The sequence below is a fragment of the Canis lupus genome, chromosome 21, assembly GCF_048164855.1.
Source record: "Canis lupus baileyi chromosome 21, mCanLup2.hap1, whole genome shotgun sequence".
NCBI lineage: Eukaryota > Metazoa > Chordata > Mammalia > Carnivora > Canidae > Canis > Canis lupus.
Genome location: NC_132858.1, coordinates 48,078,072 through 48,321,864, shown reverse-complemented (window position 1 = coordinate 48,321,864; position 243,793 = coordinate 48,078,072). Strand labels below are relative to the sequence as shown.

The window sequence follows — 243,793 nt, the reverse complement described above, 5'->3', positions numbered from 1 at the left end:
CTCAGCTGTCTCTGCCCTGACAGGTCTGGTACTCAGCCAGTATGTATCACTAGCAGCTGGAGTCCATTCTGATTGGGTATTACCCATGCTGTGATAGTGGTTACTTACTTTTGAGCTTTCTCTTCTGTTTTAAACTTTGCAATCCCATCTTATATACAAGCTTATAAAAGCATATTTGGGGTTCCAGAACAGTGACAGCAGAGAGTTCTTCTGATTTGTTCTAGTATGAAACATGTGTCCTCCACCAGAGCAATGTTACAGAGAGGACATGGCAGTCGTCACACTAAGAGAAGTGATGAGAGGAAAAAAAATATTAGAAAAGGGAGATCCAGTTTTAGCATGTTTAGGAGACCATCTGCAGGCCATTCTTGGACTTATACCCTCTCTGATTTCGTAGTATTGACATTCGGATCTGCTGTGGAACAAGCCATGAACCTTCTCTCTAGGAAATGAAGGTGGGTGAGTGTGGCCAATAGGATGAGGAGAGCAGCTGTTTGGATAGATGCAGAAACAGCAGTCAGCCCATCCCCGTCCTCGTCACCTGCACCTTCTTCTTTCTTACCATGTGTAGAAATTCTATGACCCCTCCACATCCAGCTCAAGGTTCAGTGGAGCCTTCCTTGGCCCCTTGAGTCCATGTGGCACCCCTGCTCATCTCTCTGCCTGGACACTCACAGTGTATAAAGTAATCTCCTTTTTATAGATATTTGTCTGGTTTCCCCAAGCTACTTGGTTATATTCTCCAGGACAAGGGTTTCTCCACCACATTGGTTTCTTCACAACCCACCTAGCATAGGACCTTCACTGACTGACAACACAGAAGGCTGTGAGTCTCCCTCAGCCTCCTGAACCCTAACATGTCCCCTTGTGGCCATCCTGAATAGTTTTGGGGTAAATGTTTTAGCTGAATAAGAAAATGGACCCTTGGACTCTGGAAGAAGGAGGGGAAAGGGGTTGAGGGTCACAGCAGAAATGAGAACGTGAGAGGCAAACCTCATGGAGGGGATGGTTGTGTGCAGTGGTGGGTGCAGGGGATATTTACCTGTGTGTTGATTGCATTACAAGAAATCAAAGTTTTTGGCAGAACAAACATAAACTGATCTTTTGTCTTTTGGAGCATCTGGTAAGGTGACATGAGATAGCCTGGAACTGCCATCGTCCCTCCTGGGAGCATTGTTTCCCTCCCATCTGCTGTATTTCACCCGAATGAAGATCTGTGGTAGATGTTGGACCATAATCTATCTGCCCGTTTCTCTCATGCAGATAAGAACACAGACCACTCCTGTGAGGGATGCTATATAATTTAGCATCACTATCTTTTAAATCAAATCCTACTTAAAGTTTACTTTTTTTTTGTGAAATAAGGTTTGTCCATCTGAAGTCTGGGGTCATTTTCGATCACTACTTGAGCCCCACTCTCTACATCTAATGCCATGTTCTTTTAAATTTACCATTCCCTATCATTTTTGCTGTACATGTAACTCCACATACTTTGTACATCAGGGATTATCAATGCCCAGCAACTGTGCCCCAGTGGAACAGGCAGCGAAACAGAGAGAAAAGCAGAGAAGACAAGCAAGAAAGAATTGCAAGAAAGTGTGGGTAGCCAAGCATTGCTAACTGTCTTGAATGCCATAGAGAAGTTAGATATACGGCAGAAAAATTACCATTGGGTTTGGAGATCTGGTTATAGTTACTCTGGACAAAGGCAGGTCAGAGATGTATTTGGGGAGGAAGTGAGATTAAAATACTTTGAAGATGGAAGTGGAGATGAGCAAGTAGACGCTTGTGAGGATAACCTTCAAGACTGCTTAGCTGTGAAAGAGAAAAGGGAAGTAGGCTAGAGACTTGGCCTCTTTCCTTGACCTGACTCCCCACTGCATTGTGGGAACCCCTCCATCCCTTTTCCTCTTGCCCGGATTCTGGTCAATTACTCCAAAATATCTGTTCTTCCTTCATGCTAAGGACTTTTCTCCTCTGACCAAATCAGACTCGGAGCCTCCTTTTGCACTGCTTCTCCTCAAGAGGTCACCACATGTTTTCCTGGTATCACACTCAGAAGAGTAATCTGCTAAACCGAAAAGGGCTTCATCCTTAAAAATAGAAAATCCACCAAATGAAACTTCACGATTAGCTTCCCTCTCCTACTTTACAGTATTTCCATTCAAATACAAATATATATTTTTAGATATTTTATTTATTTATTCATGAGACACATGGAGAGAGAGACAGAGACAAAGGCAGAGGGAGAAGCAGGCTCCCTAAGGGGAATCCGATGCGGGACTCGATCCAGGGACTCCAGGATCACAACCTGAGCCAAAGGCAGATGCTCAACCACTGAGCTACTCAGGTGTCCCTCAAATATGAATAATATACAGGTCTCCACCTTTACTCTTCTCCATAAGGAAAATAAAACTATAGAAAATGTTATTCTCCTATCTAGCAGATGTTCAAGGCTCTGAGAGACAGAGAGAGAATAGACTAGAATAGACTAAGAGGCACAGCATGGAAAGAGAGATGAGATTCAGTCAAAGGCACCTCTTTATTAAATTATTCTGCTCTCCAACTGCATTTTTGGCAGGCATGTATAGAAGCATCATACATCTTCAAATTCCAATCCAGGTCTAAAAGTTGCTGGGCAAGACATAACAGCTATTTGTGCTTCTCCCTCCCCCTTATACATTGTTTTCTAATAAATTCTCCATTAATCTTAGAGTTTTCTGGTATGAACAAACTTAAGTACAAGGAATTTTTTTCTTCTTCCTTCCCAAGAGTCACATCACATTTTCATTTCTTGTTCATTTGCATAGCCAGGATGTCAGGGCAATATAAAATTAAATAAGAAAGGATGGGTTTTCTTGTCTTGTTCCTGAATTCTCACATTTCAGCATGAATATGGTATTGGCTGTTCGTTTAAGTATCCGTATTCTTTCTTATGTTGTGGAAATATCCACTTAATACAGGTTTTGCTTGAACAAGAGGAAATGAGGTATGGGTGTTGAATGCTATAGAATGCTTGTTCAGGATTTACTACAATGCTAAAAAGATTTCCTTCTTGGACTTACTGTGATAAAATTTGGAGTTTCTAACCCTAAACCATTCTTGCATTCTTATAATAAATTCAACTTGCTCAAACACTTATTTGTTGGTCATTTTTTAATTAATTGAGTTTTAATTAAAATGTTGAAATTATGTAAGACAATTGTGTATTGTCTATGTTTATAAAGTAAAGTTTATGTTTCCTTCTCTCAATCAGATTATTAAATTTTGATACAACAGCTACACTAAAGTGAAGTAGATTTGCTTCTTATATTTTTCTAAGTATTGGACTATTTACATAACACTAACTAGGATAACACTAACACTAACTATAACACTAACTAGTTGCTACAACAAACAACCCCCAATATTGGGGTCTTAACTCAGCATGTTCATTTCTCAGTATTGGTTGATCTCCTTTGGGACATTCAGTTCTATCACACGGATTTGTTTATTCTGGAACCAGGACTAAATATTCTCATTACTATGGCCTCATATTTTAGATCAAGCTCCCCAATATTTTATTTGCTATCTCTGCTCATTTATGTTTTATTTTTTTGTTTATTAGTTTTTGTATTTTTTAGAGGGGGGTGTGGTGGAGGGAGAGAGAGAGAGAGAGAGAGAGAGAGAGAGAGAGAGAATCCTAAGCAGGCTGCATTCCCAGCTCAGAATTGGATGCATTTGTATTTTGTTTGAATTGCATTGAGATTTTGGGGAGTAAAAGTGACAACTTGTTAAAGATATCACATTAATAGGTTTACTAATATTAAATAACTTTTTAATTCCCGGAATTAAATGCTCTAGATCACTCTGTGTTGTTTATTTAATATACTCTTGAAAAATATATATATACACTGTTGAAATTTAATGGATACTATTTGATTTAGAATTTTTACATATAATTGACAAATGGGATGAGCTTCTAGTTTTAGTCTCTATTTCTCCTTTCTCTCCCTTTTTATACCATTGTCAGATTTTACTATGGACTTGAGAAAACAAATTGAGAACACTCTCACTCTTTTCTATGCATTACAATAGTTCAAACAGCCTGGAAATTATATGTTTCTTGAAATCACCTGACATTGTTTGCCAACTTTTAATATGTGTTCCATAGTTTTTGATTTATTTAGTTTTTCTACTTATTTATTTTTTAAAAGATTTTATTTATTCTTTAGAGAGAGAGAGAGAACACAGAGAGTGAGAAACAGACTCCTGCTGAGCAGGGAGCCCAAGCGGGGCTCAATCCCAGAACCCTGGGATCATGACCTGAGCTGAAGGCAAATGGTTAACCGAATGAGCCACCTAGGTGCCCCACTTATTTCTGACTTAATTATTTTAGTAATTACCAACTTAGAAAATTATTTCTCCAGTTGAGATTTTCAAAATTATTAGCATAAAACTCAATAAAATTATGCCAAGGGTGGGAGAATGCAGAATCGATTGAGAAAGGGTACTTTCTGAGCTCATGGAAATGTTCTATATCTTGCTTGTGGTAATGCTTGTGTGGTGTATAAATCTGTCAAAACTCACTGAGATTTGCACTTAAAATCAGTGAATTTTACTGTATACAAAATACACATCAATAAAGTTGGGTTTCTTCAAGAAACCTCTTTTATTATTTAGTTATTTTCAATGTGTCTGTCACATATGAAATATAGTTGTTTTTTCAGCCTTCATTATGGTCACAGATGAATGCTTTCATCCTACTACATTCATTTGTTTTTATCTTTTCCTTTCTTTTTTAAGCTTTCTGTGTTGCTTCTTTTGTTTACATTGTTTTCTTTCTTTATTTGAGTGTAGTTGACACACAATGTTACATTAGTTTCAGGTGTAAGACATAATGATTCCACATCTGTATACTTCATGCTGGGCTTACCACAAATACAGTTACCATCTGATCCATACAACACTGTTACAGTGCCATTGACTGTTTTTGTTATGCTGTACCTTTCATCCCCAGGACTTATTCATTCCACAACTAGAAGCCTACACCTCTTACTCCCCTTCACCCATTGTTTTCTTCTATAATTTTTCATTAGATGATTAGAAGTTATGAAGTCAGTTTTCAATTCTACTAGGAGATTCATTCAAGTTAAAGGGACAATAAAGATCTAAAGATATCTGCACCCCATGTTCATTGTAACATCATCTATAATACTCAAGACATGGAAACAATCTAAGTATTCATCAATAGATGAATGGATTAAAAAATGTGTTATATGTATACAGTGGAAGATTATTCAGCCATGAAAGGGAATCTTGCCATCTGGGACTGTAGGAATGGATCTTGAGGGCTTTATGCTAAGTGAAATAAATCAAAGACAAACACTATATAATCTCACTCATGTGAAGAGTCTAAGGGGGGGAAAACACCAAGCTCATAGATACAGAGAACAGATTGGTGGTTGTCATAGATAGGAAGTGGGAGGTGAGAGAGATGGGTGAAGGGAGCCACGAGATACAAAATTCCAGTTATAAGAGAAATAAGTCATGGACATGTAATGTATAGCATGGCCTCTATCATTATTAATACTGTATTGCATATTTGAACTTTGCTAAGTGTAGACCTTAAAAGTTCTCATCACAAGAGAAAACTTCCGTGACTACATATAGTGACAGGTGTGAACTAGACCTACTGTAGTAATCATTTCACAATATATACAAATATAAAATAAAAAAAGAAGAAAACCCCAACTGATTCTTTTGATTGTCAATGTCAAGAATTAAGCAGTACCACTGACCTCCCTAAGGAAGAAAGTGACTAGTAATTTCTCTGATCCTCCCATCTTGCCCAGACTAGTACTCAATAAATATTTGAATAAGTGAATAACTGGAAAAAAGACAGTTGTGAGTAATTAGCCCTGCTCAAACAGCAGCTATGTAATGTATATACTCACAAGGTACCATCTTTGGATTGACAGTGAGTCTCTCCTCATTCAAATGGCAAGTTCACGGATGCAATGCCTACTAGAGCACTATAGTACTCCATGTGGGCTAATCAAATGGAGGAAGATTATTCATGAGAACAGAACGCTCCTGTTGTATTGGCCAAATATCAGAGGTAAGATATATATGATTACCTTGGTCTCACTTTGTTGCTTGTTGTCTAGTACTGGCAGCGAATGGAAACTTTCATAAGGCCTCACGTGAACTGGATAGGATGTCAGTCTCACAAAGTGTGCAAATAGGGGAGAATTAAAAAACACAAAATAACTGTTATATCTAATGTCAAAGAAGAATTGTACTTAGTCTCTGGAGATGGAGCTTTAGTACACTTAGGATACCATCACCCTCTCCCTACAAATTATAATTTGCACTGTCATGTATAATAGAGTGATTGACTATCTTGATTTACAAGGGACTGAGGAATTTCTCAGGATGAAGGGCTGTGGGTGCTAAACTCAAAAAAGTCTTAGGTAACCAGGAAAGTCCACATGAATCGGGATGAGTTAATTACCCTAAATATAAACATAGCATACATACATGAACATATTACATGTTTTATGTCATATTCAGTAAACAGCACACTGCCTAGCAATGAGAAATATTAAGAGGCAGAATTCAGTTGAGATTTTAGACACCAGGTTATGAACTTACTATAGCATAGACTCCACAGCAGATAGAATTTACACAGTAAATTATTTTTTACATGGTGTTAAGAGTGTTTGGATAAATGATCTCATTTTGCATCACTGGTAATACTTACGGACTGTGAGGACAAGTGATTACCCATCGTCACTCAGGTTTATGAGACCATGTTGGAGCCTACAGACTCTGGCCTATTGGCACGAGAAATACCAAACATTTACCAAAAGTGCCAAGTCACTGGACCCATGGGGTTAGTTTATTTTGAAAAGAGAACTGGACTTTCTATCAAGGACCAGAAAAATGTTGAAAACAACGAAAATCTGTGCTGTGTTTGTAAAAAGCGAAGACTCTCACCCTGATCTAAACCAGACTGGTTTCCTCCTGGCTCCCTCCCTTTTCCCCTTAATTAAGCTAACTGGAAAGGAAAGGCTTTCATCAGACCAAAACAGCAATCTTCCTATCCTAATCTCTAGGACAAAACAGAGGATCTGGTCTGGAATTGAATTTGAAATATTAAAGAAAAATGACTACCAGCTTAGTGCTGTCACTGTCCCGTGTTTATTTTTCTTTCTTTTATGTCTGATATCAAGGAGAAAGTAATGTCCTCTGCTGGAAGTTTGAGCATGTTTGCATTTTGAGATAATGAGAATTAATGTTGGAGGGCCAAACTAACACCAAACCAGCTCTGTTCTTCCCATGTGTGTAAAACATTTTGTAATGACTTTCACTTAATCTGGGAGCCTGGCAGGCTGCCGCAAACCACCTAGATCCAAGTGGCTGAGTTTCTTTTTCAAAAAGAAAAATTTATATGCTGGAAGTCAGAAATGAGGGCATCGGGAAAATGGAGCTCTGCAAATTGCTTTATCCATTTGGATTTTTCCTCCATCTCTGTCTTCTTCTCTTCCAGCTTCTGGCACACACAGCAGTGATCTCTTACCTCACAGCTATTGTAAAGGCAAGCCTTGCAGAGAAAAGGGCAGAGATGAATTTTCCTGAAGGAGCTGTAAACTCAGGGAACTCAGCGCTGAGCCATCATCTGTGGGATTCATTCAGCGAGGGGGCCCAGACACAATGGTCATTTGTTGTGGGGTAGACAGTAGTTGACAGGATGTTTGGCTTTTCAATAGCTATTTTGCCAACTGTCCACACAGTCAGTGTGATTCGAGCATAAGAATCTCTTGCTTAAAATCTTTCTATAGACTCTCAACACCCACAGGGTAAATTCCAAATCCCCAATTCCCTTGGCTTGAGGCCCAAGGCTTTTCCTGCACTGGTCATCTTTAGCTCTCAGGATTCATTTTCCTGCTGCCCATCTCACATGCCACAGGTCACAAATATCAAATACCTTTCCGTTCCCTGAACACATCGTGCTGTTCACGTACATACACTTCCCCCCATCAAGGAAACGCCTATTTACCTTCATGCATAAGCAAGCACTTAGTGTCCAGTTGGTGCTCAGTATATGTGTTAAAGGAATAGATTCCCAAACTCAACTCCAACATCATTTCTCTGACTTCCCGAGGTGGGAGGACTCTATTCTCTGTGCTTCCACAACTTTTTTGTGCTTCTGACACAGTGGTTCACATCAAGGCATGATTTCGCCTCCTGGGAGCATTTGACAATGTCTGGAGACAGTTTTGGTTGGCACACTGGAGGTATCTCCTGGCATCTGCTGGGTGAAGGTCAGGGACATTGGTGAACATCCCACACTATGCAGGGTGGTCCCTCACAACAAAGAAATATCTGACACAAATATCAGTAGTGCCAAGGTTGACAAACACTGCTTAGTAAAACTCAGAGTTTGGAATAGTCATCTGGGGGACATCTGTTTACTCCATTAGACAATAAGCTCCTTGATGTCAGGGACTATATCTTAATTATCTTTGCAATCCTACTGTCTAGCACAATGTCTGGCATGTGCACGATGCTCACAGAAGAAAGACATGACACACCGCAGATGTGCTAAATAGTGATCATTCTCTAAGGGATTATGAAAAATAAAGATATGACTTGCTCCAACATGACATATAAGCTCAAACTGAAATATAAGCTCAACAAAGTTGCCCAATTTCAAAGAAATGGCATCTCTCCACTTTTTTCCACTCCAAAGGGATTTCTTTCTAAGGGTGAGTAACCTTACCAGCAGTGCCGTGTTAGGAAGTACCTTTCACCTTGGGAAGAGTATCTTCTACTTCACTGTACTCTTCTCTGCCCCCAAAATTCACATTAAGGTTGATGTACTATTTTCATGCCAACTCTCAAAAGCACAGTGTCTTTGTAATTTGTGTCAGCTACAGCATTTCAGAATGCCCCATAAATAGGCCCCATTTGGGAGCTTTTTGGAAGTGCTATTTTGATACCTCCTCCATGCGTATTCACTTGGACTCCAGCCATTTGTCAGGGAAACAATTTGAAAAGGCAATTTGGAAGCCCACCCACATGATCTCGGTACCTCTTTCTTCTTGCTGATGGTATTAGACTAAAATTGGTCTCGTTTTGACTTTACCCACCCCTCTGACTAAATAACTAGATTATGTTTAGAATAAGAACTTGAAGCAAGAAGGTCCAACTGTGAAGTCTGTGTTCCTCAGAAGCCTTAGCAGGGACCTCCTCTCTGCATTGCAATTCCCTCCATAGATTTGTGGTTTGCTTGGAAACACTGCAAGTAAATTATGGTCATAGTTGGTGTTTGCCATAATGAAAATGTGAGGGGTATGATTTTCATTTAAGTTTTGTCTTCCTGGGAGTGTCTCCCCAGGAGAATCACTCTGTATTGCCGATTATTTGAATTGGGATTATCTTTACCAGCCAAATAAAAGCATGCCCAATTCTGTTTAGATCCCCACAGAACTAAGTTTACCTCACATGGGCAAAATCCATCTTTCTTTGAGAGAATGCTACCCAATGGTCCTCTTGAAATGTGAATTTATTACATTGTAGACTATGCATTTAACTTAATAAAAACAATTTGTGAACCTCAATGAATATGTTTCACAATAGCCCTTTGCTTTATTTTAAAAAATAACAAACAATTATTACAGATTATGATGTGCAAACAACAGACAGGGTTTCAAAGAAGGAGAATACTTGATATTCACATCACAGCCAAGAGGCTTCAACTGGGACCAGGATGTGTACAGGTCAAAGGCCTCGACATGGAACCTGACAATGAATGGTTGACACATGTTACTTCAGTGGCAAGGAAATGAGGAATTCAGAAAATGAGAAAAATATCAACGTGGATTGAAGTTCTTTAAGAAGGTTCATCGCAAAATAGATACTTTTTTTTTCTTCATACCAGCCCCTCATGGTGCTTCATTTCTCTATCTTGATACCCTCAGCTGTCTTATGTTGGATTTATTTATTGAGTCTTCTCCATTCTCTGACATCATCACCTCCTGGAGGGCAGAAGGCATGGCTGCTCATCGCTGGATCTCCACAGCAGATATTTGGTGTCTGCTACAGAGATTTCAGTGCATGTCAGTTGAAGAGAAAGTGAGAACGAGCCTGCTGTTACTTTCCTATATGCACTGGGCCAAAGTGCTCAGTGTAACGGCATAGAGAGGAAAACAAGGTCCCAAGGAACGTGTTGTGATCCATAGTGTCAAAGAGGAGGCACAGTGGATGGCGGGCATGCATGTGTGACTCAGCACCATCTGATTCTGCTTTGTACTGAACCGAAGTCCGATTGTTCTTGCCCCCTTCTGGGGTAATAGAGGATGAGAATTTAACCTGTGTTCCCACTTAAAATAGTTTATTCTGTTTTATTCTCCCATTGGCGTTCCTAAAATGACTAAATTCAAACTAATTTAAAAGCCACATTAAAAATAAAATCAAAATCTACCAGTCAGTGCCTTCATCTTTTTCTTCATGGCCTAATTCATAACTTCTTTAGAGTCTGGAATTTACTCCAGGGCAACTCTGCAAATATTCTGTATTTAATTGCAGTTTGTAGTTTGAGATCATTATTCATTCTCATGAATTGCATTGAATTTACACATAAATTTTACTTGTCTAATTTACTAATTACTGGGAGGGAGAAATGTGGTGGCGTCTTAATCGAGGAAAAACATCTCAAACGCTTTTGCACACGTTTTACATTTGGCATAACCTAAAACACATTTCCCCACAAAACTCGTTCCCTTAACTCTTAAGCCCCTGAGTATTTCAATGGAAACACAATACTTTTTATCTGGATTCATTTACACTCTCATTTACTCATCAGCATGATGTTTTGTAAGATATTTAATATTCTCTAAGAGCCCTTTTTTCTTCTGCACATTTCAAAGTTTTTCCTGTAGGAAATACTGTGTTCCAAGCCATAAATTGAGTCTGAATCCAGAAAACAGGAGTTGGGGGAAGCCATAAATTCCAAATGAGTTCCAAGTGGTACTGATCTTAACTGCCCATTACCCGTACAATGCGGTTCCCAAGATGAGAACTGTGTACTGGGGTGAAGAAGACTTTATGGGTCCGGTGGCATCAGTGCTCGTGCTTAGGGAACAGTGACTTGTATCCTCACTCTCACTCTGTTGATTCTAGGACAGCTTCTTTCTCAAGAGACAGGTGTCACAACTGACGAATCCTCTCTGGGAGTACTCAGCCTTCCGGAGTGACTTTCTCCTACTGGAAGTGAAGTGCCAACACTGTGAGTAAGCTGCCTGTCACAAGTGGCAGAAGGACGCTCCCACCCATGTCCACTGATTGACAACACAGCAGACTTCCCCGGGCCTGCAATTGATTCAGGCTTATAGCTAACTTTCCTGTCAAATTTCGTTTTATCGAAAGTATTGGAAACCAATTCTGGTGAGCTATTTTAAAAATACTTTTATTGGCAGGATATCAAGGCCTTTCTTGGAATTCAAGGAAAAGTTGTAAATCTAGCTCCCTAAGACATATGGCCAAAAGACACCCAGTGCTGTGGATGGATTGGGCAAATCACAGAGCACGGAATACGGCCGAGCAGGTGCCCAGATGGTATCTAGCAGGGCTACCTATCGCAAGCTAGTAATTCCCCAAATGGCCACTCTACCAACTTCACTAATCCACGGTTTGTCCTTTTTATTCTCCTTCTCTTCAATATGGGGATTGTGGCCTCCATATTTTCATTGGTTTTAAAAACTAGTTTATTCCCAAACGATTTCTCTGTAGAATCAAGTATATTGTCGTGACATTCAGATTTCATGTTAAAAACTTACTATTATTTCCTGCACATAATCTATTTGTGGCTTCTCCCAAGAAGATGCTGGAGTCCTTAAATGATGACACAACTTCTGTGACTGACTCACCCTGTTCGTGAGAAACAAGTGTCCGTGTATTACATTGTGAGTCCGAAACTTCTCTTCCAGTCTGATTGCTTATCATCATTGGACTTTTTCTTTGTGACAACCACATCCTAACCCCTAAGAAACCTGTGTCGAGACAGATGAGATAGCTTCTCACTTTCAAACCTTTAGTTTTCAAACCAAAACAGTTTTTGAAGTGATTGGGCAATGTACTTGCCCAAAGGCATGCAAGTGAAGCTCACACGTAATTAGTAGATAATTAGATAGTCAAAACTTATATTTTTATAGAAATTAATGGGATCTCTTAAGAATTGCTGATAGAAAATTGATAATCTATTTTGAATGACTTAAATCCATGCATTGTAAATATGGTAAAATTTCTGTTGGAATTTCCAGGTAGCCAGTGATGCTGGAGGCTCAGATTTGAGGTTTGTGATAAGTGAACAGAAAGGCTCTAAAATGCTACCTGACATCTTAAGGCAAGACAAGGGAATCCACACATCTGCTTATCAGTGAACCATGGCTTCTCAGCCTCTCTAGGTAAGGCTTATTCCTTGCAACCTCATCTCTTATAAAAATCTTATCCTACATCTAAAAAGCAGGTCTATTCAAAGACTGCAAATAAAAGACAGCCTTATTAAAAGCGTATTCCCCAGTTCTGCTGTTTATTGGTGTGCTTGCCAACATGAATCCAAAGTACTCATTTTCGGGAGACACCATGTCCATGTTCTTAAGGTTGAAAAATCCCTGCAGAGAGGCAAGTCACTAATGCGCTCTTTCTCTTTTTCTGATTTTACTGGGTCAAGAGAAAAACCTGTAAACAGAGCTTGCTTTCATCATCTGCCAAACACATGGACCCAAGGTTTTCCTCCAAAGGGAGGAGATCTTATTGGCAGTTGAAGAGAAGCAAAAAATACCCTTTGGCAAGCACCTTTTCCTCAGGTAAACACAAGATCAAAAATTTAAATGTCCAGAAAGACAATATTCAGAAGAAAATAAATATCAAGAGTAAAGATATATGTATTGATAGACGGCATTAGATAATATACTATTTCATCTTTTCTCAATATGGTGCCACACATTCCCACCAATTAACATGGATCTGAAAGAAATCCGACTGTGGTCAAATAAGAATTTGAATTTAAAATACTGTAAGATGTGCTTCCCACTCATTATGGCATTTTGCGTGGAAAGCTTAAGAAAGATATGATGATTTGAAAATCTTACTATCATAAAACAATAAGGCCTTGATGGAGAGGTACAACACTTGTTTTACAAACAAGAATTGAAAACAAGAGAATGACTCCTAAAATGGCATAATTGTTACATGGCAGATTTCAGAGCAGAATTGGAGTTTTATGACTTCCAATAGTCTTTTCCAGTTTATTTGGGATTAAAGCATGAATTCTGACTTGAGCATTTATGAAAATAATTAAAAATTCCACCATCAGAGGCTATCTGTGTACTGTGTACTGAGATATCATGAAGGTTACAAAGAAGAGTAAGAGAATTTATGCCCTAAAGTATGTGTGACCTAAACACAATATGAATATCTGGATCCATCACCCAGAGAAAGTGTGATCTTAGATAATATTTTGTAGAAAATATTGTAAATGAATTTTTAAATAGAATTTTATACTTACTTCCATTTGAGTGCCAAAAAGTAATTAAATACGTGCATGACTAATCTTAAGAAGAGGAGACCAGTTGTTTAGTTCGGTTTATTTACCTGTGTTATGGGGTAAGTAACTCATACTTGTCGTGACTGATATGGTAATTCAGTAAGATAACATGAGCAAGACATCCAGAATTGTGCCAGGCGCACCCTATCTGCTCAGTGAATGCTGGTTTCCTTGAGGAATAGTATTTCTTGAGGAAAATGAAAATCCTTCTAATCTCTATAACTATTTCAAATCCTTTTTGCATGAAACAAGTTATGAATTCATGGATACACGAAGAGCTCAGGGATAAATTCTAGGACAGTGTTTGAAAATGTGCATTTAATTATTATTACTTTTTCTTGGCCTTGTCAAAATGGCCACATGATTTCAGGTCTCCATCCGTTTGTGTGCCAGCCTTAATGATGCTGGCTTTCAGTTTTATTGGATAGCAAATAGCCCCAAAGCCACCTCTCTGTACTTTAGTTCTTCCTTCAAAGACTTACTATATGGGGTTGAATGGCATCCCCCCAAATTCATATCTACCTACAACTTATGAATATGACCTTACTTGGAAATGGGGTCTCTGCAGATGTAATCAAGTTAAGAGCAAGTTATCGTGCATCAGGGTGGGCACTGAATCCAATGACTATTGTTCTCATAAGAGAAAACAGAGACACAGTTAGGAAAGGAAGCCATCCCTTGAGCCATGGGAAGATGGAGACAGAGGTTGAAAATAGACATCTGGATCTGCCATAAGCCAAGGGATGAATGGCAAGGACTACAGGCAGCCATCAGAAGAGGCAAGGAAGGACCCTCCCCCAGAGTTCTCAAAGAGACCATGGCCCTGCTGACTTCTTCACTTAATCTTAGTCAAAAGGCCTACAAGCGATTGCCCTGCTGACTTCTTAATCTTAGACTTCTAGTCTGCAGAATTGAGAAGGAATTCCTTTCTGTTGTTTGTGGCCACCAGCTTTTGGTCATTTGTTTTGGCAGCCCCAGGAAATGAACACTTGCTCATGCAAAGGTCATGGGTGTTTGCTGATGATTATGTAAGCCATCCTCTGTGCTGTACTAGTTAGGCAGCAATTCCCTTGTAATCCTCATTTGGGCCTAAAGGTAGTACTTGCACTTCTGTAATCTGTACCAGAGAGAGGCTGTTGGAGAATGAAGTCACTGCTAGTATCCTTTCTAGGAGGGCAGACTTATTTTCTTCCATTGAATCTCACCACTCAGGCTCTCTCTGAGATCAGATAGGTTTCCATTTCTAATGAGGCAGAGAAATGCAAAATCCAGAAGGCCTTGGAGAAATACCATTTGTGAACAATGTATGACAACTGGGAAATTCAGGCAAGAAAATATTCATGGCTAATTGATCTTGTGGGTTTTAAAGTGGGTTTTAGGATTTGGAACTTCCCTACTTGAGCTTCCACCTTGACCCCCTTCTATAGTGGTTGCACATAAGACAGGATAGGAGAAGTGGATTTCTGTTCACTGGATCATTTGCTCCCACAGGATTTTTCAGTTAATCTTGGATTAAGCACATGATGTCCAGATTTTGTAGGGGTCTAACCTTACTTGTACACTGTTACATTGGAATACAAAGGGCACATATGGAAATATAAATAAATCTCCTCAGATTGGCAGTAAAAAGCAGCTACACAAATATATTAATGCTGATCCATATATTTCATTTGACTCTTCAATTCTAGTTTTCATTCCATTAATAAACTATTATAATAATCTTCATACTAGGCCTTTGTATCTTTCCTCATTCATTTTGTCCTTTCAGGAAATAAGAGATATGTAGCCCTGATCTGGAATTAAAGACACAAAAATGAAGAAGACGAAACTTCTGTCTTCAAGAACTCATGTTTTTGTAAGGGAAACACACATACACAAATGCACAATTTAAGGATAAAAGGTAAATGTAAAAGGATCATTGTTATGAAAAAAATCAATTAATTTTTCTTGAGAGGGTCAGATCAGTCTTCAGAGACAAATGAGGGAATATTTGAGCTGGTCTTAGAAAGTGACCAAGTGTGAGAAAGAGAAAGAGAGGAGGGGAAAGAATGAGAAAGAGAGAGAGAGGGAGGGAGGGAGAGACAGAGAAAGAATGAGAGAGAGAGAGAGAGCAAGAAGGGAGATATACACACACACAGAGTGTGTGAGAGGGAGAGACAGAGAGAGAAAGGGGTGGAGGAGGAGGAGAGAGAAAGAGAGGACAAGACTAGGGCTCTGAAGTCCATGACCTATCCTGAGCACTGCATTCAGACCAGATTAATCTACCTGTAGCATAGCTCTAAACATATCCTCTGCTTATAAAACATCACTGTCTGCCCCAATTTGCCACATGTTGCTTCCACAGTGAGGTCCCGTTGGCTGGAATTTAAGACCCCCCCCACAATTGTACCTCAGTTTTATACCTGTTACTGCCCTCTCTGCTCCATCTGTGTAGTGTCTCCCAAGTCTTTGCTTCCATGGCTCCAGGAAGCCAACCATACTCCCTTCACCCTTCTCCTCATGGCGCATGTTTCAAAACCACCTCTTCAATTCTTCCTCTCTTTCTCCCAGTTAGAGGTGTGCTTCCCATTTTCAGACTCCCAAGGCATGTCATCTTTTCCTCTCTCATGATATGTGCAATAGATTGTGTTATATTTTCCATGTATTTGCCGCCTTCACAGCCATGCCCAACCCTGTAGCTCCTCCCTGGAGTCCCGTCGGCATCAGACATGGCCAGTGACTTCCTCAGGCCCACAGAACGTGAGAGGGAGTGACTTGCTATTTCTGTGCAGAAGCTCTAAAGAACTCCATGTGGTGTGGTCATGGAGTCAACATGTCCCAGGAGAGGCTGCTTCTTCTGTCGGATTCCAGGAATGTCAACAGCATGGAACAGAAATGCAGCTGACCTATGAATGGCTCTTCCAGACAAGAATTGTTGGCAGCCACTGAGAGGTTGTGGTTGTATTATCAAAATGTAGTCCATCAAAAGACGATTGACACAAGCGATTTCATATTCTGCCTTAAATAGATCAATATTTGCATATATGTCTTTTCTTCTTAGAGTATAAGCTCCTTACAGAATCTGTGTATGATCCATCTTTTAATTTATTACTCTTGTAACATTGCCTGATGTTCAATAGTTCCTTACTAAACATTTATTGACTCATTTAATAAATGAGTGTAGGAAATGGATGTGTGATGTACTGGCATGAACACACAGAGGGTGGGGCAGGTAGGCTATGATGATGACAACGGAAGAACCAGCTCATTTTCTAGTTTCAGTTAAGCTTGACTCTTTATCCTTAGGACTCCCTACCCTACTGGGGTACATCCATTAACCAGTTGGTTTATTTTTAATCTAGAGATTCAGTTTATTGTCTTCAAGATAAAGAATAGAATTTGAGAGGATAGACCATGAAAACTGAAAAAATAGATTAACAAAGTGACATTTCAGAACAAAGACAAATTAGTATCATGATCTGATATGATAATAGGATGTGGCAAGGATTATGGGGAGTAGCCTAGTCTCTAGGTCTCTTAAAGGACACCTGGGAATTCTCATAGGACGTAGATTGTAGATGTGCCAAATGGTTCACTAAGTCTCCTCGGAGTCATAGTGGGGACCAGTGCTTCTTCCATCTTGATGTGCTTGCTAAAATGCAGACTCTCATAGGGATATTAATGGGGAGACACTGAGAAAATATTTTTAACAAGTTCTTAGACACTGTAGCTGGTCCTTGGATCACCCTCTGAATAGCAAAGTATGGAAGACTCTGGGGTTGAGTTGGTCCTGGGACACTATGATTGATACTTTGTAGAAAAGTTGCTTCCAGTGCCTCATGGGAGTGTGGATCACAGCTATCATTTATACCGTTGGGGAAAGTCTGTGTTTCTATCCTTTCTCAAAGCCAAAAAAGAAGCATTTTGCTTATGATGCATAGTGGACATCATGGCCAAGAGGTTAAAAGCACCAGGACAAGAGACAGAGTCTTGGGTTCAACTTTCAGCTCTTCAGTCTAATGGTTGAGTGATGTTGAGCAGTTCTTTAACCTCTCAGAGCCTCCATTTCCTAGTTTGTAAAAAGAGAGAATATCAGAAAGTAGCCTAGATACTGGAAGAGAGTGAACCTTCCTACAACTTGGCATCAGGATCAAGATGTTAAAAGAAGTCCCTTCCTACTGCAGTTTTGACCTGGGTATAAATCTAAGAGATGTCATACACCAAAGTGAATATCGGGGAGATCCCTACTTGTAACATTTACAGAAGCTGTTTCTAAGGTAGTTACCTGATTTTTGGTTTCCCTCACTGACTTCAAATAGAACAAGAAGTGAGAACAGAGAAGAAGGGAGAGATGGAAGGAGATATTTTTGTAAAGAGGTGTTGTGGTGCCATGTTGCAGTATGCCCCACTCCTCCAGTAGAGACAGAGTGCTGCTTTTTTCATCATAAGCCCAGTGGGAGGCTTCTGTAGACCAACTGGAAAGCATGCAATGCATCCCCTGCATTTGGAAGACATGGAGGACTTGAGTCTGACACCTAGAACACTAAATCAGCCTGTCACGACAAGATGTAGGTTGATGCCACTTACCTATGCTCCCAATATTTGTTGAGTTATATGTTAACTCTATTGGAATCAAAATTTAAAAATTAATTTAAAAAAACCTGTTATGGTGTTGGTGTAGTGAGGAACTGATCCAATATGTATAAAAAGCCTAATTCAGTACCTAATATAAAGATAATGTTCAATAATAAGTAATATTTATTCTTTGCTTAATATATGAGGAGAAATAATTTTATGTACTTAATGTAAATTATTGCATTTAAGCTACAGAAGTTTACAGTGCCATTAATTATTCACTTCTAAAAATTGAGGAAACTTAGACACAGAGAGTTAAGTAGTTGTGTTTAAGTGGTTATTGTGGCAATCCACTGCATTTTGCAAGAGCAATTTTCTAAGATTCTCCTAATTTTTTTCATCCATCCATCTGTCCATCCATCCATCCTTTACTCACAAGCATTTACTAAGTGCCAACTATGCACCAAACATTTATTGGCACCTGAAATTTTGCCACTGTTGAAATTCTCCCTTATAGAAGAATATAGTACAAGCCTAGTTCCTCTATATAATAACCTTTTGAATTAAAAAAATATTTACTTATTTTATACAGAGAAAGAGAGAGAGAGAGAGACTGAATATAGGGAGAGGGGCAGAGGGAGAGGGAGAGAAAGTCTCAAGCAGACTCTGCACTGAGTGAGGCCCAATGTAGGGTTTGATCTCATGACTCTGAGTATGACCTGAGCTGAAAACAAAGAGTCTAGAACTCAACTTATTGCATCATCCAGGTGCCCCAATAACCTTTTGAATTTTTAAATATAGCTATTAATGTGTCTAGTTGAGAAAGTGTGGTTCAAAGAAAAAAAAGTGAAAAATGAGTGGCACATAGCTATTTCTCTACAGTATTCAATAATTTCATCTTTGGAATCTCATTTGGTCTTCTTGATATGAAAAAATAGGTAGTATTGATTTCATTTCAAAGACTGATAATGCTTAGGTCAAGGTTCCCCAGGAAAGAGACTCTAAGACAGAGATTGAAGTCCAGGTTATGTACTTGGGAATGCTCCTAAGAACTAAGCTTATAAAGGAATGAAGGGACAAGATTGGCAGAGGGAGAATTTGAACCACAATGTAGTTGTGACAAAGGCTTCATGAAGCTCTCTGGAGATGAGATGATTTATTAGAAATATTCTGCATGAAGTAAGAAGGTCCAGCCTTTGGACCTCCAGTGTCCATTCACAGTATGTGGGCTATCTCCTTGTAGGAGGAAATATCTGGACAATCCTCTATGGTTGGGGGGAATTCCACAGAAGTGATGGGTCTGAGCTACCAGCAGACAATACTACTGTAGCTGGCAGTGCCTTGGTCATCAAGTCGGGGTCTTGGATCTTGGTGGCATGTAATAGTATCCTCTACACTCACGATGAGAGAAACAGAGAGATTTTTCCATGTATAGCAGTTTGTGTCAGCTCTTCTTTTGCACTCAAATGCCTGTGTTCTCTCTACTAATGTGTGAACAAAACTGAAATTTTGAGTTCAATAGGAGTAAATAAGAATATGAAACTGCAGAAAAAACTAAAAATGGACTTAGACTGAATTATTAGAATTATAATAGTCAACAATAGTCTGAAGAACAAGACCAAGAGAGAATATCAACTATGAGGACTGCTTGAGGGAACCTGTAGTGTTTAGACCAAAGAATGAGGACAGCGTGTAAGCTGAATTCGGATAGTCCAGCACCTCCTTGTGAAGACATATTAGAATCATAGAATCATATACTTTCAGAGCCAGAAGGAAGTCCAGAGACAATCTAATTAATTTGTATCCCAAGTCTTCTCTTCTTGGTCAGTGAGTGTTCAGCTTCTTTATGAAAACTTTTGGTGACAGGAAACTCATCAGCTCTTGAGGTATTTTCAACAACAAGGAATCCATCTTCCCTTGAAATAATCAGCTTCCCTTGAAATAATCAGTCTCTTGTTGGAATAGCTCTAATTCTCAGAAGGGTTTCCTTTACATTGAACCAAGGCTGTTTCATTACAAATATCACTCATTGCACTTGTTTTCTTTTATAAAATTAGTGCTCCTAGTACCCATGTTATGTGACAGTCCTTAAAATATGTGAAATTGGTTCTTCTACTCTGTTAAACTAATGATTATCTCTAGGTTAGCTCCAAGATTTGTTTTCTCTGACTTTTCTCCAATACCTACAGTACTTATATGATTTTAATAGTTTGAATGGATGACAGAAAATATGTGTGAAGTTAGTATGTAACAAAAGCCTATCGTGTTAAATAGGAAGTCTCCCAGAACAGTAGAGAATGAGCCAAATATAATACTTCAAAATTCAGTCTGGATACATCACCTTGCAAATCATTTAAATTAGATTAAGAAAATCTAAGGACTTTTTGATGTCCCATTTCTTTTATTTCCATTGTTTTCTCATAAATAATATATAAAGAGCCTTTCCTCCTTTTTTTAAAAGTTGGTATTTACATGACTGCCTGATTTTTTTTTTTAGTTTTTATATAAATGCTAGTTTGAATAATAGTTCTCAATTCTCAGTGAAGGATTTACATTCTTATGTAAAAGAAAATCTTAAGTCTACTCTCTCGTATAAAGGGGTTTTTTAAATGAGTTTAATGTACCTGTTACAGGGGTCTCACCAATGGTATTGGCTACAGGACTGCCAGGCATATGTATTTGTTTGTTTATGTATTCACTCCTACTTGTTGCTTACTTGTTATAAAATTAGGCTCTGTTCTAGTTGCTGTGGATGACAAGTAAGTGGAATACTGCCCTGAGAGCTGTGTTATGGTGTGATAAAATTCATGTGAGAATGGAAGGGGAGTTGGAGAGACTCTCACAGAAGGCATGATCTCTGAGTTAGCCCAACAAGTTGAACTGATTTCATTACATGGAAGATTAAAGGAAGTGAATAGAATCACAGCATTTCAAAGAGCAAAAATTTTTAGAAACCGTCTATCTAACCTGTATTGTTTAAATGTGGAAACTGAGGCTCAGAGAGATTCATGGATTTCTTCAAGGTCACTCAAATTGTGGTAAACTAGGATGAAAGACCAAAAATACTCCAGTTGTTTACATACACTAACAATAAAACATTCAAAAGAAGAAGTTTAGAAACCAATTCTATTTATAACAGCATCAAAAAGAATAAAATACTCAAGAATAGACCTAACCAATGAGGTGAAAACTTATACACTGAAAACTACAATGTGTTGTTGATAGAAATTAAAGATAAAAATAAATAAGAAAGCATCTCATGTTCACAAATCGGAAAAATAAGACTACCCAAAGCTATCTAGTGATTCAGTGCAATTCTTACCAAAATCCCAATTTGCAGAAAGAGAAAAATTCATCCTAAAATTCATATGGAATCTCAAGGGACTCCAACTAGTCTAAACAATCTTGAAAACGAAGAACAAAGCTGGAAATCTCACATTTCTTCACTTTAAAACTTACTACAAAATTACAGCAACCAAAATAGTACGGTACTGGCACAAAGACAAATACCAGACCAATAAAATAATAGAACAAAAAGCCCCCAAATAAGTCTTTGCATATATGGTTAAATGACTTTTGACAAGCGTGTGAAGATTATTTAATGGCAAAAGGGCAAACAGCCTTTTCAGTAAATGGTACTGGGAAAACTGGTTAGCCACATGTAAGAAAATGAAGCTGGCTCTTTACCTTACACTATATACAAAATTAATTTAAAGCGAATAAAAAACCTACACATAGAGCTAAAACTGTAAAATGCTTAGAAGAAAACAAAAGCGGAAAATTCATGAAATCTGATTTGGCAATGCTTTGTTGGATATGACACTGAAAGCTACAGGCAACAAAAGAAAAACATAGATAAATAAATTGAATTTCATCAAGATTTAAAACTTTATGCATCAAAAGATTATCAAGAAAGTGAAAAGGCAGTCCACAGAATGAGAGAAAAAGAAAATATTTGCATACCATACATCTGGGAATAATATCCAGATGATATCCAGGATAATAAAGAACTCTATAACTGAACAACAATAACAGAAATAACAACAACCGAATTATAAAAAATGAGTAAAGAGGACTTACAGCTTTCAGTCTGGCGTGCAAGAGTTTGGAAGTCAGTAGTCTGTATTAACAATAAGTAAAAAGCTGAAGAAACTGAAAAACCAGTTCTTCTTAGATCCATCAGAGCAATTTGGTCACAGGGCAGTCGGGTGCCCCCAAAACTGGACAGATTTGACAGGTGGATACAGAGAATCACAACTCACCAGAGCAGAAACACATAAGCAGAAACCTCTGTTGGAAAAAGTACCAGGGTAGGAAAACCTAAACTTCAGCTGGTCAATTGTTGGAGGTTCAGTGTAGAAAAAAGTCTGTGAGTTAAAACTCTAGAAGGAGGGTAGTTTTTTGAATTTTAACTCCTGGAACTCCACCAAGTTCTCATGGTGAGTATCAGAGGAAACACGCATTTTAAAACATATCAGAATGTTCTTTTCTTCGGAAAGAGGGTTGCCCTCAAAAGAATATATTTTACCAGAGCCTAAACTATTGGGGTTTATCAGAACCTAGCCAACCTGGGGAAATGTAAAAACCCAACTCCAGCTCACTTTAGCCTTCCACATGAGGAAGGGACAGAAATACTGCATATCAGCCCTCACCAGCTTCCCAAATTAGGGAGGGGGTACTTAACTTCAGCCTCTTCCAGACATCTTATCCCACCCAAGGCAGGGAAAATTGAAAGGTACTTGTGGAGTTCACAGCCCAGGGGTGGCCACACACTCATTAAAAGGCTGAGTAACTAGAGTTATTCATTTCACTAAATCATAGGACTATAAAATGCTTCCCTTTCTCTCTCACCTTATCATCACATTTCTAAAGGCTTATTCTCCTGAGTCTTTTCATATGGTACATCATGTACTGCTTTCAATAACAGCAATAACAACAGCACTACAAGTCATAGTATAAGGCAACAAACAAACAAAAACAAAAAGCAAAAAACAGTTTGAAGATATTGAAAAAGCATCAGAACCAGACTCAGGTATGGCAGGGATGTTGGAATTGTCAGACTATAAATTTAAAACAATTGTAATTAATATACTAAGATCTCTATTGAAAAAAATAGACAAAATGCAAGAATAGATGGGTAATGTAAACAGAGAGGTGAAACTTCTTAAAAAGAATAAAGAAATACTAAGAATCAAAAATGCTGTGACAGGGCAGCCCCAGTGGCTCAGCAGTTTAGTGCTGCCTTCAGTCCAGGGCATGATCCTGGAGACCCGGGTCGAATCCCAGGTCGGGCTCCCTGTATGGAGCCTGCTTCTCTTTCTGCCTGTGTCTCTGCCTCTGTGTGTGTTTGTGTCTCTCATGAATAAATAAATAAAATCTTAAAAAAAGCATCATCCTTTAAAAAAAAAATGCTGTGACAGAAATGGAGAATGCCTGTGATGGGCTTATTATTAGACTGAAAACATCTAAGGAAAGAATCTCTGAGTTTGAGGATATGTTATTGTAAACTTCCAAAATTGAAATGCAAAGGGGAAAAAGCCTGAAAAAAAATAATGAAACAGAATATCCAAGAACTATAGGACCACTACCAAGAGTGGAACATATGCATAACACAAATACTAGGAGTAGAAGACAGAAAGAAATGAAGACAATATTTGAAGCAATAGCGACCAAGAATTTACCATATTAATATCAGGCACAACTGTTATGGACCAAATTGCGTCTTTCTCCAAGTTGATACATTGAAGCACTAACCTAATGTAATAGAGGCTATAATGAAGTAATAGTGGTTATGAGAGGTCATGAGGGTGGGGACATAACCTAACAGGATGGGTATCCTTGTAAGAGAGGAAGGGACACTAGAGATCCTATCTTTCTTCATGCAAGCACAGAGAAAGCATTCATCTACAGGGTGGGCATAGACGTCTCACCAGAAAGCAACCCTGATGGGACCTTGACCTTGGAATTCTAGCACCAAAACTGTGAGAAAACATATCTTTGTTGTTTGAGCTGCCCAGTCTATGTATTTTGTTGCAGCAGCCTGAGCAGACAAATACAAACACCAAAACACAGATCCAAGAAACTCAGAGAATAACAGGGAGAATAAATGTCAAAAAAATCATGCCGAGGCATATCATATACAAACTGCAGAAAATCAAAGATGAAGGAAAAATCTTGAAAAAAGCCCAAGGTGGGTGGGTGGGGGCACCTTTACTTATAGAGAAGCAAAGATAAGAATTACATTCAACTTCTTTTCAGAAACCATGTAAGCAAGAAGAGGATGGAGTAAAATATTTGAAGTGTAGAGAGTAAAAGCCTACCAACCTAGAATTCTGTATTCTGAGAAAATAATCCTTCAGTGGTGAAGGAGGAAGACTTTCTCAAACAAACATTAGGAGCATTTGTTGCCAGTAGGCTTGCCTTACAATAAATGTTAAGAAAAGTTCTTTAGAAAGAAGAAAAATGGTATCATTCAGGAACTTGGATCTACATAAAGGAAGAAAGAACATTAGAAGAAGAATATATGAAGATAATTAAACATTTTTCACATTCTTATTTGATTCAACGGACAGTAGTTTGTTCAAAATAATAAGAGCAATGATGTATTTGATTATATATATTTACATATGTTTACATATAAGGGAAATGAATGACAACAATAATACAAGAAATAAGTGAAAAGAATTAGGAATATTTCATTATTATAAAGTACACAGACTACCCATGAAGTAGTATAGTGTTATTTAAAATGGACTGGATTAGTTGTAAATATATATTAGAAACTCTAGGGCAATCACTAAAAAAAGAAGTATAATTTATGTGCTAAGAAAGGAGAGAAAATAGAATCATACGAAATGCTCAATTAAAACCACAAATGGCAAAAAAGTAGTGGAAGACAAAAAATAGAAACAAAAAAGCAAGGACAATGAATAGAAACAATAACAAATATGGTAGATATTAATCCAAATATATCCTGGATCACCTTAAAAATCAATGTTTAAGTGCACAAATTAGAAGACAAAGGTTGTAAGAATGGATCAAAAAACAAAATATTTGGAGATTAAGCAATGTATTTCTGAAGAGCAAATGGCTCAAAGGCAAAATTTTAAGATAAATTTAAAATTTTTTTGATCTACATGAAAATGAAAGTATAACATGAAAATTTGTGGGATACAGTGAAAGTAGTGCTTAGAGAGAAATTTGTATCATTATATGCATACATGACAAAATAAGTCTAACAAACATTTAAGGAAGAAATGATACCAATTCTCTATAATAATTTTCAGATAATAGAAGCAGAGAAAATACTTCCTAAGTCATTCTATTAGGCCAGTATTAGTCTAATGCCAAACTAGACAAAAACATCACAAGAAAACTTTAGCCCAAAAGCTTTAATGAACATAGATGCAAAAATTCTCAACAAAATATTAGCAAATTGAATCCAACAATATAAAAAGAAATATATATCGTGACCAAGAAGGATTTATCCCAGCACGCAAGTCTAGTTCAACATTTGAAAATCACATTAATGGACTAAAAAAGAAAAATCATGCGACCATATCAATAAGATGCAAATATTTAATAAAGTCCAACACTCAGTCATGATAAAAACTCTTAGAAAACTAGGCTTAGAGGAGAATTTTATCAGCTTAGTAAAGAATATCTCCAAAAAACCTACAGGTAATATTATATCTAATGGTGAGCAACTTTAAGCTTTTTCACTAAGATCGGGTACAAGGCAATAATGTTTTTCAGCACTGTTTTCCAACATAGTACTAGAAGCTCTAGCTAGTGTGTTAAGATCAAAAAAAGGAAATAAAAGATAAACAGTTTGAGAAGAAAGATATAAAACTGTCTTTGTTCATAGATATCATGATCATATATGCATAAAATTCAAAAGAATCAAGAAAAAAATCTATCCTGGAACTAATAAGTGATTAAAGCAGGGTTGCAGGATACAAGGTTAAAACAAAATTCAATTGTTTTCTTATAAACCCATGATGAACAAGCAGTACATATTACTATATATATTAGCACCCCATGAAATTAAGTACTATGGTATAAACCTAACAAAATATGTATAAGATTTACAGAAGAAAAACCATACAACTTTGATGGTTGAAATCACAGGCAAACTAAATAGATGAAAAGATATTCCATGTTTATGGATAGGAAGACTCAATATCATGAAGATACCAGTTCCTCCAAACTTGATCTGTAGATTCAAAGCAATCCCAATCAAAATCCTAGCAAGTTATTTTGTGGACATCAACAGGCTGATTCCAAAATGTGTATGAAGAGGCAAAAGCCCAGAAGAGCCAGATGGAAGACTGACACTATCCAATGTCAAGACTCACTATGAAGTTACAGTAATCAAGGGATTGTGGTATTGGCAAAAGATCTAACAGATCAATGGAACAGACGAGAGAGCCCAGGAATAGACCCAAATAAATACAGTCAACTAATATTGAACAAAGGAGAAAAGGCAATACCATGGAGCAAAGATAGTCTTTTGAATAAATGATGCTGGAACAACTGGAAATCTACATGCAAAAGAGTGAATCTAGACACAGACGTCACATCCTTCACAAAAATTAGCTCCAAATGGATCACATACCTAAATATAAAATCAAAACTATAAAACTTCTAGAAGATAACACTGGAGAAAACCTAGATGACCTTGAACGTGGTGATGCCATTTCAGGTACAACATCAAAGGCACAATCCACAAAAGAAATAATTGATTAACTGAACTTCATTAAAATAAAAAACCTCTTCTCTGGAAAACCCAATATCGAGAGAAAATAAGCCACAGACTGGGAGAAAATATTTAGAGAATCTTTTAAGGACTGTCATCCAAAATATACAAAGAACTCTTAAAACTCAACAATATGAAAACAAAAACCTAATTAACAAACAAGTCAAAGATCTTGACAAGCATCTCCCCAAAGAAGATATACAGATGGCAAATAAGCACAAGAAAAATTGCTCACCATTGCTAATCTTTAGGGAAATGCAAATAAAAACCATAATGAGATACTGTTACAAGCCCATTATGTTGGACTATTAGCAAAAAAGAAAACAGAAAATTACAAGTGTTGGTGAAGAGAATATCATATGATTTGGTAATTCCACTTCTTGGTATATACCTAAGAGAATTGAAAGTAGGGGTCCAAACAAATATTTGTCCACTCATGTTCATAGCAACATTATTCACAATAGCCTAAATGTGGAAGCAATTAAAGCGTCCATTGATTGGTGAATGGAAGAACAAAAAGTGATAGATAGGTGCAGTATAATATTACTTAGGCTTGAAAAAAAAAGGAAATTCCAGTATGTTGCATGGACGCGTCTTGAAGACCATGTGCTCAGAGTAATAAGCGAGTTATAAAAAGATAAATACTGTACAATTCTACTTATGTAATGTACTTAGCACAGTCATAATCATAGAAACAGAAAGTAAGATGGTGTTTTCTAGGAGTTGGGGAGAGGGAAAAATTGAGGATGAGTGTTTAATGGGCACAGAGATTCAGTTTTCAGAAGATAAAGTTCTAGAGATAAATGCTGATAGTCATGCAATAAACAGGTATCTGTTTCATGCTGCAGAATTATGCACTTAGAAAGGTGAATTCTATTATGTATATTTTACCACAATAAAGGTAAATGGGAGGCTCTTCTATCCAGAGATAAAGGAGAATCGCAAAATGGCATCCAGTCACACACACTGGCACACACATGAAACGAAAGACTCAAAAAAAAAAAAAAAAAAAAAAAAAAATCCTAGCAATGTTAAGTTAAAAATCTGAAGATCTAGTCAATTAACACTATAGTGACACACCAAATAAACAGGATGAACAAGTGAAGGCATGTCCATGTTCTGAGATGGACATGGACATGAAATAAATGCTATTGTAAGGGCCAGCTGGTTCTTTTTAAATTTCTATTATTTTATTTTGTAAATTATTTTATTTTTTTGTCAGTTTTTTTTTTTAAAATTTGTATTAACTTTCATGTGGAATGAAATTCCATTCCAAATGCCAACAAAGTGAACCCAACATTCATCTGGAAAGAAAAAATAAATAAATAAAGGACCAGTCAAGAAAATGTTGAAAAGGAAGCAGAAATGATTGGGGATTTACTCAGCCCACCAGTGAGGATTATAATGCGCTTCGAACAAATACAATAAGGAAAATGGTGTTACTCTGATGCATAAGGTGGAAGCTGGAAGAGAAATACGGGAGATAACCCAGAAAAATGTCCTTAATACACAATTAAATCTGCTTAAAAATCTGTATATACGATGAAAGAAAACGCAAAATATTTTTTTTAAGAAAACACAAAATATTAACAGAAATTACCTATAGTTTGTGGATTGCTCATGAGTTTCACATTCATCTGCAGATTTGTATTTTGTAAGTTTTCAGCAAAGATTGGTAGGGATTTGGAACTCAAGAATGGGCATTCATTTTCAAAGAAGAACAGACAAAGAATCCCGCCAGCCCCAGAAGAGCAAGAGCCTGCTGTTTGGAAAGGCCCTGCACCCGCCTGGCCTGGCCCGGGCCGCTCCGCACCGCTCTCCTCTGCTCTTGCTGCTGCGGTCAACTCAATGTGTGGGCAGAAGCCGAACAAAATGCTGAGCTTGAGGAAACGCTGTGAGATACTATCGGGGAGAAGCTAAGAAGTAATTTTGAATGAGGACCGGAGGATTTGTCAACAAACTGGAGGGAATCCAGAGAAGAACCAAGGAATGACTGAAGACCTGGGGCTGAGGCTGGCCTTGCAACTAGAGATGAAAAGAAAGTGTGTTTAACTTGGCCAGACTCTAAGTGGAGACTTCAAATCAGCATTGGAGCCCAATCAAACCACCATTAACAACTGCCGGGCAGATCCCCGTCCTAAGCGACCCTGAAAGGTCAAGACAGCCTCTTAAAATTTCCAGCGCTTTTTAGTTCAACCTGAGGTTAGAGACCATATCTTCCACACAGTACAGATTGCTCTTGCATGTGTGCCAGGAGCTCGTCTTCGACGTGTGTGAAGGATGCAAGTACTGCGGAGAGAGAAAGCGGGTCTCCAGGGGCAGCTCTGGGGCCTGGTGATGGGAGGTGCTGACAGGGCCCCAACGGGCCAGGGGCCTGGCCCAGGCTTGCTCAGCATGATGCTCTAACACAGCGGTTGTCTCTTCCTGGGGTTCACTTTTCCAGCTTGGTTTTGTGTTGATGGGGAAACAAAGGGATGCTCGGTGTTTGATGGCCAAAGAGAAGCAGAGATACACAGAGAAAGTAAGGCCAAGAGGGTTTTGAGAGAGACCCGGGGAGGCACCCAGACGGAGGGAAGTGAGATGGGATGGAAGCGGAAGCCTCAAGAAGGTAACAGGAAGCCAGAAAGGAGGGAAGGTCAGAGAGGGCCCAGGGATCTGTCCTGGGGTGCCAGGCAGTTGGAGATTTGACTCATCAGAGCTGCTCAGAATGTTTAAAGGAGAACAGAGATCTGTGGCAACACAGCACTATTTATTTTTTATATGGAGTTGTATTTTGGTAATAGAAAGGAAAAGAAGCAAGAGGAAGTTGAGAATGGAGCTAGGGAACTCTGCATGGGCTCTGGAGAGACTCTCCAAGGAGGGCTGTGCTCAGTGGCTTGTGGCTGGCGGGGGCTGCTCTCCTTCCAGATGGGGGAATTTGTGCTCTGGTTGCTTCACTCTGAGGCCCGTAAACCCTGCCAGAGAGCGCATGATCTGGAGGCTTTGTAAATGTAGATGGAAACTCCTCAACCTTGCCTCACACTCAGAGGTGATGTAAGACCCCAAGTCTGATGGGCTGACTATCTGGACTTCTCCCACGCTGCACAAAGGCAGGGATTCATGGTTTGTCTTGCTTCATTCTTGTTTCACGTGTTAGGGAACATGTCACTAAGTAAAAAAAAAAAAAAAAAAAAAAAATCAGTATTTTTATATATCATTCTGTGATTTGATTAAAAGACGCACACATAAAAAAAAAATCTCAAAAAAGAAAAAAAAGAAATACAAAATTCTCTCGAGGACAAAGTTTAAAGTTCCCCAAACTTACTTGTATTGATTTTTCATGCAAATAGCAATATTTACATTCCGCTTGGAAATAATTCCATTTCAAAATGAAAGAGATGAGCTGTACAAGAAAACAGTGCGTCGCATCATGGGGGAGTACAGATTGCTGGTGTTGACTCTAAGCCTGATATACCTATTCCCTCGATGGAAGACGCCTGCATCTGAAGACCAGCTGAATTATTTGCTTGCTCTTGGAGGTTGGCTCTGGATTTAAGCATGAGTCCTTTGAAATGTGATGCATTTATGTGGACAATTGCAATTAAATAAATATTCCCACAGTGGGGGTGCACACTCGGTTATGGGAGAGCAATCCCCCAAACACTTGGGTACTGCTCCTGCAGACTATGGCACATGACAAGGGCTCTGTGAACCCAAAAAGTCACAGAAAAGCCAAGGTTTAGACTAAATGCAGCTGCACATCTGAATCACCTTGGGAACATGTAAGAAACATAGAGTCTGGGGATTTACCCCAGGTCCCTTAAGGAGGAACTTCATAATGAGACGTAGGAATCTGTATTTTTGAAACCTTTTTAATGTCTGGACTAGCACTGTGCACAGTGGGCTAAGCACCTTTTCCTTCCCGCCTCTGCTCACTGAGTACGTTCTTAGTATAAGAACTTCCTCAGCCAAAGCTAATCATGTCTCTCTGTGGCAAACGGAAGTGATATCTTCCATACTGAGATGATTTCTCCTGACATTTGGATCACCAGATCTATCTAATAACTCTGGAATTTACACAGTTGGCTGTACTCTAGATGCTGTTTGGAGGGTTGCTTGAACAAAGATACCACATTGATTCTATTTGTGTTTTCCACCAGGTCAGCTTCCGTACGGTGAATTCATATGCAAATACGTCCCTTTTTTTCAGGTGAACATTATTCTAGACATTTATAAAACATGGTGCTTCAGCAAGTCCCCCGAGGCTACCAGCCGGTCAATTTTCATGGCAGTATTAGTTGCATGAAAACACATTTGCTAACTTTTCTTTAGCAAATTTATGTTAGGATGTCCTTGGCAGGACAGGAATAAAAGGAAGAAAGGAAGAAAAGGAACAGGGTATGCAGGGGTGGGGGTGGTGGAGAGGGGTTGGGGGTGGTGGAAATTCTAAATAATGCTCCCTGTCAGTGGGCCTAACTTTGGGTTAGTGCTCAGACTGCAGGCTGGAAGCGGAGGGAAGATGGCCATTGACTCATTGTCACCAACTCTGAGTAAGACTTGTGACCTTTTGGTGTCTTAGTGAATGAACCCACATGGAAAGAAGCAGTGGGAAAAAGTAACATGATCAAGCTGGCCATGAGGTCTCCTAGGTAAATACATGATGACATTGGAATTGAGAGTGCTTGTGACCTTCTGTGGCTTCTTTAGTCTGGGGAGTTATAATTGCTGCAGCAGACAGCCCTGTCATTTTGCTTTGTGGGGAGGAGGAGAGAGCCTTTGATGTGTAACTCTGGGATCACTGTGGGAGCTAAGAAAAGAGTAGTCATCTGGCCGCCGCCCATAGCTCCAGTTCTCTCCAGAGAAAGTGGCAGAGAGGCTTCCATGAGGTCAGTTTCTTTAAAAAGTCAATTTTGTTGTACCCATTTTAAGTGCACAATTTGAAGAATTTTGACAAATGTATATACCTGCGTAACTACCACCACACTGAAGATAGAGAATCTTCTCTTCACAGCTCCCCCCCTTCCCCAAAGTCTCCTTGTGGCTTTCCCAGGAACTCCCCCCTTGTGCCAGCTTCTGGCAACCACTAATGTGCTTTTCACCACTATACGTTACATTGGTCTTTTCTCGACTTTTGTATAGACGCAACCATGTAGTATGGATCCTTTTATGCCTGACTCCTTTAACTCCGTTCAATGATTGTGAGATTCATCCAGGGGGTAGTCCATTGTAAGACGGCACCACCATGTGTTTATCCTGTCACCTGTCCATGGACACTTGAGTTATTTCTGGTTTGAGGTTGTTGCAGATGCAGCTATTCTGAATATTGGTGTGCCGGTCTTTGTGGATATAGGTTTGTGTGGATATAGGTTTCATTTCCCTTGAGTGAAGAGCTGAGGAAGGATCAGTTGGGTCGTGCAATAGGTGTTTGGTTGACTACAGAAGGGCCTGGCAATTTTTCAAAGCAGCCGCACTATTTCAGATCCCCACCAGTAGGGTACGGGCATTCCAATTTCTCCATGCGTCCCCCAGCACTCGCTGTTGTAGGTCGTTCCATGATAACCAGACAAACCAGGGTATGTGGGATCTCATCAGAATTTCGCTTTGCATTTCTCTGACAATGAAGAATGTTGAGTATCTTTTCACATGCTTATTGCTCATCGGCTTTCGAAACAGAAGCTTTTTATTAATAAGGGAGAATGGTCCACTATGTGATGTCTGTGGCCCCTTCTGTGTCAGCAGAGAAGACAAAGCTCTGCTTGCTGGTGCAAAGAGTGATCTGCTGCTCACCTAGTGGAGTTGGCTTGGAATGCGACCACCCCATTCTCCTTAAGCCCTCACGCCTGCTCATGATTTCACTCTTCCTTTTCAGATCACTTGTGGCCTTTTAGCAACCTCCTTTCTCCTCCCAGGCTTCCTCAGTGTTTGGCCTTGGATTCAACTGGCAAAAAAAAAATTTCTTTTGGTAAAATGAATACACTCAAATCTACTCTGATTGGTCCATTCCCCACTGTCTCCATTTTTGAAGTGGCTCTTACCCTGATGATAATAATCACAGCCTCCTGTAGTAGCTGCTGAGAAGCACCATCCACATGCCCTCTTTTTGGGTTGAAGCCTTCATATCCCAATGGCTGGGTATGTTGCTGGCTGACACAATGAAGTCCATGACCTGGAATTGCCCTTGGCTGAAAGGATCTGCTTTATCCTTGAAGAAATATTTGAAGAGCCATGTCAACTTCAAGCTTCCTATGGGGTCAGCTGAGACTGAGGCTGAAAATCCACTGGAGTTCACCTTTTCTCTCTGCCCCATTCTGCTTCAGCCTGCATGCTGAATGTCTGTCTCAGAGTATGTTTTCCTGGGTGTATTGACTTCCTGTGGCTGTCATAGCAAGGTGCCACAAACCAGGTGTCTTAAAGCAATAGAAATTTATTCTCTCAGAGTTCAGAAGGCCAGAAGTCCAAAGTCAAGGTGTTGGCAGTGTTGATTCCTTCTGGGGGCTCTGAGGCCAACCCGTTCCATGCCTCTCTTCTACCTTCTGGTGCTTACCAGCAATCCTTGGCTTGTAGACATATCACTCCAATCTCCTCCCGTTCTCACATCACTTTCACTTAGGCATGTTTTTTAAAAGGATGTTCATCATTGGATTTGGGGTAGGGTTTACCACCAAGGTAACCCATAATGATCTCATCTCAAAATCCTGAATTTAATTACATCTGCAAAGACACTTTTCCCAAATAAAGTCATATTAATAGGCTTTAAGCAGACGTATCTTTTGGTGAGGGGCCACTATTCAGCCAACGACACTGGGAAATGACCTAGAGCAGTTGCTGATAGGGAGGCTAGCAAGCATATTTTAATGTTCCCACATTTGGAAGTTGAATTCGCCAGGAGCTAGCTCTAGCAATGGGTAGGAGTGCAATCATGCCTGGCATGATCACTGGCTGATCAGTGCTTAAGCTTCTGCTGGTAGTGAACTGGGATGGGACGGAAATGCACTGGCAGGTGCCTCTAAACTTCAAGGAGAGTGGTAAGCATGAGGACTGGGGAACCAAATGGATATTACATTGTGACAAGGCAGCAAAAGTCTGAGAGTGATTAATCACCAAATTAAAATGAAATGTGAAAACCATAGAATCTCACTGATAGCATAAAAAGAGGGCATGTATATAGCAGGATGCTGAGGGTAATGGCCCAAAAGGGGTGCAGCATGCACTTGGATAAGATGAGACCTTCTCCGTGTGCAAGTACTCTCTTATGATGCAGGACCTTTGCCCCAGTAAGGATCCTAAGAAACAGTGTTAACTCATTGTTATGACAGCTTCTGAGGCTTGGAGAAAGCAATGGTCACATCAAGGGAAGTAGAAACCATGCTCCTTTTGTCACAAATGTGGACAAAAAGATAAAAAATTCAGAGAAATGGACATGCTGGAGTAAGGCCACAAAACTCGGTTGCCCATTCTGCTCCCCAGGACAACTGGAAGTTCATTCCCCAAAGCGATGAGGAGTGTGCTGGGGACAGCTGTACAATGTCACCAGGAAGTACAGGACTGGCCTGTTATAAAATGATGGCGGGATCTTGAAATAATAAGAGGACAGCTGCTGGGGCTCCACTGTCAGAAGCGAAGTGGGTGCTTGAGCGTACTCACAATATGGTGCTGGCTTCCCACAGACCATGAGGAAGAGAAGGGACGGTATGCCAAGAAATGGCATTAAAAGCTACCCTTTTAATGACCCGGCCTCAGTTGTCACTGCCACAACAGCCCATTTGTTGAATATGAGTCACCACGAATGGTCCACATTCAAGGGGAAGGGACAAACATCTTCTTATCATTGTAACTAAAAAATCTGTGGGTTTAGAAGTCATAGTTCCCAAAAGGGAACAGTTTCACCAGGAGGCATGAAGCTAGATAAGCTACAGCTGCTGCCTCATCTCTGTTGGCCTTGCATCAGTAGACCAGTGAGCAAGGGAAGGGGTTGGCAACCTGGCCCTGGGGACGCTAAGTCACCTAGGGTGGGAAGGTGCTAGCTGTGAGTCAGAAGAATCTAGAACAGCTATAGAGGAGGGACATGATGTGCCTCAGTGTAGGTCCCGAGACCAGATACTGAAGCAGGGTTGTTTTCCATCTCACGGACACTTGTGTATGATTCTCCCTGGAGAAGCAGCCACCTAGGATGCTGCAGGAGCTTTACACAGTTGGTGTCCACCCACCACATGAGGAAAGTGCCCCCGGGCCACACAGTGGTGGGCCGTGGGGGATGCGGCGTGCATCCCGGACACACAGCCCCTCCTGGCCTGAGGCCTTCATTCCTCCAGCTGCTGGAGCACTGCCTGCCCTGGCCGGCAGCCAAGTCTCTCTAGGAATGGCCCTTGGCTGACAGAGCAGCCTTCCTCACAGCTAGTACCTTCCTCCCTGGGGACAGCCCACATGTAATGACTGGTCTGATGGGAAGGTGCGAAGCCCGGCCCCTTGCTTCAGTTTGGGACACCTCTGGAGGGCTCACCGCAGCTCCAGAGCTCCCTGGGGAATCCTCTGCGGCCTTGCCACTGCTCCACTGCGATTTCCCTTCTTCCTCTGACCCAGCTCCTTCCTCCCCACTCCCCTACAACTGTTGTTCTCCCCGGCATACCCCCCTTAGGTCTTGGCCCAGCTCATATTGCTCTTAGTGCCTGTTTCCCAGATAATCTCACTGATGACACCACTGTTAGCATAGTGGTTCCTGTGCTGTGCTGTCACTTTGCAGAGATCATCTCTCTAAACATACTCAATGTTTATGGCATGGCTACTAGCAGCATCCCCATCATACGGATGAGAAGTCAGAAACCCATCTGCCGGGGGGATCCTTGAGTGGCTCAGTGGTTTAGTGCCTGCCTTTGGCCCAGGGCGTGATCCTGGAGTCTTGGGATCGAGTCCCGTGTTGGGCTCCCTGCCTGGAGCCTGTGTCTCTGCCTCTCTCTCTCTCTCTGTGTCTCTCGTGAATAAATAAATAAAATCTTAAAAAAAAAAAAGAAAGAAACTCATCTGCCAAAGACAGAGTAAACGGTAGTCAACTTTAAACTCCGATCTGTCTCTAGAGCCCAGGCTCTTGGAGTCTACCTTTGAGGTTCCTTGATTTCATGGACCGGAGACCATGATATTATTTAGCATAAATATTTTGTCATATTCCGGGGTGCATCCCATAAATGACATTATAGATGTTAGCTTTGCCTAAAAACTCAATGGTTATAAAAGACACACTGGTTTCTTGCTCACATTACCCGTTGGCAGCTCTGAGTGGTCTGACAGGCTTTCCTTTGTGCATCTTCTCCTTTCAGGACCAAAGCTAAAGTTCCAGTCCCTATTTGAGTATGTCCTTCCTATGGCAGAGGGAACACTGTGGCGGGAAAGGTTGTATCGGTCACATAAGCACATTGGTCTTCAAGCCCGGAGAAGGTAGCGGTGATGTGTGCTTCATTTCCTGGCAGAGGGAAGTGGATGAGCATGGACCATAATGCGATCTTTTATACCAGAAATCCATGCCAGGGCTATGGTCAATCAATAATCCATTTTCACCATTTAATCGGAATTCAGAAATCACTACCGTGATGCATTATGTAATGCATGGTAAAGGAATATTCCAGGTGTGCAGAGGAGGTTCAGTAGAACCAAGAAGCGACGCTGTGGTGGCGAGGGGACACGGTGAAGAGAAGTGTGGCAGTTTTGCCAGACCAGCCTTTGTGAATTTGCAGGATCCTCGTCCTCCAGGTTGGGGACGTCCTCCACCCAGCGAGCATGTGGAGGTGTCCGCGAAGGCAGGATTGCCATCACAGAAGAATGCAAAGAAGCATAATTGAGTTTATTTATTTATTTTTTTTTTAGTTTTCCAAGAGGTTTCTGGTTTTATATTTTTGATGTGAAAATAGTGATTTGGAAATACCTTTTCCCCCCTGTGTCTTGCTTTCTGTCAAATTTGGTACCACCGAGACCCAATGAATGCTACTTGGTGAGCTGCCAAACTAAACACATCCCAGCCAAGCGCCTAATAATGGAAACAAACATGTGGTGGGAAAGCGTCTTAGGGATGTTTTGTGGAAATAAGCTCCTGATGAGCCTGCAAAAACGATTATTTCTTCTTCATTCCTTAAATCTCAATAAATTATATTAAATCTGCTAGCTTTCTTTTGTTGTAAGTAATTTTAATTCCAAATGGTTAGTTTTGACTATTCATTTCAAAGAGTTAAAAAAAAAAAAAAGGTCTGTATCTTTCACAGGGAAGCTCATGTGTTATAAGGAAGTTCCAAAGATGGGATTTTTTTTTCAGAAATATATAAAACTAGCGTTCTATTTATTTTATTTTATTTTATTTTATTTTATTTTATTTTATTTTATTATTTTTTTTATTTTATTTATATTTTTGCTTTCTATTTATTTAACTGTATTTATATCTGTTGTACTAACATTATACAAAATTTAATTATTATTAATTTAAGTAGTACATTTAATCTACTAGTACATTTAAAAAAAATAACTGACCCACTTTACCAATAATACTTGTACTCTTTGGTTTTATTTCAGAAGTTCAGTTTTATTTTCTTTTCCCCTAATGATATAAATTGATTCATTTTTTTCAGTCCCTATTCATCATTTATTTATTCAAGAGATATTTGTTGATTTTCTACTTCTATCCGGCAACGGGGATTCAGTACCATAAGCACTATGGGGACCTGGAGGAAAACTGGTGACATTTGCAAATTCTCTATTCATTTGATTAATATTGATACTGTCATCATTCTACAGAAATGAGTGTCCAATTCCATATGTGCACCCTTATCCCTCCATACTGATGCATACACTGACTCAGACAGCTCTTCTTTACTTGGGAGACTCAAATTTGTAATTATTTATATGAATATCATTCTCATTGAGCTTCGAGAGAGCCAGGAGGATTGTCCATGACAGCCAATGCCTTTTTCTTTCTGTAGACATGTGTCTGTCTTATAATCCTCTATGCACTGGCTAGAAATACAATTATTTAGAAATTAATTAAAGTCAAGAAATTACTTTTTCAGAAACCTGTCACGAGGCCAAAATGTTAGCCTTTGGACTTAAAAATAAATAAATAAAAATAATAAATTAATTAAAAAAGTAATTTCCTGAAGACTATTTTGTTTTTAAAAGAAAAATGGTCAGAAGACTTGAATTTCCAAAGTTTTGCAAGTTTAGTAACTCACAAGGGGGAATTCTCTCCACTGTACAGACTTCTCTTTTCACTTCTCTGCTGCCACTGAGACAATCCAGCTGCATTCAAGGGAGGGTGAGGCCAGCTCCTTGGAGCTATGCAGAGCTTTCATTTACGTCCCATGTTGTGTTCAGAGAGCAGAGTCATGGCAGGTGATTCATATTCATTACCTCATTGCTCAGACAGGCTACCTGGGAAGTCATAAGACATTTGCTGGTGAAAATATTACATGGGTCAATATTCACATGCAAAGTTCAAAGAAAAACCAGCTCAAATCTGGGTGGGGATGTGTCAGATTCAGAACAAATAAAATTATGAGTTTCTAAGGAAATCTTTTAAGGTGAAAAGTGCAAGAGACAAGGAAAGATCATCTTGATCTTGTTTTCTAAGATGTCATGGAGTGCCCTGTCTTAAATATTCCAAGTTGCATGGTGCTTGAATAATACTTGTACTCTTTGGTTTTATTTCAGAAATTCAGTTTTACTTTCTTTTCCCTAATGATATTAACTGATTCATTTTTTCACTCTCTATTCATCATTTATTCATTCAAGAGATATTTGTTGATTTGCTACTTCTATCAGGCAATGGGGATTCAATAATAAACCTTCAATCTCAAGAGCTATATCACTAAAACAATATTTGGTTGCAAGAAGTGCTAGTGAAGAAGTAAACAGTGATATTGGAGGGAGTAAGAAGTGGAGGTAATTGGAGTAGGGGATGCTATATTATAGGGTGTCAAGGGATGACCATAAAGCATGAGAAGGAACTAGCCATACAGAGAGCCTAGGGAAGGGCATGCCAGGTAGAGAGAACCTGGCTCTGGTTGGGGGGCTCTGAGATGATCAGGGGGTGCCCTGAGATGATCAAGTGCTTGACAGGTTCTAGGAACAGAATGGATCCAATTTGGTTTGAATGTAGGGAGTGAGGTGAGACTTAGATTCTCCTTTAAATGCAATAGGAAACCCCTGGGAGGGTTTACGTAGGGAGTGATGAGATCTGATTTTCATTAAAGTAAAACCATAACATTAAAAGACAACCTCACACCTGTCAGAATGGCTAAAATCAATGACACAAGAAACAACAAGTGTTGGCAAGGATGAGGAGGAAAAGGAACCCCCGTGTAGTGTGGGTGGGAATGTGAACTGTAGAAAATAGTATGGAGATTCCTCAGAAAGTTAAAAATAGGGGCGCCTGGGTGGCTCGTGGTTGAGCATCTGCCTTCAGCTCAGGTCATGATCAGGTCCTGGGATCAAGTCCCACATCGGGCTCCCCACAGGAAGCCTGCTTCTCCCTCTGCCTATGTCTCTGCCTCTCTCTCTGTGCCTCTCATGAATAAATAAATAAAACCTTTAAAAAAATAAAGTTAAAAATAGAACTACCCTACAATTCAGCAATTACACTACTAAGTATTTACCCAAAGAATACAAAAACTCCAATTCACAGGAATATATGAATCCCAATGTTTACAGCAGCTTTATCTCTGATAGTCAAATTATGGAAGCAGTCTGAATATCCATCAACAGATGAATGGATAAAGGAAATGTAGTATATATACAGTGGACTATTGCTTAGCCATAAAAAGAATGAAATCTTGCCATTTGCAGCAATGTAGTTGGGACTAGACAGTATTATGCTAAATGAAATAAGTCAGAGAAAGACAAATGCAATATGATTTCACTCGTATGTGGAATTTGAGAAACAAAACAAATAATGAGAGGAGAAAAAAAGAGAGAAAGTCAAACCAAGAAACAGACACTTAACTATAGAGAACATACTAATGATTACCAGAGGGGAGGTGGGAGGGGAGATGGGTTAAATAAATGGTAGGGATTAAGAGGTGCACTCGTGATGAGCACCAGGTATTGTAGGGAAGTATTGAATCACTAAGCTGTACACCTGAAAGAAATATTATACTGAATGTTAACTAACTGGAATTTAATAAAAACATAAAAAATAAAGGTAGGAAAAAAGAAAAAAACAAAATATGCACAGAAAAACCCCCCAAATCAGGCCATACCCCGAAATCACTGGTCTTTCACTTGCTGCAATTTTCTTTTGTATCAGAGAACCCCTAAAGACCTGCATATGTGCTCCCAAGTTTCCAGTTCTTGGGGGTCTACCCTCCTCCAACACCCACAAAAGCCTCCTTGATTACACTGTGGTTTCATCACTCCTGGCTCAAGATGATCTTTCCATTGGCATGATGGTCTACTTCCTGGAAGGAGTTGTTACCTTACCAGTTTTTCATAATGTCAGCTCTTCAGTTGGCTTTACCAATGCTCTTTTTGCTACCTTCTGTCAGTGCCCTCAATCAAGATGGAGCACATATACTCCTTCCACTTGTGTTCAAATGTGTGAAAGTATGAGGAGTGTGTAGGACAGGTTGGCCTGGGACCCAGCCCTGGGCAGAGAAATCTAATAGAGTACTATGGTGCCAAGGGTTGAAGCAACCTGTCCATAGCAGATACATTGAAGACACACACTTTCCAGTCTGGAGGAGAGGTAGGATCCAAGGGCATTAATTTGAGTTTTTGCAATTCCAAGACTGCTATTGAGGATACTCTCAATGTAACTAGTAAGACTTCTGAATCAAAAACTATATCTGAGAAACAGTATATCTTTTTAGGTTCCTGGAGTATACTGGGGGAGGTATTTGTAGGTGGTGCTAATAGATGTGCTCAGAAATGTCACACAGGATGTAGGTGGTCAGTGATGGTGATGCCATGGATTTCCACCTGTGAAGATGGAAGTCCAAAGGAAAAAAAAATATCTGTTGGATTTGGTGGAAGTTCTTGGGACCTCTGCATTTTGGAGGGTGGAGAGCAATCCTATGGCTCACTATTCTTCCCAGAGGGGAATTTATCTATGGTGTCCATCCACTCATCATGAATTTAGTCCTGGGTTTGACTGGACTGGGACTGCTCTGCTTGGCAAACTCTTCCACCCTTCTCAGGGAAGATATAATTGTAGCAGGGAGAAACTCTGTGATTCTCTCTAGACTTAGAAAAACACAATGAAAAGGAAAAACACAACCAAAAGGTATTTTGGTTAGAGTTGCCTTAGGAAAAATTATTACAGGGAATTCGTGGAAAAACATTGCTTTCCAATTTCAGAACTACTCAAAATATTGGGTAGCTAAATATAAAACACTGTTCACAATCCTGCAGGTCCTGGGGCCTGGCTAAAAGCGATGGCTTCTTTCTCTGTCTTTTTTTTTTTCTCTCTCTCTCTCTTTTCAATTTTTTGGTCTTAAATCAGCCTTAAAAGCTTAACCAAAGATAATTATCAAACAAGAATCTTAATTGTTCTCCTAGCACAAGTTCTTAGTTAATTTGAAAAACATGCTTGGTGTTAATGAAATTTCCCTCTGAAAAATAATGGCTGAAATGAAAAAAAGGAATGTTTCATGGCTTGAAAGAGCTCACAAATGCATCTTTCAGGAAATGTTTTATAAAGTCTGTGAAAATCAAAGGAACATTTCAATCACCCAGCGTTCTTGGCATGGATTATAGAGTAAATAACTCCCAGGATTTTGTGTGTTAGACTGGAAGATCTTGCTCTTCGTGCCCCTAAAGATCTAATCAACAGAAGGGAACTGAGATTGTATAGTAAAATTTCTCAATTGAAAGATGCTGGGGCTTGAAATTCACTTCTAGGCAGAATTATTAAAATGTATTCTTTGGTGATATAACTTTTCTTTAATACTTTACCCTTTTCTCCTTAAAGCAATGAACAGCAATAAAAATACAAAGAAAAAAAGTGCGGAGGGATGCAGTGAGTATCCAATCCTTTCTCTTCCTTTTTTTCTTGCTTTACATAGATATGCAGTTGATTCTCCTTATCTGAGGCAGGTATTATTCTAGAAAGTCACCAAAAGTGCTGAATTAGTAAACGCAGAGCCATTGTTCCCGGGAGAAATGCAAGGGTCATTCCTACAAGCCTCTGGCCATCACGTTTTCATCAACAGATCAATACAGGTTTTAATACTGGTTTTAAGTGTGTTTCTGTTTAAAGGCACCTTATTTAAACTACGTTGCTGATTCATTAGCCTTGAACTCCTGGCCAATAGCACTATAATTCATAATTGAATGAAGCTTATTTAGCGCATATTTGGAAAAGAAAGATTCAGAATGTTATTGTGTAGATTTCATGAACTATGCCGGCACTTGGCATAGGTAGGTCCTCAAGATGCTTTGAATTTCAAGAAATCTGTAGCTCTTTATAGGCTGGTCAAGCCCTCGGGCTGGTCTTGTCTAATACAGATCCCTTTACCTGGAAATTTTTCGTTGCCCAGAGGTTGATTAGGATCCTGCTTTCTGGGAATTATTTGGACGCAATTAGGCCTAAACCTTACACAATTTTCCTTTGAGAAAGATTAAAAAAAAAATGGGAATTCCCCTTTCGTACAAGGATCATTGTGAAGAATCAAGCCATGTGCCCTCCGTTGGGAGGTGCTGATGAAAGGTGCTAAACTTCCCAATTTATACCTCCTGGAATGTTCTGATTTCCAGGAGGTCAGAAGACAGTTCCTAGTTCATTATAGCATATATGGGTAGCTTGAGGGACTAGAAATCTGGAGATGGAGGATTCAGGAAAAACTCTTTTCTCCTTTTGACTAAGTTCACTCCTGCTTGCTCCCTCCCACCCCAATTATAATTTCCATGAACAATTTTCCTCCTCTTCACTCAAAAGGGAACAGCACTTGGCCTTCTTGACAGTGACTCAAAATGAAATAAAATGCGTAGCTGACTTTATGTAATCAAGCATAAGGTCTTTTTAGGTGAATGCATTTTACCTGAAATGGATTTCCAAGAGAAGCAAGCCTGGAAGACGTAGGATGGTCTGGCTGGTATAAATTACTGGATGTCTGTGTTCTGTTTTCTTTCTTGGCACAATGATGATAATGATAACTCTTCTCCTTGATCTATCGTTGAAGATTCTACATTCAAGAGTGCCATCTTTAAGAGGGTACAAGCCACTAGAGGGGCCACATGGCTTCTGTATCTAGAGAACATTATTGATCCCCTGAAGTGCTGGAAGAACAGCTTGCACTAAATTGAACTAGTTACCCTAGACCTCCTATGTTTTTGGTGGCCACTACTTTCCCACTAACCCCTGATTCAGTTTCCCCTGGCTTGCACAAGGCAAACACTCAGTCCTCTTTCAGTGGTTTGCCCAGTTGTTACAGGAAGTCTGTGGAGCTGTGTTTTGTGAACTAGCTGATAGTTCTCACACATCTTTTCAATCCGGGCCCTTTCATTGACCTCTACTGCTGCTAAAGCCATTTAATGTCGGCACCTAAACACTCAGAACACCTGTTGTGTTCCATGTAGACATGCAGGGGTTCCTTCCACCCCTTGGTCTCCTGGACTTAGGAGAACCATTGCTTGTCATATGTACCTTCCTCCCATTTCTTTTATAAATAAAGCCTGAGGAACACCATCCCTCCTCCTGCCCCTGCAAATAAGCTTCTCATCCACTTTGTTTCCCTAGTATATAGATGCCAAAGGCTACCAACCCTACTGTAGTTGCCTCGACTTGTGGGAATCCTAATGGGTGATTACAAATATTCTCTGGATGAAGTCCCTGCTTTAGGTGTTAACATAGATAAAGATCATTTCCTTCCCCTCTGCCCAAGAAAGAAGATATCAGGAAATCTGTCTCCCATGTTCTGAGACATTAGGTATCATTGTAGTTTGAAATGGCTTTCCAGGACCTACAGTATAGAAGCAGAGTTATTATATATGGATTTTCAATACTCTAAAAAAGTCATCCCACCAAAAAAAAAAAAAAAAAAAAAAGCTCCATTCAGGAATATATCTGTCTGTTTTGAATACAGGGTTTACATGCAACCATAATGAGTTTCTAGACATAATACTAACAAATTAGAAACTTAGACACTAAGGAGAGGAAGGTTTGGTGAAATAAAAGTAGTTAAACTAGAGTTTGATTTCTATATAGATTTTTCTGTATCATTTGTGATTTCTATACATTAGAAATATATATATATATATATATATAAGTCAGAGAGTACATAGCAGAGATGTTTTGGTGAAAAAGAGGAAATCTTTGGCTTGTCTCTTGGGTATGGCTGAAGCCCTAGGTTTCTAACTCTGGTGATGGAAGAAAGTTCCACCAACCCACAGCAAACTGAGTGGCAGAAATTATCCTGTTTATTAGTCAATGCTTTCCTCGCTCTTTGCTTCTGGGCAACTGTGAGAACTGGACTAGATAAGCAGAGAAAATAAGTCAAAAGTATGTGAGTGCTCTCATTGGGACTACTCGATCAAACTTTGTAGAAAGACTTGTATTCAAATAAGAAAGTCAGTAAGTAAAAGTAAATGGGAATGTTCAGTCTTATCGTTTTGCAGGGCTAGTGCTTCCCAAACTAACCTACACGTGCGTCATTTGGAATCTTGTTAAAATGCTAATGCTGATTTTGTAGGTCTGGGGTGGCACCTGAGGTTCTGCATTTCAGTAAGCTGCCAGGGGATGTGGATGCTGCCGTCCAAGGACTACAGTTTGAGTAGCTGGAGCTAGGGGATGTTTACCTTCTCTTCCCCTTTTTGGCTTCCTCTCTATGGTTATGTAGCCCCACAACCAGGACCTCTGAGGTTAAATATGAGAACAAAAGTAAAGGTAGCAAACTTTTGCTGTTACTTATTGGCCATTCCAATAAAGACAGTGAGTGAGTCCTAGTGTGTTTGGGCTGTGTCATAAGATACCACAGGGGAGGTAGTTTATGAAGCAGAGAAATGTATTGTTCATGTTTCTGGAGGTTGGAAACATGGATCAGGGCACCAGGATGGCTGTCTTCTGGTAAAGGTGACTTTCCTGTTCCTGGCTGGTGTCTTATTGCAATGTCCCCACATGGTAAGAGGGACTAGAGGTCTCTCCAGAGCCTCTTGTGTAAGGCACTAATCCCATCCAGGAGGGCTCCACCTATGACCTCAGTACCTCCCAAAGGCCTGTCTCCTAATACTGTCACATTCGGGGTTAGGATTTCAACGCATGGATTGGGGAAGGGAGACACAAACATTTAGACCAGAGCATGGTGGGAAGAAGGTACTGCAACAATGTTACAGTTTACAGGGATTACCTAGGGATCCTGTTAAAATACAGATTCTGACTCCATAAGTAGGAATGGAGCCTGAGACGCTGGATTTCTATCAAGCTTCTGCATGACACTAAAATTGCTGCTTGAGCTGTGAGTAGTGAGGGTCCTAACAAACGATGGAGCTTACAACTCACCCATCCTTTTTCTTTCTGTCTGCCTTGGTTGAATTTTCTGGAGAAGATCGAGGGAAAAGCAAGAGGCAGAAATCTTAATTTTAGTTGCCTGGGATCCTTGCTAAGATTCTGTGGAGGGGAAGGTGAAAAGAAGCAGGTGGGATGTTAGTGTCCATTTCAGGAGGTAATCAGCCAGGTTCCCTTTGATTTAAGCTCTTTCCCACATGGGTTCATTTGCTTGTTATTTCATGAGGCTTGTGCCTGTCCTGTGGCCCCAAAGCCCAGAGGTGTCCAGACGGGTCGTCACTCTGCTACATATTACAGGCCACTTAGAAGGCTGAAGACAAGTAATTTCAACCCAGGGAATTCCCTTCATGACCAAGACTGCCTCTTCTTCTTCCCACTTCGAATGAATAGAAGTCAGCAGGACTTTCGTCACCTCTCACTTCTGTTCAGTTCAAGTTTCTGTCTGCACATGTGTGCACATATCATTTGGAGGCAGACGGAAAGGCTGGGTTAGATCACCCACCACTCCAGGGACGCTCTTCATTTCCTAGACTGGCAGTGGCAACGTAGTGCAGTTTTCCATATGTACCTAAGCATTTTTCCCTTTGAATTCATCACAGTGCATCCTGACCCCACACCCTGTCACCTCCCCACCACTGTGCAGCTCCTGGCTTCAGTCTGGGCTCCAACTCTTGGACACTGACTGTTGAGGACCAACCATGGGGTCATGTTCATGAGTCTATTGTGACGGTTCATCCATTGCTTACTTTTTCATTACATACCCCGTATACTTCCAGACGATCTTTTGTTTCTGTGCCGGACACACATATATACACACATCAGTTTTCTCTGTTTACTTCTTCTGAAATCATATTGCACAAGCGTGAAAGCTGAAAAACATCCCACTTCCTTACCAGCCAGTTGAAACTTTCCTGATGACAGTCCGAAGTAACCACAATAGGCAATGAGTTAACATTTCAGTTGGGAGGATTTCCCCACCCTCCTCTCCTGTCAATGAGGCATAAAGTTCCCAGCTGATTTCTCCATCTGGCCCCACCATTCCTGGAAACCTGCTTCTAAAGAAGTCAACGGGAAGATGTGAAAGAGGGGTTTGCCTAGGCATAGGAGGTGGAGGCGGGGGGCCGATGTGGTCTAGTGGCTTTCTCGTGGAACCACACTGGGAGCCTGCTGCCTATTTTTGAGTATTACCACTAACTTACTATAGGGATGCAAGCTCCCAAGTTCTCAAAGTAAAAAAAAAAAAAAAAAAGAATACAATACACAGGAGCTGAAGTTCCTCATTAGAAATATTTTGAGCATGAAAATGTCAAGAATTGGCCTCATACATAAAAATCTCAACTGACTTTGGATAAAAATATAAGCCACAATTTCAATAGGAAGGGCTTCTCTAAACACACTTATATACCTACACCATATAGAAAACAGCCACAGCAAGATCTGATTTCTTTTTTGAAATTTTTTAAAGAGTCACTTATTTATTTTAGAGAGAGAGCCTGCCTGTGCCGAGGAGTAGGGGGAGGGACAGAGGGAGAGAATCTCAAGCAGACTCTGTGATGAGTGCATAGCCCAATGTGGGGCTTGATCCCATGACCCCAAAGATCATGACCTGAGCTGAAATCTAGAATCAGTTGTTCAGTCAGCTGTGCCTCCCAGGAACCCCAAGATCTGATTTCTTAAATGTTAAAGGGCAGGCATCTCTCACTGTTCCCTACTCTCTCTGAGCATTGATCCAAGAGGGTAGGCTGCATGTTAGTTTTTCCAAACTGGGTGAGAAAAATTCCGAGAATTATAATTTTTTTCTGCAAAGCCACCTGCCACAGTAAGAGGAAGAATGTACTAAAATGTACAACACCAACAGCCAACCCTTAGTGACGTGTCAGTGTAGGTTCATCGATGGCAACAAATATACCCTCTGGTGGGGGTTGTCGGTCATGGAGGAAACTATGCATGTATGGGGACATGGAGTATATGGAAAATCTCTGTACTTTCCTCAATTTTGCTGTAAACCTAAAACTGTTCCTAAAAAAAATAATAGGTAAAAAAGTTACTCAGAGAAGATCTTTAAAAATCTGTCATCTAATTTGTGCATAAAACTAAGTCAATCCTCAGTCCCCTATTTGAATTATGTTCAAAACTTTGGTGAAAGTTACTTGAGCAATTTTTCCACATAGATACTTTACTAAGAGAAATAATCAGGAGAAAAATTAATAAACTGTGCAATTAAAAAATAATATCTTCTTTTAAGTTCAAAGTATTATTCTATGTCATGAAAATTAGGTAACATTATTTAAAAATTCACAGATCTGATATTAGATAATTTCCCTGAAATAACAATAAAGGTTTTCTGGAAGACTTTAAAAAGTTGCCCTTATTTCCTTTACTCTTTTAAATGTATGAATTCAGTCATAAGGCTTTATTTCAAGGTCCAAAGGCTGTTGAGTTCCCCTAAAGCTACAGATGTTCAACCACTAGCTGGACCATTAATTCTAAAATGTCATTGTTGAGATGGCTGCGTCAAAATCACTTAGAAAATTTTTAAAATTTTAGATTATAAGGCCGCTTTCAAGTATCCATTAAATTAAATTTCCAAAGGGGAATGAGGAATCTGTGTTTATGATTCCCAAGTGTTTAGGGTAGGCATGCAAGTTTGGGAATCACTGGATTCAGTGGTTCCTGTTTGTTTGTTTGGTAATTTAGACTAGAAAAAGGGGACTGATCAAAATTACACTTAACAATTCTTAAGTTCTAAAATTCTGTGGCTTAAAAAAAATCGTAAAACAATTCACACTTAGTAATGCAGTATACAACTAACACTGAAGCCAAGGAATAGACAATCCCAGAGCTGTGGAAATCACTCTTTGTGCTCCCAAGGACAATTCCTACCTCCCAAGGAGAAGGAACCACTATCCTAACTCTTGTGATAATCACTTTCCGGCTTTCCTTTAGTTTTACCACCTAGGTATGAATCCCTAAGCAAGAGTTTATTTTTGAATTATATTGATTTATGTTATATGATCTCTTGTATGTCTTGCTTCTTTTGTTCGAATTATGCTTATAAGACCCACCTACACTCTTATATAGCTGTAGTTCAGCCCCACTCTCGCCTGTGTAATACACCATTGTCTAAATAGGCAGTTCATGTACCCATTCTACTTTTCGTGAACGTTTACATTTTTCCCTAAGTTTTGGATATTATTAGTAATAGTGTAATTAGTGTTCTTGTCCTTTGTCCTGGTGCACACATACATAAATTTCTGTTGAATTCACACATACATGCAAGCATGCACACTTGCACACACCCACACATATGGGCAGTCTTTGCACTGCACAAACTATGTGAACTAAAACTTGGACCTATCCAAACTGTGTCTGGGCTCTGCCAGTGCTATCTCAGTTGCTGTGGAACTATGCAAAGTGAGGACACAGTTTTAATATGCAAAAGTTTCAGTTAACACGATATTGTCAAAGCAAGGACAGCCTCTAACACACACATATACAAGGAGTGGAATTGCTGGATAATAGGAATTCATATCTGTTTCCTCAGTAGTGCCAAACTGTTTTCCAAAGTAGTGTACGAATTTATACTTTTCTGTCAGCATTGTGTCAGAAGTACCCATTTTTCCACATCCTTACACACACTTGGCATTTCCCAGATTAGTAGTGAAGGTGAGCACCTTGTTCCATGTTTTTGTTGGCTGCATGTATTTCTCTTAGGTGAAATGTCAGCCTCGCTATTTTTCTATTTTTCTGTTAAGTTGTTTTTCTTTTTTCTTACTTATTTATAGAAGTTCTTTATATAGTCTGGTATGTTTTTTGCAGATGTGTTATAAATATGTTTTTCAAGTTTATGACATTATTTGATGAACAAAAGCTTTCGGTATTAAATGTAGCAATATTTAACATTCAACAATATTTTTCTTTGTAGTTCTACTTTTGTGATTGCTTAAGAAAGCCCATCCTACCCTAAATTCTAAAAGATATTTACTTAAATATTTTCCTAAAATGTTAAGGTTTTGCTTTTGGCAAATTTAGGAGCTTGATTCATCTGGAGTTGATTTTTGTTTATAGCTGAGGGTACAAACCTAATTTCCATTCTTTTTCATCTATGTGTAGATAATTTTTCCATATTTATTTGTGAATGGGCCCTCCGTTCCCAAATTATCCACCATGCCACACCCTGTCATATAGCAAAGTTCCTCTAACACCAGTGCATCTGTCTCTGGCTTCTCTATTCTGTTCCACTGGTTAATTCATTTGTCCCCAAATACTACATTGCTTAACTACTATCACTTTATAATGAGTCTTTCATAATTATTCTCTTCAGAAGCATTTTTGCTCTTCTTAATCCTTGGTTCTGAGTTACATTTTAAAATCACCCTCTCAAGCTACATGAGATTTTAATAAAGGTTATAAGAAATATACAGATCATTTAGGGTCAAATTAGCCTCTTTAGACTATTACTAAATCTTCCTGACCATGAACATCATATTTCTCTTAACATCCAGATTTCCTTAATATCTTTGAGTAAAGGTTATTCTGTGTACAAGTCTTATTCATATTCTGCTACATTTATTCTTAGAAACTTTATAGAGTTTTATATTGTAAATGTTCTTTAAAGGTATATTTTCAAAGTATTTTTTATTTTATAAATTATTTTTTATAGGTGTTCAATTTGCCAACATATAGAATAATATCCAGTGCTCATCCCATCAAGTGCCCATCTCAGTGCCCGTCACCCCAACCCCTGCCCACCTCCCCTTCCACCACCCCTAGTTCGTTTCCCAGAGTTAGGAGTCTCTCATGTTCTGTCTCCCTTTCTGATATTTCCTACTCATTTTTTTCTCCTTTCCCCTTTATTCCCTTGCACTATTTTTTATATTCCCCAAATGAATGAGACCATATAATGTTTGTCCTTCTCCGATTGACTTATTTCAAAGTATTATTGCAGAACTGCTAGTAGGGAACTTTTAAAATTAGGTAGTAGATAAGACTGCTTCCTATCACTACTATAGTCAACATCACATTGGAGACCTTAGCTATCACAATGATACCAGAAATATATTAGAGGGGTTAGGTTGTGAGAAGAGGCTCATTATTTATGGATAATATCATTGTATGCATGAAAAAATTACTTAGAAATAATCGATGAATCACCAAGTTGACCAGATATAAGACCAATATGTGGGATCCTTGGGTGGCGCAGCGGTTTAGCACCTGCCTTTGGCCCAGTGCGCGATCCTGGAGACCCCGGATCGAATCCCACGTCGGGCTCCTGGTGCATGGAGCCTGCTTCTCCCTCTGCCTGTGTCTCTGACTCTCTCTCTCTCTCTAACATAAATAAAAAAGAAAAAAAATATGCAAAAGTCAATTGTACTTCTTAGTTGCACTTAGACTGCATGTGATAAAAGTGTAATATTTAGCAGATATAAGGAGAACTATGTTTTGGTACAATAGCTTTCTATGAAAAAGCATTGTTTTGTGGGTGTGGTTTGCCATTTGACTAAGCATTGTAGAAGCCAGGCCCTTACATCAATTGCCATTTGGAATTCAAACAAGTTAGTATCTGTCTATACTAGTATACAAAAGGGATTCTTTAATACAGAACTTTATAAAGGCAACAAAAAAAATTGACTAAGAACCACTGAATCCAATACTATAGATTGAGACTATCTGCAAATTACTCATTTATAATACAAATAGTCATATTAATACAACACACTAGAAGTAACCCAAAGTATTATTCTGACCACAAGTTCTAATTCCTTCTGGTAAGATTGCTGAAATATGTAGGGTTGGTAGGGGTGAGCATCTCTGTTTAAATTCCATTCATTCTGTTTGTATCATCATCTATCATCTGGGTACTTTGTTGATCTTTTCTGGGTACCTGGTACAAATCTGCACTGGAATGGTCACCTCTGTACATCGAGCTAGATTAGAAGTATTACATTTGTTATTGTTTGTTTTTTCAATTATTTTTTAGCATTTGTTATTTTAGTAAAGAGCCTGTGTCATGCTCTAGTCCAGACCCATGCACTTGTGGATTTTAAGAACTTCTTTCCTTTATTTCTTTCTGGAAAACAGCAGCTGCTCACTATAAGGGAAATGGTTAGTCTGTTTGTGTAGGACTTCATCCTTATGTTCTGACTCATTGTTTTCTCCTCTTCCCCCTTTCAGGAGGATAAAAATCAGCTTTCAGATTCCTAATAGTTCTGATTCTACTTGGACGACTCCTCCATACTTATGGTGGCTGTGGGAATTCATGGTATCTCTTCATCCCATTCACAAACTTCTCAGGAATGACTTTTTATCTCACATTTCACAGTTTAATCTTTCCCTGCCCACTACCAGGGAGCTACAAAGCCCCCTATACATCTCTATCTACAAGATCGTTGAACTCTTTTAAATGGTTTTGATTAATGTGTACCTCATGTTTAAAAAACATAATAGAGGAAAAATGCAGTGACAATTAAAAAGAGAAAATGCCTAGGAAGAAAATTAGAATTGTGCAAAATATATGTAAGGAAAATGTTAAATCACTGAAAGAGAAAAAGGAAAAATGGAAAAGTTGGAAGGGCATATCCTACCTTCAGTAGGAAGATTCAATATCCTGATGAGGTCAGTTCACTCTCAATTGGTTTATAAGGTTATTGGGAGCCCAACAGGAATACTACTGGGATATTTTTTAGAACCAGATAAACTAACTTCCAAGTTCACGGATAAAGAAACTGTGAAAGAGAAGGCCAGGAAAATCTAAACTGAGAAACTAATTGGGGTATAAAGGTATATTTACAATAATTAAGCATCATGGTATGGAAGTATAGATAAGCAAACAGATCAGTGAAAGTGCATAAAGTGCATAAAGTGCATAAAGACTCCAGAAATTGATCCAAAGACATACTGGGATTGACTATGTGAAGAAACAACCATGGCATAATATTGATAACATGGGACATTTGAATATTTGTTGAGGGAAGGCAGTACATTGGATTCTTGTCCCTCTCTTTCACATTAAAATAAACACAAAATGGATACAATATGAAGTGTAAGCAGGGAAACTACAAAAATACTGAAAGAATTTTTAGCTAATTTTGGTAAAAGTAAAACCTTTTTGTGTGATGAAAAAATAAGGTAAAATACTGATAAATTTAATTAGAAAACAGTAACATGTTTCTAGTACATTTTGCACTATTTAGGAGGATAATTATAGATTTTAATGCTTAAATATTACTCTGAGTAAGTATTTCTATACTTATTAAAATCAAAACTGGATGGCTCAGTCAGCTAAGCATCTATCTGCCTTTGGCTCAAGTCATGATCCCAGGGTCCTGAGATCGAGTCCCACATAAGGCTCTCTGTTCAGGAGGGAGCCTGCTTCTCCCTCTCCCTCTGCCTGCTGCTCCCCCTGCTTATGCTCTCTCCTTCTCCCTCTCTCTCTCTCTGTCAAATAAATAAATAAAATCCTTTTAAAAAATCAAAATATAGTTGGGTAGAAAGATTTTATTACTCTCTCCGTTAAGTGTTGGCTACTTGAACTGCAAGACTACCCATGTACTTGATATAATTGAGTTTTATTTTATTTTTGTTTTTGTCTCCCTTCTTTCCCCTCTTTCCCTCTCTTATTCCCCCCTCTGTCTCTCTTTCCTTTCCTTTCTTCCACAAAGTACCCAGAAAGAATATATGTATGTATGTATGTATGTATGTATTTATTTATGTATTTATTTATTTATTTATTTTTAATTTTTTTGGTAAGAAGGTGGGGGAGGGCAGAGGAAGAGGGAGAAAAGGAATCTCCAGCAGGCTCCATGCCCAGTGTAGAGGCCAATGTGGGGCTAGATCCCACCACCCTGAGATGAAACTAAGAGTCGGATGCTTAACTGATTGAGCCACTCAGGTGTCCCAAATCATTGGATTTTACCAGGGTTATCCTTTAGTAAACCTTGCAGCTTCTGTTCTTGAGAGCTAAGGGAAAGAGAGACCAAGAGACAGAGGAACAAAGACACAGAGAGAAGGACACAGACAGATACAGAGAGAGGGGCAGACAACCCTCAGGCACTTTCTGTCTGCTGTTCACTCATGCAGCTAATCTGTTATGTCTTGGATAAATATTTATTGCCCAGCTATTTTGGGTAGATGTTGCTGGGCATGGGGAAGATTGTCACGATGCCTGCCCTCACGGAACTCACAGAATCTCAGAAAGAGAGGCGAGGATTCCTCTTTGAGTTAAAGACAACACTTGATATGATGTAAATTGACTGGGTCTATGATCAGCTTGGTCATCCCAAAAGGTTGGCTGGGACCAAGCTATTGTGTCATTAGATTGTTTTTTTAATTGGCAGTTGAAAGCAGTCAACCAATTCATATTACTGTTTCAACGCATTCTTATGAACATTGTCCTAAGTTCTGGACTTGGTAAGAATTTTATGAGTTGCTAAAGAAATCCTTTTATTTACTACTTATTGTGATTAAAACAAGAATGTATTTATTTAGTAACAGTGACAAATTTAGCCTAGCCTATTATCCAATTAATCTCTCCACCTACTTTTTTGCTGTTATTACTAAATGAGGAGAAGAAAATTATTAAGCCCATCCATTTTGGGGTTCTTGGTTCTTTTCGCATCATATATGAGCTGGTTGTTATTTGTTGGAGTGTTTATGAGGGTTGGTGAGGTGAGATACTCCTCTATCAGTGTAGCTATACACACACCTGAGGTTGTTTTTCTTTTTACCTTCCCTGGCTGTCAAGTTTATGGTTGTGCATAGATATCCAATTAGCTTTGCAAAGACCACTCAAAAGCTTTTCCTAGTTCCTTGAAACCTACTTGCTTTCTCAGTAGCTTCCCCCTTTCAGAGTCCTAAAGAACCTCATAAGTGGCTCAAACATGAGTCAAGTACTGAGTAACACTTTCAAAGCAGAACGCTAGCCTGGTTGTGTCCTTCTGGTTTCCATACAAATCAATCAACCATAGATCATAAAACTCAACCTGTAACAACAATCACTAATATTTATTAAATTGCCAACTGGTTTGAAAACCTGTTCAAATATTTTGCACCACCCACAAAAGCAGTTGCAATAAACTGCTTGGTTATAAAAATCATGTAGCACATAATTATTGGCATTATTATGTTCATTTATTCTCTCCTTTGCTCTTTTTGAAAGCAAAATTCTTGGTTTGAAAAACAACTTTCCAGTGACATTTCCCATTCTGAGTTGTGATGTGAATTTTAAGTAAAAAAATAAACTTGGGGCAGTGATAAAAATGAAATTGGACCTTTTCAAAACTAAGAAATCACAAACTAATTTACATGAGTCATTGCTGATTAATATAATAATTTTCATAAGGAATCTATTGTGCTGTGTATAGAGAAGCCACTATGGAAACTCATGAAAGTACTGTGGTGTGTCAAAGTTTTAGATTAATTTTTTAATCTTGACTTGGAAACTATAAACATGTGCCTGAGTTTAGCACAGGGAAATTTGGATTTGAGAAGAAGAAGCTGGGATTCTGACTTATTTATACTGGCCAGGACTTTAGTTACTGATGTCCTAAGAAATACTGAGCTCATGTACTTCGATTGCTGTTAGAAATGGATATCCCAGCACCTGCTGAGGCTCCTGCCATTGTGCCTGTCTGCAGAATGGGTGCTTTGATTTTAAAAGCTCTGAGGTAATCTACTCTGGTGCACCAGCCAGGGTCAACAATTTTATCAGCCTGGCCAAGTATTAGAAAAATGTTGGGAAAATAAAGAGCCCCCCAATTTTAATGCAGCTTTACCCAAAGTTAGTTGGTTATATCTTCAATGGAACTTCCATTACATGACAGGAGGCTTTGCCTTTTGATGGTCACTGATCGCCGGGAGCCAACTGCCAACGACAAGTAACTGTCAAGATCCTGATCAGACTCTCCCCTCAGAGTGCCCGTTCAGTATCTCAATATCTGGGAATAATAGGTAAGTTGTTTTGTTGACACTTTCGTGTACAAACTAGATTAAAATCTCAGGCCATTTCTGGATAGGATGAAGGTTAGGATTAGGTCAGTGGCAATACAGTGCTCATGATGAGGTGAAAAATCTCCACGTAGGCAAGTTCTGAGCTTGTCTTGCAACATTGACGTAAAACTCATCCATCGAGGACCAAATGGAGACGTCAGCAATGGGACCCAACACCTACCAGGTGCAGGGAAAGGTGTGAAAAACACCTAGCACCTCTTAAAAGGCTTTCAAATTAATTGCAGCTGTTAAACCCTCTGAGCCCATATTATGTAATTTCTCTTGCTGTGGGGCTGCAACCATCATATATCTTCATTATGTAGAAGGAAGTTAAAGCACCTAGGGTGGGTGATTTACCAAAGACCAGGGAGCAAATCTAATTAGAACCTTAGACTTGGTAGCTTTCTCTTTTCCCATAAGTTCTCTTGTGGCTTTTCTGGGGTCTCATGAACTGCTTGGCTAAGGAAATCGGTTCTAGTTCTGAACAAAAGCATGTACCACCACTCTACAGTGTAACCACCCTGTTGCCAGACACAAGCCTCACGTGTCAGATGAAGGTCTGGGTGGCAGATACCTATAAACTAAGTGACACAACAGAAGAAACACACTTGGAAAAAGACAAATATTGTAGTGCTTTCCTATGATATTTTACGTAGCGGACTTTATAGATGACACTCCTTTCTCCCATGCCTTCCATTCTTTAGATAGCTAGTCCAACCCAGTGTAGGTGATTATCCCCCTGGCCAGCGATTGGTTCTGGAATCGTCAGGCCTAAATTAACCAGAGCTAGCAAAATACAAGGAGAACTAGGATAGCTTTAAAAAAATCAAGTTGAGAGAGGAGAGCAAGAAAAAGAATATGTATACATATCCAGCTGCTAACACAAACACAGGTTCTAAGCTGGTGGGAATGGAGAGGGAAAAATCTGAACATTGTCCCCTTGCCTCCTTGGCTTCTCAGCCCTGGCCATCTCTAGTCATGAACAAGAAGGCATGTTTCCGGGCAGCCCGGGTGGCTCAGCGGTTTAGCGCTGCCTTTGGCCCAGGTCATGGTCCTGGAGACCCGGGATCGAGTCCCGCGTCAGGCTCCCTGCATGGGGCCTGCTTCTCCCTCTGCCTGTGTCTCTGCCTCTCATGAATAAATGAAATTTAAAAAGAAAAAAAGAAGAAGGCATGTTTCCTTCACTGCCCCTTGCAAACTAGCTTTAGAATCGAGCTGTCCTGAGATGGTGGAGCAGGAGATGCCAATACTTAGGTCTCCATGATGGCGATCATGAGCTATTAAATCAACCCACCCTGAAGACCTTTATCACCTGGGCTTCCTCTGATGTGAGTTAATGCATTTTTTTCTCATTATGTGAAGCAGTTTGAGTTGGGTTTCTGTACTTAGAGTAGAAATTCTAATCAATATACCCTGACATTTATTCATTTGTCTCACGTCTTATGGATTTGGGGTGCCTGTGTGCTGGTCAGTCACACTTTTGCTCACACCTCAATCTGCCTGCCCTTCTCTGCACTCCAGAAGGTTGACCATTTTGGACTGCATCACCCGGGTTCTAGTGATTTCTGGCTTCTGGTTAGTTTCAACGAGTTGTGGGCAGGTACCAGTAAGGTATGAGAGGACAGAAAGAGACATTCCCATCAGCTTAGAAGCTGCATTTTCTGCCTTAGAAGCAGCCGTGCCCCTCCATGACTGTAACTCCCAGAAAGGAACCCTCTTCCCTGGCTCTATACCTCTTTTTTGCCTTATTTCTTCAGCCCTGGGCTGGTATGGTTGCCTCTGCTGTCTGCCTCTGGCTGCCCCAAACCCCCACATTTGTCACTGTTATTTTGTCATACCTCCACAAATGACCTTTCATCATCACAGTCTCCTCTTTCAAACCATGTGCAGGGAATTGTGTTGTCTTCTAGGACTTTGAGCCATACATGTGCCACCTTCCTAACTCCCTGACCTTCATTTGTTAGGAGCTATAATATTCTCCAACCCTGAACTATAAACAAAGCTATTCAGCATATAAAAGGATTTGATGAGAAGTTTTCTCCTGCCAACTTATTGGTTGACTTTGGATGGGTGCGAGATTGGCAAGATTTTTACGCAAATAATTTTAGATTTTGTGGACTTTGCCATCTCTGTTGCAACTACAACGTCTGCCATTTTTAAACAAATGGGTGTGGGTATGCCCAAAACAACTTTATTTATACAAATAGGTAATGGGCTGGATTTGTTTCCACAGGTCACAGTTTGCCAACCTCTGTGTTAGTTCATTTAGCTTATGACCCATTACTCTCTAAAATTGTTACAAAGGAGAATGCATGTTTTTGGATTGCAAGGTGACTACTATATATGATAAGTCATTTGGGGGCATAAATTGTATCACATATATCCTGGAAGAAGACTTTCCCTTTTTTTAACCAGCAGACAGTCATAGGACAGATGCAGTGATCACCAGAGAGAGAGTGCTCACTCCTAGCTGGCCCTTCCAAACTCCTTTCTGGAGCCTGAGCTAGATGGTTTTATCTAGGGGGAGACTGGATTTTAGAAACAACTTTCTACCACTTACTATTTAAAAAAAAGAAAAAAAGATTGATTGATTGATTGATTTGAAAGAGACAGAGAGAAAGAGAGAAACCCAAGCAGACTCTTTGCTGAGTGTGAAGCTCAATGCAGGTCTTGATATCACAGCCCTGAGATCAGACTTGAGCCAAAATCAGGAGTAGGATGCTTAACCAACTATACTACCCAGGCGCCCCTACCATTTACTCTTTATTGTCAGGCAGGGGGAGGCACGGGGCATTTTCCCAGGATGGCTCCCAAGGCTATCAGAAAGTTTAGATTGGTGAGCTACCGAAATCTCACGTCTTCCAAGTAACTTCTTGGATTTTTCAAGGTCAATACTACCTCTCCCTCTATGGTTCTTCCATTGGACTCTCCTGATCTCTGAGTCAATATTATGTTTTGGTTTGTGGTAAGTTGGCAGTACACCAACTACTGTCAGCTACTTGGTAATAGAGGCCTTGAGGACAGAGATAGGCTCCATTCATCTTTCCATGTGCCATGAAACCTACTACTGGGCCTTGCACAGGGTGGGTGCTCACTGTTTAATTGATTGAACTGAATTTAAATTCTTAATAGTTAGGGATGCCTGGGTGGCTCAGCAGTTGAGTGCCTCCCTTTGGTCCAGGGCGTTATCCCGGAGTCCCGGGATCGAGTCCCACATCCGGCTCCCTGCATGGAGCCTGCTTCTCCCTCTGCCTGTGTTTCTGCCTCTCTCTCCATGTCTCTCATGAATAAATAAATAAAATCTTTAAAAAAATAAATTCTTAATAGTTATATTAAAACTTGAAGGCATACCTTCAGCACAAATGGAGGTTGACTAGCACATGCCTAAATATGTGAAGGCTACACATTGAACTATGTCTACACACTGGCTTGTCTTCCTACCCCTGCAGCTTACTCACTGAATTAGCCCTTGTTATTTGGGGGCAATGCTCTCCCCCTGCCCAGTCCCTGTCCTCAGCCTGACAGGTTGCACAGACCTCCTGGAGCAGAGGGAAGTGAAGGGTTCCTGAAGGAACCTGGGGTGAGCACTGACTTAGCTTCCTGGGGAGACAGGCTGGGCTGGGCTGGATCCTTCCCCTTATACCACTCCTGTCTGACTCAGGACTTCTAGGTAGCTCTAAGTGCCTTCTAGGACAACACCATCTAAATATAGGGGGGCAAGAGAACAGATATCTGGAGAATTGGTCTGCCAGACATCTACTTTGGGCAATGGAGGGCAGCCAACTTAAACAAAAGCAGACACTCTCTGTTCTCTTGGGGCAGTGGCTGTGATCATGGCCAACCCTCCCCAACCCTTCACTCCCCACCAAACTCTCAAGCATTCTCAACCCTGCTTTTTCAGGCCTAGTGGTTCAGTTCAGCTCATACTGTCCTCTCCCATAATCCTTGTTCATTCAAGTCATTACTGAACTTTCTAAATCTTTTGGCATAGAGAAGGAGGAGTTGAGCATCTTTTATTGTAGAGTTCATGACTACTGGGGTGCACTGGGTAGAGACCTCCTTAACTAGGCCCAAAGGGCAGCAGCAGAACCCAGAAGGTGCACCTAGAGGATATCATACGCATATCCCCAGTGAGTCTGTCCCCTGAACAATCATTTCTGTTGGAGCATTTTGCTATGCTCGGTGTATACCAGTGACCAGATTCACCCACAGGCCTTGCTAAAATATAGGCTGCTGAAACTCACTTCCAGAGTTTCTCATTCAGTAGGTAAGTCTTGGAAGAAACCCGAATATTCACACGTCTAACAAGTTCCCAGGTGATACTGCTTGTCTGAGGCCCATACTTTGAGAACCACTGGAGTATATGATTGTATAGTCAGGAGAGACTTCAAAATAGCCATGGTTCTCATAATTCCACAGACATGCAATGGGTTACCCTAGCTGGCACTGGCCCTAAGATATTGTTAGAAACTTGATCTTTAGTAGCTGGGAAAAGAAGGAAAACATTTAAAGCTGCAAGCAATTTCCAGTCTCTAAGGGTAGTGACATGAATTTACCTCAGAGGCAAATTGTTGCTTTTGGTCTGGGAAAACCACTTGAGTCTGCCATTTATTTACAAAAATGTAAATCAAATATTCACCCACTGTTCTAGAGGGAAATGTAAAGTCAGTATTAACCTGAACACAGATGTTTGAGACTGAGAAGTTAAGTGTTCTATTTGATAACATAAATTTTGGGGGAAGATGGAGCCAAACTTCTGTCTGGGAGACACAGTTGTCTGGGTGGGGGTTGGGGAGTGGTGGCTGGGTCAGCGCGGGGGTGGGGGGTTGTGTACGTTCCAGGATTTCTAGGCCTGTCTGATTCTAAGGGTGCTTTGCTTCAAACTGTGGCCTCTTCTTGTAGTTTTGTGTGTATAGCCTTTGTTTTCCAGAACTCCAAAGCAGAGACCCCAGGACTAAGGGAAGAGAGTGCCTATAATAAAACAACTCAACCAGGCACTTGGTATGTCTCACAGATTTTCTGATATAATTTTTTCTGCTGGGAGTTTTCTCCAGAGGAAAGGAATATTTCCATGCCAGTCTACTGGAGAATAGAATATTCAGCCTAGGAAAATGAAAAGGGAGGAGACAGTATTCAGAGTAAGGGAAGGGATCTCCTTTCTGGACCTCAGGGAGCTAGCTGGGCCTGGATTCTGAGGGTGACTAGTCCCTGGATAGCCTGAGGGTAACTGGGAGGTCGAGGTCCATGAGGTGGGAGCTAGCCTGAGAAACGGAGCAGACTGCTTGAAGACCCTTGAAGACAGGACAGGCTTTCTTTCCTTCTCTAGTACCTGAGTTTTTGGTGAAATATGGTTCAAGGTTGGAGTTTAATCTTTGTTGGGACACGAAGGTTACTAGCTTGGAGCTAAGTAGCCAAGGAGGGTGGACTTCCCCATAACATGGGGGTGTCCCAAGGATTGTTTTGAGGAGCTAAGGAACATAAGGAGCCCAGGCATGAGTAAAGTGACACCAAAGTGGGACAGGGCAAATTTCTTTGTAGGATGGTTGGAGCTCGAGAGGAAACATAATTTTGAAGTCATGGTACAATGAAACTGGATATCTGAGATACAAAGTGAACTACAGTTGGTTGGTTTGGTTAATAGCTAGAAACAATTTTGGGATAGGCATTATTGCGAGCATCCATCCTAAAGTTCAGATACAAATAGAAAGCATTTTTTTTCTTTAATAGGATAAGGCAATTCAAGTTTTCATGACAAGTAAATCTATCCAAATAACTGCATCAGCAAGAAATGGAACCCTTGATCTGTAGATCTTAGATAGGAAGTGAAGTTGCACTGTATGAGCTTCAAAAACTCCCTCTAATTAGGCAAAATGATTTCCATCAATTCTATTAATCTTTCATGGCACATATACAAAAACCCTAAACAGAGAAGGAAATAAAACCATGTTAGAGCAACAGAAGGGGTTGAGTAGGTGCAGAAGGTCACCAAAAGGAATCAATTTTCCTGTAATTTTCTTGAGAGCTCCAAAAATAACAAACAAATATCAATTTGGAACCAGATTTCTCTCTACTTCATCATGGCTCCCAGGGACTAGCAGACTGGACAAGGCCATCCAGAAGGTAGGACATCTTGACTGTAGCCAAAGTAAGCATACTTGTGCAGAAAACCAAAACAATTTGGGAAGAAGAAGCCAACATGTAACACATGCTGATTCAGTGGAAAAGTGAATTTATATCTAGTACATCAAAGAGTTGGATCAAGGACATCACAGTACAGGCACAGGAGCCATAGAGATGATTATCAATAACTCACACTGGGAGCAAGTGGCTTATGCAGAAGGCAGTCATCTAACGCTTAGTGAGAAAGAGTACTTATTTTTCTATTGAAGGAGTTGTGTATATTTATTGGCTTTGTGATCTAAAAAAAAAATCTCAAAATGAATGAGAGTGTCTTATACCTTTGACGTTGCTTTCTTTACTACATGCTCTTCACCGTAGGAATTATGGTAACATTACATGGGCAAGTTCATCTGACTAAGCCCAGACCTCATCTACTGAACTGTTTACAACCTTTGTTGAGTTGTTTCTTAATGTATGCTGTGGTGGCTCCTTTCAAAAAAAGATTTGCACTTCACTGAGACTGTGAAACATTTCTTAAAAATTCACTTGACCTCATTAAAGTGAAAAGTCAAGGGACTTTATGTTTTTCCACTTAGAATATGTTATAGACTAACTGACATTAGACAGCATTCTTGACTGTACAGTTTTCCCCTGCTTTCCTTGGGAAAGAGAACTTTCCCTGGGAAACTGTGCTGGTGTGTAATTATTATTTACCACACTTTCTAGGAGAGATCTCAGAGAATTTTTTTAGTGTCTTCCCATCCATCTCCCAGGCCTCCATTCAGAATAGAGATCATTCTTCTCCTTTGAATAATGGAGATAGTGAAGAACCCATTAGTGAAGAAGTTTGCCCAGGGTGGAGTCAGGCACTGACCCTGGGGTTTCAGGCTACCAACCAGAGCTTACTGCCTTGGCCTGCAAGGCTTTCGGTGATGCTGAGCACGTGCTATTCTTTATGAGGGAGCTACTATTTCTACAACATCAAAAAGTGGCAGAGAAACAGAGAAATGCTCCAGAACTGAGGGAATTGGAGACTGGAGAACATTTTATTTTGCTAGAACTTCTCAAACTAGGTTTTTACACTCAACTGATGAATTATTGATAACTACATGTGAAACTAAAAAAACAAAAAACAAAAAAAACAAAATAGTAGGCTTTTGTCACATCCAACACACACTGCAAGGTCCATTTTGGTGCCAAAATACTTAGAATAACTTTTAAAAGCATTTTTAAAAGAGGTTTTCCTTTGGATTTATGAGACCGTCTTGTTGGCAAGTATGTGTGGAATTTAAGTTCTATTTCCAATCTACAAAGATAATCTGTTAAGCCTATGTGGACCTCACCTTGGATACCATATCATATATTTAGCAATCCTATCTTTTATAGTTTCAACTAAAATATTAGTTATTTAAACTGAAAAGAAAGTACTAGAAAAGGGTGCCCAGGAATCCCAAAGCATAAGGATCAATGTAATGCATTTCTACATGCAGTCAGAGCACCTGGTTTTCAAGGCACCACATCCCATGTTTGGAAGAACATAAAGCACGATCTTTGCTTTTAAGGAGTTTAACTTTGAATGAGGAGAAAGAAACTCACAAAAAAGATAATAAAAGCTATCCTGAGTACAAAGTATTAGCAAAGTATAGAGGAGGAAGGAATCTTTTATGGGAGATAAGAAAGGCTTTGTGGCTAAGACTGCCTTTGAACTACCAAGTGGTCGGTGATGTCACACAGGGAGAAGGAGGCCAGGGGTCCAACCTCAGGGATTCCAAAGGAAATATGAGCTAATTCAGGAAGCAGCCATTGGTCTGATGAGACGGAAGCAAGTTTTTCATGTTTGTAGCACCTTCCAGAAATGTTTATAAAGCGTTCAGCAGAGATACTCAGTCACACAGGTATAAGGACCTGTGTGGTCTTTTACATCTCCCACTTCAGCTGGCAGAGCCAGCTAATAGGCAGTAGAACCTGACACATGGCATGTCCAAAGGACAAAGCAGCTGGTTGCAGTTGAGAGTGTGGTGATCTAATGGGCCCCAGGGACACTAGTTGGTGTGTGGGCAATCAGCAGACGGTGGCCCACCCTGGATCTCCACACTGTGCCCCCGGATCTGTGTCTGGGTTTTAGGTCTAGAAATTGCCCTTTGCCTTTGCCTCTTTATCTTGGATTAGCTTGCTATTTTACCACAAGACACCTATCACTTTGTTCAAATTATTCACCATCCTTGATCAGCATGTTCCTTTCTAGTGTGGGTTTATTAATTGACTGTAGGGAACCTATCATCATGATGCCCGAGATCCTAATGTGTGCAATTAAGAGCATATGCCTCTGCCTAGGTATGCAAGACTTACCACCGGGTGCTGGGAAGACAAGACTGGAAATCTCTGTTTCCATTTTAATGTTAAAATAGGAAAGAAATGAAGTTTGCTAAGTTACAGTGGGCACAGGGGTGTGCACGTCAGAATCAGAATCACATTCACCTTCTCCAGGTGTGGCTGTGAGGCCAGAGGGACGATAGGCATGACCTCAGTCACTTGCTTTTACTGAGGCTTGCATTTATAATCTTATTATATTACATTATATTATCTTCTATTATCACATTTACACTAAACCAAACATCTGCAGGTATCTTAAAAAATCTCTGCAAAGTAATAAAATAAAAAAAATTCTGCAAAGAAATCATAAACTGAAGGTATTTCTAATAATGCAAACCCAAGTTAAAAACGTAAAAAATATGCGGCAATTACTTTTCCTCCAAGTCCTTCTCTCACATCATGAGGTTATAAAACATGACAGTATGTTCTAATCTAATAAAAAATTAGCCAAAAATATATAGTTACCAAGAAATATTTTTAGATAGGAATTTATAAGACTTGCTAAGGATAGTCAGGCTCTAAGACTATATTGTCCCTGGAGGTATTAGCCAATAACAGTAGTAAGTAAACGTAGTTTATAAATAAATATACACAAATTGAGATATATGATATGTAATATAAAGCTTTAGAGATAAAGCACAAGAACATCCTCTTGTCCGTATAGGCACCTAAGAAGGCTCAAAGCACCATCACGAGCGCTGCTCATCAGATGATAGCTGGCTGTTTGGCCCCAAAACAAAATATGACCCATATGCTTCTTTACATTATTTTTTATTTTGTTGTGCTCTAAGTTATGAAGGGGGTCCCTATCACCTTAGATACCACCTGCAAGAGGCACTTTATGTTGAACAAAATACACCCAATCAAGATATTGAACAAACTGAATGGAGAAACGGGCTCTTTGCCAAACATGACCCACCTACGCATTATGGAATTCCTCTCCTACTACGAGAACCAGTGACATGACCATGAAAACTAGCCCCATATACTTTTACTATGAGATACTTAGGGTGACATATCCATAAAGTAAATAAGGAGCTAGATGTGCTTTCCCATTTCCTACAGGTGTTGAAGCATGTTGGTTACAATTCAGTGGCTTGTTCTAAGTTGAGTTAGCACTAATTCTTAAATTAGACTCTTAAGGAGTCTTTTTTTCCCCTCCAGAATCCTTGAGAGGGGTCAATCTGCTTAGCATGGTAGACCCAAATATGTATTTTACATGCTATAAATAGTTAGGATTTTCTAATCTTGTTTTAGTATTTTTTTTCCTTTATAAACAAGGGCCCTGGGTAACTGATATACTACCCTGCCAGCTCCTGGGGCTTAATAAATCTTCTGATCATTTTAATAGTACTTGAAATCTACTGCCTTTGTAATGTGCCTTCCCACCCCCAGCCCAGTAGCAATGACTATAAAATAACACAAGTGAATATGGGAATTTGTCTGTGTTCCCAGGTTAGGAGTGCAAGTCATATTGCAAGATAAAGCTATCAAATGAGATAGTTCAAACGAGCTGACGATGGCTAGAGATCTGTCCTGCTCTTGAGCTTCTCACCTTTGATTTGGAGTGATTATTAAGCCAGATAAAAGAAAAGTCATACGGAAGAAGTGTGGAATACACCACTTCATAGCAGGGAACCGGAACACTTCGATCAATAATGACTAAGATGCTTGTCTTGAATTAGGTTCTCTCAGAGATCACCTAGGAATTCAATGCAAAATGGGTTTCATTGTTTCTTGTCAGGTGATATCAAGTACCTGATATGAATGCGTCAGTTTAGTTTACCAAACTCCCTAATTTACAGTGAGTAAATATATTCACTTGGAGAAGCTGCCTTATTACCCCTCTGCGATGGATGTCACTCTACAAAAGCTGTTGACTTCCGCCCAGTGCCTTACTGGTCTAGGTTTTGAAACACTGCCTTCCTCTGCATTTGCTGTTCAAGGTACCTGGAACTCTGTTTGGAAGGTCAGCTAGTGGGGTCTCTCTCCACATCCTACTAAGGATTTTCTTTTTTTCTTTTTAAAGATTTTATATATTTATTTATGAGAGACACAGAGACACAGGCAGAGGGAGAAGCAGGCTCCATGTGGGGAGCCCAATGTAGGCTTGATCCTAGGACTCCAGGATCACACCTTGAGCCAAAGGCGGATGCTCAACCACTGAGCCACCCAGGTGCCCCCTTATTAAGGATTTTCATCTATACTTTGGCTCTTCTCCAGGATGAAGCAAGTCCTAACTGAAACCCAGGAACTCAGAAACCAATGTAGAGACCAGAGCCCTGTGTCTGTGTCTGGTTGGGAAGCCTGAACCTCTTGGCATAAGGAGTACATTTCTTTTCAATTTCTGCATGTATCATGGCAGCAAGACCAGATAGGTCCCATCCAGCTTACCTGTTAGCCCTCCATCATATGGCACTGGGAGGAGGAAAGTGTGCCACCATAATGGAAAGAGGGTTATTTATGTGTAAGAGTGGCAGGAAGAAGGCTGAACCCAAGAGGCTAGACATTTTGGCAAGATTGTGGAATTGGTTTCTCTTTTGCCATTAATGGAATTAGAATTGGTTGCTAAATTCCTGCCATCAATAAGATCAGGGATGCAAGACACTACAATAGTATAAGACTAAAAAGAACAATCAAACACGCGTCATCCCAAATAGACGTGCTGACACTCAAAGTCGGTGTCAAGGGGCAGTTCTTAAAGTTAGGTGTCTAATGAACTCCACTTACTTTCAACTGCCTTAGGATGTTCTGAAAAATTCATTTTTCTTTTTTCATAAGAGAATAGGGGATAGGGTTGGTGTGTGTGCATGCGCACGTGCATCCATGTGCATACATGTGTGCAAGCATATTGCGCTCATGAGTACATCCTTGCTTTTGCCTGTGAGTGTTTGTCATAAAACTTGAAAGAAAGTACAAGTTTTAGCTGAAATGAAAGCTTTTTATAGCAGAGTTATAAATCCCTTCAAGGAGTGATTTTCAGTTAAGAGCTGACAGCTCTCTTGTGAAGTGACCATGCCAGGCCTGCCATTCAAAGAAGATTGGAGACCAGTCTTGTTTGTCATCTGAAATGGAAGTGCTATGTTCTTGGGGAGGCCACGTGAGAAGGCAAGATGGAGTGTTCCTGCAATTTGCACTATCTTTGGATGAAACTAGAAGGAGGTGTTAGTATGATGTAATACATAATATTGAGCGTGAAGTGATTAAGCAGTTGTATACTGAGCTACTGTTTGGGACAGAGCGGAAACAGAAGTGCTGTTTATTGTTACACTGATCATGTCTGGCCACCATGTTTCTGCATAAGAAAGGATCCATTCGCAGTTATGACTCCAAGCAGTACATGACTACACCTGCGTGGTGTATTTTACAACCTTTTCCCATCCTGCAGTGAGAATTCCAAACCCAGAGAGAGAAATCAGACCCAGACCTCTCAAGCTGGAGGTGGAAGCCCATAGCACGGGAGAGGTAAGGCTAAAATTGACAAAGTTTAATGGATGCCAACAAAGGCATGCATAGAACTCCATCTAGAGACTCCTCTTTAAGCAAAAGATTAAGTCATCTGGTCTCTGAAACAAAAAAGGGACCTCCCAACACACCAGGCCCAGCAGTGTTGAGTAATAGAGGACACACAATGTCTACACCGAATAAGAACTCACCTTTCATCCTGCTTTTAGGCCCAGTTCCTTACTGTGAAGGAACTGGAGATTCACATCAGAAACCACTGTATCCCCATTAGAGTTCACTGGATATAATGATAAAATCTTGACCGGTGCGAAAGTTAGAATCCTAGAAAAATAGTGGGTTCGAAAGGAAAAAAAAAAAACACTTAAAATGATTTTTTTAAATAAAAAAATGCATTGTCAAGAATATGTTGTCTTTTTCTTGCTGTAGCAACTATTTCATGAAATATCAAATATTTAAAAAGAACTTGTAGAATAAACAAGTCATGAACAATGTCAGCTAGAGGCAGCGACAGTTCCAGCAAAAAGGTTTGGATGTTGTTCTCCATCCATTATTAGGATTTCTTGCTGAAGAAGCTTCTTTAGGGATGGTGCAGACAAGCCTTTCAAGGTGATGTCACCATCACTTACTGCTATTGCTGGGCCTTCCCTGGGGTGAGGCATGAGGCCAATGTCAGACTTCTTTGGTCATTTTCAGTATAGCTAAAAATCTTCTTTTTAACTGGACATGTGATAGGATCTTGCTTAATTTTCATCTGTGGTCCTCCTAGCAATGTTTGACTTCCCTTAAAATTTAAAACAAGGGACACCTGGGTGGCTCAGCGGTTGAACGTCCACCTTTGGTTCAGGGCGTGATCCCGGGGTTCCGGGATTGAGTCCCACATTGGGCTTCCTGCGAGGAGCCTGCTTCTCCCTCTGCCTGTGTCCCTGCTTCTCTCTCATGAATAAATAAATAAAATCTTTAAAAAAAATTAAAACAAACAACAACAACAACAAAAACCACTGGGAAAACATAGACATTTAGAGAGCGAAATCTCAGACATGATTACATTCCTATTTATGAAAAGGATTCATTTCATCCCCACTTTATTCCTTTCTAGGGATTATTTATTCTAGGGACAGAATAAATCTAGGGATTTTAACGTATAGTTTATATATGTATAATTTGCAGTAGCTTTTATGTATACATCTTGAGAAGATTGAGAAATAGCTACAATTCTCATTACGGAGTTTAGAGTCTCAGTTTTTTCCTATACAAATATTTGAATCAGCGGACTTTCACTGGTGTGAAGCCAAGAACCTATGGTAAGGAGTGGGCACAACCAAAATAAGCGGCATCCTTTGCAACCCTCTGCTTAGGGGGGCTGATTTCTGTCTGGATCTGCATTGTGTTCAGCGCCTCCACCAGATGGCACACCCAGCGGGGCCAGCACCCCTTCACCCTGACACGCTCCAGTAGGAGAGAGAGCCTTGCAGCAGATGAGGAAAAAAGGAGGACAGTGTCCCCTCTGAACCAAACAGGGAACAATCAGAAGAGGTTGGGGTGCACCATTTTGGAGATAGGGCTTGATTGGGGTGCCTCAAATCTAGGACCGGAAAGGGAAGCAACGTCTGTTATGTCCTGGGATTTCGGGTTATTTCCCTTTCGGGTCCAAGAGCAAAGTGGCTTCTGCTCTCGCCACGTCTCCTTTTGCTACCTCCTGCTTCATCGATTTCACAGACTTACACTTTTGTGGAATTAAAAGCAACCTCAAGGCTCTTGTTGGATAAATCACTATTCACTGTTCGAGCCTGTCCGGCAAATGCTCAGAGTGGCCTGCACCATCCGGTGTCCTTTTGTCTCCTTCCCCCAATCTTCTCTGCACCAAGGAATCTTCAGTCTGCAATCAATCAGGGAAGTTGTTATTCAGACCCAGACCTTGGGTCCCTTTGCCGTGTCTCTGTTAGCATGTAGCCATGTGGAACCCAGAAAGCTGTTGAAAGAAAAGACCACCACCGTCATCCCTATCACATGTATGTTCATGTATGTTCGCACACGCCCGAGTTTCTGCCTCAGTCAATGAGTTCCTCATCTTTTCATTAAAGGCTGTATCTACTGCCCCTTGCCCCCAGGTGGTCTCTGCAGTGCTTCCCTACAAATACCTTGGACTCAGCTTCCCTCGACCAAAGCTCCTTCTCAGGCATTGGCCAAAAGGTGAGCTGGAACTACCTGGGGGTACCGGCCATGTGTTCAGCACATGTAGAGGCTGCAAAAAGCATTTCCTCTGTGCATTTCCTTTACATTAACGCACTTCAAAATCTAATAATATTTCATTTAGAGGAAGAAGTAAGTTGTTCTCTCTCAATGAGGCAGATCATTACTTTTCCATTGCCTAACAGGGGTACGTGTGCTGCCCTTCCTAACTCAGAGGCTGCACACACACCAATTGGTGAGCTGCAGTGGGACTTGTTTTTCTAATAAACAGCACATGATGTTGTGCTGATCCGGGCATGGTGTGTCATCCAGAACCCCAGTGACCAATAACATGTATTTGGAAAGTTGCTGGCTGGTTCGGAAATACAGTTTGTAATAATTTCTTTCCCCCTGTGAAGCTCAATTATTTATTTCAGTCAAATTCCTGGGCATTTCATGTTTAGACTCTTTATGAAGGAGAGCAAAATCGTGTGGTGAAGCTCTTGGGCTTTGGCGTCAGAGAGATCTGGAGTAGAGGCAGGCTCTGCAATGAGCAGCCGAGCAGCTTTCTGCCCCTCTATATTCTGAGTCCCCATTTCCTCCTCTGAAAGGGGGAGCAGTAGTCAGACAGCCTGACAGAGCCATTTGCATTGTAGAGTGTCAGCTTGAGTGGTGCAGATGACATCGGATCTATGACGCCTGGCACCCAGCTGGAACTGAGACTGTATTCAGTTAGTTTAATCTTAGGGCATGGAGGCCAGACACCATCCACAGAGTGCACAGAAATAGTCACTTTGCAGATATTATTATAACCTCTTAGGAGAATATTCAGTCTCTACTCCCGGACTTCTATGGCACCACATACCCTGTGGTTGCCCCCTGGCCTCTCAGTGTCACATCTTTTTCTCCTAGTCCTTAAATGTCATCCTTGACACTGTCTTCTCCTGATTCCCCTAAGCCAGGTCATCATTAAGCCCTACGGATCTGTGCTCTGAAATGCACCCATGTCTGTCCTGATGCGAGGCCGCTGTGAGCACCCACAGAGGCCCCGTGCCTCTCACCCAGGCTCCTGCACTAGCCTTCCTGCTGGTCTTTCATACATGTGGCCTTCCCCTCAGTTCACCTTCCATGGGATAGTGAGGGCTTAAAAATGCAATTTTTTTTCCTTAAGGTTTTACTTATTTATTCATGAGAGACACACAGACAGAGGCAAGACACAAGCAGAGGGAAAAGCAGGATCCTTGCAGGGAGGCCAATGTGGGACTCGATCCTGGGACCCCAGGATCACGCCCTGAGCCAAAGGCAGATGCTCAACCACTGAGCCATCCAGATGCCCTCAAAATGCAATTTCAATACATTCTCCTCAGCCAAACCTCTACTGAAAACCCTTCCTTGGCCTTGGAGTGAGACCAAGATTGGTAGCCCAATCCTCCCAATCCCCCTGTGAGGTCCAGCTCTGCTGCCTGTCTGGCTTTGGCTTGGATCACTCTCCCTTTGCCCTCAACCATGCTTGCCTCCTGCTCCCAGCAACCAGGAAGCCTTGACCAAGCAACGGTTTCTTTTCTCTTCCTGAATCTACTTTTATATTTATAACCAGAGGAGAATTCAAAACTTCCTTTTTTCTTCCTGAGGGCAAGGAGAGTTTGGTGGGTTTGCATTTTCCACAGACTTTTGGAGCATCTCAGATGAAATGTCAAAAACAAACCCAACGTATTATTATGATTTGAAAGAGGCCCAAACATGTTGGTATTTCTAGTAGGACTGAAATGATTAAACCAGCAGCCATTCCCTTAGCATGTGTGAACTTCAATTTCTAGACCAGGGTCTTGCTAGAAAAGTGCTGACATTTGAAATGTTATATAGCAGAAAAAGGTAGTGGAATGTTTTATAACCTCAAAAAATATTGGGTTTAGGGGTCAGTCCCGTGTGTTGTGGCAGGTTACTCAGGTGGCTGTGAAATATCCAAAGGTGAATAACATCAACCTAAGTGACTCACCAGGAGGCCAGGAGCGTCAATCTCCCCCCTAAAAGTGAGGATTCCCAAGTCTAGAGCAGGAAGCTGTACTATGTAATTTCTAGGTGACACCCCAACAGAGCCCTCTTCCTCTATCCCTGCTGCAGTTCCAACGCCTCCACTTTATTTTTGCTCGCTGCTGGTAAGAGCCCAGGGGTTACGACAGAGGGCACCAGTGGCTTTCAGGAGAGCCTGGGCTGGAGACAGAACAGCTGACAGAGGGCACCCAGCCACTCACAAAAGTCTCTGTATTTGATTGCCACCCAGGATGGGACTTCCCAGTTCTTCTGATGCTTCTAGGTATCTTCTGGAATATGTGGCCAATACTACAGTTGTCAGCAGGTAGGGTTGGTGGGGACATGGCTGGAGGTGGTTGGCATATGTTATATGGGGGCTGAGTGCCCATGAATTCCTTCTCTATCCGCTTCTAAACTCCACCAGCAAGGGTGAAAGCTGTTGGAATTGTTACTGCTTTTGGTTTTGGTCAATGTATTTCAACCATTGACAGGTCAGGCTTCAAGGTGAGCATTTCTACCAATACCAGTATCCATTGGCCATCTATAATGGTGGAAGTTTTATGACAATTTTTGAAGGTTAGAGGAGGTCTTCCCAGTTCTTTTGGATTGGGTTAGGCCCCTCTGTCCTGCCCTTCGTAGCACTTGCTGTCTCTCTGTTCTCAAAACGTATCCCATCTGTAATAGTTGGTTTAGCATCCTTATTCTCTGCCACGCTGGATGTGCCTGGCATGCACATGGGCCCCACCCATTTTATTCGCTGTTATTTCCTTATATGTTGACCCATAGAAATATATATAAAAGTATAGATTTAATATATGTTATATATGTTTAATATATATATATATATATTTAAAGAAGAGATGAATAAATGTAAGCCCAAACCAGGGTATATCCTGTTAAGTGACATGTCCCACAATATAAGTATGGGATCTAAAATGATGAGATTTACTGCTCTAACTAGAGCACCTTAGAACCTCCTTATAATGAGGTAATAATAATTTGTAATAATTATATAATAATAATAATAATTTAATATATAATATATAATAATAATAATAATAATTTGTAACAATAAAAAAGCCTCTAGCATGTAGGTAATGCTCACAGAGTGCTGCGTAATGTTCCAGCACTATCTACATCCAGTCATATTCCTCCTCACAGCCCCAGAGGTAGGTACGGTTATCCCCAGTTTACAGGTAAGGAAACTGAGCCTCAGAGTAGCTAGAGGCTGGTTCAGGGGTGTGGGCCCCAGCTCTGTTCTCCCCAACCCCGCTGCTGTGGAGAACTGAAAGTCAGGGCGATGATACACCAGTGCACAGGGCTGTTGTGAGGCCTGCTCTGTCCAGGGCCCTGGGGGCTGCCCAAAGCCCGTTGGATAGGGATTCCATCCCAGCCCTGAAGAAATTACAAGGAATCATTTAAAAAGCTAAATAAAAACACAAGGCGCTAAGATCCCTGTGCTGACGGGATGACTAATTGCTAGATGAACTGTGCTCGTGCAAATGCCCTGGTGCGGAGGAAGGTGGGAGGGCCAGCGAGGCCGGGAGTGGCCGGGGAGGTTTCCAGGGAAAGTAGCTGACCTTGAACTTGGCCCAGGGTGATGGGTGCAACGTGGATGGGTTGGCAGGCATCTGAGAGTCACAGAGATGACATGAGCAAATACACCACACGAGAAGGTTTTTTTTAATCCAGATTCAAATTAATGAACAAAGTACTGTCTGGAAGCCCAGATTTTTCTCCACCTCTGAGAAACATGTGGGACTTTTGGTCAAATCAGTAGCTCTTTTGCTCCACGTGGGTGTCTCCAGCCATAATAGGAAAGTAGGGCTGGCCATTTTCTTCCCTAGGAGAGCTGTCCACAGGGCTACAGCTTTCAGGGCCTCTCTAAAGCAGGTACGCAAACCCAAACTGTAATTGTCGCTGTTGTTTTTGCTGTTGGTTTTTTATTATCCTTATTGAAACGCTGCCCCTCGGGAAGCCTAACTTTCAGTGCAGCGGCCGCCTGCTCAAACAGTTGACTGTCTGCCTCGTGACCCACCTGACCAGAAAAGGCGGGGAGAGCCCTAGCCCCAGCAGATCCTTCCTCCAGCAATCCCTGCTGTTCCGGAAGGTTCTTGCAGCCGGAGCCTGCTCCCCATCTCCAGCTGACCAGGGTCTGGCCCTTCAATAGTTTTGTTTTTGTTTTTCTCTCCAGCATGTACAGTTTTTTTTTTTTTTTTTTAAAGAAAAACTAAATTGATATTTAAATATCAGAAAACATCAGGTAAGAGTCTATCTAGAATTCTAGCTCCCCTTCCACAGGAGATCTGATGACAACGGGCCCATGTTTTGGTACCTGTCACAGTGAGAATCAACGGGTTCACCGAAGGAATGCTCATGCTTTGACCAGCTCCACGTGACCCTTGTCACCATGGGTGTCGGGATCTCTTGTCTACCTCTCTCTGTTTTCCATCCAGGTCATTGGGCGGACCTAGGGCGAGCTGCCTGTGGGGCCAGAGGAGGTGACGAGGGGCCAGGGCTGGGTCAAACCAAATGGGGGTGGCAGTGCTGGAGACCGAGTCAAGGAGAAAAGAAGGGGTCTGAAGTCACAGCGTGGGGCCCAAGGCCAGAACCAGGGTGTTGGGTCCTAGGCACCTCTGGCTGGTGAACAGGAGCAGAGAGCACCCGTTCTGGAGCAGATCCCACAAGCCCCGAGTGTCTACCGGGGCATTTAATGTGTCTGCCCTTTAATGACATGGTTTATGTTGATTAGATAGTTCCTGCTTACACATTATAAACACTGGGAAATTGCATACAGATGTGACCCTGCACACGTATGACCCCACACCCATACCCAAGCCCACCGCCAGCAGTTCTGATTTAAGGGCTGGGCTGGGCGTGGGCTGTTCACAGCCTTGAAAGCTCCCAGGCGCTTCCAGTAGGCAGTGTGCAGCCAGGGTAACAATGAGCAGCCTAGGTGAGCTGACCTTTGTGATACTCTTTTTCTACTGAGTGATCTCCCTCTGACCCCCTAAGTTGATCATCCTCTAAACAACTCAGTTCCTTTTGCATAAAAACCCTTTATTTTGTGGCCCCTCCCTTCCTCTTTCGGTTCCGTAGGATAGTGTCTGGGTGGGTGAAGGTGGCCTGCTGTGCCTCGTGGCTGGCTAGTTTCTCTTTGGCTCCTCCGGATGATGCCATTTGTTCTCCTGGTCACTTGCAGTTCAAGCTGGTCCCAGGTGGAACATGAGTTGGCCCCCGTTAATGCATGAGTGCCACGAACACCTCAGGACTAGTGCCACATCCTCCAGGTGTCCTCCTCTGGGTCAGGCAATCAATGCACAGGGCTCTGGGCTGCCTCCATCTCGGGGACCCCACAGCTGTCCCACTGGCCTCAGGGGGCCACCCTCAGGGCCTGTGCCCACCTGACCTTACTGTGAGAAATTGAGCGTACTCACCAAAGTGTAATCAGGCATGGTATGTTGGATCGTCACACTGGGTAGGTGCAGAGGCAGTCTCGAGACAACCTCTTCTAAGTTCGAATAAAATTGAAACAAGTACACCTTGAACTCAGTTTCCCCACAATCTAAACAACTTCCCTCTGGTTTCCCAGCTCCTGCTTCTCCTGCCTATTGTTCCGTTTCTTCTCCCAGAATATCTGTGTCTGTCAGGGGCAAACTCACGTGTCCTCCGCCCCCCATGTCTGTCTGGGAGTCCCCTCTCCGTTCCTGCGTCCAGCTTCACCAAGACTTAGCCAATGGGAATCTCACACGTAAGGACGAATTCGTCTTGTTGTCCTATTACAAATTCATTTTCGCTAATTTTTCTTCTTTTTTTCCAATATTCTTGGCTGCTCTTACCCTCTCACTCTTTTGGATGAAAGATCTAAAGGATTTATGAACCCAGAGCACAGTTTCTTCTATTAGATCTGGAACATTTTGTAGGCGAAGTGGTCCCCTAGAGTGTCCTAACTCTGTAAGACAAATTCCCCTGTGGCAGTATCGGGGGCCCTCGTAAGAGTTCCTCAAAGGTTGTAGCAAGTATAACAGGACTTGATATTTGAATCAGAACCCAAGGACATGATGTTGATGGGATATCAATATCCCAGATATGCTGACTCTCCCTCTGGGCGGAAGGAATCTCCTTCATCTGCTGAAAGTTAGTTAGTGGCCATAAGATTTGCTTCAGCCAATGGGACGTGAGGGCCGACTCTGGCCAGCCCATTAGGGCCAGTGTGAGCTTCCCCGTGACCTTGGTATCCTGTGCCAGTACATGGGGCAATGTTCCAGGTAGTGGCTGCTTCCTCAGCTGGAGTCGTGGATTGAGAACATCTGTAGTGGAACCCCCACACGATCATTAGTAGGTGAATGAGAAAAAAAATCTCCCTTGTTTTAAGCCTCTGTGATTTGGGGTAGCTAACTGTTACCCCTCATAACCGTCCCAAGTGAAGTGAAGAATCTGTGTTTGTGCATAGGCAGCCAGGATGCAGACCACACCTCCCACCCAACTCCAGCACGTTTTCTTTGCTCTCTCTCCCTCCCTTTTAATCATTTTCTTTTTGTTGAGTCATGGATTCATCCTTCTAGAAAGCTGACTGTAAGTCTAAAACTGCTCTTATCTGTGAAGAAATGGTCTCCAACGAGGATGGGGAGGAAATGAACAACTTCAAGAGTCCAAAGAGCATGAAGTTGGTGGGCTGTGCACTCCAGCTTGCTGTCTGCCATCACGCTTGCCAACAAATGTGGAGCGAGGGGTGCTCTGGGCGCGGACACACTTTTCTTTGAGCAGTACCTCTTGGCGTCCTGCCCCTGCCTCCCTGCTTCTCACTCTACCCTCTCCCTTCCGAGATCCCCACGGAGCAGTGCAGAGGAGATCTGAGGGAAGCTAATCCCTCATTTTTGGGATATGGAATTTAGAGCTAGTGGGTCCTGAGCAACCAGCCTTCTGTCGCTTCTCATTTGGGCCTCACATAGCTTTTCCAGCCAAGAGGCACATGGGCATTTCTAAGCTGCTGCTCCCCCATCACGCAGCCTGTGATTTCTTCACCAAAGTATCAAAGCAAAGCTACTCATCTTTCTAGTTAAAAAAGTCCCTAACAGCCCCTAACAGTTATAGCATCTAACTGCCTTTAATTAGCCCAGATTACTAACTTCTTCCTCCAGGGTCCACCCATCTATCTGCCTCTGTCCCTAGAAAGAGGATGCCTGCTACCTTGGCCCACTTCTCTTGTTTTTGATGGATTTAGCTTTTTGCCACCTTATTTAGTCCGAACTTATTCAAAAGAGGACCCAGGGAGGATCAGGGAACTATCTTATAGCTCCAGATAAGAAATAAAATACCTGAGAGGTTAAACCAGGTAGCCCCGGACCAGAACAAAAGCGTGATACCTTGAAATCTTTCCCTCCTGCTAACGGTCAGGCTAAAAACTGATTTTAGGTTGTTAACGTTTCACGGAGTCCACAAGGTTAAACCATATTAGTTCAGAAAGAGAACAACGGTTTCTTAGAGTGAGGCAAACAACTTCCTCCCTAGAGCCGACCAAGACTCTTCCTACAAAGGAGACCATATGAACTAATAACAGAATCCTCTCTGTAACACGTGACAGATTTCACAGAGCTGTCACTTATCATTTCCCTTGGTATATGATGATGACATCGTGTTGGATTTCCCTTGACAAAACAATCCATGGGTGGTGGGGCAGAACTGAGTAGTGGAATTAGGCTACCCTGGAAGTCCACGCACTAATCAGCTGGCTGATCCAAGGACAGGTTTCAAACTCTCTACAAGGAGAAGACCAGCCCTCCATGAACTGCTGCATATCTGGTTAACCTTTCAAAAGGCGTAGGGCAGTAGTGAGCGAGTGAGGATCTCCTTAACCAAAAAGAGGGCCGACATTCCACGTGGCTAGGTAAGTGCAGAGCTGTATACTCTTTAAGTGCCATTGGCCAGTCTGCTTCATGCAAATATGATGAAATAATGTCACAGGCCAATACACAAAGAGGCCTAAATGGCCAAAAAATAAGTAAAGGTGCTGTTACTGCTGGTGGCCACATAAATTAGCACTACGTTGTCGGTAGGCATAGAAGTGACAGAGAATACATGTATACCCTTGGATCCAGCAATTCTATTCCGAGACTGCCTCCTGGGGAATTATTTCAGAATGTGTGCAAATATTCATGTATATTTGTCCTATCACTGCATACGTTAATGAGATAGGAAAGAAAACATTCTAAATGTCCAACTCTAAACTGTGCTTCCTGCATGTCACAGAATATTATTCTGCTATTTAAAATGATGTCCCTGGTGAATTTTTATGGGCACGATCAGTGTACATGACACAAAGATAAATTATTTATAAAGTGGTTTGCTAAAGAGTATGAGGTGTGGTCTCTTTTTTATGAAAAATGGCACTGATGTGCTCTGTGCATGTGTAATAGGTATTTTCAATATGAAACATTTTTTTTTCCTCTCCACATATTTCTTTCTGCTAAGTCCTTTGGGTTCCCATTTCCTTTCCCCTTAAAAATAGATGATTCCATACGTTTCTAGCCACTTTGAGTTATTACAAGTACTCTCTGGTTTAAATTTTCAATCTCAAACCCAGGCCTGATGTCATCACGCAGGAAGGAAAGCCTGCTCTACTCCTCTCAGGGAAACGTCTCTCCTTCAGGATCTGGCCGTGGGCAGCACTCTTCTTGTCTCTGCTGCTTTGGTTAACACCAGCTGGCAGCACCGCCCTCTGCGAGGTGGCCATCCAAATGCAGACTCTTCCAAAGCTTCCAAAAGAGCCTCATGAAGCCTCCCAGCTTTACACTTCCTGCCGTACTGGATCGTGTGTCCACTCTGCTGGTTTCTGCCACACACAATCACATGCATTTTCATCCCAGATCCTCTCTCTAAAGTGGGCAGCAGGGGGATTCCTGGGTGGCGCAGTGGTTTAGCGCCTGCCTTTGGCCCAGGGCGTGATCCTGGAGACTCGGGATCGAATCCCACGTCAGGCTCCCAGTGCATGGAGCCTGCTTCTCCCTCTGCCTGTGTCTCTGCCTCTCTGTGTGTGTGTGTGTGTGTGACTATCATAAATAAATAAAAATTAAAAAAAATAAAGTGGGCAGCAGGGCAAGGTGGGCTGGACCCAGGTACCTTGTGTGCCTTCCACTTGACCATGCAGGAGACATATACCTCCAGGACATGCCAAACTGCACTGCTTCATTGACACTGCCTCTTGCCACCCTGCCCTCTCTCTTGTGGTCATTTCCTTTGCTAATCGCAGTCATTCAAGCAAGTCCACCGCCAAGGTAGACATCCAACTGGAGAATGTTTGCCAATTGCCCCTCATTGCAAGTACCACTGACCTGCTGTGGTGATTCCTTTGGCTCTGCCCTTACTTGTCTGAAGAGGGAAGAGCAGAGACATCTTATTAGAAGAAAAGATGAAAAAAATCATTCTTACCTTAAATCTTTCTTTTTAGAAATTTTTATTTACTTATTTGAGGGGAGGAGAGAGAGAGAGTGAGCACATTCAAGCCAGGCAAAGGGAGAGAGGAGAAGTAGACTCCCCACCGAGCAGAGAGCCCAACATGGGGCTTGATCTCAGGGATCATGATCTGAACCAAAGGCAGATGCTTAACTGACTGAACCACCCAGGCGCACCTTTTAACCTTAAATCTTACCTACTCTACAAGGCCAATGACTTCAACAATTCCCCCTTGTTCTTCTTACACAAACTTTAAAGGAAGGGGTATTGGGATGTTGGCTGGCCATGGAGGGACTGATTTTGTCATTCCTTACTAAGCCCTGGGATAACATGTCTAGCTCCATGGCTGGCTCTTTATCTCATGGAAGATAGTGGAAAATAGTTTGATAATTCTCAAAAGGATAATTATAGAATTACTATATAGCCCAATAATTCTACTTCTGGTATATATACAAAAGAATCAAAAGCGGGTATTCAAACAAAAACTTGTACACAAATGTTCATGGCAGGACAATGTGCAATAGCTAAAAGGTAGAAGCAAACCAAATGTCCATCAACAGATGCACAGATAAATGAAATGCCTTATAGCTATACACTGGAAGGTTATCCAACCCTAAAAAGGAATAAGTGCTTATACATGCTGCAACAAGAATGAACCTTGAAGACACCATGCTCAGTGAAGGAGACCAGACACAAAAAGCCACACATTATATGATTCCATTTACATGAGCCATCCAGAATAGACAAGTCCAAACAGACAGTTCACGGAATGGGGGTCACTGGAGGCTGGGAGGAAGGAAGACTGGGGAGTCACTGCTTAATGGGTATGAGGCTTCCTTTTGGGATGATGAAAATAGTCTGGTAATGTGACTATGGTTGCATAACTTTGTGAATGTACTGATTGCCACTGAATTATGCACTCCAATATAATTGAAATGATGGATTTCAATATCGTGTATTTTACCACGATTCAAAAGAACAGCGAGCCAAATGCTATGGTGAGACAATTACACATATTTTCCACGCCTGTTATCAGATGAAGGAATTTCCTGAGTTGTGGTCCTGGCCTCTGAGTCTTGGTTCAGTCGCTTCCTCCTTCTCCCTTTGGGATTGAACCACCCTAAGGGAGATGTTCATCAGGGTAGGCTCCCATGGTGGAGACCTGCACCTGCCTGGTATCCCCCGTGATTGGCTGAGTTCAGGGAAAAAGTCTTAGCAAGACACCACTTCTCCGTATCTCACTCATGTCAACCAGACTAATTTATAAATAAGAAATCCACCATTTGGTCTCTTATGCTTCTTCATCTATCTCTCTGGATATGAAATTTTAAGATTAAGTTGGGTGGAGAGGAAAACCTCCCTCCAAATTCCTTCCCTCCGCCAAAATTCCAAGTTCCAAACCATTGTGCATGGCCACCATTAGCCTCTAAACCTCTAAATTACATGTAAGCAAACACTCACCTTGACTGTTTGAAAAAAAAAAATTCAAGCCAGAAAAATATCAAAGAACATCTATTCTTGAGCAATGAAACTTTTGGATGTGGCCTCCAAGCTAAACTTGTAAATTGTGCTTCGTGTAATCAAATAGGTTAGATGACTCCGTGTGATTTATTAATTATAAGCTAGCTAAAATTAGAGAAACATTAAAAAAAAAAACATTTCAGCTTCTCGCTTATTGCCTGTGTTTCTTCATTCCTCTCTCCACTTTCTCCTCTACTGCGTGTCACCCTTATTTGGAGAGTATGACTTACAGGAGGTAGTAAAGGACCGTGAAAGCAAAACACCATTTAGAATTGAAAGTAAATGTTCAGTAAATCAATAAGTATGGTATCACCATGCTTTTAAAATTTAAAAACTTATCAGAATCACCCAAAGTATTTCAAAGCAAAAACAAAAACCCCACAACATTTTTACAGAACTGGGTGTTTTAAAAATTCTTAGTTGCACACCGAAGAGGATACAGAAAAGTTGGAAAGAAGCCATATGACGAATGTGAAGAAGGCTTGAGGGCTTGAAAAGATGGAAAGATAACAAGGTTTTAAAGGAAGAGTCAGATCAGCCATAAAATAAATGTATTTTAAATGTTTAAAGGCCTTTTACTGAGGAAATAATGTGTCAAGGTCTTCGTCTCTTTGGTCATCAGACTTAAATTTTCTTCTAGAAAAGGAATGGCTTCCCAACACATTAATATAAGAGGGAATCCTCAACAGAGGCTGGAAAGTTCAAACATAGATGGTGGTTGCTAGAGGAACACTCTCACTCTGATGGCTTGGTGCAGACCTGGAGAAGGCACGCGTGAAGAGATGGCTTGTGTGCCTTTCTGTCCCCCAGTTCTTTTCAGAATGTTACCAGCTGCTACAGGAGAGCAGGGTGAGACAGAGGAAGGCAGGGAGAAGGAGCCTAAGTGCCCCCAGCAGATTTTATTCTGTTTTCTTGTAATAACAACCCTGGTTGCTATGACTATGTTCTTAACTCCTGGGAATTTTTAGGAATCCTCCCAGTAATCCACATGATCTCCAATTTTATATTCCACGTTGAACTGTGCCCTCTCTCCGAGATAGAGACTCTTGAAGGGGCCAAGAGCTACGGCTCCGAGGAGGAAGGAATGTGACCCCATGTTACTGTTGTAAATGCAGTGTGGGTGAAAAGTGTCAGCGACAAATGGGCCATACACATTTCACCAATTGGGTTTGCATATTTCACATTAAGTATTACAAGCTGAATCCATAGGCCTAATCAAAACCAAAGTGGAAAAACTTAAGTTCATATGGTTGGGAAAGGCACACTTTGTTCCTGTACCAATTCATAGGTTGTTTTTTCTAAGGAATCGCAATGTCTACTAAAATTAGTATTGATTTTCACCTTCCACACACAAATTTCTCTACTAGGTATCTGTTCTGGAGAAGAATCTACACATTTACACAATAGAGTTCACTAAATCAGTATCTGCCACTGTCACTGATAACAACCTTAACAGCAATGGAACGGTTAGATTATCTGTGGTATATTCATACCATGAAATATCGCACAGTGCTTACAAAGAAGGAGGTAGAGCTATATATTTAGACATAGAAGGCATCATGGGTATCTTGCTAAATGAAAAATTAAGTTTCATAAAGATGTATAGAGCATGATTCCATTTGTGTAAATAAAGATTCATAAAACCAAACTATACACAGAAATATAAAAAAGAAATATAGATATAAAAATATTTGAAGACTTTCTGTGTGCCAGTCACTGTATTAATAGCTTTATATAAACCATCTCATTTAAAACTCACAATAACTCCATAAGATGTAAACTATTATTACCCACATTACAGATGAGGAAACTGAGGCACACAGGTTAGGTAACATGTCCAAGAGCCACTAAATAAGTATGAGAATATACATAGAGAAAGCCTGAGAAGGGTATACATAAAAGTGATAACAAGATAATTTCCTGGAAGGGGAATGAGATTGGATAGGATTCAATGGTGGCTTTATTTTGTAACAAAAATAATTCATATCTTAGTCAGTTCTGGCTGCTATAACAAAATACCATAAACTGGGTGGCTTAAACAGCAAACATTTATTTCTCACAGTTCTAGAGCCTGGAAAGTGCAAGATAAAGGTGCTACAGATTCAGAGTCTGGTGAGAGTTCTCTCCCTGGCTTGTAGACAGCCACCTTCTTGCTGTGTGCTCACACGCCTTTCCTCTGCGCGAGTGTGGAGAGAGGATTTTGGTCTTTTCCTCTTCTTTTAGGGGCACTAATCCCATCATGAGAGCTCAACCTTCATGACCTCAGCTAAACCCAATCAATCTCCCAAAGCCCCCACCTCCAAATGTCATCACAATAGGGATTCGGGCTTCAACATACCAATTTTGGAGGGATACAAACATTCATCCATAGTGACAGGTAGATAGATGATAGATAGATAGATAGATAGATAGATAGATAGATAGATAGATAGATACATAGATACATACATAGATACATAGATAGATACATAGATACATAGATAGATGATTTATAGATATAGATAATTTTAAATCAAGAAAAAATAGTGGAGAGTAAAAAGAAAAGTGATCATTCTTCTGTCTTTTTAATCTTAACGGAGTGAGAAACTTTCCATTGATCTGAAATCTTCCCTTTGATACATGTGTAGAATCTCTTAATCACATATTTGATTGCTCATGCAGGCGGCATGAACCTTAATAAAGGTGGAAAGTTAAGGATTAGCTGACTGTCAAAGGGTGATGCAAACCTCATGGGTGTTCCCCAAGGCTCAGACCCTAAGAAGGAGGGAGTTCCAAGGATAAGGAATGACCTTATTGATTTGGTGTTCCCAGGCTTCACCCTGTAGAGTCACTGAGACTCTTCTCAAGTCTCTGTAATTTCCCCAGAAGGTCCTAGAAAATTCTCAGAGATCGTTCTCCATGATTGTTTGTGGCTCCCTATAGGGACAAAGCTATGTTATCTTCCATTCCAGGATTTCATTCAACACTCCTCTAATTGCTATCATTGTTTCCAAGCCTGCAAGTCTTGTCAATGAAATAATTCTCTCTTCCACCAGTGTTGACATTTGAAATTTGGTGTGTGTGTGCAGCCTTTTCAAAAGGGAATTGTAGCACTTTCTTTTGTAATAGCCCTAGCCCAGAGCCAGTTGTGTAACATTCTCTCTGGGAGTCAGTAGACATTTTAATGAAACTGATTCAAGTGTCTTCTTTCTGCTCGTGTCTAAAGGGATCCAAAGACAGTATCCAGGACTTTAAGGTTCTGCTACCTTGAGATGTGTTTCCTGTAGACTTGGGCACACTATCCTAAGTTTAGGAGAAGATTTGATCTACTCTTCTTGTTCAGGAATCTACATTTTAGTGTCCAAGAACATGACTTTAACTTCCTTTCACTCATCCTCCAAGAAACCTATCAGGCCCTGGTGCAGACACTGCTCCCAATTCAGTACTCTGGGTCCTTCTGTTCCTGAGTTGGACATTCAGGTGATGATTCTTGCTCTCCTTTGTCTCCAGGTACTTAAAACATACTTGCCTAATGATAAGGTTGGGAAAAACAGGAAAGAGTTTGGAATGTATGTGCTCCTTCGTCTCTTGTCAAGGTTAAAAAAATTGGAATGTTTATTATACACTTAGTCTTCGCTAAGATGAAATATGGAAAAACATATTTATATAAATATTCCCTTAAGACAAAGCCACATTTCCCCCTTCTCCTTTGTTGCATGCTCACACTTTGAGCATACTTTGATGTGAATGCACATATATATATCCCACCTCAAAATTTAAGCTCTGGTGGGGGATTTTTTTCTTCCAATGGTGCATAAGTGTTTGAGGTGCAATGGGGTAGATAGCAGGTATTTTCTGACTGTTACACAGACATATACAATCATTCTAGTTTGTTTATTCTTTCTTAGGGTAAACAAATCTGAAAGAAGATAGAAATTGCCTTTCCTAAAATGTTATATAACACCTATTAGGTTGGCTATCAAACTACAGGTGTTGATGAGGATGTGGAGAAATTGGAACTCATTCATTGCTGGTGTCTTTAATTTTTGTTCAATCTTTCTTGAGAAATAGAAATTTTTGATACACAATCCTAGTTGGACCTCCCACCTCAACCCTTGACACTTTGAAGATATTATTCCACTGGCTTTTGGTTTTCATGATTGCTGATGAGAAAGAAGCCTGCTGCCGGTTTAACTGTCATTCCTTTATATATAAACTACTTTTATTTTTTGCCTACTGCTACTGTTGTTACGACTATGATTACTATGATTATGATCATCAGGCCCCAACTATTTTCCAGCTTAACAATTCACTTTAAATTCTTTAAATATTTTGGGCAGTTAATGTATGCCTCTTTCTTATGATTCTGTTCTTTAAATTCCATGAGCATTTACATTTCTTGGGGTTGTATTCAATTTCAGTCAACTTTCATGCCTGAATATTTTTTTCACTTGTATATTTGGTTGATCTAAATGTATGGAAAACTTGGAGGCCTAAACTCGGAGGATTCTTTTTACCAGAGAGGATTTGTGTTTAATTCAGCTGGGGACATTACTGCTTCTGACAGCTCTCGCCTCCCATGGGTCCCAGGCTTCATCAAAGTGCTTCGGAGCCAAGGCCAGTTTCCAGCTCAGGGTGTTTTGTTTTGTTTTGTTTTCATCTTAGAGGTATTTTTACAATCTGTCAGCCCTGTGATGCCAATTAATAAAAAAAATGCAGAATTTGTAGCAACAGAGCCACTTATGGATCCTGTCTTCTCTATTGCTGGTGATATAAATCTCTGTCTTACTTCAGTTTACTTTACATTATGCCAAGTTTACTTAGTAAAGGGCCAAGCATGCAATAATAGGAAAGATTAGATCCTTTAGCTCATTTCCATAAACCAAAATCATTTTAATAACATGAAATTAAAAAGATTTTGTATCCAGAGACTGACATTAAACTAATTGCTTGATGAACATTTCTTTAGTATAGTCACAGGACTGAGACTGGAATCATTTCCTACAGCAGGAGCTAACATGCATGCTTTGGGCATATGTCTCCATTGCATGAATATCTCATTTATTTGTATTAAAAGATACATTTGAAAAGAGGGTCAATCTTTACTCTAAACAAGAAGATAGAAAATAAACCCCACCAAGGACTCTATTTAATTCATTAATTAATGAGGGAACCAGTAATATGTTGCAACGTCTTTCAGCGATAACTGAAGAATTTGAAAAATCTACTAGCCCATTTTCTGCTGTTTGCCTTCTGTCATTATGACTCAGTATCATTCATGAACACAGATGGTCCTGCCCAGTCTGATGCAACTCCTTGCCACCCTTGAGATGCCACTGTTGGTTTTGCAGTAATTGATCCATGTGCATGAGAGTGAGGAAGGGAGGAGAAGTCTTGGCTCTTGGAGTTGCAGTTCCTCAAACATGATGCTGATGTAGACCAACGAATGCATGGGCTACAATGGTTCTTCATAGGAGGACCACCCCACTTGCGGCAAACCAGACTATAGAAGAAAACATTTGTCAAAGAAGAATGGGGATTCTTGCTGCCTAATAGAGAGGGGTGTGGAGACTGTTCCCAAACAGATCTTCTGGAAGTAGGTCAGTGTTCTGGGGAAGTGGCTATGTGAATCCAAAATGTAGCAAGTTGGATGCCCAAAATAGTTCTTTCTTAAATACATATTTAATAACTAGGTGGTCAATTGGCTGTACCATTTGATCCATAATTCCACCTGGTGATTTATGACTTGTCAACATCAGTCTTCATTGTCCAAACTTTTCAATTCAAGCTGGCTTTCCCCATGAGAATAAAGCACTCTGATACATTTCATGTGCACATCTCAGTTAAGTACTTTCATCATAAACAAGGATTTCAATATGTGCTCTTTGACCACAGTCAAGGGCAGGGAATTCCTGATTCCATTTAAAAACCTCATTAATGTTTCTCTCGTTGTTTTCAAAATATTTTTAAGGAAGTAAATCTTAGAATGATAATTTCTCATTCACAAGATTATTTATATTCCCCACATTTATATCTCTTCTAATGTCATTACTGAACTTGTTTTCCTTTTCTGGCCTTTTATCCCCTACTACTTCCTTATTGCTCCCATTCTTATTACCAGTCTTTCATTTTCTCACCAATGTCCTCCCATGAAAGGAGAACTTTATAGTTTACTCCAAATAACTGTTCTGTCCATACCCCTCTGGAGACTTTCTTCGTGGTCTCTACAATTGGTCTTTTCTTTATTTCAGTAGTTCTGTAAACCTTCAAAAGAACCCTTGGGAGTATCTCTTTTCAAGGTCATTATCTGCAAATTCATGTCCATCTTCTCCACTGTGTAAGGAATGAATTTTATGGGCATATTTATAAGCTCCTAATCATTTTGGAAATAAGAAACTACAGTTTCTCATTATTCTTTTAGCCACACGTTTCCTCCTATAAAAAGAAAAAATAATTTATGGGATGTTAAATGAATGCTTTGCTTTTCTGATGTTGCTATATTTATCATTCAATTGTTTATTGAAAAACATTTATTGACTGCTATGTGCCAGGCATTGTTGTAGATACATTGAATAAAAAGATGGAGATGATACCCACCCCCTGGCTGCTGGGAGTTCCCAGTGGGTGCTATAAATATATAAGCAAATGTGATATAGTGAGAATTACTAATAGAGTTAGAAGAAAGTCCTCTGACAGCACACTTGCCTTCTTTTGGGAGATTGGAGATAAGAGAGGACTATAGGAAAGAAGAGGTAGTCATGCAATTATCCCACAGGATGTTTCACAAGGTTTTGAGAGAACAGAGGTTCTCTAGGTAGGGCACACAAGTAGGGGAAGAAAACAAGAAAGAAAAAAAAAAAGCAGCAAGTAGAAAGGATACTTGGAAAACCATGACATTTTGAGAAAAAGTTGGCTGTAGCAGAGACTATGCTTTGGAGTACAAAGAGGGATGAGGGTGAAAATGTATATGAGGCCCAGAGAGCAAAGCTTTATATGTGATGCTACTGCATTTCCATTCATTCTGCAGGTGATGATAAGAGTTGAAGACTTTAAAGTCTCAGTTGGCCTGATGTATGGAAGCAGTTTGAAGATCTATTGAAGGAAAGAGATTCCTGGCAAAGGGAAAACCATGTAAATAGTTTAGGCAAGAGATTACAGGCATGTGGAGGTGGAGATGGGAGTGCAAACTCATATGACCAGGCACTTAATAGACTGCACAACTGAAGAAGATCTGAAGAGTGATGAGGTGTGCTGAGAGAGGGGCAGAAAAAAGTTAAGTGTCACTGAGAAAATTTTGACCTAGACCCTCTGTGTAAACTTCAGTGACATTAACCAAGATGCAAATTCAAGACAGGGAAAAGATGGGTCAGGGCAATGTAGGAACTTAGTTTAGTTTTGAACATAACAGAATGAGTTTCCACGTGGTTATTGGAGCAGGGGTTGGGACTCAAGAGAGAAGACAGTGCAGGGAAGGAAAAGGGAAGAGAACACTGCTTTTAATCTGAATGCTAAGAGCTGTGCTAGGTGCTTTAGACTACTATAAGGCACCCCACAGAAAGGGATCTCGACAATTTAGTAGATGTATCACCATTCAAAGCCTAGAAGTTCCCTTAACTAGAGATGCCTCTTGTTTTGCAAAATTCACTCCAGTTCCACAGAAATAATTAGAGAAAAAATTAAAGTAATTATACATATGAATATAGATGCCATAATGTGAGATGTTAAGTGGTCTGTTTAATCATGTAAATTGGGTATCTTCAGTGTTGAACTGTGGCCTTGATAGGTTAGAGGCAACTTTTTCATATACGCAATATTAGAATGAACCATTGGCATTTCCCACAGTGTGTTTTGTAAGATTGATAAGTCCAGACTTTGGCAAATTCTATTGATAGTTATGGGCTGTGGAGTACAACAGCTTTTGGGTAAGAGGGGGTGGAGGTGCTCCTGAAAGAGCCTAGAAAAATAAGTGTGACCCATTCCTATCTTTCAATAGCACCTGGTAGGACCACACACAAAAATAAAATCTAGAGGAACCAGGTGAGTTCCGTGAAAGAGACAGAGATTTAAGCAGCATCTACAGGAGCCTTCTGGGAAATACCCAATACAGTAATGGTTAGATGAAGGCAAGGGTAAGATGGAGACCAGGGAAGAGCATAAAGGAGGTGGTGTCTGCCCTGAGTCTTCGATGGTGAGCAGTAGTTGTCCAGGTATAAGGTCAGGGGGAAGGCACTGTAGGGAGAAAAAATGGCAGTGGTGGAGGAAAGGTCCTGGGGTAAGACAATCTAGTGAAAGTCAAGAGCTCCTCACTTTGGTGCCTTGGAGTCCACAGTGCTAGAAGGAGGGAGTGGGAAAGAGCTGAATAGGAGTAGTAGGGCATCTGGAGTAGGGGACAGATTAAGGAACTCGGGCTATCCCTGACAATGGTGATAGAAAGCCATCATATGAATTTAACCAGAGGACCAACACATCATCATAGGAGGTGTGTGGAGGTCTCAGTAGAGAATGACCTGAAGGAGGCAAACGTAGTTCTTATACTAGGTCAGGTGAGAAATGCTGAAGGCTAAAACCAGGTCAGGGGTAGGAGGGCCGGAGAAGGAGACAGAACCAAATATGTATCAAGGTGATAGAACTGATTGTCAGCAGAGATTTGGGTGCCAGTGATCAAGGTGGGGAATAAAAAGGTAAGGAAATAGGATGAACATAGCTTTAGACATATTAAATTGAGGTCTCTATGGGCATCAAGAGAGAAGTCCAGGCTGGAGACAGAGATTTAGGGGATGATGACAAGGGAGATGGTGGTGGCAAGCATTTGCTGGGCATCCCCTCCGTGCTGGGCACTATACTGACTGTTTCCCATTCATTGGGCTGTTAATTCTTGTTCTGCTATATTCTTCAGAGCCCCTATCACCGTTGCATATCCAACAGTCCATTTGCTCATTTGTTCAGTGTCTGTCTCACACCATAGTAGAAGTGCCACAAGGACAAGGATTCTTCTATGTTTTCCTTGTCACTATATATCCAGTGTAACACATAGTAGCTACTCAAAACATTTTGGAGGGCGGTACGTGTGCATCGGGTGTATGTGTGTGTGTGGTATGGTACCTATATGTGATGTATGTGGAAGATGTGTATGCAGAGGGATGTGTATGTGGAAAGGTGTATGGGTGTGGGGAGATGTATGTTGAATGAATGAATGAGTCAATAAAATCCAATAATGCCCATTAACCTGCTTGGGAAGATTGTGCCTTCAAAAACTTTACCCTATGCTAAACTAGCAAAGGCACTTGCTCAGATGGTGTTCCCCACTACTCCCCCTCTCACAAGGACTGTGCGTCCCATTCTATGCCATTACTTATAGGGAGTTTATAGGGAGCAAGTTGCCTGTCGTCTTAAAAAGAGGGGGGATGTCATGCATCACTTATCTGCAAGTTTTTGTGCAAGTTGCTTGTGCTGGGAAGAGACCTGAGAGGAACCAGCTGAGCGAGTCCTCTCCCCTTGGTGAGACTCACTCCTCCTGGAGCACCAGCTGGTTTTCCCACTCAGGTAAAAAAAGAAAGCAGAGATTGCCCTTCACTCCATTCTGGGGACAGGCCTGCCTATGTACAGGACTGGCCACATAATATGTGGGTCCCACTGCAGAATTAAATGGGGGCGGGGTTACCACTGCTCTACAATGATTATGAATCTAACACTAAGAGCAGAGCACTGACCAAGGGTGGGTCCTTCCAAGTTCAGGGCTGTGAATTAGAGCTCAGTGGTAAGCCACTGGGAGCCCTGCTGCCTACCAGGCTGAGGTTTGATGAGAAGTTTCAATCCCCATCTTATAAAATCTTTGCAAACCTGCCCGTTATTGATTTTCTTCTCTTAAACACCAGATGATTTCCTGAGACAAATTACGTGGTGTCCCCTCTCTATAGGTCCTCTTCTCTCTCCTTTGACGATTCCTCTTCCCACATTTCTTGCAATACTATCTGGTAGTATTGTGAATTCATTTATTTTCAATTCTGGGACCCAAGGCAGGAAACTTCCCCGGCTTACATGTTGGTGAGTTCCTGAAAATGTGAGCCTCTGGCTGTTATTTATATGTGATATTATATCCTCCCGTGGGTGCTCATTAAATTTGCAAAGACTTTCCCACAGGTAGCTGTCGAGCATCCCAAATGCTTTAAAGAATACAGGTCAATAATTGCTTATCCATAATTCTGGAGTTCCAGAGGTGAAGGGGCAACTCTGAAAATTTGTTATTTTTTGGTAAATTATTTAAACCAATGTGAGAATATTTAATAGCAATTATCCCACTTAGTGTGAATATTTTATATGTGTCACTGTAGAAAATGTAATGGGTTTGAGTGCTTCCTCTGGCCCCCGATGGGGATGCTACACAATATACACCATGCACTCACATTACCTTTCTGAAGTACAATAAATTCTGAAGTCTGGCCCATATGGGTTGTGGTTCAAGAACTGTGATCTGATATTAATATATGCTTTGGGAAGCAGTTTGCACTAGTCAATGTATAATCTATTATCACTTGATTCATACACATTCTCTCTGGGAATGTAATTAAGTGGGTATATAAGCCATCCTTTTCTTTAATATTCAAATAAAGGCCAGAAAACATGGTTATATGCTTCCTAGGTATTTTCATTTCTTTGGGAATACTTGCTGACTTTGGAGTTTTAATATTTAAGTCTTAAATCTTTAGCAATGAATTTCTCATGAATTTATTATAGATTTATGGACTTAGAAATCCTATATGTAAGTAGCATAATAAAGAAGTTGCTGTTTTAAAAAATATGACATTACTGTAACCAATAAACATTTCTAACCTCATTGGAAACAAGCAAAGGGAGAAAATATAACCCTCAAACACACTTAATCCACAGGTAGAATTACTCAGGGACCAATGATGATGTTTAATTTTCTATGGAAAGCTATGTGTAAGGTGCCTGATGGGCCTTTACAGTTTTGTAGTTAGTGAGTGAATACTAACTATAGTTATAAATAGGGCGGAAATATAAATACTAAGCAAGACTGAGTTGAGAGGTTACCCCTATTTTCCAGATAAATAAACTGAGGCACCAGATTAATGGAAATATCCTTCCTAGACTTTTAAGGGTCCTGTTGGTCCAGAGAGTAACTCATTAATTCCTATTCCCCCGCTTCTTCTTCCTCTTTCTTCTTCTGCTCCCCCTCTTTTTCCTACTGCTGTAGTTCAATGCCATTAGTCGATTCTTTTCTTTACTTAGCGTTTCTATTATCTTCATTGGCACCAAGAATCTTTCAGTTTTCATGTAAAACATACACAATGTGTTTGGGAGCAGTGATTATCTTCTTGGAGACAGAATGAAAAGGCTGTGAAAAGTGTAAGAGGCAAGGATGGGTTTTACTGGCCAATCTGAGAAACCCATTACTTGGCAGAGTCACTGAGGTTTCGTAGGATTAACTCTGAGCAAGGCCTAATGGTCATAATTACAAACACTACTAACCGTGAGTCAGATTTGAAAACATTATTGCAATTATGTTTGGGTAAATCTCAATTTATAGGCAGTGACTGTTCACAAAGCATCAGGGAGACTGGCACCGGGCAGATTGGAGAGTGACGCAAATTTTGATCGAGCTTCACAGAGGACTTCACAATATAATTTGGTGTTCCTTATAGTTTAGTAAGGTGAGTTAGAGTTGAACACTGTCTTCCAGGAGCCACATGCGGGAGATGTTTATAGTATACCTATTACAGAAATGAAGTCAGTGGTGGAAGCAGAATTAAAACTTAGGGCATCTGAGGATCCCATGTCTGCTCTCACCCATTAGCCAGAAAGGGGATGAATTGAGTCACCGGTGTGAACTCTGGGGGAGGGGGCCCTAAAATAATTTCTCCTGACTGTGCTACATCTTATCTTGCCACATTGTGGGTGACAGAGCCTGTCCTCATTATCTTATGCCCAACCATGAGCCCTTGTGTAGGAGAAGTGAGAAAAGTGAAGTCTGTGGTGTGATTTTGATTGTCATGTGGGAAGGCGATGTAAGCGACTCCCTCCTCGTGGACCGGGGATCTGAGTGAGCAGGCCTTTCAGGATGGATCCTGGGCACAGCACTCTTTTCTCGGCCTGACAGCTGAGAGTGCACCTCCTACTTCCTTGGCCACAAGCACACATTTTTAATAAGACATCAGTTGAGCAGCAGAATATTGGATATGACTTTTAATTACATTCTGCTTCCCATAAGCTCTACCTCCTCACTGCTAAAGAAAATATCACTGCCTTTGGGGTCACATAGCTTTCTGTGATAGGCGATTTTCAAATTTTACTTAAAAATTCGTGTGAAGATATGACCCACTTCGCCAGCTCACGGTGCAAAATCGGGTCTCATTTCTCTTCATAAACCGATCATTATTGACTCTAAGCCTTTGTCATTCCTCAGAGGCTCTAAAAAAATGTGTTCTCGCTGGAAGGGGATCAATGAATAACCCTTTAGAGTGAAGGAAATGGGGATGTTTGGCAATTTGCTCTGAGGGAGACCCTTTCTGTGATTGCCACTTCCTGGGGTTGCTACCAAGATGGGCCACCAAGCATTCCAGGGCAAGGCTTCATCTGCTCGAGAAATCCCGAGGCACTGAAGGGCACGCCAGCTACACCTCTGGATTCAGGGTATGTAGGAAGCTGCTTCTGCTCTTGGGCACATTCTCATCTATTGTTGCTTCACACCGAACCAGATATAAATTCCAAGATGTATGCCATCACTTTATATCCATGCACAGACACTTCCCCAGGATGCACACGTCATGGTACCTGGACACTGGTTCAGGAGGGGTCACAGAAAATGTTCTGTTAGAAGAGCTCTCCTCATCCTCTTCATCGACACAGGCCCTGACTGTTGAGCTTAAATTCAGCTTCCCTGGAAGCCCTTTCTCTCACCTGTTGGCCACACTCTGGGCAACCACAGGCCATCAGACATCCTCTAATAAATTAGAACCTCAAATATTTATTTATTTATTTATTTTTATTTATTTTTTTTTTATTGGTGTTCAATTTACTAACATACAGAATAACCCCCAGTGCCCGTCACCCATTCACTCCCACCTCCCTAGAACCTCAAATATTTAATTCTTTTCCTTCTTGGTGGCCATTTGGCCCTTCATATTAATCTACTGATGGGGATAGATGGCAAAGAAAGGGACCATGCCAATCTTTATCCGCCTATGGAAAGCTATGCCTCACAACCTGCCATGCTGACTACAAAATCATTATGTACTTGTCTCACATGACATACTTTAGATGGCTACCTATTTAAAAAGCATCTAACTACTTTCTCTCTGTAAGAAAACCCGGGGGGGGGGGGTCTGTTATGTTGCTAAAACTAGAAATGACTAGTGCTGTTTAATGTCAGTTTTCAAAAAAAAAACCCTAATAAATAAAACAAATTAAACAGATTTACCAGAACATAAAGACTCTTAACTCTGGGAAACGAACTAGGGGTAGTGGAAGGGGAGGAGAGCGGGGGGTGGGGTGAATGGGTGATGGGCACTGAGGGAGGCACTTGACGGGATGAGCACTGGGTGTCATTCTGTATGTTGGCAAATTGAACACCAATAAAAAATAAATTTATTATTACAAAAATAAATAAATAAACAGATTTACCCCACCCAACAGTACTGCTGCGGGCTATGTAGTCACCTCAATAGAACTATTGTTGAGGGAGAAGATGGAGGATTTCTGATAAGAGCGATGTTCCACGTGTGAGAATAACCACATGCATGGATGTTCTGACTACTTTAGGGACCAAGGAAAAGTCCATGGAATCTAACAGAGCCAGGAAAGCTGAGTGTTGGATGGGGAAACCTCCATCTCAGTCCTACCGAACCCAAAGGATGCTTAACTTCTGGACAATGAGGAGATGGATATTCAGGACTCAAGCCGACTGGAGCTGAGAACATTCCATATATTCTTTCTGTTGATGAACATCACCTGGACAGTTTGCACCCCATTCCAGTTTAGGCAAGGTGGAATCACATGTAACGTAATGCTAGATTCTAAGATAAGCACATAAGGATATTACATATATAAGTATGAAATTATCTTGAAAAGTCCCACAATCTACCCACGGGTTCATAATGTAGTGATTTGTGAGTATAACCCCAGAAGAACATCAGATGCACATCTATTTCCCCCGTTCTTGGGCATACGCATTGAGTAGAGTGCCAGGTGGGATCACCCACCAGATTGTTATGTTCTCTCTTCTCTTCAACTGCATGTAATTCAAATCACGAGTTCAATGTGCACATGATGCAACCGCAGTCTAAGTGGGAAGGGTGGACTTCTACATGTGGGGTCTTGAAGGAGTAATAACACACAGGGAAAAGAAATACTGGCCAGGAGATGCAGAAGAAAAGCATACTTCTAAAAACATACTTTGGTGTTGAAGCAGGAAATTTTTTTCTGGTGTTCTCGAAAAACTGCTAGTCTAAGATGAAGCCACTGGAGCTAAAGAAGAGATTGACCTGATTCTTGCAACACTTTCTAAAATGTTTCTAAATCTGGCTTCCAGGGAGGGTACCACACCAGTTCTCCTACTGTTCTGGTCACTCCTTCTCAGGCTTTTTTGCTCCTTCCTCCTCATCATCCCAACCTCAAAATGTCAGGAGCCTACAGGTCTTAGTCTTTGGATTTCTTCTCTCCTAAATAGACTCTCACTCATTGATCTCTTCCACTCCCATGCTTTATATACCATATATACCCTGATGGTTCCGCATTTATATCTATAGCCAACAGCTCCTCTGGGAGCTCCAGACACACATATCCAATCACCTACATAACATTTCCACTTGATGTAATAGACTTCTTGAGCAGATGTGTCTAAAACTGGATTCTTGATTCCCTATTTCTATCATATTTGTTCTTCCTCCAGCACATTTTATCTCTGCCAGTGTCACCTCCATTCTCCCAGTTGCTCAGGTCAAAAATAAAAAGTCATTCTCCACTCTCTTTCTCTCCCATACCACATCTAATTCATCAGCATATGCTGTTATCTGGATATCAAAACACATGCACAGTCTGGGGCTTTCTCATCATCTATGGACATCGCCCTGCTCCAGGCCATGGGCATCTCCCGCTTAAAACATTCCCATCTTTCCCTAACCGGTCTTCCTCATAGTGGTCAGTCATTCTTCTCATAGTGGTCAAAGATGCCTTTTAAAGATATATATCAGATCATGTATCTCCTTTGTCCAAAGGTTTCTGATAGTTTTTCATGGAGGTGAGAATAAAACCTCAAGCCCCTTAATGGCTTTCAGAAGTCCCCATGATCTGGCCATGGCTCAACTCCTCAACAATTCATGCCTTCTTGGATCCTTCTTTGGCTAATGTCAAGTCACTTGGGCCTTTTAATAGAATACACATAATCCTTCACCTCACTAGAACACTTTAATATATTTTATTTATTTAGTATTTATTTTCTAGTCCTTTCAGCCTGGAGCTGCCTTTTACAGACTTAGCATAGCTGACTCAAAAAGCTCTCTATAGGGCAGAGCGGAGAGTGATTAGAAGAGGTAATCAGGTCTTTCTTCACGCTTCAGATTCTTAGTGCCATGGATCAAACCTATGTTGGGAAAAGGAGACAAGTTATTTAAGTCAACCTCATGGTTGACTTCCTCCATCTAGATATATTTCAATAATTAAAATATTAGAATCCATTCAATATGTTGTTAAGAGATATGGATAGAAGATTCACCATAGCACTGTTGAAGGCAAAGTTTGGGGAGGGGGAGGATTAAGAAAAATGGAACAAAAACATTTTATATTTATAGTGCTTTAAGTCGACACTTCTCAATAAGCCAGTTCCTGTGGTTTAGGGAACACCACTGATGCACACATATCAGAGCCAACCATGCAAAGAGCCAAGTTGCAAAACTTCCGTGTTGGCTCTAATTATATCCCAATTGATTATTTTAAGTTTTTTATGTATCTGGGGCAAATGACAAGAATAACATATCCCAATTGAGTACTATTGTGTGTAAGGTGATGAAAAATTATCAAAATGCAAGGAGTCGGAAAATGGGACTCTTGTGTGTCTTTACTAAAAACAAAGTAAACCTAAAGATGTACTGCAATTGATGAAGATGGAAATTCAAAATTACAGTGACAATTCAAGAATGGAAAAGTCCTACATAAAAGGAATCAAGGTGAATATTAAGACCAATGAAGCTTAAGCATGATTTGCAATACCTTTAAATAAGGATTAGAAATGTAAATGTGCAGGAGCACCTGGCTGGCCCAGGCGGTAGATAGAACATGTGACTCTTAATCTCAGAGTTGTGAGTTCGAGCCCTGCAATGGGCATGGAGCCTCCTAAAACATCAAAATAATTTTTTAAAATAAATAAATAAATAAATAAATAAATGAAACAAATGTGCAAAGCAGAGCAGTTTTTATTTTGTATTAATTTCTTTAAATTCAAGTTAGTGAACATATAGTGTATTGCTAGTTTCAGAGGTAGAGTTCAGTGATTCATCAGTTGCTCATTATGTCACGTGCCCTCCTTAATATCCATCACCCAGTTACCCCATCCCCACTCCCCCACCCTTCCAGCAACCCCCGGTTTGTTTCCTATAGTCATGAGTCTCTTATGGTTTGCTCCTTGTCTTTACCTTATTTTATTTTTCCTTCCCTTCTCCTATGTTCATCTGGTTTGTTTTTTAAAAATACAGTGGTGTATTACAAAGTTCATCAGGTAATAATAAAATGGGTCTATTATCCTGGGTCAATTAACAGCAGTTCAGAAGTAGAACAGAAAGGAGTAGACAAAGTAAAATGCATTGAATTCCTTACTATAAATATTACCAGACTGAGTGTTGCTGAGAATTAGAACATGTAGCTTTAAATATGTAACTTACTACTCTAAAAGATGACCCGATTGGAATAAAAAAATTACAACCTTAAAATCACTATAGAATAGAAAATAAAGATCTTAATGTCAATATAACTGTCAAGAGTCTTTGTGACCTGAAGAAAAAAGACTTTCATTTTGCAAAGCAATCATTTGCTGATATAAGAAAACTCTATGGGAAAAGGTGAGTGTTGCAGTCTGTTAAAGATTAATTTTTTTTAAATCTTGCACACAAAAATGTATATAATATCCATAAGGAGAAATTAGTAGGTATTTATTTACTTTCAACATCAAAAATGTCTGTCTTCTTTTTATATATTCAGAAGATATTTAGAAGACATGAAGCACATGTTAGGATTCAAAGTTTCAATAATTTTCAAACAACAGATATTGCACAAAGTATCCAATGGAAATTCCAGAAAGGCATACCAAAAAAAAAAAAAAAAAAAAAAAGTGCACTTTCCTGCATTTTTAAATCTCAATCTCATTTGTGTGTGTGTGTGTGTGTGTGTGTGTGTGTGTGTGTGTGATCGTGCTTGGGTTAACATCTGGTATACAAAATTTAAAATGTTCAAATATCAATTTTTTTCCTTCTTCCTTAGTAATGGAATCTCAAATTTTTGTTGGATTTGTAGCCAACCAGAATAGACTATTTTCCCCACCTTCCCTTGTGGTGAGGTCTACACATATGACTGCATTCAGACCATTGAGATGGGAGTTGAAGCAGAGGACAGGACTGCCAGCAGGTATCCTTCAGGGCAAGAGAGCATCTTTCTGCGCCATTTCCTTCTTCCTACTGGCTGGGCAGTGCACAGGGATGCAAACAGCTATGTGAGCTCCGGTGCTTCGGCTGCTGCAGATGGCTGGACAACAAGGTAGATAATCCAGGAAACCTGATGTCACAGAAGCCTCTGATTACCTTTGAGACAGCAGTTCCTGATTTATAATGGAAGCCTGAAACCAAAGTGGTTCATATGCAGGAGTGAGTGGGTGATGGGAAGTGGAAACGAGGGAAGAGTCTACACTTTCAAAATGCCTCACAGGGAAGCCATGGAGATGCGAGGCAGGGGTTTGTGCAAGAGTCAAGGCTGGGGGTGAGTCATGCCTTTTCTGGGTGGTAGCAGAGCACTGGGGAATCTGGAACGTTTATAGCTGGAGGCCAGAGAGAAGTATCTGTGAAGAGAGAGAAGAACCGAACAGATCATGGGAACAAAATATTGCTGTCGGGAGAGAGTTGAATCCAAAGCAAATGGAGAAGAGGCTAGTCTCCCCTGGTGTAGGGGAAGAAGGGACACAGATGAAGACAGGTTGGGAAGTGCCAGGTAAGGAAATGGAAGGCCTAGTAGCTCCAGCTGTTTTCTGGAAACTAAGAAGCAAATCAAGTCTTAGGGAGGAGAATAGTCAAGATTCGAAACATCATTGAGGGATGAGAAAAACTCATAACACTGCTGAGCATTTCCGAGATCCCACTCAAGAGTGGCCCTGGACACAGCGTCCGCCAACGGACAAAGCAGTGTGATTTTCTTCAGCGGGTTCCGCAATTTAGCAATTGGAGCTGGCTCAAATGGATCATTGGGCTCTAGTAGACTAGACTCTTTCAAGGCATATACAGCAGACGATCAAAGGGTTGGTGGAAATGATTGTGTTGACAGTGTGGTTGAACTAATAAGCCACGAAGTACAGACAAGTTAAGAAATGAATTGAAATGGGGGGGGGCGTCGGAGAGCCTGGTTGAATGGGTGGATGGAGACAGGGAAGGGAGTGCAGGTGCAACCCTGTGGACAGGGAGGAGTTTTGGCCTGAGGGCTGTGTGGTGGTGGTAGAAGGAGGGAGCTGGGGGTCCCCAGGGAGTATGGGGGAGGCCAGAGGTGCAGCCCAACCCGAGGGCTGAGTGCAGACTAAGCTAAAACAAAGATGGGAGTAGGGCGGATGAGACCACAGGGGCTCAGAGGCCCACGAAGCTGAGATGCGACATGCGGTGCCCAGAACGAAGTTCAAATCACGCATGGTTTTGGAAGGAACAGGATTAAAGAAGAAAATTGGTCCAAGGACCAACTTGTTGCAGAGGCCATGGCTGTAAACCAAATGCAACAGTATGGAGACATGTAGCCACTGGAAAGCAGAGAGCCGGCCAAGGAATTTTTGTAAATATAAAACCTCAAAGATATACACCATTAGCTCCATTTAATAGTAATTTTTAGAAAAAAATGTGATCACTGTCAAGTCATTGTGAATAACATACGTTGAGTGTTTACCATTATTATTATTGTCCCGACAATAAGGATGACATTTTGGTAGGTAGGACCCAATCACGCAAGCCCTCCTCCCTGCAACTGATTTCTTTTTTCTTTTTTCTTTTTCTTATTCCAGTAGAGGGCACTCAAAGCTCAAATAAATGCATGACAATCATTTTTACAGCGATTGTTTTATATAATTAAAGCTCATATTGAAGTGAAAAAGAGAAAATCTGATTTAATGAGACTTAATTACTAGTTACGCGTGTAAATTTCACTAACATGAAATAAGAACCTATAAGTGATCACGTGAGAACATGCCTCCCCAGACACTCTCGTTTCCTCTCTGCACACACTGAGAGTGGGAGGGAAAATCTCTTGCCTATGAGACAAGATGGACTTTCTGAATGCGCGTCCCCAATGGACACCTGACCCTCGGGCTTCATTTTCATTCCCATCTGACTTCTTTGAGACCCGGCTTAAATAATCTGGAAATAATCCTGGGGGCTATGGACAAACATCCCTCAGTGACAATGGCCTGAGAAAGCACCAATGGGACAGAAGTGACGAGGAGGAGAGGAAATCCCTTGTTGGCGAAACTGTGCCACAAATGAGGGAGGTGGCTCAGAGGGAGGTTGTCACCGCTGCGCACAGCCCACGAAGAGTTCTTAGGGAAGCTTCCAGAAGACCTCGTGTTTCGGAGAGCTGTGAAAATCCAAGTATCATTTGTACTTGAGGGAAGACACTCTTCCAAGCACAAGATTAGCCTTGTGTGGCTTTGGTTGCCAATTTGGCCGGATCACAGTGGAAGATGTGAACAGTGGTAACGCGGCTGTCAGTATCTTGTCAAGGGTTCTCCTGGAGGAGTCAGACCCTGGGGTCAAGTGATTCTGCAGCTATGGTCGTTGCCACAAGCGGGTTGCCATGATCCAAGCACAGCAGCTTTTCCAAACACAAAGGACATTTCGGTTTGGCTTCACATCTCATGTCAGAGTGAGGGTTACTTGCAGGCAGCGAACGGGAATCGCTTCCAGTTTCCTGTAATAATGATGACCTATCAATATGAATTAGCTTCTTAGGTAGTACGCAGGCTGCTTAAGGGGAAGAGAAGATTCTTCCCCAAAAAGTCTTCTTGGCAGAGATTGTGGACCTGGCATTACAGAGAGTATGTTATGGCTTTATGACTTATTTATAACAGACTTTTTTTTTAAGGCACGGTTACAAGATTCTGAGACTTTACGATTTAAACATCTCCGCTTCTCTGCCCCCCCACCCTCACCAGACGCAGCCTTCCCAGTGCTCATAAACTCTGGATGCCGTAGTGCTGGGATTCAGCCGTCGTTCATTTGTGTCAACTCCCTTGAACTCAGGATGCAAGTGCCAGGGGAGCAAAGGTCTGAGAAGCTATGCAAAATGGAATTTTTTAAAAAGCACTTTCTCTTCGTCCTAATAACACGACAGTACAAGATAAAGGATTTAGCGTGTAAGACCTCGAGGGTGTGCAAACATCAATAATGAAAATCAAACAGCTTTCAGCTCGCGGGGTTAAGTATAGAATATGTATTTATGGCTTGATTGTAATTGTTGGGCACGTCTCTCCTTGCCATATATGTTGACCTATCAGGCGGCCGCGGGCCCGTTGTTTATCCTTTTTCTCAGCTTCCTGACATTGGCATGATTCATAGTTGTAGGCGATACACTACAAGGTTGCATCTAGTTTCTAACCCTCTAGCTGAAGGTTTCCCTGTTACGTGGTTGGGCAAGCTAAATATTTTACGGAAAATAACATCAAATTTGTACTAAAGGAAAATCGTTCAAATGAAAGGGAATGCCAAAGGTCTTGACCCTGACCAGCCAGGCCCCACGTGGCAGTGCCGCAGAGTGGAAAACACACAGTGGTCCCGGCAGCGAGTGTGGCTTCTGTAACTTGTGCCAGCTACAACTTCTCTGCAGGTCTGTAAGTTCCTCCTTCTCCCATCCAACCACCCAACCTCAAGATTCTCTGCCCCTACGGATGACTTTTGTAGCACCTAGGATACGTTCTGCTGTGAGTGTGAGAACCAGAAGACCTAGCTAAAAATAGCTTAATAAATAAAGGCCTGGGTGATGACCTTACCTAACAGGAAGTCTGGCCACAGGGTAATTCCAGCGACATTCACTTGGTAGCTCAGTGAGGTCAGCTGGCCTGCACACATCTTGTCTTCGGGCTCACAAGATGACTACCAGCAGTATCACATCCTCACACGGTGACATTCACAGAGAGGAACGATCGTAGTTAGCCTGGACCAGTCATCATCTGTGCTCAGCCCAGATGTGCCCAGGAGCACGAGGAGGGTGTGAACCAGGGGGGTGAAAGTGATGGCCGGTGGGGGTTGCTTAGGCGATGTGCGGTGTAGACATGCACACAACACTCACTGGTAGGTTTCAGAGTGGTCTGAAGGCCCCGCAAGTACCCTAGATGACAAATATCACCATAACACAATTCTGATGGGTAGAGACCACCCTCCTTATTTCGTAGTTTGAAATTTTTCCTCTTTGGAACCTATTCCCAGTTTGCTTAAAGCACTTGGGAGCATGCTAAATTCCACAAGCAGCATCTCTTAACCCTTCTGAATTTATTTGAATCCTGATCCCTCCGAATAACTAATAAGCAGCATGGCACTCCATGAGACAGATGATGGGGAACCTCCATCATTACTGCTTATGCCTTACTAAGGGTGATGGTGGTGGGAGGGAAGAAGGGTGCCACGTGGCTTCTAGAACTCATCACGATCAAGTTGTAAAACTTCAGACACTCAGTTTTTGCTGCCCTTATGTTGCATGATTTCCTTCCAAAAAAATCCAGAATTTACCAGCTATTACCCCTCTTGCCATTTTCAGGGGACCTCGTCAATTCAAGATGGTGTTTTGTCTATGACCAATGTGAGGCTGGCTGCCCTTCTTTTGTGGGAATGGTCACTCAGATAACATAATTCATGGCCAGGAGACATGTTATGTGCCTCCCACTCTGTCCTTTAATCTCAGGCTTCATTATCCCAGTCTGAGATCCTCCTGCTACTGGTGATGGAGAGGAAAATGGGGCTTCTCTGTTGGCATGAAGCTGGGGTTCCTTCTCACCCTAGTCCCCCTGAACTGGGGCTGCAATGTAGAGTTGGAAGAGCCAGACATTCTAGAAGAACAACTGCATTCATAAAGTATAAGAGCGCTGAGATTCCAAACACCAGAGGGTGAATCAGGATGTTCTCAACAGTCAGAGCAACAGGTGGAGGTGGATGTCAACTGGGAAATGGATCCCAAAATTCAGTCAGGGCAGTGTGAGCAGGAGAAAGCACACGACGATCAGGGGTACAGAGGGGGTGACAAGGGGACTGAGCAATTGATGGATACACCAATCAGCCAGCCTGGCTCAACCAGGAGCAGTTTGGGTAAAATCGGTTTTCCAAATCACTTACACCGCCCATGTATTGCGGCCTTGAGACTGTTAGTGATGAAAATGAGAACGCATTTCTACATTGGGGAGGGGAAATTTTATAGAGGTTGCTTTGGGAGCCAAAGCTATTCATCCTCAGTGTAATGCGAGTTTCTGTCAGCAACCTTTCCTGATATTTTAACCTCATCTGCTCAAGATTCTTTCTAGATTTGGGGATAATTACTCACATGCCGTTAAACATTATGTTTGAGAGGATCGCGCTGATGTGGAATTTCTGGTGTCTGCCTTCCTGTTATTGCTACAGATTTAGGTGTGCTCTCTTGCAGAGCATCACCCACAAGTAGCCTTGTGTCACTAGGCAAATGGGTTTGACTTCAGATGAGAATTTAGTCTACAGATTCACATCATATGGAACAATTAAGCTGTTTTCTATTATGTGCTAGTCAGAACATTTCAGCAGATATATATGTGTATAATAATATATAATTATATTTAATTACATCATATTTTATAAATATATACTTAAAATATATAAATATTTTATATATATATATATATATATATATATATATATATATATATATCAATTTAGAGAAAGTTTGTGGCTTCAGCTAATAGAAACTCTGACTAATAGGGACTTAACCAAACGTAAGCTTGTATTTTTCGGCTAATGCCTCTGGAGACAGAGCCTTTTTATCTTTTTGCTCTCCCATTCTCAGCATGATGGCTCATTGCCTCAGTGTCACTGGACGGCCGCTCCAGCCCTAATCATCTCATCTGTGCTCAAGACCAGAGGTAAAGGAAATCACTCCCTTTATCAGGAAAGGATAGGCTTTATTGGCCAGAATTGAGTCATATGGACACCGGTAGCTGCAAAGAAAGCTGGAAAAGCATGTTATTGATTCTTGCAGCCTTAACTGAGGAGGTGGCTGAAGGCAAACGGGGTTAGGGAAGGGCATGGAGCCAACTAGCCAAGGATGACCACCACACCTGCTATAGTAAAGGTCTCAAGCAGGGATGATACTAAAACCTAAAGGCAAGCTCTTACTTAAATGAAACTTTGTGCGACATACCACAATAGCCCTGAAAGATAGGAGAAGCTTAAAAGTTCACAGAATCAAACAGGCCGAAAGCTGGCAAGTATGAAGGATAGAAACAATTTTTAAAATCTAAGTTGTTTCTTTGCCTTCCTATTTTTCTTTAGTTAAAACTGCCTGCAGTTTTAAAATATTTTATTTATTTAGTTGAGAGAGAGACAGAGATAGCAACAGAGAGCATGAACAGGGGAGGAGCGGGAGAAGCAGGCTCCCCACCGAGCAGGGAGGCTGAGTGGGGCTCGATCCCACCCAGGACGGCGATCGTGACCTGAGCTGAAGGTAGACGCTCAACCCACTGAGCCACCCAGGCGCCCCATGCCTACATTTTCTAAAGGAATTTCAGAGATCTTTTAAAGGTGTATAAATGATTACAGAATAACACAAGTTAAAATTGGAGCAAAGGAATAAAGGCTGATTAGCTGAACCTATTACGGTGATCATTTCACAATGAACGTAAATCAAACCATCACGTCATATGCCTTACACATATACAGTGATATTTTTTTTTGTCAATTATTTCTCAACAAAACTGGAAAAAAGTTTTTTTAAAATAAAGTTGCAAGCAAATTGGAAGCAGGAATCTGACTAAAAATGCACTCACTCCTCGTTGAGGTAAACATATATTAGGGGTGGACCCCAAATTTTCCTTTACTCTCTCTCTCTCTGATCTTTTGCTTTATGTTCCCCCTAAAAGAGACCCTGCTAGGTCTCCTTCAGTTGCAGGGGGAATGAGCTCCTCTGGGTCCTGGAGCAAAATCAGTGGGAAAGGCAGGCATCCGTCCACAGTGACCTCCTCCCTCCTGAGTTATGCAGCCACTTCTTGGGACTGAGGTAGGTCTCCAAGGCTGCTTGGCCAGTTAGAGTGTTTTTTCAGTGCTTCTCCTGTTAAGGGACATTTGATTACTATTATTATTATTCAGTTCATAAGAGCTTTTAGTTACTTTCTTTCTTGGATTAAAGGAGAAAAGAGAGAGACTTAGTCCCTGAGGCTTCCAAGTGTTAGGGCCTGGCTCTGTGTCTCCCTGTGGCTCCTCTCATCTTCCTGCTGGCTGGAAGGAGTCATGTGCTGTAGGTGGAAAGGGCGAGGTTCAGCCCCGTTGAGTTATGTGACCATGGTTTGGCCCAGTCATCGGCAGAGCTAGGTTGGAGCTTGGATCTGACTCTGAAGCCCAGGCCTGTCCATTATGCCACTTTAAAGGAACAGCATGACTACATGTATTCATAAACCTGAGGTCCACTGTCAGAGCAGGCCATCATCAGAGGCTCAGTCCTTCTCCACTGTTCTCTCTGCTTTCTGAAGGCTGTCTAGGAAGATTCCTGTGCTTGGAATTAGAAGGCTTGCTTATCACTTTCTGCTCTTTTACTTAATAGCTGTGTGACCTTGGGTAATTCATGGAAGCCTCCTGAAGCCGGGTTTAGTCATCTACAGACCTAAGGCAATGACATGGCCCACTCCCCCACCCCTGTGGTCACCTCAAGGCAGGACTGGTGAGGGGGAGAGGTTGGCATAAAACTCAAATGACAGCCTCTGTGGTACAGACCTTGGAAAGAACATAAGCTTCAGCCACATTCCATGCGTTGTCTTAGGTATTCATTACTGGAATCTCAAGATGTGGTTTCAGAGAAAATACATTACTTTTCCGACCCTGGTTCACTAGCTTAGGAGTCTCCATGGAACACTCGGTAGACTGTTCCCTAGTGTGCACCAATAGCAACATCAGCAATGTGGCCATGTTGAGAGGTTGGGTTACTTGACAATTCCTAAAGTGAAAAGAAGTGAACTCCTCCTAGCCTCTATTACCTGCCGCGAGGGTAGTTACTCTAGAGAGGGAGGGCTTTTGGCTCCGACATCTCATATGGCTGATCCTACACACAGCTGTTAGAGCAGGAATCAGCACTGGTGAAATAAGCACAGGAACTGCTGGATAAAATAGATCCTAACTGATTGGCATTTTCGTGCCTCCCTAAAACACGAACTGCCTGTATACTGCACTTACTCACATCCAAGGACACGCACACTTGCGCTCCTCTAGGCGGGCTCACATGCACAAACATATGCCATTGCACCGGGAACCTCTGAAGAGAATTCTTTGGGAAGAAGGTCGGCTTTGGAGAGCCAGCTAAATATCTTGCAGACCCTGTGGGGATGGTAGCCACCATGCAACCACAGAGTCAGGCAGTCTCTGGATCCAGCCCTCTGGATCCATGGTCCTCTGACTCAGCATTGTTTCAAAGATTTAGAAAAAAAAAAATAAGTGGAAAAAATATTTCCTAGTGATGAATAGATGCAGAGCAAAATCAGCTTCTACCTAGAATCCAGGAATATATTTTTGGATCTGGTGACCTGGAAAGAAGACATTTGAAGCAGGATCCTCCCAGCATGACTTCCAAACCAGCCTCACAGTTCAGGGAGTATACGTGCACAGGACAAGCACCAGGCTGGCGCTCGAAAAGAAAATGGAAACATTCAAAGGAGGCAGTAGGAACATTTTTTTGACTGTGCAGCCAATCAAGCAATGGAATAAATTACTTGGGAAAACATTTGGGCCTCCCTAAATAGAAACATTCAGGAGAAAAGTGAGATGGAACACACATTCCCATTGTCATTATTGAGCAGTGTTTATTGAGTGTGGACAGGGTACGAGGTAGCTTTCCAAATGCAGAGGCACCCCCAGTTCCTGTGGAAAAGTGTGGGGAAGAGCTGCATGTTGGCAGCTCCCGGCTGTAGCAGAAGCCATGACTCATGAAGACCCTGTGGCTCCGTGGCAAGTTTACAAACTCTTGAGATGCCTCCTGCTCAGAAGACTGTGTCTTGGGTTGGTTATGAACACAGAAACTTTAATTATTGTGATTGTTAAGAGTAGCCCTCATAATCAATGCACTTAGGGTCCTATGCGGTATTTTATGTGCTACCATGTTTTAAACCACTACTAATCAGACAAATTATCTTTCTTGCGTATTTGATAAACTGTGATCAGTAATAACAACTATGTTGTGATGTCATGTTGAATAGGAACAGGCTGATTAACAGGTTATGGCATGGGCATGAGTACAGGCTGGAAAGATGTACATGAGGCAGAGAGAAAGGTAAAGACTAGAGAAGCCTTTGTTCTTGTCCAAAATCTTCTTGTATAATAGAATAATCTTATTATAATACTGAAGGGAGGAAATTGGTCAGCCAAAATGCACTGTGAAAGCCTTGCAAAAAGATCTGCCTTTCCTTGGAATCACTTTACTGATGGAAAATAGGAACACAGTCGAATTGATTTGTTGTTTCACAGGGAAACCATACTCTTGATTCACCTTTTGGTTACCTTCACTACTGACCACCAAATCAAGGATCTGGGAGATTTCATTAACTGTCATTTCATTGGGGCCCACTTGGGCAAACTATTCATTGACCCAGGAAATAAAACAGCACTTTTCATCATACAGAAGAAAGGACATTATGTTATCCTCCTCAAGTTTTGACTCCTGGCTAGTCAACCAAACATCCCCTTTCACTGCAGAGGTGGGCCTTTCCAATGGGGCTAACATATGACCCTTTTCTCATATTACCCTTTTTTTTTTTTCTATCCCTTTAACCTTTCTGCATCAATTGTGGGACAGTCACTTCCAGAAAACAAGGGGACAGATACTGACACTGGAACCATCAATCCCTTGGTGAAGCCCTAGAAATATCATCCCCTTGGTAAAGCCCTCCTGCAGAGGTAAAAATGGAATTACCTCTATAAAAGTGCCTTGGGAATTGTAGGTCTTCATATACACCATTGGTACAAAGTATCACAGAATCAGACATCTTCAGAAGAACACATGTCAGATTCTAGGACTTACTAACAAACCTCCTTTCAGAATATTTAACCCATCACAAAAGTCAGAGAACAGACCCAAGGAATCCACATACCCTATATAATTGCAAACACCAAATAGGAATAGCTCTCTTTGCAAGTGAAGATGAAGAGGGAAAAAAAAAAAAGAAAAAAAAAAGACCAACGTAAGGACTTAGTTGAAAACAGAGTACTCATAATGTGGAACGTTCAGCGGAAAAGTATTCTTCCTACAATTATTTACTATTACAATTATTCAGAAATTTGGTATCCTAGAGCAGTCTAAGAAAAAGTGACCTAAAAAGATGTGATAAAGGTCAATGGAATTTAGAAAGAAATAAAGAATGAAGAAAGAGCTAAATGAGATGAGAAAGGATTGTAAAGGAACTAAATTTGCCAGAGTAGAGTTAAAATCTTTACCAGAGGCTATAAAGAACAAATTTCATATTGAATGAAATTTGACATTGATGAGAACGACACACTTCAGTGACCCTTCCAGAAAGAAGAAACATATCAAAAGATGAACATGAAGAGAAAAGATATGGCATTCCTAAAATGCAAAGCCAAGGTAGGAATGATAGATGTTCCTGGAGAGGAAAACAGACCCATTATAAGAAAACTTTCTTTTTTTTTTTTATTTTAAATTTATTTTTTATTGGTGTTCAATTTACTAACATACAGAATAACCCCCAGTGCCGTCACCCATTCACTCCCACCCCCCGCCCTCCTCCCCTTCTACCACCCCTAGTTCGTTTCCCAGAGTTAGGAGTCTTTACGTTCTGTCTCCCTTTCTGATATTTCCCATACATTTCTTCTCCCTTCCCTTATATTCCTTTTCACTATTATTTATATTCCCCAAATGAATGAGAACATACAATGTTTGTCCTTCTCCGACTGACTTACTTCACTCAGCATAATACCCTCCAGTTCCATCCACGTTGAAGCAAATGGTGGGTATTTGTCATTTCTAATAGCTGAGTAATATTCCATTGTATACATAAACCAAAGAAAACTTTCTTGAACTGGAAGAAACATTACAATGTACAGATTGAAAACAGCTAACTCAGTTTCAGGGAATGTTAATAAAAAGAAGCACCTGTGACTCTATCATGATGAATGTTTGAATTACAAAGAATAAAAAAAAACAGGGCCTATAAGCATCTATGAAGAAAATAAGAGGATAGTAACAAACTAACTTTGACAGCAACAAAAAAAATCAAGCTGACTGCAGACTTTTCTGGAAGCAAACATGTGAAGGCCACAGAGAGAGAGATCAATAGAAAGGTTAAGATTAAGAGAGTACTGCTAAATAACTGGATTCGATCAAGTTTTCACTCATATGTGATAAACCAGAAAGGCATTGTGTGATATGTGTAAGTTAATAAAATGTGTTATAGCACACATTTTGAAGACTGGCTTGTAGAAAAATGCTACAGGACAATTATGTGTTATGGTAGGATTATGAATGAAGGCTGGTGACAGATATTTGTATAAAATGTATTGTTTCCAAGGCAATTGATTGAAGTGACTTTATAAGATATTGACTTAAATTCCCAAAAGGCCCTAGGAAACTAACAGTTAATGAGATTCATGGTCTCTATATTTAGAGAAACCAGGATTTAGCTAGATTAAGTGGTGTGTCTCAGAATCTCAGTAGTACAATGGAAGAGGGCATTAGTTATCAGATTAGTATTACCTCTTTCTATTTTGATTTAATTTTAGGAAGTTTATATAAGAAAAATGAAAGAGAAAAGGAAGTTGCTTAACGAGTCAATCATGCTTAAATTCCTCTTCTCTTTCCTAAGGCGAGGTTAGTGCCTATGTTGAATTAGAGTTTTCTCTAGATTTCACTCATAATCTTGTCAACTCCAACAAGAAAGGCCTTTGATAATGATGGGTTCTGACTTTTAAAGTCACTGGTATGCTCCAGGCATTGTTCTAGACACTAGGGCATAAGACATAGGGAACTAAAGCAAACGAAATCATGTGCTCGTGGGAACTAAAGCAAATGAAATCATGTGCTCGTGTCTCCCACCGTCAAGAGTTAGGCTTTGGGGATAGGCAGACCTACCTCAACTACAGCAAAGGGTACTTGTTTGAGCCTGGTAACTAACATGCCAGCTGTGGTAGTTAATGCCCTTCCTCTTTGCTATTGAGGAGACAACCCAGGATCACCAGGCATGAGGAAAACCAAAGTTACAAAAGACAAATAGAAAAAATACTGGTGGAGAAAATAAATTAAGGGCCCAGAACAGAAAGTGTCTTTTCTAAGGGCACTTTTCAAAAGTGCCCTTAGAACTATTTTAGAAGAAATTAACCCAAGGACATAAAAAAAAACAGAGACAATACAAAAGCTTTTACAGATTAAAAATATAAGTTGAAACAGAAATAAAGTAAGGGCTGGAAGGTAAAGTTGAAGATGTCTCTCAAAACACAGAGCAGAGATATGGAAAAAATATGAAAGAAAGAAAGATGAAAACAATGGAAGCATTAATCCCAAAGTGCCAACATCTGATTAATTAGCAGTCAAAGGCTGTGGTGGCACAGTTTGCTTCTGTTGTGGTGGTGGTGGTTGTTATTGTTTATGTATTAGTAAAAATAATAACTAACATTTGTTGAGGGATTTCATTTTACTGGAATCTGGGCTATGGTCCTAACCCGCAATGTCTTGATGTCTTGCTTTATTACCCTCCCAGGTTTTTTTTTTTTTTTTTTTTTTTTTTACTGGAACAATGGGATTAGATCAGAGAAATATTTAGAAGGTAAATGAGTATGATGTGGTTATTGAGTGTATTTAGTTGTGAGGAAAAGAAAATAGTCAAGGGGTAACTCTCAGTGATTGGATGGCAACAACCAAGATCAGAAATGCAGAAGTAGGAGCAGGTTTTGCCCGGAAGAAGATACGTTCACTTTTTACATGTTGAGTTGAAGGTGCCCAAAGGATATCAGAATGAGTAAGATCAAGAGATGGTTGACTTAATAAGCTTGAAGCTCAGAGAAAAGGCTGGGCCCGAGAGAGCTTTAGGGATCACCCACATATTGGTTGAAGCCAGAGTGGATACATGCACTCAAAGAAAGTCTTGAGTGTAGACAGAGAAGAGCTGATGCCAAGGCCAAGGTAGCCTGAGGGAGAGACTTGGAAGGAGTACTCAGTGAGTGGGGATCTTGGGACCAGAGTGTCAAATGGCCAGGGGACAAGAGAGGCCTGGGAAGGAAGTGGTCAGGGATGGACACCAGTGCACTGGAATGTTCTACATAGAGGATGCTATTTGGTAGTATTTGTAAGAATGATTTTAATGTCATTCTGGGAACAAGCCAGATAACTGCTCAAGAATAAGTGAGAAATGAATTTGTCAAGTTCTTTGCCTGATTTCTGTGTGACTGGAATGAATAAGTCCTCTATCAGTAGATATTAGAGGATTAAGAGATAATGTCTGCAGATTGTTTGGCAAGGTGCCTGGCATATAATAAATGCTCAACGAATGCAGGAGGTGTACATATATGTGTATGTATTGATTTTTAAACCAATGTATCATAGTGATTGGGTGCATAAATTTTGGATCTAGATAGACTTGAATTTGTAGCTTAGCTCTGCCACTGTGTACTTGTGTAAATTTAGACCACTCACTTTATTACTGTGGGGTTTTTTTTCATCTATAAAATGGAGGGTGAAGAAGTATCTACCTTCTAAAATGATTTCTAGGTATTATCCATTTTTTTATTATGAATAGTATACTAACTTCTGGATATTTATTTAGTTACCAGGCTGAACTCTCATACTAGTATGTGAATTCATAGAGTCAGGGTTCATCAGGTATGTAATGGTGAATACAGTCTGGTTTAATGCTGGTTTGAGTTTGTCCTCCCTAGCATTCTCTTTTCCCCAAAAGAGAAGAAGAAAGCCAGGTCTTTTGTGTATCTTTGTCCTGGGTGTTTCTGCGGGGCAGACTCCTGCTAAACTTGAGAAAGGCAACGGTGGCTCTCTGGAATAGGAAGGGAAGAGTGGACATGGCCCAGGGCAGAGAAGGAGAGGTGGATGGAAGTGGGCACCCACTTGAGGAGCAGTGGAGACTTGCAGGAGGCTGGAAGGTGCCCTGAGAGAGTAGCAACGTGTCAGACCTTTTGGGACCTTATGGCCCCAGCACCAGCCAGCTGGGAACCTCGGAATAGAGGGGTTTTCCTTTGACTAAGACCCAGGAAACATTAGAATGAGGGGAAGGCAAAAAATCATAATGGAGATTTGATTTGCCATTGATGTGTGTTGATTTGAGAACTAAAGAAATGGAATGAGCCTTGCACATGAATTTTTGCACTGAAAAATTGTACCTGCAGCAAACTCATACTATTTACCAAGACATAAATGTAACTCGCTTTTATTTCCCTGAGACTTTCCCATTATTTATATTTCTTGCTTTGTTATACTGACATAATTTGCAAAATAATTAAGATGTCACAAATTAAGAATGAGGAGCAAGTGAGGGGTGCCTGGGTGGCTCAGTCAGTTAAGTGCCTGACTCTTGATTTTGGCTAAGGTCGTGAGCTCAGGATCATGAAATCAAGCTCCACATCAGGTTCCGGGCTCCCTGGGGAGTCTGCCTGACATTCTCTCTCCCTCTCCCTCTCTCTCTCTGTCCTTCCATCCCCCTTCTCTCTCCTTCTTTTTTTTTTTTTTTTAAGAATAAGGAACAATTTAGCCATGACCTGCCTAGACCAAGACATCTGAGGAGGACGCAGGTGAAATAGATGATGATCCCTCCATGCATTCCAGCCCATGAGACTGGGAAACTAGTTGACCTCTCCTACCCCTCACTACTCTCCACCATCTCAGAATTTAGGTTCAAGGGACAATTGGGAGATGCCAAATTGAGTGAGGTTCATTCACTGGCATTTGGCAAACTAAAGGCTCATGGTAGAAATTCAATGCAATTATAGAAAAACAAAGTAAGTTACCTATCCTGACCACAAATGTATGTAGATTAAGACTCATTCCCACTCTTATTCCAATGTTTCTGGAAATTTCTACCTTGTGTAATATCCTCATGAAAGTAGGTACAGCAAAAACCAGTTGAATTCTATTATGCAAACCAGGGACTCATAAATTAATTTTTTTCATCATTAATTCCTTTATTTTTTTAATTAATTTTTTAATTTAAATTCAATTTGCTGACATATAGTATAATATCCAGTGCTCATCCCATCAAGTGCCTTCCTTAGTGCCCATCACCCAGTCACCCCATCCCCCTACCTACCTCCCCCTCTGTAACCCTTCGTTTGTTTCTCAGAGTTAGGAGTCTATCATGGTTTGTCTTCTTTTCTAATTTTTCCCCACTCAGTTTCCCTCCTTTCCCTTGTAATCCCTTTCACTATTTCTTATATTCCACATATAAGTGAAGCCACATGATGATTGTCTTTCTCTGTCATCCTTGCGCAGGGGCCATACTAATCTTCTCTGTATCGTTCCAATTTTAGTATATGTGCTGCCGAAGCGAGCACGATTGTCTTTCTCTGATTGACTTATTTCACTCAGCATAATATCCTCCAGTTCCATCCACGTTGAAGAAAATGGTAGGTATTTGTTAGTTCCCTTCTAATATCTGTTAATACAGGTAATCACTACACTTAAAAGTTTTCTCATGTCATGAGAAATGAATATAGAGATACCACATATACTGTATTTTAAGTATGAAAGTTTAAGGTCAATTAATGTTTGTCAGCCTTTCTCTCCATCCCAAATCAAGGCCTTCAGAGAATTGTCCTTCCCAGTAATCCCTTCCAAAGGGCTCTATGCTTCCACACCTCCTCTTTACACTATACCCACTCACTTTGCTCCACTGTGGGTAAGCTACCAATCACTCTGTTTTCACCCTAAAAGCTTACTACACCATCTAGATGCTGACATTGAGTCTTCTGTGGACATTCTCCTTCCACTCAAGCAGGCCTACTTTCCTGTCACTCCCAGATCCTTCAGAACCTGGGAGTGGGTAGGAGCCACTCAGGATTCTTATTGCTACCCACTGCTGCTCTGAGTAAGAAGGCAATTGAGTTTAGAGGTAACATGCATGGACTTTAGTGGGATTAAAATCCTGGCTCCACCAGAGCACATCCTTGGACAAGTTATTTTGTGTTTCAGAGCCTCGGTGGCTTCATTTGTAAATAGCAATGATATGAAAACCTACTTGAGCAGGCCATTCAAAGGGTTGAAGGAGATCACACATTTATCAAGCATATTGACCCAAGCCCAGCAGAGGTGTTTGACAAATAATAACTAACAATGGCATCACCTTTATTACATTTTCACTTTCGTATAAAATCAGCTTGAAGGCATTGGGTATCCAGTTGCACATGTTCTGTGCCTAACCCCACCTCAGTTTTTTAATTCATCCTATCCTCTCCTACAGATCTTTGAATTCCTTAACACCAAGGATTTTTCATTCTTGCTCCACATAAGAAATCTATCCCCATGGCCACATCTTGTACTTTTTCACTGTTTAGAACTGTTCGTCTTCTGAAATCTTGAACTTCGATATTCCGTTCTCTGAGAAACACTTCCTGTCAACTCTCTCTGGCTCCAAACACACCATTTCACATCACCAATGCCGCTGATTCCTGGATAATTATGTTTTCCACAAACGATCAGTTGCTTTCTGGCTTCACTTCTTTTTGCCACGTCCAGATCCCCGAAGTCACCTACCACCTCCTTATTGACATTTCCTTTTAGCTCCACTCTTTGCTGCCCTTTCCTGGCTTCCTGCCCCACCAGAACCTGAGTCTAGATCCCTCCACATGTGCTGCCCAATGTGGTAGCCAGTCAGGACAGGCACACGTGGGCTGCAATGACTATCGCGCAGCACCAATGATGGAACATTTTCATCATCACAGGGTGCTACTGGACAGCAATGCTTTAAACAATTTACTTTTTCTCTTCTACACCTTGTGGTGAAGGACACTGATGGATTAGACAGAACAGCTATGTGGTTAGTGCCCCTTGAAACTTTAGTGTGTTCAACCTCAAGGATCCTTAAGAATGCCTGAAGCTGTTCTGAATTAGCTCTGAATTAGCTCTGCCTCCTACCTCCTTTGGCCACCATTACAAAATTTCAACTGGTTCCCCAAACCTGCCACTTACTGCCTCCACCACCTAAAGGTTCATCACTCTCAGCAGATGCACTGGCCTTCCCTTTTCACTGCAAAATCAATTATGATTAATAAGAATTCTCTTAATTCCCTACTCTGTCAGTTATAACCACATCTCTCTATGCCCACACTTTGTTTTTTCTCCCTAATATTTACAGATAATCTTTCCACCTGTGCTTAGGATTCCCTCATCAGCCCACAAATATTTATCGAGGAGCTACTAAGTATAAGGACAATCTTAGGTTCTGAGATTTAGCTGTTAACAAAACAGTGTCCCTAGCCTTATTCTTATATTGTCAGGTAGACAGCAAAGAAATATCTGAAAAGGTCATAAGCAGAATGAAAAAAAAAAAAAAAACAGGCTGGGTATTAGGGAGTGGACTCCACTCCATTAGGGTAGAGTCAATTGCTATTTTAATAAGCAGCCAAGAAAGGCTTTATTGTCAACGCAAACCCTATCAAAATATCATTGACATTTTTCACAGGGCTGAACAAAAAGTCCTAAAATTTGTATGGGACCAGGAAAGAGCCCAAATAGTCAGAAGGAGGTTGAAAACGAAAATCAAATCTGGTGGCCTCACAACCTCAGACTTCAAGCTATAGTACAAAGCTATAATCATCAAGACAGTGTAGTGCTGGCACAAAAACAGACACATAGATCAATGGAACAGCCTAGAGAACCCAGAAATGGCCCTCAACTCTATGGTCAACCAATCTTTGACAAAGCAGGAAAGAATATCCAACAGGAAAAGGATGTTAATCCTTTCAATAAATGGTGCTGAGGAATTGGACAGCCACATGCAGAAGAATGAAACTGTACCATTTTCTAACACCATACACAAAGATAAACTCAAAATGGATGAAAGACCTAAATGTGAGACAAAAATCCATCAAAATTCTAGAGGAGAACAGGCAACAGTCTCTTCAACCTTGGCCACAGTAACTTCTTGCTAGAAGTGTCTCCAAAGCAAAGGAAATAAAAGCAAAAATGAACTATTGGGACTTCATTGAGATATAAAGCTTCTGCACAGCAAAAGAAACAATCAACAAAACTAAAAGGCAACATACAGAATGGGAGAAGATATTTGCAAATGACATATCAGAAAAAAGTCTAGTATCCAAGATCTATAAAGAACTCATCAAACTCGACACCCAAAAAAGCTAATAATCCAGTCAAGAAATGGCAGAAGATATGAACAGACATTTCTCCAAAGAAGACACAAATGGCCAACAGACACATGAGAAAATGCTCCACATCACTTACCATCAGGGAAACGCAAATCAAAACCACAATGAGATACCACCTCACACCAGTCAGAATGACTAAAATTAACAAGACAGGAAACAACAAATGTTGGTGAGGATACAGAGAAAGGGGAACCTTCTTACACTATTGTAGGAAGGCAAAGTGGTGCAGCCACTCTGGGGAACAGTATGGAGCTTCCTCAAGAAGTTAAAAAGAGCTACCTTACAATCCAACAATTGCACTACTAGGTATTTACCCCAAAGATACAAACATAGTGATGTGAAGGGACATGTACACCCCGATGGTCACAGTAGCAATGTGCACAATAGCCAAACTGTGGAAGGACCTGAGATGTCCATCCACAGATGAATGGATAAAGAAGATGTTGTGTATATATACAATGGAATATTACTCAGTCACCAGAAAAGATGAATACTTACAGTTTATTTACCAATGTGGATGGAACTTGAGAGTATTATGCTGAGAGAAATAAGGCAGTTTGAGAAAGATAATTAGCATGTGGTTTCACTCATGTGGAATATAAGAAACAGTGTAGAAGATCATAGGGGAAAGGAGGGAAGTTATCAGAGAGGGAAAGAAAACAAGAGAGAGTCTTAACAATAGGAAATAAACTAAGGATTGTTGGAGGAGAAATAGGTGGAGGGATGGGGTAATTTGGTGATGGGCATGAAGGAGGGCATGTGATGTGATGAGCACTGGGTGTTAAAGGCAACTGATAAATTATCTGAAACTAATGATGTACTACATGTTGGCTAATTGAATTTAAATTAAAAGAAAAATAAAGGCCTTATTGAACTGGAGACAACTGAGAAGAGAGTCAGGAAGTGAGCCAAGAAGCTGTCTGGTGGAAAAAATGAGGAAATTCCTAGCAGCAGGAGTAGTAAGTGCAAAGGCTCTGGGGCAGGTGTGGGCCTAGTATATTGGAAGGATCGCAAAGGGGCCTATATGGGTGGACTATAAGTGCAAAGATAACAGAGAAGATGTGGTCAGGGGCATAGGTGGATCACGTAGCTCCTTTTGGCCACAGTAAGAACTTTGTGTTAAGAAGCCATGGAATGGTATGAGTAGGGGAGAGATCTCATCTGACTTATATTTTTTAAAGAGTCATTTTGAGTGTTGAGTTCTGATCATTCTATAGAGGAAAGGATGGAACTAGGGATATTTGCTAGGAGGTTATTGCAATAATTCAGGCGTAGTGACAAATTTAGGTCAATTGGGATGGGGGGTTAGTTAGCCTAAGTGGGGTGGCAAGAAGTGACCTGCAAACAAGCCTATTTTTCTTAAAGATTTATTTTATTTATTTTAGAAAGGGAGAGTGTAAACAGGGTGGGGAGGGGCAGAGGAAGAGAGAAACACAAGCAGCCTCCCCGCTGAGGATGAGGCCTGATGTGGAACTAGATCTCATGACCTCGACCAAGAGTTGGACGCTCAGCAGACTGCCTCACGATGGGGCCTATTTTTAAATCAGTCAAAAGAGGATCACAGACTATGCCTGAGATATTATAGGAGAAGGGACCAGCAAGGGGCAAGCAGCCAGCCCCATGCGTGGCATCTTTCTAATACCCTTAATTCTAAAGCCATGTAACAAAAATCTAAAGGGTATTTCTCTGAGAGAAAGGGATGTGCTCCCAAGTTGGCAGAGGGGCAGTGGCCACAGGGTTGTGTTGACAGCTCCTGCTCATGGTTTTAGCTCTTCTCCAGGGCTCCAGAAACCACCAGCACATACCTCTCCAGCTAAAGGTCTAAGACTACGATCTAAATGGTATTCAGATAAGTAGGAAAGAGGAAAAAGGAGACTGCATCTACTATTTTGAATGGAACCACAAAAGAGTCCAAATAGCCAAAGCAATCTCAAAAAAGAAGCATGAAGCCAGAGGCATCACACTTCCTGATTACCATGTTATCTTACAAATTACAAAGCTATAGCAATCAGAAAGGTACAGAAAAACAGACACATCCACCAGTGGAACAGAATGGAAAGCTCTGAAATAAACCTATGCACATGTGGTCGATTAATTTGCAACAAAGGATCCAAGGATATACAATGAGGAAAGAACAGTCTCTTCAATAAATGGTGCTGGGAAAACTGGACAGTTGCATGCAAGAGAGCGAAACTGGAAAACTGGACCCCCTCCCTGTCTTAGGGGTCAAAAAGTCAACTCAAAATGAAGTAAAGACTTGAATAGAAGACTTGAAATCATAAAACTCCTAGAAGAAAACATAGATGGTAATGTAAGCTCCTTGACATCATTCTTGGTGATAAAATTTTGGATTGGACACCAAAAGCAGTGACAATAGAAGCAAAAATAAACAAATGGGACCACATCAAACTAAAAAGCTTCTGCACTGCACAGAAAACAATCAACTAAATGAAAAAGGCAACCTACTGAATAAGATGAAATAGCTGCAAACTGCATATCTCATAAGGGGGTTAATAAGCAAAAGTAAAGAATCCACACCACTCAGTAACAACAGAAACCAATCTGATTAAAAAGTGGGCAGAAGAGCTGTATAGACATTTTTCCAAAGACAGGTTCATGAAACAGTGCACAAGAACACTAGTACAGATGGCCAAGAGGTACATGAAAAGGTGCACAATAGCACTAGTCACCAGGGAAGAGCAAATCAAAACCACAATGGGATGTCACCTCACACCTGTTAGAATGGCTTTTATCAAACTGACAAAAGACAGCAACAAGTGTTGGCAAAGATGTGAAGAAAAGGGCATCCTTCACTGTTGGTGGAAATATAAATTGGTGCAGACACTGTGGAAAATAGTGTGGAGGTTCTTCAAAAACTTAGAAGTAGCGTGACCATACGGTCCAGTAATCCTGCTTCTGGATATAAATCCAAAGGAAAGAAAAAAACCACTGTCTCAGAAAGAGGTCTGCACCCCCATGTTCATTGCATCATTATTCACAATAGCCCAGACATGGAAATAACCTAAGTGCCCACTGACTGATAAATGGGAAAAAAAAATATATAGTATAGAGATAAAATGGAATATTATTCGGCCACGATAAAGAAGGACCTTCTGTCATTTGCAACAACGTGGATGAACCTCGAAGGCATCATGGAAAGCAAAATAAATCAGAGAAAGACAAATACTATTTGATCTCTCATATATGTGGAATTTAAAATATATGAACTCACAGATACAGAGAACGCAGACTGGTGGTTATCAGAAGTGGAGTGTGTGAAATGGGTAAAGATAGTTAAAAGGTACAGACTTCTGGGCAGCCCGAGTGGCTCAGTGGTTTAGCACTGCCTTCAGCCCAGGGCATGCTCATGGAGACCTGGGATCAAGTCCCACATCAGGTTGCCTGCATGGAGCCTTCTTCTCCCTCTGCCTGTGTCTCTGTCTCTGTCTCTGTCTCTGTCTCTCTCTCTCTGTCTGTCTCTCATGAATAAATACATAAAATCTTTTTTTTTAAAGGTGCAAACTTCCAATTATAAGATAAATAAGTTCCGGGGGTCTAGTGTACAGCATAAAAATAAAAATAAAAGTTAAAAGAACAACTTTAAAATTGGAGAGAGAATGGAATGGAATGGAATGGAATGGAATGGAATGGAATGGAATGGAATGGAATGGGATGGAAAGCTCAGCAACAGATAGATCAGGGGAATGAAGTATATACTGTTTATATTTATACACACTCACTGAGTGATAAGAATGGCATTCCAAAAAAGAAGAATCAATAAATGATTCTGATTAAGCTTTGAAAAAAATTTTTGAGGTTAAGCTCTTCCTTGTTCTGCATGCCAAAATATAGCCCAAATATCTTGGATCAAAGAATTGCCAAAAATGTAAAAAAACAAAACAAAACAAAACAAAACAAAAAAACAAAACAAAAACAAACCTTTAGAGAACTATATAGATGAATATCTACTTGATTCCGTGATGGAGGGATGCCCGTGTGGCTCAGCGGTTGAGGATCAGGGCGTGATCCTGGAGTCCGGGGATTGAGTCCCGCATCAGGCTCCCTGCATGGAGTCGGTTTCTCCCCTGCCTGTGTCTCTGCCTCTCTCTCTCTGTCTGTGTCTCTCATGATTAAATAAATATAATCTTAAAAAAAATAATTCCCTGATGGAGAAGAAGCTTCTGTGTAAAGTACAAGATTTCTACATCAGTCTACAGAAGAATATAAATTCTTTTTTGGTCAGAAACACTATAAACAAAATTAAAGGGCAAAGAACCAACCAAGAGAAATTAAAACAATATGTAGCCGACAACGGGTCAGAGTCCTTGATATAAAAAGTTCTTGTTAACAGTAAGATATATTTTAAAATATATACATACATAATATAAATTTATATGTAATGAAATTTTATTTAACATATAAAATTATATGAGTCAAGTTCTCATAAATAAAAGATATAAACAATGGGCAAAGATATGAACTACTCAGAAGAAAGCTGTTCAGATGGACAATGATATGTTTTATCCCAACTAATAATCAAAAAACAGAAGTTAACATGAACCATATATCATATTTGGCCTGGGGAAAGACAACACCACCCAGGCCAGAACGCAGGAGAAGAGCCATGCCTCTATGGTATCGGTTGTAATGGAAAGAGGTAAAACTCTTTAGGGGGGCGATTTGGTGATATAGAGGAAGATTGCATGCTCTTAGATCCAATAATTCAACTTCTGGGAATTTAACTTAAAAAATAATTTTAAAAAATCAGAGATATATTCGAAAGAGTAAAAAAATCTATCTGCAGTACTATAATTCGTAAAATTTTGGAAACAAATTCAATGCACAGTAATAGTAGACAGGGTTAAAAATAAAAGCACATCTAGATGATAGATTACTCTTCAGTCATTAATATTTTCAAGGACTCGGGCCATGGAAAACAGTCACCATATCATGATAAATGAAAATTATTATACAAAATTATGTTACCAGTATGGCTGCAATTTCGTTTTACGTATATATATAAAGCACGGTGTGTATATATCGATGGCGTATATATATGGTAGGTACATGGTATATATGTGTGTGTAAATGAACATCGTTAATAATCGTTAATAATTTTAATAATCATTTCTGGGAGAGATGATTAAGTGATATTTGTACTTTTATATTCATCTGTATTTTCTACATTTTCTACCAGAATGTGTGTTACTTTGAAAACCAAGATAGATGCCATTTAAAAAAGCCCTAATTTTGTACTGGGAGCTGCTGGAGGAGGGAGAGGAAGGTGCCCCTCGAGGCTGGCTTCACGGGGCTTCACGTTGGGTACAGATGCACCAGGAGAGGGCGCCTCCGCCTCTCCCCACAGGCAGGATGGCTCAGTTACCCATCAGGGCCCTGGGATGCTCCCCAGGGCCTCAGGATCTCAGCTGGAAACATCTCTCATCCCTGGTGATCACATTCTTTTCCTGGGTCTCCCAGAAATTTGTGCAGAAGAAGGACACGTGGACCTGAACGCCCCGCAAGAGTTCCCTCTGGTCACTCTCTTGACAAACACCCAGTGTGGACAGCCTGAGTTGGGTCACCCCTCTGCCCCGGTTCCACCTCGGTGGCTGCTAGAAACCAGGGGTCCCCCCCTCCTCAGCACTGGCTCTGCCTTACTGGCCACACACCCGGGTTTGTCAGGTGGCCCCATCCACACCTCCCACCTAACAGGCTGCCCCGGCCACCCGGGTCCCTGAGCCCTACCTTGCTCTGGAAAAAGTCCGTGCTATTCTCCTCGGTACCGGTTAGGGGCAGCAGATATCCTGGCATCCTCGGTTGCCTAAAGGGAGCTTCCAATTTGGAGATCCTTGAATTGCTCTGTGTTGTATTCCTGGCCTGCCAGGACCTTCCTGACCAGCCTTCTGGAAGCCTGAACCTTTCACCTAGTAGCGCGCCTGCGACTCAATATTGAGCAAAGGTGACTCTGAGCACCGAAGCGTCCTGGATAATTATTGGACTCTGCCTCAGGCGAGCCACTCTCATCGCTCTGCGGGTATTACAGGCCCCAGACCTCTCCTTGGGTCTATCATACTGTCTCTCCCACACGCCTAAGTTAAGCTTTATTTTGACTCCTTAAGAACCCCTCTGGCTGGGCCTGCAAGCAACGGAGGAGCAAAGACATCTATAAAATTGCTTCTGTAAGAGCCCCGAACATATATTTATATGTATGTTCCAAACACACACACATAAACACGTACATGTAAAAATCCTAACAATGGTTATTTCTGGGAAGGATGCTCATAGGGGATTCACATCTCTTATATTTATCTATACTTGCCTCATTTCATACAAAGAATGTGTGTTAGGGGGAGAGGGGCCAGGGCCCCTGACCAGCCTGACAACTTTGCTTGCTCGAAATGCTTTACAAAAGCAACAGTGGCTTGATGCTGAGCGCCCGAGCATCCTTGAACCAGAGTCTCCTTTTGGTTTCATCCCCTTGTTGCTTGTCAGCAACTCTGCATCTGGCCGATGCAGGTGGGGACACTGGGGATTGCGCGGTGACATTCTAGCCAGCGACAGAACCATCGTGTGTGGCCCTATCCCGCCGGCGGGAGCTGTCTCTCCCGGTGGCTTCTCATAGTGCGCTTGCCCATCTTTCCAGGGCTCTGCAGAGCAGGACACCGACAGTTCAATTCAGTGGGCAGAACTTTCTGGAGAAAGGAGAAAGCAACACTTGCTATGTAGCAGGCAGGCTGTCTGTGCTTTGTAGGCTCGGCTCCTGACTCCTCTCAGCAACCCTCTGAAGGGGGTGCCATGATTCCCAGCGTTCATTTGTCAGGATCTGAGCCACTCAGTGGACTTTTGCGGACGTTAAAGATGGTAGAAGACGAATGCGAACCCAGGCAGTCCAGCTGCCCAACCAACTCCCTTCACCGTCACCTTTCCGCACGTCTTCAGATGGACCTTTTGCTAATTCAGATCCCTGGGGGTGCAGAGCCTGGGCCTTCAGTCACCAGGAGGCCATGGGTTGCTGCATCCACCCAGATCATTCGGGTCCTCTTCACGATGGGTTGTCCTGTCCAGTCAGATGTCACCAGGGCCAGTGTAAACCAAGAGTCATTTGGGATGCGATGGGTCTAGAGGCCACCTCCATCTTAAGCCAAGGAAGAAGCTGTTCTGGGGAGGACCTTCCTTCTCGGAACAAGGACCCTTGGTGAGATTTGGCCTTTCCATGCCTCCATCTGAAAGCTAAGCTCTTCTCTGGGAGTTTGGATTGAAGGTTAGGGATGATGGCTCAGAGGGGGAAAGTGTGAAATGGTAATCGCTTTCATATGACACTTGAGAAATGTTATAATAAAGCTGAGTAAATTGGAGCATGAGTTAGCCCGGTCTTTTGCCTAATGATGTCACCCACTTTCTGCTTCCTCCAGCCTATGATTAATAAAAGGGGGATTATTACAGTAACTCATTCCTAGTGGGCAGCAGTGACGTCAGCAACAGCTGAGCAAACTGACTACATTTAGTCGTGCGTGTGTATGTGGGCATTTTTTTTTTCCCTGTGACTAACATGAAGCTAAGAGCATCTAATAAAACAAAAGCTCCTTGAAATTTGGGGAACTTACTGGATGAACTCTTTTTTTTCTACAGGGAACACCATTTTAACTTTTCTCATTTCACAGTTACATGATGTTGGAGGTGGCCAAATCACATGATTGGCTTTCTGCCCCTATTCCTTAAGTGATCCCAAATTGACCCCTGCTCTCGGGGAAAGAGGGTTTTTCCTTCTAATACAATGAGCTGTTTTCCTTGTGATTACAATGGCTCTTCCTTCCTTCATGGTTCTACTCCGTCTTTAAAGTAGAGTGAGCATTAGGAAGAGGGACTGTGGCCATCGGTTCTTTTTTGGAAGTTGAAGATGAGTTGGAGAATCCCGAGGTTCTAAACTCAGAACACTGTGCTCACAGTTTGCTTTTCCAAGCAGATAAAGGCTTACAGAGGTCCTGCTTGCTCGTTCACCTTTGCAAACTTGACCTTCCTAAAATGAGAGCAAGGCACCTGGAAATATTTACTAACTGAGCTGAACCGCTGCCAGAGCGCACCCGTCAGTGTGCACAAAAGTAGGAAAGTACACAGTGACCGGAACGAGGGCGCTCCCATCGTGCGGGTCTGGACGTGCCTCGCAGGTGCTCCCACAGAGGCGCAGAACCTTTGGACTCTTTCTACCAGCACACGAGGGACACAGCAATTCACTGATAAAAAAAAAAAAAAAAAAAAAAAAAGATACACAAAAAACTGTCCCCAGCCTTCCCTGCGTCTTCCCCTCCGAAGTTACAATTGGGGAACAGGTCGTGGGGGTGTCTTTGTGGATAGGTAACGCTGGATTAACATCAAGATTTCTGCTCTTATGGGTCCAGTGGAATTTATATGCTAAACATATATGTCCTCAAGGCTCCAACATGGAAGTTATTGCCCGAGGGGATCCAGGTGAGAGAAATGACTACAACAACCCATCACCTGGTCTCTTGTGAGTATTTTTCATTCTTTTCGGGGGCGTGAGGAAGATCTGCCACTGTAGTAATGTGTCCCGATTGGATTAGACTCAAGTTATGCTGAATAATTTGGAAATATACGTTGGTCCCGAAGGATTTGGGGGTCCTATTTATTCAGTTTGTATTAATGAGGGTGGTTTTTTTTTTCCCCAATATATGTCTTTTTGGTAGATGTTACAACTGACTCTTCCTCCCTATATATTGAGTTTTTCCTAAGTACTAAATGGTTACTTCTTGGGAAGAAATCCAGGCATTTCTGAATCATTTGGAAGTGGATTGAGGCCTCTGCTTCCAAAATAACCGTCTACCTGAGGAGACTGTGATTCACATGTTGGAGTTGATGAAATGGCATCGGGGTGTCTAAGATATTCCGCTCGAGGGTGTCTTTCATCTTAAAACAATCTCGGACTGACTCTCCTTTCTGGATGATCCCAGTCGCTCAGGGACCTAAGTGATGAGCCAGGCAAGTTGGCCTCATCACGTGGCGAACAGCAGTTCACTTCTAAGGGCGTTTGATTCGGGCAAATTCCCTCTTGTGGGTCTCAGCAACATTTGTTGATGATGATGATTTTCCAGAACGTGGGGTCCTGTACCCAGTTCCCTCAGCCCTTAAGGAAACTGCCACCTGAAGGGGCACGGCCTTCCTTGAATGCTCCATATCACTCCCTTTTCAAAGGGAAGTTTGGAGAATATGACCTTGTTTGGAATATGCGGTAGGATTTAGGAAAGCATTCTGTTTTATCTCTTTGGATATTGACTGTGTGTCATTCCCCTACGGTATTAAACAAATAAAACCAAGCTCCATCATATTTGTTTGCTCGGGGAGAAAGGCATGGTAATCTCACTTCTGTGAATGTTACTTCAGGGGAATTCTCTATTGCGTGGATTTATCTGATACCGAATTGCTAAAATGAACAACTCATTCTTCATTCACTTACTCTTCTCCATGAGTCTCCTGCCTCCTAACAACTTGAGCGTGGGCCAGCTCATCTCATTTTGTTGCTGGTCACCACGGCTCTGCTTTTGGTTCGAGCACAAAGCCAGCAGGGAAATGTCTAGAGGCCGCAGTGGACCGCGAGTGGGGGTGACAGTGTTGCCCGAGGGGTACTCTTTCTGCGTCAGTATCTCTGTGGGGTGTGGGCCTCCATGAATCAGGAAGCACAAGACACTTGAGGAGGCAGAGTCACTTGAATTATTAATATTTTGCACACTTGCCAAGGCCCTTGGAGCATGCACAGGAAGGGAATTAGGTGAAACTTTAAAATTGTAACTCTAGATCAGGGTTTCTCGACTGCAGAACGATTACCATTTGGGGCCGGATGATTTCTCCGGAATGGGGGCTGATCCATGCCTTGCAGGATGTTTAGCGGCATCCCTGGCCTCTACCCACTAGATGCCACTAGCACTTTCCTTCCCAGATATGTCAGGCAAAAATGTGTTCAAACATTGCCAAATGTCTCCTGGGGAGGAAAATCACCCCGGTTGAGAACCACTGCTTTAAGACTGAAGGATAACGGTTTACCGGGTTGGGTTTGTTTGTGTGTTTGTTTTTATTCTCCTTCTTTTATTTCCCTAATCATTTTAGTTGTAGCATCTGGGTTCCCTCGGTTTAGATAAGGCATCTCCAAACACTCTGAACACAGAGCAGGCGTACCCAGCACAAGGCTTTGTGGGATATTCCGGCGGTTCTCAGAGAAATGTGAGGTTTAGGAATCGGGTGTTGGATTAACTGTTTCTGACCCTCCTGTTTTCTAAATGAGTTTGGGAGGAATTTTCATGCTTCCCTCTCCCTCTCTGTTCTGCGTGCGTTGCTGGACTTCACTTATAAGCAAACAGCTTCCCAGTTCCATGGGGACCGTGGAACGCTGGGCCCTCTCGGTGGCAAATCTGTCTACCTACCTAACCTTCAGCCCAGGCCCCGGGCAGGCTCTGGCTGTCCAGGAATCTGGCAGGGCTTGCCAGTCCTGTATTCAGTCTAAGCCATCTGATGAGACTCCTGATCTCCCTGCAGCAAATATCACTCTGGATCCTGCCCACGTTTTCTGGATTCCGAGCTGCCTCTCGAGGGAGTCACCGCTCCCCACCGAGGCAAGGTTTTCCTGCCTGGAGCCCAGAATAACACGGCAGCTGCTGAGAACACCTCGAGTCCTTTTGATTTCTCTCCATAGTCACGTTTTATGTTCCATTTCCCAGACGGGATGAACCAGAAATCATGCTTTTTTGGAAACAGATTTTTCATAGGAAGGAACTAAAACACCCTGAGTCGTCAGCAGCATAGTCGGTGCTCTGAACCCCCAGCCTCGTGCCATCTCGGCTGAATCAGACGGACAGCTTCCCGGTCACCTGCTCAGGGTGTGCTCAGCTCCTCGCGCGTGTGTTGCACTGGCGAACGGCCCTGCATGAGCAGCCGTGAAAATCAGGGAGCCCTGAAAAACGGCCCCCTTTCCTAGGCCCGTCTCCCTGTTCCGGGAGTAGTGAGCAAAGAGACCAATTAATAGCATGGATGAAAGCCGAAGGACAGACGGTCTGCCTGAGAAGAGAAATGAACATTCTTGCTTCTTGATCTATGCCAGCTTTGTACGGGGACAGCTGCTGCCACGGGTAAACACCACTATAAGTTAGCCGTGCCCTAAGGTGTGTGTCACCACAGGCCACAGGGAGGCACGGGGGGCCCGCCGGGCTCTCCTCCCTCCACGCCACCGAGCTCTTATCCTCAGATGAACTTTGTTTTTTGACCAGCTCACTAATTGTGATTGAAAACACCAGCTCCCCAGCAAGGCACAAGCACTGGAGTTAGCAGCAGCAAGACAGGCCCTAATTGCTCCATTTACATAAAAGTAGAAACATACAACGTCTAAATATAAATCTCTGGCACATCGTGCCTTTTGCAATTACAGTAAAATAAGGTACCACAGTTTCCCTCCCGGCTCCTTCTCGCAGCAAGCTGCTCCACCGGGTTCTCCAGGGGCTGCTCCTCGAGGCGAGAACAGAGCCACGCAAACGCTCCAGCGAGTAGTGGGGAGATTTGGGAAGTCGCCAGTGAATCCGGCCGCCCGCACTAGGTGAAAACCGCGGTGGCAGCGGGCCACGGTGCTAGCGCAGACGCGGGCAGGACGAGTCCCCACGCGGAGAGGGCCAGCTCGTGGGGGGCGGGGGCGCTCCCGGGCCCGGCCCGGTCCCCGAGGGCTGGGTTCAGAGCCTCCCAGCTGCACTCACTGCATAGTGATTTTTTTTCCCTCTGTCTCTGTCTCTCTCTCTCTCTCTCTTTCTCTCCCCCTCTCTGAATTCTTTAGCTGCCAAAAGGGGGGAAAAATCAAGAGCTGCTCTTAAAAGAAGTTGCCCTTGCTGGTGCTCGGGGTAAAAATAGAGGCGGCCCGCTCGGAGCGGCTTTGGCCCAGACTCCAGCGCCGCGAGCCGGGCTCGAGCAGCGGCCGCGTCCGGCGTGATCCCTGGGAGCTGCCAGCAGGTGCTGCTCAAGGTACGGTGGCAGGCCGAGCGGCGGGGACCGCAGGGCCGGCCGCGGGGACGCTGCTGGGGGAGGGGGCAGGAAGTGAAAGAGAAACCAAACCCAGGCAGGAAAAGTGGATGCCTGTCAGGAGTTGGGCTGACCGCCCCCCCCGCCCCCACCAGCACCACCAGCACCACCAGCACCACCAGCACCACCAGCACCAGCACCACCCCACCCCGGGCCCTGGAGTTGGGAAGGGAAGAGATCCCTCCCAGTCCCCAGTGTTCGACACAAGTTATTTTAACCTGCCTGCTTCCTCTTCCACCCCCACTCCAATTTCCACCGAGTGAGGAGGCATTTCCAGGGTGGCTCAGCTCTGAGGCTGGGGATTCAGGTAGAGAAGATGACATCACCGCTGGTGGGCTGACCCGCTGGGAAGGTGGGCACCTCTCTCCGTGGTGGTGGCATCCGGTCCCTGGCCTGACTCTGTCTGAGTCACGCAGGTGTAGGGTCGCTCTCGTCTAGGCAGGGCTCTGCAGATCTCTGGGGCGCCAATGTTGCCAGAGAGCCACCAGGCGTCTCAAGAGTCATGCCACCTAGTATTTTCTGAGCGCACGCGTGCGGGTGCTGGACCCTGCAGTCCAGCGAGTATTGGGGATCCCACTGTATAGACTAGGACACTGAGGCCTGAGGTTATATGGACTCTGAGTTTGTTCTGTGCCACCTCCCTTCCCCCCACCCCCAGACTCATAAACAGGATGCTATTTCCAGGACCCCCCACCCTGGGGTTCACGCCTGGGAGACGGTGGGTTCAGAGGCTCCCTGGGCCAGAGCTCTCCAGGAGTGCTCATCCAAAAGGGCTGGGGAAGTTCCTTTCTTGGACAGGCAGGGGTTGAGTCCATCGGATTCCAAAGCCCAAACCCATGGGCAGTTTTGGAGTTAACCAGCGCTCATCCTGCTTCTGGCTTTCCTTCCCAGACTCCCTCTGCTCCTCTACAACCTAATGATTTAATTTCTTTATTTCTGCATATGCAGTTCTTAGAATACCCCCCACCCCACCCCACCCCGATGTACAGCTCACCATCCACACTTTCTCTGGGTTTAGCCGAGGCAGACCCTCCTACACAGCAAACTCCTGGTGTCCTAAAGGAACCTCCTTAAACTACACATCAGGAGGCCAGAGCCTCTATATTTTGCTTGTGGGCACAGTGAAAAGTTTATTTTATGCATGTTAAATCCTGCATACAAAACAACATATCTGGTCATATGGCTTTCATTAGCTCCCAATTTTGCACATTTTATTCAACTTGTCATGAGTACCCGGCTTATGCTTCAGCTATACTCCTTCAAACAACCCTTCCCCACTATGTTCCTCTGAAGATTCCTTCCAACTGTGTTGTTTCTCAGCCTTGCTGGCAACCCTCTCCCCCAACAGGAACTCTAAGCGACTTAACCCCCATTTCAAAGAATGTTCGTTTCTTTTCATTAATCTCATGTAATGTTTGTAACAATTTAGAAATCGTAGGACTCAAAGTTCTGATAAAGAAGAATGATGTGTGAGCTTGCTTGCTTGCTTCCTTTTTTTTTTTTTTTTTTTTTTTTTTTGCTAGTTGGACAGTGATTCTAAAGACTGGGAAAGGATATTTATAAAGTTCACTAGCAGAGAATGACGATTTTCAAAGTTCTTGGTGATAAATGATTTACGAAGCAGACATTCAATTTCGAGATGTAAAATAATAGTGGAAGTCAGGGGAGGGGCAGGCCATCATCCTATAGGTATGCACATTTTCCCATTCTTCCCCCCCTCAATGAAGTATCTTATTTTAAAAAGCAAGTCAGAATCTCTATAAAGAGCCCTGCAAGTTTTCTTCCCTGTAAGAAACAATAAAATACTTTGTAGATAGAGGCAACTTCATGAAGTAACAGATGTTTTATGTGAAGACATAAAACTGAACCTGAATATAATGAGAAGTGTGTGCTCGAGCAGTAAAAGTTGGAAGCTGGACACTCAGGGAGATAGAGCTATGCAATTCCAGTGTTTTTCTAAAAGGTAGTCTAGTCGGTCAGAGGTTTAACTGGCTCAGTGATCACCAAGTAGTGTCCCAGCAGCCAAGAAAGGCTTTCCATTAGATAATGAATTATGAAATATGTCTCACACTGGAAAAACCAGTCATCTGCTGATGTCATGCTGATTCTAACCAATCCCCAACAAAGCCCCAGCCCTCCTCTGTTTGAGTGGTACCAATGTGTGAGTGTGCAAATAAGTAGTACAGTATAAAACTTCAGAGTGCCAATACATGAAGAGGAACTCTTCAGACAGCTCTTACCACATGATACAAGAGTCTGCTGGTGAAAGAGAGAGGACCGGAAAGGTAATGCTTTTTAACTCTTACTTCGGAGGTCTTGACACATTCATAGCCAGAAAGGTTAGAAGGAATTTACTCACTGCACTTCCATGCACGTTGGGATTTGTGCCTTTTTATATTATTCAGGCAGGTTAATACAGCTTTTAATAGCAGAGCATGCAAATAGATTGCGTGTTTCTACAACCCATTCAGCACTTATATACAAGTACATATGCCACAGAGAAAGCTGTTTTGAAGAGTTACATTCACCAACAGTAAATCCAGGGAACACACACACACTCACAGACAGAGGGGATCCAAATATTGATAAGCTCCCCTTATCTAAATGCTACTATTGGGACTCTGGACTGGCTGGGAGTCATTAAACTTTGAGTTTTATTTCAGTCTCTCTTGTAAAATTTAATTGGACTACAAAATGCTTTGGGTACTGTATATGTGACGCCAAAATGCAGGAGATTATGTTAAGTTTTGTATTTCAGAGATGTTTTATTAAGGGGTTAGAGCGCAAATGCCCCCTCCCCATTGCCTTTCACCAGCCCCCACTAAAAAAAACCACAAAAAAAAAAAAAAAAAAAAAAAAAAGGACTCTTTAGGGAATGTGGACCAAGTCTTAAAAAGAAGAGCAGAGTAATTGATGTTCCTGGAGGATAAATCCCAAGCCTGATAGATGGCTTGGAACAGAGAAAGTCTTGCAAAGTAATTGTTTTGCAAAAGGGGGACAGCGTGTCAGATTCAGGAGAGCAGTGCTGTCTTTGCAAACTGTAATTTTACCTCAATGTCCCAATCTATTCACCCTCCCCCCTTTGCCCTCGGATCCTAGGCTTGTAGTAATGGTATTTACTAACTTTTTCCACCCAGAGCACATTGCTTAACTATAATACTCTGAACACACTAGGTGTCAGATATAAGCTGACTGTATCTACAGAAACTGAGGGCTTATGTGTGGGAAAGAAACCGAGAGAGAAGGAAAGCTTTAACAGATGGACCTCTTAAAGATACTTCTGCATGATAAAAGCAATAAGACAGAAAATGAAAAAAAAAAAAAAAGGGTGGGGGGGAGAATAAAAAAAACTCAGAGAGGCATTGTTTAAAAATTCACATTTTTCTTTTTCTGTGAACACTGCAATCCATGATGATTTCATCTGTGCTGGTCCTTTGAGGGGAAAAAGGAGACTTCAGGAGGCCAGTCCCAGGACAGGCTGGCCCAGGACAGGGCAGGGGGCAGGCTGGAGAAGTCTCCCAGGGCAGAGGAAATAAGCTGCCAGTATATTTTAGAGCCTCTTTTCCCAGGGGACCGGGGATCCACGTCCCAGGGGCATGCTTGTGGTGGCAGACGAGGTGGGAAAGGCCAAGGGGAGCAGTGCAGTGTGCCCAGAGGTCCGGGCGGCGGCTGTCAGCGGCCAGGGTGCGCTGTGTGCAGCCCGAGGGGGCGGCGGCCGGGGAGAGGGTCCAGGTGACAGGAGCAGGTCGCCTGGTGCCGGGGACGGGGATCGCTCGCTGCCCGGCTGCAGTTGGCAGTTGGGAAAAGTCAGAGCGTCTGAGATGCCCCCCACCGAAGTTCTCCGGGGCTCCCCAGCGACCCTGACCATTTACATATGAATGAATGGGGAAGGGTGCCCTGGGGGGGAGCTCCCCCCCACCCCGGACTGGGGACCGCCGATCGGCCCCAGCGACCTGCCCGCCCCGGGTCCCCCGACCTCCTGCCACCTGTGCGGCCGCCTACCCGCCTACCGGAGGGGGTCCCCCGGCACCCTGGGGTGCAGGGCCCTGGGGGCAGACCGCTCCCACCCAGGCACCCCGGGAGGCTGGGACGGTGCCTTCCAGGGGGTCGGTGGGTGGGGGGCCTTTCCCCTCCAAGAGAGGAAGAAGGGGAAGCAAGGGGACTGGGCAGAGAAGGCAAAAAAAAAAAAAGGAAAGAAATAGAAAAAAAAAAAAGGGGGAAGTAGAACCAAATTCGGAGGATTTCTTTCAGAAGGGAAAGTAGAACTCCCGAGAATGGTGCTATGGAAGAGAGGTGTGTGTGCGGAACAGTGAGCAGAAGGAAAGCAGCCTGTCAGAAGACGGGTGTCCCTCCCCTTCCTAATCACAGCCTCTACTCACAGACAAACTCCCTCCCTCGCCCATTCACGCACTCACTTAGGACCAATCGTTCTCTCTCCTCTCTCCCTCTCTCTCCTCTCTCTCTCTCTCCCTGTCCCTCTCTCCCTCTCTCTCTCTCCCCCTCTCTCTCCCTCTCCCTGTCTCTCTCTCTCCCTGTCTCTCCCTCCCTCTCTCTCCCTCTCCCTCTCCCCCCTCTGGTCCTCTCCTCTCTCTCCCTGTCTCTCTCCCTCCCATCCTCTCTGTGTGTCTCTGTCTCCCCCCCACCCGTGTCTCCCTCCCTCCTTCCCTCCCTCCCTCTCTCCCTCCCTCTCTCCCTCCCTCCCTCCCTCCTTCTCTCTTACTCGGAGACAGTCAGAACTCTCCTCCCTGACAGCCACAAACCTACAGCACTGACTGCATTCAGAGAGGGAACCTGCAAACAAAACTTCCCAGAAAACTTTTTGTTCTTGTTCCAGAGCATTTGCTGAAGAGGAGGAGGGAGAAAAAAAAAAAGAAAGAAAGAAAGAAAAGAAAAAAAGAAAAAAGAAAAAAGAAAAAGAGAAAAGAAAGAAAAGGAAGGAAGGAAGGAAGGAAGGAGGAGGAAAAAAAAAACCCACAAAAAAAAAAAAAAAAAAAAAAAAACCAACCCTGTGCGTGAGGGGGGAGGCAAAGCAGGGCCTTTTAAAAAAGGCGACCACGACAACTTTTGCTGCCAGGATGCCCTTGCTCTGGCTGAGAGGATTCTTGGTGGCGAGTTGCTGGATTATAGTGCGGAGCTCCCCGACCCCGGGGCCCGAGGGGCCCGGCGCGGCCCCCGCCTGCCCGGCCTGCGCGCTCACCGCCCTGCCCAGGGATGCCCCCAACTCCCAGCCCGAGATGGTGGAGGCCGTCAAGAAGCACATCCTCAACATGCTGCACTTGAAGAAGAGACCCGAAGTCACCCAGCCGGTGCCCAAGGCGGCGCTTCTGAACGCGATCCGCAAGCTGCACGTAGGCAAAGTCGGGGAGAACGGGTTCGTGGAGATAGAGGATGACATCGGCAGGAGGGCAGAAATGAATGAACTCATGGAGCAGACCTCGGAGATCATCACGTTCGCGGAATCAGGTGGGTGCGGGCATGGGGCGCGGGGGGTGGGGGTGGGGAGCCCGTGCCAGGCCTGGGGGGAGGTCGGGGGGGCGCACGGGCACGGGGCGCCGCGGCCGGGGGGGGGGGGCGCGGGGGGCGCGCGGGGGGCGAGGCCTCCCCGGGTCCCCAGGGGAGCGCGACCCGGCCGAGCCCTCGGGGCCGCGGAGGAGCTGCAGGCGGGTCTGCGTGCGCGAGGCTCCCGCGCCCTGCCCGCCCTGCCCGCCCGGCCCTGCAGACCACATCCAGGCAGCCCCGCTGGAAGCCCGGGCATTGTCGGGGGCTGCAGGGGTGCAGGGCGGTGGGCTGGGGGCAGGGAGCCCAGGAGGCTTCCGGACCCCATCCAAAGTTTTTATGGGGTGAGTTGGGGTGGGGGGGCGCACGCCGCGCGGAGTGTGGGGTCGGGGTGGGAACAGGCACAGATGAAGTCATTGTCTTAAAACAAACCTTCCCTTTAAAAGTCCAGTCAGGGGCCACACCGACAAGCAGGGCTTACTTAGTGCTGGTGACAGTCTTTTTTTTTTTTTTTTTTTTTTTTACCTTTAGAAACTCTTAGAAGAGCACAAGCATCACATTCGAGGCAGTCAAGAGGGACTTTGGTGGGGGGGGGGGACAGCTGACATTGAACCAGCAGTCACTTTTGGAACGCTGACTTTTGCTCTCTGAACAAAAAAAAAAAAAAAAAAAAAGAGTTTTGTTCTCTGCAAAGTTACTAAGAGCTCCCTGCCAAGGAATGCAACCTTGACAAAGTGCTCTCAGATACTACACTGAACTCTCACTCAATCCTTAAGAGGAAGAACTTTAATAGATTCTAATCATTGGCTCGGGAACATGCTAACCTGTTGCTGAATAGAAAAATACCTGTCACAAGTGTGGCCTCAGCCCCGGAGCCAGGTTATTTTTACAGTTAGGTGACACAGCCCCTTCGCACGCCTGCTAGCCCGGGCACGCCCCGGCGCACAGATGTGTTAATACTGTGTTACTTTCATGGTAATGCCAGCCTAAAGAATCGTACCCCTTGCCAAATCCATTTGAAAGGAATGCCATTGTTTTGTTTGGTAGAGCATATGGCCAGTAAAGTATGTGCAGGGACTCCCAGCATTTCTGTTTAAAAGTTTGCCGCAGCAGTATAAACAATTAAGGCAACACTCAGAATTTCCAATCCTGAAAACCTGTTGACTCAGATGTTCTGTTTTCAAGAAAACCCTGCCAGACCTGGGCATCCTTTTCGGGGAGCAGATAGCCTGCTGGCTTCCTGGCTCCCCTGGGAGGAGAAGCCCTGATGTCCCACGAGCCTCCTGGCAGGACAGTGTCTCCCTCTCCCTCGGCAGAGGCTTCTTTTAAAAGAAGGTCTTTCTTTCTCTAAGCTCTTTCTTGATGCAGCCCCCGAATGGCACGAGGGTTAGGACTTTATCTTTCGAAGCTTACTGAGGGACAGAGTCAGGTTGGCGATTTCACGGGGCCGCTCACCTTTCCTGGGGGCCGAGGTAGGAGGGAAGGTGCTTACTGACACTGAGTCCAGTGGAGGGGAATGGATTCCCGGGGTCCACAGGTCTGCTCCCTGTGCTGGCACAAAGGGACCCTGGAGGTTTTTATAAACCAGTCACCCCACATGATGGCCTTAATTGCAGGTCCTACTCAATTGGCTTTCCCGGCGTCAGATGACTAAGTGTACCTATGCCTCTGACCACTTTTAATATACACCTGATGCTCTAGCAACAGCCTCTCTTTCTGACTTCGCTGACTTGTCTAGCAAATCATGCTCTTGGCCTTGAGAGGTTCTGCAGAGAAAGAATTTGACCTTTTACATTCTTTCTTACTTATGGCCTTCATCTCAGTGGCAGTCTTTTTCTCTTTTCTATGAACTCTTGTCATTTTTTTTTTTTTTTTTAGCTTTCCTGTTAGGTGTTTAGTTTAAAAGACATGGAGTTACTTTTTTCAAAGGTGATTCATTTGACTCACACGCTGACTCCAGTTTAAGGCTTGTAATGGAAAACTCCTCCTGGTTGAGTTTACAACTTGACTTTGGATGAGCTGCGGGAGTCACAGAAAATGTTTATGACCCCTACTTATTTTCCTCATCTGAGAAGTTTCCACACCTCAACTTCAAGTTGATTTACTATGATTTCGCGGAATTAATGATTGCTGTATGGACAACCTGCTCCTCCAAGTGGTACTCCAGATGAGTATTTTGTTGCTGATTCTGCTAACTAGGAAAGAGCTTCATCCACTGAATGTACAGAAATGTCTTCTTGCTTTTGGACTAATTCAACCTTCGGAATATCCAAACTATGTCAAATGTAAGAATTGGGGGAGTAGCAAAGGAGAGTCATTTGTCGTCCTTCTGTAAACTATTTGGTACGGCACGGAACCCGGTTAGTGTCCCTGATGCCGGTGCCACCGACCCATACCCATAGATGTATCTTTCGACCTTAAGATCCCTCAGCTGGGGGGATTCGTGTATAATTTTTGCCTCCACCCTTCTTGGTGGTTAAATAAGGCCACGACACGGCCTAGCAGTTGAGGGACCGCAAACAGCTCGTGTCTAGGACTCTTAGGAACTGAGTTTGTCCCATTGGGGCTCAGTGGAGAGCGCCCCATCCTTGTAAGGCTGCTATGAGTTGTTACCAACTAAGTGGCAAAGAGCTGCTCTCGGGCTCTCTGAAATTTATTCCAACAAATAAAAATTATTTTTTTTAACGCATGTCACCCCAGATAGCTCACCAAGATCACTCCATTCTTTGGCCGGCTGGCATAGAATGCCGCTGTGTTTACCTTAAGACCGGAAAGGAAAAGAAGAAGGGATGGGTAGGGTCAAGTCAGCGTTCTCTATAATTGTCAGTGAAATCCATGGCCTTCTGGACGGCTGTATCCTATTTTATCTTCCTGTGATCTGTGATGATATAGGGGCAGTCAGTGTCCACTAACAGCACATCACTGAGTCTCCATAGGCTGCCAGATTTACACGCTGATTATGGCAATCAGCCTAGCGGATTGATAGCGCTTGGTGAGGATCGGATAGGGACAGAAAGACAAGTGAAGCGCCAAGAAGCGGGAAGTGCTCACTAAGCCCAGGTGTTGTTGAAAGTAACATGGAAATCTCCCCCTCTTGGAGGGTTCCAGTTACAGGCGAGTTGAATTAGAAATACTTCCCAAACAGAGGTCTAGGGAGGCTTGCTTGGATGACGATCTGTCTTTCCCAGCCCAAGAAAGCCATCTCAAGGGGGAGTCGACTCCCACCAAGCCCGTGCCAGCCTAGGGACCCTTCCTGAGACTTCTCCCTCACTGAAGGGCGCCTTTAGGGGTTACAGGCTTTCTTCTCCGAAGAAGGAGAGATGAGTGGCCACAAGAGGGCGCATTCCAAAGACTTTTGCTCCTTAGCAGTCAATCTAGGGAAAGGCAATTTCACCTCCTGGAAGCCCCAATCTGTAAGCGCCCAGATCCTGGTGATTATCAGTGCCCCCCCCCCTTCCTCTCCAGCTCCAGGAGAAAGTTAGGATTTTATGGGATGAGAGAATCACGACTACCTGTGACCCAGTAAAGGAGACAGAGGAAAGGAAATGGGAATTCTAGGGATACATATGAACATTCCGGAGCTCTATGGAAGACAGAGGAATGATACATTTCAGAAGCAAAACAAAGCAGAGCGTGGAGAAATGTGACCATGAATCATCAGCAGCACTGATCTGCTCACACATCTCTCCCTAAGACGGCTGGCTGCCTGGGCTTTTACCAAAACGCCTTCCATCTTCCCTCATTTTGTTGCCTGGTCTGCCTGGCTTATCAACGCTTTTCACCAGCGACAAATGACAAGTGACTTCCAACAGGGAGGAAAGGGCTGTTTGCTGAACGCCTTGTGAGGACTTGGGTGCAGCTTCGGGGGATGCGTTTGTTTCTGAGCTGAGGCTGGAGCCAAATGGTGGAGGCGAGACAAGAAGCGAGATGCCTAGTGGTTTGGGCCTGTGACGTAGGTGGGTCGGAGTTGGGGCGGGGTGGGGGGGAGCCCTCGGAGGGCAGAAAGTCAGCTTTCATATTTGGAGAACTGGGAGTCCTACCTTCCCCGGCACTTTTAGTGAAAACACGTATTTGTCTTGGCCCCTCTTCTGCTAAACTATCCTGGAGCATGAGCTGTAGATCAGAATGTCTCCTACTCCACCGGTCCCTAAATCCAGAATCCAAAGTGTAAAAGTTCTCAGGAACTTTGGAGGAAGTCTCTGAAATTTCTGTGGGCTGAATCTTAAGAATTTTCTCTCCTTCTTTGCGGAAACTAACCCCCCCCACCTCTCTCTCTCTCTCTTTCTCTCTCTCTCTCTCTATTTCATCACCATTGAAATGGAAGACACCCGAATGTGGTCGAGCATTTACAATTCAATAGCAGATCCTAAGGGGGAAAAAAATACCAAGGCTAACAAAATCAACCAGATAATTTATGACCAAAGCTATAGTTCTCCTCCAGGCAAAACCCTCAGCGGCAGGTTAAGGGAGGCATACCCTTTAAGACCCCACTTGCTGCCTTCTGCACAAACCACTGGAAACAGTCCAAATGCAAAGCTAGTGCTTCCGAGAACACACAGGCCGGCCTGGTAGCCTGGACGCCCATACCCCCGACGACACCAGAGCTAGGCACAGCGGAATCGGGGGCAGAATGGAAAATTAAAAGTAACGGCCACATTTTACAGCAAGGCTTTCTCCCCCATGGCGAGTTAAAATCCTCTGTAAACAACGAGATTTTCCACATTCACGTTAGAGACATAATCATTACCCCTATGTATGAGGGCAGCATACTTTAGGCAGGACCCTGGTGAGGAAAACAAAACAGAACACAAATGAAACACTGCGTGTGTGTGCGTGTGCGTGTGCGTGATGCGTGTGTGTGTGTTGCTTATTTCGTTGGAAATGTTCCTACGCCCACAGATCCGAGGTGCAGGGCTTGAGGAAGAGCAGAATTTTGAGTCCTGGTATGGGGGGAGGGGAAGAACGAACAAACGAGGGGCTTGCTTGCTTAACCCTTGGCAGGCCTGCTTTCCTGATGGAGTTATTAAAAACATTTGAAAAATCCTGAAAGCAAAGGGAAAAGGTGCTTTTTCGGGTTATTCTTCCCTCCAGGTTGCGGCCCTCCTTCTGCCCAAAGCCCCCACCCCCCTTGCCCAGCAACTGGAAGGTGTGATCTTTGTCCTTCCTCCTCCTCCTCGTTTTTTTTTTTTTTTTTAAATACACCTTTCTCTCTCCCTTCGATTTGTCCACCGACCTCATAGAGGTTTCAGTGATGAGATATTATCACCCACATGGGTTTGCGTGGGACTTTCTTAGTGAATTACTCAGGCAGAGAAGGCTGTGATACAAGCCTTGCTCATGAGCCTCTGGAGGGAAAAAATAGCACAGAGGATGAAAAGAATATTATCAGAGTAGGTAATGAAAGGTTAGCAACGCCAGCGGCTCTATCTGGGCAGGTAGGTGCTGATGCAGGAACACAGTGCGCACCTGTATACGCTGCTAAGGCTGTACCTGTTCACAAAGCATTGTGGGAAGGCTTCCATTTCAGGATTTGATGCAGGAGATAGTTAAGTCAAACCCGAGACTGATTAGTAATTGATCCCAAACATCTCAGCCTCAGGCACCCTCCTTCCATTTTTCAAACTGTCACGCGTAGGGATTTGAAGATTGGAGCATCCTGAAAGCATCACTGCAGTATAACAATCTCTCTTAGGTAAAATGCAGATAAAGGGAACATAATCGGGTGACTAGGTATATTTTGCACACCTAAGAAACTTGAGGGTCATAATAGCTTTTCTGAAACCTGCAGCCCTGATAAATATTAATCATCTCAGCTTCTAGCTGTCTCATTCTCTCCACCCCCTTCTGCAATGAAAGCTAAAAATGTAAAAGAGAAAAATATATATATATATATTGCACTGCTTAATAAGTCAAATACAATAGAACTTTTAAATTGTACCTGCATATAAGGTAGACATTAGGAAGACTTGCATCTCTCTCTTCCCCCTGTTCTCCTGAGCATTATGGCAACAGCATTTTCATGGAATTGGATCTGTTTTATTTTTTTTCCCTGATAAAATATCATGCAATATACAAATAGCAGTTCCAGAAATGGACACCAGGAGAAGGAGGCGACAGGCATGTCAATTAGTAGGGGGAAAATCCAAATGTCAGAAATATGGGGGAGAGATACAGCACACAGGCAGTGGATGCGAATGCAGGGAACAGTCTTTCGAGCTCAGATCATTAAACCAATGCATAAATCAGCGCTGTGCCTCTCCCCAGTACGCAGGCGATGCCGTACAGTTAATTATCAGCCAGGACCAGGTTGAAAGTCATTTTATGATGCCTCTCTGATCCTAATATAACAGCACCTGACAGATTGAGCCCCCTCTAATGAGTACTCTCTTTGTACGATCCTCTCCCAGGAACACTAAATCATTTGCTTCCAAGTACAGCTGCCTGTGAAGAAGGGGTGGGGCTATATCATGCCTTAGAAACCTGCTCTTGTGGAACGAGGGGCTGTCCTGTGGGCTGTTGCTGGAAAACCAGGGACCTCAGCCCCCCTGGCCCTACAAAAGGCAATTTGCATGTGCTCTGGCTCCTCCTGTCAAGTCAGCCAATTAGCACCCCTTGGCCCCCCTCACCGCACCCCACCCCCCAGCATCTATGGACTTCTCCGGACTCTATTCATGGAAAGTCAGAGGGATGCTGGTTCCGCACTGCCACCTGGACCCTCTGTCTTTACCCGAGGACCATCTATCTACCTTCACCCTGGCCCCTCCTGTCAAACCTGGTAAAAGCAGAGCGGAGGAGCCTGTGGGAATGGGTTACCTGAAACCCAGAGAGCTTTCCCATCCCGAGGACGAGTCGGATTCTCCAGTTTCACACTCTTTCCTAGAAAAACAAAACACAACCTGGTGCCCTCTGGCTTCTCTAATTTAGCAGCTACTATCTCTCTGTCTTTCCAGTGGCACCCAGCACAGTTTAGGGTTTCAGGAGCTGGCCTGCATAGAGGCAGAAGGGAGAACAGCAGGTAGCTTGTTAGGATTCTAGGGGGGCAGGGTGGAGGTGCCTGCCCTGGAGGGGGGCTGCCCACTCCTCCTCGGGGGGGGGGGGGGGGGGGGGGGGCGGCTCCAGGGCCTTGGGGGGCTTCCGAAGGACCCTACCACTGCTGATTGTCTTTTCAAATTTAAATCATTAAGCTCTCCTTCCTGGAATCTTCACTTTTGCTTTCCCCCAAAAAACAGACAGCAACAGAGAACCCACCAGTTTTCAGCCAAGGGAAATACTGCGTTCACATTTTGAAAAGAAATCATGCCCCTGACAAAAAAAAAAAAGAAAGAAAGAAAAAGACAGTCTCCCCTTCTTCTAACTGCTGTCGACTCTGGTGATCTAATTGTAAACCTAGCTTTATTATTCATTTCAACTCTTGCCAGAGACCCAAGGCCGGAGGCAGAGGACCCCCGCCCCCCACCCCCGGCACCCCCATCATCGTGGCCAGCGTGCTAGCAACGTTATACCGAGATGCCAGAGAATCTTTCGTATACATATGTAGCCCTTCCTGGCCCCGGCCTCAGCGAATTTACCACTATCAGAATCACAGTGTGCAGAGTGTGTTAAATTAAGAACAGAATCTACAGTGCGCAATGCACAGAAAAGCCTGCCTTCTGCTGCAGAGAACTTGAAACTGTGCCGAAAATTTATAGTACCGTAAACATCTCAGGGCTGAGAGTGATAAGTATGGCTGGATTTCCGTTAGCTATAGAAATCCAGGCAGGGAGACCCTCCTAGGGAGTTGCGAGTTCTAAGATGAACTCCTCCAACCCTGTCCTCAGATTCGGGTCCGAGATGCACGGCGGACGGCGGACGGTTGTGAGCAGGTGCACGCAGGAGGCGGTCAGGCAAAGGGGGCGTGTCCCATGGACCACCAAGTGGTAAAAGTGCAAATAAGGGGGAAGGTTTGCTCAGGCAGAGAATTCTCGTCTGGACACCTGCTCCCGAGAGTAGACGTAGTTGCGTGCGGAGACATACAGGTGCTTGCGGAAAGAGGAGGGAACGGTTTACATTAGGCAAGAACTGAACGGTCTCTGAATCCAACTGCCTCGCCAGTGTGGGGATTTCCTCGCTGTTAGTAGCAGTTGCTGTAATTGGGGCTCATTAGAGCTGCATTCAGAAAGGAAGCAGGCAGAAACGGGGGACGCGGCAGGAGGAGGTGGATCTCCTAATCTGATGTAACTCCATGCTGAAGATGCGCTTGCCTACCTCCTGGGAAGTGCCCGGGCCGTGACTGTGTGTGTGTGAGAGAGAGAGAGAGAGAGAGAGAGAGAGAGAGAGAGACTCTCTGACCTGGGACATCCTAAATCAGACATTGGCTGGAGGGGGTGGTGGGGCAGGGGAGTGATGTGGTCTCATCTGAAAACCCAACCCTTCTCCAGGGCGGCCACTGATGATGAGGTGTGGGGAGCAGGAGGGTTCTAGGCAGCGGTCACCGGCTGGGGCTGAGACAGCGTATGGGATGCTCCTGACCTGAACCAACAGGTGTGGCTGAGCCACCCAGGACCGGGCACTGAAAGGGGTTGGAGTTGAAGGCGAAGCAGCTGAGGTGGAGCCCAGAGTCCTGGGAACTTTCTGTGTATACCTGCTGCAATGATTGCAGAGGGGCCTGGCTCCCTGCTGGGGGGTGTGGGGGGCGGATGTGGGGAAGGGCTGTGGCGGTGACCCAGGCAAGAAACGATGGAGGGGTGGGGCAGGGTGTGGCCAGGGCTAGCTGGGTGGCACCCGCCACGCTCACTTACGTGGGGGGTGTCCGTGCATTTCTGTGAGCAGAGCGGGGCTTCCGCAGCTCGCCAGGGCTCGCAGTGCGCCTTCATCCGTGCTGTGCCAAGCCCGCCGCATGATGGGTCAAATGTCACTACGTCATCCCCATCTCATAGAAGATGAAACTGAGATTAAACAGTTAGTGCTCAGACGCAGAGCCCCCCAGGCTTCCGGACACTGACAGTCTAAGGCTCTCTTCTCTCTCCAGCCAGGCGTTGACAGACTTGCTCTGGAAAGGGCCGGAGAACAAATATTTTAAGCTCTGCTCTGGGGGCCAGTCTCGGTTGGGTCTGCCCGACTCCATGATGGAGCACAGGAGCCAGCCACAGACAAGCCGTAAAGAAGTGAGCCTAGCTGTGGTCCCAGGAAGCCTCATTTATGGGCACTGGAGTGTGAATGTCCTATAAGTTTCACGTGTCACAAAATGCTCTTTCCCTTCAGCCATTTCCAACTGTCAAAACCCTCCTGGTGGCCGGTGGGCCGTGACCCGCTGACCCCTGCTGGAGACGGTGGCAGAGGTGCCACGCTCGCCCGAAATGAGTGAGTGGTGACCCCCCAGCACAACTAACGAGTGTCCCTGCTCTCTCTTGTGCTGTGTTTCGTCTGCAGGCACAGCCAGGAAAACGCTGCACTTTGAGATTTCCAAAGAAGGCAGTGACCTGTCGGTGGTGGAGCGTGCAGAAGTCTGGCTCTTCCTCAAAGTCCCCAAGGCCAACAGGACCAGGACCAAAGTCACCATCCGGCTCTTGCAGAAGCACCCCCAGGGCAGCTTGGATGCGGGGGAGGAGGCCGAGGACATGGGCTTCCCGGAGGAGAGGAACGAGGTGTTGATTTCTGAAAAGGTGGTGGACGCACGGAAGAGCACCTGGCACATCTTCCCTGTCTCCAGCAGCATCCAGCGCTTGCTGGACCAGGGCAGGAGCTCCCTGGACGTTCGGATTGCCTGCGAGCAGTGCCACGAGACGGGCGCCAGCCTGGTGCTCCTGGGCAAGAAGAAGAAGAAGGAGGAGGAGGGGGAAGGGAAGAAGAAGGACGGAGGAGACGCAGGGGCCGGGGGGGACGAGGACAAGGAGCAGTCCCACAGACCTTTCCTCATGCTGCAGGCCCGCCAGTCTGAAGACCACCCTCATCGGCGGCGGCGGCGGGGCCTGGAGTGTGACGGCAAGGTCAACATCTGCTGTAAGAAACAGTTCTTTGTGAGCTTCAAGGACATTGGCTGGAACGACTGGATCATCGCCCCCTCCGGCTATCACGCCAACTACTGCGAGGGTGGGTGCCCGAGCCACATAGCAGGCACGTCGGGGTCCTCGCTCTCCTTTCACTCGACCGTCATCAACCACTACCGCCTGCGGGGTCACAGCCCCTTCACCAACCTCAAGTCGTGCTGTGTGCCCACCAAGCTGAGACCAATGTCCATGCTGTACTACGATGATGGGCAAAACATCATCAAAAAGGACATTCAGAACATGATCGTGGAGGAGTGCGGGTGCTCATAGAGCACCCCCGGCCCAGGGGTGGGGGGACAGGAGCCGGAGTTGTCCAGAGAAGAGACGGTGGCAAAACAAAAAACAAAAACAAAACAAACAAACAAAAACAAAAGACAAAACAACAACAACAAAAAAAGAAGAAATGTTTAAGGTTTCTGAGTTAAACAAGCAGGAAAAAAAGATAGAGATTAAGAAAAAAATAAATAAACTAAAAAGCAAAACCTGAAACAGATGAAGGAAGATGTGGCGAAATTCCTTAGCCAGGGCTCAGAGATGGAGCAGAGGACGAGATAGGAATTGGGAGGGAGAGGAGAGCGGCACACCCTTCATTTCTTCTGATATCGAGGTGATGACATCCGTCGCTTACGCGGGAGTATTGTCCCCTCCTTTTCAATCCCCTTTCAGTGTGAGCCTCGAGGTCAACTTGTCTAGTCTGCAGTCATGTGGGCTGGCACAACCCAAATAGCATCTAGAAAGCCATGAGTCCGAAAGAGCCGGTTACAGGCGCTTTCCCACCCAGTTACCCAGGTTGTAAGGTATGTCTGTGTGACCCTCTCTCTGTGTATATCAGCCCGTGCACACACGCACACAGACACACACACACACACACACACACACACACATCCACACACAGAGGCATTTCCACACGACACATGCATACATGTACTGGTAAGAGAACAATAGTGTGCAGGCGGTCACACTTCTTTTTTCTGCACCAGTTTTGCAACAGAGCAAAACGAAACAAAAACCAATCTTAAAAAAAAAAAAATTTGAGAACAAGAATGGGAAGAGAGAAAAATCAAGGAACAAAGAATACCAAGTTACATTTCGTTAAGGTGCTTATGATCTTAGTACTATGCAACCTAATAGGTTTGAAACTGTTTACCTGAGAGAGAACAAAATGAGAGACTTTTTTGTATTGGAAGTAACCTGATTAATTTTTATTTTCTTCAAGGAGAGATACTTGAAAGGAATATGTTTGTCCATCTGTTGGATCCAAACATTTCTATATTTTGTAAATGTTGTTTTTTTTTTTATCGTTTACTATTTGCACTACAATGGTGTTTGACCTGTCTAATCCTTATTTAACAAGTATTTTCTTTGGGTGGGGGTGGGGGGGTTAAGAGCTGCACTTAATGTGAGCTATAAAAGAACTGCTACAGCACACAAAATAGCTATTTTTATTATTATAATTATAATTATTATTATTATTTTGTACCTTAAAAAATAGACACATACACCAAAGACATTTGTGTGAGCCTTTAAACAGTCTGTCTGTGGTTGGTATCATTCACCATCAGTGAGTCAGGGGTTGGGATTCAAGGCAGAGTAGGGTGGATTGTGTTCAGGCCTCGAAGACCTGAGAAGTTTGGTTTTTGACTCCTTTGACATCCATGAAACGGGCCATTTCATACTGGATGTACAGTAGTTGTACACTGTCGGCTATCATGGAACACTACATGCTTGTGTGTGTATATGTACGTCGCTCGTGCATATGCATACCTGTGTGTATATATACATGGATCGCATCATGCCCATGCACATTTTAAGCACGTCAGGCTGTCATTTTGTAATGTTCTTAAAGCAATGAATGTTTGTGTGCAAAACACAGTATTTTTAAGAAGGATAGGCTATAGTTTTTGCTTTTCCTCTGAACTAGGTGGGCACATTTCAAAAAAATGTGGATGGGAAGAAGCCTGGAAACTCCAGTGAATATTGAGCAAGACCCTCTTTTGTTGTGCAGGGATCCAGCACCCTCTCTTTCTTGCCCCTCACCTCCGTCCCACCAGGTATTCCCTGCAGGGAAAACAGGAAACTCATGTTCTTCAAGGTTCTAGGCTGATTTTTTTGCATGCACGACTTTTATTTATTTTCCATTGGAATCAATCTTAAATCAGAAAGCTTTTTCAGAAAGAACAAAACCTAATCTTTAGGCCAGAAGAAGAGTTGGGTACCTTTTTTTTTTTTTTTTTTTTTTTTTTTTTTGTGATTAAGGCCTAAGCGTGAGAAATCTTACTTGCTGGGCTAAATAATGTTGTTGTCACTAGCTAAAAGATAAATAACTTGGAGAAAAGTCTTGAGAGATTGGGAAGAAGGGAGAGAACGGCAGGGTGGCAGCAATGGTAAAAATCCCTAATGTTTTAATTTACAGCCCAAACTTCTGATATATAAGTTTGTATGTATTGACTCAGATGCAAAAAAGAAAAAAAACACACTTCATTTTATAAATATCAAAGTACATGCTTAAAGCTAAATTTCTACTAATTTATTCCACAGTATTTAGCTTGCCTAGAATAGCTAATAAGTTATTCACTTATATGCTTTTGAAAATACAGAGCCTTGTTTTTACTGACTTGTTTGTAGTTTGCAAAAATTGAAAAAAAATACTAATAATTTGGAAAAATTGCATTCGTTAGTATTTTGTAAAATACAGAAGCTTTCAGCCCTCTGTCAATTCATAGATTTAAAAAGATTAATGGTAGGAAAATAAAATTGTGAGAAACCAAATGCTCCTAAAGGTGGTTTAGCTCTTCTTGAGATATATATACTAAATTGGTGTCCTAGAACTCCAGGCTGTATGTAGGCAAATTATTTTAATGTTATTACTGGGTAGATATACTTAACTGCATCTCGAAGTCCGCCCTTTCTTCTGCAAAAATACAACATGTACTACAAGGGAGTGGACTCTAATTAATTGTAAGAGGGAGAGCATGCAAAGTTGGTACTTGCTTCCTCACTCTTAACCGTTGGCCGGGAGATCGTTGAGGTTGGCAAGGTGGGCACCGTGAGGAAAGTTTCAAGGTGAGGGGGATGGTGATGTTCAGCTTTACAAATTTGCATGAAAAATTTAGAGGGCCTTTCAGACTGCTTTTTATGTGGTAGTGGCACTAATAATGGAACCCGCAAAGATAGCGTGTAGAACCAAGTCCTAGTGCACAGGGCACTAGCAGAGATGGTCAGAGCAGTGGGAAAAGCAGGCCGCTCAAAGATAGCTGCCTGTTGGTGGCTCCCATTCATCTCAAGTGTGTGCACCATCTTTTTAAGCCCTTTAAAAGAGTGCTGGACACAGTTGGGGGTGAGATGGAGTTTGGTTAGTGGCCATAGTAATTGCAAACAGAGCAAAATGAAATCCCACGTGACAATATTTGAATGGGATGTGTTAGTTGAGATGAAATGATTGGGTTATCAAGCATCCCCAATCTTTGACATTATTTCATTACATTTATGTGGCCTTGAAACAGAATTAGAAATTGCTGCTATCTTTAATAATCTTGGAAGATACGCAGGCTTGTAAACAACCACACTTTTCATGTAGCAGCATGAAGCCAAAAGAAAAAGCTTTTAAATTCTACGATATTGGTTCTTCACAGTAGGTTTTCCTTAAAACAGGGTGGCTCTATCTGATCTTAGCATCTCTCTGCTCTTTCTCTAGGGCTAATCTCTAGGCTCTTAAAAATCTACTCATACCAATCTTAAAAGCTCTGAAAAGTATTTTTTAAGAATGATAATTATTTGGTAGTTTGGGTTCTTTCTTTCTTTCTTTATCTTTATTTAAAAAAAAAAAAAAAAAAAAAAAGCATGGCAAGTTCCAGCACACTGAGTTGAGATTTTCTTGTCCCTGAAGACCAATCAATTTCATAGATATTTAAGATTGATTCCACACTTTGTTTTCAAGGAGAATGCCTGCATTCTCCTCTAAGGAAGAGCAAATGAATTTTGTTTTTCACCCCCACGGGATTGGACCTCAAGAAGTAACTCTAAAAAACAGAGAACACAAATGCCTCAGTTGTATTAAGCTTAGATTCAAATTATTATGTTCACTTGAAAAAATGATTTCCTGGGGGCCTTTTGGCAACTTCCCTTTTCAATGTAGAGAAGAACTTAGTCACCCTGAAACCCTACACAATAAATGGAACTTGTAGATGTGGGCAGAAGGTTTGGGGGTGGACATTGTGTGTGTTTAAATTAAACCCTTTATCACTGAGAAGCTGTTGTATGGGTCAGAGAAAATGAATGCTTAGAAGCTGTTCACATCTTCAAGAGCAGAAGCAAACCACATGTCTCAGCTACATTATTTATTTTTTATGCATAAAGTGAATCATTTCTTCTGTATTAATTTCCAATGGGTTTTACCCTCTATTTAAATGCTTTGGAAAACAGTGCATTGACAATGGGTTGATATTTTTCTTTAAAAGAAAAATATAATTATGAAAGCCAAGATAATCTGAAGCCTGTTTTGTTTTAAAACTTTTTATGTTCTGTGGTTGATGTTGTTTGTTTGTTTGTTTGTTTGTTTTTATTATTATTTTTTTTTTGGCATACTACATGCAGTTCTTTAACCGACGTCTGTTTGGCTAATGTAATTAAAGTTGTTAATTTATATGAGTGCATTTCAACTATGTCAATGGTTTCTTAATATTTATTGTGTAGAAGTACTGGTAATTTTTTTATTTACAATATGTTTAAAGAGATAACAGTTTGATATGTTTTCATGTGTTTATAGCAGAAGTTATTTATTTCTATGGCATTCCAGCGGATATTTTGGTGTTTGCGAGGCATGCAGTCAATATTTTGTACAGTTAGTGGACAGTATTCAGCAACGCCTGATAGCTTCTTTGGCCTTATGTTAAATAAAAAACCTGTTTGGGATTTATTTTTTATTTTTATTTTTATTTTATGTCTTATTGGTTTTCCAAGATCAACTTTGCACACATACGGCTACACCCTTTGCTGGGTGATAATTTCGTTTCTCCTGTAATTATCGAGAAGCGTATGAGAAACAGACTGAATGGGAGAGAGAAGACAAAAGCTGGATGGAACAAGAGTACTCAGAGAGGAAAAGAATAAATATTGCTGTGGCAGGGCTTTGTAATAGGCTGCAGATGCTTGGACCAGTAGTAGTTATATTTTATTCATTTTGTTAATTTCCCATTTCTCAAAGTGTAGTGGCAAGTAACATGAAATAAAGTAAAATTCCTGCCTTCCCTCCCCCTTCCCACCATCCCTCCCCCTTCCCTTCTTTCCTCCCTCCTTCTCTCCTTCTTTCCTTTCCTCCTTCCCTCCTTCTTCTCCCTTTCCCTTCTGGCTAGAAAATTGGTATTGCAGGGAGTGACTAGGGCTAGAAACAGATATAACTTAGGAAAGAAAAGAACCAGGACCAACAGGACCAAAATGGAATCACAGAAGTACAGTCAAGACCAAATTGGCTGTTTGATCTTTTCTTCTATAGGTTTTGCTCTAGTATCTGTGTCCATCAAAGGGGTTATATGGAGATACTAGCACCTGGTAATGCCCATGTGAGCCAAGCAAGTCCCCGTGTGACCACCCAGTAGATGCTTTCCCTGTTTTTACAGATGAATTAGAGGCATGAAGTAACATTAATTGGAACTAGGATTTCAAGCCAGGTCTATATTCAAATCTAAAGTGTAGTAGTAGTAGTAGCAGCAGCAGTAGCAGTAGTAGTATTTTGCTGCTCTGTATGCCAATAGATTCAGATACAGATTCCTCATGTACTGAGAACAAAAAGGAGGGAGTGGGGGTGGGGTTTGGAGTTGAGTGTTGAAGACACTTTAAACTTCTTACCACAGACACTTTATACCCACCGGACAGTTTACTTAACTCCAAGTAAAATGCCAAGTTCATGTAAATTCACACAAAACCCTTTTTATTTGTTTTAGGTAGGAAAGTTACATTTTTTTGAAAATTAAAAAATAAGAGTTGTTACAGTTTTGCTTTATATTTGCAAATATGTCTTATTTTTCCATTCTTTTATTTTGCTGGATGAAGCCTCTTACCCAAAGTATTCTACTTTGAGGGCTGAGCGATATTTGTATGTACGTGCGCATGGGTGCACGTGTGCACCCAGGAGCATGTACATTAGTCTTCAATTCCCACCAGATTTAATAATGATTGCATATTAGGAACTAAGTAAAAACCCCAGTGAATTACAAATGAGTGACATTAATAGGAAATTTGTACAGATGTTATCAGAAGTTAAAGCAAAAAATGACTGAAAGGAAGCAAAAGTCAGTATAGAAAAATACATAAATAACTATATATACATACATTGCACATTTAACATGTGATGAAGATACATATAAAGGGCACAGAAAGAGAGAGAATGAGTCATCATTTAAAGGGAAGATCTAAACTCATTTTATATAGGGGTTTGGTGTTTTCTCAGAAAACAGTTGTCTGTCTGGGGAGGGAGGCACCCCAAGGAAAGGGAACAAGCGCCCCATTACTTGCTTCTCACATCAAATATGGCATCTGCTCCTTGGAATGAATTACGTTATGTCTGCGTTGATCCAAAGTTAAGTCTTCTCTTTGGTCCATGAAAAGGCAGGATTCATTAGAAATTCTCCATTCCACCCTTTGAGGCTTTCTTTAATTGTCATGTACTTAACAGTAAGAAAAAAAGGAAGGCAAATTGTTTATCCACAAGCAAAAAACCACAGAGCTGTTTCAAGACTTTAGAAATCGACAATTGCCCCACTTGCATGTGTGCACTTTGAGAAGAGCCTGAAATCCTTGGAGTCCAGCAGGACTTCAGTTCACTAGAGAGATTTTAAACTTGGCAGTTAAAATCCAAAAGTAGTTTTGAGAAATATTCGGCCAATGATTGAATAAAAATGATGAAGAATCTTACCTTTTAAAAACTGATTTCTGGGCTCCTGGGTGGCTCAGTAGGCTAAGTGTCTGCCTTTGGCTCAGGTCACGATTTCAGGGTCTTGGGATTGAGTCCCACATTGGGCTCCCTGCTCAACAGGGAGTCTGCTTCTCCTCTGTCCCTCCCCTTGGCTCAGGTCATTCTCTCTATTTCTCTCAAAGATAAATAAAATCTTAAAAAATAATAAATAAAAACTGATTTCTGCTCAGGAAGGAGTCAGAGGAAGTACTAAGGGAAGGTCCAGCCAGTGTCAGCAAGAACTTGGAAAAAGCCACCCAGGGCACGAGTTAATGTGCTGTTGTCATTTGTACTGTCATGGTGGTGGCAGTGCCTGCATCATTGTCATGTGGGGACACAGTGTTCTAAGACAAATACTATAATGTGGCAACAAAGATCCCATCAAGTATATACGCCTTTCATTAATGAAGTTCTTCCAACACAGTGGAGTCATTTGAAAAGCTTGGTAACTCACATGGGATAAAGGCAGTCATTATGGGGGAACTCTTCCATTGTGAAAGAAAGAAAGAAAGAGGGAAAAAAAAAAAGACAAACACTGCTAATCTATGCCAGAAACATCAGGCCTAAGGCAGGGGGATGACAAAGCATTGCCCTTCAAAGTGGTCATTGTGCTAGGGCTTCCAAGCACTTTGAAGACAGTCATCAAACCCTTCTAAATGGAACCAGGGAGGCTTTTTGCCATTGATCTCAACAATAAATGTTTGTGTTTCATGGTCAATTTATTTATCCCTCAAAGACTTGAAGTAAAGTTGTCATTAAATGGGATATTTTTAAAGATAAAACTAATTTTCCATCTGAGTAACCATATTCTAAACATAATTAATTTGCCAACTAGATTAAATGGTTGGAAATGGTATTGTAATGATATATTTAGTACCTTTTATTATTCCAAGTGTGACGAGGTTCGCAATTCTGAAATCAGCTCACCCCTGTGTTAAAGTAGTGAGTTTCACTAGTCTCCAAAAGATCAAGGACCAGCCCATCTTGTTATGAAGTTACTACTAATGGCCTCAGATTGAAAACATGGAACAAGAAAATATAGCCCCTTCCTTTGGGGCTTGGGGTAATAGGATTTGAATTACATCGAAAATGCTAGATCATTGGGTTGTGTCAATTATTCATTTAGCCACTTTACAAAAGCACTCTGGACAGAGGACTCAAGAGTTTTTTTCTGAACTTAACTCTGCTTAGTAAGTATTATGCCCCTGTGACTCCTTGAAAGAGGAATGGACGGCAAATGCTAGATGGCCTCATCAAGTGTCACAGCAAGCCAAGTGTCAACAGGTATGGATAAGCAAGACAAGCATGCCGATACCTGTGGCCACTCTAGGTCACTCTTGCAACCAGGATTTATAGGGTGATGGTGAACAGCTTTTATCTTTAGGCTTTAAATGTTTCACAAAACAGAAAGTGTAATCTTAACGCACTTTATATTGAACAGGTACCTAATTATGATTCTAACGAGATCCATCCATTGTTTGGGAAAACTGATTTTCAAAGTTGTCAGCCCAGAATTGGAGGTATAAGGGTTAAGCAAAGGAAGTAAATTCTATGAAAAAGAAGTCACTGTAAAAACAACAACAACTTTTCAGGGCAGCCCCGGTGGCGCAGCGGTTTGGCGCCGCCTGCGGCCTGGGGTGTGATCCAGAAGACCTGGAATCGAGTCCTACATCGGGCTCCCTGCATGGAGCCTGCTTCTCCCTCTGCCTGTGTCTCTGCCTCTCTCTCTCTCTGTGTCTATGAATAAATAAATAAAATCTTAAAAAAAAACTACTTTTCAGATGGTCAAAACTAGGTAGAAAGTAGATAACACCGCTGGGTGGCAAGGGTGAGGTCAGGTGCTTCTCCTCAACTTCAGTTGTGACTTAGCAGGAGTAAACTGGTTAATGCATATACTGGTCTTGAGGAATCAAATTGCTTGAAGTTTTTGTTTTGTTTTCTTGAGGGAGGAGTAGGTGCCCAGGGGAAAAGAGGGTGACAAGGGTGCACCCCCCCCCCATCTGTCAGACTTCAAAGACTTGGGTCTAGGCCTGTGGAGAGAGGCAGCTGCAGGAAGAAATGGAAGGACCGTTAACATCAAGGACCCTATGGTTCCCAAATCACTAATTGGGAGAGACGACCATTTTCCCTGATCATGTGTTGAAGGTAGCACTGTGGGTACTGCAAAGAAAATGAGCCAAGTCTGAGAAGCCACTGAGATGCAGGACCTTCACTAGCTTTCAGTGTTTTTGCGGTGGCCTCCAGAAGCAGTGGCCGAGTGATGGATCCCCATTGGAGGTGTGGAACAACCCGAGAGAGGCCTGGTAGGAACTGAAGCTGACTGGGTAGCTTATGGGCACGCCTGAGTTTTCCCAGGCATAACTGAATAAAGTGTAGAAATGGGCCACATGGTCAAACAAGTTCCATCTTTGATCCTATAGAGATGGTTGTGGTTTTAAACTGTATGAATAAGGCTTTAGTGTCATAACCCTGCTTCCTTGTTTTCACATTAGATTTGCTATGAAAATTATTTTAATAATTATATGAACTCATTTCTGAGAAAAATCAACCTGGTTTCTCATGAATGGGTAATGTACAGCATTAACCCTATTGGAAATTGTGTATGCATGGAGAAACTGAAGGTGAGTTAGTCATGGAGTGAATGCTAAACGTATTTGGCCCAGGCTGTCCTTAAATTAGCTGCCCTTTACTTGGATGCTTTAATTCTAGATTTACTCTTCTGTAGGTTGGAGACAATGGTATCTAGGTGGATATGTCTCTGGGGTGCTGTGAGAGTGAGCTCGTGTCAAAATGCTTTAGTGACTGAAGAACAACAACAACAAAAAAGAAAGACAATGAAAATACCCTTCCCATCTTTTAAACCCATAAACAGAATCTCCTAGGCCATTCATTTGTTTCTAACATTTTTTTTTATTCAAACATTTATGTTTTAATTACCATTGTACCTAAACCACTCAGTGCACTATTGTGAGATGAGTTTATGATAAAGAAGCACAGTCAGTTTGAATATAGCTTTAAAAGAATGATAGGGACCATGTAACACAACCTTGGTCAAACGTACTCTTTTAAACGTTGATAGTTACGCTATAATATTTTCAAGTAGACCCAGTCCTAAAATATCTACATATTTGCCATCTCACTCCAATGTAAAGGCATTGGAAATGCATTTATTGTAGGTTATCACTTTCCGGAGACTCACAGCAGAAACTCTTCTATTTGAAAAGTCAGAAGGGCCCCTCTTTTCCATTGAGAGGGTACATGCTTTTAGAACAATTGAAGCTGAGTTAACTGTCAGTAGAGGAAAGTGCTGGAAGATGTTTCTAATCGTTATAGTTATGCATGCCCTGTGATATTTTGCTTCTGAGTTTTAATCTTCCTTTTTTAGCCTATGAATTAAATAATTAAATTACATGAAACTTACAGTGAAGAGAATAGCTTCTGGGGTAGGTAACACAAACTGTAGATCAGCTACTTAGTGCCACTGTGACACTGGCAAATTATTTAAATTCAATAACTTTGTTTACTTCTTTAAATTTAGGATAAAAATAATACCTACCTGATAAGGATTTTTTGGAAAATTTCAAAAGTGAAAAGACATTTAAATGGTGAAACTCAGTGTCTGATGTGGAGAATTTACCATTGACCCCTGCAAGAAATATCCAATTATATTTTTATGGCCCCACCCTCCAAGAATTATTGGAAGCACTTCCTTCAGTGGGATTCTTGGCTGGTGCATTTTAGGACTCAAGTTCTGACAGTGGTCCCACAGGATGTTTTGAGAGTAGATGTTGTTGCTTGCTCTCTATGATTTCAATCAGGGAAGAGTTTGTGTTTTTTTTTTTTTTTTATCCAAACAGTTTTCTTACATATTTCTGTTATCACCATCCTTTTCAGCCTACTTCATCTCTTAAGGTAACAAATTCTATTTGTTTAATGTAAATTAAAGTAGCATCTACTTTCTTTGAACTGATGGGAACTGAAGTGTCCTATATAAAGAACTTTTTTCATAATTGAAGAAGACTCTTTTAAATACTGAAAAATAAATTAGGTATGTGTGACTGTAAGAAGGAGAAATATGACAAAACAGGTCGAAATAGTGAAGACATTTGTTGCTCATGTAATTTGGCACAAAGTTTCCAGGTATGGTGTAATCACGGCACCAGCTCCATTTCTTTAAAATTCCGATCATTCCTTTCATTTTGACTTTGTCATCAAGATCATGATCTCTACAAAACCCTGAGCGAAAACCTAGGCATTATTCATCTTCATTCACATCCAGCATAGACTGTTTCCCACGGTTTTCCTTAAAAACAGTGAGGACCTTTCACAGAGAGAGTAAATCTTTCCTACTGACTTTCTGTCTCGAGTTGGCCCAGGCCAATCACAAGGACAGAAGACCATGGTCGACTATGACAGATCAGAACCAGCTTCCTGAGAAAGGTCAGTTCCCTAAATCACGTTGCTGCTAGATAGGGATTAGGTAAGGTGAAAGGTAGAGAATCAAATATGACAAGTACTAAACATATATTTCAATATTTTTGAGGGAAATCTTTGTACAGTGTCCCCACTTTCCACACCCTTACATGGACAACACTGATCATAATTTAGCCTTTTTGGGGGGTGTTGGTGGTGGTGGTGGGAATGATGATACAGGGATTATTATTCAGTGATAATCTCAGAAGCTACTGTTTGGATGGGCAGAGCTGTTTGCACATAAACTAAATAGATCCTGGCTCTTTTTGAATTTTTTGACTGCTCTTCTGAATACTTTGTCTCCTCAATTGTTGTGATGCTAACAACTTAAGTTCTTGTGATAGATAACAATCCTCCTTCCAAATTTACTTTGCCAGGACAGGAAGTAACAGAAAATCTCTTAATGAGTCCCCTGGAACTGACTCAGGATTGGTGGATGATTCCCATTTCCTGCACAAAATATGCCATCTGATGCTCTCATAATATTGAATATATATAGCTGGTGGGTCACTCTGTACAATACCTGTGCAATTTGCTCTCATTGGTTGAGTTGTATGGTTACTAAGGCTCAGTCATGTTCCCAAATCTGTATGTGCCAGTTGTATTTGTGCTTATGTGTTGCATAAAATTTGAAATACGAGTAAAGCAAACACAAAAAAAGCAAACTAACAATCAAATGAATTGTCTCTATAGAGTTTAGGGGAAAAAATCACTAAAAACATTGGTGGCTAAATCAGCCATGGAAGAGATGATTGCAAAAAGAGTGAAGAGTGAAGAAAAATGACAAAATATAGAAAGATTCTACATTCATAAAATTTTGCAGGGGTCTTTAAATTCTTGATCTACTTTAAAGAATCCAAAACTGGAAATAGTAGATGATGCATTATTCATGTGATTCATGCAGGAAAACGATGACAACCTTCAATCAGCAGATCCACTCTCAAAGAAAGGGCCATGGCCCTGTATTCTAAAGCTTGGTGAACGAAGGCATTGACAGACTTTAAGTTGAAACCAAATGTTAAAACTATTCATCCTTTTATATAATTACCCTCTTTAACCAGCTGCTTCTATTAACCAATCACATTCACATTCGGCAAGAAGGCTTTGTGGTCTATTGGAAGGATGGAAGAGTGAAACGGTATGCGAGTGCATGGTGGGGAAGGAGGTTGTTGGGTTATAGGAGTTCAGAGTGCTAAGTCCTCATCATGGAAGATAACTCCTAATGTTAATCAAAGATCATATAAATGCATACTGTTTAGCACTTTAGAATAGTGACTCAAAAACAAAAAGCTAAAGTTTAAAAAGCATTTATCTTTGGGAAGTGGAACTGTTCCAGTGTGGGGAGTGCATACAAAAGACTGTTTTTGTATTATATGCTTATTACTCCTGATTTTTTAATGGTGTAAGTTTTACTCTTATACATGTAAAAATGTTAGCCAGTCCTAATTTTGTTGGTATGGCAGCAAACTTTTGACATAGCCCCCAGTGAACCTTGCTTTCCGGTATTCACACACTGGTGTGATCCCACATTCCACATTGATCTGTGTGACCAATCAGATACTGCAGAAATGATGGTGTGTCACATCTGAGGCAAGTTATAAAAGAGCCTTTGGTTTCTGTTTCTAGCTCTCTCTCACCACACACTCCCTGGGAAGCCAGCTGCTGTGTCATGGGAAGCTTTACGGAGAAGCAAACGTGGTGAGGAACTCAAGCCTCCTGCCAAATTCTTTAAGTCTTATTTCTTATTTATAATTTTTAGATTTATCCTCCTTTGAGGTATTGTGAAATTTAGATATAAAATATATACAGTTCAAGACAAGAAATCAACCCTAAATCATAGCTGACACTATGATGTATTTATTAACCTTGCCAAAGTCATTCAGCTTGTGTGTGGCAGAGATAGGATTCCAGAACAGATCTGTCTTTATTCTAAACCCGTTGCCTGTCCACTGTCCACTGTCCACTAGTGTGAACAGATGTCTATGAGAAATTTGAGTCAATTTTCCTCCTTTTTTGTTATATATTTGTGTAGATTACAGGAATCTCTGCAATTCTCCTCCAGTGACCCCTATAGGGAAGAAACTCTGGCTGGGTCAAAGGGATACATGCCAACATAAGGCAAAGTACTAGAGACAGGCTGTATGGAATTGCATATTTACAGGAAGTGATAGAGAAATAAAGAAGTAAATATGGGGTATGTGGACTCTGAGTGAAGGGAAGGATAAAGGCACCATGCGAGAAGGACAGAAGGGATGGGTCACAGGGACAGAAGGATGGTCGCAGGGGGAGAGAAGTCAGGTGTGTGCAGAATGGAGGGTGGTTCTAATTAGCAGTGTGGACAGAGATCTTGATGAATGTCTCTAAGAGAAAAACCAACCAGGATCTTCATGTGGATTTGAACCTAGAGTCAGGAGGCTGCCAGTGAGGCCAGTTGAAGCTAGGAAAGCTGTTAAACTTGAGGCAAAAACACATGGCAGGTTTGGTAGAAAGTTGGAAGAGCTCCTCTTAGCTGGGAGGTAGAAATGAGGTGAGTCTAGCAAGATGGCAGGGGCCCCAACAGTGAGAGATTGGAAGAAAGCTTGAAAGCAGAGGAGGGGTGAGACAGCAGGGGTGCCAAGAGAAGCTGCTAGATTATACTTGGTCTTGTGAGGTGAATATCAAGAGACTGTTCTATTTCAGTTTTCAGGAACATATGCCTTAGGATGTGGTACAAACTGATTGGCCACTTAATCTATTAATGACCTGGATGGAATGAGATGCTCCAGACTTGGGGCAGAGGCATCTGACATCAGAATCTAAGAGAGGGCCACTTTTCCTCCCTCGTACGTAGTCACCAGCCATGGTTCGCTCTGGTGTTCTGCAGGTGAGAGTTCAACCCACAGTGCAAGACAGCTATACCTGCTGGGGAGGGCCTGGCAGGAAAAGAAGCAGGGACACACCTTGATAAGGTGTGGAGAAAGAAGAAGAAGAGCAGACATTTGCATAAGCCCAAGTGAGAAACAGAGACACTATATCGATTGGAGTATGAGCCTCCTGATGGCGGGAGCTCAGGTTTAGAGCTCTGGCCCTAACACCAACAAAGGTCTGACATAAAAAGCACGATAAGTATTTAGATGAATGAATGAACGAATGATACATCTTATGAGCCTGTGAAATAGGAAGGTGGACACATGGGTCTGCATACAAGAGAGAGATCTTGGCCCAGGGGGAGTAATTGAATCAAGGGTTTGGACACATTTCCAAGGAGAGATTGAAAGATGAGGGACCTAGAGCCACATAAAAATTCAAGAGTGTGCAAGAAAAGGAGAGCATGTGGAAGCTCAATGGGTATGTTTGTACAAGTGGTAGAATCTAGGAAAAAATGTTAAAGAAATCACGTGTAGAAGAAGGGAGTGCTCCAAAGAAACAAATGTCACAAAAGGAAGATATCGCCTGAAAAATATCTGTTGGATTTAGCAACAAGGGGGTCATTTGTAACTTTTGAGAATGCCATTTCCCTGGAGCAGTAGAGGCAGAAATCAGATTATTCTGACTTAAAGTTGATGGAAAATGAAAAGCTTGTATATCAATTTGTGGACAGTCGGCATCTTTACTATGGTGAGTCTTCTAATCCACAAACACAATAGGTCTCCCCATTTATTTCGATCCCCTTTGCTTTCTTTTGGCAAACACGTCCTGTACAGGTTTTGTTAGACTTATACCGAAGTATCACAGAGTGACTGTAATTTCATTTTCCACATATGCATTGACACTGTGGTGGGCATGGCCTTGTTACTGTTGGGCAATGGTGACAGTTGTCACTCTCCACTAGGCTTCCTGTGCCACCACCCCCAGCAGGGAGGCGGAGGGGTGCCTGATGACTGCCAGGTGGGGCTGGTTGTCCGGGCTACCTGTGTGGTTTTCATGGGTACCATGAGCTTGAATGGGGCTCATTATTGGCTGGTGGGGATCAAGGATATTGAGATTCTTTGTTACGGCATCGTGCCAGAAAGGCCTAGGCTCCCCCACTTGGTCTTAGCTAGTGTGGGTTGGGGCCAGGCTTCAGATTGGTGGGTTTTTTCCCCTGTGGTGCCTTGCTGGAAGGAGTAGAGCAGTCATTGTCTAAAATTAGTTTCTGACTTGCCAGGCTGCCCTTGTCCTGGTCTTTTGATGAGGAAGAACAGGCTTTGTGGGGCTCCTCTATCTGTGTCTGTTGCTGTTTCCAGGTTGTCAACTTCTTGAGCTCCAAGTCTGACATAGAGGAGGAAGAAGAAAACCCAGGGAACTGCCTACCCTATTGTTCGTCTCATCCTGAGGTCCTCAGAGATCTAGCTGCCTTCTTTCTACCTCTAAGATCTTGCTTAGGTTTGTTTTATATATAATGTCCAGGCTTTTTACTCTGCTTAGTGGAAAGAATAGAATAAAGATATGTCTCCTCCATCTTTCCAGATGTGAATTCTTCTCCCCAAATGGTGTTTTGAAATTCTAATTGCTGGGACTCCTGGGTGTCAGTGATTGAGCGTCTGCCTCTGGTATAGGGCATGATCCCGGGGTCCTGGGATTGAGTCCCACATTTGGTTCCCTGGAGGGAGGGAGCCTGCTTCCCCCTCTGCCTGTGTCTCTGCCTCTCTTTCTGTGTCTCTCACAGAATAAATAAATAAAATCTTTTAAAAAAATTTCTTGTTGCTACTTATGAATTCAGATTGTTCAACTAGACCTTCCACTGAGCTCTAGGCAGGTGACGTTGCCTTTCTGAATGTTCACCTGGAGGTCCCAGAAGAAACTTAAATTCAACATGAATATATGGACCCCCTGCCCTGGCCTTCAGCACCCCTTCTTCTCTCACTCTGCCCTGGTTATCATCACCATAGGGCCATCCAAGCCAGAAACCAGAAGCCAATCCTCGTGCCTTTCTTTCTTCACCTGCCATGGCTTAGCCTTCCAAATACTTAGCTCACGCCTGCCTTTCTCACCCATTACTTCTGTGGATGTGTCTTTATTCAGGCTCTAGTAACACTTAAAATTTATAATGTCCCTGAATGAATAATTCATATCAACTTCTGTTCTAATCACTCTTCTCTTCCTTGTTTCAGTTCATATCACTCTCATTTTCCTTTTCCCTATTGTCAAAATTATAACTATATTTTTCACTCACCTTTGCCCTATTTCCAACAGTCCCAAATTTTATCAAGTCTACTGACAACTGCCATCTCTCCCGTCAGCACCTGCCTATCTACTTCCACTGTTATAATCCAGTGCCTAGATATTAATGGAAATATATTTATGTCCAGGTCTTCATTCCCCCTCTCATTTATATTTTTGTAGATACCTCCTATTTGGTCTCTCTTCCTCCAATCTATGGCAATCCTACTTGTGCAATATCTGGTTAGTTTTCCTGCAGCCCTGTTTTGTTTTTTTTTGTTTTTTTTTTTTTTAACTTAGTTTCCCTGCTTCAAAATCGCCAAGGAGTCTCTGTGGCCAGTAGAATGATGTCCAGGGGTTTTAGTTTGATATTCAGGATCCTCCACACTCTCCTCTTTTATTCTGAGTTTCTTCCCTGACTTTTGTTTATTTCTCTCCCCTGGACCCGGCAGGTCCCTGTAGCAACCGCAGGCAGGTTATGAATGATCAGCTCAGCCTGAACCACTGCTTTAATTCAACAGCAGCACAGATCATGTTGCTTGGTTTATTACTTCTGGCCTTCGCTGCATGAGATGTGAGGTGAAGAAGGGAGAAAAATATAACAAAGCAAAGATGAGTGATGTGAGAAGATGTAGATAAAAAAAATTAACTCTGTGTTGAAGTGATCCTCATGTAAACAAGAGTGCTGGGCAGTTAGTCTCCACAGGCAGAGGAGGGAAATGCAGGCTCACAGTGGGCCATGCATGTGACTTCAAAGATAGAAGCACATCAGCTGGCAATAAATATTTATAAAATGAGACGTAGGTATTTAGACCATTAGCCTGCCACATACTCCTTCCACGCAATGAAATATGAAGCCTAAATCATGATAAAGACAGGCAGAACAAATAATGGGGGACCTAAATTTACTCTTGAGTAAATGTTCAGGTTTATTTTAAAATATGGATCTATACACACGAGCGTTATAGACAAAACCAGATTTCCAATGGCCACCACTCTTTTTCATTCATTTCCCTTTGTTTCTGCCATTTTTTTTATGGAAGGAAAAACTTTTCTCTCAACTTATGGTGTCTTTTCTTTTGTCTTACCACACTTCATCATGTCCCATATGACCAGAGACATCCTTGCCTTGTCAAATCATGCGGTTCATTTGTTAAAGTAGAGGAAAGAGGCACTTGACATTGATTTCATCCAAACCAAGTTTTCCAACTTCCTTTGGAGTCTGTGCTAAATGATTCCCAGCTAAGTGTCCAGGGCAGAGACCTCTTTTTCCACCTATCTTCCTATAAATCCATCTTTCACCACCGTGAACTAATAAGCTTCAGGACTGAACACAGGCTCTTGTGTGAACAGAAGGGGCTGCGTGAGGTTCAGCGCTTATTCCAAAATCTGGCCTTTCTAAACTCCTTGCTGATAAAAACTAAATGTCCCATTTTCTGTCCTTTGAGGGAAGAGAAAACAACAAGCTAATGAGATGAGGCAATTGAACTAAGCAGCTAAAGAACAGCTATAGCAGCTTTGAGATTTAACATGCTGACCTTCCCAAATGAAAGAAATTCGTCTTTCCAGACCCTGGGGGTGAGGGGGTGTCTCTTCCTTCCAAGCGAGGCTGCAGTGGAGGGTGGTCACCCTGTCTGGGACACTGCCCAAAGCCTATCATCAACTGAGGTTTTCTATGTACAGATGTGTGCACTAAACCGCTACAATCTTGAGAATCATGGGGTATGGTATGGAGAAGCAAGCACACCCTTTAGAGTGAGATAATAGAAGATTGATGATCTTGAACCAGTAGATGGTAGATGAACTAGTAGATCAACTATAGATCTAGATGATCTTGAACCAGTTATTTGAAATTTGGGGCCTTTAATGGTCTCACCTAAAAAATGGAAGTAATACTAGATTCTTTGTCTTGTGTGGATTAATTGATGCAGCTCTGTGCACGGTTATGACTCTCCTTATTATTGGGGGGTAGGAACAGCTTAAGCGACAGGGGGCTTGCTGACAATGCTAGGCCATTGAGAAGGGTAGGTTCTGATTTTTGTGTTCTATCACTTCTTACCATGATATCATTCAGTAAGTGTTTACTAAGTTTTCAAAAACATTTTCTCATCTCCTACTTCATTGGTATCCTTAACTGCCCAGTGAGGCCAGGTAAAAGAATTGTGATCATTCCCTTGTGACTGAGGCAAAATATTACATGGACAGAGAAGTGCGGCCCAAAGCCACACTGCTATTTTGTTTAGAGCTGAGTCAAGAACCTTCTTTATACTGTATGTACGGTGGTTAGATTCAGTGGAATTACAAATTCTACTGGCAAAGCCCTTTTTGATTGAACAAGAGGAATTAAGAAATTCCCAGGCAAGAAACCTTTGATTAATGGCATCCGTTAAACCCTTTGTAGTCCTAATGTGAAGTTCACTGGATACCATTTCTACACATCTACAATAGGGCATCGTAAAATTCTTGAAAATGTTGCCTTTAAGTATGAATATGATGAAAATCTGTCCCTTCTATAACTCTCCTTCCTGCAGGACTTTAAGCCTCGCGACTAATTTGTAAATGCCCACATCAAAGCAGAATGGAGTTAAATCACCTTGACTGTAGCCTGCCTGCCACCATGAAGCAAAGGATCGGAGCTCCAGACACCTGTTCTGCATCCTGCCTTTGCCACCCGCCAGCACCATGACCTTGGCTAAGATATCAACCTCATGAGCCTCCATTTCCTAATATATAAGATGGTGATGAGGTTGAGGAGGAGGCTGATAACTACCCCTTAGGAATATTCTGAAAAGTAAATGAAACAATGTTTGAAAGTGGCCAGCATACTGAACATAATAAACAATCAGTATTTACTTATTTTCTTTCCTCCCACATATTTTCTTCTGTATATCTTTCTTGGGTTAAGATCAATATACCTAATCCCACTTTTGGTAAAGTCTGAAAAAGCTTGGATTTCTTCCTTGTAAAGTAGGATTTAAACTAGACAGACCTCTAAATCTAGCACTCAATGAATGTACCAGCCATTTAGCCGAGTGAAGAATTTTCTGTGACAATTTCTTATAAGAATGTCTTTAAAATTTTTGAGGTTTCAAGAGTGTTGATGAGCTTTTTTGAGAAAGGGCTTAGTTTGTTGCTTTAAAAAAAATGAGTGAACAAGGTTTGTAAAGACAACTAGTTTGTCATAAAGATAACCCAAAAATGGGAAAGTCTGACCTGGAATCCAAGTAGCTGAATTAAAGAGCCCCTCTGGTAAGAAATCAAATATGTCAAAAGCTAGGACAGTTCTTTTTTCATGCTCTGTTGTAGGGGGAGAAATGGGCTCTATCTCTGGAATAACCAATAATTTAGTAAGACGAGGACAGCCAAATATCAAAACTAGAAAGTGTCTTTATAGAAAGCATTTCATGTCCTTAAATATCCATCAAAGTTTATAAAAATCATTTACAAAAAAATCTTAAAAATAAAAAAACAAAAAGCATATACGGTAGTTCCCTCCCACGGACAGTTTTAACTTTATCATAGGTATGTATATACAGGAAAAAACATAGTATATGGAGCGTTCAGTACTAGCCATGGTTTCAGGCATCCACTGGGAGTCTTGGATCCTTCATGGATAAGGGGGCTACCAAATGTAATTAGGCACCTTAGCCTTTTGGATCCTAAGATTTTTAAAGATGTGGAGAAATAACCAAGCCAGTATTTTCTGCTTCCAATGGGTAAAAATTTAAGTTTACCTTTGGGGTGTATGTATGTGTATATTTATATATACCTATATACATATTAACCCTAGGTATATGTATTAAGTAAATATAATGTATTTTAAGTAAATGTATTAAGTAAATGTAACAAATTAAGTAAATATTTATTAAGTAAATGTAAATGTGTATATTTATATATACCTATATACTTATTAACACTAAGGTATACTTTATTAAGTAAATGTAACACTAGGGTATATTTATTAAGTAAATGTAAAACTAAAGCCACTCTTTGTTTGGGGGATGGACTTGAAGCCCTGAAGAAGGCTGAAGATCTGCATTTAAGCATTCTACTTAATTATATAAACTGAGGGCAAATTTTATGTGAATGACATCTCTGCAGACTATATTGCTTTTATGGAATAGCCATTATTTTCCTCCATGTAGATTTAGACTCCTCTATGCCTATATGTTATGGTACATACTTTTTGAGTCATGTAGTCACTCTTTACAAAAAAATCATTAAGTGCTTACTATGAATTAGTCATTATTCTAGAAGCCAGAGATACAGCAGTGAAAAAGAGTATAAAAATCTTTGCTTTTCAGGGAACATTCTAGTATGGGAAGAGAGTCCTATATTAATATGTAGTATATGCCAGTTACAATATCAGTGTAGAAGATGAACATATAATTATTGGCAGGACTGAATGTGTGTGAGACTTAGGAATGGGAAAGGAGATTGGTGTTTTCTCAGTGGAATGTCTTGTTTTAAAGATCTTCAAGTGATTATCTGAATCTATAAGATGTGCACCTTGATTGCTTATGATTGACTAGGTTATTTTACAATTCTGTTAGGATAGAATTTAATTTGTAGAAACTTATCAATACTTACCAGAATGCAAAAGTTTCCTACCCATGGCAATGCAAATGAATTTTATTAAGTAAAGAAGATAAATCTCTGCAAGAATTCTCGGTGAACTGTTTTAAACAACTTACTGATGAATTAAATAAAACCTTTGACTTGTTCTTTTTTAAAATTTAAAGGAGAGTCATGAGTTTACCTTTTTGAAAATAATATATTGCATTATCTGAATATATATTTATAAACAATATCATATAGTAAATAATATGCCATAAGATAAGGTGATATGTGCTATGAAGAAAAATAATGCAGGAAAAAGAGAAGGGAGGAGAATTTCAGCAAGAGGCAATCACCAGTGCAAAGGTCCAAGATGCAAACCCCTTTAAGTGCCCAAGGAACCATTAGAAAATTCAGGAGCCCAGAGCAGATGAGTTTGGAAAGATAAGGGGCAAGGGCAGGTATCATGTGACTTGAAGCTTTTACAAGACTTGAAGCTTTTCTCTGAGTAACATGGGAAACCTAAACCAGTTTCTAACAGTTCTGGGGCCAGGATGAGAGGACAAATGGAAACCCACAGCTACACCCTGACCCCCACCTCTTGGCTTAGGAGTGTGCATGGGTCCTACACACTTTAACCTAGTGAAGATAGTAGAGAAGAGGCTCTCACTGAAGGAGAAGTGTTTGGTCAGAGAATTCCTCTTCGGGGTACTCATCTTGCAATGGGGATACTGGGGGGAGGGAAGATGGGGGCTCTGCATGGTCACCTGTTTTTGGCTCCAAGACTGGTACTTTAGAAGGCTTGGAGGCTTCTGAGCAGAGTCATGAAATAACAGGACCTAAATGGTATATAAATCTCATTAAACTACTCAGTGGAGAATATAGTAGCTCCCCCTCATCTGTGGGGAATACATTCCAAGACCCCCGGTGGATGCCTAAAATCATGGACCGTATCACATCCTATGTATACTGCTTTTCCCTATACATGCATACCTAAGGCAGAGCTTCATTTGTAAATTAAGCACAGTAAGGGATTAACAACAATAACTAACAATAAAAAAAGAACAATTACTACCATAAAAGTTACATGAATACAGTCTCTCTCAAAATATTTTATTGTACTGTACTCACCTACTTCTTGCGTTGATGCGAGGTGATAACATGCTGTGGGATGAGATGAAGTGAGGTGAGTGATGTAGGCACAGTGAGTTAGCATGATGAGATATCAGAAGGAGGAACATCTGCTTCCAGACCATGGTTGACCACGGATAATGAGGGACTACTGTGTACTGCTGGGTGGGGGGAAGCAGGTATAAAAAAGGGGCAAATTAGGAGTCTCCTTCATTAATCCAGGCCTTTGGTAATGAGTGCTTGGAGCTTGTGATACCAGTGCAGGCTGTGAGGGGAGCGCAGATTCTGGATATGTATTGGAAACAGCTAACATGAGGACCTAGATGTGGCTCTGAGACAAAGGGAGAATCCAGACATGACTCCAGAATTCTGGCCTGATAACATGGAAAGAGGGAGGTTTTGACACCAAATGTGATAACTTGAAGTAAACTTTATGTTTTTCTTTCCACGTTTTCTCTCTCTCTCTCTCTCTCTTTTGTTCAAGAGAGGCTAGGCTGGGATAAAAAGGACAGGAGGGATTGGTTTTGTTTTGTTTGTTTTGTTTTGTTTTGTCTTTTTTGAGTCTGGTTTTTGAGGCTGGAGTTCAGGAGAAATTCTCATTTTGGGAGGTACCTAGTCTATTCAAGAGGATGGAAATCTGGGAGTGAGGCTGTGGTGTCACTCTTCTCAGTCCCAGAGTCCCTGGTCATGGGTGCAAATTGCTGAGTCTTTCTTCTTTTTAGGTTTTCCCCAAATTTTAGTAAAGTCTCTGAGAGGTTGGAATCTAGTCTTTCCTATCACTCTGGGGAATTGAGTCGAGGGCCTGTGCTCCAAGTTGAGACAAAGCAATGCAGAAAAAAAAAGTGCCAATGTTTTGAAGGAATCCAGATCCAAGGCATCAAGAGGTGACCTACCATGACCTTCTCATAAGAAAACCAGATCATCTATGTGAAGCAAGATGTCTCTTCAGATGGTAACAACAGCAAGATGGAACCGCAGCTTGTTCTTGGAGAGGGCAGCCCCAAGCAGAGCCTGGAAATCCCATGATCAATTCAAATGGAAGCTGATGCTCTCATATCTTGAGTGGTGAGTTCTTGCAGACTAGAGCAGTTAGGGGAAAGCTGACCTATTTTCCAACCAATGAGAAATAATCACATGTAACCAAAAATAGAATGGCTTAAGCTAAAAAAAATCAATATTTCTAAAAATTAATGGGAATAATAAAAACACTAAAATACATGGTGAGCTTAGAGTTTCATGCTGACATTGGTAGACCACCCCAGAGTGCAGTCTGTGAGCAGATGTGTTTGGGATCAAGCTGTAGGAAGCATATGTGTCCATCTAAGGGAACCCTATCTGAGGACAAGATCATGACACATTGGGAATCCCTTGACTCTTCCAAACTCAAGATGCACTGGAGGCCCCTTTACTCTCTGTACTTTACTAAAGATGTGCTATTTATTCAGTCTTGCATTTGGGGGATTTTATAAGATTTTGTTCTTTACAGTGTTTTTTTTTCTTATAGCCCAAAATCTATTAAAAAATATTCTGACCTGGGGATCCCTGGGTGGCGCAGCAGGTTAGCGCCTGCCTTTGGCCCAGGGTGCGATCCTGGACACCCGGGATCAAATCCCACATCGGGCTCTCGGTGCATGGAGCCTGCTTCTCCCTCTGCCTGTGTCTCTGCCTCTCTCTCTCTCTGTGACTATCATAAATAAATAAAAATTTAAAAAAAAATGTTTAAAAAAAAATAAAATAAAAAAAAATATTCTGACCTGATAATCAAATATGTTAAATTCCCTTCCAAGTCCATGATCTTTCTTTTGGGTGTCACTATGTCATTTCCTCTTATTTTTGAAATGCAACAGCTTATTATACCATCAACTCTATGTCATTCAACAAAGTCTGCCACTTTCCAGCCTTCACCTATACACGGGCTTTGCTTTTCCTCTCCTATACAAAAAGGTAACATACGTTGACACTCAATGATCCTATATTTTTGTCTGCTATATCAGAGGGATAACAAGTCATGGTGTATCAGTTTCCTAGGACTGCCATAATAATTTACCACAAACCTAGAGACTTAAAATAACAGAAATTTATTCTTTCCTAGTTCTGGAGACCAGATGTCCAAAATCAAGGTGTCAACAGGGTTGTGCTTCCTCTGAAGACTTGAGAATAGAATTCTTCTTTCTCTAACAGCCTCTGGTGGCTTCTGGCGTTCTTTAGTTTGTGGCGCATTGCTTCAGTCTTTGGCTGCCTCTTCACAGGGACTTCTGCTCTGTGTCTGTGTCTTTGTTTCTAATCTCCCTCTACCATTCTCTTAGAGGACCCTTGTCATTGGATTTAGGGCCAACCCAGATAATCCAAGATGAACTCATCTCAAGGTCCTTAACCTAATTAGATTTACCAAGATCCTTTTCTCAAATAAAGTCACATTAACTAATAAGTTTAAGGGATTAGGACTTGGACATATCTCTTTGGAGGCCACAATTCAACTCACTACACCTGGTCACTGAGGGGGATATTCTCTACTCATATGTCTTTGTTACCATGGTAGCTCTTGGTTATCAAAAGTGATGTTACCAATGTGACTTTTAGGAAGAAATAGACCTCATTGGGTTGCAAGATGAGCAGTTCGGTCTGCTCTTTGTTAAAGAGCATTTAAATCATCCTAGGCCAAGCACAAGTATTCCTTCTTTCTTGCAAAATTATAAACCAGGGGCATACAATGTGCGAAGTAGTTCACTTAAGAATGATATACAATGCCTGCTTAGACTTGCCTTTTTATATTTCCTATTTTTAGGAGCAGAAAACACTTGAAATTTCAAGTATGGTCAGATTTAGCAGGTGTCCAAAAGAATGATGAAACATCTTTGGAGGTAAATATTGTCTGGTGAGATGTCTTCAGTACTTCAAAGAAAGTCTGTAACTGGACACATGGGGGCTACAGCATGTGAGGGCGTGGTGACCACAAAGTACAATTGATTCAGACAGAAAGCCTCCAAGGGACAGAAGGCCACAGCTTGAGTTAAGGAACAGTAAATGACTCTATTAGCTAAGGTAGAGATACTATAAGTAAATACAGCAATATGAGCTTGACATTTTGAACAAGTTTTATTAATTATGTGAATTAGTACAGCAAGCCCTCAAATGCACATCTATAACTTTCATTGGCCAGATGGGTTACGGTCCCAATAGCCGACTCTGACTCAAAGTATGTTCATGTGTGTGTCTGCGTGCTAACATATGCTCATCATTTAGTCGAGTGCAATGCACTCCTTCTTCTGTAAGAAATAACTTGTGAGCGGCCAAAATTTGAAGCACATGTTGTTACCATAATAAGATAGGGTACCAAGGAAGAATTTACTAATGTGATTAGCAAAGATCTAGGGGCTTCTAAGGAATTCTATTATATGTAGACATTCTGGTACAAGGACATGAAAATTGATGAATGTTTTTGATTTGGAAGTATAATACTTGAATTATAGTGCTGAACCAAGTTATAAGTCTATTAAGAATTAGAAATGGCAAAACGTGTATGATTTTGAGACATCTCAATGACACTTAGACATAGTAGATTAGGAATGTTCTACAAGAGACCAGAAAGCCATCTCATCCAAGAAGCAAAGACATTTGGAATATTCCTGTCCCATCTATGTGAATTAATTCTGACCAATATTATTGACAGTTTCTGTAAGCCATACTGATTTAGGTCAGAGTTACAATAAAAACTGTTTTCATTTAAACCAAGTTTAGTAACTGAATCCTTGTGGCGCTGCCTGAAATTGACCACATAAGTACAGAAGAAAGACACCTCCCACTTTCCTTTTATTTAGAATGCGGATGATAAATTGGGGCTAGCCAAAGCCTCCAAAGAGGTTGCAAAGGTGGGAACCCGGTGGTGGTGGCAGGATTCCTTTAAGAACCAGGCACAGGAACATGATCCATAGACCATCTCCTGAGGAAGCAAACTGAAGCCCGAGGCAAGGGTAGAACTCCAGGGGTTTGGATTCACTGGTTTTTATACTTTTCTCTACAACATTGAATAACTAGAATAATTGCCACTAACAGTTATGCCCCTTCTAGTAAGCAAAGAAACTACATGGGTTTCCCGCGTTAATATACTCCCGTAACAGTGTGTTAGAGGGGACAAGAGAGTAGAGTTGGTTAGCGAATTAAGTCATGGAACCTTTTTTTCAGTTGACTTGTAGGGATATCAAGGAGGCCCCTTCAAGGATGTTACCTCAAGAATAGGGTTAAATGGCCACCATGAGGTATGATCATTTAGAAAGTTGTCTTATGCCCCAGAAGCCAAATAATTTTATGGTGACCATTTATATATATATGGTGGGAACCAGTTTTTGAGAGGCAGTGTAGCCCCAGACCTAGAAACCTATTCCATTCATCCTTATCCCCAGCTCTACCTCCCTTGGGCTTCCTGAGGCAGAATTTTAACTCTCCATAAAACTATTGTTTGAAATATTTTGAAAAATCACTCATCTATCATGAAGATTGGGGAAATGCTGCCTTAGACCCAAAAACTGATTTCATATCCTCTTTATTTTTCGCGGTTCTGCTCATGCTATCTTCCTTTTTCTTTTCCTTTTTCCTTCTTTCTCTTTTTCCTTCTTTTTTTCACACTTTCATTTTACAGGTTTGGTGTGTCATTTTCCCCTAAATTACATAATCATAATGACTCTACTATTAAGGTTAGCTCAGCCTCACCCTTGGGAGAAATAGTTTCATGTTTTTGTTGTATATCCACCCACAATTTACGTCATCAGAGAGCTTGCCCCATAAACCATTATCACCTCTTCAACCTCATTTTTTTCCACTGTAAAACCAATTTTATGTTGCCTTGACTATGAAGACTTCCTAGACCATTTACGTAACATAGTCTTTCCTCTCTGTCTTACTGAAATTAAAACCCATTGTTTCCCTGCTTGTACTCTTGGATTTATCTTCCTCCTGGTCACCTAGACCCCCTTTCTAGGGAGTGGCCCTCTCTCTGAAGACAGGTAATTCTCCTGCACTTCTCCATCCTAAAATGTCAAGGGCACTTGGCTGGCCCACCAGACCAGCTCAGTGAACCCTGACACTTGATGGAATGGCATCACAGCATCGAGATTGTCCACACATTCACCCACCCCAACTTATCCATAACATCATGGTGGGGGAGATATTATTGTCAGAAGAGAACTTTGATTGAAGGGATCCTTCTCTGTTTGACTATGACTACTCTAGAGATCTCTCTCTCTCTCTCTCTTTCTCTAATGGTTGTTATAGAATTCGATGCAGAAAACCTACTGGTTACTACTTATTACTTAATCTTCTTAAAATTAAAATTCTTAAAAAATAAAACAAGGTGAGGAGTGCCCAAGAAACAGAGCCCCAAACAAATGTGAGACATAAACAGGTTGCTCGCATGGTCAGTGTTTCCTCCACCATCTTTTGTTTTTAGTCACTATTCACAACAGCAAATTAAATTAAAAATGGTAAATCAGAGAAGATTGCCAACTACGTCTCCATAGAAAGCTTGTTTCTCACGAGTAGGGAGTCCAGAAATGTTTCATTAGTATATTTTGCTACATCCCCCTAAGCTTTTACTACTCAGCACGATTGAGTGCTAGTGCGTATTAAGTCAGATTCCTACCGGGCTCTAGCTGAAGCTGAGCCCTACTTTATTACTATGCTGTCTCTCATTATTGTCTCTACAGGTGAAGGAAACACACTTCTGTTATTGTAGAGAAATTCAGTCTCATTTTCCTTCTGGATAGCTGCATCTTCTTCACTTTAGGTGGGCACGCCACATATGAAAACTGCCATAGTGGCTCTATTTTCTCATCACATAAACTGAGTTTGATTACACTCCTGAGTAAGTACCAGGAGCAGGGAAAGCAGTCATTCCTAGGATGGGTGTCAGCCTCGAAAGGAGATACCTTTCCTCAAGCCTCCCTCAAGCAAGATTGTCTCTGCTTGTATGACTGTCTTCCTCATCTGCATCCCCCCATAGGGACAGAATGCAACACCGATGCTCCACTGTAGTTTGACACACATGCTCTGAATGAATGGGGGCCGTCTTGTCCATCTACATTTAAGTCTGCAAGGACTAAAATAGATCCAAGGAAAATTCTTCTCCAAACTTCTTAGATTTGTGGCTAGTGCCCTCCTGAAAGAAGAATGGAGAAATTGTTCATTAACTGCCTGGTATGCTCCTAGGAACTGGCTCTGGTTCTGTGGAAGGGGGTTGGGGTAGGGAAAGAGCTACAGTCCTCTCTGCCAAGGAACAGACATGGCTGACCTTTCCAGTGGGCAGATGTACCAGCTGCCAGCATCTCCGCCCAGCTGACAGCCCCAGTTTCAGAAATGGCACCATTAGTTTAATTCCTTTGGAAGCCTTTTTAATCTGCAAACACTCCATATTACCACCTCCCCACAATAAAATGTAAATAGGTAGAGGCTCTTGGAATTGGTCAGTTCAGTGAGAGCAAAGACCAATGGAAATGGCATTAAGGTTTCCTAAATTATGAGTAGGTGAGTGCTTATTTATTTTTTAAACTATTTTTTCTTGTAAAAGTTCTGAGTTTATCAAGTCAAGTATGGATTTTAAAATACAACACAATATTCTGTAAGGCAGGATATTAACGTATTTCTTTTGTTTGTACAGCAGCCATAGTAAAAATGTGCATGAGATTCCCTGTGTCAATGACTCTTGGAAAGCTTAGAAATGTGAAATTTTATGAAAAGCATTTAAATACCTTCTAATAATTATCTACATATGAAGTACTCCAAAATGCATTCAAAAGTATGGAAATTCTTCTTATTTGGAAAACCATCCTGGCAATTTTGTTTTATATGGTGAATTTAAGTTCAAATTAAAATGTGTGAGCTCCTACTGATATGGTCCCAAGTGTTGTCAAAGTCTATAAACATATCAGAGAGCTATCTTAGATACAGCGGAAACAAACAAACAGTCACAAATGTGAATGGCTGTAGTAAAATGGAGGCTTCCTTCCACTGAATTGATGATAGAGTAGCTCAAAAAAAGGCAAAGCTCTGCAGAAATATGACAATACGATGTGTATCTCATTTTCAGTGTGATTTCTGTTGGGTGTTTGGAGCCTATTACATATCTTCTGGGTGTTCCAATAAACTTTTCACATTACTGGTATTTGAAATGTGAAGTTCAATATTAGACATTGTGCAAGAGATAGTGGAAATGGGAGATGAAGTGCCAGTTAGCCATCTGCCCTTCCCACTTCTCTTCTCTAGTAAATGCCTTGTACTTTCATCCATGAGGGGCCACTCACGGGACCTACTTATGCCTCTGGGATGTGTCATGAAATGAAGGCCAACTGCCCTGTTGCTTGAGCTGGAAGATACACAGACCCAGAGGACGCTATGGTGGTATTGGGCACACGAAACCTTACATGCCTCATGGAAGCGTGACTGCCAGCAAGAAGACATTGGTGATTGCTCTCTGACTATCAGACATGGTCTTTCTTCAATGTGTCTCCAGTTCAGAGAATATGCAGCTACAACAGGAACCCTGAATTCACTCAGGAAATGTGGCAGGGATATGTGAGACATATTCCTGATTCTAAGCCAGCATCGTAGGCACAGTAATACCAGGGATGTAAAAGTTGGAAATGTGGTTTCAATAAGAGTACTCTCAAGGAAATGTGTGCCTTGAAGATAACTTAGGTCTATGTGGAGACTTTCACAGACCTCTGCAAAGCCCAAGTTGGGTGTCCGAGATCTACAAAACGTAGAAACAATGAATTTAGAAAAAAGCTCATCTCCCTTTCTAGGCCATCTCCTCTTTCCTCAGTATTACATGCTGCCAGATATAATGGCTTCTTGGAGAGATCTTGTTTTTACGGAGGGTTTGCCTAGGACAAATTATATTAGAGAAAATACAAAATTGAATCATGATATTTTTAAATATTAAAAAGCTATAGAATATATGTAGATCATAAGCTGATTTTACACACACATACACACTTTACTTATAAGATACAAATCAATAAATAACTCATCTGGTGAAAAAATAATAAAAAAATCACCCTAAATCTTCTAGGGGGAAAGTGGAAATGCTTATCTTTAAAAAGATACATCCCATAGAGGCCATTTTTTCACTCATATATCTCTAATAGCTATAAAAACACAAAAACTAAATAAAAACAGACAAACGAAAGTCCCCAGACATTTTGGGGGCATGCATGCTGCAAAGCAGAGCAAGTAATAACAATTGCAATTCAGGTGGGGTGCATTGTTCATGATTTTGGGTTTGACACATAGGATGGGAGCCTTTGTGTGTGTGTGGTGGGGGAAGAGAATCTGCTCAGAGCTAGAAGTTTGGCTCCAGAGCAATTAGATGTGTTGAACCTCGGAAAAGTTCAGACAGTAAGATTAGTTCCTCTACAAGTATTCAAAGGTTTATGGACACAGAGCTCATCTGAACCCTCTAAACCTATGGCGTCGGCCAAGTTGGCTAGAACCACTGACAGGATTGGGCTCTTTCCCAAGCCTTCTATCACTTCCACTCTGAACCCTGCCAGAAATCAAACAAGAAAAAGCCTTTCTTGTCGTGTTTTGACACCCCCAGCTTTAGTCTCTGCTATAAACTCTGCATCCAAATATTTCAGCATATCAACTGAAGGTTGATAATATACATGGGCAAAGTTTCAAAGGGTGGCTAAGAGCCTGAAAAAGGGTCATTCAGCATTACATAAATAATGTACTCCTCGGATAAATTAAAAAGTGACTGATTACGGGTCCAGCCATGTAAGCAGTGACTTTTCCTATTGCCGAACTGTCTCCAGTAGCACAGAGCTGATGTGTGTTCCGTTCAGTATGCAAGCTCCACGGCTACAGAAGATGTCATGTGTAATTGAAAACACTGCACGATAAAAGAAAAAGAGGAAAAAGGAAAAACATCATCCATCAACTTGGTTGAGTACAAATATGGATCTAGGGGGCACAGTCATGGGAAAAGCTAAAATTTCATTATTTTTTAAAGATTATTTATTTAAGAGGGGTAGAGAGAGAGAGAGAGAGAATGTGTGAGCACATGCCCAAGACTCGGGGGAGGGACAGAGGGAGAGAATCTCAATCAGATTCCACGCTGAACTCGGAGCCCATAGTGCGGCTCAATCTCATGACCTTAAGATCACAACCTGAGCTGAAACCAGGATACCTACTCCCAACCAACTGAGCCACCCTCTAAAATTTCATTCTTTAATTCAATTTTCAAACAGTTTATCACATGTGATTTCTAATGTGCGCTCGTACTTTATTATCTTTATTATCTTTATTATTATTTCCCACTTAGTAGACCACCTTGGTTTGTCTAATCTGGTAGTTTTATTCATAGAATGGGGCTCGATTTCCATGTATTTCCCAAGGGAAATATTGTCAGCATTTGGATTTTACTTTAATATTATTTTAATTTCATTGAAATTAGTGGATCTCAGCCATACCCAGGGTATCAGGCACCAAGACTGATTACTATTAGCCATCTTCAGATACATGCTGCAAGGTTTGGTGCAAAGATTCCTTTTCAAGTGTTTTTAGCACCACAGGTTGTAACCGATCCATTCATACAATTTACTGAGGAGCAAACCAAGAAAGTCAAAAATTAAATAGAATAAACTGAACTAGGGTAGCGAACGTCAGAGTCCATCCTCAACAGCATGAGTAACTTGTGTAAGTACATCCTTTTGTCTTAGACTGGCAATTACACTGGTCCTCACATAGCATGTGTATCTTCCCATGGGTCACGGTCAGAAAGCTTGAGAGCCATGGATTTTGACATTTGCACTAACTTCAGCACATCCGGCTACTTCCGGTTTATATTTTTATTTCTGTGCATTCTGACCGTGACAGCCGGAGCAGGCCTTTTCAAACACAGGTCAGCACCTGCTCCTCATTTGCTCAGAAGCCTGCAATGCCTTCTCCAGGGAGGCTGGAAGTGCCTCTCTGACCCCCTCACTCTCTGTCACAGCCATATCCACCTCCTCTCTGTCCCTCAAGCACATCAGTTCCCAGACTTCGCACAGGTTGTCTTTTCTCAGATATTGTCTTGTTCCCTCACATGGCTCAGGGTTTGCTCCCATAATCTCCTCCATGAAGCCTCCTCACCCACCCCATTTCTGATGGTAAATGTTGCTGGCATCTCGCCCTATGTACTTCACCTCCTCTGCTCTCTTTTCCCAGTGGCACCCCTCACCATCCTATGCACTTTGTGGATTTGGGACAGTTAGTTTAGTTAGTTTCTGACTCTCCTGACAAAGATGTTAGCTTTCGAAAGATGGAAATCTGTTGATTCTGTTTGTGCATCAACACCTGTGACACAACACCATACATGCTGCCTAGTGAGTGTGCAACCACAGTTTGGAGGATTGGCTGCCTTTACAAAGGACACCATTCACACTATGGGTTGGAGCACTATTCTTTGCCTCTGGGGTGGGTGTTAGAGATCTTCAGGCTTTGCCTAATTCCCATTAGGTCAGCTCCTGCCTCCGTTGTGCTATTGAGTAAGATTCACTGACTACTTGCCCAGTGGCTTATGCCAAACCTAAGAGATAACTAGATGCAAGGCACATAGCATTAGCAAATAAACTCAAACTTTTTTGGGACACGTGGGTGGCTCAGTGGTTGAGTGTCTGCCTTCAACTCAGGGCGTGATCCTGCAGTCCTGGGATCAAGTCCCACATCGGGCTCCCAATGGGGACCTGCTTCTTCCTCTGCCTGTGTCTCTACCTCTCTCTGTGTGTCTCATGAAAAATAAATAAAAACTCTTAAAAAAAAATAAACTCAAACTTTGGGAGCACCCTTGGTGTCCTCATGTGATGTACCCCTCACTGCCTTGCCCAGTCTCCTTACTCATTTCTGCTGCTGTTCACAGACCTCCTTCCATCTGTTTGCCCAGAGCCTCTCAGCTACACTTAATGGAAGTGGAGTTCTCTGCTATATTGTTAGTTCATACTTTCAAACACATTATTCCCACCGTGTGGTGTTGTGCTGCCTTTTATGCATTTAGAGAACTCTCATCTATTCATCTGGACTAAAACATTTCACTTAACTTATGAAACAATTTCTGACTCCTTTTTGCCACTTCCTGACATCTGGGCATTCTTGGTGCTTAGAAGGCAGCATGGTGGAGCACAGAGAAGACAAAGTGAGACAAACCAACCCTTGCCATTTATTAGCTACATGAGCATGACTAAATTAGTTTTGTCTCCTTTTCTTACCTGTCGAATGGGGGACATCGTGGGTCTTGGGGAGTTGTGTTAAATTTATTAAGATGGGGTCCTCCAGCATGGTGCCCTGTGTGCACATCCCTATCAGGGCTCATTTGCTTTGGGCAATTCCTTATTTATCTACCTGTCTCCCATAACTGACTGGTGTTCCAGGCCCAACAAATGTTCTATGCGTTTTTGTATTTCCAGCACCCAACACAGCTCTAGGTGCATAACAGATACTCACTCAAAGTTCATGGAAGGATGATGATGATGATATTCATCATAAGTGGCTAGCACTTATTAAGTGCTGTTGAGTGGGCCTGTCACACGCATCATCTCTTGTATGCCTCACAATGCTGCTGTGTAGCAGCATTCTTTTTACCCCCATCTTACAGATGAAGTAACCAATTCTCAGAGAGTTTAAACAGTCTACCCAAAGGCACAGAGCTCTGATGAGATAGAGCTGGAGTTTGAAACCAGTCAGTGCACTGAATAAGCTTCAAGCTATAGACCACACCTCTGACTGGAATCTTCTTATTCCAAGGGTAAACCCTTGGTCAGTCCTGATGTTATTTCCATGGTTCCCCACTCTACATACAAAACAATCCTGCCGGACAGGCCCAAACATCTGGCCAATGGGAACTGGACAAAGCTCCATCTGGAAGCCATCAGCACCTCTCATGGGTCAGCTGCAAGGGATTCAATTTCAAATGACCCAATACATTTCCTCTGCTTCCCCCTCACAGACAAATTTGTTGGCTGCACTATTTTGATAGTTTAGGGGTAAAGGGTCCATTTAAATGGCAACTTAAGTTCAAATCAGTGAGTCCCCAAATCATTGAAGCTTACGTTTCCATTTTCCAACCAGATCTACATCAGAGGCATTCAGGTGGCATCCATGGATTCCAGGTATATGTGACATCTCAGACTGGTCCTGGTTCTGGAAATATTTTATTTCCTCCCATTTGTCTCCATAATCTTAAGGTGCAGTGCCTTATTTCAAATAGAGTTTCTTTTGCCAGGTAATAATTCGAGGGCACATGTTCCCGGTTTCCTACGAGCCTGAAGGTCAGAGAGTCAGATTGCGGCAAATCCCTTGGAAGCCACCTCAGTCAAACCCTCACACTTTGCTGCAGGGAGAAGAGATTAGGGTGGCAGGGCAATGGAGTCATCACAAGGTCTTTGATTTCTGTTCCGCTGCCGCCACATGTAGTTATAATCCAGCTAGAAAATCTCAACTGAATTCTTAATAAAACATATTCAAATTCTTTCTCCTCAAGATTCAGAGACTTAAAAATTATCAAAGGACACAGATTCCTTATTCCATTCTTAATAATACCATTTATCTTGAATAGAAACACATTTTTTTAAATTTTTTTTTAGGAAACACAACACCAGTATCAAAGATGAATTTTCTAAGCAGCGGAGGAAGTATCTCCAAAAGTTTTTGAAAACGTGCTGATATAATCAAGACGGAGAAATGCTTTAAGAACCAAACGTTCTGCTCAGCCTATGTAACAATATGCCATTACATTTTAAAATTCACCCTCATTTTTCACATGATTTATTTTCCTAATAAAACCATGCATTTCCTAAAATCATATAATAAAGGAATGTTGTGGCCACAGTTTTCCCAGTAAAATTCTTATGTGATTTTGAAAAGTTAAAATTGTTATATACAGTCCAGGTAAATGTTATGTGTTTCATTGTAACTGGCATTTTTCATGTAACAATACAGGGAGTATTTCCATGTCAACACATATCTAGAGTGTCAGTCATAGAAGCTGTAGCTATTTCATTATAGAGGTGAGTTTGTGTTTATTTTATCCATCTATTATTAGAATTAGGGCTTGTTTTGAAATTTCCCTTATTAAAAATAACACTGCAGAGAACATATTGGTGTGTGTATGTATTCATACACAAACACACAATTTTTGGTTTATCTCTCAAAAATCAAATCCTAGAAGTGGATGTGTCAGATCAAAAGATAGGTACATCAAAAAAATGTACATATTTAACCAAATTGCCCTCCAAGAATATTTCTTCAATCTATACAAGCAACCTCAAATAAACTTCATTTTTTTTAAGAGAGAGGAATAGTTTCATGGATAAATTATATTCAGACAAAATAATATTGAATAAGTGTCTACCATGTGCAACTGCGGTAAGTAAGACAGGTGTCTAGTTACTTCTACTTTAGGACTGAGTGACTTGGGGTGGTCTGTATCCCCTGTGCTAGAAGTGGGCACGTGGTACAGGGGAGGGGATGGAGTCCGTGCTTGTAAAGACAGATGTGGGCAGGGGCTGAGCCTTCTATCTTTGATGAGTTGCAGTCTTCAGTTCTGTGATATTTTCCTTATGTATTCTGGTTTTCTAGGGCGACACAGTTGACGATTCCTAGAAAATGTGCCTCAAAGTTACTAAGAAAGTTTAATGAGAAGAAGTCATTATTGGGAAATTTCAGGCTAAAACAGGGGAGTCAGATGTGTTAAGAAATAAAATGCCTTTGCATGTCTGTTCCTTAGGCTTAGAGAGAATAGTAACTCTCATTTCATTCATTCATTTATTCATTCACTCACTCATTCATTCAATAGGTGTGTATTGAGTGTCTACTCAATAAATTCCTGTGGCATTGTGCCACAGGCTGGGAAGCCAGTGGTGAACTACACAGATATTCTTTTCCTTATGGAGATCCCATCCAAACAACTATGGAATCTGCAAGGGTTTAACTATATGCTCTGCAAGGGTCTAACTAGTAAAGGGAGAAGAACTAATAAAGGGAGAAGAGGACATCTTCTCTGAGTGTCTTTTAAAATATGAGGAATAGGGGATCCCTGTGGGGCTCAGTGGTTTAGTGCCTGACTTCAGCCCGGGGTGTGATCCTGGAGTCCCAGGATCGAGTCTCACATCGGGTTCCCTGTGTGGAAACTGCTTCTCCCTCTGCCTGTGTCTCTGTGTGTCTCTCTCTCTGTGTCTCTCATGAATAAATAAATAAAATCTTTAAAAAATAAAATATGAGGAATAAACTAGATTTTTTAAAAATCTGAGCTCTCGCAGCCCCTCCAAAGTTTAAACATAGAGTTATTGTATGACCCAGCAATTCCACTCCTGGGTATATGCCCAAGAGAGATGAAAGCATACAACCACACAAAATCTTATACCCAAATGCTCATAGTGGTATTATTCATAACAGCCAAAAAGCAGAAACAACTTATATGCCCATCAACTGATGAATGGGTAAATACAATATGGTACGTCCATACAACGGAATGTTATTTGGCAATTAAAGGTAATGCAGTTCTCAGAGATATCGCAACATGGATGAGTGAAAGGAGCACATGGTGCTCAGTGAAAAGAGCTAGAGATGAAGTCCACAGAATGTACAAGGCCTTTTACCTTAAGTGTCCAAAGTAGACAAAACTACTGGGCTTGGGGTAAGGAGGTTGCGGAAAATGGGAGGTGCTGCAGATGGATGTAGGATTTCTTTTTAAGGTGAAGAAAATGTCCTCACCTTGACAGTGGGCATCGTTTTGCACAATGTTGTATATACATGAAAAACTTCTGAATTTGGTGTTTTGAGTGGATGAATTTTATAGTGTACGAATCTCAATAATGCCATGATATTAAAAAGGGAAAAAAGAAAAGCAGTGACACTGGGAGATTCATCATTCAAACATGAGTCTGTTAGTAGAGGCCTGTGGAAGAAGGTTAATCAAATTTTATACCAGTCAATTCACTTTCTTACACGTCATTTTGGCTATGAAAAAATATACATTAGCCTCACATAAAACCAATGATTGGTGAGCCTAGTTTCCTCCATCTCTCTCCCTCGCTGCCTGCTTATGTTACACCATAGCCACAGGGTAGATTAAGGTGGAGAGACACAATTTTAAAATGTGTGAAGGTGTTTAAAGATTTTATTTATTTATTCATGAGAGACACAGAGAGAGGGGCAGAGATACAGGCAGAGGGAGAAGCAGGCTCCATGCAGGGAACCTGACGTGGGACTCGATCCCGGGGGATCATGCCCTGAGCCGAAGGCAGATGCTCAACCAGTGAGCCACCAAGGCGTCCCCCATCTCATTCTTTTAATAGCTGCCCTGTATTGCCGTGCATGATTGATCTTCAATTTGTCCCATCCCCCACTGTTGGATATTTGAGTTATTTCCATGAACGGTTACCCTGAGCATCCTTATTCGACAGTCTTATGTGCTGAAGCAAGTGTCCACTGGACCACTCCTAGAATTGAAATCCTAAGTCAAAGGTCTGTGACAGTTTTAAGTGCTACACTCAGAAGGTAGGAAACTGCACCGTCAGGCTGGAGAGCACCACCCGTTGTGTGGTAATCTACCTTAAACTTTCAGAAGACGGTCAGCTTTAGGTTGTCAGTGAAACTTCCAATTTTCTTTTTGGGTTTTGTTCCTTAGTGACTGCCATAGAAGTTGTGACCAGCAAGTAACAGTGGCTGCTTCTATATTTTAAGTCAATATTGAGGCAGATTTCTTCTAAAGTAGAAAAAGTTCCTCAAACCACTGTTGTTTTTTTTTTTTTTAAAGAGATAGTTTATTTATTAAGCAACTAAATGCAATGCTAGGAGATGCAAATGTGGTCAAGTTCTGATGGGGGAAGTGACCTCCCAAACACAAAACAGTAGACCGTGGGTAGAAACTTGGTATAGTCTTAAGAAGCCCGGAACAAATGAGAAGGTCTTTGTAACAGTAGACAAACGTTTTGAGTTATTTTAAATTTATTTTGAACTGTCCTAGGACGTGGATCTTGAATGACTTTTTCAATCACTGGCACAAGATGGGGAGCTAGATGTTAAGCTTGCCAGGATCTCAGTGGGATATGGCTCTGTATGTGAGGTTGAAGTGAGATTCCTTTGAACTGTCCTAGGATTTTTTATTTTTGCCTTAATGCTGTCTTTTTCTTTAAAGGAAAAATGTGAATTGATTTTCCTTATGCCTTAAAAAATGTATATAAATACATTGGAAGGAAATATACCACAATATAGTAAAACAGTGGTTATCCATAGCTTATAATAACATGTTTCCAAAATTTCAGCAATGAAGTTTTATTACATCTGGGTCAGAGAATAAAAATATGTGTCCTTGAATTTCTCTAGGAAAGTCAATTGTTTATTTGCTTCTCATTTCAAGATAGCATCTGGAATTCTAATTGTTCTAATGCCCTGAGTCCTCTCTATTTATTACCTCATAGAGCATGGGTTTTGGAGTCAAACAAACTAAGGTTTAAATCTCTGCTTTGGCCGACAAGAAGAGAACTAATATAAGATGCTGGCTCTTGATGCCAAAACCAACTCTGGAGATGAAACAAAAACAAGACAGGAGTTGATTGCTCTCAGATCTTAAAAAGTGTAAAAAACTCATGGGTAGACAAATATGAGAGGGAGAAGAAATAGCAGGCAGGAGCAGAAGTGGACTAAGTGTCTGAGGGGAGGAAAATTAGCAGGAATTTTACTTCTGAGAGATACAAAACAACAGCTCTGGCCAATGTCGGGCTCTGTGTATCTGCACCTTGCACCCCAGGTAGGATTCTTATAACAGAATCCGATTGGCCAATCAATGTAAATTGGCGGCTTTCTAGGTGTAAGGAAAGTGGGAAAAGGATGGGCATAAGTTTCCCACTGACTTCCACCTCTACCATCGGACTACTCTGTATGATAGGACAATGTGTGGACACATGTCATTAGACCTTTGTGAAAACCCACAGAATGTATAATCCCAAGAGTGAACTTTGATGAAATAGGGACCTTGAGGGATAATGATGTTCAGTGTCATTGATTGCAACAACTGTGCCACTGTGGTGCAGGAAGTCCATGGTGGGAAAGGTTGTGTACACGTAGGGATGAGGGTTATGGGAACACTGTGCTTTCCACTCAATTTTGCTGCAAACCTAAAACTGCTATAAAAAAAATAAAGTTCATTAATTAGGAAGGAGAAGGATTTATCACAATAATTTGAAATAGTTTAGTATCAGAAAATCTATTAACTTCATTTCCCTTATCAAAGGTAGAAAAATAGGACAATGGAAAAAAAACACCATATTATCTCAATTGTTATAGTAAAAAATTGTTCAAGTTCAATGCTAATTTATGATAAAATTCTCAGTAAAGAACCAGATAGATATTTTTCAAACCTAACAAAATCTATTTATTCAAAAAAACTATGATAAATATCAATTTAAATTGATAAACAGTAGACACATTCCTTTTTAGGTAGGCAGCAAGGCAATGATGCCTGCTGTCATTCTTGTCCTTCTATAGATACTGAAGCTCCTGCCAAAACAAGAAGCATGAAAAAGAAGTAAGAAATTTAAGGATTTGGAGGAAAAAGAAAGAAGTATTTTAATATTTCCAGATAATATAATTATTTACATAGAAACCCTGGGAGAATTAAATCTACTTTTTTTTTCTTTTTTTTTTTTTTTGAGAGAGAGAGAGAGGTGGAGGGGTAGTGGGGAAAGGGCACAGAGAAAAGGAGAGAGAGAGAGTTTTAAGTAGGCTGTACACCCAGTGCAGAGCCCAACTCCGGGCTCCATCCCACAACCCTGAGATTGTCACCTGAGCTGAAGTCAAGAATCTGACACCTAACCAATGGGGCCACCCAGGCTACCGTAAACCCTGTTGAAATTAATAAATTTATTGGATTTTATGAGTATAAATCAAGTTGCCAATTATAAGATAAATTTATAAAAATCAATAGCCATTTTCATATTACTAATAATTGATTAGAAAACTTTCCAGAAAATTAGACTTGCTTCACAATAACAACACCAAAAAAAAAAAAAAAAAAAAAACAATAACAACAGCAAACTCTGAAATATCTAGGAATTATCTTATTAAAAAAGCACAAGAGAAATTTTTAAAATGGAGAAAATGTAATGCCCTTGTAATACATTATCAGAAGATCTAAAAGAAGACCTGAATAAATAATTATGACCACATCCATAGATGGAACTTCACATGTTTTGATATCAGTTCTTCCCAATTAATCCATACATCCATGAAATTCTAGGCAAAATTTAAGCAGACTTTTTTTTCTCTTACAGAACTTGGAAAAGTGACTCCAAAATTGATAAATAAAAATAAATGTGCCCATTTAGTACCCAAATTTTGAAGAAAAAAAAAAAAAGCAAATGGTCCAGGATCTGGAGATGGTATGGGCAGCATACTTGTTCATACTTGTTCTACAAGTTATTAAGAACTATACAACATCAAAAAGATTAAGAAATAAGGTGCTTTTGGCACAGAATAAATAGAACCCATGGAATAAAAAAGAGGACCCGATACATACCAGAACTGGTATTTTTTTTCCCTAGAACTGATATAAAAGTGATAACCACAAATCAATGTATAAAAAATAGATTGCTTAGTGAAAAGTTTTAGGGAAATTAGCTCACTGTATGGAGAATAGAACTCATCACATATAAAAGTGAAATCCAGGGGAATTGAATGTGAAAGGAAAAAACACAAAACTTAATAGAAGAAAAACAGAATATCTTCATGTCTTTTGGATAAAAATTTGTAATCCAGATACAAAATCATGAATATGCCATCAATGAAAAATTGATAAATTTCCCTACATTTAAAATAAGGATTATTCTTCAAGGAAGCTGTCTTAAATAAAGGTACTGGATGGATAACAGACTAAAAGAAAAACTTAATACGAATAAAAGATAAATAAAAATAACAATTGCAAATCAACAAGAAAAAGAAAACTCCATAGAGAAATAGGTACAATTCAAGTATAGGCAATTCTTTTTTTTAAGGATTTTTTTCATTATTATTTTTTTGTGGTTGTTAATGAGAGACAGAGAGAGAGAGAGACAGAGAGACAGAGACACAGACACACAGAGACACAGGCAGAGAGAGAAGCAGGCTCCCTGTGGGGACCCCAGGGATGCGGAACTCAATCTCTGGACCCCAGGATCACACCCCGAGCCAAAAGCAGATGCTCAACCGCTGAGTCACCCAGGTGTCCCAAGAATAGGCAATGCAAAGAATGGGGAATCCAAATGGCTAGCAGGTGGATAAAGATATATGCAATATCTGTAATAATTGGTAAAACACAGTTAAAATAATAACTAAAACCTTAGATCTATCATAGTTGCAAATTTAGAAAGTTGTACAACACAAAGTTTCCCTGACAAATGGGAAATTGTTAATCTTCACGCTCTATTGGTGGGAATCCATCCTTTTATGGCCATTTTGGAAAACTCTTTAGCTGTATTTAATAAAATTGATGCCATATCTTGTGATTCAGAAATCTCTTACTGAAAATAGATCTTTAAAAAACCATGGTCTATAATATGCTATGTGTGAGGTTGTTCAACACACATATGGTGATAGTGGTGATTTGGATAAAACTAGGTAATAGCATACTATCCAACAATCAAAAGCTGTTAACAATTTGCAGCCTTATGATCATGAAACCAGTGTGAGGTTAAAAAAGTAAAACAAAACAAAAAACAAAACAAAAAAACCCAAGATTTTTATTTATCATATAATAGCACTTACACAAATTTAAGACATGCATTAGGGAGTAATGTTTTTGAGGGAATGTAAATATTGAAGAAGCTATCTGAAGCCCTTTAAAATGGTACCTTCATGGGAGAGAGTAATGGCATTGGGATCGGGAAATGTTGAAAAAATAATGAAGTAAAGCACAAAAGGGGTCTTGCTAAACTGATAATCAGCATCCTACTGGTTGAACGGTATGATGAACTCCAATCGCCGCCCTTGGAGCTCCCCAGCTGTGTTTCTCATGGCTAAATCACTTAACCTTACACAGCTTTCATTTCCTGATCTGAAAGAGGTGATGAAATACTGCCTTATTATTTTAATTTAGGATAAATGAAATAAAGTACAGTGAGCTCTTAGCCCCGTGCTGGAACATGGTAAGCACCAGTGTGTGTCAGCCCCTGGGACGCTGCCCATGTGACTTGTGGGTTTAGGTCAGAGTCTTTGGCATCAGATAGGCCTGCAGCTTTCAGAACTGGCTCTGCCACCAGCCAGATGTGAGCCTGTCCTGGTTATTGATACGCCTTGAATTTCGGGTCTGTTCTCTAGACGATGGGCATTGAATAACAACTTTTCAGTTATGTTTTGCGAGGATCACTCTCAGTGCTTTTGGGCTGCTATAACAAAGATACCACAGACTTGGCTTATAAACAGCAGAAATTTATTTCTCATGGTCCTACAGGCTGGGAGGTCCAACAATGAGGTACCAGCAGATTCTGTATCTGGTGAGAGCCTACTTCCTGGTTCATGGATGGCTGTCTTTTCTGTGTCCTCATATGATGGAAAGAGGGGTGAGGGAGGTCTCTGGGGTCTCTTTTACAAGGATATTAATCCCATCCATGAAGGCTCCACCCTCATGACCTAATCTCCTCCCAGAGGACCCACCTCCTCATGCTCTCACATGAGGGGGTAGGACGAGTTTTGGGGTGGTGGGAGAGGGGGATAAGACACAGACGCTTAGTCTATACCAATCGTACACCAGCAATGTAAACAAAGCTGTTAGCTAAGAACTGGCACAGAAGTACTCAATGGACCTTTATCATCTTTATTATTTATTATTAAAGTTTAAAAAATTGAAAATTAGGTTCCCCTATGCATTTTATTCAGATGATTGCTGAAGTAAAAATAATAGCAAATCAAGTTTTAATTTTCATCTTTTATTCATCCAATCCAGCAGTTCTCAAATTTTTGGTCCCATCCCTTTACACTGATAAAAATTTTTGAGAACCCTAAAGAATTTTCGTTTATATGGGCAAAGTCTATTGAGATGTACCAAATTAGAAATTTTAAAATGAGACATTTAAAATTTTTTATTAATTCAGTTAATATGGCAATGCTAACGAAAATAACCTTTTATTGTGGTGATCATTTTGCAAGATACAAATAATGAATTATTATATCATGCATCTGAAACTAATATAATGCTACATGTCAATTATATTTCAATAATATGTGTTATTAAAAAACTATTTTATGAAACAGAAAGAAGAGCGAGAAGAGAGGCACTATTTTACATTTTGCAAACCTCATGTCTGGCTTAATAGAAAACAGCTGGAATTTAATCTGCTTCTGCATTTAATCTGCTGCGATATGTTGTTTCAGTTGAAGTATCTAAAGAAATTCCAGCCTCACACAGATACATAGTTGGAAAAGAAGAGTGTTTTAATGGCCTTTGCAGATAATGGTGGCTATTCTTTGTTGTTTTACCAAAACTTGCTAAGTAGTAGTTTCATAAAGCTTAGCTGCAGAATCTGCTATTTATGTGTATCGGAAATTATATCAATGAAATTTTATTTTCTGTTAGATTAAAATCCATTCATCTAACTGATATTTTAAATAGATTTTTAATTATTTAATTAAATAATTACCTTGCCTTGGTCATTTGGAAAATATTGATTTATTCCATTCATCTAACTGATATTTTAAATAGATTTTTAATTATTTAATTAAATAATTACCATGCCTTGGTCATTTGGAAAATATTGATTTATTAAGTTAATGTTGTTATCTTTCATTAAAAAATAATCAAAAAGTCATATCTATTAATATTACCATCAAATCTCACTTGAAAACTCTTTACGTATTCAGAAACTGTCTAGTTAATTGTGGCCGATACATGTTTTCCAAAATTCTAATTTGTGCATGAAAGCTCAATTTTTTTCACAAACAAATATTGTCAGTTATTTTCCTTGAAGTGACAAGTCTATTTTCCAGAACATGTATGCCACTTACACAAGTCTGAACAACTACTATTTCTCTTTCAGGTGTTCTTTCAAGTAAGAATGGTGTTTCATGGAAAGGTAGCTGCTTTAGCTAGCAACTCATTTACTCAAGTTCTTTTCCTTGAGACAACCATTGTACTTTAGTACCCACCAAAGCTTCGTGCACACTTCCCAGTTCATCGTACAGACTATAAAAAAAATTGCATTCAAATGTTAAGATACATAAAATTAATAATTTTATTGCATTATAAGGACATTCTAAATTGGTATTTCTTTGTGTATGTGGTGAAGAGTGGAGGTCATGCTTAATTCATGCTTAAGTGTCATCAATTTTACCCACTGCTTATTCTTACAAATAATATTTTGGTGTTATTTTAAAAATAGTTGTGACCTCATGGACACATGGACATGACCTTCATCCCTATGCAAGTGATTTTCTTCTTATGTCCCAAGGTAGTGTCTTTCATCTTTTTTTTTTTTTTTTTTTTTTTTTTTTTTTTTAGTGTCTTTCATCTTTAACAGCCAATCTGTACCTAAAGCAGTACTGTAAAGGAAAAACTGGAGAAAAAAATTGTCTCAAAGCAGACAGGTGATAGATAAATAATAAGAAGAAAAACGTGTGTAAGACAATAGGTTTAGTTTGCCTCTATCACCCTCCTACATAAGAAAACTGAGCCTGAAATTCATGAACATATGAGTTTTGGTAAAGGAAGTCAATTTAGTCCATCTACAATTCTCCTGCTGAATTTATGTGCAGTAAGCACTAGGCCCCATAACAATTGACTTCTCTGTTTAAGGCAGTTCTGCCATTGGCATCCAAACCTTCCCTGTTGGCACACCAGTCTTCTTCTGTCATTTAAAGCAAGGACTCTGTTAGGGAGCAAGGAAAGGAGACGTGTGCACATTCCTTAAGACCTTTTTGAATGCCCTCTTATACCTTCCCTGAAGTCGATGTGCCATTTAGGAAATTCTGATTGTCCACAGCTATCGTCACCAATTATCTCCTTTATTAATGGATACCCACTGTCAGGTTAAACATTCCATAGGACCCATATTTCATGAATATATATGTCATACTACACATTTTTCTGTTTTTTTTCTGCCCTCATCATTGTCTCTCCCAGTCACCCCATTCAACCCTGTAATTATTAACTACTTTGGTAATAAGATATAAATCACTTTTTATGGCTTTTCCACCGTATTTCTGCTAACAGCTACCATACCACATTAATGTTACATTATACACCCCAAAGGAGGGTATGACCCCCCCCCCCAAACACACACACACTTTCTAACAGATTTATTACATGACCAGACTGCCAGGCCGATGAACCTATTAATCTTGCAGCACCAGGAGTTTAATATGTCATGCTATTGCAAACCAACAGCTCTTCAGGAAGATGTCAATGTAGAAAACCCTGGCAGTGTATAATCAGTTGAAATGTTTTACTTTTTAACAAAGGAGATAATGTATCTCCATTATTGTTTAATCCTCAGGCAATTACAAGATACATTAAAACAAATCCTTTACCTTTGCTTGACCATCCAACCCCACTTCTGTACACATACACAGTAAGAAAACGCTGAGAGCAGTGTGGAGTTATATTTGTTTTTCTTATCAGAGATTCATAATTTGAGATTTTGTTTCATTTTCAAATTTGCCCTTGATGGGCATCAAGCAGACACACTGGTGGTGATAAAGCAGCTGCTGGGCAGACAATACTGGGAATGGCTGGGGAAACCCAAACTGTACAGGTGGAGAACTGGAGTTTTAGTTGGGTGGGCATTCATGACAAAGCATATTTGGAAAAGTTGATCTCAGAGCATATAGAAAAAAGATAAGCTTGGTTTTAGACCCAAGATCTATTCAGGAAAGGCAGTTTGGCCTTGGGACACAGGACACTCTGGCAGGACCCTGTGGTATATTAACTTCAGAACTACATTTCTGTGACCAAAGAATGAGCTTCTGTACCCTGGAACACTGACTAGGAAGGTAGTCCAAAGTTAATCAAGAAGGGGTGAAATGATCCATAGAAAGTATAAGAGACCTGGGTTTGGGTCCCCTCCATGCCTCTTCTTACCAGGTGGTGTCCTGGTTCCCAGTTTACTGGCTTGGCTATGACACTTTGTGGGAGGGGCAGAAAAAAGGAAGTGGACTCTGGAGGCACATGGCCTGGTCCTTCTGCTTAAAAACTAACCATGTGAATGAACTATTCACTTAGCCTTCTTCTGTATGAAAATGAGTGAACCCCATGGACGTAACTCCAAAATCAAATGAGCACACTATCATACATAATCACTCAAAGATGTAATTAGTATTATAACTAAATAAAACTATCTCCCTTAGCATTGCTAAAGTCGATGATTCCTCAAGGTCTCTTATAACTACTTTCATGGTTGTGCTTTTTTCATGAATGTGCTTGCATTTAATAAAATCATTAATTAATATACAATATTAATTGTATTTTCCTTTTATTAGAAGCCATGCCTTGAAAATAAAAAAGTTTTAAAAATACATAAAAATCCACTATATGAAACCAGAAAAAATAGCAAATTAAATCCAAATAAGCAGAAAAGAAATAATAATTAGAGCAGAAATCAATGGAATTAAAAACAGGAAGTCAATAGAGAAAATAAACCAAACCAGAAGCTGGTTCTTTGAAAAGAGCAATGAAAACAATAAGCCTCTAGTCAGGCTAACTAAGAAAAAGAGAGAGGACATACCTTACTCATACCAGAAGTGAAAGAAAGGACATAACTACAGATCTTATGGACACTAAAAGGGTGTAAAGGATTATCATGAACAACTCTATGCACACCATATTTGATAATCTAAATGAAGTGGATCAATCCCATGAAAGACACAATTTGCCAAAACTCACACAAGAAGAAATAGAAGATATGACTAGGCCTATATCTATTAGAGGAATTGAATCAATAAGGAATCGCCTTTCAACACAGAAAGCATCAGGCCCACATGGATTCATTGGTGACTTCTACCAAACATTTAACAAAGAAATTATGCCAATTCTTTACAATCTCCTTCAGAAGAAAGAAGTAGAAGGAGTACTTCCCAAGTCGTTCTATGAGACCAGTGTCACCCTAATTTCAAAACCATACAAAGACATTACAAGAAAAGAACATTATATATCAATAAGAGAGCACAAACATAGATGCAAAAATCCTCAACAAAATATTAGCAACTCAAGTCCAATAATGTATAAAAGAATCATACATATGATCAAGTGAGATTTACCTTGGTGAAGCTTGTTCAACATTTGAAAATAAACTAATGTAAATTATCATGTCAACAGGCTAAAAAAGAATAATCACATGATCATATTAATAGATGCAGAAAAACCATTTGAGAAAATACAATTATGTTAAACTCTCAGTAAACTGGGAATAGAACTTCTTCAACTTGATAAAGAATATCTACAAAACCTATAGTCAACATCATACTTAATGGTAAGAAACTTAAAACTTTCCCACTAAGATCAGGAACAGAGCAAGGATGTCCCCTACTGCTACTTCTTTTCAACATCATACTAGAAGTATTAGCTAATGCAATAAGACAAAAAAAAAAAAAAAAAAAAGGAAAGGAAAGGAAACAAAAATCCTAGAACTGATAAATGACTATAGCAAGATGGTAGGATACAGGTTAATATACAAAGCCATTCACTTTTCTTGTATACCAACAATGAGCAAGCAGAATTTAAAATGAACAACACAATGCCATTCACATTAATACCCTCAAAATGAAACACTGAGATATAAATCTAACAAAATCTGTACAATATCTATAGGGGAAAATTATAAAACTCTGAATTAAGGAATAAGTAAATAAAAAAATAAGTAAATAAATGGAGAGATGTTCATGGATAGAAAGATTCAGTTTGTCAAGATGTCAGTTTTTTTTTTTTTAAAGATTTTATTTATTCATGAGAGACAGAGAGAGAGAAAGAGAGAGAGGCAGAGACACAGGCAGAAGGGGAAGCGGGCTCCATGCAGGAAGCCCGATGTGGAACTTGATCCTGGGACTCCAGGATCATGCCCTGGGCCAAAGGCAGATGCTCAACCACTGAGCCACCCAGGTGTCCCAAGATGTCAGTTCTTATCAACTTAATCTATGGATTCAATGTAATCTTAGTCAAAATCACATAAAGTTATTGTGGATATTGGCAAATTAATTATAAAATGTATTTATAAAGGGAAAGTACCCAGAGCAGCCAACATAGTAGTGAAGGCGATCAAAGTCAAAGAATGGACAGTACCTGACTTCAAGACATACTATCTAGCTATAACAATCAAGATAATGTTGCATTGACAAAAGAATAAACAAACAGAACAATGGATTAGACTAGAGAGCCCAGAAATAGATCCCTGTAAATACAGGAAACTGATTTTGACAAAGTGCTCCTTTTTAGAAGCAAAGGAGAAAGGCAACAATGGAGAAAAGACAGTTTCTTCAAAAAATAGTGCTGGAACAACTAGATATCCACATGCAAAAGAATACCTTATGCTCTTACAAAAATTATCTCAAAATAAACTTAAATGTAAAACTATAAAAGTCCTGGAAGATAACAAAGGAGAAAACCTAGATGACCTTTGGTATGGCAATAACTTGTTCTTTTTTTTTTTTTTTTTTTTGAAGAGAGAGAGAGAGAGCAGGAGGTAGAGAGAACCTGAAGCAGACTCCATGCTGAAGGCAGAACCCAATGTTGAGTACAGAGCCCAAAGTGGGGCTTGATCCCTTTATCCTGAGATCCTGACCTGAGCTGAAACCAAGAGTCGGTGCTTAACTGACTGAGTCACCCAGATGCCCTGGCAATAACTTTTAAGATACAAACCAAAGACAGGATCCATTAAAGTAAAAATTGATAAGCTGGACTTCATTAAAATTAAAGAATTCTGTCCATGAAACACAATGTGAAGAGAATGAGAAGATAAGCCACCAACTGGGTGGAAATATTTGTAAAAGGCACATCTGATAAAAGATACATCTGATAAAAAAACTGATAAATAACAATATTATTGTCATAATATTCAACAATAAGAAAACAGCCTGCTTGAAAAATGGGCCAAAGACCTTCACAGATACCTCATCAAAGAATATATACACAGGTAAATAAGCATATGAAAAAATGATCTACATCATATATCACTGAGGAAATGCAAATTAAAATAACGAGATACCACTACATACCTATTAGGATGACCAAAATCCAGATCACTGACAACACCAAAGACTGGAAGGGATGTGGAGTAGCAGGAAATCTCAGTCATTGCTGGTGGGAATGAAAAATGGTAATAGTGACCCTGGAAGACAATGTCTTACAAAACGAAACATACTCTCACAGTATGATTCAGCAACCATGCTTTTTGGTATTTACCCAATGGAGATGAAAACATGTCCACACAAAAGTCTGCACACAGATATTTATAGCAGCTTTACTCATGATTGCCAAAACTTGAAAGCAATCAAAATGTCCTTCAATGGGTGAATGGATAACTTGGTACATCCAGTCAGTGAAATATTATTCAACACTAAAAATAAGTAAATTAGGCAAGGTAAACAAAAGTGAAACTCAACTATTGGGACATCATCAAGATGAAAAGCTTCTGTTCAGCAAAGGGAACAGTCAACAAAACTAAAAGGCAGCCCATGGAATGGGAGAAGATATTTGCAAATGACATATTAGATAAAGGGCTAGTATCCAAAATCTATAAAGAACTCAACACCCAAAAATAAAAAAAAAATCCAGTTAAGAAATGGGCAGAAGACTTGAACAGACATTTCTCCAAAGAAGACATATAAATGGCCAACAGACACATAAAAAAATGCTCCGCACCACTTGTCATCAGGGAAATACAAATCAGAACCACAATAAGATACCACCTCACACCAGTGAGAATGGGGAAAATGAACAAGTCAGGAAACCACAGATGTTAGTGAAGATGTGGAGAAAGGAGAACCCTCATGCACTGTTGGTGAGAATGCAAGCTGATGCAGTCACTCTGGAAAACAGTATGGAGGTTCCTCAAACAGTGAAAAATAGAACTACCCTATGACCCAGCAATTGCACTACTAGGTATTTAACCAAAGGATACAAAAGTAATGATTTGAAGGGGTACGTGCATCCCAATGTTTTAGCAGCACTACCCACAATAGCCCAAACATGGAAAGAACCCAGATGTCTATCAACAGATGGATAAAGAAGATAAAGAAATCTATAATATTCATATATATAATAGTTATATAAATGAATAGTTATATAAATGAATATATCTGAATAAATGAATGAGTTATATAAATGAATATATAATAGTTCTATAAATGAATATTCATATATATTCATATATAGTTATATATGAATATTATAGATTTCTTTATCTTCTTTATCCATCTGTATTTATATATAATATATAATATTAGATATTATATATAACATATATATATATATATAACTGAACCATCAAAGAGAATGAGATTTTGCCATTCGCAACAACAACACAAGTGGAGCTAGAGTATATTATGCTAAGTGGAACAAGACAGTCAGAGAAAGACAAATACCATATGATTTCACTCATATGTGGAATTTAAGAAACAAAACAATGAACATAGGGGAAGGGAAGGAAAAATAAAATTAGATAAAAACATAGAGAGGCAAACGATAAGAAACTCTTGACCATAGGGAACAAACTGAGGGTGGCTGGAGGGGAAATGGGTGGGGAGATGGGGTTATGGGCATGTGATGTAATGAGCACAGGGTTTATATGCAACTAATGAACCACTAAATTATACTCCTGAAACTAATACTCTACTATATGTGAACTAACTTGAATTTAAATAGAATCTTAAAAAAAAAAAAGATTTATGAGAGACACAGAGAGGCAGAGACATAGAGGGAGAAGCAGGCTCCGCGTAGGAAGCTTGATGTGGGACGCGATCCTGGGACTCTGGGATCATGCTCTGAGCCAAAGGCAGACGCTCAACCTCTGAGCCACCCAGGCGTCCCAAATTTAAATAAAATCTTGAAATAAAAAAATAAGTAAGCTATTAGGCTATGGGGAGACACAGAGGAAAGTGAAATGATATTACTAAGTGGAAGAAGCAAATCTGAAAAGGGTGCATACTATATGATTCCAAGTAGATGATGTTCTGGAAAAGGCAATACTATGGACACTATAAAAAGACCAGTGATTGCTGGAGCAGGGTAGGGAGAGAGGTGAATACGCAGAGCACAGAGGACGTTCAGAACAGTGGATATACTCTGAGGGCGCCTGGGTAGTTCATTTGGTTAAGCGTTTGACTCTGGATTTCAGCCTAGGTAATGATCTCAGGGTGGTGACATCAAGCCCCATTTCAGGCTCTGTGTGGGCTTGGTGCCTGCTTAAGATTCTTTTCCTCTCCCTTTGCCCCTCCCCTTCTCTAGGAAGAAAAAAAAAAAGAACAGTGAATATACTCTGTATGATACTATGATAGATACATGTCGTTATACATTTGTCCAAATCTGTAGAATTTGCGACACCAAGAGTGAGACCTAGGGTAAACTACAACTTTGGATGATAATAATGTGTCTGTGTATGTTCATCAGTGGCAACAAACATATCACTCTCGGGGGGGATGCTGATAATCAAGAGGCTATTCATGTGTGGGAAAAGGGGATATATGGGAAATTTCTGTACTTTGCTCTCAATTTTGATGTGAACCTAAAACTGCTCTAAAACAATAAATTCTTTAAAGTATGTATATAAACATCCTTAAAACACCTTAAAAAAAACCACCCTCACTAATTCTTCTGAGATGACAGCTAAATGTATTTCCTTCTAGTTTTTTTTTTTCTGTTCACACATACACTTCTTTAGCACAATTGGGATCATATTGTCTATATATTTTGTGATCTTAAAAAAAACAAGAGCAGAGAGCATTTTAGAATTTAAAATTGTGACTGCATAATATATTAGATGGATACACATTAGTGATGATGAATGCATTTAATGAAGTATTAGATGGATCATTCCCTTTTGATTGGATATTTAAGCTATATACAGTTTCTTTTTCATAAATAATATGTAAAAAAGGTCTCCATAAACAGATTGTCCACATAACTGATTATTTTCTAGGATAATTTTGATACGGAATCAAAGTACATGACACTTTTGAAAGCTCTTGATAAATATTAACAAATTAATTTCCTGACAGTTTAACTGTCATTAATAGCTTACAAGAGTAGCTAGCTATCTTAGTGTGTCCTGATAGCATTTATTATTTTCTTCTTTCTCAATTTTATGGGCAAAACTATTATCATATTGGCTTTATTTGAATATGCACAACTAATATTTATTAAATATTTTTTATAGGCTTCTTGCCTTTTGTTTTTTTTGAATGCTTTCCATTTGATGACTTTACATCCATGGCTCATTTTTATATTGAGAAGTTGATACTTACATTATCATGATTAAAGATAATACTAAAAAGACACACACACTTACAATTTGCTCATTTGTTACAATTTTCCATCCGGCTTGTCATTTTATTGTTTAATTTTGTTTATTAAGACTTGCTTAGACACTTAAAATTCTAATTTTTTTTTACATAATGAAAAACTTTCCAGTATCCTTTTATTGCCAGCTAAGTACATTCACATTTATTTTATTAAATTGATGGGGACCTGAGTTTTCCATCAAGTCTAAAATGAGATTTCATGTGATTTTTTTTCCAAATAGCTATATTCCATTCAATAATTTAGCAAATAATTCATTTCTTCATCATTATTTTGTGATATTTAATCTATGTGTGTTTGAGAAAAATAAATCATTTATCTGAATCTATTTATACCCCAGTTAATTGGTAAATCAAGAAAGCTGAGTAAAGGAAAGTAAAATAAAAAGTGTTCTTTCCCTCCTTGAATATTATATATATTAATAAAATTTATTTGTCAATCTTTTAATGTGGTTCCAGGGCTTTTTTGATATATGTCCAATTGACTGGAGTTCTCAACCAATTTTCGTGGGTAAGCTACACTGCATCATTTATATTTTCTGGATTTAATGTCTTTAAAGTGGAGAGAGAATTTACAAAAACAAACCCAGGTCAGAAGCCTTGTATTTTCTTTATGCTCTTATTTTTGGTGGCTTAGTTTTCTCTAGTCTTCCTAGAGCACTCAGCACAGTGTTCAGGACAGCAAGAACTCTCCTTCTACTTTCTTACCCACTGATTTCATTGGTTCCATGCAATAATGAAATAAAGTAATTATAATAGGAAAACAACTGCATGAGCAGGTCATAGAGAGACATCACTGGCTTGGGAAGCAAGTGACTCCATCAGTGGCATCAGATATACATGATTTATACAGTATTTCAATTTATTAAATTTATATATTGGATTATTTATTTCAGCAACATAGATGGGATTTAGATATTCACTTCAATTTATTAACACTAGATATAGATGTATATATTTATTTAACAGTAAATATATGGTTTACTTATTTATTTCAATCCCTGAGTGCTCTGTGTTCTGGGCATTGGTCATTTTGCTTTGTGGAGGGGATGGAGAGTATTGGATTGTGCAATCCAAAGACACTGCAAGTGTTTTTTATAATCTGCACAAAATATGTGTGTGAACATGATTTTTTGTTTATTTATACAGTCGGTTTGGGGCTGACTGGGCTGACTATTCTTTTTCAATGATTTTTCATCTTCTACATGAGTAAGTAGTATTTTAATTAATTGTATCTTTATGTTTTGTAGCTTGAAGAACAAAATCTCCCATGTTACTATTATTCTTTATCAAATGTCAGTGAATCTCACCAGTTAAATCTTCCAGTTGCATTTTAGGATAATTTAGAATTTAGAATATCTGACATATTCCACGAGACAAATCTCAGTTGGATTTGCTTGTAACTGAATCAGGCCTATAGAAAAACCGGACAGATTTGATTTTTCTCGGCACATCACAAGCCTTCAGTTATTCAGATCTCCTCTGGGAAATGTCGCTATCTGCCAACTGTACTGAAGTGCTTCGCCCACTCTGTACCCTAAAGATGACATACCAAGGTGGACAGGTGACCAGGTGACCGCATCTCAGTTCCAGCTGGAGGAGCTGCTGGTTTCCTGGCTCCTGTGGATGGAACAGGGCTCCCCCCCGCCCCCCATGCAGAATTCTCCTGCAACCTTCTCTGGTTCCTCCTGCAGCCAGCTTTGGGCTCCTGACACCACCACAGACACCTCCCTCCGAACACCTTTACCGCCGTGTCATTTCCATTAGACCCGGGTCAGATGGTCTATGCTACACCTTCAGGCTGAACTCCTCTCTGGGATATTTGCATTGTGACCAGATTGTGTGAGAAGAAAACGCTTTCCGAATCGTGATAGCACACTTAAAACGTGTTGGGATTAGAAAGGAAGCAATCAGAAAGACTGGGCCAGAGAAAAGGGCTTTGGCTCGTGCGTCAGTGTACCCGATGCCGCTGCTATCTTGGGTTGGGAAAGTCAGTTTTTGTCTCCTGATTTCCAGTTTCCTTGTGGGTAAAACGAGGGAGTGGGAGTCAATTAAATTTCCTTTTTGGTTCTAGGATTTGTAGTGAACGGAAGTCTTAGGCCGAAAAATCCTGAGTTTAAGTGATGTACCTTTATTTTTGTACAATTCAATTTCTCTTTTGTGCATCCAGTCACTTGGGGGAAGCCCAATTCATCTGGTGTTTTCTCATCCTTGTCTTGCAGGTATGTGCCTAGGTTCCAAAGTCCTTTAAGACTTGAGGCCAGTCTTTTGGAAAGATGGCCATTTTTTCCAGCATCCTTTCCCTGCTTTGCTGTCAACTTCAGTGCAGGGTCTTGGTCAGGAGAGGAGGGCAGGGGCTCCATTCCAGCCCCGCTGGCCTGGACAATGGGCCCTAGAGAGCTGGCAGCCTTTGGGGAGTGAGGCCAGCACCCCAGAGGCTGAACCCTGGATATATCCTATTGTCAGGAATGGCAAGACAGTGACAGGTGGTGGGTCCTGGAGAGAGAGCCCTGGGGCTCTGCATCCCTAGCAGAGGGTATAGGAGTTGGTTGGACCCCAAGGGAGGACAGCTTGTAGCAGACATTAGGCTGAGCAATAGGATGTGGACCACCCTGTGGAGATCCCAATGCCATAGCTTTGCATGGTTGAGCGGAAGTGCTAATGGAAGGCTTCTCTGCAGTCTTGCCACTCACCCACTCTTAGGCTATGTCCAGGAAGTAGCCACAGAGTCTCTGTCTTCTGTTCCCCCAATATTTCTGCTGTCCTCCCCATTGAGACAGGATTCAGCTTTAAAAGAATAGGGAACAGGCCGCCTGGGTGGCTCAGTGGTTGAGCATTTGCCTCCTGCTCAGGTCATGATCCCGGCGTCCTGGGATCGAGTCCTGCATCAGGATCCTGGCAGGCTTCTCCCTCTGCCTGTGTCTCTGCCTCTGTCTGTCTGTCTCTCTCTCTCTCTGCCTCTCATGAATAAATAAATAAAATCTTTAAAGAAAAAAAAAGAGTGGGAAACATGTATTGATCTTTTGAAATTGGCCCTTGTTGATTTATTTGGATGTTGATGACTATTCCATTTTTGTCGCTTCTCATCTCTGAGGACTCTGTTTGGCATGATAATCTTTGATATGATATTTTCTTCTTTTCCCTTGTATCCGGCCCCTGGGGCTGGCTCGTGAAGGAAGCAAGCCAGTCACTTGTTCATAGTTGTGTGTGCGATTGTAAAATACCAGTTTCAACCATGTGAAAATGCTCTTTCTCAGGTCAAAACGGTCAAATGTTAGTGCTTTTGAATTGACCTAAATGGAATTATGAAATGAATGGCATGATGAAAACACGACAGGTCTCACTTTGTAGAACTCTTCCATTTCCCTACAGTCTCTTTCACTCCCCTTATTTGATGGAGGTGGCTGGTCCTCGGCCCCCTGCCTCGGCCCCCTGCCTCATGCATGGGACAGATGGGACAGGACAGAGCCGTCTCCAGCCTCGGCGTCTCAAAGCCCAAGTGTTTGGGCAATGGTTTTCAGCTGGGGCAGAAGGGGAGTCCTTGTTGGCACATCTGGGGAGGGGACAGTGCTGCTGACATCTGGTGGGTAGAGGCCAAGGCTCCTGCCAAACCTCATCCCGGGAACAGGATGCCCCACAACAAAGAGGTAGCCAGCCAGAGAGGTCAATAGTGCCCAGGCTGAGAAACCTTGCCTCAGGAGTCTTGAGGAAACCAGGAGCAAACAAAATATTTTGGAGAAACATCAAGGAAGGATGGACTCCCTCCCTCCCACACATCCTCCTTTTTCCACCAAGACTAGAAAAATGTGATGTCAAACTCAGGGTGAGAGAGAGAGACACAGGGATTTTTTGTTGTTGTTGTTCTTCAGAAATTTCTTCAGAATTTGTACAGTGAGTATTAGTGGAAATACAAAATGAGCTGGACACATTTTGTAAAACGTTTCAGAATAAAGTGGGAAGTTAGCACTTCAGTTCCATTCATTCTTAGTGATTACTTATTCACTGACAAGTGGTTTCCGAATACCCCCTTCTCTGAGGTTTATGTGCAGTGATAGACAGGAACAAGGTTAGGAGAGTCTAAGCTTTAGAACACTTCCAGATTGCTGCAAGTCTCTTGAATGTTTCATCTCTGATTTTCAACTGCAAGGGTTTTTCAACTGCTCATTTTTGACACATGTTTATCGGAGCTAGAGTGAACAAACAGCCCTGTTCATTCATTAATCCCACACCTCAAACCCAGAGTGTGCAGGCTCTTCTCATTAATCTTCTCCCTCCTCTTAGGCAGTAGCTGCAATGAACCACTCCAGGGAATTATAATTGCCTTTAAAATTTCATCATACATTAGAAAAGGAGCTAAAAGATTTGGGGTAGGGAATTACAAATGCAAGAATGATGTGCATATTTAGTTTTAAATATTCAAATTAACTTGATTTGTACTATTTGCATAAAGATTTCTGGTTTTATTTTAATATTCAAAAACATGTTTTCCGAAGTGCCCTTAGAGCTAAAACAAACAAAAAAAATTTTTCTAAGTGTGTGTTCAGGGTTGTGAGATGGGAGGAGAAGTCAGCAGAAAGGGTACAGGGCTAATTTGGTTTTTTTTTTTTGGTTTTTGTTTTTTTTTCCCCAGAGGCTATCAAATTCTTCTGACTCTTAACGTTTACATAAAAAATAAATTGGCAGGATCAATGTTCCAAGGGGCTGTCTTTAAGGACACTTCTGTGTCTGTGGGAAGAGTCGGACCTAAGGCTGAGTAACATCAACTGTGATGATTATGTAGCAGTGCGTGGAACTTCACAGAACTGGTAAAACTTTAGGGAGTTTGGTAAGCTAGCCATGAAACACAGCCACTATGGAAAATCCAATGATATACACCTAGAATTAAAGACAATTATATTAGAGACCAAGGTAATAAAGGCTTAAAGTGCATCACTGACTATAGTCTTACCTTTTACTATTATGTATTTTATCCACAGGGTGGATATGTTGCCTAATGTGCTACTGTGCGTGTCTTCCAAACTCGGCCTTCAGTGACATCATGTTGGCAGCTTAAAAATCAGCCCACCCCGGGGCGGCGGGGCGGGGGAGGGGGGGGTATGGAAATTGGCATGGAAATTGGCAAATGCTACCAATCAGGGCTGCTGACCCTACTCCCTCCTCCTCTCCACCAACAGGTAAGCATTTATCAGCTTGCCAATGATATAATAATGATGTTAACATGGGCAAGAGGTCCTGGGAAACCTCTGCCTTACTAATAATGTCAAATAAAGTGGAAAAGGAAAGCACGCTGACCTCATTGAGGACGGACGCAGAGGCCAAGACCTCCATTCTCAAGCCACGTGCACACAGATGGCAGCGCTCTTCCAGGTTTTCCAGCCTGCTTGGAAAGAACAACTCTTCCTCCCACAAGAGGGAAAATGCACTACGAGTGGACTTAAACACATGAGGAAGCATTTGGGATGGGAGACCATGAGGTGAGAGTAATAGCTTAGACAGAGACGTCACCTCACTGTGATTTGTCGTGTGACTCTAGACAAGCCACCTTCCCTTTAGAATGGACATTCAGAGGATTGAGGGACAGCAGTGAAATGAGCAGATTTGCCCCTTAAAAAGATCCTTCCAGTGTCTTCATGGGGTTTGGAAGTCAGGGGCAGCCTGGAAACAGGGAGACTGATTAGGATATTGGAGCTGTTCACTCCAGTGAGAAACTGAGGAAAGACAGCTGTGAGCAGGGCCAGCAGGGATGGTTTATGAGTCTGGGTGTTGCAGGGCACACCGCCGAGCACACAGTGGGCACTTGGAAATGACCTGGTTGATCAAAGTGGTTCAGCTGTGCTATTTTTCACACTCTACAGTCTCTCCTTATGTTTGGGGCTAGCAGTTTTGCTTCAAATGCAATAGAAGAGGCTGGATTACATTTGCAGGACCTCCTAGCTCATCTCTCAGTTCGGGTTATGGTTACTTATCTACAAAAGTAAAAGTAATAGTAAAGTGTGTCTGCAGAAATATTAAGAGAAATTTCCTCATAATAAGTGAAGAAAAAAAATGAGGAGTTATAATTTAGAGCAGTGGCTTTTGAACTTTGGACCAAGGTTTAATATAAGAAATACATTTTTAAAAAATATTTTATTTATTTATTCATGAGAAATACAAAGAGAGAAGCAGAGACACAGGCAGAGGGAGAAGCAGGCTCCCCACGGGAAGCCCTTTGCGGGACTTGATCTCAGGACCCCAGGATCATGACCTGAGTCAAAGGCAGATGCTCGATCCCAGGATTGAGCCACCTCAGGTGCCCCAGAAATACATTTTTTAGCATAATTCAGTATATTCACATATACTAAAAAAAGTGTGTATATAGATAAAAATGAAACATCTGCATAAAATATTACTTTATTGTGTGCAAGGCACACAGATATATTTTTATCTTATTCTATTTCACTCTAAAGTGCTGTTCAAGACTCTCTAAATTGATCTCATGACCCACCAGTGAGTCAAAACTCACAAACTGGAAAATGTTCTTCTGGTAGGATGAGAAATGTCATTTATGTTTTCTATTCAAACATATCACTTGAGTCTGAACAGTATATAAACAATTTGTAGAAGAAGTTAAATGTATAAAAATATTTACAAAACAAACAATAAAAAAATCTCTGACAATCCGTCTCATCAGAGAAAACGTTCGCCTGACCCAGAGAGCCCTGCAATTCTCCATCTTCGTCAGCGCAGTAAATGTTAAGTCTCTGTCCTGCTCAAGAATGTTCCAAAGGTGATAGGACTTTGTCTCGCCATATGTGTGTCATGCACCTGCTCTTACGGTAAGAGCGGTAAGAGCAAGCACGATTCTCCAACTAGGGAACCCCCACTCCACATGGCAACCAAATTTTCCCAGTGTGTTTTCACCTACAAGTAAACCTAAACCAAACCACTTTAGCAAACCATTAGAACAAGAACATGGGAACAATATAGCAACCTGGGCTCTGCGCCTGCCGTCTCAGTACATGGCACCAACGGTCTCTTGGTTCTTTCCTGAACCATAGCGCCTTTGCAGAACCAACAGGATTTAGAGCACATTTTAGACTTATTGCAACATATGATATGAAAAAGAAAACTAATTTCTTTATTGGCGTAGATCACATAAGTATAAATCAATGACATTATTTTGAGGGGGAGATATAAACCAAGCACAAGGTGAGTTATTCATCTCGATCATATACTTGAAGATCAATCCATTGTCCTACAGAATTTTTCAAACTCTCTACCTCTAACTCCCCGCGTGTCTTTCCTCCCCAGATGGTCCAAAGCTTCCTACCGAATTCCTGGCCTCGGTCTCAAGACCTGCTTTGGATGGACACATGATCCATGGAGAAAGATGTCATGGTTTGGACTCATGATGAGCCATCATTGTGTTCAACTTCAGATTCAGCTGTAAAAGGGAATCAAGCTGATTCTGTCAGTAGCCTCTTCTCACTGGAGTGGGTCATCTCCAGAAAGTTCCACCAGCTGAATGGACCAATGGTGGCAAAAGCTATTGCTAGTTAGACGTTTGCCGTGAAAACTGGCTTATGATGGAGCAATTGCTGTGCTGGAGGCTTTGTGGTTCCAGCTTCTAATGAGACAAAATTGCTTTGCTTAATTATATTATATTACATCGGTGGGAACTTGGGACATGCTTCAGGTGGCTAGAAAGCAGGCCTGGAACTTTAAGCAACAAATGCTTGGATGAACTCAAGCATTCTGGGTTTTCCTGTGCCTAATATGTTACATTGCTATGTTGATATGTAATGTCACAGATGGTAATATTAGTCATGAAAGAACAAAGAAGCCAAGTTCATAGCCAAAGGAAAGTTAAAAGGGGGGGACAAAAAGTGAACTTACCCTACAAACAGGTTTTTCTTATTGAAAACATCTTAAACACCATCGGACACCTTCTCAAGATCCATGTGTTGGCACAAGCAGATGGGGAAGACTATAAATCTCGGAAACTGGCTTAGCTCCCACTCAAGAACTAAAGCAAGGAGTGTGGTGAAATCAAATTCAGCAATGAATGGATGATCCTAATTTAACAATGGGCAGCCTTCCCACAAATTCTCATGCAAACCAGTGGTGGCTTCCTCTTTTTTTAATTAACTACACAGCCTTTCCAACCAGAAGATTTAAATGTTTACTTCTGTTTGCTTTGCGTCATTTGCATTTCTTTCGATTCTAAAAGCAAATTAACCCCTTAGGCCTAGGGGGGCATCCTTTTGAAGAAGCAGACAAAATTGGAAAAAAAAAAATTAGGAAGTGAAGCTCTCTACTCACTGCAGGTCTTCCCATCTGACTCAATAAGATGGCTAGTATTTTGAATGACAACAATGGCAGAGCAATTTATATGCAATGGACAGTGTTTCCTTGGGAAACTGGGAGGTAGAAAGCAAAATCTAGATTCAAATAATGCTGCTTTTACAAAAAAAAAAAAAAGAAAAGAAAAGAAAAGAAAAAGAAAAACCCAGAAAGAAAAAAAAACTCCTTACATTCCTAAGAAGGAAGAGCAGATGAGCTATTGAGGCATGTCAAGCAATGTGAAAGGTAAATTCCTTCTTTGCTTGAGAAATCGCACTGAATTCTTCTCCCCCTCATCCTTCAGATGAAATGTAGGAGGTACAGAGACAAGAGGACTATTTCACCTACTCAGTATGCCTCTTGTCGCTGCCTTCTCCTAGGCTTGAGCACCTGGGTTATGACGAAGAGGGGCCCTGTAGCTGAGCCTGACTCCACGAGCTATATTTGGAGGCTGCAGAGACAGAGAAGGGCTGGCTTGGGTACTCTAAATGGTTGTAGTACAGGATAATTAGATGGAATTGTACACGGAAAAAATTTGTTAGAGTTACCAAAAATATTTCCTAACGAGAAGCCTGTTGTGCTCTGAAGTAGTCAAAGGGATGCAATGAATATTTCATCTCTTGAAACATTTAACAGAGAAAGGGATGCAGGAATAGAAAGTGTATCTTGGAGCTATTTTCTGTGGGGTAAGAGTGGAGATCATCCATCTTCCTGGCCTTTATTTCTGCTCACCCAATAGGGCGGAGGGAATGGCGGGCCTGGACACCAGAAACCACATCATCAGAAGAGATCGAATCTTCAGATATGAAGAGTTGGAGAGGAATCTTATTTCTATGTCTTCTGTAGTGAAAAAACAAGCGTTCTTGACTTTTTCTGCTACTTACTTTCCTTTAGTAGATCTACTGCATTCTACTGCGAATGCTAAAGGTATTTCTAGTTCTAGGAAAATAAGCAGTACATTTTTGGTTGATTGATAGTGAGTGCAGATAATTTATGGAACACAAAGGAACAGCACTCACGAAATTTCGAGAATGAAAGTGATTAGGGTATCTTTGGTCATGAGAAAAGAATTATCTAAAGAGAAGGTACCATCATGGGGGAAGGAAGCAGGCCTCAGCTTGGTGATCCAGGCCTGTACAACACCAAAACTCTCAGTTAGTTAATGAGGTTTTATACATGATATTTATTTGACTACATGTTTCCTACATTTAACTGGTTGTTGGGCTTGTGCTTTGACTCTCGGTGATGTTCACTACCTGAAGACACAATTAGCTCAGCTATCTCTGGTGGTATTACAGAGGACTTTTCAAACTGGGATGTGCCTAGGATCACCTATAGGGATTTTGGCAAATTACGTACTCTGATTCCGTAAGTCTGGGGATGGGGACTGAGATTCTGCATTTCTAATAAGCTTCCGTGTGATGGCGATGCTGCTAGTCCGTGGGCCACATTTTCAACAATGAGGTATTGCATCATTGCCTGATCTTAATTCCACTTTCTTCCATGGATACAAACTAGTAAAAGATATTTTCCTTGTGTAATATCCACAAGGCACGCATTAAATGTTATGTTTCATTGTTTCTCATTGTTTCAAATCCCTTTTATGTTTCCTAGAGCAAACTCTGATGGCATATTACAAAATCATTTGAATCTGGTGGTCCCCAACCCTGGCTGCATATTACAGTCACTTGGAGACCTTTTGAAAATAAAAATGCCCAGCCCCTGTCCAAAGCCAACTAAGAATTTCTGGGAGTGATGCTAAGACATTATTTTTCTCCCCATCTTTTTACTGGGTAACGTTCAAATTTATAGAAAAGTTGAAGGAATAGTATATTGATTACCCATATACCCACCAGAGTTGAAAGATTAGCTTAATGACTACCCATATACCTAGATCCAACAATTATGGACATTTTGCTATATTTAAATTGTTTAACTGTACAATTTCACTTTAGCCAAGTCGGAGGTTCTAAACCAGGGGCAGTTTAGGCCTCCAAGGAACATGTGGCAATGTCTGGAGACATTCTGGTTGTCACAACCTGGAAGGGGAGCAGCATGTTATACTGCTATCTAGAAGGTCATAGCCAGGGATCCTGCTAAACTTGTAATGCATTGGACAATTCTCCACAGCAAAGAATTGTCCAACCCAGAATGTCAATAATGACAAGGTTGAGGATCCCTGATCTAAATATGATTAATACTGAGCCATCTGTAAGTATCTTGAAGATATCTTCACTTTTCACTCCTGAATATTTCAGCATCTCCACAAACAGTGTTCTCCCAGGTAAGTGATAATGTCAACATCACACTTAAACTGATGATCAGTGTGAGGCACCTGGTGGCTCAGTTAGTTAAGTGTCTGACTCTTGATCTCAGTTCAGGTAGGTCTTGATCTCAGGGACATGAGTTCAAGCCCAGTGTTGGGTTCCATGCTGGGCAGGAAGCTTAATTTAAAAAGAAAAAGAAGAAAGAAAGAAAGAAAGAAAAGAAAGAAAGAAAGAAAGAAAAAGAAAGAGGGACAATCAATGATTCCTTAATATTTTCGAATAGTCTATATTTAAATTTTCTTAACTGTACCCTAAACAGGTTTTAAAAATTTTTATGTTTTTTTTTTAAAGATTTTATTCACTTATTCATGAGAGACAGACAGAGAGAGAGAGAGAGAGAGGCAGAGACACAGGCAGAGGGAGAATCAGGCTCCATGCAAGGAAACCGACATGGGACTCGATCCTGGGACCCCAGGATCATGCCCCGGGCCGAAGGCAGGCACTAAACTGCTGAACCACCCAGGGATCCCCTATGGGTTTTTTTTTTTAAGATTTTATTTATTTATTCATGAGAGACACAGACAGAGAGAGGCAGAGACACAGGCAGAGGGAGAAGCAAGCTCCATGCAGGGAGCCTGACAAAGGACTTGATCCTGTGACTCCAGGATCACGCTCTGGGCTGAAGGCAAGTGCTAAACCATGAGCCACCCCGGGATCCATTTTATGGGGTTTTTAAAACCAGAACTCAATTAATATTTGTGTGTTGCATTTATCATTTTTTTCTTAGTCTTTAAAACTTAGATCAGTCTTCTGAACTTATTTGTGTTTTTTTTTCTTTACTTTTTGAAGGGATCAATTCATTTTTTTCATATTTTGGGTTTGATTGGATTGGCTTTTTTTTTTTTTTTAATTGCTTAACATGTTCACTTTTGGCAGGAATATTTCCAGTGACACCGGGCACCTTATGTTGCCTCCTAACAGCAGCTACATAATTCCTGGTTTCCTGTCTAGAGTGTTGCTACATTCCATCACTTGGCTCAGGCACTGACCTCACTCATTTTAATCCCTCCCTGTGAGTAGCAAATACTCTTTGGGATTATTTTTTGGCATCTGAGAATATCTTAACCCTCAACAAATTTCACCTAGTAGTTTGGGCATCCATTGAGTTTCCTTGCCTGAATCTAGAAAACTGGAAGTTTCAGACATTTCTATTTCTTCATTTATTTATGTTATGAATTAACATGGATCTTTGTGAAATATGAGCTGTTGCATGCAAAGATGGAATGAAAGTCATCAAGTGGAAATCTATTGCATTTACCATGAAGAAAGTGATTTATAAATTTCATTATTTTCATTTGTTGGCTGGAATTCTATGAGAAAAGTGCCTTCTTTTATCAACTGGACATGGACTATAGTTTCTTCTAAAAAGGCAGGATAAATGCTCAATTTTTTTCTTTCACTTTCAATTTTCAGAGTAGATTTCAGAATATGCAGTTGAATTTACAGTTCTTGACTGGTTATTCCTAATATTGATTTTTATGTATCATGGGATATGGCCCCAAATCATTGGAAATAGCAGGGGTGTTTGCAGTCAGAGAAAGGGAAGAAAAACTAGAAAAATTTCTTTTAGAATAAATTTTGAAAATACCATATATATTAATATAGATTTTGGAGCATCTAGATGTCAACTTTTCTTTTGAAGTCGTAGAAAGGGAATATATCTTTAGTAAAGATTCTTATAGAATATCAACTGTTAGATGGAGGATGGATTGAAAGTCACCCAGTTGAAATCTCTTCCTTCATAAGTTAGACTATGTTTGAAGAGCCTGTTTAGTCTCTCTTGCATCCAGGGGTGGTAAGTGATGTGTGAAAGCCAAACTCTCTTCAGACAACAGTTGAACAAATATTCAGTCAGGTTCTTGGATTGAAAGACTGTTGTATTTGGAAATCGTTTTCTGCAAGGGAAAATGAATATATTACAGGAAGTGACTGGAACCAGTTTTACACCCTTTGTTTCAAAGCCTCAAGTTCTTTATATCTCAGCCTAGAGTCTCCTTTTGGTTGCTTTTCTTTGGGAAGAGGAATTGTTAGTCTGCTGGTAGTGTTTAACTCATTTTGATGTCCTACATGGGATTCTTAGACCCAACCCAAAATGTATACCTGGGGAGACGAAAGTTAGTTCCTTTAGTTCACTGTCTGGTCTGACCTTAATGCAAAGCTCTGCCTTCAGTTCATAACATGGCAAATTTGTTTTTATGATGAATAAATGGACACTTTGCACCGAAAGCTTGCAGGCGTCATCCAGATGTCTCAAAACTTGAGCGAGCACATGGAATTGGTCACATGGAGGCTTCTGTTAAACCCAAGGCACAATCTGGAGAGAAGATGCATTTTTTTCAGGGTCTGGAAATTTTAACAGTAACTGGCAGCTACTTCATTTTCAAGATAATCCTGTCACTGTTTCTGGTTACAGGCAGGGGTGGGGGCGGGGGTAGGCTTTGGTGGCTTGCTGAAATTGGGTGGAGATGTTGTCATGTTGGCGCCCGCAGCGTGAGCACAAATAAGCTCTAGAGCAAGGGACCTGCCATCGTGTTACTTTCGGTCACTTGAGGACCAAACTGGTGTGGGTGTGATGAAGGAGAGGGAGGGAGAAAGAAAAACGAGGATGAATAAATGAGTTCTGGGAACACAAAAGCAATTGGTTCATTCAGGCAGACTTTTACTTTTCTAATAGTTGTTTGGTCGGATCCTTAATCCTTAGCCAAGTGACTCCCTGTGGACCCATTAACTCATTATTGTATCTTTTAAAGATGTGTCATCAAAGCAACCATTTCCCAAGTCACCAAACCATCCTCTGGGTCAGCCTCTGTTGGGCCCGTAAGGTCTGGTAAACTGATGAGTCCATTGTCATGAGTCGGCCAGGGCCAGGCTCCGTCTCTCACTCTTGTTCCTTGTCACTGGTGGCAGATGAGTAGACAGTCACCAAATTTTGCTTGATCATGCTTGACAAACAAAAACAAAAATAAGACACTGGGCAAACGTACTTCAATTTTCTTTTCATTGAAGTGAGGGAGTCCCTTTATTCTTCCCTACGGAACAGCAGCAGAAAGAAGCTACTCCCAGATTGGTTTACCGCCATGGCCGTTTTCATCTTGCTTGTTCTGATGAGGCAAAATGTTAATTTCACTAATTTGGGCCTGAAATTAAAGAGCCCCATGAAAGAATCAACCATACATATTGGTGATTTTCTTTTCTTTTCTTTTTTTAAGATTTTATTTATTTATTCATGAGACACACAGAGAAAGAGGCAGAGACACAGGCAGAGGGAGAAGCAGGCTCCCTATGGGAAGCCTGATTCGGGACTTGATCCCAGGACCCTGGGATCATGTCCTGAGCCACAGGCAGACTCTCAACCACTGAGCCACCTAGGGGTCCAGATGGGTGATTTTAATATATGTATATAATATATAATATGTGAGAGGTCCTTTGGCTAATGGCAGAGGTATAGCTTCAAAGCACTTCTGTCCCCTTAGAAAGCAATGCAGAAGCCCTGGAAAAAAGAACACATTTAGCAACATCGGGGAGCTTGAACTACCAGCTAGGAGGACCCAAGTGTTAGCATCACCCTTTCCTTTTCAAAATTGTATTTGTACCTAACTATGTACATAATATAATTCCTATGTGTATAATTACTTCCTATATTGTATGTATTAGAAACACTTGAGCTTAGACCATATAATGCACAAAATACAAATAGTTACCATCTGAAGCAGAAACATCATGAAAAACACAGCAGAAAACAAATGATTTGCACAACTTGCAGCATCAATTGATCAATGTTGTCTGTAAGCTTCTTGGTAAAAGCCCTAAGACAAGTGTGAAGACCATTAGAAAGCATCTCAAGAGGGGTCTCCCCGTTTCGCCCTTGAGCCCTATTACTTTTTACTTGCTTGATGAAATCACTCATTGACTTAGTGAAAATTTATTAGATACCTACTGTGTGCCTGACATATGACAGATTTTAAGGATTTAAAAAAATCTTAATGATAATAACGACAAAAAGACAGCCTCCTGGAGAATTTCCATCATATGGGTATATATGCTACTAGATTTAATCATGAAATATAGGTGCTACAATAAAAATAAATTCCTAAGTGGTGGAGGCTCAAACAAAGGAGAGACAAATTGCATTTCATGAGGAAGCTGGGTTGGGACAGTGTTGAGACGTGACATGAGAGCTGCTACTGAATGCTAACAGTCAAGGCTTGCCCCTAACAGTGAAACAGATTTCCGAGCACAGCCTCTCACGTGGTCAAAAGTGAACGCGGCACATACTTTTTTGTTTTGTTTTATTTTGACTTTTTTCTTGAGCAAACGTTTGTGTTCACATTTCCCTTTATATACTTCTAGAATAAACAGAGGAACAAGGGATCCATGTTGGGGGGGTGTTGGGGGGGTGTAAAGCCAGGGCCACTTTTGACATAGTAGGGAGATAAGATCTGCCCTCCTCAGGGAGCAGCAATTTAGAGGTGACAGGTGCCAGTGGGGAGGAGGGAGAGACAGTACAGAAAGGGGCACAGGAGAAGGAGATAAAAAGGGAGAAGAATCTTAAAAGAGAAATTAAAAAAAAAACTAAATATTATTTGAAAGCGACTTAAACTACAGGAATTAACACGATGAAGGGGGAGCTTGCTGTTGGTCATTAGAGAGGGAGCCCCGAAGAGTAGGGAAGATGAGCACCCTCTCTGTCATTTGGGGAAGGAGGTTTGCACCCAGGGGGCTGCAGGACACAATCTGTTACGAATTCTCTGAATCTCAACCTTATATTAACGCACAGGGGCTCATTTTCAAAGGGGTCTGAGGGAAGCTTGTCACCCTACTCCCACAAAATAAATAGGAGCTGTGTGTCTGAAATTCCTCCGAGCCCTGAAAAAGTTAGCCCCTTTTAATGTCATTATATATTTTAACCATTCGAAACCAATTTATAACAGACATGAAAGTATTTTGTCTACAGAAGAGTTGGCACACAGCGCTGCCCACGCTAAACATTTCCAACAAGCCCCATTCACGCAGCTCCCTCCTGCCCTGGAGTTCTGGGCCTTCTGCAGTGGTTCTCTAACAAGGAGGCGTCTCTAACGGGGGTAGGGAGAGCATCTATCCATCTCCTGTTGCAGAGACCCCTGAGCAGCCCCTGAAATTCCCTCTGTGTCTCTCAGGAGGTTACGCTTTAAAAAATAGCAAGGAGCTTCTCAGTTTAACCTAGACGACAGTCCACCTCCACTCCGGAGCTGGACACCACACGTTCTAACATCTCTGTGTGGAAGGCTGCGAGGCAACCAGGGGGGTTGAGGGGAGACACCTCCCCGACTTTCCACGGGTCTCAGAACTCTGGAGCATTTTCTTCTTGTGCCACCTCCTCTTTTTCCCTTCCTTCCTTCGTCTTTATTCCCTCTTTTTTTTTTTTTTTTTTTTTGTCCCTTTTCTTGGCTTCTTTTATCCTTTGCCATTTCTCATGCCTCTTACACCACACAGAGCAAAGAGCAGTGCTGCTATTTTCTGTGAGAATGTAGAGAAACAAACTGAGAGGCACTTGCACTTGCAGGGACCTGGGTCAGAGCCTCTGCAAACCACATAAGTGAAAGGACATGTCCAAAGTCACACACTGCAGGGTGGCATCATGGTCAGATTGGGAATGCCCTTGGAGGCCAAGAACCCTCCTTAATACTGAAAGCCTGGCTCCACTCACCTGTTCCGCACTCTGCTCTGTATGGACGCCCACTGACCACAAAGAAGCGATCGTGCTGCCCCTACCCCCTTTGAACAATAAAAACTCAATTTTTAATTTTATCATGTCTCTGCCCTGAGGAGAAACATGGACTCACTGACCCTCCACTAGTTTGGGGTTGTCCCATGGTCTCCGATGAACCCATGGTCTACTTTTGTCTCCTCCTCCAGTGGATTGCCATCCCTTCCCTGCAAAGGACTGCTCCAAGCCCATCAAGGACATTGTAATCTCTCCCCACTCTGGTTTTTGGGGACAGAGAGGTGTAAGGAGAAGCTTCTACCCAGGACTGCTAGGAAAGGGATTCTACTCTCTGCTTCTCCCCCACACCCCAACCACTTGAGCAAGAAATCACATTGGTCCATTGCTGCTGGAAGCCACTGAGGACCACAGAGGAACCAGTAAAAGGACAAAGCTCATGCCCAATGCCCAGTGAGCAGAGGAAGGAACCAGAAAGAATTGCATCATTGTCTGGGCCCTGGTTCACCCCATCCTGAAACTTTCCCCTACCTCTTAGGTGAAATAGGAAATTTCACGAAAAACAATATCTGTTATAAGGTCTATTAAATGAAGTCAGACGTGTCCAAGTTGATATACTTTCTAATTTAAAAAAGAAAAAAGAGGTTTTTTATCTTTCTTCTTTCCTTTTTTTCTTCCTTCCCCCCTTCCTTCCTTTTCTTCCCCTCTCTCACAGTGTTGGCTAGTGACAAGCAGCAGGATGGCCAACTCTCCTCATTTTCTTGAGACTAAGGAGTTTTCTTTTGGATGTAAACATCCGTGTTAAGAACAGAATGATCCAGGGCAGACAAGGATGGTTGGTCACCCTATAAGGTTAGGAAATGGAAGGTCACATACTCCTGAATATTTAGATGCCATTTTTCTTGAGGACAAACTTTTGATCAAAATCTGCCATCATTCTCATTATCCAGAAATAATAAAAATAAATAAATAAAATAAATAAAAGCAAGAGCTGTAGAACCAAGTTTCTAGGTTAGAGAGGTCACCAGTTTTGTTTCTAAAGAACTCTGTGAATAGAATAAGCCCTAGTGCTTAATATATACGAAAACACTTAGTATTTAAAACCATGAGTATGAGGAAGGATAGCGGTCTGGGAGAGGACAATGGGCTCCATCTATTAAAAATACTCGTTTTAAAACCTGAGAATGAGAAAGGTCCAGGCTACCAGTAACAAGAAGAGGGGAAGACGAATTCTCCAATCTGCCCCCAAGCCTAAAGGTCACGTGAAATGTCCCAACAAGAAGAGTGTGTATCGAACTAGGGGTGGTAGAAAGGGAGGTGGGCGGAGGGTGGGGGTGGGGGTGACTGGGTGACGGGCACTGAGCGGGGGACTTGATGGGATGAGCACTGGGTGCTATTCTATATGTTGGCAAATTGAACACCAATGAAAAATAAATTTATAAAAAAAAGGAGAAATTAAACAAACACAGAAGAATATGTGGGTTCTCATTCCTGGCCTTACTTAGCTTCTCTTACCTGGCTACCAAGATGGCTCTCCAAGAATGCTGGAGGTTCTCTATTGAAGTGCTTTACTTGTCCTGTTGGAAGAAAAAAAAAAAAAAAAAGAGCAGGGTGGGAGGTGGAGAGGGCAAGAAGGAGAAAAGGAGAAAAGAAAAAAAATGAATGAGAGACAGATTCTGAGCACACTTAGCCAAGATCACAGAGCTACTAAATGGCAGAGCTAAGGTAAAATCATAGCCTCTACCTCGACTTTGTTCTTTCACATTTTCAGAGATGCTTGTTCATTCTCATGTTATCATGTTCCCATCACTCTTATTTACATATATTCTGAGGAGAAAGGGATCTAATGATTGGAAGAGGCAGGAGAAGCCATGTGACCCTGCACCCAAATGATCCCAAGTGTCTGAATTTCCCTAGCAGTGGAAACATGTTATGAATATCTGATTTTCCCCTCACTTTAAAAATTCGTATTCCAGTGCCTGCTTTCCTGCTTCTGCATCTGGTGGATGTCTAACTATGCACTTCAGAATTAACACTCGAACATTCTTACCTGCCTCCCCTCACTAGGATAAAAGCCTGTGAGATGAGGCATTTGTTTATTCTGTAGCAGCAGCTCTCGGATCAGTGCCTAGCATACATTGTTAGAAAAATATTTGTTGAACAAATAAAAATATTTTTTTCTATTCAGAACCCTCCAAAAGCTTCCAACTTGATTCAAAATAAAAACTGAAGTCCTTGTAATGGCCTTTGTGACCCATCTCTCCATCCCAAGCCACTCTCCTTTCTTTCTCCCTTGCTCGCTCAGCTCTGACCTTGGGCCCTCTGTGAGCCTGGGACATGCTTGCCTGGCAGCTCCCACCTCAGCCTTTGACCCTCTCTCCTTCTTGCTCCAGCTTCTAGGAAGCTCCTATTGGCAAACTTGTCTCTAGCATTTTCTCTCACGTTCCTCAGGTCTCTGCTTGAATGACAGGGCATTGGAGCCTTCCCTGACCACATGGCACAAAATAACATTGTCCTTACTATGCACTTTCCGTCCCCCCTTAGCCCGTGTGCCTTTTTTCCCTCTACAGTACACCATGATCTTACATATCATCTATTTATTGATTTATTGCCTATGCCTCCTCCTGCCCCCGACCTCACCCCACTAGTGTGTAAGCTTCATGAAAGGAGTGATGTGGTTTTGTTGCTACTGTGCTCTAGTCTGGCATGGGTGAGTTGCTTAATAAATATTGGTTGGATGGATGAACAAATAAATGGTTTTACATGGGTTTTTTAGTTATTCCTTTTTCTTGTTACATTTACTAAAAACATCTTTCCCATTTCACATCTCATAATTTCTTATGATATTTTAATCCTGTGCAGAAGTTATTTCTTATATAATTAATTCTGTCTTCTCCTTTGTAACTGCACTTACCTGAAAAATCCCTCCCTGGCTCAAACACCTATTAAAGACACACTTATGTTAATCTTTTTGCTTTTTATTTTTATTTTGTTTAATATATCTGGAATTCACTGTTTATATGATCTAATATAAACAATAAATAGATTATTTTCTAAAGAAAAAATTTCTGTGTATAATATATTGGTTAGGATTATTGACTAATTCATTCATTTATTAAAAAAGATTTTATTTATTTATTCATGAGAAACCCAGAGAGAGAGAGGCAGAGACATAGGCAGAGAGAGAAGCAGGCTCCATGCAGGGAGCCTGATGTGGGACTCGATCTCAGGACCCCAGGATCATGTCCTGAGCCAAAGGCAGAGACTCAACCACTGAGCCACCCAGGTGTCTCATACTTTTCTGATTGTTACAATTTTGTGATGGTGTTTTAATACTGCACTTATGTTTCTTGAGTTAAATTTTGTTTCCTCTTAATTTTTAAGGCTAGTATTAGAATTATGTTGGCAAAGTTCTAAAATCATACTGTTAAGATTTTGTCTTAAAATATTTTGGCTATCATTATTAAGGAGAGGAATAGTGAAGCTCATTACAATATTCAGTGTTCTAACATAAGATGATTATTTGGTAAAGGTATAGTCTCTTGTGTTCCTCCACTGTAAAGTTACTGTTTTACCCTTTATAATTAGTAAGTATTAGGAGAGCAAAACATTGATACTATGAAAACATCCTGTTTCTCCTCAAACTTCCATTGAATAATTTTAGCATTCTTTGGTGGATCTCACCTGCAAAAACCCACTTGAGCTTTCTCTCAACTTCACCCCAATGACAAAGGAGGCAGGATTGTTTCGGGTTCTAAAATGAACAGAACCCAAATTAGACAATAAACAAAGAGAACTCTGTTTATGGTAAAATGAACTGTTTTGGGGATAAAATTTAAAATAGATATTTACCCTAGACTAAAGCACTTGAATGGTGGAAGCATCACAACTCCATCCCATTGTACTTGGTGAACTACAATCCTATGTTCTCCAAAGATAGGCTCATTCATCCTGGTGGTTTTTAATGTGATAGAGTATCATTAAGATCCCTACAGGAAAAACAAAATGCCAAAAAACTCAAATTCTTCTTTGTCATCAAAGTAAGCCTTCCCACCTAAATGATATATTTAGGCATGTATGTACACAGACACAGATGAATACTATGCAATGATTTTTCCATCATCCTTCTGAGGTTGATGTACTCAGTCTCCCTTCATAGTGTCACTTTTCAGAGGACCATGACAATTTCAAATTAAAGTTTCATCTCAGAGGCAAATAAGAATCAGAGTTCCTGTTCTGTTTTTAAAGAATTTAACCCATCTTTTTTCACAGAGCTTACTTTTGGACCACTGTCTTCTATTTTGTTCTAATGAAGCTTTCATTATGGTTATTGAATTTTATTTTAAATTTCATGTTAATTTCATTCAGATAGTAAACTGTAACAATCTGTTATGAGTTGGTGAAAGTGTGATGGGACTAGCAAAGGCTGGGAAATGGTAAAGAGTATTTCTCTAGGGTAAATGATACACTATTTTAGAAAATGTATGTCTTCAGGAACATTCACAAACCATCAGTTTGAGTCTTATGTTTATTTGACTAAAAGAAGAGAAGCTTATGGTACTATTCTTTAGCCAAATAAGGAAAGTCTAATCCTGAAACAAAATAAAGTCATGACTAGTGACTTTGACTATTTGCATATATGCCTAATTATTTATTTAGTGCAATACAGAGCATCTAATAAGTTCTTCACTTGCATTTTTGTGGTAGGCAACGTTGATGACCCTCAAAGATGAGCACATACTAATCCCCAGTAACTGAATATGTCATGTCATGTGACAAGGGGAATTAAAGTAGGTAGCAGGTGGAATTAAGGTTGACAATCAGCTGACCTTACTGTAGGGAAACCTTTTTGGATTATCTAGATGGGCTCCATGTAATCATAGGGGTCCTTCAGAATGGTGGGAGGAGAGGAGGTCAGAATCAGAGAGAAATTTGAAGATGCTATTCTGCTGAATCAAAGACAGAGGAAGAAGTTGCAGCCAAGAAATGTAGGCAGCCTTCAGAAGCTGGAAACGGCATGGATACATATTATCTCCCGGGGCCTTCAGAAGAAATGGAGACTGCCAACACCTGTTTTAGCCTGGTGACACATTTCAGACTTTGACCTAAGGATATAAGACAATAAATGTATACCTTCATAAGCAATTAAATCTGTTATAGCAGCAATAGGAAGCAAATACAATTTTAAGCAAAATCTTACCTACAACGGAAATAAAGCTTTGCACCAACAATGATAATGAATGGAAAGCTAGTGTATTAGTCAGGGTTCTCCAGAGAAACAGAACCAATAGGAGATATAAATATGTTTAGAACTAGATAAGAGGAGACTTATTATAGGAATTGATTCATAGAGTTAAGGAGGCTAAGGAGTCACATGACTTGCTCTCCACAAGCAGGAGAACCAGGAAAGCCAGTGGTATAGTATAATTCATGTCCAAAGACCTGACAATCAACCTGTGAATTGGAGGAGCAGATGATGTAAGTCTTGGTCTGATTATGAAAGCCTAAAAACCAAGAGTGCTTAGGCCCACAGGCAAGAGAAGATGGACATCTCATCTCAAGCAGAGGGAGCAAATTAGCCCTTCCTCTGCAGTTTTGTTCTATTCAGGTCCTGAACAGATTGGATGATGACCACTCACATTGGGTAGGGTGGTCATCTTTGCTGGTCTACCTATTCAAATGCTAATCTCTTCTGAAGACACCCTCACAGACACTCACAACCCAGAAACCATCTTTACCAGCTATCTAGGCATCCCTTAGCCCAGTCAACTTCACACATAAATTTAACTATCCCAATTAGGGATTAATGAAATGAATGATTTTTGAGAACCTGTCATCCTAGGATGTGTGGTATCCAAAGAAGGGAAGAATATACTCTGAGGTTTGGGAAGCAGAACTTCTAAAAGTTTAGTGAAAAGTTTGCATTACTCCATAACATAAAGTTTTGAAAGGAAATATAACTTTAGAAGGTTGGAAAGTTCTCAAACGATGTAATTATGACTGTATAATCCTATAGATTGAATTGTATGAAGCCACAGAAGGCATGCTTATCAAATATGTAGATGACATGAAGCCTGGCAAGAGAACGAACACATTGTATGTCAGAACCAGAATTGAAACAACAAAAAAAATCTTGTCAGTCTGTAGCAATGGGATGAATCTCTAAAAAGATAGAAGTTAACAGGGATTAACATAAGATCCTACACTTGGGTCCAAAAACCTAACTGCCCAAATGCAGTTGGAAGTGATGTAGCCTAGCAGCATGTGATTAAATGACTGCCGAGTTTTAATAAACCAAAAAGTTAAAGAGATATTATGATGAAATAATAAAGGTGCTAAATATTTTTAAAAAGTTTTTTCCAGTTGCCTACTGATCATTTTAGGTAATTGTCTAATTTTGGATCTGTTATAGGAGAGGAATCAGTAAAGCAAATATGCTTGATATTTACTTCGTAATAAAACGTAGTTGAAGATATTGGGGATATTTACTTTGAAAAAGAAACAACTCCAAACTCAAGGTGAGAAGAGAGTAATAGTTCTCATCAAATACTTTAAGAATCTATGAGTCAAAGGTGTTGGGTTTATTCTAATGGGGTTCAAAGTTCCACCAAGAATCAGTGAGTAGAAGTCACAGGAAGATGGATTTCAGCTTAAAATAGAGAAGTTATAGTCAAAGTTGTCTAAAATTCAGATGGTCTGCTTGAACAATGTGTTTCCCATCAATGGATACATCTGAATACAAATTAAACCACAACTTGGTAGAGAATGTTGTAAAATTCATTCAAACAGTGAAAGAAAATATAGGTCAAATTACCTTACAGTTTCTGAAACCGTGTCTAAGGATTATCATGAGAAACAATTACTCCATCAGGCTTAATATATTCTTCACAAAGGCAAGATTCATTTGTTGGATAGTAAGTCTGCGTCTTAGTAATAACAAAGTGTATTATATCAAGCTCCTAATTGATACAACATGATAAATTTTCCTTGAAAATGATTGAAAACATTATGTTTTAGGGAATTTGGAAAGATTTATTTAGTCTCATTGTAGCTCTTATTGCTATTGATACTTGCTGTAAAAATGAAGATGTTAAATTAATGAGGAGCTAGGTCCTCAGAAGAGCTGACTATGGTCTCACTGTTTAATTACAGAGGAAAAGAATAGAACTACATGACAAATATTCTCGACTCGTATTGTAATAGTAAACAATTCTCTCAGAGGAGCCAAGTTCTCATTTCAGAATCCCTAGGACTGCCCCTTCTATCAAACTATACAAGTTCCTAGCTGTGAATTTCCTGGTGGCCAGTGCACACGAAGTATTTCCAAACTAGTGCAGCCCAGCAAAGACTTTGTTGACATTCTTGGATCTATAAATCCTCTTTTACCTTTCAAATACCCTGTTAATTCTTCTCTGGGTTACCACTTTCATTGCTCTCTTTCTACTTTACTTGTTTCATTCTATTGCCCTTCACTTCAATTGTAAAAAAATCTCTTATACTCAAGATAATATATAAAACCTTTTCCCCCCCCAAAATCAAAAGAAAAAGTAGAAACAAAGAGGTTAGGGGGAAGGGAAAGCATACTTTGAATTTTGATTCAGGGTCTTCCTGGAAAAGGCTACACTAAGCTATCTCTGAGAGTGCTGGCGAGAATATCAGAGAGTCAGTTTACAGAATGGTATTTAAGAAAATCAGGATTTGAGAAGGAATATTGCTAAATGAAAGAAGAAAAATGATTTAAGAGATTGAATTTGTAAGTAGGTAAGTTTTCTCTTAGCCATTGTATTTGTCAATTTTGTGTCAATTTAGCAATGATATCTGATTTTTGGTCAACACCAGTCTAGACATTGCAAAAGTATTTTTAAGGATATGATTAACATTTAAATTTGTAGACTTTGAATAAAGTAGGCTTCCCTCCATAATGTGAGCGAGCCTAATCTAATCATTCAAGGCCTTAAACTGTTGTCCTCTCTGCTCCTCAGGAGGAAGGAATTCTGCTTCTATTGACTTCAGGCTTGAGACTCTAACATGAGTTTCCCCCGGGTCTCTAGTTTGCTGGTTTGCTCCATAGATTTTAGCCTCCAAATCATAGGAGCAAATTTTTCAAATCTTTTTCTCAATGAGATATAGAGATAAAGATAAAGAAATATAAATAAATCCCTATCTCTATCTCTACTTCTCTAGCTAGCTAGCTACTACCTAATCAATAGCAACTAGCTAGCTATCATCTACTTATTCTCTATGCCCTATTTCCCTGGGAACCTTGATTGATGCCGCCATGAATTTCTTCAATCTCTTGTCCTACTCACTCACTTTTCCTATTTCTGTCCTTGAAGTTCACCCTACTCTGGGGTAAGACCTAGCAATCTTCCCTCAAACTTCCTGTGTCAAGCCATTTCTACCCCTCTTCTCACTTTATAATCATACTTTGTATAATGATACCAGAAAATCTGTATTCTCAATCATATTGAAAAACCATTAACTCGTGCATATGTATATCTTCTTATTAGGAAAATAAAAGCTATAACAAGTTCCCAGGAAACCTACTAGACTTATGAGGCTCCATGAAAGCCTCACCCAGGATTAGTTGTAAGGATTATTTGAATAATATATGTGAAATAGCTTTCAGACAAAACCTTACCACATTTTGTATTCTTTTTTTCTGCCTTTCTTTATTCTCAAAATCACATGTATGCTACCTCATTGAACTGTTTAGAGTACAGGGTACAAATCAATTCAGTGAAATCTGACATATATTCCCTAAGGGAGTCTTCATACTAGAGAAACTCACAATCTGATAGAGGGACAATCATGTAAATACTTGTACAACTCCAGGACAGGTGGATCTGGGGAAACGAGATTTATAAGCAATATATGCGCTAAGGGAATATAAGATAAAATACTGATTTCTAGGGACATCTGAATGGATTTCTGAAGGAGCTAGAATACATATTGGTCCTTAGGGAGAATAAGAATTCAATAAGTACATATTCAAGGAAAGGACATTCTAGGCAATTACGATAGCAACTAACATTTATTTACCTTCTATTGTGTTTGGCTTCAGTGTTCTTAAACACTACGTCAGACGCTGTGCCAATACTTTACATACATTTTCTCAACTCTGTAAGAGTTGTTGTAAATAGCTATTAAGAACCCCATTTTATAGATGCAGAAATAGATGTCTTGAAAAATAAGTAAATGGCCCCAGATCACATATATGGAAAGCAGGGGAGCAAATACTTGACACAAAATGTGCAGCTCTGAAGACCAAGTTCTTAACTGCCACACAGCAAGGCCTATTAAATAAAGAATTAGTAGAATTGAGGCCTGGAAGTGGGAAAATGTGGAACATGTTATTAGTGTGACTTAGAAACAGCATCATGATTAGATTTCTACTTAAGGCAGTATGGCAAACCAGATGTTCAGAAATATACCTCCTGGCACAGTATACCTAAAATACTGCATTAACATTAAAATGTGTCCAAAATAGTGACTGAAATTATTAAAAATTATTAGGGTTCCCTCAGAAAAAATCATTAATCTGGAAAGGTAAGGGAAGTCCAGAGTTGCTTGGTATTGACCCTGGGGCTATCTACCAAGGCCTGATAGCCTAGAACTTGTGTTTTATCGGGCTGTACAAGTTGGGGACAAGACACAAAGCCTGAGGCTAAAGCAAGGTGGAAGATAGAAGACAGACCTGAAAGCTAATGCTCCTAATGATTGAATAATAGCAACAAAACTCGTTGAAAAAGTTAATAGTAGGGATATGTGCTTTTCTTAGACTTACAGAGAAAAAAAAAGCAAGATTCTTTCCTGAGAATTCCTAGTCACATGCATATACTCATATATATGAGTATATGTGTGTAATAGAAGCAAGAAGTTAGAATTTAAACATGTATGAGGACTAGGAAGCCCTCAGAGGTGGCAGAGAAAACAGCTGCTAGAGGCCAAGAAGCTAAGCAGAACTTTCAGCAGTCCAAGGGAGCTCCCCAAGAAGAACCCCAACAAATATCCCAGACATTGAAGTAAGGAGCCTGAAGAGCTATCCTCTAGGAGTAATGATTAGATGGAGATAGACTAGCCTTCGCAACTAACAAAACTCTTTCCAAATTAGTACCAGACTACATGAGGTGATCTGTTTTTATCCTGACACATGCAATAACTAAAACACATCCTCTTTTACATGGAAATTACATGGTCAAGAACTTAAATTTCTCTTTTTAATTTTTATCACAATGTTTGACTTTCCATTAAAACATTAGCATGTGTTCCATGGACCAGATGATTGAATAAAAACAAGCAAAAATAGACAACAGAGTCAAATCCAAAATCAACTGACATATTGGAACGAATAGAGACTTTAATACAATTATTACTATATGTTCAAGGACACAGATGAAGAATTTAGTAGGTAACTAAACCCTAGAGAATGAGTAAAATGGAAATTCAAGAAGAGAATTCTAGAAGAGAACAATAAGAAAATATAAATATGGAAGTAAGAAGTCAGACAAATTAAGAGCGAAGCAGTCTCAACTAAATTGAGGATTAATGAATGGGGAGATAAGACAGTAGAAATTGAAGAAGGAAAATATGGATTATATGAAAAGCAAGATAAAGAAAAAAAGCAAACTAAAATAAATCCAAAACCCATCACAAAAGACATGTGAGTCATGGTGGAAATGTCTGGAAGGTGCATTGAAATCTCAGAAGCAGAGTAGGAGAATATTGCATTTTTGAACTGATACGAAGAATTGTTCCAAACTGATAACATTACATTGTATGTCTGAATAGTATTGCAAAATCAAGTAGAATAAAGCACAGAAAAGGAAACAAAGTGAACAAACCAAGGCATATCATTGTGAATCTCATGGAAATCAAAGCCCATAAGAAAATCTTAAAACTGCCAGACAAGGAAAAAAGACATATTACTTTCTTTTTAAAAAAATGTATTTTTTAAAATTATAATTTCAGTATAGTTAACCTACGGTGTTATATTAGTTGCAAGTATACAATATAGTAATTCAACACATCCATACAATACCAGATGCTCATCACAGCAAATGGCCTACTTAATCCCCATCATGTATTTCACCTGTCACCCACCCCTCTCCCTTCTGGTGACCATCAGTTTGTTCTCTAATTAAGAGACTGTTTCTTGGTTTGCCTCTCTCTATTTTCCCTTTGCTTGTTTGTTTTGTCTCTTAAATCCCACATATGAGTGAAATCACATGGTATTTATCTTTCTCTGACTTATTTTGTTTAGTATAATACCCTCTAGTTCCATCCACATCATTGCAAATAGCAAGGTTTCATTCTTTTTAATGGTTGGATAATATTAAGAACATATTACATTCAATAATAAAATACTTTCATTATGCTTAAGGCCACAAAAATAGAATTGATTCCTTAATAGAAATTATGAAAGCCTAAACACAGTTGAAATGTTGACCAAAAAATAACTGCAAATTTAAAATTTTATACCAAGCAAAATACTTTGGATGGAATTTGATACCACCAAGGAAAATAAAGAAGAAATGAAGTGGAAAAAAATGAAAGAAATATATGTACAAATCTAAATGAATTTTGATTTATCAGCATATTTAATTTCCCCTTTAGACCATGCAAGGACTTCAGAATACTTTAACTCCATTTGGTGGATTTTAATTATACCTTGATTTTTTTAACTCCACCAGCTAGATATTATACACAATAGTATCAATAATATTATGAAGGAGTTTAAGTATATGTAGAATGAACAAATATGATAATAATAGTGCAAAAAGTGGAAAGATATATTTTAATGGCTTTGCATTGTACTGAGAGTGGTTAAAGTAATTATTTAAATGAAACTCTAATAAGTCAAAGATGCATGTTGTAATTTTTAGGTTAACATCAAATGAAAAGTAAAGAATGTACAACTAATAAGCTAACAGGATATGGAATAGGCTAATTTTAACAATTACTTGATTAATACAAAATTAGACAATAAGAAAAAACTGTCTAGGGAGGGCTTTATAGCAGAAGAATAACTAGAAATATATATCTTTATAAATGTGTCAGGATCAATCTATGAGAAAGATAAAATGATTCTAAATATATATGGGTCTAATAATATAGCTTCAATATATTTAAGAAAAATTGACCAGAACTAAATAAAAACTAACATAACTTCATAAAAACAGCGACAGTAATGTCTAGTTAGTGAGGTTAAAGAAAAAATCAAGGTATAATTAAAATGAGTGGAGGGGCACCTGGATGGCTCAGTTGGTTAAGCACCTGACTCTTGATTTTGACTCAGGTCATGATCTCAGGATGGTGAGATCAAGCCCGGTGTCAGGCTGCAGTGGGAGTAGAGCCTGCTTAGGATTCTCTCTCTTCCTCTCCTTCTCCACCTCCACACACCCCCCACCCTCCCCTTTCATGTGAACACACACACTTTCTCTCCCTCTCTCTCTCTCTCTCTCTCTCTCTCACACACACACACACACACAGGTCTAATGATGGAGTTACAGTGTTCTGAAGTTCTTGCATGGCCTAAAGTGGAAAATAAATATATTAATAAATTTTATACTTTTATAAATTAATACACAAGTTAAAATTTCTGGAGTAATTTCTAGAATAGATTAAATTGAGTAGAACTCCAAACCAAGAGAGGGATAAAATCAAAAGAAAAAGTAGGGTACTTGAATCAATTTGAAAGTTAAAAACAAAAGGAAAATATAATAGTAAAGGGGGGAGGGAAATCCTCACATCCATTATGATGGATACTACAAAAAAAAAAAAACAGAAAATAACAGGTATTGGCAAGAATGTGGAAAAATTGGACTCTTACTGCACTGTTGGTGGAATTGTAAAATGGTGCAACTTCTGTGAAAACCCGTATGGCAGTTCCCCACCCCCCAAATTAAAAATAGAACTACCATATGATTTAGCAATCCCACTTTTGGATATATAGCCAAAAGAATTGAAAACAGAGTCTCAGAGAGATATTTACACGCCCATATTTATAGCAGCACTTTTCTCAATAGTCAAAAGGTAGAAGCTACCCAAATGTCCATGGAAGGATGAACAGGTAAACAAAATATGGTATTTACATATGATGGAGTATTATTCAGCCTTAAAATGGAGATAAATCCTATCACATTCTACAGTACAGATGAGCCTTTAGGACATGATGCTAAGTGAAATAAGTGAGTCACAAAAAGATAAATACTGTATGATTCTACTGATATGAAATATCTAAAATAGTCAAATTCATAGAAACAAGTAGAATGTCAGTTACCAGGGGCTGGTGCAGGAGGAAATGAAGAGTTGTGGACTAATGGATATAGAGTTTTGGTTTGCAAGATGAAAAAGTTCTGGAGATCTGATTCTTAACAATTATGAATATTTTAATAGTATTGATATGTGTACTTAAAAGATGGTAAATTTATGTTATGTATGGTTTTTGCCACAATAAAAATGAGGTAAGATAGCAAGTATAAATAAAAGTTGGAAGGCATGCATATAAATATATTGGTTATCAGAATCAGTGTAAATGAACTAAATTTTCCAGTTCAAACAAAGATTGTGGGGATCCCTGGGTGGCTCAGCGGTTTAGCGTCTGCCTTCAGCCAAGGCATGGTCCTGGAGTCCCGGGATCGAGTCCCACATCGGGCTCCCTGCATGGAGCCGGCTTCTCCCTCTGCCTATGTCTCTGCCTTTCTCTCTCTCTCTGTGTCTCTCATGAATAAATATATAAAATCTTTTTTTAAAAAAACAAAGATTGTTAGACAAGAGTAAAATTTAACCTTGATTTTTAAAAAATCCAGGTATTTATTTTTTAAAAATATGGGGATCCCTGGGTGGCTCAGTGGTTTAGTGCCTGCATTTGGCCCAGGGCATGATCCTAGAGTCCCTGGATCGAGTCCCACATCCGGCTCTCTGCATGGAGCCTGTTTCTCCTTCTGCCTGTGTCTCTGCCTCTCTCTCTCTGTGTCTCTCATGAATAAATAAAATCTTAAAAATATATATATCTGAAATATACGGACACCAAAAGATTAAAAGTAAAGAGATACAAGAATTATAAGCCAGTTAAGGACTAATCATAATTGAATTAGTATGGATTTATTATACAGAAAAAGTAGTTCTTATGGCAAAATAAGATTAGTAAGGATAAGACGAATCATAACCTCTTAATAAAAGATTACATTCTTAAGACTTACAATTCCAAAACTATATGTACATAACAGCATAGCTTAGACATAAATCAAAATATTAACAGAAATAGAAAACCTGACACACCTAACATTATAAAAGAAAATTTAGTGCAGCTTTCTTAGTAGCTAGTAGATCAAGCACAAATACATCATGAATATAGAAGACTGGAATAGCACAATTAAAAGCTTGATCTAATTGGCATATACAGAATATAGTAACTCTCCAAATTTTTATTCTTTTCAAGCAAGAATGATAATATTTACCAAAATCGACCATACACTTGGGCTATAAAGTAAGGTTCAATGAATATTAAAGAATCAGTATCATATAGAATAATTTCTAAAATTATGGTCATAATGAAATTATTTTAGAAATCAATGACTCAAAGATAACTCAGAAAAGCCCACATATTTAGAAATGTAAAACTATTTCCCAAATATCTATGGAGCAAAGAAAGAATCACAAAAGAAATAAGAAAGTACTTAATTCTGAGTAATAAAATTCTGACAGTAATGAAAATATAATATCAAAACTGTGGGATTCAGTTTAAATAAAATTTGGAGAGAAATACATAGTCATAATGCTTATATTAAAAAGAAAGAAGTAACTATTGATAAATAACAAATTACTCCAAAACTAAATGGCTTAAAAATAACAAACATTTGTGATTTTATAGTTCCTGTGGGTCAGAAGTATGGAGTGGCCTGGCTTGGTAGTTCTTGCTCGGGCTCTGTCATGAGGCATCAGTTAAGCTATGGACCAGGGCTCCAGCCATTTGAAGGCTTGACTAGGCCTGAAGAATTTCCTTTGTAAGATGGTTCACTCATGTGGCCATTGGCTGGAAGCCCCAATATTTTTCCAGGAGATCCTATTCTATGGTGACCAATCATCCCAGTTTTTTCAGGGCTGAAATATTGTCAGGAACACAGGACTTTCAATGCCCTAACTGGGAAACTCCCAAACAAACCAGAACACCTGGTCACCCTACAAACCTTCTACAGGGCTGCTTGACTTACTACAGAGTGAGTAATCCAAAAGATAGCAAGAAGAAGGCCACAATTTGTTTTGTGACTTTGTCTCAGAAGGCACACATCATTACTCTGCCATAATCCATTTATTAGAAGCCATTCAATAAGTCCAGTCCACAATCAAAGGGAGGACTTCACCCTTTTGAAGAAAAAAGTATCAAGAAATTTGTGGACATGTTTTAAGACTGCCATACTATACGTCCAACTGAAGAAGTTAGAAAAACACAACAGGGTAAATAACAAAGTAATACAAAGGGATTAATAAAGACAAGTAGAAATTGAGACAGAGAGCAAAGCTATTACAGAATAGATCATAAGAAAGGCAAAAAAAAAAAAAAAAAAAAAGAAAAAGAAATCAAAGATGACCCAAATAAATGGAAAGACATTATTTTGTTCATTGGTTAGAAATTTTGACATAATAAAGATGTCAATTACGTCCAAATTGGCTTACAGATTAATGTAATTCTAACCAATATACCATCATAAGTTTTTATGGATGTGTACAGCTAATTCTAAAATATATGTGGGCAAAGGAACTTGAATAGCCAAAACCAGTTTTGAAAATGAAGAATTAACTTGAAGGAAATACACCACCCAATTTTAATACTTGTCGTAAAGCTACAGTAATCAAGACCATATGGCATTAGTAAAGGGATAGAAACATAGGTCAGTGAAACACAATAAAGATCCCAGTAATATACCCACACAAATATGGCCAACTGATTTTAAACGAAGGTGTAGAGTTCATTCAAGGGAGAAAAAATTAGACTTTTCAAAATTGGCATTGGGATAATTGGATATCCCTCCTCAATAATGTGAACTTTGACCTATACCTCAGACCTTATACAAAATTAACTCAAAATGAATCATAGGTGTAAGTATAAAGCAAAACTATGTAACTTTTGGAACAAAAATATATGAAAAAATTTTCATCGTCTGGGGTTAGACAGAGTTCTTAGATATGACACCAAAAGTATGATCCATAAAAGAAAAAAAAAAGGTAAGTTATTAGATTTCATCACCATAAAAAAAGTTTGCTCTGTGAAAGACATTGTTAAAAGACTGTGACAGGCTACAGGCTTGGAGGAAATGTTTGTAAATCACATGTCCAACAAAAGCTTGTGTTCTGAACATACAGAGAACTCTCGAAGCTCAAGAGTGAGAAAACAGCCAATTAAAAAGCAAAGTATTTGAACAGACACTTCACCAATGGGGATATACAAATGGTAATAAGCACATCAGCCATTAGAGAAATAAATACAAATTAAAATCACTATGAGATACCACTATACACCAATTAAAGGGCCACAGTAAATACTACTGACAATATCAAGTGAGTATATTGAGTGGCTGGAATCTTTGATTGCTGATGGGAATGCAACATGGTACAAATCTTCAGGCTCTTATAGAGTCAAACATGTGTATGCCACATGATCTAGAAATCCTATTCTTGGATCGAGAGATAAAGCAAGTATGAAAAATCAACAAAATTAATGAGGAAAATCAGAGATTGCAGAGATTTAAACTTTTAAGAGAATATTGTGAACATCTGCATAACAATGTATTGGAAACGTCAGCGAAATGGGCACTGTTTTAGAAAAATATAAACAACGAAAACTGACTAAAATTATTGAGAAAAAAATCTAAAATAAGCAAGTCAGTAGTTAAAAATAATCCTACAAAGAAAGCATCAGGCCAGAGTTACAGGTGAATTTTCTCAAATATTGAGGTAACAAATATTTCCAATATTATTGAAATTCTTTCAGGAATAATACAAGGGAAGATACCTCCCAAGTTATTCTGTTCATTTACAATAAACTTGAGAAGAACATATAAGAAAGGAATATTAAGGATCAATGTCACTACTGTACATAGCCAATGTCGTAGTGTACACAACTTTCATAATTAAGTTGATTTTTTTAAAGATTTTATTTATTTATTTATTTATTTATTTATTTATTTATTTATTCATGAGAGACACACAGAGAGAGAGGCAGAGACACAGGCAGAGAGAGAAGCAGGTTCCATGCAGGGAGCCTGATCTGGGGACTCGATCCTAGAACTCCAGAACCACACCCTGGGCCAAAGGTAGGCACTAAACCTCTGAGCCTTCCAGGAGTCCCCATTAAGTTGATTATAGAAATGCAAGGTTGGGTCAATATTTCAAAATTAGTATTTTTTAAGATTTTATTTATTTATTCATGAGAGACACACAGAGAGAGAGAGGCAGAGACACAGGCAGAGGGAGAAGCAGGCTCCATGCAGGGAGCCTGATGTGGGACTCGATCCCGGGTCTCCAGGATCATGCCCTGGACTGAATGCGGCGCTAAACCACTGAGCCACCCGGGCTGCCCAATATTTCATAATTATTAATCATAATTCATCCCACTGACATACGAAACTATATAATTATCCCACTAGACAATTTTAAAATTTTGGTAATTTCGACATCTATTCATGAGAAAAATCTATTGACCAACTAAGGAATAGAAATAAATATCCTTAAGATGAAAAGCATGCAAAAAATATCTATAATAAACACCATATTCAATGGGGGAAATATGAAAAGCACTTTAAAAGTTAAATTTTTTCAAAGAAAATATTTTTAAATCACCAATGTCCAGTATCACGTGTTGTATTCAACATTGTAACAGAAATCCTACCAGGTCAAAAAGACAAACAAAACAAAAGTCATAAAGATAGGACACAAGTGACTTGTCTGTATTTTAGTAATGACCAGAAAACATAATTTTTCAAGCTAACATTTAAAATAGCAATAATAATGTCAGGTGTCTTGGAATAAAGTTCTGGCATAAACTAATCATTTGTATAACATAAACAATTAAGGCATAAGTGAGAGATGGACACAATACATGGACAGGCATACAATGTCTACATGGGTAGACTCAATATTATTAAGATGTAGGTTCTCTTGCAAATTGCTCCATAGATTCAATACAACAGCAACTCATAATACCTACAGGGTAGTTGCTTTTATTTTATTTTTTTGCTTTATTTGAACTAGTTAAAAACATCCTGGTTCTAAAACGTATGCGGAAAAGCAGAAGGCCAAGAAGAGCCATGACAGGGCTACAGAGACGGAGAGGCCATGGAAGCTTGCCTGGTGAAGTAGCAGTCATTGGCACGTGTAATAAATAAAAGTGCAGAATTGGCACAAAGATGGACAAATACAAAGAATGAGACTGAAAAGCAGACTCACACACACACACGACATGGGAAGACTCGAACCTATTTAAGCCCAAACCTCCTCGAGCTATGCCTGTGCTGCACTGTGAAGGAATAAACGGCCTTGTAGGTGAAGAGTTGGACATGAGGCTGACACCACACATGCAAGACAATTCCAGGTTCTTTAGATACTTGCGTGTAAATCACAACATTGAAAAATGTTTAGAAAGGGGCGCCTGGGTGGTTCAGTCAGTGGAGCATCTCACTCTCCATCTCAGCTCAGGTCGTGATCCCAGGATCCTGGGATCAAGCTCCGGGTTGGGCCTGCGCTCAGTGCAGAGTCTGCCCCTTTTGCTCTGCTCCTCCCCCCATTCATGCTCTCTATCTCTAAGATAAGTAAATAAAGTCTTGATTTTTAAAAATTAGAAAAAGTTTTAGAAAAAAAAAAACATATATGAGAACTTCCTTAAGATCTTCATCAAATAGGGGAATATTTCTTAAAGAAAAAATCTGCATTTTAAACCATAAAAGATAAAGACTGATCAATTTTACCACAATAAATAACTGATATTTATCTAAAGACTTAAGAGTGAAAGGACATGCCACACACAGGGAGGTTTGTGCAGCACATTCAGTTGATACTTTTTATATAAATACAGACAAAGCACATTTATAATATATGCTGAAATACTATAAAACAATGAGAAAATAACTCCCTGGAGTGCCTATGTTTGAACCTGATGGTATAGAGCTTTACCAAAATGCCTGGAAATTATATTCCCAGGCTTTACACAATTGATCTAGTAGTTAATTTTTAAAAATAAAGTTAATATTTAGAATAATAAGGTCCTACGCATCACTAAAGCAAAAAAAAAAAAAAAATTGAAAACTCTTGATTTTTTTTTCTTTTCCCTGAAGAAGAGTATCTTTACCCCCTTTTCCTGAACAACTTTAAATATACAGAAATGTGTGAATATTCTACTTCCTCTTTCAGAATAAATGTGCTTAGTTATTTACTTATTCATGTGTACAAGAAATTTATTAATAGCAAAAGCCAGGAGGAAAGTATCATAAAAAGAACCCTCTTATAAAAACAATAAAAAGCATAAAATATTAGGAGTATATGTAAACTATTCAAGACTTACGAAAACCTAATTTCATAAAGAACAATTTAAGTAAACGGAAATTTAGTTCATCGTTGGGAATGTTTCTGAGCATAAAGATACTTAACTTCCCAAAGAGAATCTGTAAGTTTACTGCAGTTGCGATAAAAATCACAACAGGAGGGATCCCTGGGTGGCGCAGCGGTTTAGCGCCTGCCTTTGGCCCAGGGCGCGATCCTGGAGACCCGGGATCGAATCCCACGTCGGGCTCCCGGTGCATGGAGCCTGCTTCTCCCTCTGCCTGTGTCTCTGCCTCTCCTTCTGCCTGTGTCTCTGCTTCTCTCTCTCTCTGTGTGGCTATCATAAATAAATAAATAAAAATTTTAAAAAAAAAAGAAATAAAAAAAAAATCACAACAGGATTTAAAAACAAAATATAGCAGCTTATTCTAATAGCATCTGAGAAGACACTACCAGTGAAGAGATGAGAAATGTTTCAAAATGAGACAAAGTTCTGTTTTGTCCAATAAATCTTGTCAAACATATATTTGCCATTCTTTACATCTTCCTTTATTTTGCCAAAAGCTGATTGCCTGAAATGCCAAAAGCTGAGAGAGGAGCACTAAAAGCTTGTGTCCGTTCTTAGATCTCTCAGGGATTTTGCTTTATACACCTTGACTCTGTTACTAAGCACAGAAAGTTTCAGAAGTTACACTTTTATTATCAAGCATGTCTTTCTTTTATAACGGACCCTTGGTAGGTGCGTCCTAATTTCACAGGTCCCTGGCATTGCTGGGGTAAAAGCCTCTATTGCACATCTGCATTACAGTGCAGAGATTTTTAGTTTAGATTTTCCAGACTTATTTGTCAACTGGGTCTTTTCTTTTCCAGTGTTTCTGTTTCAGGTGTGACTGGACTAGAACACGTTTGAATTCTTTAGTATCTGTCTTCAACGACTCCAGCAGTAGGTCTCCTCGGTTTTGAACTACTTATGTGTAAATTCCTGCTTTGGAATTCTTAAAGAAAAGACATTGGGGGAAAAAAAACAGAAAAAAGAAAAGACATTGGAAGTTTTCGAATACATCAGACAATCGTGCCTAGAGTTGTATTTTTCTCTTTGATATGGTTAATCTATGTGCTTTCGAATTTACCGACAATTTATTCGCCAGAAGGTTGTGTGTGGTTTTATTAGTGTTTAGAAAGGACAAATTCCTAGATATATTTTTACATTTAATGCTTTTAGGATTTTTAGTTATTTGCTTTAGCCTTTACACAGAATCTTTCCTTTCTGTTAGCTTTGGGATTCTCCCCCCCCCCCCCCCAGGGTTTGAAGTAGATATTTAATTTCTTAAAATTTAGAAAATTTCTCTTCCTCCCTTCCCCCTTTTTTCCTCCTCCTCCTTCTTCTCCTTGTTCTTTTAATTCTCCTTCATCCTCTCCTTCTTCTTCTTCTTGAAAATAAACATACCCAGAGAGTTATGCTGTGATGATTCCTCATAAATATTTATCTCTAAGCTTTAAATTAGAATTATTTTCTCCCAAAGATTCAGTTACTGCATTCTTTATACTCTCACTTGACCCTATTGCTCTTTAGGACACATTTGTTTCAAAGTTATTAGAACTAAAAAAAAATTCTCATGATCATGCATTTGTATTTGTATGTATTATGTGTGTCACATAATCCATTGTTAGACAAAATATATGCTTTTAAAAACTTACTCAGACTTGTGGCCTAATATGGTATAGATTTTTGTAAATAAGACATTGACTTAAAAAAATAAAATAAAATAAAAACATTGACTTGGGAATAAGGCATACTCCCTGTTTTATGAGCTAAAATTAGTTATAAATATGTTAGTTCTACTTTATTAATTGTATTGTTCATACACAACATGTCTTTATTTGTTTTTATTCATGTGCTGAAAATAAATAACCAGTGTTCTCCCTCAGAGGAAAGAAACCAATATTTTGTTTCTAAAGACCCAGGCTGCTTCTCCCACAGGTGGAATAAACCACTGTCCCTTTGTTTTTCAGAACTAAAGAGAATATTTTCCCCATTAGTCCATGCCCTGTAGGTTGGAGGACTTGGCAGGGATTTCTGGGAGGGTAACTCTGGAAGCTGCGCACTCCTTCCTGTGACTTTGGAAGCTTCCAGAGTAGATTTCTGTAGTGGAGCTTGGCACAGGGGGGAGAGGAACCCCAGCCCACTTCATCCCCATCTCAGGCTCAGGGTCCCAGGAAGTCCTCCCTTCCATTTTGGGGCAGGCAGTGAACTTCCAACAACAGGGTCCTTATCTTTTCATGTCTTCTGGCTCCTTAATTCTGCACTGAATGGGATTTTCATAGAAAGTGGGGAGCACTACCTTGAGTGCTCTGTACCCTACTCAGTGTCCACATGTAGTAGGTCCTCAGGAAACATCTAGAAGTAGAACCAATCTGTATGAAGTTACTTTGTACTTCTGCAGTGCTAGACCATTTGAACCAACCCATCATAAGTGGATAATCATTGCTTTCCTTTATTTCCATTATGTTTTGTTATTATTCAGAAGGAAGCACCAGCCCCTCGCCAGGCAGTAACAAGGCACACGTTTTACAGATGTAATACTGACAGTTTCGGAGTGTCAACGCTAGTTATTTTTTAAAGGAGAGAAACGTGCTATTTCACAACTGGTGCCTCAAAACCTTGGAGAACTTTAGCAACGTTTAAATCAATAGTTCTGTATTTCCCCAGATAGTCCCTGACATTCTACAATTTCCGAGGAGTGCCTCGGTGACTCAGCTGGGTAAGCCACCAACTCTTGGCTTTGGTTCAGGTCATGATCTCCAGGTCCGGAGATCCAGACTCCATGCCCAGCAGGGAGTCTGCTTGAGATTCTCTTCCTCCCTCTGCCCCTGCCCCTCCTGCTGTGTGTGCTCTCCCTGTCTCTCTAAAATAAACAAACAAACAAACAAATATTAAAATTTCCTAAACATATTTCATAGGATAATAAAGACGTTAATGGCAAATTATTTTATCCCACATTTTGGCTTCCAAATTACCGAATAGCACCTTTGTGCTAGCTCAGTATCTGCTTACTCCCAACACCAGCCCACTCCCTGTGCTTCACATTCAATTAATCATGTTCTTTCTTTTTTCCTTCTTTCTTTCGTTTTTTCTTTCTTTCTTTCTTTCTTTTGCTTCTTTCTTTGTTTCAGGGGTAGAATTTAGCCATTCTTCAGTTGCATATAACACCCACTGCTCATCACATCACATGTCCTCCTTAATGTCCATCACCCAGTCACCCCATCCCCCAGTCACCGCCCCCCCAGTCACCCTCAGTTTGCTCCTTAAGAGGTCAGTGCCTCTCATGGTTTGCCTCCCTCTCAATTTTCATCTTATTTTATTTTTCCTTCCCTTCTCCTATGTTCATCTGTTCTGTTTCTTAAATTCCACATAGGAGTGAAATTGTGCGCTATTTGTCTTTCTCTAACTGACATATTTCACTTAGCTTAACACCCTCTAGTTCTATCCACATCATTGCAAATGGCAAGATTTCATCCTTTCTGATGGCTGAGTAATATTCCATTGTGTACATATATACCATGTCTTCTTTACCCATTCATCTGTCAATGGACGTCGATTACTCATGTTCTTAATTGGTGAGAATTGTGGTTTTTGTTTTATTTTGTCTTGACTGAATATTTCTGTTCCTCTGGGGAAGTCCCTCAAGGGGAGGAAAGCTCGTTTCTGATTTGGAGGCTCTGAAGGTCAACCTTTTATCAACCTGCTTACATCACCTATGGCTACTGCTGGATCTGGGGCTCATGGACTGACTATTCCCTTAATGGCACCTTAGTCTGTCACTCAGCTTTAGCTGCACTTCAGTAATAGAATGATTTGGTTTTAGGCCTTGATCTTCTACTTACATTTCTTCTATCATGTTTTAGCCAATGAAGTGAAGAGTGGGAAGGTATTTGTCTTCACCACTCACCTTTGCCCTAGCACGTGTGCACACATGTGCACACACACACACCATGAATCCTGTTTTAATAAATTTGCTCATATCAAAAACTTGAGCAGTATCTTTGACTCCTAGCTCTCTCTCAAACACCACCATTCATCATGTCTCATTGATTTATTTCACCTGAGTGTCTTCTGCATCCTCCCACTTCTCTCCATCCTCATTGCCATAACCGTATCTCAGGTATACCCATGCCCACTAGAATTGCTGCAGCAGCTTGCCAGCTTTTCCTCCTTCCAGTCTTCTCTTCAAGTGGTTGCCAAGGTGAGCGACTTCCTCCCCAGAGAGAGGCCACATGATCCATTAGCTGTGGGCAAAATTATTAGAACTGTAATTTATGTTCATCTCATGCTTTAAACATTTAGAATGGTGTTTTTTTTATTTTACACAACATATTAGTATATCTGTAAATACATACTTCGTAAATAAATATTTTGTTATAGGAATGCCTGGGTGGCTCAGCGGTTGAGTGTCTGCCTTTGGCTCAGGGTGTGATCCCAGGGTCCGGGGATTGAGTACCGCATCGGGCTCTCTGTGAGGAGCCTGCTTCTCCCTCTGTCTGTCTGTCTGTCTCTCTCTTTCTCTCATGAATAAATAAATAAAATCTTAAAAAAATAATTTGTTATAGGGAAGTATGCTCAAAAATATTTTACTCATGAGTTGACAATAAAAAAAATAAGTGTACAGATCACTGTTTTACAAAGGACAACTAACGAAGTATACAAATTAGGATAAACTTGTAGAAATACAACCTGCTGATAACATTATTGCATTAAACACCACCATACCCAATTGGACTGAGGGGTAAGTTTAGATTTCTTCTTCTTTTAGAAAAAAAATGGCTTAGTTGACATATAATATACATACCATAAAATAAATCTACTTAAATGGTACAATTTCATGTTTTTATATGTTTTCAAATATGTGCAACCATAACTACAATCAGTTTTGGCCTGGTTTCATCACTTCAAAGGGAAATCTTTTAGTATCTTTTAGCCTTACCTCTCCATCTCTCCACATCCACCTTGAGCTCTAAGAAACCACTAATTGACTTTCTGTCATATATACTTCTTTATTTTGGACATTTCATATGTATGGAATCATATAATGACTTCTGTGACTGACTTCTTCTACTTGATATAAGGATTTCAAAGTTCATTCAAGATACAGCATTCCTTTTTATGGACAGATAATATTCCATTGTATGGATTTTGCACTTTTTTTTTTTTTACTATCTTCTATCGACAGACATTGTGTTGTTTTTCCCTTTTGTCTATTATAAAAAATGCTGTTATAAACTTATAGGATTTGATGTGAACATACGTTTTTACTTTCTTGGTTACGTACTAGGGGTTGAATTGTTAGGTCATATGGTAATGCTAGTTCAATTAAAGAACTGCCAGACTGTTTTCCAAAGTGATCGCACCAATTTATATGCCCACTAACAATGTATAAAGGCTCCAGTTTCTCTATAACCTGGTCAACACTAGTTATTATGATTTTTTTATTCTAGTGGTCCTAGAGGGTGTGAGGTAGGATCTCACTGTGATTTTGATTTCTATTTCCCTGACAACTTATGTGTTGAGCATTTTTCGTGTGTTTATTGGTCATTTGTGTATATTCCTTGGAGAAACGTCTATGCGGATCTTTTGCTCAGGTTTTTTTGCTCATTTTTTAAAAAGGTTTTATTTATTTATTTGTCAAAAAGAGAGAGAGCAAGCAGGGGGAAGCATGAAATGGAGAAGCAGACATCCTGCTGAGCAGGGAGCCCAATATGGGGTTTGATCCCAGGATCCTGGGACCAAGACCTGAGTTGAAGGCAGATGCTTAACAAACTGGCCACCCAGGCACCCGCTTTTGCTCATCTTTAACTGAATTATCCATTTGTTATTGAGTTGTAAGGGTTCGTTACATATTCAAGATATAAAACCCATATCCAATATATTATTTACAAATATATTTTCTTATTCTGTGGATTGTCTTTTCACTTTCTTGGTAGTGTTTTGATAAGCAAAAGTTTTTAATGTGATGAAGTCCAATTTATTCATTTTTTTTCTCTTATTGCTCATGCCTTTTGTGTTATAGATAAGAATTCTTTGCCAAATCCAAGGTCATAAGGTTTTGACACTGTGTTTCTTTCTAAGTGTTTGATAGTTGTGGCTCTTACATTTAGGTCTTTGATCCATTTGATGTTAATTTTTTATATGATGTGAGGAAAAATTCTTTTATTATTTTTCTTATATTTTTAAATAATTTCTACCCCCAGTGTGGGGCTTGAACTCATGATTCTGAGATAGAGTCATATATTCTATCAACTGAGCCAGTCAGACACCCCTTAACTTCATTCTTTTATAAATAACTATCCAGTTGTCCTAGCACCTTTTGTTGAAAAGACTATTCTTTCTCCATTGAATGATCTTGTAACCTTGTCAAAAATTAGTTGAGTGTAGATGTATGAATTTATTTCTGGAAACTCAGTGCTATTCCACAGATCTATATATCTCTTTTTGTGCTGGTACTATCCTGTCTTGATTACTATTGCTTTATAGTAAGTTTTGAAATCAGGAAGTGTGAATACTCCTATTTTTATCTTCTTTTTCAGGATTATTTTGGCTATTCAGGATTCCTTGCAATTCCACATGAATTTTAGAATCAACTTCTCAATTTCTATGAAGGAGTCAGCTGGGATTCTGATAGAGATTGTATTAACCCTATAGATCTTTTTAGGGACTACTGACAACAATATAACATCTTCCAATCTCTGAACATGAGATCTTTTCCTTTTACTTAGATCTTTAATTCTTTTGAAGAGTAACTTTTTTTTCCCACTTCTTTAGTGATTCCTGATGTTATTGTGAATGGATTTGGTGTTTTTTGTTTGTTTTTAAGTAAACTCTATTCCCGCCATGGGTTTGAACTCATGACCCCAAGATGAAGAGTCACATGCTCTATTGGCTGAGCCAATGAGGCTCGCTGCAGATTTGTTTTCTTAATTTCACCTTCAAATTGTCTGTTGCAAGTATATAGAACTACAGCTAATTTTTGCATATTGATTTTGAACCCTACACTCTTGTTAAACTTGTTGTTTAGTTCTAGTAGTATTTTGGTGGATTCTTTTGGATTCTTATATAAGAATATGTCATTTGTGAATAGAGATAATCTTATTTCTTCTTTCCATCCTGGGTATATTTGTTTCTTTTTCTTACCTAATTGTCATGGCAAGGACTGCGAGTACCTTGTTGAGTAGCATCATCAAGAGCAAACATTTTGTTCTGTTTTTCATCTTAGAAGAACCATCCAATCCTTCACCATTGAGTATAATGTTAGCTGTGAGTCTTTTGTAGACAACCTTTATCAAGTTGAGGAAGCATCCTTCTAAGTTTCTTGGACTTTTCATCAAGATATATGTTGGGTTTTGTCAAATGCTTTTTCTTTGTCTATTGAAATGATCATGTGATTTTTTTTTATGTTATAGATACACTGTATTATCTAATTGATGTTTGGATGTTGAACAAATCTTCCATTCTTTGGATAAGTCTCACTTGATCATGGTATTTATTTTTGTTAGATTTAGTTTGGTAGAATTTTTTGAGGATTTATGCAACTGTAATCATAAAAAAATACTGGTCTGTAGTTTCCTTGTGATGTCTTCATCTGGTTTTGGTATCAGGATAATACCATCCTCATAAAATAAGTTGGGAAGTGTTCCTTCCACTTCTATTTTTTCTTCCTTTTTCTCTTTGTTCTTTGGCTTGCACGCTCTCTATTGATCTCTCTCCCAGTTCTATAATTCTTTCTTCTGCCAGTTCAAATCTACTGTCGAATTTCTCCAGAGATTTTGTTTTTATTTCAGTACTTTTTAACTACAGAATTTCCACTCAGCTCTTTTTAATAATTTCTGTATCTTTATTGATATTCTCCATTCGAAGTGACATTGGCCTCGTATCTTCCTCTACTTCTTTCCTTGTGCTTTCCTTCCATTCTATGAACATTCTTATAATGCCTGTCTTAAGGTATTTTTCTCTGAATCCTGAATCTTGCTCTTGCAGGCAGTTTCGATGCCTCCTCTTTATTCTGGTGTATGGGTCCTACTCTCCTGTTTCTTCCAATGCTTTGCAATTTTCTGTTGGAAACTGGATATTTTAAATGGTATATTGTAGCAACTCTTGGCATAAGTCCCCCTCTCCAAATCCTGTTATTGTTATTTGCTTGTTTATTTTTAGGAAATGGCTAGACTGCTTTAGTGAAGTTTATTTCTTTCACATCCAGTGTTCAGCCTTTGAGGTTCTTCCTCAGATAGGCTCAGCTTTGGATACATTCACAGTTTTGGTAGAGCTCTCTCTCTTTCTCTGACCACAGCCAGCTGTTAAACTTCACTGGTTGCCCTGTGATTGCTCTATTGTTTTCAACAATACCCAGGGTGGAGCATAAATTGCTCTGTGAACTAATTCAATCAAATCCTAGCTCCTTTGAAGGACTAGTTTCTGTGGTCTCTGTTAGATATTTGTTCTGACTCCAGGCATCCTCCCAGCTGTCTTACTCCCCAGTTTTCTCCCGCAAACTGGTCTACCAGCTGGCCTATATCTCTTTAAACCCACAAATCTCCTGATTGCTTTTCACCATAATGTCCATTGTTCTTGAGAGTACCCTTAGGTTTGAACTTCTCTGTGCTCTTTTGCAAATTTCACTTTTTTCCCTTCTTTTGGAAAAGATTAAGAGCTATCTGTCTTGTTGCCTGCTCTTGCGGCTAGGCAAATCTCTGAGCCTGGGATCTAGAGCTAGGGGGTGGGGGCAATGACAAGCCTCTTTCTGAGCCACATCCCCACTCTAGGGACTAAATGCTCAGCGGGAGCTGGCCGCAGCCTAAGGTTCTCTCAGCTTGCATCTCTTAGCCTGAAGCCATCATCCCACAAGTTGAGCAAAGATGACTGGGCCTCAGTGCTCTGGCAGCTAGGCTCAGGAGACAACAGCTGACGTCCTGCTTCTTGTTAAAGGAAAGCCCTCTGATGGAGCTGGACATCCAGGGAGCCCTGTGTTCTTCCCTGCAGCAGTTTGTGGTAGATATTCCCCTCCCTGAGTTGGGGGCAAAGGGTAGAGGAAGGGACCAGTCTCGGTTCAAATACAATAGACTCTTCCCTTTATCAAATTCCCATGGATTTTCTTGAATAGATGTTTCTTCATTCACTGTTTGCCCTTACAATCATTTCCAGAGGCTGTAAAGAGTTGTCCTTAATATAATTTTCATGAGTTTCACTGGGGAGAGGACCAACAGAACTCTTCACACTCTGTTGCTGGAAGTCAAACTTCTCCCTTATGTCTTAATGTATTTTAAAAACCTCTATGCTCAGACCCCTATTCTATTGCCAATCTCATCCATCTCAAACTCTATGACATGGCCATAAGAAACTGCCTTTCATTTCTTGAAGAAGCCATATTCCCTTTCACCCCCATGCTTTGCTCATGACATTCCTGCAGCCTGTGGCATGACTTTCCTTTCTTCACAAGGCTATCTTCTACTACTACATGGGAAAATTGTGCCAAATTCCCAACTCTCCATGTGTATTTTCACACCATCTTGATCTTTCAGCTTATCCCATTCATCATGTGTTAATTAACTATCAATGTATAAGTATCATCCAATAGAAAATAAGGGCTCTTAAAAGAGTCTTATCAATTATGGATTGAGTTTGGCTTCATGTAACAGAAAACTGAAACAACAGTGACTGAAACAGAAGAGAAGTTCCTTTTTACCGAGTAATGAAAAGTCCAAGGGCATTGTTCAGTAGCTCAAGAATACCCAATCTGAAGATCCTTTAGTCTTCTTGGTCTTTTCCTTCTGGGTACATGATGGGTACTCTACCTCTAGGTATCATGTTTGCAATCCACACATAAGGAATAGAACAGAAGGAAGAAGGCAAAGTAATAATTTCTTAAAACAACATTCAAAGACAGCAGACTTCTGCTCGTGTCTTGTTCTCAATAAGTTGTAAACCAACTCTTGCAGCTACAAGGAGGCTGAAAAAATTGCAAGCTTTTCCCCTAGTTCCTAACAGAATAGAGTTCCGTTGGTAAGGAAGAAGGTATAATGGACTCTGACTAGGCAAAAATAGTCTCTGAAATGAGCAAGGAGTATATGCCTATGATTCACAGCTGTATTCCCATTGTTTAGCAGAGAACTAATAATAATCACTCAATAAATAAAAGTTAAATACAATAAGGACAAATGGTGTAATAGAATTGTAATAAAGTGTCTTCATATGACAGAGTTGTTCACATGGTATGTAAGACCACAAGAGGCTTTATTCATGCCCCATTATGATTCTTCTTTTTTTTTAGATTTAAAAAAAAATATTTTGTTTATTTTATTATATGAGAGAGAGAGAGCATTAGCAAGGGGAGGGGCAAAAGGAAAGGGAAAGAGAGAGAGAGAGAGAGAATCCGAAGTAAATTCCATGTTGAGAATGGAGGCCCAGACGGGGCTCAATTTCATGACCACAAGATCATAACTTGACCCCAAACCAGAGGTTGGATGCTTAACCAACTGTGCCACCCAGGCTTCCTTCATCCCACATTATGATTCTTAATTTGAGATGTGCCTCGGGTGAAGGATGCATACCCAAATCTTGGGAAAGAAGAGTCATAAGTGTACCCATTGCCCTTAGGTGTGCCAATTCACTCCCTTACTGAGACTCACTAATCTGGTAAAATCCTCTTTGTGTTACAAATAAGGAAACTGAGGTATAGTTCTAGGACTTACCCTCTATCACAAGATTATGGGTGCCTAATGAATTTAGAATATTATGTAGTAATTGGAAAATAATGAAAACAAAATTTACTATGAAACTAGCAGAATGAAAATTAATGAATTATAAATTTTAAACTGGATTTTTAGCAGACATAAATTTTAAATCATCAAAGATCAGTAGGATGTATTTGAAGTTTGTTTGCAAATGTATTCCCTGACATTTCCCTTATGAAATGTGACTTTAAGAATCACAGTCTTCCTTCTCATTTACAGAAGAATAGAAAATTATAGACCAACATCTGCAGTGAGCCCTACCAAAACTTTTCAATTGAAAGATGGCAAAGGAGCAGAGGATAATTCAAGGCACATGTCTGCATGGTGGAATGGCCTTTCATGTCATTTGAATTAACATCTTGTCTAGCTAAAGTTCACAAATCAATTTTAAATTTGAGAACTCCTTCCGGAAATGATTTCAGAGTATTCTGTGGATAAGAAGGTTTTCACATCATCTTCCCGTCTTTGCTTACTTAATGAATTATTCTCTTTAAGGGTTACATTTTCTGTATTTGGTTTGCCATCTGTGTCCTTTGAAGTCCAAATTCCATATCTCATATAGT

General features: G+C 40.7%; 1 protein-coding gene, 2 long non-coding RNA genes and 1 other non-coding gene across 7 annotated transcripts; 2 read left to right on the top strand and 2 right to left on the bottom strand.

Annotated features, from left to right (window-relative positions):
- Window positions 1-23,999: 23,999 nt before the first annotated feature.
- LOC140613159 (uncharacterized) lies at window positions 24,000-32,968 on the top strand. The gene is made up of 3 exons (XR_012014321.1): window positions 24,000-24,129; window positions 31,046-31,095; window positions 32,755-32,968. It is a non-coding gene; the product is annotated as an uncharacterized lncRNA (long non-coding RNA).
- On the bottom strand, window positions 28,591-139,945 carry LOC140613158 (uncharacterized). Of its 3 annotated transcripts, XR_012014318.1 has the most exons (6): window positions 139,750-139,945; window positions 69,025-69,271; window positions 67,494-67,623; window positions 50,572-50,685; window positions 38,093-38,287; window positions 28,591-30,053 (listed from the first exon to the last, which is right to left on the bottom strand). It is a non-coding gene; the product is annotated as an uncharacterized lncRNA (long non-coding RNA). The 3 variants fall into 3 exon arrangements; XR_012014320.1 differs by lacking the exons at window positions 28,591-30,053; window positions 38,093-38,287; window positions 50,572-50,685 and adding an exon at window positions 51,948-52,082 and having other exon boundaries at window positions 139,750-139,935; XR_012014319.1 differs by lacking the exons at window positions 28,591-30,053; window positions 38,093-38,287; window positions 50,572-50,685 and adding an exon at window positions 64,718-65,539 and having other exon boundaries at window positions 139,750-139,933.
- On the bottom strand, window positions 113,319-113,420 carry LOC140613674 (U6 spliceosomal RNA). Its single transcript, XR_012014566.1, has one exon. It is a non-coding gene; the product is annotated as a U6 spliceosomal RNA (small nuclear RNA).
- On the top strand, window positions 129,041-148,751 carry INHBA (inhibin subunit beta A). Of its 2 annotated transcripts, XM_072791649.1 has the most exons (3): window positions 129,041-130,600; window positions 133,150-133,778; window positions 143,220-148,751. In XM_072791649.1, the coding sequence occupies exons 2-3, from the start codon at window positions 133,391-133,393 to the stop codon at window positions 144,104-144,106; spliced, it is 1,275 nt and encodes a 424-aa protein (XP_072647750.1). In that variant the 5' UTR covers window positions 129,041-130,600; window positions 133,150-133,390; the 3' UTR covers window positions 144,107-148,751. The 2 variants fall into 2 exon arrangements, with proteins under 2 accessions (XP_072647750.1, XP_072647749.1); XM_072791648.1 differs by lacking the exon at window positions 129,041-130,600 and having other exon boundaries at window positions 132,541-133,778.
- Window positions 148,752-243,793: the final 95,042 nt, after the last annotated feature.

What these genes read in the sequence shown, in the direction of transcription:
- INHBA (XM_072791649.1), top strand. Translation starts at nt 133,391, where the DNA reads ATGCCCTTGCTCTGGCTGAGAGGATTCTTGGTGGCGAGTTGCTGGATT. An exon ending in CATCACGTTCGCGGAATCAG is followed by an intron (nt 133,779 to 143,219) that starts GTGGGTGCGGGC and finishes TTTCGTCTGCAG; the next exon opens with GCACAGCCAGGAAAACGCTG.